This window comes from Plectropomus leopardus, chromosome 18, assembly GCF_026936395.1.
Source record: "Plectropomus leopardus strain MGB_pleo_1.0 chromosome 18, ASM2693639v1, whole genome shotgun sequence".
NCBI lineage: Eukaryota > Metazoa > Chordata > Actinopteri > Perciformes > Serranidae > Plectropomus > Plectropomus leopardus.
This window is the reverse complement of record NC_142193.1, coordinates 3,774,756-4,063,113: the sequence shown is the minus strand read 5'-3', so window position 1 is coordinate 4,063,113 and position 288,358 is coordinate 3,774,756. Positions and strand designations below refer to the sequence as shown.

Here is a 288,358-nt window from a genome sequence, read left to right as displayed (position 1 = left end):
GGCTACAAAACCATAAAACTCTCAAAGCTGAAAAGAGGAGGAGGAGAGGAGGAAGGAGACTTCCACGCTGCTACAACACAACAGTGGTACAAATGAGCAGAATCCCACTGTATCTAAAAATGTCCCTATCCAGACCTTTGCACCAGCCCACTGCCCCTCACAAGTCTAACATGCACACTGTAAAATCTGACAAGTTGATCTGGCTTAAAATAATATTGGAGAGCCATTGTCTTGGGTAAGTAAAGTAAATATATATACAAATCTCAATTCATGTTTTCTTTTCATCTCTGTGTTAAGTTTGCTTGAAATATAGCTACATTTACTTAATTTCGTGACGCTGTTGCAACTTAAAAATGACAAGTGAAAATTAAATGTTCTTTTTAAGGGTTGGCAACTTCAGTTAGTCTGACTTAACTTGACCAGTGATGAAATCAGGAGATCTGCAAGTTCTGTTTTCCTAACCTGTTTAAGAATATAAAATATAATTGAAGAAAATGCAGCCAGCAAAAATAAAGGTATACTGCAAAATGGTTTACCGAAATATTTAATATGAACCTAATATTAAATAATATTAAATATACACATTTAAGTACTCATAGCTACATTTCAGGCAAATTTAACAATTGACATAAATGACATGAATTAAGATTAATAGTTATATGTATTTTATTATTATTTACTATTTTTCAGTGATTTTATACTTACATTTTTTCAAGGCAGTTTGTAAAAAATCAACCTGTCGTATTTTACAGTGGAGAGGCAGCCCATCACTAACATTTGCTCTCTCTCTTTCTCCACCGCCTATCAATCCCACCATAACCACCAAATAAATTATCATGCAGGGGGATTTGAAACTTTTTCTCTAATATTTCCTCTCTCTGTGTGTCTTTCCTCGCCCCCCTTCCTCTTTCTTTCGGCGTGTTTGCTTTACAGCCGTTTAGTTCTTAACCTTCAGAAATTTATACGCTATAAACTTTTATTGCCGTCATATTCTTTTATTGCGCCGCAACGCATTGAATCCTCTTTCTCTCCTCTCCTCTGCTTTTCCGTCTTCCTCTTTGCTGTTTTTTTTACGACAGTCGGCGGCGGCTTCTTCCAACCCGCACGCATCCGCTCCCGCATCCCTCATCACCCACCCCACCCCCTCCTCCCTTTTCTTTCTTTTTTACCCGTGAGCTCGAGACCCCCGGTGCGTGCAGCACATCCTGCTCCTCTCGTGCTGTTTGTTTCCATGTTTGAAAATAGGAAGTGTGCAAAAAGCAGCTGACGTGAGAAAGAAGAAGACGAGCAGGAGGAGGAGGAGGAGAGATGGCTGCTCTTTATTGGCCCAAAGGGAGAAATGCTATCAGATTTTTATTTTTTTCAAAGCAAAGTCAAATAAAACAAATGAAACAAACCCTGACGGTCTGCTCTGACCGGCGGAGTCCACTTGTGGTTTTACAATTACAGAAGACACAGATGCAGAGGCTCTCCCGTGATGCTCCGCCGGGCGATCCTCTGCAAGAAATCAAACTGCTCTGAGATTTGTGGCTTCGAAACACAACTACTGTGAATGCAGATGGATGTGAATCATTTGGAGGAAACGGAGCGATGGACTGTGGATGTGCCGCTGCCTTAACCGTTTTCAAAGTAATGGGCCAACAGGGGGGAACTATAGCCAAACAAATAACATGAGCCTGTCTGCTACAAGTTGAATTCTTAATTTGTAACTTTAGTGGAGATATAATGTTAGTTATTGGTTTACTTTGATTTCTTTTTTTTTTTTCGAGGGCGAAATTATTATTTGCAACGCCGACAAGCAACAAAAGTCTTCTTTTTCTTCCTCAAATTAATATTATTATTATTGTTGTTGTTATACTACTACTACTACTAATAATAATAATAATAATAATAATAATTATTATTATTATTATTATTGTTATAGTTATAGTATTGTTATGGAGCTGGGGGAATTGTTTTCACTGTTTGTTTTTATTGTTATCTTTCAGTTAAGCGTTGTAAAGTCATATCGCACTTATATTTTTTAAGTATACTATTACAAGTTATACACACACACACACACACACACACACACACACACACACACACACACACATAAATGCATATAAAAGCTAGCAGTCGACTCTGAGTCAAAGAAAAAAAACCTAACTATTATTGTATTTTTTTCTATTTCTTGAACAGTTAGGATATATCTACAATATCTACATCATTTCAGTGTGTTAATACAGAAAGTGTTGTAAAACATGCATATATTGTTGTGCACATGTTGACATTAATATATATTTGTGGTCATTTTTTCTCCCGGGTCAGAGGCACCTGTACCATGCGTGCACACTGTTATTATTTCTGTATTTGATGTTATTATTATTATTATTTCTCTGCCCAGTCAGAGGCAGCTGTAACATGTGCAGAGCAGCCAGCAGCATTTGGCTCCCCATCTCACTGTTAATGAGTCCAGAATGGCTGATTTGATCTGATCCATACAGCCGTTTGTAGCAGCGGGACCATAACTCTCTTTGAGGAAATTTATGAATATGAATGATATTCTCTGCTGCTTGATGAATTATAGAAGCTGTGCTGTGTAAAACAGCTCATTCAGAGTGAGGGACAGGGGAGAGCTGCTCGGGGCTCTGCTGCGCTCTCACATCCACCCGAAGTGTGCGTCAGTGAAGCCGGTTATTATCTGTAGAGTCTGTTTTAATATGGGAGGATAAAGTGAAGACATATTGGATTGGCCACGATCGCCCGGGTTTGAAATATGAATTTTGCCAGCAGCAGCACGTGGTTTGTCTTGTGCAGCCCATTTAGTTTCTGAAAATGTCAGTAAAAGGATAAGGCCTGCGCCTGCTTTAGCGCCACTGCTAAATCACTGCACAATGAGCCAGTCTGGGTTTTTCCATTGCCTCACAGTTTGGATAAGTTAGAGGAGAAGGGATTTAGGGGAGTGGGGGATACAGTCGGTTTTGTGTTGGTCTATGGGTAACAACTTCAGCAACACAACTAACCCCAGACCAGTGAGATGGACCCTGCAGGGATTTTATTAGAAACAGACTGTCCAGGTTACTACTGGTGCCCAGATCCACATCATACTGTATTACAGTGCTTAAACAGACAGTAACAGTAGATATTTGTCAATAGAAGCAAACAGCGAGTTCCAGGGTGAAAGTCCTGGGTTTGCTGGACCCATCAAACTACAGTTCCTTCACCCTATACACTGTCAAAATTGACCATTTGTTTTCACTCAGAAAAGTTTGCTGTCTGGGTTGCCTTAAAATTTTGTGTTGACTGATTTTGAGAAGACGAGTTAAATCATGACAAAATTACCTCAGCTTGTCTTTTATAAGTCAGTCAACTTAAAATTCCAAGGCAGCCCAGACACAAACTTCTTTGACTTAAAACAAATAATTTACTTTTGCATAACTTTCCAAGTGCCTGTAAAAATGAACTATATATTTTTAATTTAAAAAAGTGTCCATGTTGCCTTCGGGAAGACAAGTTAAGTCATGACAAAATTACATCAGCTTGTCTTCTCAAATTCAGTCAACTGAAAATTGTAGGGCAGCCTGGACACAAACTTCTGTGTGTTAAAAGAAATAGTCCATTTTGCCAGTGTATAGGGTGAAGGGATAGGTCCAACAAAGCCAGGACTTTCACTCAGGAGCTTGCTGTTTGCTTCCCATAGAATATTGAATCAAACTGTGATGGTTTTTTTTTTTCTAAATCTAACCACATGCTTTTGTTGCACAAAGAAATGAAAATAAATACCATTTTTTAAACAACCTAAGTTTATTATGCCTATATGCATCAAATGAGCACAAACATGAAAACAGAAGTGCATTTTGAGGAAACACATTGCATGTAACAGGCGTAAATGGACACAGTGTCCTAAAATGTCAACGGGAGACTCAAGAGGACACTCAGCGCATCATTGTGTAGATGTGAAAGCCCAGGTGGTGAAATTTGACCAGTTGGGATGAGATTGTGTTTTTCTGCATGAATATGGTAATGTGTCACCAGTGTTTCTTACTATTGATAAAATAATGTAAAAGACAGTGGTTGCACTGGTATGAAATGTTTCCTTCTACAGCCTGTAGTTTGATAAGCACACTCTCGCTGCTAGAATCACTGCTTCCTCTCACTTTACCCATAATAACAGGGCTGCTTCTCCTGATTCTGCCCTTCAGATGTGACCGTGATGTCTCCCTGGTGTGTCTCTACACCTCCATAACCCAAACTCATCCCAGTATTAGCCTGAATGTGTGTTGTTGTGTGGGGCTCCGGCTTGCTGCATTCTCTTAGATTTACTGTTTCATGTGTCACAGCTAACCCCCCACTCTCTCTCTCTCTCTCTCACACACACACACACACACACACACACACACACACACACACACAGAGAGGGCTGAGTGAAGCAGCTTGCAGTTGCTGTCCTTTCCTGGGACAGCGGGCTGAAACTGGAGGGAGGCCTGCAGCAGCAGAGCTCAGGGGCTTCTGGATTTAATGAAGCTCCGACCCCGCTAGACCTCAGAGAAGTATCACAATCATCCGCCGTCGAGTCCACAGATGGTTTATGGGATGGCTTTGTTGGGGCCCAAGCTTAAATCTGCTTAAATCCTGAGGCCTCATTGGTTGGGTCCAGCAGTGAAGGGTGAAGCAGAGAGGTTGTTCTGGGACTTTGTACCTCTTTACACCAGAGCTGTTTACTCTGCTTTCACTGCCAGCACTGTTTGTCTATAATACTACAACACAAATACATGTCACACTTCATTTCAACACCCCATGTTACCAGTGATGAACACATCAAATAAATGGTTTATAACACATTAAAACACATAATCAGACGAAAGAATATTTTCCTTTATCGATGTATTTGTTAGAAAAACTAGGCTACACCTCCTTCATATTTCCTCTTTACTGTGCAAACAGTTAATTAATGCGTAACACACTACAATATTTGCAGATACAATGACATTTGAAGCTGTCGCTGTCATGCATTTATAACTACATAAGGCTGTAAAAATAAGCTATTTGTATTAACTCAAAAAAGTTTGCGTAAAATTTTAAGTTGACTGAATTTGAGAAGACAAGTTGAGGTAATTTTGTAATGATTGAACTTGTCTTCTTAAAATCAGTCAACTTAAAACCTGTATGCAACTCAAACACTCTTTTTTCAGATAAAATGCAAAGTTTACTTTTACAGGAGCGTTGAAAACCCTGTGAAATTAAACTATTTGTTTTAACTCAAGAAACTTGTGTCTCGGCTGCTGTAAAATTTTAATTTGACTGAACTTCAGAAGACAAGTTGAGGTAATTTGTTATGATTCTATTTGTCTTCTCAAATTCAGTCAACTTGAACATTTTAGGTATCCCAAACATTAACTTTTTTTGAGTCGAAACAAACAATTTATTTTAACAGTGACAATATACAACAGTTTACCTCTGTTATGATTTATCTTTGTGCATTCAGACACATTTCTAAAGTTTTAACCCCACCTGCATGTGACATGTGCATTAGTATTAACAGTTCCTTTATCATATAACACAATATGAGCACTCTTTCAGGTACATAATCATTTGTCATTCTGTGTTATATTTGATTGGAGGAGTTATTACACTTGATAAATACTTTGACATAAAGAAAATGTTTGTATATCTATTTTGTAGTGTATCAAAGGGAGTTATGAACCATTTTATTAGTGTTTTCATAGAACTTATACATGCTTAAATTGAAGTGTTACCAATGCAACTGCTGACAATGTTAGTGCTATTATTAGTACTACTTCTAATATTACTACTGATACTGCTTACTTGACTTTAGCAGCAGCGGTGCTGCACTGGAATTGCAAAAAAAGAAATTGTAGGCCAATGTATGAAGGCTGCACTCCTTTATTAGGGCTACAACCAAGGCCTACCAAGGAAGACACTGGGCTCATGCCCTCAGTAGCGATTCTGGAAATGACGCATTCTAGTGTTTCACATTGCAGTTTACATGATCAGCCTGGTATTTTCCAGACTACATGATCTTTTTTTTCTTAATAGGATTTTTTTTTTTAATGAAGATAGACAGAGACAAAGCTCATAGAAAAAAAGAACATATGTGTCTTTTCAACATTTGGGATAAACATATATAAAATTCAGTCCTCTGACAGATCATTTTAATCACCAAACGCTCCATTTCCTGCATTCTGGTTACTTTTTTTCCACCAATATTTGCCTTTTTTTTCATCAGTTTGTGCCGTTAATGTGGTTAATTTTGTCAAAATAAAAGTCCTCTGCTACTTCCATGTATTTATTTGTCTAAATATTGGGGGGGCTCATGTCCCCTGCGTCCCCCTGAAACTACACCCATGCTAATAGGGTAGAAACACTGTAATGAAAGTTGTAAATTATACAACCAAAATTGGTTTAAAAAAATGTATCGTTAGTGTTACTAGCAGTTCTTTGGTGCAAGTGCTATCGGTAAGTTGACAGAGTTGCTGAATGTTACCATTGTATATCTCTGCTTCTTTTGCAACACGTGCCAACTTTTACTACTTGCACTCCAATTCCAAGCCTCATTATAGCTGTTTGTACATGACGTGAGAAGCCAGGGAGGAAATCGAACTCCTGCAGCTCTCATCAGACTCGGTGTCTATCAGTCTTTTGGTGCAGAGACAAACACAGGAACCGCAGAGGCTTCACAAGCTCCTAATGGACGGATGACGACGTTCCTAATGAATGCACTCATCATCTGGGTGGGTGTGGGGACGGGTGGGTGAGGGGGTGTTTATGGGTTTATGACAGTCTTTTGGTGTTGCAGCCAAACAGACGCCCCTCTCCTCTAAGCTTCAATGTACAACTGAAAGAGACACATATTTTAAACACATGCTGGCTCATCCGCTTCTTTCTCTCCCAGCCACCCCCCCTCCCCCCCTCACCTCTGTCTCTTTCACACACAGACCAGATTCAATCTGCTACGAACAGAAGAAACCTCTCTGAACTTTCCCACTGCAGCCCCATTCACAGCAGAAAAAAGAGGTCTCCCTATAACTGGAATTATGGAGTGTAAATCACAGATTACTCCCCACCATTTCACCCAGACAACCCCCCTATTTAATTAGCAGTGATGCAATGACACGAAGCATGGTCTTACTGTAAAGTCTCTTCTTTAATAGGAATCCAGCATCAGCAGTGCCATCGCACAAAGAAGACAACAACACACAGAAGAGAGGAAAACATACAAGAAGGGACTGGAACATTTCACAGGGAGGAGAGGATCAGAGTGACTGGAGTTTGCCCGCTCGTTAATAATGCCTTTACTGTGGCCACATGGCTTACATTTGCCTCATTCAAAAAAAAAAAAAAAAAAAAAAGCGGAGGGAAAATAAAATGACTTGTGAAGCTCCGTCCATACTTATTAGCAGCAAAAAAAAAGGAAAAAAATCTCCAGAAACTTTGATCAGGGGGGTCAGTACTGGGACAGGAAGCGGGATAAAGTCATAGTAAAGGCGGAAAGTAATAGAGTCAGTAATTAAAATCAAAAGCATAATTTATATCGATGCATTGCTTCATTTTAAGGGACTGATCGTTATTTACGAGAGAGGAAGGGGTGGTGCAAAAAAGGGGGAGGCATGTCAAGTATTGTTTTATGGGGAGAAATTTCTGTTTTTTTTAAATGTTGTTTTGTTTTTAATGTTGGCTTATGTTAGGGACAAACACCTTTAAATTATTGTATAGATAACCCTCTCATTCCCAAAAATCCACCAGAGGGTTTAAAAGGCATCTTCTTTTCAAAAATTCCCAAAATTAAAACATTCCTTACCCCATAAAAACATAGTATTTGATTTAAAAACAGTGTCTGTGATGCCTTAAAATTTGTAGTTTAGAGAATCTGAGAAAACACGTTGAATCAATTTGAATTACCCCAACTTGTCTTTTTTTTTTTTTTTTTTTAATTTAGAGGATTTGCATTTTGCTTAAGAAATTAGCTTTGTTTTAGCAATAACTTTCACTCTCATGCTGTTTACTTGTTGCATAGGCTCCAATATATTCATCACAGAACTACCCCAATGTATCTTTCCAAATTCTGTCAACTTAAAATTCAAAGGCAGCCACTAGCTCATAACAAATCATTTTTTACATTTTGGTTTTGGGCTATTCATGGTCTTGAGAGCGTCATGCATTTCCCCCCATGGTAGTCAATGACACTCAAGTTTAAGTGTTTGTAGCTTCTGGGAGGTTTAAAACCAAGAAATAAATAGGCTAAATAACGAACAGTACCTTATCAACCCTTTCGCCCTTCCCGTCCTATTACTTAGACTACATCAGCAAATCATTACTGTTCACCATTAAACAAACCGTAGACACAAAGAGCTCATCGGACTGACATCAGAACAGATCAGACAGTCGGCACAACAACATGGAGAACAGAATCTAAAGAACATGACGGACAGAAAAGAGAGAAATCTATATTACAGTCAGATGCCATGTCCCAATAAGACAAAACAATACTCAGCAATATTTAACTCATTCCAATAAGAAAGACGAGGTTACTCACTTTATATACAATAAATTAGAAATATTTCCTATCGAGAAACTTCTATTTGTTTTAATTTTTTCTGTAAGCATTCCCCTCTGACAGATTCAACACACAAAGAGATAAACGACGGAAGTCTTCAAATGACGAGTGACTCGAGGCATGCGCAAACCATGTAAACATTTGTACTCGTAAATAGAAGATTTGATGCTTATCGAGAAATTGTAGCGCTTAAGACTTTGCAAAAAAGGCTGCTTGTAGACCCGTTCATGACTGCGTGTAAACTACAAATAAAACAACTAAATTGGAGGCGACATCCACGCAAATGTGCGTAAAATATGTTTTTTTACAGTGTGCACAAGCAGCCTTTGTGCTCTGCAAGCCGCAACGTCCAGCACACACACACACACACACACACACACACACACACACACACACACACACACACACACACACACACACACACACACACACACACACACACACACACACACACACACACACACGACGTTGTAAAGCCAATGTGTTGTTTATGAGCCGTCCATAAAACTGCCATCGGACGCCATTTAACTACTTCGACACTTCAAATAACGCCGGCCTTCCGACACGGCCTCTTCATATTTTAACTTTCAGATCAATAAAATTCTGCATAAACTGAACCAGATAATACCCCGAGCTAATAAATGTAACACTATTGCTAAAGCATTGCGCGGGGATAAATCTGAAGTGTCTGTTTGTATAAACGTGTTATAGAACCTCTAGGAATGATATTTCCAGGAAGAAAAAAAATTATATAATAATAATAAAAGGGACTTTTAAAAATGTCAGAATAGCTCATGGGGGTATTTCCTCTTATTTCAGTCCCAGGTTGCGTTTGGAAGCCGCCGTTAAGCACATATTTTTTCCTGCAATGAGAGAGAGAGACGCCTTGCATAGCAGATAATACACAATATAGCCTACTGTATGTATAAAAATAGAGCAGATTATTTCTTAAAATGCGATGCAAGGACCACGTTGAGTAAAGATCGGTGGCCGAGGAGATGCAGACTGGACATTTGTGACCAGTGCTTCATGTGCACATTAAGTTTGTGTGTATTTGAATCTGAAATGAACATTTTTTACAGCTTCACTGCAAACAAACATAATTTATTAGGAGCTGTGAATTATTTGTATTTATCAGTTTAATCAAGAAGTGTTTCCACGTTGTTTGAGAGTGTGTGGTGCGAATTTGAGAGAAAAAAAATCAGTATCATCCAAAGTCAATTCCGGTCAAAGCTGCGGATGTTGGAGGCTATTCCACCTGCAAAATATGACCAAAAACTGAGTTCTGATGAGGGTGGATATTTAAAAATTTTAAAAATATTCAGGTCTTTGCGCTGTGTCTCCTCTCAGACAAGCCCAAGTGAAGCACAAGGCAGGGGGCGGGTATCGATAGCCTCACACGAGCCGCCGCCGCAGCGCATAAAGCATCCCGAGCTGAAGGGCGCGCGGGGATCCACGATATCGACAGCAGCCTAATCGGATCCCCGGTTGCTGAGTCGGGTTAACACACACACACACACACACACACACACACACACACACACACACACACACACACACACACACCGACACCCCATCACTTCCCACCCTACCACCTCCCCTCCCCGGTATCTGCTCATTACTTAGGCCGACAGCCGGGAAACAAACGGCGGCTCGCTGCTTGTATCAACGCCGAGCATCAGAATCCAATTCTGCCAGCAATGAGAGAAAACAGAGATGGACACCAATGTGTGTGTGTGTGTGTGTGTGTGTGTGTGTGTGTGTGTGTGTGTGTGTGTGTGTGTGTGTGTGTGTGTCACTATGCTCCTAGTACTTATTAATGGCCATGTGAAATCCCGGTTTCAGCACCTCCGGTGTCAGCGACGGAACAATAAATAACTAATAAAGGGAAGAGTATAGTGCTTGAGAAAAAAACAAAAAACAAAACAAAAAACATCCTCTCTGGCAAACAGTTGTGGCATCACTACGCGGTTATCTGCTTTCTTCCCTTTCATAATGTAGTCTAACATCAAAAGCCCAAATAATAGCGTGATATAAAAACTATGAAGACAAACATCAAGAGCTATCAGTTCTTCAAACACACAATCCAGTCTGTGCGGCTGCTGTTGGTGTATGAGGTTATTTTTACCCAACATCCCTCTTGAAGGCAAGCTCAAACGACTCCAAAGTTCAGAAGATGCCTCCTTCCATCATCAGCTGTAGCGTTTCCGAGCTTCTTAAGACTTCAGTGTGAACGTGGCGGCGTCCTCAGCGTCTTTTGGTGATCAACAAAGCCATTGATCAGCTGTATAGGGTGGTAGTGCCTGGAGGTTAAAACAAATTGGAAATAGCCGTGTGTGTGTGTGTGTGTGTGTGTGTGTGTGTGTGTGTGTGTGTGTGTGTGTGTGTGTGTGTGTGTGTGTGTGCGTGCGTGCGTGTGTGTGTGTGTGTGTGTGTGCGTGCGTGCTGCTGTTATTGGGAAGGCCATTTTCTGTAGACATAAGAAACAGGGGACTTAAATTTTGATACATGGTGTGAGCGTGCGTGCATGTGCGTCTGAATGTGTGTGTGTGTGTGTGTGTGTGTGTGTGTGTGTGTGTGTGTGTGTGTGTGTGTGTAAGTGTGTGTGTGTGTAAGTGTGTGTGTGAGAGAGAGCGAGAGAGAGTCCAGCTAGTCCTTGGATTGATCCTTGCTCTGTTTCTTCATTTTCATCCGCCGGTTCTGGAACCAGATCTTCACCTGCCGCTCTGTCAGATTGAGCGCGCGCGCCACCTCATGCCGCCGGTCCCGCGTGAGGTACATGTTGAACAGGAACTCCTTCTCCAGCTCGAGCGTCTGGTATTTGGTGTACGGGCACCGCTTCTTCCTGGAGGAGCGCGCGTGCAGCCAGTTGGCCGAGGGGTCATCTGGAGGAAGAGGAAAGAAGGAAATATAATAATAATAATAATTATTATTATTGTTATTATTATATTATATTATATTATATGATATGATATGATATTATATTATATTATATTATATTATATTATATTATATTATATTATATTATATTATATTATAATTATTATATTGTTATAATAAATGCCCGTAGATCTGCACTGTCTTTGAATAGTTTTGGAGTATTAAAATGCAAAACAGCAAAACAATCCTTAAATGATCAAAATAACTCGTGCGTAAAAGTTGCAAAGCCCCGTGCGTAAAAGCGTTGCTCGAAAACACCTGACTCTGCAATTGACACTTTGGTGCGTAAACTAGGTTTATGGTGTCAACAGGGGCGCACATTTGACACAAGTAGATCCATGGCTGTTTTATTTGACACCACGTACGTGGAAGACAGACGGCCTGCGCCATCCTGCATGCAGCTTCCACGCACAAAGAGGAAAGCAGGATGGAAAAATATAAACAGCACACCCTTCATATGCAGATTTTTATTTTTTAAGTAGAGCGAAGAAAGTAGCGTGATAATATGTATACAGAACATAGTCCGATCCCAATATAGTTTACTGGTATTATTTCATCCAGAGTATTATTAAAATGATTCCACGCGTGCTTATCGGGGGAACCTGCTTTTCTTCACAGTGTTCTTCCTTCACAATTTAAATGAAGCACAATCATTAAAATGCAGTCATTTATTTTTAAAAATCCGATGAGTTAGCTGAAGTCACCACCGCAGCTAATTACATATACCCATATATGGTAATGGCAGGCCTGGAGATATCTGACTTGTTTCTGCAGGCTCCTGTTTGAAGGTGACCTTCAGCGGGTAAATTTGAAGGTTCTCTAATCGCGAAGGTAATAGACTTATATCAGATTGTGTTTGAGTCTAAAACATATTTTGGGACAAAGAAAAATAAAAAAAAAACAAAAAAAAAAAAAAAAACCAAACAGGAGCCGAAACCCCCCCCCCCCCCCAAGTGATGACAGCAAACATACAAAAGTGCACCGGGGAAGATGTTTTACAGGCTTAATACTGCTTTTTTTTGTTTCCATGAAATCATGAACATACCGTAGCTCAGCGCACTGTCACTGCGTCACTTCTGATTGCTCCTAAATTAATAATCGGCGGGGAATTTATGGCTCTAATGGGAGCAGAGAAAAAATCTTCCTCGTGTGCATCCTGACCTTCTCCTTTCATTACGCTTATAAAGTTTCAAAATTATCTTTACGCACGAGATCGTACTGAACCCGTTATAGTGAGCGGCGCATTTTCTCAGAACTAAATCCAGACACTGGGGGGGGGGCACATAGTCTTTCCGACGTTGTGCGGTTAACATCGGCGAAATAAGGGGTGATAACACAAAGGATTTGTGACGCTCAGCTCCATTTTCCACGTCAGAACTGCAACGTGTCCAAACTTACCTTTGAGATGTAAATAACATGGTTAAAACGCATGATGCTCCTATTGGATGTGAGAGAAAGTTATGAATTATTGCCTTTTTTTTAAACTCTCTGCGTCTATTTCTTTCTTTCTTCCACATGTCTTGTTTGCCAGGCCACCCTGACTCCTCCACCACCCCTCCCGACCACCACACCCCTCTTTATAGCTTTCAGACCGATGTAATTAGCAGAGACTTCTTGTTTGGGACGCATGGGTCTGGTTTGGGGCTGAAAGCTATCTGCTCTCCCCCTCTGCAAAGCACCGAGGCATCTCAACTATGAGGCAGCTTGCTGAGACTCTCACGGCACCGAAACTCTTAGAAAAGACAACTCCAGCATGACAACAGACAACTGATTTTGTTTTGTTTTGTTTCTGTCAGTAATGCACTGGTTTTATCTGCAAATATCTGTGGGTCCTTTTTGAGCAAAATCTTTCAGCACTAAACCTTTATGTTTTAAAAAAGAAACACATTCAGGAAGATTGTAAGAGGCAAGAAATTGTTCTGGTTCACTTCTACATTTATATCTTCTAAATAAAACCTTTAACCATGAGCAATCTTTCCCTGTGGTTAGGTCAGGCTCTTCCTCCACTCAATCACAACCAACAAACTGTAGCCAGAGACTGTGAAACCAAAAAGAAAATCAATTCAAACTCAAAGTTAAAAATTTATACCCTGTCATTAGGCATAGCTGTTTCATAAAATCTAGTCTTTGATCAAGACAAATCAAGTGTGTTACAAAAGATCATGCAAAACCGGAAGATTGACCACACTGTAACTAATTTCTTTGATGCTTCTGTTTATTTATTGTATTTTTTTTTTTTAGTGATGCCATCTCAGCCAGCAGTGCCATTCAAAATCTGGTGCACAACCTAATGGCTCAAAGAGGGGATTCCACTGGCTGTTTTTGTTATTCTAAAAGCCTCCCAGAGGCCGCAATGAAACACAGCACACATGCAGTCAGGCTGAATCTGGGAATAAAACATCCATCTAAATCAGTTTGGGCAACATTAGGGCCAAAAAGCTTCTCGTTGTTGCTTCCAAACTGAAAAAAAAAAACCCAATGAGATTTATCCTTGCAGCTAGCAGGAGCACTGTCTGCTGGGCTAAGAGGTTACAATGGAGAGTTCCTATCCTTGTGTAAAATGCAGCCTCAGTCCTGGGGCCTAAAATGGCAGAAGGGATGATCTTATCACTCACAAGTCTTGGGGAAAGCCTGAGCTTCAGCACCTTTTTTCCGCCAAGCGAGGAGATTTAGAAATGTCTCTCCCAGAGGAGCTAGTCTTTTTCCTTACTTACGTTGGGTGGAGGCTTCGTCTGTCAATTTCACTGGTAATATTTTACTACCGTGACAATTCGACTTGCTATAGTGCCAAGGCAATTCACACCACTACATTTGACATTCATAACAATGATTCTTTTGAGTCCCACATGAACAAAAGGCTGTTTTGTGTGGAACCATGAACAACGTTAGCTTGCTCAGATAAATCTGAGTTTAAATGGCTGACATGCAAGATGCACAAAAGAAAAATGGTATGAAAAGTAAGGAATGTGAATATATATATAATTTTTGACATTTTAAGCCAAATAAAAAAAGTAAGTCATAATGTTGAGATAGCTCGAGAAAAATACGTACGTATATTAAAATGTCAGGTGAAACTGAAAATCTGACTTTCAGTCAAACTTTTAAGCGGTTTTATCATGATTTTGCTTGGTACATTTTCATACCTCAATCTCCATTTACTTTTTTATTTTTCTAGCAGGGCCTCCATAATGTCTTTACAGCCAAGAGGCACAAAGAATTGACACATCAATGCCACCAATAAGCACAACTAGGCCAACAGTTGGAGGTGGAAATCTAAAATTATATTATTCATTTGCAAGGCCAATCCTTCCCACCAGTTCTTCATCAAGGCATCAGTCCCTCAAGGTTTGACTGACAATGTGAATGTTCACAACAAAAGCAGTTCTTTAATATGAAAATCACTGATCTGGGTCATCACTAAATCTAATCAATTGATCGATACGCTATCCCATCACCAAAATTAAACCAAAACAAAACAACAGCCGCATATATGACCTACAATTCCACAGCTTTCATTTTCATTATTTCATTTTTTATTTCATCAATTTGTTTCCATTTGTTTTTCCAGACACTTTGTGTGTTTGGTGTGTATTCCTGTTTCCTTCTTTGTTCTCCCCCTCTTTGTCTGCACTCCTTCACTCTGCACACCTGGTAGCACTCATCAATCAACACACCTGCTTGCAATCAAGCCTGAAACCTACAAGAGAGCCAGCTCCACAGTCAGTTGTCCTTCTGTCCACACCTCCAGCCAAAGACACCACAAGAACACGGATCAGCCCTCTCCTCAGCAGCTCATCCAATCCATCATGCACCTGCACACTTCACTAATGTAAAAAAGAACTCCTGTATTCTAAAATCCATTTTGTCCAACTGCTTTTGGGTCCTTAGTCCCCAAGTGGGACAGAGTCAACAGACAATGCAGACAGAGGGGCCCATTTGAAATAATCAAAAAAGACATACAAGGACATAAACTCATTTCAAATTAAAAAGATCTGACTTTATCTAAAATTTACAAAGAAACAAACATATCATTTGGACTCAATCGCAGTGTTTTTCTTCATAAAATGTGAACAAAAGACACAATGAAAGCTTTTCAACAAATGGTCGAAATAAAGACATGAGGCCATTATGTTACACATGTTGGCAAACACAACAATACTGTAGTAATATTGAATTTAAGAGCCTTGACTTTTCATTGGGTATTTCTGCAGGACGTGGACATGAAGGAACTGAGAGTCACTCACAAGCATGTCAGTGCAATTCAGCATATTAGGGTCAGGGACTTTGGTTCGGAGCAAGATTACAAAGCCAAAATGGCCGCCAGAGATACGCACGGCATCATCATCATCATCATCATAGCTTCCTTGTATTATTCCCACCAGCCAAGTTAGTTAGCGGCCATCATCAGTAAATATGTCCTTAATACCCTCTGGAATCAATTTCCTCTAACATGGCCGGCATGTAGAGGATCGATTTCATCTCAGAGCAAAATAATGCCTGGTAAAGAGGTGAGGAGAGGGTGGAGGGGCTGGGGTGGGGTGGGGGTGGGGTGCCATGCTTTTGTCACACTGTAAAGTGGGTGCTTTGCATTCCCCGGGTGTATAATCACCTCCAGGACCATCCATTACCCTCGGAGCTGTTCCGCTACCGTGGCTGTCACCCAGGATGACAAACCGGTTGAGAGGTGGGTGGGTGTGGAGTGGTGGAGTGGAGGAGGGCGGTGTGTTGGGGAGCTGACGGTGGACGATACAGAGTTTTTTTTCTCAGTAAGGATAATGACAAAGAGAAAAGTATGGGTGGTGGGGGTACGTGTGTGTAGCTCAACTTGAAGTTTTCTCTTCAGGCTACGTCCATGTATCTGCTGAAGCAATGTGTGGCTCAGATGTCACTCGGACAGGCACATGGATGAAAAGATTGATATTCCCGTAAAGCTATGGCCCTGCAGCACGAAATGCTCAATTGTAGGCCTGTGTGATCTCTGCCTGTGTGTGTGTCCAGCGTGATGAATGCTGCTTGCATGGAAACAGTGAGCCAAACGGCTAGCAGACTAATATCACGTCCCGTCTCTCTCTCCTTCTCCCTCCCTTAGCAATTTCACCCTAATAGTTCCAGAAATTGACCTCTCATATATCCCAAAGGCACGTTATTACATTTCCAGAAGTCGTATTTTATTCCCCCACCCACCCCAACCCTTACGCCCCATCTCACCCAGCCACCAACAGCAACACGCCAATTAATGGGGTTGTTCACCCGGCGTTATAACTTAATAAACTTCGGGGGTAATAACTTTCTCGCACTGCCCTGCAGCAGCAGCAGCAGCACAAAGACTGAAGTGTAATCTTGTAGTTTATTCTGGATGGCCGCCCAGCACCAGTAACACAAAGAGAATCTGTAGCAGGGTGCCGGCTTTGACTGGATGGGATGTTTTGCAAGGTAGGATTCCACTCGTGTTATTCACACAGCGGCCATTTTGAATATCTACGGAGGGGAAGCTCTGCCTGGGTTTGTCCTGCTGTTTTGTGCCAAGATGCAGAAACTAATCATTTCCCAGATTCCCTGCAGAAGAGTGCCAACCCAGTCACCAGAGAAATGCTCCTGTTATACATTTCTGCAAAGCATGGATGCGTTACTTTTACATTTTTTTGTTGTGGAAATTTGACGTGCCCTAAAAGCTGCCAGTGTTTGGGGTAGCAGGGAGAGGTCACAGCAATATGCCAGTGAAAAACAAACAGGTTCAACTGCGTAAATGCCGCCTAAAAACGCTATGATGTGTCGATAAAAAACAAACACTGGTGGAAATGCTGTGTGTCACCAATAAACAACCAGTCTTGTTGTTTTTGAAAAGTGGTCTGCAGCTTGGCAGGCATCTCCCCTGGGAAACACGTCATCCAAAATCCCCTGATGATAAAAGTCAGCTTCTATGGAGATGCTAGTATAATATAACTATCAAAGATAAACTGTTTGTGGTTTAAAGAAACATTATATGCAGACATTTTCTCCTGGTGTCGGGGCTAAATGTGCAGTAGAAACAAATAAATTAGAGAGTCCAGGTTAACACTGAAGCTAGACCCATTACAAGCTGCCACGTACAAGCATCTAAGAATTCAGCCTTCACAGTGTCCTCTACAAAGTTTATTAATGGAAGCAGTCCATTTTTATTGTGTATAAAACTGTATTCTGTTAGGAATATTTTAGCAACACATAAGAAATACCAAATGATGTGCCTTTAAAACTTCAGAAACATCAACCATTTGTCCAGAATTCCTTTTTATTATCAATAAGAATGAGGACTTCCAAGAATTCCGCCATCCTGTAATGTTTAGCTGCTCGTACGGTCAAAGCTCTCAGAGGACTCTGGCCACAATACGACATTGTGAAGCCACTTATGTGAACATGTCTGGTGGACATGGGAAAAAAAATATGACTAAAGGTGTGACCCAGGCAACATGATACAAATGTTCAGTACACCAGAAGTTATCATTTGCCTTCCCTTGTCAATAGTCGCTCTATATTTTGTGATCTGTGTTTAAATTCTCAAATATATTATAACATGGTTGACATCACAATAACTTTGTAATTAAAAACTATGACGTATTCTCCTCAAATTATTATCATGTGGACACACTTTGTCTGAGCAAAACCAAAGCCCGTAAGAAACCATGAAATTTCTATAGCCAGACAACAAATTTAACTAGTTTTCAGCCAAAATAGGCAATCTTGAAATACAGTCTCCAGTCATATTGACTACAACTTTTAACCAAAACCACAATCTCTCCGTAACTTTAACCAATGTGCTTTTGTTGCCTAAATCTATGGTGTCAAGGTCCTGCACTCTCTACACCCGCCATTCTCCCAAACCACTACCCTGTGAAGCCTGCGCGGTTTTGTTACCTGAAAGAAATATTTCTCTAAAAAAACATAATCCAGGCAGTGATTATGTTTGCTGCAACAATCAGGCAATATAGCAAACCCTGAAGGACTACCTTTTAAAAAATAAATGAATAAATAAATATTCTTGCCACAAAATGTCATTTTTACACTTAAGTTTTTCCCAAGTATCAAACATACACTGTAACAAATTACTGTAAACATATACAGCAAAATGCTAATAGTGATGGACAGTTTTTTCCAAAATACGATGAAACATTGTTAATCTTGCTTGCTGATGCTTTTTAGAGCCAATATTACACAGTAAACCGCACATGCCACTGCACCGTACTATAATAAACGTAACAGTAATATACAGTTAAAATAGTAGAATGCTGGCAACTACAGCTGCCATTAGTTTACTGTTATTTTACGGGAAAATGTTTTACAGTGTACAAGGTATAAGATGTTAATTAGTTGTCTTTCAAAGTGTTTGTTGGTAGGTGATTTTCGCTTGTTTGTTTGTCTTTAGAAAGAGGCAGGCTAGTTGTTTTCTGTCTCCAGTCTTTCTGGTAAACTCTGCTAACATGCATTGTAAAAAGAAAGTATATTTTTTAACTTTGTGACTGAATTTGAGAGGACCTTCTCAAATTCAGTCAACTTAAAAATGTAATAGAGCCCAGACGCAAACTTTTTTAAGTTAAAACAAATAGATCCTTTTTACAGCGGGGCTTCATATTTATGGCACTAACTCTCAGAGAGAGAGCAAATATTTCTTTAACCCAGAACAAAACAGCCACAAAGTCAACCAGACAGCTATGAGGACACACTCATGACGACTCTAAAAGGACATATTGCTACACATTTGTGGTTGTGACACGAGAAATAATGCTGTCAAAACAGGCAACTTTTTTTGGGGGGGTGGGGGTGCTGGTACCATTCTACCACTGCAACACAAAGTATCCCAGCACAGCCAACTGAAATAAACGTTAACTACAAAGCATAATGTGTTGATTTTCCCAACTAAATCCAACTGAATTCTGATCAGCAGCTTAAGGTTCAGCTAATTGTTGTGGCTTTTTAATACAAGTGATTGTTCAGAGTATTGTTTGCTATGTCCAAAAGTAAACTACTTGTTTAACATGAAAAGTTAGAGTCCAGGCTTCCTTAACATTTTAATTTGACTGAATTTGAAAGTCAAGTTGATTTATCATGAAATTACCTCAAATAATTTTCTCAAATTGAGTCAACTCAAACATTTCAGGCAGCCTGGATACTTTACTTTTTTTAAGCTATAATAAATAGTTCCTTATTACAGTGTAACAGCAAAGTTAAGTTGGGTCAAAGTAGTTCTGCATGGAGAAATATTCCACCATTTAAAATGGCTGCCATGTGAACAATAGAACCAGCCTTCAGCTGCTGGTTGGTGCGGCTCCCACTACCTGTCACACTGACCCACTGCACATCCAAACAACAAACCACAAGAAAAACAACCCAGGGTGAAACAGCTCAGAGAGAAACTTTCTCTCTAAGTGAGGAGCCTCCCAGTCAGTTTTGCCTGTTTGAACATTCAAATCCATTAGAGAGGAGTCTGCAGCAAGCCATGGGACACACAGTGTTACTGGTGGAAAGTCTAATAATTCAGACTGGAGGCTGCTGGGCTCCATCCAGCCCTTAACCAGCTCACTGCTCTGATGGATAGCATGCTCAGATGCTGTAATAGGGTGGCTGAGTGTGTGTGTGTGTGTGTGTGTGCGAGAGAGACAGAGAGAGAGAAAGAGAGAGACAGACAGACAGAGTGAGAAAGAGAGAGATAGCTGTGTGTGCCAGTGCAGTAACAAAGTGTGTGTGTGTGTGTGTGTGTGTGTGTGTGTGTGTGTGTGTATATATGTATGTGTGTGTGTGTGTGTGTGTGTGTGTGTGTGTGTGTGTGCGTGTGCGTGCGTGTGTGTACTATTTATAATTTGTACTTCTTCCTCTGGAAAGGCCAACACAGAGGTGGAGGACTCCCTTCTTCTCTCTCTCACACAAACACATACACCGCACGTATCAAACGTCCACGCGCTCAGACGCATGGATCAGACTCCTCTGGCAGAAACTAGATTTATCCGACGGGATAAAAGGAGGGTGAAACAGAGCCCGTTCAAATTAGAAGAAATAAAATATATATTTAAAAAAACCCGAATGAATATCTTTCCAGGGAGCGTTTTTCTGTCCCGCCCAAAATAAGTCAAGACGCTTTGGAAAAAAGAGCTCCAAACTGTGCCAAATACGCACAGGGCATGATGGATTAAATGTTGTTGTTAGTGCGAGTGATGATAGGAAAACAGAACAAACCCGTGTTGTACTGGCCAAACCCTCCACGGCTTTAGATCAAGATGATTGCGATTTCTTGACAGGTAAAATATTATTATTATTACAGCGCGAGCAGATGAATTCAACAGCGACTCACATGCGACTGTATGAGCGGCAGCCCAGACTAGAATAACACCAAAACACTTGTGCCTGGTGGGAAATATGAAACAATCATGTCTTTGAAGTCTTAAAATATATCTATAAATAAATGATGTAAGCATGCGTTTTATGAGTGACATTTGATCTTTGAAGTTTGTAATACATTTCTTCAATCTAAACTTTTGGGTGTAAATATGTTAAAATAAGCTAAAAGGCCCAATCCTTAAAAACCAATATCCACAGTTTTCCAGATGCACTGTAAAAAATGACCTTTTGTTTTAATTTTAAAAATATTAGTGTTCACGCTGCCTGAAATTCTTACTTGACTGAATTTCAAAAGACAGGTTGAATCAATGCGAAATCATCTCAGCTTGCCTTCTCAAATTCAGTCAACTTTACATTTTAAGTTCAAACAAATTGTCTATTTTTTAATGTGTATAAACTCACAAAAAGTACATATTTTAGGTGATCATCATCTTGGCAACACATCTGGAGGAAAGATCAGATTTTTTGTCTCCCACTCATCTTCTCGCTCCACTACAGATTGAAACAGCATCAGAAGCCGCTGTGGGATTTAACCCGTAGATTTATGCTTTACGGACCCGGAGAGCTTGTCCTCACTGTCCTGACGGTGTTTTGAGTCCCGTACAGCAGAGTTAGTCCACGCTGCTGGCTGAGTTATGAGGGGACTCTGCTCTATATACAGCTAATCTCTTCGGCTTGTGTCGATGATGGAGGGCTTGACTCCTTTTATGATTTTTTTTTTTATGATTTAAAAGAAGACAGGTATTACGGCTGACTGTGTTTGATTAGACGTTTGAGATGGTGTGGGCGGAAACAATAAGCCAGTCTATCCTCATGATTGTGTTTACAACTCGGAGCTGCAGGAGAGTGCCGTTACATGGGGACATTCAAACAGAAATAAGACTTATAACTCTCACGTATGTCGAGAAATGATGCTGATTGCAAAATTTATGTCAAAGCAAAGCAGAAAACACTTAATAGTTTTAAGTTGACTGAATTTGAGAAGACAAGTTGAATCATTAATTACCTCACCTTGCCTTCTCAAATTGAGACAACTTAAAATTCCAAGGTAGCCTGGGCACTAACTTCTTTAAGTTAAAACAATGATAGCATACTTGGAATACAGCATGACTTTATTAAGATAAGCCAGCCTGTTCAGTGATGCACCAGTAAAGCTCTGGAGCTCATGTCTTCACACTGGAGTTTAGTATTGACTCTTGAAGCTCGGCACAGTGAGGCCTGCACATCCATATTTGTTTTCTCCATTTTCACACTTTGGCCTGGCCGATCAGCAGGGCTTGTTACAGACTGACTGACACGCGGAGCTTTAAAACGTAATGGAGCGCAAGCTCGTGTGCGCGCGCGCCCTTGTGTGAAACAGAGACAGAACTGAGCCCCACGACCTACAATCCACCTGCAGTAAAAGGAAAAAAAGACTAATCTAAAGCTTTAACCTCTTGGTAAACAGGACAGCAGTGTGCATGCCCTGAGTAATGACTAACGTTAAACAATGGAGAGGTTAGCCAAAGTCAGCAATAATTACTATCAGAGTGATAGATTTGAGGATCAGCAGCAGGTTAAAAGTTAAAAAAGAAGACTTTCTCAGCTCTCTATTTTTGGTTCTGATTTGATTTAGAGCGTAAATGATCTTCCTCCCACTTTAATGTTTCACGTTTTTCAGAAGCACGCTATTATTTTGTCTTCCACAGGCATCTGTGTATAAAATATATTATATTTAACCCTAATTCATGTTAAGATATAAGGCTGCTTGATTGCAAAGTAATCCAAACTGTACTTTAACAAAAGTATCATCTGAATACAAAGAAATTTAATGCAATATTAAGTTTTTTTCTTGTAGGTGCTGACCCTGCAATGTGGTTTTTAGGGGCGATTGTTGTTATTGCAGAGGTTTTAATCACATTGCAAGATGTTTATATTATTTTGCCCATGTTTTGCAGGTTATTTGAGGGATGTGCCACATTAGGAAACTACAGGGGAAGTGTAAACAGCCGTTGATTTAAGGTAACGTCACAGATTAGGGTGAATTATTTGTTTTCTATGGGCTGTTCCCGTGTAGAGCGGCTGCTTACGCAGGGATGATACGGGCTAAATATCACAGTAAACTTCGAGAGCAGAAGGTGGGGGCACTTTGGCTCTCCGGCTCTTTGTTCTTGTTTTATGGCGGCATTAAAAGCATTTACAATCTCTCTCTCTCTCCCTCTCTTCCTCTGGGCTCTCTCTCATTCTCCGCGCGCTATTTCCTGCTTTAATAACTTACTTTGATCCAGGCCGTCTTTGTCCTCACTCCCTTCACAAATGTCCTTATTTTCTTCGAACCCAGCTCCGGGGATGGCTGCCGGATGGTGGTGGCTTAGCTCGCGCGCCGCCGTGGACGTCGACTCCAAGATGTACGTAGTGGTCTCGTGCTGGTGCTGTCCGCCGATTTTGGGTGGGATCTCCCCGCCGAGATGGCCGAGATGAGGCTCCAGCTTGACCTGCCCCGTCTGGCCCTGCCCCGGGACAGACTCGGTGCCGCGCGGTGCGCAGTCCAGCCATGAGCGTAGGTACCGTGTGTCTGCGGCGGGCACGTGCTGGGCTGGGATGTAAGGGTGGTACACAGTAGGGAGGCCGCTGGCACCGTGGTGCGGACTGAACGGGCTCCAGGACGATGAGAAGACCGGGGGCTTCGGCTGGAAGCTGCAGGATGGATACGACTCGGGATGGGGATGCTCCGCGTGCGCCGCGCCGCCGCCGGGCTGCCTTCCGCCAGCGGCTGCCGCGGAGCTCGAGCCGGAATACTGGACGCTGGGAAAGCGAGCCGGGGTTGAGAGTTCATCGCTCTCGTGACTTATGATGGAGTCCACGTAATAGTTGCTCAAAGTCCCAGAAATGGACATTCTCGGACATTATCTGCGAAACGCCGCGAGTTCACTAAATGGAGAACAAGAAGAGAGACATTACGAGATTTTTCTGTTTCCCTCTCTCTCTCTCTTTCTCTCTTCTGTGCTTTGCTCGCTCGCCCCCTCCCTCCCTCTCTCTCTCTCTCTCTCTCTCTCTCTCTCTCTCTCTCTCTCTCCCCCTCTCTCTGTACGAGCCCCCTTCCTTCCAAACAACTTGCTCACTATGGCGAAACAAAGTGCTACAGCCTACAGCCTCGCACTGTGCGCGCGGGGGTTTGTCGGGTCTGTGCGCGAGGCGCAAACTGATTGGCCGGACTTTTTCTTCGAGCCTGATAAAGCGTCAATGGAGCGTAAATCAATCCTGCACGCGGGCCTCTCATTCTCTCTCTCTCTCCCTCTCCCTCTCTCTCTTTAATAGATTGCAGCCCATCTAAATAAATTGTCTTGTTTATATGCAATATGCAAAATGAACAGTGCCTCGGTATATCTAGTCTGTGTATCTATGGCTGCTGTCAGGCTGGAATGATATCAGACCGTTAAATTATGCTCCGTCTGGCCAGTGCGCGTGAAATGCAGAGTGGAGACAATGGGTGACAAATAAGTGGCGCCATTATTTTTATTTATTTATTTATATATTTATTTATTTATTTATATATTTATTTATTTATTTATTTATCACCTAATCAAATCAGACGCGCGTCCATTTCAGTGTGAAGCGCGCACCATGGCGCATTTAAACCGGGAGCGCATCCACTCTCGCTGAATTGCGCGAGAGCACTCCCCTTCAATCAATCTCAACAGTCTGCATTTAAAACACCATTTAACATCAGCGCCGATAGTCCCGCACTTAAGGCCGCAGATATTTTCTATCCAAGACAAGATAGATAGTAAAATTCACACCTATGTGTTCAATTATTTACTTACTGTCAGAATATATTTGTCGGTTTTTTCTGTGCGCCACAGAGCCGCCTGACACGGTTTTATTGGCAGATTAACAGTCATTTTTGTTAACGAGCGCCATTAAATCGGGCCCTGCGTGGTTATGCCCCTTGTCTTTACAGCGCAAACTACTCCAACTACTTTTTTGGGGTCCGTTTAATACTATAATAAAATCTTACATCAGGGCGGCATGCTTTGGTTTTATAGGGCTGATATATGGCCTGTGGTGGTGCGGACCGTAAACGCGAGTGAAGCTGCTGCAGCCTTCCTCCAGGCCGGGCACTGGGCGCTCCTCACTCGGCGGTCAGGCTGAGAGGAGTAAACACAGCTCGGACAGGAGCTCGCTGGAGCTTTTTTGGGACTCTCAGCTTTCTTCTGTGAGGGAATAAAGGTGGCCTGGCTGTGCTGCTCTTTGCTGGAGCTCTTCACTTTGTCCACTTGCGCTCAGAGGCTCTGAGGGATGAAATCAGTCATTTGGCTTTTTAATGAGGAGACCGAAGACTGGCAGTGAGTCCAGACATGTGACTTCCTGCTGACCTTTATCAAAGTCACCGGGATTGTAAGTCTTTATATTTCTTTATAATTATCACAGACGTGGAGTCTTGGACTCTTTGGGGATGGCAGGCTGCTAGTCGGGGCTATAAATCCGATTTGCGCGGCGCATATACAGCTAACGCCATTATTTACGACGATTAAATATGAACTAAGCATTGCATATGGGGCTAACGCGGTTATTTACGAGGATAAAGGAAGGCTATAGCGCAGCTTTCAGGTCTGCTGAGGAGAAATGATGAGTTGGATCGGAGCGACATGGTGCGCTTTCATTTCAGGAGCAGCAACAAAAAGCACGAATCCTTTAAACATGAGTCGCGACTCTGGCGCCCAGCTTTGGCCTTTGAGCTTGAATTCACCACATTCCTCTGGCCTTCCGTCCTCGAGGACCCATTTCCAGCTCATCTGGACAGCTTCCTTTGGATGACAGCGACCCAGTAAGGACCTGGCTGAAAAGCACAAACTTAATTAGGTTAATGCAGAACTCCACTTAATTATCATATCAGGAGTGCGCATCTAACGCACTTTGAAACCTGGATCTGCATCAGTTTTATTATGCTGCATTCAGACACCTTTCACAAGCGTTTAAACCTTTGAAACCTTGATCATTTTGGTTTGATTTATTTCGAAAACATTATTTTAGCCCTGTAGGTAATTTTCTTGTTTTCTTTAAATTGATTCATTTTCATATTTACCACATTTTTCAAAATTTTAGGAAATCTCCTTGTAACTAACTTGTATTTTGATTATTTATATGTTATTTCTTGCAAAGTTGCTCATTGTCTTATTATGTTCCCGAAAGAAATCAGGCCAATTCGCTCAGGTCTTAAGAGGTGAAGTTGGAATGCTGGGACATGTACTGAGAGAGCTTTACGCACCACAAGATGAATACATAAGTAAAATAGTTACAGTGTTTGTTGTGGAATAGTGTGTAGTCTCACTTTGGTGGAGGGGCGCAAAATATCATTCTAACCCTGCACTTTACGCAGTTCCCGGCAGGTTTTGAGTAAAAAAAAAACAAAAACCGACTTTGTTTTCCAGTCATATAAATGCTCGGGATATTTCTCAGTCAAAATGGCCTCTCCTCAGACCGCAGGCTGTGGGAATTTTAATTTTCGGAGGGCCTCCGCCCTGCAGGCCGGGCTGCGAACCAGACAGCGCGTTAATTGGAGACACTGGCGCTGAAAAAGCTTGAAGACATTATCTGCAAACCACCTTCATTTTCTACACGTTGCCTAAGCGCTGTGGCAGAAGTGACTTGGACAAGTAACCCCCGTTTTATCCCCCGTCTCAGTCCCAAGTTGATGAACATTTAACCAGTTTAAGCAAACTCTGATCTGATATGAAACGGAGAGCTTCTCATATAACTTCATTAAACGTGAGTGATTTTCAGCCTAACTGAAGCTGTGACCAAATCAGTCGAGTCGAGGACATTTTAGGTTTACAAGCTAACAAATAAAAGTATTTACAGCAAATTGCTTTTATTGCCCCCCCACCCCCACCCCCACCCAAAGTCATTGAACGACCATAAAAGCAGCGTAGCCATTAAAAACCAGAGTTTAATAAACTTTGCAACTGAAGTCATCACAGAAAAAAGCTTACATTTCAGGATTGCAGTTTCTTTTTTCTGTCCTAACATTTTAAATAACCCTGTCAGGGAGAGTTGAACTGAGGCCGCGATAATCTATCTCTGCTGATGTGAAATACTGACATGTGATGTCCAGGCGGCAATTTGCTTTTCCTGGAGCGAAAGCCTTCATTTCCACCGAGGGGTCTGGATTTAGAAGGTTTAAATTTAGGCCGCATTTCTAATTACACCGTACACACATCCGGTGCATTTTGTTTTGAAAGTGAAATTCTGTCTGGGACAAATCTTACATGCTGTCTCTCTGAATCACAAACATTTAGAAATCTTATTTTTTGGTTTAAGTCGTTGAAAACCTTGTTTCTTAGCCTATTTTGTTGCAAAAGGCGATAGTCTGAAACAAATTTCAGGTTCATATAAAGGCCAAATTAACGCGTGCCTAATGCGCGTAAAGGCGCCTTAGAATTATATATATATATTCATGTATTTATTTATTTATTTATTTATTTATTTATTTACAGTGGCAGGATAATAGACAGACTTCATGAGATAAAAAAAAAAAATGAAAACAACATACTTCCCTTGTGTTCAAAAGTAGGTCAAGCAGACATGAAAATGATTCCAAATACCCAATTAACACGCTGTTAATTACACACATACCCCTTTAACCCTGTTGAGTACATTACTGAAGGTTAATTTTTCATATTTCAATTATACCTTAAACTCAGGCCAGGGTATGAAAGAGAATGTAGTCGACATACCTGTACAGATCTTTTATTTCGGATGTTGCCTTTGAGAAGGAATCGTCACACAATAAACTTTGTTTGTGTTTATCTGTCTATCTATCTATCTATCTATCTATCTATCTATCTATCTATCTATCTATATGTATATATATATATATATATATATATATATATATATATATATATATAATCCAATCCAAATAATTCATGACTGAATGGTGATTTTTAACTTTAAATTGTGTCCTAAGACTTCATGTTTAGGCTGCTGCTATAGCGCATAATACAGGAAGAAAATGTGCATATGCTCTATGTATTTATGACCAGACAGTTCGCTTCACCACTTATTTTATTTTATTTTATTTTATATAATTTTATTATTTTGATATTATATATTATTGATTTTAAATGATTTGATTTTATATTATATAATTTTATATTATTGATACTTATTTTTTGATAATTTATTTATTTTTGCATTCAAGCATTCAGTAGTTTCAGGGCTTTAAACAAAGAAAGCAAGCTGTAATTAAGTTTTTGCAATATCACAAGTCAGGTCCAAAGATGTCTAACTCAACTGGCCAATAAAATAAATTAAGTTTTTTAATAGAGTGTGGTTCAGAGACAAATAGTTGAAGTAAATATATAAACAAGTTTCGTTGTGTTGAATTTAATACGCGTTTTTTATACATGCAGATAGGTGATATGTTGAAATATTGATCTTTAAAGCATGCGTTGCATATGTAATAGCTAATAAGGCTGCTAACTAACATCTGATCATGATTGATGAATGAAACTGGTAAGCCGGGCTACATGTGCTTATTATTGGTTATTTAATACATAAAATTATTCCCAGGTCTTCCAATTGAATATGCATTGCTGTGTTATGTAGCCACATATTTACCACGGCCATCAATAACTCTTTAATAAAAAAAAAAAGAAGAAAAAAAAGAGAAAATAATCTGGATGGTAGCCTGCACATTTAACACCTAACAACTTGATGTGTAATAAACGATATAGGCTTTCTATTTTAATGAGTAAGCACCGGTAGATACGTAACAATAATGGCTATTGAGCATGATAACCTGTGTGATTGATACAAGCGATATATTTTAATAATAGCGCGTGCCTGGGCCTCGTAGATCATGTACAGCATCATATTTCTCAACTGAGAAGCTCGAGGAGGCTCCAGGCGTCTCCCCGAGCCTCTTTACAGCTCACATGGTAAAGTTGCTTTTGTAAATTAAGTCTATGGAGAGTTATTAACGGACTCTCCGCGACAGCAGGAGGAAGGAGAGATGGATCACGATGTGGGACGGCCTCTCTGCAGCGGCAAGAAATGTCCCGAGACACATCTGAGAGGAGAGACCAGTTCAGCTGCTGTGTGTGTGTGTGTGTGTGTGTGTGTGTGTGTGTGTGTGTGTGTGTGGCCACCTCCGGTTTGCATCATCTTGCTAAAACAAAGATAAAACTACCTGCTATATTATAGTTATTATCATTATTCTGTGACATGATGAGGTCACGGCTTTGCAAGAAAGAAGACAATACAAACTCCAGCTAGACCTTGCATTTAACATGTGTGACAGCCATGTTATTGCTGCAGTCAGTATCTATAAACAAATGCAAAAAGTGCATGCAAAAGTCCAAAAGCATGCATAATTTAGAGTTACGGGACACAGGTACCTGTCAGTTACCTGTGTCCCGATTTTGCCTAAAAAAAAACAGAACTGTTGAGTGCATAATGTGCTATAGACCCACTTGATTGTGTGCATGCAATGTGTGTGTGAGAGAGAGTGTGTGTTAGAGAGAGAGACGCACACACACAGCAACACATGGAGTTCATCTCCTAACAGCTCACACTCTGCCTTTTTATTTTGCCTTGCTTTTGTTTTGTTTTTAGTTTTTTCAAATTGTTATGTTTTTTTTTGTTTTTTTTTAAATTGATATCTATATTGATATCTATCTATCTATTGATATCTGATACCGAAACAAACTTGAAATATTATACAGTGGATCCATAATACACATTCACACACATGCATGTTCATTATGTTTTATGTTTTTTTGTACAGTATTTATAATTCTGTCATGTTTACTAATATGTTAATTTCATTCACTCATTTCAATAAGTCATTGAAAAAAAAAAACAAGGCACACTGTTTTGCAAAAGTTAAAAAGCCTTTATATAGATAACTGTCACAGGTGCCATCAATAAAGCAATTGTTCACACTCAATTCAACTCCAACAAAGCACAAATACAGTCAAGACCAGCAAATCCATCACACAATAAACATGATGACAAGGTGGTATATATTTATTTTTTTATGCATGTTTTTGTGTGAGATGATGTGACTACCTGATGTTGTTGATTATGTGATGAATTTGTTCTTGAGCGCTCTGGTGTTTGACCTGACTGTGTGCACAGTCACTTCATTGATTGCACTTGTGATAATCAGCCAGTGGGCCTATATATATATGAGCTGCCACTTGTTTCATATTCCCTGATAAAGACTGGGAGTTGCATCATGTAGGCACTAAGCTAATTTTTAAAGGCTTTTTAACTTTTGCAAAACAGCATGCCTCGGTATTTTTTCGGTTATGATGAATTAACAAAGCAAACTACAAGTCAAACTTCCCCCTCCTTGTTTTTATTTTTAGAAGTTGCTCACAGTCTTGTGACTTCAACAGACCACTGTTGAATCTTCATTTCAATTTTAGGGACCGTAGAACAATTACATTGCTAAAAGAAGGCTTTTTCTGTCCATATTTTATTTCCCTTTTAAGATATGTACTTGGATGTGGCTTTAGTTTGAGAATTGGCGAACACAAACATTACAAAGAGGGGTCTGGGCGTCCTCACATAGAGAAAAAAATGCTATTTATATCCCATTTCCTGCATTTCCACATACATTTAGGGACTATGGTGACCAAAACAAAATCAGTGAAATAAATAAGTTGGTGATCATGCAAAATTCTGACAGAATAGTACTAAGTCTGCTAAATGTGTTACTCCTCTGTGGTATTTTTTTGGAGTATACCTGAACAAAGACAGCAGCTAAATTCACATTCTCTTAATTTATGTTGTTTTAAAAAAGTTGATTGTATTTTGAAAAGGAAGGAGTTGTGGGGGGTGTCATGTCCCCTCGTCCCTGGTGGAAATTACACCTCTCAGTACTACCCAGATGTCTGTTTTGAGAAATACAATACATGGAGCTACTGCTCTGAAACTTGCTTCATTTTCTCATCCTTTATTCTGCATCAGCATGAAAAGCTGAACGTTCGATTTAAACTTAGCTTAAGCTCCAGCGTACCTGTAATTAGTTAGTTATGGCTGACATTTATCACAAAGTAAGGTAACATTTTGACCAACAGTATCACTTTTACAATATAACCAAGTGTGTGAAATAATTTGTTTTAATGTCTTCCTGTCCTTTTGTCACTAAAAGCCTTTATTAAATATGTGTCTTCAAATTTGCTGATATGATATTCTGCATTATACATTCTTAGAAATTGTTGAAAAACAAATTGAAATAAAATAAATTGGGAAATTACCAGACTTTTGAAGACTTGATGTTTGTTATTTATTTATTTTTTTTTCTTTCTTCTTAATTAATTTGGGTTTATTACATGCTGTAAAAGCCTGGAGCTAAACAGCAGGTTATTTGGGTGAAAGGTTTTGAAATGAGCTTCCTTCTCAAGTCTCCTACACTGCAAATGAAACATTAGATCACTTAAAATACAGATTCCATTTACTGAACTAACATATCTGCTTTGATTATTTGCTCCCATCTTGACATTATTGATTGAGAAGTTCATTTAAGGTTCTTTGTTATTAATATTAAGTGCTGTGTGTGGATACAATGCGTTGGGTATTGAGGGAATTTTAACAATGTCTATGCCACTGTAAACATTCATGGTGAGTTCTTTTTTTGCATTATTATAGATGGTTTTTAAACTTATATCACATGAGAACCTGTTCAACAAAGTTCCCTCTTGTTGCTTCTTTTTCAATATACAGAGCAAAAGCAGTGCTTAAATAACGACCTGAAAGCTGGTAAAAAGCAGAGTAAGAGTAACTGATTGTGTCTACTGTCTCTTTAATCTCTGCTTCAGGCAAATTTATTAAAGCCATAGCTGGATGAGCCAGATATGGAGCCCGGGGCAAAACTTTACTGGTGGACACCTTTTGATCCCCTGAATCCACCTCTGTGGTATGTGCGCAGACCAATTGCCAGTCTAAAATGTACATTTCCGCAAACCATGAAAATGTTACATTTGCATGTTTCATACATTTCATAGTAACGTCTCTAAAGTGACAGAGTATATGAGCTGACTTTGGGATCAGGAGGTGGAGGGGGTGTTGGATGGCATGAAACCTTAACGAGATGCCTGCCAAGCAACAGACCACTGCAGATAAAGAAATGTTTCTTGCCTAATCTTGACCACATGTTAACCACAGTGTTGTTCAGAAACATTAAGTCCATTAATTCTGATGCTTGCAGAAATGTACAATGCAAACATTTTTTTCTTGCGATTGTGTTACTGTGTGTTGTCCCCTGTTGTCTTGTAGTTCCTATGAGATCAGACTATACATGACAGCTTCATTATGTGCAGAGAGTTGCAGGAACCAATTATATTATCATTGTGGTGGGTAAACATTACCTGGTCCTATGGTTTCTGTCTGTCATTTATTAGCAGTAATTAGATTTTTTTAAAACATAATTTATGAATATGCACTTTGCAGGCACAATATAAAATGAAATTATAATCCTCTAGAAACTAAATTTTGACAAAGGACCCCTCTAAAAGACAGGGGTGGCCCTGTCTTTTAGAGGGGTCCTTTGTCAAAAAGACTAGTTAATAGTGCCAAACCCTCCAGTTCACACTGAACTTTATTGATGCAAACTGCCCAACAAATGTACAGTTCACTGAATTATGAAAACCCTCTGACATGAAATGAGCCTCTGACTATTGGGATCAATGCAGTTCGAAAGGCTGTGAATTTCCAGGAGAGGTTCCAGTTTTCACAACTGATGATCCTTAAAATCTCACAAAGTACAATTGCAGTATATCTGCGATACTGTGTAAAACTTCTGATAAAAAGATATTTACCAAAACTGTGTTTTTACATTTGTCAAAAGCTTCTGTCACAGTTGATCATGATAAAAACCTGTATGGACAAAATGAGGTCCATACATCGCTGTGTATGTATACAGTACATCTATTGTTCATTAACACAATCCATTCTAGGGAATCTTTATTTTCTGAACATGTCAGACAAATGCCTTACATGGGTTTGTGATTTTCTATCTAACCCACATCCACTTAACGAATCTGAATCTCTTATTTCTCCTCCAACTTTTTTGTGACAATAACAAAAACCACGTGGTTAATGTGAAGAAACACTGTCGTCATGGTTGCATACTAAAGTGTCAGGGATATTTCCTCGTGAACAATGCGCTTTGAATGATTTATGCAGCCGTAGATGTGAAAAGAAACAATGGCAAGGAGTGCTGACTAGAGTATTTGAGTGTGTTAGCATCCACTGGGGGATTTATAGCCCTTTTGATAATACAGTACACACACGGTGCAATGTTCTTTACTCGCCAAGTTTGTCACCTGAACTCAACCCAAAAGATCACATGTTCACTGCTGAATACCAGACCGAGTGGCTGTTAATGTCTATAGGCCGAAGACTTCAGAGATCCAGGAAACAGCGGTGTGATTCTACTGAGTGCTTAGTTATTACAGTACTCAAGTACTATTTAGAGGTAATTGTACTTGCACACAACAAAATCATCCTCACTCAACACACTCTCATCCCAAGATGTCCTATGTAGCTGCTTTGTCTGTGGACTTCTGCATCTACATATTACAAGTTAGGTATCCTTCTGTTTCTGCTATTTATGTTCTGGGATTCCGCTACTGTGATGCAAACAAATGCACATGGTTTATGTTTAGGTAACAAAAAGCATATGGCAACCAATGCTGGACTAAGACTGGTGGAGTGTCCCTGCAAGTTTATCTCCAATTACTGTCTGTCCCCTTAAGTTGTGAACTATGTACGAAAAGGGCTAAAATTTTTCATGTAAGTGAATTTAAGCTGAAAATTAGTGCATCCCCAAATGATACTCGTCCAGACTGCATCCAGTACTTATTATTAAACATAGGTAGATTTCAATAAAATGCCCCATGAGTTTTTACAGTGAACTGCTTCATTTACAATCTGGACATCAATAAGAATCTCCTGTGTTTGAGGTAATGTTTAGAGAATGGGGAGTGTGTACAGGCTGCTGTACGGGCGCCAGGACGCAGGCAGACAGTGAACTGTGGCTGCTAAATGTTAATGTGCTATTAAACGCACTGCAAATTATACAGGAACCCTCCGCCACTGACACAGGAGAGAAAGAGAGGGAACAGATTTACAGCTTTGTGTTGGCACTCTGAACTTCATAAAACATATTATGTTTGAAAATGAACACGGCCAGTGTTCATCATCACTACAGAGGGGGCATGGAATGAAGGCCAGCTCCATCCGACTCCTTGCCCCTTTGACACACACTCTACACACACACACACACACACACACACACACACACACGCACACACGACTAGAATTTTAGTTTAGAGACTAATATTTTATCAATGAAACCAAATAAGAAACCAAGTACACAACATTTAATTTAGCGTTTACACAGGCTAAATGATTCACAGGGGTTTCAACTGCTGAACCCTGTTCAGACCAGTGGTGGGTGTAGTGCTCAGATCTTGTACTGTAACAGAACCTAACCTTTGTTTATTCAAAGTAAAACAAAAACAAAAAAAACCCCAACAACCTACCAACTCCTCTAAAGCTAACTAATTATGGGGATTATCACCAGATTGGTATCATAATGTGGGTAGTATTTCTAAATGAACTGTGGTAAACTTCTTTCCATCTTGCCAACATGGAAATTTTCTGGCTCATTTGCCAGTGAAAATCAGCTGTGACATCCAGCAGATTTTAACTTTAGCAGAACAGAAAGCACTTGCGAGCTAGCCAGATGCATGGAGGAACAAGATGACTGGAGATGCTGATGGAGGGCTCATTTCAAGATGACAGAATGAATATTTCAGCGTACTGTTTAGCTGTAATACGAGAGTTTGTGAAAAAGGGGACGCCATGTTTCCTGTATTGTGAAAAGCAGAGGCAGAAAAAAATAGATCACACAGTAAAACTATGAAGTGCTGATAAAAGATTCTATTACTGCATTCCTTTTTTGCCTTAAATGTTTTTAGAAACATATTTTAGTGCACTGTTTAACTGTGATAAGATGTTCTTTTAAACGAGCAGCTCACATTACATCACCAACCAGTGAAAGCAGTTATTGGTCTAGTGCAGCACAGTGCATTCTGGTAGTTGTAGGTTTTCTACCTCTTTAGTATTTGTGAATCCCACAGCCCTTTTCCTCTGTTTTCTTTCATACTTAGACAGTTCAGTTTAATGGAAAGCCCATCTTCCCAGCAGTGAAATATTCATTTTACACACTGTATTCAGATTTTTAAAACTATACACAAACAGAAACTGTGATCCCCATCTCACTCTCACCATAGGCGGGTTTCCATTTACCCTCAAATTGCACAAATTGAAATTGCGAATACAAAATACACCTAATGGGAACACGTCAATTTCAAAAAGTTTTTACGCTCGCATGAGGAGGTATTTCAGGCAATTCAAAAAAGCCATATTTTGCAAAACTGCTCTTGAAACACTTTTTGTTCACTTTTATAAATCATATGATGTGCAACACCAGGTGGCGGTAATGCTACTTTATAGATGGCAATCGCCACTAAAGTCAAAGAAGAAGAAAAGGTATAACAGTCACATGACATTCTACAAAACATGACTGGTAGTTGTGGATGGAGGAAAAGACTGAGATCTTCTTAACTCCTATACAGTCTTAACTCTGATACTCTTCTTTTTGAATGTTTGTCCCCAGTTTGTTTCCCGTGTCTGTGTGTGTCTTAAGCTGAGTGTGGCTGGACTACATTCTACTCTCCAGCTGAACGCCTCACACACACGCACCTGCAGTTCCTCACACACCAGCAGCTTCACACACACCTGCGGCCCCTCACACACCTGCTGATCAATTACTCTGATCACCAGCTACCTGATTTAAGCCTGGCCTTCCCCTTCAGTCTCCGCCAGTAACACCCCAGCCTTTTCTTGATCAGTGTTTCTTTGAAGATTCTAGAAATGTAGCCTTGTTTTTGACAACCTGCCTTAATCTGCTGCCTGAATTTGTTTTTTTCACATGCTTTGCCAAACTCACTAGCCCCATCCAGCCCCATGTGTTGTCACATATTTAGGCTCAAGACTGTGCTAGACTGACAGCTTGTTAATGCTGTGAGATTAGAAAGTTTGATGGCTTCAGGAGAGTTCACTGGCTAACTTTAACCTGTGCAGAGATTAAATCAGCAAGAACACCTTCTACCACTCAACATTGTCATCTGTACTTCATGATTAACACAATTATTCTGCATCACAAAACACAAAGAGACAACTCACTAATAAAAATGTTGCACGAGATAACTGTCAAAGGCAGGCATTGAAAAAAGAGCTTCCACAGACACCAGAAAGAAAGCACAAACATTCAGAAGCACCTTGCTGCAAATAAAAACAGTGTTTATTGAGGCTTCTGATGCGGACAACACATGGGAAAACCACCATTTCAATTTCACATTCAAAGAGCGTGTGTTTTGCATTCACATGTGGCTTCTTGCAAAAGCAACCAATCTAAGAGGCTTCAGAGTACTGTCCATCTAGCAGCATTTAAAAAAACATTTTAACATCTTAACAGTACATCATAGAGACGATAGAATTTGTGAAGGATTAAAGAGGTATTTCAAACTGGAAAGATGGCCTTTAAATAAAACTGGGCTGTTATTGCAGTAGAAAGACATAAATAATTGGTGTTACATGACGAGAGAAAAAGGATGCTTTTGCTCAAGAGGTAGAAAACCTACAACTACCAGAATGCACTGTGCTGCACTAGGTCAATAAATGCTCCTGCTGGTGGGTGATACAATGCAATTTTTTTATGTGTGAAACAATGGCACCCAGCCAGGAAGAAACAAACTCATATTTCACTTAAATAGTAAACTAAAACATGTTTCTGAAAACATTTGAGGTGATAAATATGCCAAGAATCTTGGTATATATTTCATCAGCACTGCTTAGTTCTACTGCTTGATCTCCTTTTTTTGCCTTTGTTTTCACTGTGCAGGAAGCAGTACCAGTAGTAACATTTTAGGAGAGAAATAGGCAGTCATCACATATTGCCGCTTTGCAGTAGACCTCCGTGTTTACGTCACACTGTAGGTATCCCTCTGCGTATTGGACAGACGCGGCAAGTGCCGTCTGGCCGTCCACCGACCAAAACAACACATTCAGATGTGAGGCAAACATTAGACTCCTGTATGCAAACAAAGTCCATTTGCTTACATCTCCAACCCCACAAAATAATCTCTGCCCCTTCGCCAGCCCTATAGATGCATTCACACTCCTAATATTACATTGTTAGTGGCAGCATTTTAATCTGATGCCATCCTGCCACGTCGTATTTGGCAAGTTCCATCCAGTTGCGTTCTCAAGTAACGCCGCCTGCGCGTATCGGGCAGACGTGTCAGGTGCTGTCCAGCCGTCAATGTCTAATAATATCGCGACTGGACTGCATTCTCAGATGACTCCTTGCAACTTTGTTCCATGCACACGTGGAAGGTGCCTTTTGGCGTTGCACACTTACATCAAAAGCAACTAACAGAGTAAGGGAGGGAGTGTTATTGGTCCACTACATTGTTTGTGTCCGTGGTAGAGGCGCGGGCAGGCAATAAGAAATTGCAGAAGTGCAGCCTTAAGTTTGAGCAGCCAGGAGCCGGCAAAACTCTGCCGAATGATGTGTTTTGCATCAATTCACATCATCCGGTGGAGTTTCACTGGGGGGTGGAGGCACTGGTTAGATGGAGGGAAGTTTACCACAGTTTATCTACACATACTATTCACAATGTTTTGCTACAAAGCTGGTTGAAATTCGGAAAAGTGTCCCTCTAAGTGTTGATTCTGTTTGGTTTCCTCCTCTGCTGTCTCTTAGCATACGGGTGTGTTCAGTTGAGACTGGTGTGATTAAGGCAGTTTCAGGTTCCTGTGATTGCAAGCATTCAGCCCAACAACTTGAAACTACCTATATCACACAGCTCCTGTATGGATCCAGTGACTCCACTCATGGTGGCAGCAGGGGGAACCCCTCCAGCTGCTTCTGGCATTTTACAAAAAAAAACAAAAAAAAAAACTCAGGACAATATCCCATCAAAAAACAATAGGAAATACCTTTTCTGATTTGCTGATGAAAGCAGGTGCACACTTATCAATGTTCATGTACAACTTCAATGATGATGTGCTCATATCTCCAACCCCACAAAATAACAATATAACACTAGAAATAAAATTATCACAACACTAGAATATTTGGAACCTGGGAAAATGAAGCACTGAAGCAGAGTGATCACACAAACAATGACAAAACATTTACTTTCACACATCTTATTTGGAAATTCAGTCCATTCATTTCCACTGGGTATCCAGACCTTTTTTTGATCAGTATGTACAACAGGGAGCCAACCACAGCTCCTCACTAAGGTTAGAGTTTCTGTCCCTCAGCACTGCTGTGAGAATTTTCTTCAATCTGACTATGTCCCCTTACCTTCATACCTCCCTTCATATATTATCTTTCTCTTTTTTTATTAACTGATTCCATATAGGGAGATTACATCAACAGCTATAGCTAAGCACTGTGTGTCCAGTTTCTCATAAATTCATAATTAACATTGTGTTAAGGTTAGGCACCTGTTCAAACTTTAAAAGTTTAGAGTGTATGGGGGCTTAGAACATTATAATTTGGGCCATTCTCACGCTCAATTATGTCTCATAACTTATTGTAGTCATTTTTGTGTTGATACTATGTGTTACACAGATTTGGTGCTAAATTTAAGCAGGTTTTACCACTCCAGATTGTTTAAAATCTCTCTAGAATTCCACATTAAGACACCAACACCTTGAGGAATACTGTGGAAAAATCAACACTGTGATATGGTATCAAAAACTTTTGACATCTGGAGCTTTCTGTAAGAATTGCATTTTTTTGACAATTGGATGGCGAGCACATGTGTTTTGGGAGGTATTGAAAAAAATTTTTTTTTTCTTTTTTAAATCTAATTGTCACCAAGAAAGCCATATGGCACATTTCCCAAAATTTTAAACAATTCTTTTAAGGTTAGGGAAAAGTTGTAGTCATAGTGAAAGTAACTAATGTTTCCAGTTGGGATGAAACAGGACTCCAACAGTGATCGCCTATGTTTAAAGTCACATGCTTTGTGCACAGCCCTTGAGATTTTGCAGTGGCATAACAATGTCATGCTACTTCTGCCATTTCTTTTAGAATTCACATGATCACAAAAGATTACATTGCAGGCAAAAGTTGTCAGTGTTTGAACAAATGATTAATGTCGGCCCAGCTGCCAAAACAAAATATTAGCATTGTATATTTCTGCAAACCACAGATATGTTACATTTCTGCTTTTCATACCAATGACATATAAGTTTAAATATGAGCTGAGTCTCTTTGGTAATGGGGGCAGCATGACACAACAGTGCTGGCAAGCAGCACAAGCAACAAACCACTGTTCGAGACCAGCGAAAATGTGCATTTTTTGAAACAACGGTTTAGAAGCCAGTGTCTTTTAACAAAAGGTCAGAACATGTCTTGCCATGTTTGCAGCAATGAAACCGTGTATTTTAGGCCAAAACATGTTTTCCTAACCCTATCCAAGTGGTTTTTGTACATAAACCTAACCACACGTTAACCGGAGTGTTGTCACAACACAGAATTGAAAATTGAAATGGAAAGAAATTTAAAGTTTCAACATGTTCGCTTTATGAAACATACAATTGTAGCAGCCCTGTGGTTTGCAGAAACATACATTGCCAACATTTATTCTGCTATTGGGTTTTCTAATGCTTCTAGTCTCAAAAACTCTCCATCAACAGTCGTAAAAATTACTTAAAAAAAGAGATTATGTTAAACTTGATGGTCCAACACAAAGATGCAAGGCTTTAAGGTAATTAAAATCCAAAGGGTTTCTTAGGATCATAAAAGCAGTCTGAAAATGTAACACCAATTTGGTGATAGGATTATTGTTGAATTATATGAAACCAATGTGTTGATGTTATGGCTATAGTTTACATACAAGTAAAGTGGCATAGATTATCTGGCTAAACTGTCCATTTATTTACAGCCTGTCTGACTGTCTGATGCAATTTTGGTGATGAATTGGATGATGGACCAATGTGAAATAATATACAAGTTGTACAACCCCCATTTCGAAAACGTTGTGAGGCTGTGTAAAACATGAATACAAAAAGAGTGCAATTATTTTCAAATCATTTTTGTCCTATCTTCTATTAACAACAATACAAAGTGAGAGATATACATCAAAAAAATTCAGCAATGCCACCAGCTTCTCTGGGCTTAAGCTCATCTGAGATGGAACACGAAGTGGAAAACTATGCTGTGGTGTGACGAATAGTTTTTGGAAATCATGGGAAAAGGACCATCCAGATTGTTACCAGCGCAAGTGTGTGTGTGGGGGGGTGTTAGTTCCCATGGCATCATGGGTAATTTGGAAATATCTGGAAACATCTGCAAAGGCACCATTAATGCTGAAAGACACATACAGGTTTTGGAGCAACATATGCTGCCATCCAAATGAAGTCTTTCTCAGGGACGTCCCTGCATATTCCTGCAAGACATTTTCAAGCCACATTCTGCACGTAACTACTACATGGCTTTGTAGTAAAAGAGTGCAGGCACTAGACTGGCCTACCTGCAGTCAACACCTGTCTCCTATAGAAAATCTGTGGGGCATCATGAAATGCAAAATTTGACAACGGATACCTCAGACCAATGAGCAACTGAGGCTATATATCAAGCAAGAATGGGAAAGACTTTCACTTTCAAAACTTCAACAATTAGTCTCCTCAGTTCTCAAATGCTGTGATGTGCAGTAACACAAATGGAACATGCCCCTTACCTAACTTTTTTGGAACGTGTTGCAGGCACCAAATTCAGAATGAGTGTATATTTTCAAAAACATTAACATTTATCATTTAGAACATTAAATAATCTGTCTTTGACCTGTATTCATTTGAATATAGATCAAAAAGAATTTGCTAATCATTGCATTCTGTTTTTATTTACATTTTACAAAGTGTCCCGTTTTTGGAATTAGGGTTGTACTAAACCAGAGTTTGCCTTTAATATTCGAAAGGATGTGCAGTCTGCAGGCTATATAACACAAGAACATGGCAGAAAAATGACGGAATTTTGTTGCTTTTTATTGTTTCTGGCATTTATGACTTCACAGAGCACATTATTGTAGTGTCACATTCTTATCAATTTCACTGTTAAACCCTAAAGTTTCCCACAACTTGCCACGCTGGTCTGTTTTTCACATCTTGCTTTGCATCTCTTTTGTGACAAAGAATCAAAACACACGAAGAAACTAGACTATAATCCAAGAGTCGTCTGAAACATCGACAAATGCAAATCCATGTTCCTTTAATTACAGTTGAATCGTCACGCAAGTCCAATAAGTCAGACTTGCAGCATTGCTTTCCTCTGGTTATAATCAAATGATTAGAGTGCGTGTGACTGAATCCAGCAGCAGGAGGTCAGACTGCTGCCATAAATCATATCTAACAAGTAAAATCCCTTCAGCACCAGGTTCCTGCTTGGCTTAATGAATATCCAACTGCGTGACCCTGGTGTGAGGAAAAGTTTAGAAAACCTCTTGAGCTGTTGCGCCATTACTTGAAGCAGTAAGATGATGATACACAATGAGTTAACAGAATTGGCCTGGAGTCAGCTGGTGAATAGAAGTATTACATTTTGGGAATCATGCCAGGGGGAGGATTCGTAGATCCCTGTGAAAAAAAAGAAAGAAAGTCATGTCTGTTCTGAGAGACAAAGCTGAGCATCAAAAGAGAATGAGGCAGACAGGAAGGACGACAAAGAAGGCAGACTTTCTAGGAGGCCAGACCATCCTTTGGAGTGTCTTTTGTTGACCACCAATAGGCAATAAGGGGTAATAAGGCAGCCGTAAAGCCACATATGCAGTAATATACACTGCTGGCACAACTGCCTCCTCCACTTCCTCCAACCGCCAATAAATGAGTTGGTCAATTACCCCCGTGGTAAAAAGTAAAGGTGGGAGAGAGAGAGACAGATGGGAAAAGGAAAGAGGCCTGTAGACGGACAGGGAGGCAGACAGGACAGAGATGAGGTGGGAGACAGTGTGGCGCTGCAGAAATGTTGCCATCTCAACATGGCGCCTTAAGACCTGCAGCCAGGAAACTGAGGCCATCTTCCCTCGGTCTTTTATTACTCTTCCCTCTATCGCTCGTCTCGTCCGTCCATTTCCTCTCCTTGTTTATTTCCTACTTTTCTGGTGCCTGTCCTGCTCTGCTCTTTGTATTTGAACTATTACAGTCAGCTTTCCTTTCCTCCACTGTCTTTTCTTTTCCTCCTGCTCTGCTTACAAACGGCCAGCAGCTGAGTATTGCAGCAGCAGAGGAAGTTCAGCCATGTGTTCCTGATCAAAGCTCCACATTGAAACCCTGTGGGTCGCTTCTCATGCAACACAATGAGTCAGAGCGCTGCGTTTAGCCTGTGATGAAACAGGGTGATGGTCAGGTTGAGGGACTCACTGTCCTCTCCTAACATGTTGAGATTTCACACCGAAACATGATTTTATAGCCTATCTTGTGCACATGTAGTACCCCCAAATACTACTGCACTGTAAGATGATATCTTAGAGCTGACGCCACTCTTCAGCCGCTGCCTCGGACATCTGCCGCAGGAAACAGAAAACCAACTGAAATACAGAGACAGCAGGGGTCATTTACTGCAGCTCTATCAGTGCATCTGATACTGATAATACTACAGTCATGGTGGATTTGGACTACATAAAGGTATGTGAGGCTTTGGACAGGACTCCAATTCAGACCTCGCACTGTAAAATCTGACAAGTTGATGTTACTTGAAATAATCTTGTAACCTGATTGCCTTGAAAAAGGAATGTCAATATAACTATTCATGTTAATTTATAGTTTGTTTGTTTTTTTTAATTTCTAATTGTTGAGTCAAAATTAAGCTTTATTTACTTTGTGAAGTTGTTGCAACTTAAAAATGACAAGTTAAATTAAATGGGTCTTTCTAAGTTTGAGTAACTTAAGTAAACCAAGTAAGTCTGACCATCGCAAAGGGGATTTTATAAATGAGGACATTAGGAGATCAGCAAGTTCTGTTTTATTAACATGTTTAAGAAAATACAAATATGATTAACTTTGTTTCAACCAGCAGAATACAGATATATAGCAGTTAAGCTATTTAAACTTAGACAGATTCATTTTACCATGTCATTTTTAGGATGCAAAAACTTCAAAAATGTAGGTAAATATAACTAAATTTTAATTTAACTTAACAATTAGATTATGTTTACTTGTGGCACCTTTAAAATGACAAGTGGAAATACTTTGTTCTTTTACAAGTATTTGAGATTTTAGTAAACCACGTTAGTTTAAACTTAACAATTAGATATATGTTAAAAATAAATTAAGAATAATTGTTATATCTATTTACATTTTAAAGCCAATCTGTTTCCGAGACTTTTTAAAGTAAAATCAACTTGTAAAATTTTACAGTGTGTTACTAAAATAGCTGGGATATATTTTTAAAGAATTGTTCTTAAACAAATATTTGGGTAAACAAACATTGCATAGTAATTAAAAAAACATGTAAGACGATGTCTTTTATATCTGCCTCTGTCAAAAGGAAGTGTCCTCCACCATCTGCATCTCTTGCGTTTTAAACTGAGCAGGAAGTGGAACTCATCAAACTTCAGAAATAGAAGTTAAAATCTCTCACAGGAAATACAACTTCAATAGAACCACTAACATGTTTCCCATAAACTGGAGTAAACTTTGGAAATCAACTATAACCACATAAACAAAAATTGGCAGAGTTTTGATTCCCACTGGCATAGATATGACATGAATGGATTCTGTATTTTAGCTTGTGCTGCTAACTTAACTACAACTACTTGTGCTAATACACTTTAAAATGAATGCATTGGTTTTAATTTTAAAACGTTTGTCATGATTCAACTTGTCTTCTCAAATTCAGTCCACTTATAATTTTACAGCAGCCCTGACACTAAATGTTTTAAATTAAAACCAATACTTTCTTTTTACAGTGTACTACTATTAAGTGACCACTGGTATTACCGCAACAGCAACTAATGCTCCGCAATGTCATTTCTATTTGTGTCTGTCTTTAGCAGGGAAGGTCAACATAAGCCTTTATGTCAGCACTATGTGCAACTCATAATTCCTATATATTATTTACAGTTATATAAAAAATGACATTTAAAAAAGACAAACAGTTGTAGTTATCCGATGAAATATTACCCTGATTTCACAGTTTTGTCTGCTTGTGTACAGCTGAACCGTCTCTGACATGCAGACTATTTTGAGTGAAATTACAGCTGCTGGTTTGGACTCAGGAAAGAGAGGAGATGACAAGCATGAAATGCATAATTATAATAAGTCATAATTATGGAATTCCAGTGTGTCTAGAATAAAAGAAATGCTTGGCTTCTTCAGTGCTTCTAAAATATAACAGTAAAATGGCTATATTTTATTTTTTTTTAAAGAAATTAGTGTCACAGATGATTAAATTGTCATTATTTATGAAACTTTGTAAATAAAAGCTCTTTCTGCAGCAAGAACTTTAGTGAAAAAGTTAAAAATAAAAGGTGTCATTGTTAAAACAGGTTGCTTCAGTCATGCAGACAGGAAAGCAGCTAGAGTAACATGCATCTTTCTCATAAAATGCAGTTCAAATATGGCCATTTTGCATCTTCAACTTAAAACTACAAAGATGCTTCTTGCACGGCTGCAGACAATGAGATTACATTCTCTGTGTATTTTTTTGTGAATTTGTGAGTTTTAGCAAACCAGCTAGAATGTACAGGTTGAAACTTACACATGGTGGGTTTTTCATAAGCTGATTTTTACACTCATTTGTGATTACTTTTAGCTGACCCTTGGAAACCTGGATCTACACCACTTTTCTAGTGTTGCCTTTCACAAGCATTTTAACCTTTAAAACCGGTTTGATTTATTTCGAAAATATGGAAGAAAGGCAATCTCCATCTTGGCAAGAAATGACCCAAAAATAGCAAGAAATAAGTAAAACTGACAAAAAAAATGTCCTGAAAAAGAAAGGGAAAAATATTAGAAAGTTGTTTTAAAAATTACATATATATTAATTATAATGATATATTTAAAAATATGTTACATAAATATATGTATATGTTATTTTAGAAGTTTATTTTTAGGTCATTTTCTTATTCTCTTTTTAATTTTTGTTTTTGTACTTTTCTTTTTTTATTTTTATGTTTTGCTAATTTCCACATTAGGAGGCCAAGAAACACAAGACCTTCATTTTGGAAATGTACAGCCTATGTAAGAAGAAAAAAAGTGGTATTTAAAGAAAAATCAGTTAACAAAGGAAATGTGGAAAATATAAAACATGTGCATTGTGACCTCAGTACTTCTAAAATCCTGGTTACAGCTCTGGTTTCTTTACATCGGGCACACTTGAACGGGCAAATAATAAATAAAATGATCACTACAAATCAACAGCCACCATGCTGTAAACTGCCCGCGGCCTCCTGTCATTATACACAGAAAACAGGGAAACACACTCACCATTAGATGAAGACATGCAGACTAATTCCGAGTTTCCTGGATGGGAAATAACAATAAAATCGAATTGAATTACCCTGGGTGTAAAGCGTTTCAGCCTATATTTGAAAAAAAAAAAAAGATGCGATTGACACATGGATATTAAAACAATGTCCTAATCCAGCCTGCACTCTCCTCTGTGAGCCTGCATGTGTGCAGTTCGTTGGCGGGGACTTACTAAACCCGAGACGTCATACCTCAGTGCAATCCAAATTTGGATTTCTAATTGGACATCTCACTTTTTTTAAGTCGTCATAATAAAAAGAAAAAAAATCCTCAAAGCTCCATACATGAATCAGACTGAGCACCTTTCCATGTGAAAGTCTAAGTCAGGATCTCGTCACCATGCTGTCCCATTAAACTGTCCTCACCCTACTTTTTCCTCAAACAGCACAACACAAGCCGGATATGATCACTTTAGGTGGTAAATGACGTGATATATATTTTTTCACTGATCAACTGATCTCGCTCCAACCGGTCAGCGCTATAACTGCGTAAATTATGCGAGTGGGTGTGTGCGCATGAAAGGATTTTAACACTGCAGCTACAAAAGGCAGCAACTCACAGCCTGCTCTCTGCAGCTTCACACAGTCCCATCTGACATCCTCCAGTTCTGGGGGTTCTGGAGCCGGATCTTCAGGTGTGCGCTCCTGCTGATCTCAGGGCGGCGCTGTCGTGTTGAGGAGCCAGCATGCTGAGGAGAGAGTCCAGCTCCAGGGTCTGTGGCGTGGTGGAGGGACAGCGCTTTCTTACTGTCGGCTCTGGCCGACAAAGAGGCTCTAAAGGTCGGGTAGTGCGCCGCCAGGACCGAGCGCCTCTGATGGATGGAGGGCAGACACAGCGGTCACATTTTCATATTGATTATCTTTTTTTGCAACTACAGAGTTTTTTGTTTTTTTAAGAAGTACCTAAATAACAATGCAAGAGTCAATACTATTTGTATATCGCTGACCAAACATAATGCAGCAATCAACTTTTCAGGACTTCCTGTAAAACATTTTCTTTTTTCTTTTCTTTCCTTTTTTGCACACAGAGAGTATGAACGGAAACACATAATAACGCCAAATACTGCTAAAATAATAATAATAATAATAATAATAATAATAATGTGTGTGTGTGTGTGTGTGTGTGTGTGTGTGTGTGTGTGTGTATGGGGCAGAGAGAGAGAGTTATCACATAAATCACAATTTTTCCTGCCTTTTTTTTGATACAATTTTTTTAAAATAGATTTCATTACAATCTTGCAATGTTACAAGGCTCTATTCACGCATGCCAATAGTGATTGGTTCGTAACTGGTACGTGCATGTTTTTTATTTTTATTATTACTTCACACTTGCTCTGACAGTGTGTTTATCGTGAAGTTATTGTCTGTGCACATCCCGTGTGTCGCCTGTTCTTTGTGGGGTTTTTTTGCACAGACGGTTAAAACAAATTTCCTCCATTGAGGACAATAAAGTTTGAATCTGAATGCCAATAAAGTCTCTCCGAAATTGAAATTGAAAATTGAGAAAAGATATTCCTATGTGTTGATTGTGAGGAGCTAAAACACATTTTTCACACTCTAACACTGCAGCGACGTTATAGATAATATGAGCATTTTCATCATACATATTAAGCCATGGTGTTCATCGTATTTTTATTTCGGAAATGTCGTTTTGAAAACATATTTTGCCACCAACGGTACTATTTCTTCTACCGAGGCACACTGTCCGCATGTGCAGATCGGAGAATGACGTTCACTGCATTTTTAACTGTATATGTTGGACGTGGCAAAAGCGTAAATGCGCACAAGAAAATGTAACTCTTCAAAATAGAAACCTGGAGCCACGAGGGCTTCTGAAACGCGTCAGCGTGATAATAATGATAAGCAATTTCTGATTTTTCGTGTTTGGGTTTTTATTTCGAGAACCGCTATCATACCATGGGACAATGATTCTGCTTAATTATAACTGTGAATTAGCACGTTATAGTTTTAATTACTAACTCATGTGCTAACAATTAGCCTATTACAGACCTAATTAACGTTATTGAAAAGCAACGTTAGAAATACATTTGTATACAATAAAAGTAATATTGTTGTTGTTGTTGTTGTTGTTGTTGTTGTTGTTGTTGTTGTTGTTATTGGGCATGTGTGATTGCAGCATAATAGAATTTCACTTCACTGTTGTGTAATATTTATACATTTCGATATAAATAGCAATATGATACCCAACCAACAAAAACAATTAAAAAAATCATGAATTAAGTGTCTCATTTCAGACAGCTTGAAGTTGAAGCGGACATGACAGAAATTAGATAACAATTGTAGAAGTCAAGTCACATAACTTCGGCATAGTAAATGTCAACTGTAAGGAAGAAATATTAAAAATGTCAATGGTGACGTCGTCCTGAAAAATATTTTCACACATTTCGTGCTGTAAGATATTTTAGCATTAATGCATTATGTTATCTGTTTGTCTACTCAGTATTTCCTCTCTTGTGCAGAATGTGAGACGTGTCACTCTGTTTGAATCACGTCGCCATATTTCGCCAGGAAATCATTCGGCCTCTTAATCTTCCACAAAAAGCGCTCCTGCGGAGCAGAAGAGGCTCACAGCTGAGAGGAGAAACCTCCACTTGCCCGTCTTTGTATTGTGAAAGACTCTGCTCATTTTAGCCAGAAAGCTGCTTTAATAATCATAATTTACGAGCACATCCCTCCCGTCCCACGGAGCAGCATAGATACGATTTCACCATCTGTGCTTTGTGTCAGATCCCGCAGACCTGAGCTTATATTAGCGCGTGCATAAATAACTATACAATGCGCAGCAGAGAAAATAGTGTGTTCTCCTCCACAATGACTTCAACACCATGCGTTAAGCCTCATTTATCAGACAAACTTTTTACAGACAAAACCAAACCCTATATGATTTCTTTAGTCCAATGTTGCACATGGTCACAGTGCTTTAAAGCAAAGAGCTACTTTGTGATTGAATCAAAAGACACAAAACTATTTTGATACGCTGTTTCGGACTAAAAGACGCTCCAATATTAACACAAACTTCTGACCGTTTAAAACATTTCTTTAACAACCAAAACACACCTATTGCTACAATGCTTCAAGTGTTCGTCCTCATGTGGGTTTTAAGAAGACGAAAAATTGAAAAACAGAAAATTGAAAAACATAAATACACTTGATTGATAACTCCTCCAATACGTTACAGAATTTGACAATTGCTCGTCTCTTTTGTTGGAAACACATATTTCATTTTCAAAATAAAATTGGACTGGACTGCATGGCGAAAAATAAATACACTGCGGCCCTGTAGCCTGCAACACAGTGAGCATGAAATAACTGACATTTGGCTGTTCACTGTTAAACTGGAGAGGCGGTTTTAGAGTTATAATGCATTTTAAACCTTAATGTTGTGTGTCCGTGCGTGCGCGCGCGCGTGTGTATGTGTGTTAATTCAGTCCAGAATTAATATGTAAACAAACCTTTGAACCCTGAGAACAAATTCAATTTCTTTTAAAAACATGGTTAAAAGGGCAATGAACAACTTGGCAAGACGTTTTTTGAGGATATTAGTAGATTTATATATATCATTTTTTCACTGAATTGTTATTATTTTTAGGCATTTTTTAGGCCATTTCCTTTTACTTTTTTTCTTTTTTGATAAGTCTTTGGAATATTTTCTTGTAGCCCACTTTTTAATTTTTTTTTCTAATTTTGGGGATTTTATTTTCATGATTCTCACTTTTTCTTTTTTAAGAAATCAAGGCAATTAGCTCAGTTGTGGTTACCTGCATTTAATTTCTTTATTTTTACTAAATCTGTGTACCTTTTTTTTTTTTTGCTCATAAACCTGATATTATATGCGTTTGATTTAAATTTTATTTCAGAATGTATTCCTCTCTTTATTTAACGCCTATAAAAACCGCACATTATCCTATGTACTAAATATGTTCCTTAACTTTTCTCTGCATGCCAAAAGCAGGAGAGAAGAGAGGGTCGGGGACAAACAGCAGTGCGTTTTGTCCGGAGGGGACACTAAAGTTTGTCTCGCTCGGCCCTTCCTGTCCGGCTGCTGGACTCGGGAAGAGAGCAATTCAGCTCGGCAATAAATTCATTCCAGAAAGAGGTGAAAAAATGTCTCTCTTTGTCTTTAAAAGCCCGCCATAAAACCAAATAAAGACAAGTCCGGGGGACAGTGTGAGGCAGACAGGAAAGGACAGGGGAGTCACCTCACCCTCCAGACCAAACAACACCCCCACCCCACCCTTCTTCTTCTTCTTCTTCTTCTTCTTCTTCTTCTTCTTCTTCTTCTTCTTCATCTTCTGTTTATGCTTGGCTAGTGTCCACCTCCACCAGCTGTTTCTGAGTCTCCACCCCTTTCTTCTCTTCTCTTCTTTCTTCCTCTATCCATCCCGCCCATCTCACTTTTAACACTCATCCCCCTTTTCTCTATGTCTTCCTTCATCCTAATTTTCTTTCTCCGATTTTTCTCTCCCCTCTCTTATCATCCACCCAATCTTCCTTCTTTGCACATCCTCCTCCTTCTCCTCCTCCTCACTCTCTCTCTCATACCTTGTGATCGTGGTCCCGGTACTCCCCCCGAACAGGCCGTCCTCCTCCTCTTCCGACGCTGCAGCTGTCCCTGCGACTGTTTTTGGACCGGAACCGTGACTCTATCCTGTTATTTCCTCTTGACGCCTGTCACGGAGCATCGACAGCACCCTTCATCCTCCTACCTCCTCTTCTTCGGTGACAAATCAGCTGCCATCATCCTCTGAGTCTGACGATACCGGGTCGCTCTTGTCCACGAGGGCGCACGAGGTGTCTGCAGCTGGCCCGAGGTGTCCAGTGGGGCGGGACGCTCCGATGGGAGTGAGACGGAACTTCCCGAGCGATCATCTGTGATCCTGTTTTGATGGAGTTCAAATCCGCCTTCCGGGACTTTCAACAGCTCATGGCAGCTGTGACAGTGAGCTAACGCATCGGACTCACCCTGGGAGATGCACCCAAGATGACCGTGGTGATAATGATACGGGCTGCTGAGACCGGGTACATGTCCGGTTGCAGGCAGCAGTATGGACCTGAGCTTTTGCTTCGGTGCCTGGATGATGAGGATGGAGGAGGACGTTTTTTAAAAAAAGCTCAGAACAATAAGCACGTGCGTTACGCACATCCATAACCGGGACATGTTTAAGTGCGCACGGTACTAACGCCTTAGAGGAGGCTCTGTCGAAACGAAATATAGCTCGTGCTGCTTCTGCTGCTACTCCTGCGCATCCTCACGCGCACCTACTCTCAAATGATGTGAATTCCGTTATTTTGTGCGGCGGCAGGTTATTGATCACTGATGTGTTTGGGTTGCAATTAGGATGAGGATAGCGAACAAATTCGTGAAGATGCAACTTGAGTGTGTGTATTCCGCTCTGGCATTGCTGGGGAAACATACTCGAGGAGGAGGGGGCCATATTTGGGTTGATGGGAGTAGAGACAGACTTTGTCTGGAAACGCTTCCTGTTCGGCGGCCAATGGCAGTCTGAGGTTCACGGGCAGGCCACGCCCCGAGCTCTGCTTTCTTTCTCTCTGACTTTCCTTTCCTTTCTTTTGACTTTAAAATGGGAAATGGACTACAGGCGCCATTAAAACGCACTGTGCCCATATTTCACCGCTGCTCCAAATGAGAACCACGCTTGTTCCAGAGGCTGGGAGCGGGCAGGAGGCCGAGGCTGCATCCAATTACAGTTCACTTCAATGCAGCAGCCCGCTGTGGAATTTCCCCTCCGTTTAGGCCTGAACATCGTTCCAAGATCGCGGATTCTCTGTGAAGTATTCTTATGTTCCTCATGAGGAATGCATAGGCCAAAGTTAAGGATGTAATCACAGGAGAAGTCAGGTCGTTGCCTTTAAACAGAGAGCTGGTGTAGCAGCAGGGGTTAAAATTTCACCTCATGGAAACATGAGAAGATGATACAAACAGAGCTGCTATTACTGAACCAGTACATTTTCCCAATACTGAAGAAAAGGTAGAGCTCATTTGTGAACGTTTGCTTCCATCGCATGGAAATACGACAGACAGCGCACAGTTTGCACACATTTCAAAAGCCGCTTGCATCATATTGACACGTTTTTATTTATTAAAATCTAAGTTAACTTTGGCTTTGTAATAATCTTTCATTCGACATTGTGAGAACAAAAGGCTACTTTGTGGTTCTCGAGGGCTGAATGCGCATGCGGTCCCTAAAGCCCCTCAAAACATCATACTAATAGGAATAAATTAAAATATATGCGATTTTTAAAACGTGAATATTATTATCAACAATTACAAATAATAGCCTACAGTAGCACAGAAAAGCGCTTCTCAATATATAGATATTTTTGCAAATAAAGAGTGGACATAATAACATTGTATAGCCTTATGCATTCTTGAATAAAAGTAGAGACTTTCAGTTTGCAGAAAAAAGAAAAAAATAATAAAAGCAGGATATAACCAAAATGTTAAAAATAAAAAAATATCTCCAAAAAAAAAAAAAAAGGAATATGTCAGGTGTCCCTTCACAGAGCTATCATGGTTTTTAAGTATTGGTATCGAACTGAAATAGGCCTACAAGCAACATGATTAAACGTGCAGAAGGAGGTGTCCGCGTGATATCTGAAGATTTTTATCTCTAGATTTAAGCAGTCTTATTACAGTCTGTTATTAATAAGATTTGATACACATTTGCAGTTCCCTACAGGCCTGCAGTGGCAAACCCTGTCACTTTGATGTGTTTAAAACAGAATCAGACAGTCTTCAGCAATGAAAAAAATAAATAAATAAATAAGAAAAAGAAGAGGATGACCATATAAGTACACAATGATGGCCTCTCAAACAAAATCATGCTGCTGTTGTGTTGCTTACTGGACTGGAATGTGATGGGCCGGATGCAGTGCATCATTTCTGCCTCTAGGCGGCGCCGCTTTTCTTTGTCACACCTCCTCATTCATGTCCATAACCATATTGTAAACACAAAAGCAGCATTTGCCAAAAAAGTGCAGTATAAAGACGTGACAGTGATGTAAAATGCTGCATTTTGCACATGAGAAATATCAGCACACACTTATACATTACATATAATGCTGTGAGTTTCACAGTAAAATCACAAGTAACTAATACATGCTCATGATTATGCTGCGAGGTCTCCATCAGATGCTTGACACAACATTAATACTCATTTTTTTTACTGCTCTCACAGTCAATCTAAACTGCTGATGGTTATGGAAACATGTCTGTCCATTCTCTACATAAATGTCAGCTGTCATCTTTGCACCATTCTCTTGCTGATTACTTTAGCAACACATGAATAAAATAATGAAAACATAACTGTGTTGCACGCACGCACACACGCACACACGCACACACACTTTTGAATGTTGCTGATGTTATATAAACAGCGGCAACATGTTTGCATCTGACTACCAGTTTAAATAAGACAGCTTCACATTTCTATCTAAACTATTCTGCTCTCAGAGTGCTTCGTCACTTTTTGATCGAACTGAATTCCAGCTAATTTGTTGTCAATATCCAAACATGTGGTAACTGTGAGTTTACAGTTGTTGTTTTTTTCCACTGGTAAGCCAGTAAGTGTTAGCTAATCACATAAATTCACAGTGAGCAACAGGAATTCATGATGCATTGTTGCTAAGATGTTAACTCGATATTCAATTTCTTCCGGATTAAAAGTGAGACCTAATGATTTCTAGAGAAATGTAGGTATTTGAAAGCCAAATGTGGTTTCCATTTAAAAGAAAAACACAATCATAATCATTTGTATCACTGCTGCAACTGCTATACTATGTGTGACTACAGTCAAGTTAGCAGTGAGGCCTCATAGCATGTGCAATATTAAGAAACTATAATTAATTATACACACACACACACACACACACATACACACACATTAAAATATATAATAATAATAATAATTGATGATGATGATGATAATAATAACAATAATGTGCATAAACTGCAAGAAATCCCTCATATATTTTTATGATACCTTTCAAACTTATTGAATCCAATATAGAAAACTCAACTGAAGTTGTCACTCTGTGTAATATGTGCACATCTGATGAATGACTGTAAAGTCAGTGAAGAAAGGAACATGCTATTTTGTGGCATATAGCCTACATGAAAATAAATATGCATCCCTTGTGTTTGTCTTAAAGTTACCCTCAGAAAATCTAGAGGCCTACAGTGTTCTTCTGCATAGAGCTCTGTCATAATACTCCTGTTATAATGTGTTAGAGTTCACGTGTGAAAAGTTCTTTCAGTACCAATCACAAACCAGAGCAAATGAAAATCCATTGCTTATGTTTTACAGTGAATGCACAGCGTACCATGTCATCAGGCACTTAATAATAATTCTAATTTATTCACCAAGGGTCACTGTTAAGTTAGTTCCTTATTAATGCAGTTTCCTTTCTAGATTAATTAATCATTATATCAAATCATCATCATCAATCAAATTAATCATTAAGGTAAGTGTTAAAATTGGACTTATAACACGAACAGTATCAAACTTTAACTGCATGTCATTTATTGTTCTCTTGGAGGACAAAGTTGTCCTGTTTGTCCATCCTTGGCTTCCAACATGTCTTTGGATGACATAGAGCTGAATGAAGTTTTAGTTGCATATGAAGCCCAGATGGATGTTGGGTAAAAATAGGCTGATCTGCGGTCTGTGGATGAGCACATGTGGTGTCCAGATAGGCCTTTAATACTAAACTCATGTCAGTGTCAGGCCGGTCTACCACTGTAACCTCATCATAATGAGTCTAACCTGAGTGTAAACGGCCACTTAACGCTACCTCACTGAAAGTTTAGCAGATCAACACGTGTGGAAACATGATAATAATGCGGCTCATGATGAGCACAGTCAGCAGAGACTCACCGTGTTTGAGGGGCTGCAGGCGGGATGACGCAGGCGACAATCAGTGTCCTGTGGTTGGTGATTTTCAGTTTTTCTTCGTGGTTTGTGTTATTCCCTCAGGTTTCTGGCCATTTTTAACATTGGATTTCCCGGAGTGATGGTGCTGGTTTAGTGGCCCCGGCTGTAAAACAGTGTGTGTGTGTGTGTGTGTGTGTGTAACAGGCTGAGAGAGGACCCCTCTGCTTTCAAATATGATTTTCCAGTGAGCGCACTCTCTCTCTCTCTCTCTCTCTCTCTCTCTCTCTCTCTCTCTCTTTCATGCACACACACACACACACACACACACACACACACACTCACGCATCCTGTCTCTTTTCCTAAGTTTTGCACCCTTCTTCCAACACACACACACACACACACACACACACAGACACACACACCATCTTCTCTCTCTCTCCCACTTTCCCCATAATTATAAACAGAAGAAGAGTTGCCGACACACACTCCTGCAAATGGTGGACCCACCCACCCACCCACACACACACACACACACACACACACACACACCTCCTATCCACACCCCCGGTCAAGCTCGTATAACTGGCTACCATGACAACTGGGCCCCAGATCGCTATAAAGTTTTACAGCACAGAAAGAGGCCCGAAACTCCCACTCTGCCTCTTTTTTTTCTATGGGTGTGTATGTGTGTGTGTGTGTCTGTGTGTGTCTGTGTGCATGCGTCACTGGGAGCAATGGTAAAGAAGAAACGGAATCCATGTCCAAACAGATTGTCTCTCTCTTTCTCTGTCTCCTCTCATGCCTTCAGGAGTTGTTTTCCATAAAACGAGTCTCTGGGGAATTGAGGCATTTTTCATTAAATCGGTCCAGTGCGCACATTAGGAGAATTAAAACATATTTATTGAGCTGGATTTGCATTTCTTACAGGCAGCAGACGCACGCGGCCCTGGGTGACCTTGCGCGTCTGAAGGTCGACGTCGATTTCGATTAAGTGTAGTTTCACTGTTTCACTGAGCGCATAGGGCGACCCGCTCCAGCTGCTGGGGCTCCACAGTGCACACAGTGGTGCTGCAAAGGTCTATTTCGTCACATAAGATCCAGTGTTCTCTTTGAATTTGACCTGGGGGTATTTTGAAACGTGCACAAAATGAAGGAACAGCAGATGCACCCTGATAAGTGCCACTCAGAACTGATCAAAGCATTTCTTATACTGCAGGTGAGTTCCTCAAACACAGAGATGCCCATTTAATCCCCATTTAGGCTCTCTTTTTAACCAATGCCTTATAAATATTTGTCACACATTGTTGCATAGTAAATACATATGCCTCTGAATAAAAATCATACTTTGGCATCGCCTACTAAATGAGATTATCTTTAATAATCTTTTGCTATAAACTAACGCTCCTTTTCATCAGGCTTAAGAATCTGCAGATCAAATAGCTGCACATTACACCTCCAGACATTTTTCACAGGGATGGCCAGATAGGGCCACTGTAAATCTTGGGGCCGCACACTGAAACCAAAAGCCATAACTGAATTTCCAGCCCGTTCTCATTCTTGTCAAATTCTATTGCTTGGTCAGTGATTTTGCTGTCAGCAAAACCAAAAACCACCTTTTGCGACTGTATGATATGCCCCTGGTCAGCAGGGAGGCACCTATCAAGGCAGTATGATACGCCGCTGGATGGTGTCAGTATGAGATGCTGCCGGTTACAACATAATATAAGCAGCTGAAAAGTTGAAAGATCCTGTAGGGTGAGTGGAGCATAGGTCCAAACAACCCAAGACAGTTGTCCACTGTTGGCTTCCCATATGAATGTTTTTATCTAAACCTAACCATGTGCTTACGTTGCACAAGGAAACAAACATATGTAAATATGAAGTGTGTTACAGATGTTGAACATTTATTTTGAAAAAAAAAACACACTGCATTTAACAAACAATAACTACATTTTCTTTGAGAATGTAAGTGTATTTTGAAAGGTCACTATGCATGACACACCATCAACTTTCACTCAGATCAGTTCTTTGACCATCAAGCTAGATGAACTCTGTATTTGTGAAATGTTTGGATATATGAAGATTTACCATGTATTCTTGCATGATGAAGGCCATAACGGTAAGCAATAAATATACCATCAAAAGCAAGACGCTGATGTTTTTTGTTTTACTAAACACTTCTTAGCATTGGATCGGTGAGCACGTCAATTATTACACCATCTATGCAGCTCTCAGTGGCATCGCCCGTACAATAAGAAAAGTGACGGCACTCATTGTTTGAGAAGGGCACTTGTCAGTTCAAGGGACAGTTCACCCCAAAGATAATAAAACATTTTTTTTCCTCTTACTGTTTATCAATCTAAAATTATTTTGGTGTGAGTTGCCCAGTGTTGGAGATATCCGCCATAGAGATGTTTATTTTCGTTCAGAAATAATGGGACAAATGGCACTCGTGTTGCTAACACATTCTCATCCAAACTCATCACATTGTGCCACTCTGTCTGTGACCTTCTGCGTCAGCTGTTTATACTCCGGGATGCTGTTACCATGATGTCAACACAAGCACATGGTGGAATGAAGCTGCCTGGCCCTTATGTTTACATAACAGCACATGACAACCAAAGAGAATGTCACAACAGTTAGGCAACAAAGTCATAGATGCATCAACACACGGGTGGCAGACTCCTTCAAGAAAGCCAGTTGTTTGTTGTCACCCATGCACGTTGCATGTGGACGTGTCTGGTGCTGTCCGGCTGTCTCGGAGCGAGAACGGGCCCGTGCTCAAAGTGCCAAAAAATATATTTGAAAAGCTCAACAGTGATGTCAGGGTTCCTACATCGTCCTGTTGGGGTTCATTTTGCAATAATAACCTGCTTCCTACATTATCCCTTACTTATAGTTTAATGTGTAGAAGTCCATCACTTTACATATAAAATCCTGATTTGTCAAATTAATGTCGCGAAGTAAAAAAGTACTTAAAGCAACACCAGATGGAAATACTCCTGTATGTTCTAATGCAATAAATCAACAGTATCTAAGAATGGAACTTCAGTAAAAGTGCTTCGTTTCTTTCCGCTATGGACTTAATCAGATGTTTCGGTCCACTTACCAAAATAAAATGTTGGCATTGTAAATTTCTGCAAACCAAGAATATGTTACATTTGTACATTTCATATGTACTATATCAACCTTTTTAAATGACGTAGTATGTTATTGTTAGTGGAAGGTTGGGGGGGTTTGGATGAACTGTAGCCACATGTTAACCAGTATGCTAAAAAGTTTTAACGTATCTGCTACATAATAATGTACAAAGTAGCATCCATGTGGATTGGGTTGAATGCATCATCGGAACATATACAAACATGCAGAAAATAAAGTTTATCCTCTTCCTCCTATCCTTCATCACTTTTGGAAGCTATTCGAAGTTTACTTCTACCAAAGCCACATGTCTGAACATCTGGTTGATTTGAAACAGCGCAGCAGATATTTGCTGCCAAATGTGTCTCCTCTTCGATTACTTAAACACTTTGAGAAATGAGGGGTGAAAACCTCTGGAGCAGTCAACAGATCAGTGAAGGCGTTTCTCACACAGTGAGTTCAGACAGGAGTTCATTTTCAGCACTTTCTGAGCCACATGGTGCACTCTGCTTCATGTTTAAAAGCAGCTGTATACAAGACACGAATGTGTTACTGATCTGAAACTCATTCTCCAACTGTATTCATTCACTGTGTAGTTCTCTGCATTGTGTAAAGCGTGTTACATGCATGTGAACAGGAGGCCTTTGAGTGGTAATATATGACCTTCTTCATATAACAGACAGTCTGGGAGATTATTCTCAACACGTTAGGTGATCCAAGGTTGGTATCGTTTAGAATAGATGAAGTTCTCTGATCAAGCTAGCATCTCATTACTGGATCCTGTAAACTCTTTGAGGATTTACACCACAGTCAAAAGTTTGAAATCGGCTATTGTATTAAACACTTGTGAAAGATGTCTGAACACTACACAAAAAAGTGATGTCGATCCAGGTTTCAAAGGGTTAACTAAGTCTCGTACACCAGAGCACTCCTCCCAGAAGTCTGAAGAAATCAGACTGTGACATAGGCAAGATGTTTGCCATTGCTGTGTTTGTTTTCAAGGCACCAAATTTAGGTTTTATATAGCAACTTGTCACTTTTTTCCAATGGCTTTTTAGGCACGAAAAGCTGGATTTAAAAAAAAAAAAAAAAAAAAATCACATTCAATTTCTTTTCACATTGGGAAAGTGGCACAAAGACAGATTGTTTATTAGCAAGACATTGGTGTGTTTCCTGCATGCATTGTGGATGTAGCACAAGCTGGTCAAGCCAAATATTCTAATGTTTCCTAATGATATTTTTTCTTTGAGCTTAAAAATAGACCAAAAGAAACCCTCAGTAAATGATGCATATATCATATACAGTTAGTGAGCTATTGACTGAGACCATGTTTGTGATTATGCTGCTCAAAGGCTGGAATGCAAAATGTTTTTTTGTAGGTTACTGCAACTGCATGAGTTAAGGTCTTGAATCAATTGGTGCATCTTAAATATTAATATAACAACTTGGACAATTCAATTTGTTTATGCATATTGTCTCTCTTGCATGACCTAAAAAATGTAAATACATTCTATCAGATTGTGCAGACTGAGAGAATTACATTTTCTCACTTGGAGCAGAAAGTGCCACACCGGATCAATGCTGCAGCAGCAACATGCCCATGCTGCTTGTAAACCCCAAACTGGATATTAAGCAAAAAGTGATCTTTTCCCAACTATAACCAAGTTGTTGATTGTTTTTTGTTTTGTTTTTTGACATAATAATAATAATAAATGTAACATATCTGTGGGTTTTAGAAATGTACAATGCAAACACTTCTACTTGGGTTGTGACATTTGAATCATTTTATTGTTTTTCTTTTGGGACAAAAAAAAAATCAAATGTGAATATTTTTGTGTTTTTTTATGAGAAAAAAGACATGAATACATTTTGAAAATCTTTTTTTTTTTTTCTTTTAATAGGAAAACATGTCCAGCGAATTATATTTCTAATTATCATATTTATATATTTAAGATTATTTTCCTTCAGTACGGAGCTTTTATTGTCCCTCAAGTGGAAATTTGGTCTGCAGTTGGCGGTACACACAATTTAAAAATACAGTAGAAACGGGCACATGGAGCATCAAAGTGGCACAATCCCGATCAACAATAAAAGTCTATGTAAAAGTGTCAACAAAAGTCATCTAAAGGTGTCAATAAAAGGAGCAATCTGGTCAACCACCATACCAGCAATCAAAACACACAAATGCCAATAAAAGGATTGATCACAGTTTTTTCCAACCATAAAAAGTCTTAAAGTGCCAAAGAAACAACTCACTAAGAATTGTGCATGTTCATAATGATGATTGTACGTGGAACAAACAGCACTTTTTTCAGGTCGGTTTTTTTTTGTTTGTTGGGTGGTTTGTTTGTTTTTACTTTCCCAGTTTGTTGCTAATTTTTTGTAAAACTTATAAATTTTACAAACATTCTTGCTCTTTTTGGGTCATTTCACAAGCTGCCTTCCCCCCATGTTTTTGAGAGGAAGTTGATCTGCCTTGCTGCCCGTCAATCAACTTTGTACCTCTGTTCAGTTTGTTTGATTATGTTACTTTTTTTAAATGTATTTATTTTTATTCAATTGTGTAATTGTGAAAGGCACTATATAATGATAAGTTGTCTTTATTATGATTTGGTTTAATTTATTATTTAGGGCTTCAGTTACTGTTTTTCCCCTTCCTTTCCTTCACTTGCCAGCTCCACACCTGTCCTACATTAGCTTCGTTTGTCCTTCCTGCTCCTCAGTTTCTCTCAGCCAATCAGCTCGCTGCCTCATCACCTCATTCTCCTCACCTGAGCCTCTATGCCCTTTTTGTCCAGCTGCACTTCATCCCCTCATCAATCTAGTTTGTATTTAAGCCCTGATTTTCAGGTCAGTCTTCGTTTGACCCTTGCTTTGATTGTGTGATGTTCAGTTGCTGTTTCTTTGTTTCTGTTGTCACCTTTGGGTCCAACTGCTCTGCACTACTAGACAGCCCAAGTGTCACACCATACACCATCTCCTCCACCTCCAGATGATTGAAGTTAGCTTATTCACTATGTCACTTTAAAAACATTACTATAAAACATCCATATGTAACATATTCATTGCACAAATGTATAAAGCCAACATGTTTCTGAGCTGACTGGTCTGAATGACAGGGGAGAATACGGTGTGAACTTGGATTTTGACTTTGTTTTCTTGTCCACAAAAGTGTTGTGAGACCTGAGACGAACAGGGAAGAAGCGGTTTGACACACCTGTTTGTAGCAGCAGGTGGTAGAATTGATAAAACACAGATGGTTGAATTAATGAAGTGCAGGTGATGGAATTAGTGGGAGAGAGAAACATGGTCTTGTTGCTGAACCTTAGTTACAATAACTACATTTAACACTGAAACAGGAAAGTGTTCATCTGCACACATTTTGATGCTAAGCTTTCACTTTCTTTTATGACTGCAGATTTCTTCTGTTGCTCGGAGGAATGTTTGTCTGTTTCTGCCCTTTTAGATATCAGTCTGTTCAGCCAAGAACAGACAAAACAAAATGCTGAACAAAGGTTTTTGTTTAAAAAAAATGTTCTCCATGGGGGCGTTGAGATATACTGGCACTGAAAATAACCATGATATTCATAAATAAATAAATATTAATATCAGGTTAATAATAATATTTATAATAATTTAATTTAATAATAATTAAATAGTAAAGCACATCTTAAATATTTCCTTTTTGCTTTTTTCCCTTTCTTGCTAAAAAAGAGGAATGCACAATAAACAAAGTTCAAGATGAATTTGATTAATAGCATTCAGTATTAACTTTAATTGTTATAATAAATTATATATAGAGATAATATAATTAGTAGAAATGTTTTTGGCCACAATAATTGTGTCCAGCCTAATTTCTCAACATACAAAAAAAAAAAAAAAAAAAGAAATCATCAAAAAGACATCAAAGATCATTTAAACATACAAAGTACTCCTCTTAGCCACCTGACTGGACTCCAATCAAGCTTCTATAGCAGGAGATTATAACTTCTGAAGTATAGTTTATTTGACCTTTAAAATAATCCAGAAACCAATTTGTCTTCTAAAGTAACCTGAGGGATTCTGAGATAATCTGAAAATTCATACTTTTAGATAAACACAGATTATCTCAGAGAGGTCAGATTTACTGTAAATATTTGGTGAAAAAGCTTATTTTTTCTTGACTGAAAGTTTTGCCATTTGCAGTCTGAAATGAATCGTTCCTGTAGTGCCTAGATATGACCAGCAGATAGCACTGTGGTACAAAGAAAGAAATCAGGACAATTCAAAAACAGTTGGATGACTTCATTATCATTGTAGTATGACTAATAATGCAATAATACTACTGGAGTTAAATTGTTACATTAATTAATTTTATTTTGCATGAATATTCAAGATCATATTTTATGTGTCAGTCAGTCATAATCACCAGTTAATTTAAAAATGTGTTATTTATTAAGACGGCAGATTTCATAAGCTGTTTTTTTAAAAGGCCATTTTTGATAAATGTATGATATGACTTGGATGTTATGATGATGACATCACCAACTAAGTCACATTTTATTGAACAAAATGATTGATGGCTTTCTTGTAGAGTCATTTCCAAACCGAAATGCATCCAGTAATTTAAATTTTAAGGTGAAAGGCTTTTTGTCTGATCTCGGCACTATCAGACCCTAACCTGGCGTTCTCTTCATTTCCGTCTCCCAGGATGCACCGGGCTTGGGCCTGCAGCTCTTTTACAGTTGTGTATTTCACCGGCTCTTTTATTGCCACCGACAGACAATTAAAGTCTGCTGAACACACGCTTGCTGCCCGTCAGCAGCCTGCAGCTCCATAAAAGCGTCTTTCTGTGAAAAACGAGCCTCCGTTCCTTCACGGGGAGGGAGAGTAGAAGCAGATAGAAAACCCACAGCGATCAGGGTTTTATTCTGTGCTCTATAAAATCAGGGACACCACAGCTCCCCAAATAGGTCTTATTTGACCTTGAGGCTGAACCAAAGTGCAGTCTGGTACTGCTGTCTTTGTTGTTTTCTCCTGCATCACACCTGAGCCGAGACTCCATGACGGCCCATGCAGGAGCTGTGCCAGAATGTGTTTTCTCTCAAACCAGGGAGAAAAAAATACCAAAATCCATCCCGGAGGACAGTATTCACAGCATGTGGCAAAATAAAACAAGATTTGAGTATTACTGGAATGTAAACAATGATGAGGACACATAATTAGACACAATTAGATTTTTGGCTTGATTGAGTTGCTGGATGAAAAGTCAGAGGGTTAACAAAGGTCACAGAGACTGTCTGCACCAAATGACATGGTTCAAGGTCCAAAAGTTAAAATATTTCAGTCTGGATCAAACTGATGAACCAACTGATCATCATCGCCAACAACACATTTAAAAATGTAATTGGGGTTAGGAAAAGATCATGTTTTGGCTTAAAATGGCTCAATATGGGGTCAAATCCCAGCTGGAAATGCAGCTATATCTGGGGGGAAAAAACAGCTACTTCTCATGCCACTATCTTCACTGCGATAACAGTGATGGGATGTTATGAAACACCCCATTTAGTGCAACAGCTGGAAGCGTAGCAAGGACTCACTAAAACAAAACCAGTTTTTGATGCCGAGGCGTCATCCACCTCCAGAAATCTTCTCCATTTAGAAATATCAATTTATATGAAATATGCAAATGTAACATATTCATGGTTTGCAGAAACGTACAATGCTAACATTTACCACCAGCCACTGGGCAGCTTAAACAAAACATGCAATTTTTGGTCCTTGAGCAGCATTGCTCTGCATGGTGGAATATTTGGTTAACTATAGGCTACTGAATGCTGCAAGACTGTGATTGTGACAGTGCACCTAGTAGAATTAGCATGTACTTTCTCCATGTATCAAATATGAAAAAAAATAACATCATCAGGTAGAAAAAAAGTAAAAAAAAAAAATCAAATTCCAAGTTATAAGCCCAGAATGACACCCAGAAATAACCATGCTTTGATGGCTGTGGGATCGAAAATTTAAATGTGAATGGGTTTCAATGGCACATGTTTTGCACTTAACAATTGAATCTAACAATTTTGTCAACACGGTGTATTTTAGACTAATTCTAGGAGCAGAGCTGGAAATTCACAGATTAACCAAAACTACACATCCTTTCCAAAATGTATGCCATGTGCATAAATACAGCCAAATAGATCATATAGTGGGTCAGTCAGTCCCTAAGGGTTAAAAAACATCCATTCTCGTTGGTCCTTAAACAGTGGTCTGCTGCTACCTGCTGTGTGGCAGCCATCTCTCTTAGGTATCACAACATCCACCATCCCCTCCTCCTCTTAAAGATACATTTAGCTCATATATGTGCTGAACTGTGCCATAAGATAAGATAAGATAAGATAAGATAAGAGAAGAGAAGATAAGAGAAGAGAAGAGAAGAGAAGAGAAGAGAAGAGAAGAGAAGAGAAGAGAAGAGAAGAAAATCCTTTAATAGTCCCACAGTGGGGAAATTTGCATTGTTACAGCAGCTTTGAGGTACAGGATAAGCAGCTATTGTTATTGTTCTTTTGAACAATAACAAATAGTAAAAAGTAATTACAAATATATGTAAAAAAATAAATAAAAAAACAAGGTGCCAAGTTTAATTTAAAAACAACAACAAAAACAAGGTGCATGAATTGTAACAGGTTCCAAGGTTCCAAGGTTCCAACTCAACAGTCACTGAACTAGAACACTGCTGCTTTTCCTCTCCATACCTCCTCTTCAAACGCAGCTCATTAAAAAGAACACTAGATGGAGAAAGAGAGCTAAACACTGAGATTCTCTTTTTTCCTCCTTATTGTGAATATGAATCCATATCAATCAGACTCACATTTTAACACATTCTGTCCCACCTTGTTTTACAGTGCAGCCTGCAGTTTCTGCCAAATTTATGGCAGAGTTATTGTGCCTGGTATATAATTCAGTTATAATACTGATCGGCTGAAAGATACAATGATTGATTTTTAACGCTTAAATGCTGAAATGTTACATCTTCATCTCCTCGACGTCTTCTTGTTACTGCTGTGTTATAACTTTTCATTTGCTTGTGACTTCCTGCCTCCCAATAGCCCAGTGTGTCCAGAGCCCACAGATCATGTCATGTTAGAAAGCTTCTGCACAAGTTACATTTTTCTGAAACATTCATAGCTGGACTTCCTTTTAAAAGGAGAAATGTTCTGTATTTTCACCACTTTTCTATGTTTGTTAAATGTGAATCAAATATACAAGGTGCCTTTTTAAATGTGCAAACTCAGCAGGCCATTGCAGTCAATCCTGATTTTTTAATTTTTATTTAAAAAAAAAAAATATAGTCCATAAACTACAGAAAGAAAACATAAAGTCAGAAGTGTACAGAGGCTTCCTCGTGCCCTGCAACATGAAGCGTTCAATGTACATTTGATGGCGATATTAAACATAAAACCTGATAAATATAAAGCTATTTCAATTTGTGAAAAAAATCTATGTTCATCCATCAGTCAGTCTTTAAATCAGAAGTGTGTGTTTTTCTTGGAGAAAAAACTATCATGTTATATTTGCTGTCACTGTCTCTATTCCTCAGCATTTGAAAGAAAACATTTCTCTGTGTATAAATAGGTGTAAATGTATGTTTGTACCTATTGACACAATGCTCAGACCTGTGATATTGACATTAATTTCACATGTTGAATTGAGAATTTCATCAATGATAAATATAATAAATCACGTTTGGATGATGAAATTCTCATAATGAGAAGGTGAAAGATTTTAGATCATATAATCTTTGATCATCATATGGCTGATGCCAGATTTACTCATACGTTACTAATTACTCAAACAAAGTATAAGCACTTTTTTGGAAGCATGTTTCTAATATTATCTCTATGATTATAAATAAAGCAATTCCTCATTCACACTGCTGTTTGCTGCTTGGTGGCTTATTTCTATAAAGAAGTACATTTCTACAGATTTAACCAGTTAGACAAATGTCTTAATGAAGTGCTAAAGTCACCACATAAAGTGACTCATCATTAACCACAGCACAACTTCAACTCTCAGTTACTGCACCGTATCACACCAAACAATTCTAACAACCTGAATACTTACAGTAGTCATTACGGCACAATGCTAACAGGCAATTCATAAAATTATTCTTTCAAGTGTTATGCAAATTATCTTTTTTTTCTTCCTTTTTTTAAAAGGAATTCATATTATCTATTTGTGTAAAAATGAAATGTGGTTGCCCCTATAATCTGCACATACTGTTATGACCTGGCTCAAATGGCCACAAAAAAAAAAAAAAAAAAATGGAGACACACCATCGCAAAAAGGCTTCCAGTAACTTGCCATGAAATGTCCTGCAAATTGCAAAAAAAAAAAAAAAAAAGTAAAAGGTGATAAGAAACTTACCTGCAAATCAGCTTTTAAAAAAAAGATAGAGAATAGAGAGCGAGAAACAAAATCAAATAACTATGGGGAAAAAAAGAAAACTACTAAACTAACTACTAACTAATTACTATAATTCTACATTATGCAGGAACCTTTTTTTTTTTTACTTTTCTTGTTTATTTTTAATAATTTCAGGTAATTTTTCTTGTAACTTTTGACTAATTCCTTGCTAATTTGGGGGTTATTTCCTGTCAAGTGCCTGCCTTCCTTCCATGTTTGTGACAAAAATGAAGCCATTTTGCCAATGTTTCGAACAAAATCGAACCAAATTATAGATCACATCAATATTTATAGTGTGGAAGTCAGTGATGTCAGTAGTGTGTGTGTGGTGCATGAGTGTAAAATGTGTGTGGTGGGGAGACGCAGCAGCTGCACCAAACAACCTGAGCACTCTAATGTGTTCCCAGAGATCTCAAAAAGCACCTGCCTGCACGAGAACACACAGGCGTCATCAAGCACGAAGATAAGACGTTGTCACAAAACAGTAAAAGTATAAATATTACAACATAATAATAAAATACAAATAGAGCAAGACAGAATTTAAAAAGAAACACTTCAGTCAGAGTAACAAAGAAAAATAATATTTTTCTAAAAGAAAATATTATACATCTTTACACACACGTTGTGTGCAGTATCTGAAGTAGTAGTGAGAGGAAATGAGGTGGTAGTGGGAATCTCGGGGAAGGTTGTGCAAACAGAGTGATGTTTGGATGTGTAGGGAATACAAATAAAATTCACATATGTGACTAGCGCAATAATACCATGTACTGTAAAGCTTGGTAAAGGTTGGTGAGAGGAGTGAGAGGATGAGGAGGAGTTGAGCGATCTCAGTGTGAGGAAAGAAGCTGCTCTTTAGTGCAGTAGCAGATAGTCCACCACTCTACTGCTCAGCAGACAGCAGCAGGATACACTGGCTGTGGTTAGGGTGAGTGCTGTCCTTCACTTTTACCGCCAATGTCACTGATGCTGGGTATTATGGGTACCAGTGATGCTTATTTAGAGCCACACACACCAGACCAGTTTGTAATGTGAAAGTCAGGATGTAACTGTCATCGGCTATAGGATCGGTCTAATTCTTTCACAATTTTTCCTGTCAGTGTGTTTGTTAAAGAAAAAAACAGGCTTTAAAAGCGACAGAGGAAATGCAGAAATTAAAATCAGACACTCCCTGATACACACACACACACACACACACACACACACACACACACACTTGGGAGTGAGAATGTGTTTTCAGTTCAGGTGTTGGTAAACCAGGTGGAAATCTTCACTTCCTTCAGGACAGATTTATAGGAACAACAACATGGTGGTCGGAGCAGGAAGTGACTCAGGGGTCAGCTGATCCCACACACATCTGCTTCTTATCGCCATGCCAACAATGTATGTGTGTGTGCATAAGTGCCTACCTTTAGGGACACTTTAGACTGAACACCAGTAAATCCGGGCATCAGGGACCCAAATGGGAAAAAAAAGATGAATTATGGGTGGGGGAGGTAGGGTAAGGGTTGACAATTCTCGAGCAAATTAATGTTCATCAATGTACAGTCCCCAAAAATGACCTAAATACAATCTAATCCAGTTTATAGTTTCCTCTGTCCAAACTGATGCCAAACTGATACTATTCACTCCAGAAGGAGTCAACGTACAATAAAAAGCAACTTTTTAGCAAAGCATTGTGCGTCTGTGTTCACTGGCATGCTTAAATAATTCAGGTGTGTGTACACACAGTTTAAATGCGTGTCATGCACAAGGCTGTGGAAAGACTACAACTGAAGACAAATGGGTATCTTTGGAAAACTGCAGCAACAATCAACATTTAACAAACACCTCCACAAACATATGAGTGTCAGTTTTTTTATATGTTATCCTACAAATAAAAATAAATAATAATATAACTTTAAAAACAATGTGCGGGAGTAAAAAAAAAAGGACCACAATGAGGTGAAACAATAGTCACACTGTTTATAGAAATATGTAAAAGTTACGACATGAGGATTCTGTAGCTGCTAATAAGACGTTACTCACTTCCACAATATTTAGCCTTTATTATGAATTATAACACATTTATGAGATAAAGTAGGTTAGACACTGTCCAAGGATTTTGAAATTATGCAGTCATCATCTGTCTCTACATTTTATGTATTTATTTTTGTAATAGTGTAAAGCTGCATTTACTAGTGTTACTGATTTGTTTTTTAATCTCCAAGATGTTAGACTGTTTAAATGACCGTTTTACATGTCTGCTGCACAAAATTGAGTTGTGTAAGATAGAAAGTGAATCTGACAGCACAAAAAATTAAAAATGGAATGACTCTTCAGTTGCACCAGAATGAGAGTCAATATTTACACTTTTTACTTAACATTAATAAATGTTTACTGCCTTGATTCCAAATGTGAAGGTGCATCTTCTACAGAAAATATAATCTCACTCAGTCACAGCTTCACCTGTTGTTTAACCCATTCATTTTCTCGAAAAAAGAATGCATTACTTAAAAAATTATATTTTTGTTTCATTACTTAACAAGTCATCTTATTTTTAGATGATACTAATTATTTTATGATTTTTACATATTCAACAAAACAAACAAAAAAGACTAAAAGACTAAAATGTCCAAATGTATTTTGTGTAATAAACTAGAATGTCAAAAAATAAATATATTATTTCTAACTAAGAGACTGAAGTGGCTAAATTGTTTTGCTCATTATCATAATGAGCCAATATCTCCTCCCAAACATTAAGTTTATTTTAACACATATAGGATATATTATATTTTAGTGCTTGCATTACCTCCAACCCCTCTAACATCTTTTTTTTTGTTCATTCATGTGTCACCAGATCTGCAGAAAAAACATATTGCACATTTCTGCAAACTACATATATGTTGCATTTGTATCATATCAGTGTTTTGAATGTGATGCTGCACATGAGTTTACCACTATTTCACACCAACAAACAACAACAGTGGCTTTTTTTTTTTTTTTTGGCAACCATCCGATGTGTTTCAATCCATGTTTGTATCGCAGGCTTTAATAGTAGTGTTTGAGTGACCGAGCCCGGGTGTTTTTCACCGACCTATCCCTGTGCTTCCAGAGACTTTTGTGCTACCAAATACGGGTGTTTGAAGCTAAAACATGATGTTTTCCTGTGTTGATTTTTGTGGTTAAACCGCCACTCCTTCAACACAGCGCTGTTGAGAAAATGTCAACATGTAATCAGATCACAGATACATGTACAAATGCATCTGTGGTTTGCAGAAATGTACAATGCCAGCATTTGCTCTGGCGATCGGGACATCTCTATGCAAGTTTTGAATCGAGCACATAAATAAATGTTGTATTTGTTCTAAATCTAATGCACCAATGTGCTACATCACTTTCCAAGTTCCAAGAATTTACAGTGTCTCTTCAGCGCCATGCTTTCTGCAAATTAAAACATAGTGTGTACATTTGCTACATATTTGTTGACTTTAATTTTCAGTCTTTGACTGTTTATTTTCTGCTTGCTTGCTAGTTTATTTGTCTTTCATGCTGTTTTGGGAGGACACGCGGGCTTAACAGATGTGTTTCTGCGCAGCTGTTTTGTATTGTTGTTTTTATGTCTTGGTTTCTGTGGATTAGCTAAATAAACTCCAGTAATTAAGACTTGCTTCGTGATAATGAGCGGCTCAGTTGTTTCATGGTCAAACAAATAATGTCTAACATGAGTCAGTGTAAATGAGGGAGAAAATGAGCCTGGATGGATCTCAGAGCCAAACACCTCCAGCAGCAACATGCCTGCACATCTCTGCGAAACAACCAGGATACACACTCACATTTATAAGGTCAAAATCATTGTAGGTGGCTGTTAAACTTCACAGATGACTAGTATGTTGCCTGCCAGTACATTTGGTTGTTTAACAGCTGCATGGAGTCTTTAACGTACTCTGGCTCTGTTTGAGGAGGACAAGTCCCTTTTTTTGGCCTGATGCAGTTTGACATGCTGCTCATTTCAGAGCATCGTATACCGCTTTGTTTGTAAGGCAACAGGAGAATTGGCCAAAACCTATTTAGGAATTTGTTTTAAAAAAAAAACAAGTACATTACATGAAATTTTGTTTAAAAAATATATAAATTAGAAAAATAAATTAAATTAATATGAAAGAAATTAGAGAGCGAGTTTTTTTTTTTTTAAATAAAGAAAATGACCGAGGAAAAAGGTTTCAAAATTATAATAGTTCTCCAACATAATTTTAATATGTAATTATGATCATTATAAATTTCGTTTTTTCCTATCTTTTTTCCTTTTTCCCTAGACATCGTTCCCTAGTTTGTTGAGCATTTCTTACTAAATTGCTTGTCGGCTTTCTGTCCTGTGTTTTGGAGAAAATTCTCATCAACTTGCTCCAGTTTCAAAAGCTAAAATACTTGTGAAAGGTGTCTGAAAGCAGCACAAAAAAAGTGGTCACTCCAGGTTACAAACAGTTAAAGGGACATTTCATTCAAAAATCCAAATGACCTTTTTTTTTCATTTTAACTGTAGTGCTGTAGGTACTGTTTGTATACTGTTTGTGTGAGTTTCTGAGTTTGAAAAAATCGCCATAGAGATGTCTGCCTGGAATTAGATGGCACTCGACTGGTGCTGCCCAACGCAAAAAAAACAATACATTTGAAAATCTCAGCAGCAATGTCTCTACCCACAAACCATGATCACAGTGTTAAAAACTTCTATGAGACATTTTGGCAAATATGCCATGTCTTACTATGCCTGTGATTTTTTTCTGGATAGATGCCCAATTACTATGCAGCCAAACATGGGTAGCTGTTCCTTATAGGGAAGCTACCTGCATCATCATCATCCTCGTTTTTTTGCTCTGTTTCAAACAGCAGCTGCTCTGAATCAGACGAAATATTAAGTTGTCTACTTGTCACATCTTACACACTGGTGCCCAGATCAGACAAATCTCCACTATTAAAAACAATATTGGATATTATTCAATATCACTTCATTTACTCTACTTCTTCAACTTCTCTCAAAAAATAAAAGACACCCAGCAGCATCTGAGCCGTGTGGATTATCGCCATGTCAGTGAAATCAAATATCCCTGAGAGAGGGTTTATATTTCAGACAAAGCTCTCATTCCTCTCAGAAATATGGGTCTGTTTTTGGTGGCTGGAAAGAAGACAATAGTCAGAGTAAACAGTATCCTAACCCTTTCTATTTCTAGAATAGTCAAAAAAGCTTCCTTTAAACATGCTGCACTCAACACTAGTGTTGTGCTAAAGTACTTCTGCACACTGACTTGACTGCCTTGTCAGTGCAGTCTAATGAAATACGAGTAATGAAAGTAATCAAAAGCATATCTTTTCATTATGGAGGGCTCTTGTTCACATAGTATTTGATGCATTTGGAGCCCGCTGAGCTCTGCAGTTATTAGGCTGCACTATATGATGTCATACCCCCTGCCAGTCACCACACACAGGCTTTGGTGGAGGCCCGTCCGGCTGTATAGTGTGTTTACAGTCATTTCCTTTTCTTCCTGGGCTGGTAAAATGCATGCGTGCACACACACACACACACACACACACACACACACACACACACACACACACACACAGCCTATGAGGTTGGGCTGATTTCATACCTCAGTTTAAAGTCGATTCAGTTTTGCAAAATGACACACTCTCAGTCCAGTAACAACAGTTGTGTCACTTTCTGTCCTCTTTGGTCATTCACCAACGGAGACTGAAACTCACTGTGTGTTTTAATTATATTTACAGACTAAAACAGACTAAATTTAAGCTCCTTTTAAGCATAGAAATGAAACCTTCAAATATGTAAAACACAGTTAACGTCTCAGTGAGAAATGTCAAACTTGGAAAGTTCTTCATCAGAGCTTGCACTTTAACTGGACGTATTTAAGGATGCAAAACATGCCTAAATTCATTGGAAGGTGCTTGTGTTAAAACAGGATTGTTCAGTCAAGTGTCAGTTTCTCCACCCTTTGCACCCCCCAGGCCATTCCAGGCCATTCCAGACCAGACAGGGGCCAGACTACTAACTGTTTACAAGCTGTCTGTCTGTCTCAAGTTCAACTGCAAAGTCCAACCTGGGAAACAAAAAGACGGTCCGCAATGCAGACAGAAGAGGAGGAGGGGGAGGGGTGAAGGGAGGAGGTGGTAAAAACGGTAGGGAAGCGTGTGTGTGTGTGTGTGTGACAGAGAGAGAGAGGGAGGGGGGTCTTTTGGACATGAACTTGAGACAGAAAACGAGCCTCTGTCCTGCATTCCTGGTTTTAAGCATAAAGTATCCTCTGGGGAGCTCTGTGTGTGTGTGTGTGTGTGTGTGTGTGTGTGTGTGTGTATATGTGTGTGTGCGTGCGTGCGTGTGTGTGAGTGTGTCAGGGGGAGGGTCCTCTCCTCCTCAATTGCTGTCCCGTAAACAGCTGTAGAATTGAATATAATTAGAATATGGAATAAAATGCCAACTTGTTAAAATATTTTCATTCTGTTCTGTTGTCAGATGATGGAAGAGTGATGATGCTGATGTTGGATGATGATTTAAGGTGGAATCAGCACTGCAGCCCTCTGCCCGTCTCTTCACCGACAGTCAGGACCTCCTTTATTGTGTGCACCAACATGGAGGAAATGGGCTTCCTGCTACACATGTACCATGCACTACTGTACTACAATGTACTAACACCAGATACGAAAAAAGTTTTCTAATCAGGGAATAAAGTGTTCCTTGCCTTAAAATGATTTGGTACATGCCATTGTGCATAAGTGTAGCACCGATTTAGGTATGGTAGCTTATAGTAAAAAATAAATAAATAAAAAAAATAAGTAAAATAAAACACATAAACTTCATTTTACCAAGTCCAAACAAGATGAAAATGGACTAGTTACTTACTTGAATGTAGTCACGTGTCATTCACAATGTCTTCTAGATCATTTTGAAGTTCTGAAACTTCCAAATTTGCAATGATGTGTTCAGCTTCTTTAACCCCAGTCACAGAGCAGAGGCAGCACAATAAAGAGGCAGAGCCTGATTGGTCCTCATGTTTGTATTCTCAACACTGATTGGTGATTTGTAAAGGGACCCTTATTCAAAAATGTTTCATAAGAATAAAATATGAATAAAAATAGTAAAAATGTGCAAAACTGAGAAGTAGTCTCGTGTGAATAACCGTGTGTGATTCATAATGCTAAGGTGACAACATGTAAAAATATGCTCAAATATTGCAGCTGTAGTATGTAATGTATAATTTGCTTTAATTATTTTCCAGCCTCCATCCCTTTTTCCAGGCACTTCCAAACTAACTGTCATCTCCTCTGGCTTTGCTTCTCATTGGCTCTCCTCTTAGAGTCCCTGCAAACCATCTGAGGTGGTTTGAAACATGCCAGCTGCTGACATCAGCCAATCACTGCACCTTCATATTTAGAAATGTATTTATTCTGCTCAAAATTACTGGCTAATATTGGGATGGAGGGTAAGATCGATGTGTTTGTTTCTTCAGATCAATTTATATCATAATGAATGGCCATAAGACAAAAACTCTGTTTGCAACACAGGACTTTAATTTCACTAATTGTTGGTTCAACTGTAAAATCTGACCTTGAAAAAGCAAAGTAAATATAACTGATTGATTTATGTCTGCTTTATATCACTTTACTCAAATTTGGATTTAGCCGATGAAGAAGTGAGGAGATCTGCGAGTTGTGTTTTCTAACATGTTTCAGAAAATATTAATATGATTAACTAGTATGCAACCAGCAGAGTACAGCTATATTGCACAGTGAACTTAGTTAACCAGAGTAATCAAAACTTAGTGATTGATTGGATTAACATGTTATTTTTTAAGTTGCAACAGTTTTGTTGCAACTTAGTTGCAACAATGTCCACATTACTGAAAAGTGATGCTGTATTCTCTCTGGTGGTTATGTCACCGTTGCGATTCAGACAGTTCATGAAACCTACTTTCCTTTGACCATTCCTTCATCATGACATTAAGGGAAGTTAAAGAGAGAGCATTGGCATTTTTGTTTGTTTGTTTCTTTTTTGTAAATATCTATGGGAAAAGTCCCTCCCATTTTCGTTGAGAAAATCTGTGTATTTCAGTCAGAAGTAGAATAATTTCCCTGCTATTTTATTCTTTATATTCTACTTTTTACTGCTTTATTTTATTTACCATTTATGTGACAGCTTTCAGACATTATAATATTTTATACATGATGAGCTTGTAAAATACTGTATATACATACTGTATATATACAGTATATAAAATAGGTCAAACTAGCTCCACTTTGACCAGCTGCAACAATAAAACTCTGCTCACACATGAACACATTATAGCATCATGATAATGCAACAGCATCTTTTAGAATAGTATATCACTCACAGGGGATACTTTTGTGAATTATTAGTATTTTTGATCTGAATACTTTAACCCTTTGAAACCTGGAAGGACATCACATTCATTGTGCTGCTTTCAGAGCCAAAGTATTTCACCCTTTGAACTCTATGTTGTTATTCCAAAAACTGCAAGAAATTATTAAATTTAGATTTACAATAAAACATTTTTTAAAAAAGCAAAGGAAAAACTATATTTTTAATTGTCCTAATTGATTAATGTATTTATTTATTAATTTCAACACCTTGGGCTACACTTCTTGTATGAAAGGTTCTATACAAATAAAAAAATATTATGAATACAATTACATATTTAAAATTATTTTTACAGAATTATTGTATTTTTGAACACCACAAACAAGTCTTGTTTGCCTTGGGTTTTTATTTATTTATTTATTTTTTATTTTTTTACTTTTTCATTTTTGTTTTGTTTTGTTTGTTTTTTTGGTTTTTTTTACTCATTTTCAGGTCATTATTTTGTACGTTTTACTTTTTCTTTTTCAATTATTTAGATCATTTCCTCTTGGACTGCTCAGTGCCTTCTTCTCATGTTTTTGTGAAATTTGCTCATGTTTCAAAGGGTTAAGAGACTTTTAGTCCTGAAGGAGTGGTTTAATCATACTGCTTAACAAAAGGATCTGAAAACTTCCTCCACTGCAGCTTTTAGACTTTGCTACAACAAAACCACAAACTTAGCTGGATCTTTGAATCATTTTGTTTCTGTTAATTTCATTTCAGTAATATTATACGTATGTATGTGAGATGAGATCTCAGCCTTGCAGCTCCACTGCCTCTGCGCCTCTCCTCTGAGAGCGCAGCTGTCTGCAGGCAGGAATGTAAAGTGCTGCGAGTCTATTCGCTTCATTTTTACTACCACAGCAGGTCAGACCATGCATCACTTACACCAACATCTCTGCTCCACTCTGCTGGAATCAAACACAAATCTGTGAATGGGCTTTTTTTTCTTAAAGAGGGAAAAATATATTTTTTTGGTGAAAAAAGCAAGATCTCTCCATTGATATATATTTTTTAAATGATTATTTCCTTTATATATTCTCTGTTATGTTTATATTTTGCAGCCCTGTCTCCTGGAGATGAGGTTAGGCCTGACCTTTGACCTCCTTTTTAGTGTAGCTTGGTGGTGTGCGGCCTGGCTGCAGTTGGCAGCTGTCCTCAATGGAGTCTGTCTGCATGAGACTCACTACACTAAAATCATATTTTACAGCATGTGTTTGTTTGTGTCTCTGATGAATCAAAAAACTTCTTAAACTTGTTTTTTCCCCCTTAAACTGGATTCTAATTATAGCAACATATTTTATATTCATTTTCTCTCTGACACCCACTAAATCTTCTCAGTTTTGAGTTTTTGTTCAGTTTAGTTTAGTTTTGTGGGTTTTTTTCACTTTAAAAAAATTGCTTTAACTTTGCTCATATTGACTAACATTTTAACCTTCTGAATCCTGGCATGACATCAGCCTCTCACAAGTTTTTAAACATCATAAACTTGAGCAAATTGGTGTGATTTCTTTTGAAAACACAGAAAGAAAGGCAATTAGCAACTTGGTTGGAAATATTCCACAAAATGCAAGAAATGTGTGGATTTAGAAAATTATTTCTAAAAAACTAGGGACAAATATGGAGGGAAAAAAAGCTAGAATAAAAGTATATAATTAAGTATATGATTCTCATAAATGTGTTACAAAGTCATTACAATTTTTAATCACTTTCCCTAAGTTACTTCCCTGTTTATTTATTTTTTTATTATTATTTTTGGGTCATTTAGTCTTTTGTTGCTCATTGCCTTCTTCCTATGTTTTTGAAAGAAAGTATGCGCACATGTTGCAGTCTGTTAAAAGGGAGATCACTTATCATTTAACATGTTTTCATATGCGTAGTTTATCTATCTTTTTGTATATTTTGTATGCAAAATCTAATTTGCTAAATAAGCTATAGCTGTCATTAAAAAGTACAATACTTCACAGCTATACAGAGTAGAAATATAAATGAAACACTCAAGTAAAGTACAAGTTCATTGTTTTGAAGTTAAATACAATGTAATTTTCTTTATTTAGCTGCTGTAGTAAATTTTCAGCCACCTTTGACTTCTGCAGGCATGATTCACCTTGTGCTGCGTGTATTAACCTGCATTTTAAGATGTAAATGTGACATTTATTTTAGAAGTAGAATGTGACAAAAGGTAATGTGTAAAGAATAAATGTGCTATTATAAATCAAAGCTTTTTTCGTTTGTTTTTTTTTAATTGTAATTTTATGTTACATAAAAATGTGTTATACATGAATTAGGAAAAAAAAGCAAAGTATAAAGTATAAAGTAAGAGCTCAGGAGTCGGGTGGTCCTCCTCCTCCTCCTCCTCCTCTCTCTGGTATTTGGACTAAAGGGGAGAAAGAGCTTTATGAGCTTCAGGGCTTCCGTCAGTATTGTTGGTTTTAAAGGAGGACAGAGACGGAGCAGTAAAGAGAGTCAACAGGCCAGCAGAGCACACCGCCGTTTGTCAAGTTCAATGTTAATGTTTAACGGTCCGACACACACACACACACACACACACACACACACACACACACACACACACACACACAGAGGAAATGACAGTCGGTTTTACACTGACCGGAATCCGGCTTCCTTTTTAAATTACAAATCTGTTAGAAATTAATATTTCCCAGATGTAAATGATAAATAAGCGTTGCGTGCAGCTATTCTACTCTATTCTATTCTATTCAACAATATAAAATCGACTCGATTTTACTTAAATAAATACACAAATGAATAAATAAAGGAAACCAATTGCCTGAACAAATCTGATCTAAATTTAACTATTAATCTTAATTGTGTTAATTTATGTTCAGTGTATATCTAATTATTAAGTTGACTTAAAGTTTTGTAATTTACCTAATTTTGTGAAGCTGCTACAACCTAAAAATGACACGTTTAATAATTTCAGTCTTCCTGAGTTTTAGCAGCTTCAGTGAACCAAATTTACCGCGCAATATATTTGTATTCTGCTGGTTGTATAAAACAAGCTAATTCCAATTATCCTTTTAAAGTTGCAACAACTTCACAAAACCAGATACATACAATGAAATTTCAAGTACACTTAACAATTTGATATAGAGTAAAGTAAATCAAGATGAATGATTATTTACTTTCCTTTTTCAAGGCAATCCGTTTCCAAGATTTAGCCTATATTATATCATATTTTAATGAGATCAGCTTGTCAGATTTTACAGTGATATTCTATCATGTTATGTTATGTTATGTTATGTTATGTTATGTTATGTTATGTTATGTTATGTTATGTTATGTTATGTTATGTTATGTTATGTTATGTTATGTTATGTTATGTTATGTTATGTTATGTTATGTTATGTTATGTTATGTGTTTCTGCAGTGCTGTGTTCGTGTGTCCTGTTGCTCCTCGAGGCCTGTTTGAAGCAGAACTGGTCACTGCTGAGCATTTTCATTGAAGCGTAGCGACTCTTTAAAACTTTGATTTCACTCCTAAAAGGGCCTGAAACGTTATATTAGCGCTGTTTAACCACCACAGCACCGCCAATAAACTACATTTATATTAATCATATATTCTCGGCCACATAGATGAATACTAATTTCAAATCTACAGCGACTCTCTCTGTGTCTCTATACATGACGCATAGTTGCGACTTTCCATGCACATGCGCATTTCAGCTGGTTTACTGTATCTTAAGGACATTTTACTGTTCACTGCAGGTCTGGAGCAGCAGCAAAGGGAAAATTAAAACCAAAGGTAAACAGAGTGACTGTAAGCTCAGGATTCTTCTTACACCTTTTTGTGTATTTTTTGGCGGTCAGAGGATATTACGTTTGATTTTGTTTCAAATGTGATATAATGATTTAGTCGTATTTAACCACTTTCATAACTGCATGGTCAGTGTGTTATCAGTGTATGTAAATGAAGAATTTACATACATGAAGATTTTTATTTTTACTGTCATTTTTTGACAAACGACCAGAGAATCTGGCCTCTCCATGCAGACCAAAATATTTCCCGAGACCATGATTAAATATTTGAGCTGTGTAATATCACCATATTAATGCTGCTCAGAAGTGATTGACTTAGCTCTGATTTCAAAAATATTTGATGTAAGCCGTGTCAGTGAGCAATAAAATATATTTCATTTTGCACAACGCTTTGGCGCAGCAGTTTGTTACTTTTGGTTGAAACGTTTTCAGGGAAAAAAAGCGGACGACCTGCATCATTAACTCTCAGTGTACCATTTATTTCGTTTCCCACTATTACACATATTGCATATATTCATGTATTTTTAGAAACAGAAGTAACGCAAAAACACCCAAAATGACTTGTGGTAAGAGGTTTAGATACAGCATCAGTGGCAATCAATTGACATTTGAGATTCTCTCAAAACAGAGAGGAGGTTCCGATTTTCTAATGACGCCACTTATGGAGAAACACTTAACGCAGTATTTCAGGGGAATGGTCGTCACAATGAATGCCGCGTCTGGACTGTCGAATTCAACTGATGCTGCACAAACTTTGCTTTCAGCAGAATGGTTATCTGCGTTGATGTTAGAGCTGGACGCATTCCTGTTAAGCTGACAAATGTTCCATGTGACACCAGAACCGCTGAGACTGGCCCTGTGAGATCATGAACTCAGATGAGGCTTGGATGTCATCCTCACTATGCAAGGAATTACAATTACTGTCTGTAATGCCAGCGCGCGAGGCTGAAACCTCAGGAATCACAACACAAAGCAACATTACATTACACACGGCTGACTGTGACATTCACACTTTGCGCGTGGATGTCAAAATGCTGACGTTTTAAACGTCACCCTCCACAGCTCTGGCTGCGGCTGCTGAGGACGATGAGCTGCCATCCAAGCTGACACAAACAGACACACATATCTGTCCCCGCAGCTTACCGCCACTCATTTGTGTCGCCGTGAATGCGCAGCAGGAGCGGATCAATGGCGCGCTGGAACCTGCTGATGAGAGAGAGAGTATTCATGCCTGTATAGCTGCCGCAGTGTGTGTGTGTGTGTGTGTGTGTGTGTGTGTGTGTGTGTGTGTGTGTGTGTGTTTGTTGCTGGGGAGGGGGCCGTCTCTATCGGACCAGACGACACAACGCTCCGCTGTTGTAAAATGTTTGCAGGAGATTTGACTGAGAGGGTATACTGGTCACGTGACTTTCAAGGTCAAGGGCTTCTCCCCTCTCTCCCTCTCTCTCTCTCTCTCTCTCACTCACACACACACACACACACACACACACACACACACACACAGACACACACAAATTGCAGGCTACAAGGACATACATATGACCCACAAATGATCGCCTATAGCACATATGAATGTTTCAAGGAGCGCAGGACCTCATGAACAACACAAACTAATTTCGGTGAAATCGTTTTGTCATTGTCAGTCCCTAAGTCCTTAGCCATCTTCTCACTTTACGCGTATAAAATTATTCTCCCAAATGTTCCATATAAACAGGGACGTAACTTTGGTTTGAAAATTTGGGAAGACCAATTAAACTCTGTGGGGCCTTTCCTCCAGGAAAAATGCTATTTGAATACCATTTCTTGTATTTATTCATACATTTTGGCACTATGGTAACCAAAACAAAATCAGGGAAATGATTAAGTCGGTTTTCACGCTAAATACAGCCCCTATAGCAATAAATATGCTGACTGCGTTACTCCTCTATAGCTTTTATTTATTCGTTTATTTCTATGTATGTATTTATTGGACTATATCAGAGCAAAATTAGCAGCTCAGTTCACAGTCTCAGCCAGCATCTGTGGGTATATAAATAATGAGTAAATGAATTTATTATCATTATTATTGTTAATAATAATAATAACGTTTGGAAAATGCGAGGGACACAAACGGGATTTTTTTTAAAGGAAGAGTGGACGTGTCCCCTGTCCCTAGTGGGAATTACACTCACTTCATAAATATTAGCCAAATGAGTTGTGGTTTTGATTGCATGTTATGTTTTTGATTATACATTTTCAAGATAGAAATTACCATCAATTTGTCTAACTCTTCATAGTAATATTAAATACAGTTTCAAACTACTCCATTAGATCACATTAATTACTGGGAAAAGCTGTAGCTTGCAGAACTTAACAGCAGAAAGTACTTAATATAATTGATGGTGGGATTTAGGTCAGGTTTAATTATTTTATTTTAGTCTAATGACATTTCACTCCAACACTTTTCAAATACAGCTATTAATTACTCCGCGCTTGTGGTCGCAGTACTGGAGGTTTTGGATTGTTTTGATGAATGGAGGCTGAGTTGAGCAGCTGGAGAAAGATAAAATTCTCATACTAAATCTCCGCATGTCATCTTCGGTTCATATTGAAAAACATTTTACTGCTCATGTTGAGATGCCTTCCTTTGGCTTAACACTTTGAGTTCAGAATGTTAATACTTGGTGAAACTAGTGGGAGTTTGTTCACACGGCTCTGTGCAGGCCTGTGGAATGACAGTAAGAAATGGATCGCGTTACTGCGGTGATGTTCCAGAGGGTGGCCTGATCCAAATATGAATTCACAGTCTCATAAACACGTTTAATCTGCACGAGAAATCCGAATCCTCCCGCGCTGTTTGCATCAATTTACAGACGCTGCTGTGAACTAAATGAGGATTTGTTTGCGCATTTTACGCACACATTACGCGCACGAATCCAAAGTTACCAGATGCATTTGGAGATATAAGACCTACTGGAGACTACATCGGGATTAAAAGGGTTTATTAAGTGTTGCACTATACTTTGATTACTGGTTTACAGGCGTTATAAACAATATGGACAGCATAATAGTGTGTTTCGGGCTATAGGCTACAGGGCACGGAGAACACTGACACACAGTAAAACACAGACAGCAGACAGGACAGTTACATGAAAGCAGGCAGGAAGGTGCTGTATTTACAGGATGCCTCTGAGGACACTGTTTGGTTCTTTTTTTTAATCTTATTTTGTCCCTTTTTGCGTATTTTCTTCCATTAGTTGACGCACGCGGGTACGCACAGTCCATCAAAAGTACCACGTGGTTTTATTTCCACATATTTTTTAAAAATTTCTCTCAGTTCATTATTAACTCATAACACGCAAACACACCGAGATCAATATAGTCCAGAGCGCAGGAATCTGCATGCTACGGAGCGCTGCTTTTCACTTTGGCCACGAACTTTTTCTCCTTGACCCTCCTGTTCTGGAACCAGATAGTGATCTGCCGCTCCGACAGGTTGGTGGCGGCCGAAATCTTCCTCCTCTTGTCCTTTGTGATGAATTTGTTGGCGGCGTACTCTTTCTCCAGTTCTTTGAGCTGGAGTTTGGTGTACGGTATCCGCTTCTTCCTGCCCCGGCGGAACGGAGAGCCGTCGTGCTGGTGCGCCACCACATCTGTGAAATTTAACAAAAACGGACAAAAAGAAGGCGGTCTGAGGCTATAGCGGGACACACTGCTCGGGTTCTAAAGTGCAATACAGACTACAGTGTGCTGTGTGGCATTGAGTCCCTGCATCTTAAATGATGTGGACATGGACGTTCTGCTTGGAGCTGATTGGGCATCCGTCCTACGACACAGACAGACAACATGGTGGATGTATGCAGGCAGCACTGCCATGCGGCTGCAAGCTGAAGCTGACCTTCTGTCCCCAAATAGTGTGCACACATTTGCATGAAAAAAGGCACAAAAACCTCCTTGAATTTTCATTGAGTAATAGATTTTTCTTATATTGCATGTCCCTCTGTGTAATAAAAAAACAAGGATATATTTAAAAACACCCTTCTTAAAATCCCACAAATGATTGTGCTAATGAGGGTCCATAATTAATCATTTTATGCCACGTGTTATACCTGTGTTTTAACAATGCTACATGAGCATTAGTCACCCAATAATGAGCTCATTATCAGGTTAACAGATGAGTTACACGATACTACACAACACATGACCTTATAATTAATAAACGGCCCTTCACGGGGGAACACGAGGAGGCGGAGTAAAACTAAATAACAGTAACAGATATGAGCGCACAATTCATCTCTCAGTCATCATACTCTGACGCGCTCCAAACAGCTTGTCTTATTTTGCGCATCAGCTGTGCAAAACGCAGTCAGGGCAGATGTGGTTGTTTGAGCTTTGATTAATAGCCACGAGTCTCTTAGCTTATAAATCTATTGTAGGCAGAACTCACCATATTAACTATACAGCTTTATTCCAAATTTATAAAGACTGGAATTGATTATCAGGGCATATTAATCATGTCATCAAAACTGTTACTTTAAAAGTCTGTCATTTCTTCCTCATGTCATGTCACACCATTCTGCATAGAAAAGTCTTTTTACACACGTTTTAACTTGGAATAAAAACTGTGTCTTACCAGCCAGAGCGGACTTCCAGAGGTGTCCGGCTTGTCCCTGGTCCTTGGAGCAGTACATCTGTCCTCCCCAGCCGTTGGTTAGAGCCCAGGGCTGGTAGCTGTCCATGGGGAGCAGGGTGTCATGGCGCGGCTCTCCGGTGCCCAGCGTTTGGACCACCGACACGTCCAGGTAGCTGGCCATGGACTGGTACGGGCTCGGGTAGCCGTGGTAAAAGGCGAACTCTTTGGCCCGGTGGTTCGGGTATTCATCTGAGTTCACCGTTGTGTCCATATACTGGGAGCTGAGCGCGGCTCCCGCCGCCTGGGTGCAGGACTTGAGAGAACCCCGCCCCATCCTGCACGGATAGTAGCCGTTACCAAAGTAGCTGTACGGTAACGCGGTGGCGGCCGAGGAGCTCTGGTGCGGCACGGCTGCCGCCGGACACGGTCCAGCCGCGCATTGCTTCCCCGAAGACGCGCCTGTCTCGCTGGAGCCTGACGCGGACACGTCCACTGTGGAGTAGCCTGCTGAGGAGTGCACCAGACCGGACGGGTGGCCGCCCAGAGCAGCCGCGGCGGCCGAGTGCGCCATAATGTTGCGGCACTGGCTAGCGGCGAAGTTGCCGCTGCCCACCAGCCCCTCCATGTTTTTGTTCAGGTCGTCCAGGTTGTTGTCATACACAAACATTACCGTTTCCGCTGGCCAGCGAGGGTTTAGAACCAAGGAGGCTGTCATAGGCGCTCCTTTCCCGGTCTGGCCTCCGTTCCTCTCACACTCTGTCCGGTCCTGCGCGCTGAGCTGCTACATTGGCTGTACGAGGTGAACGGATGCGCCTTTCTTCTTTTCTTAATGCTGGTTGTGCTGCTCACACACAGCTCAGGTCATTCACATGAGCCTTCACGCGCACTGTCATAGCACGCGTGTGCTGCCTTGCTGCACCGTTTAGTGACGGTGCTCGCTCGGAGGCAAAGACTCCCGGTAACCGGCCGGACCTCCGGTTACATCCCAGCCGCAGCCTTGACGCAAAAGCCCCCGGGACAAGGAGAGGAGGGAGGGCGCTTGTCCATTGGATGAGACCAGATGGTCACGTGACGGGGCAATAGAAAAAAAAAGAAGTGGAAGAAGAGACTTGTTGGGGATTGTCAGTCAAAGAAAATATTTTTATGAGGCTCGAGCTGTGGCACGAGAAGAGCATGAGCTCCGTGAGGCGGTTCAGCTCCCTGAATGCGCCGCTTGTCCTCGTGCAGCTGCATTATGTCAAAGTCAGTCTGTGATCTCCTGTGGCTGAGCACTGATACTATCTCTGAGACAATAAATAAATAAATAAATCAGTTGGATAGACATGGTTTGTGTTGTGCGTAAAGACGCCCATGGAACGCACGTTTATGCAAACGATGTTTCCAGAACACTGATCAATTTCTGTAATTCATGTGCGGTGAATATTGTCTTTTGTCAACAGTAAGTGTGAATACACCTGCAGTAGTCACAAGGAGGGATACATGAAGTAAATTAAAAGTCCTCTGACATTGAAAACAAAAAATATATATAAATCCTAATGACTTCTGTGAATATTAGCCTTCGTTTAGATTTTTGAACTCCTGTGTAAAAATATTAAATATTACATAGAGTTCTGGACCTATTTAAAGACTTCTATCCGGCGCTGCCAAATGTATGAAAAAAAGTTTATCGTTATCATAAAAGTACTGAAAAATAAAAACATACCAGAGTTTTAAAAGAAACATTTGCTTATTAAAATAATTGTACCCGCTTGGACATTTCTCAGGCTGAATTTATGTGCGCTTTTAGTCTGTCCCGCTCTCACACCATCTGACTGCAGGAAGGTGAAGGGGATTTATGGAAGGGATTTGGAGGTCTTAAGATTTGAGAAATATGGCTTTGGTTCAAAGCGCCTCGGAAAGGTTTTTTCACGGCACTTCTGAGCCGCGTTATTTGCGTAATCATTTCACTGGCTGCTTATGGGTTTGGATTTATGTGAAAGAGTGTCTCAAATTGCGCCCGGTGCTGTTTGGAATGAATTCTTCTGACGGGTTTTTCTTGCACAAAGAGCTTTGAGGTATTTTAGGATGAACCTCTTCATGCAGCCACTCACTTCAGCACACTGCGCCTTCAAGGAGTCATTTGTATTAACATGTGTGCCATTTTACGTTTAATGCTTCTTTTGAAGAAAAAAAATACGAAAACATAATTGAGTTTTGAAATGCAAACAGGACCCAGTATTGTTGGGACTTAATTAATGTATGCAACTTTAGTTGGTTATTTTTAAAGAGAAGAAAGACTCAATTAAGCATCTGTGGTGCGTAAAAAGCGACATATTTTTGCATATTGCTTCAAATGGGAGCAAGCCGATTGCGTATTATTTTATGGAGATTTTCTTAATACATTATCCAAGTCATTTTACACACATTTGGTATCTGTGGAAACCATGAGACCACGAGAGATTTCTGAAGTTGGAAAAGTGTCCCACCGCACATCATGAGCTGTATAATGTTGAAACTTACGGTGACGGCAAAAAGACTGAAGGCAAAACCCAAACCGTTCTACAAAGCTAATGACCGCCAAAAATAGCTCGTGTTTTTATAATCTTGTTTGGCTTTAATTTATTTGGGTTGGTTCATCCCAGAATCCACAACCATACTGCAGTGATTACTACTTCGTTTTTCAGTGGGCTGAGATGTCCAAGTTGCTCGCGTGTGCTGCAGAATTTATTCCGTAAAACACATAACTTTGTGCATTAGATCTCATTCTAAAATCAGTCTCAGCACCGTCCTGAGGCAGCAGAAGGCAGGAGCAGGTGTGAAAGTGCTACAGATGACGGAGGCGGAAGCTGGTGAGGATGAGAGCGGGTCAGTAAACACACACATGTGGATGGTTTCTCTCTGTGTTACTTCCACTGCCGATGGACTGTCAACCTGGAATTTGCAAGAAATGGAAATAAATCAAATTTGAGTTTAGTGGAGACTGATTTATTAATACAGCATGTCCAGAGGATGACAAAAAAACGCATCAAAACGAAGTATTATAGCAGTATATATAAAATGCACTGAGAAGCTGCAGAATAATTTGAATTTAAAGCTTAAAGTCATTGTAGCTTGTGTTGACTACAAGGCAAATCAGGCCGTTTGTTTTTTCTTTTCATTGTCATTATTTGGGCCTGCTTCATGTAGCTATGTATTCGTGTAATAGGCTATTGGGTGTAACGTTAAGGATAAATGTAATATTTCAAACAAAATAAAACAATGAAAAATTAATAGAATAAACCATGAATTAAAAAAGGAAAATAGTCTTAACTGAAGGTCCACTTTTTTGGATGGGGTTATGCTAATTCAGTGCGCTGAAGAATACCGCGAGATGCGATTGAAAGCCACCTAATGAACTACCGTAAGAAAACCTAAAACAATAAATTAAAAAAGTTTTTAGAAAGTAGAAATTTAATTTTAATAATTTATTATTTTATTGCATCTTTATTTAGTGAGTTATTTTTTCAAAACTACCGCTCGAATGCCACGAATTATTTGTTAAGATAAAATAAAATTATATAAAAAGTAAAATAACATTAGCTGTTTGGTTTTGAGGGAAATTCTAAAAATGATAAGAAAAAACAAATATAAGTTCCTGAAATCAATTGTGTGAACAAGTTGTGAATCTATTCAGAGTCTGACGTGTGTGTTGCAGGCGAGTGATGATTGTGTCCTCTCTGTCTGATGAGTGCGCGCGGAGTTGTTTTTCTCCATCCCATCGTACAGTAACTCCTGAACATTAGTTTACTGACTGAAGACCAAAACTGGCTGTTGGTTTAAAAAGAAATTCATTAAATTGTCTCTAAAGTGTTCAGTAGGCCTTCAGCTTGGACAAACATCCGTAAGTACACACACACACACACACACACACACACACACACACACACACACACACACACACACAAACCACCCAGACAGCCAGTCTCTCTCCCATAGTGTGGTCTGCCGGGGGGTCAGACTGGCCCCTGAGGGTCAAGGTCAAGTTTAACACGGAAAGAAAGGGGAGGGGGCAGACACAGAGAGAGACAGATGTAATGAGCTCAAGTTCAAGGCCACCGCACACCTTGAAGCCTCTTCTGTTTCTGTGCATGTGTGTGTGCGTGTGTATTTGTGTGTATGTGTGCGTGCGCGCAGAAGACAGGCAGACGCCATGCTGTCTCAGTGATGGGCACCGGCAGCTCCAGTCTAACCGGTAAAAAGACAAACAGCCCGACTGCTGCCCGCGCCATCAATCATTTACCAAAGATATCCGCCTCCATATGAGAGTCAATCACAGTCCAATTATCCTTAAATCCTTTTCTATATGGGAATATGATGTGTTTTATTTTACGCCAGCAAATGATCAATGACCAAAGTTCTTAACTGTAAATATCAGCATTTGCTCATATTTATCCAAAGATTTACGCAGATTTAGGGAGCACGCATGGGTGGTCAGCACTGCAAAAGTGTAGAATTTGTTTAAAAAAGAACAGTTTATAAGTTAATGATATGCAATCTATAACTTGGCTGATGATTGACAGAATCAATCCCATCTCATTTGTTGTGCTCTCCCATCAGGACAAAATAAAAAATAAAAATAAATTAAAAAAAGGCCCCAAAAAGAAAACAATGTAACCTACATTATTCAATCAAGAGAAATTATTCAGATAATAGTAAGTGCTTATACATGCAGCGTCAAAAATAATATACTATCTCCATGTTTCCTCATCTGTTTCAAACTGATTTGGTGTCACGTTTAATATAAATTCAGTGTATTTTATGTTCTACCCTCGATGTTCACAGCGCATCATAATTTTACTCTCATATAGGCATAAAAAAATCTGCCCATCAGAACAGGTGAACGCAAAGCGCTCCTTCAGCTCCTTTGCGCACATTATTTTTAATGATAATTTGTGTATACATTTTTTTTTGGTCCTCGTGAAGCAGTTAAAGGCAAGCGAGTTTTGTTTTCAAAAGGAATACACCCAATTCATCCGCACACATATCTAGAATTATGATATCATAATAGAGTAGCCTAAATATACAATCACACTGCTGCAAACCCCCAAAACATTCAAAATGCTATTTAACAATATACCTTCCTGCTATGAAACATGGATGACAGATGCAAAAGTTTGGTGACTGAAGGATTGTACTGGAGCTACTGGGCCAAAGATCAGGGCCCCTACAACCAGAGCATTTGAAATGACACTTAGTTTGTATAGTCTGCCTACAGATGATGTGTGGTTTGTCACGTGTCAACAGTTTATTAGTTGAGATTCAACAATTTGACTATTTGGCTTTGTCTGTAGCTGTTCAAATATAAAATATATGTGACAACTCACTTCATATTCTTAGAATAATTTATTTGAACTATTCACTCAACCCGTGCAGCATAGGTTAAGTGAATATTATTAAGTTCAGCTACATTTTTCTGAGAATAATCTGTTTAACATCTTCATAATACAGCAAAGCAGTTTGATTATTGAATCTCAACTACAAACTGTTGAAATGTTAAAAATATGTAAACTCTGTACGCGGACTCAGATCACTTTTTTTGTTGGAATAATTCATATTTCAGGCATTTGTGTGTAAGTCTGCTCTGATTTGTTATTTTATTCACTTTTCCTGTGATGCAGCTGCATTGGCGAAGAAAATTAAATAGGAATAAATATGCAAAAGCTCATTTTGAGACAGCCATCATGATATCTGTGGAGAGGAGTGTCAGGTAGGATCTGCTTCGGCAGAAGGACTTTTGGAGGACTCTTTTCTTCTGCAGTCCTGAGCTTCAGCAGCACCTTCAGGGTTAAACAAACAAAAAAAAGTGTCTGAAAAAGATGCAAAGCTGCATGCGGATGCTGTGTGTGTGTCAAAGGAGCAGAACGCTGTTTCTTAAGATTCAGTTGTGACTTTTGGTTTCGGGGCCACCCTGGTATTTCAGTGGCCCCACTGGCCACCAGCCAACCCTATGAAAAGTTCCTGAGGATGCCGATGTTTTCAGCAAATGTTCCAGGTACAAAGCGACTGTTCATCTCTTGAGCATTTTATTGTTGATCACATCAAACATTACATTTCAAAACACTATCCCAATGACACTGTGTTTACATGCAGATCAGGCTGAGCCCTGGCTAAGGCGACCTTTGACCTCATCAGCCATATGAACTTGGGCTACCATTTGAGAAAAATATTCTGTTCTGTCATGTATTGAAGTTGTCTGATGGGTTATTTTTTCTATACTTAAGTCATGATCATAACTGAGTAAACTCCACTGAGGAAGATCATGAGATGTGGCTGAAAGCAGCAGAAAGTTAGCAACGAAGTGTATATAATTGTGGGAGTTTTTTCAGCTTGGTCTGTTCTCAAGTTTCTTTTGTGCAATTTCTACTCTAACATTTGGACGTTGCTCAGCTTTAAGAGAACATATGGTGAAAAAAAAGCCAACGTGTAAAGCCGTGTGTTGTGCCTGCAGCCATGGTGCAGCGTGGCTGTTGCTCCGCCTCCATGCAGCACACAGCAGCCTCCCAGCTTCTCATTCTGCTCCATACTTCATTATTACTGCAGCTCATTAAAGTGCCTGCAGCCATACCTGATGTCTGTGTGAAATCAGGTCATGAAACTGAAGAAATTGAAGCCTGGGCGTCCTGTTTGTTCCTCTTCACTGGTCTCCTTTAAGCTCCCCAGTACAGACAGGGGCAGCGGTGACAAACTGACTGGATTTCTTTCAAAAACATGCGAAGGTAATGAGTGGCAAGAGGAGAAATGTACCAAAAATTGTCTTGTTGGTTTTTTTTGGGGGGGGGGTCCAACTCCAGTGTTTCTGTCCTTTTCTTCGCTTGCTCATCTCCACACCTGCTTTGCATCAGCCTTGTTAGTCCTTCCTGCTTCTCACTTTCTCCCAGCCAATCAGCTCTCTGCCTGTTCCTCTGCCTCATCACCTCATTCCCCTCACCTGAGCTTCTCTGCTCTTTTTCTCCAGCTGCACTTCATCCCCTCATCAGTCTAGTTTGTATTTAAGCCCTGATTTTTTAAAAAATTTTTTACATTAGCCCTTGTTTGATCCTTGCTTTGGTTGTGAGTGATGTTAATTTGTTTCATTCTCTTAAAGAGTCATGTTTTTGATTTTCTGTTGCCTCCTGCTTTTGGGTCCACATGACAGAATATGTTATTTTATTGTTGTTTTGTTCTCATTCAGTAGGTCTGATCCTGAAAGAGAATCTATCTATTTTCAAAACACTGACACACCATTACATCTTGAGAAAACTCAGTCACCTTTTTTTTGTATTCTTTGTTACCCCCCCATACATTTACATCAGCAGTTATTTTTCTAATCTCAATGGTCAAACAGAGCAAGTGTCTAATGATACGAAGGTAGCAAAGGTTACAAACAGATGATGTTTCTGCATCTGAGTCAGAGTCTGCAGGGCTGCTGAAGAAAATGAGTCTTTTCCTCCTGAAAATATCACAGTGGTGATCATGAAATCAGCAAAAGAAGAGCTGCAGTGATCCACAGCACTATACTATACAACAGTTAAATGTGTTAAATCTGGTGTAATGAGCCAAAGGAAAAATGTCTTAAAAGTAGACCTGAAACAATGCGACCATTCATCAATTATGTCAACTGACAGGAAATAAATCTGCAGTAATTTTGATTTTTGATGTCAAACAAGATAAAATATCCACATAGCTACTTTATATATATATATATATATATATATATATATATATATATATATATATATATATATATATATATATGTGTATACATATATATTCACTGCTATTGTTTGTCCTATCTCTATTAATACAGTTACTGTTGCTGTGCATCTCTCTCTCACTCTCTACTTCTCTCACTTTTTGTTTTAGTGTCTGGCTGAAAAAAAGAGAAGAAAAGAAAAGCTGAGGTTATTTCTGCCGTGATTTAACATGATTCGACTTTTCCTTGATGTCTGCAACTGAACATATTTTGCTTTTGGACCGTTGGTTGTCAAAACAATACATTTATAGACTTTGCTGAGATGTCCTATTTGTCCTGATCTGCTCTGAGGACAGACTGAGGGTGTTGATGCTGAACAGACTGTGAAGCCCGTTTAGGCAAAAGTGTGATACTTGGTAAACATTGATTTGACAAACAAGTAATTTACCGATGACAAAATAATTAGGAGATGAATCAATAATGAAAATGATTTTGTGGTAGCCCTAAATGATTGCTGGGATAAATTGGTGAAACGATGCCAAATTTGTGTAGAAATACCAAGTCAGATTGGGACAGAACAGAGATCAGTGGACGCAGCTATGTGGCTCTTAATGAATAAATTAATGTAATGTTTAAAAAGGTTAGTCGCACGGTAAAGATGGGACAGCAAAAGAGTGAAGCAGCGGCGGATCTCTCTGTCCGTCCATTGCGTCGATTCAAAGGACAACTGGGTATTTAGGGCTTCTGTTAGCAGGCCGTGGAGCGGTCAGAAAACTTACCTGTTCACCTTTCGCCTTCATGCGGACACCGAACGATCAGCTGATGTGTTGGCAGCCTCAAAAACAAACAAACAAACAAACAAAAAAACCCTCCGACTTCGCGTAAAAGTGAAAATTACGCATGTGATGTGGCGTTGAACTATGCCAGGAGATTCATTTTATTTTTTCAACCATTTCTTTTTATTACTAATGAGTCATTTTTTGAGATGATTTTTAATGACAGGAGATAGCTTTTCTTAACTTACGCGGATGAGCGACAGCAAATGGATGAATGGATGGATAGATGGATGTGACTGGTGATGTACAAGTGGTCTGTGATTACAGAAAGAGAATAAAATGCAGGTGGCCTTTAACACTGTTACTAATAGGAAACAGATTACAAAGTTGACAGAATCAGAACTCTGTTCTAGAAATCATATAAAGAAGGTTTTCATAAAGAAATAGTCCTTGTTATTCTCAACAGTTTCGGTGTGACTTAACCGAAGCTTCAGACTCATTTTATCTTACTTTATTTTATTCGATTTATTTATTTAGAAGAAATTGAACTTCATTACGCAGGTAGTCACAGTGCCAAAGATATTTGCTGAGCCATAGCAGCCACTCAAAAACAAAAACGGATATTGCAGGTTTAAGAAATGTGTAGTTTTTGATTTGCTAGGCACGACAGACCCTCCACTATCTCTGAGACAGCAGCTCCCATGATGAAGCATTAAATACTGTTCATTCAAATCCATTTGTCATTTTACTCTTTTATTTTCATAATAAATATTATTTTAAAATAACAGGTTTAGCGTTTGAACAGAGCAGCATGGAGGCCTCAGCAGAAACCCAACACAGCAAATTCACATGACCTCTGTGAGCTTTTAATCTAAATAAGAAGCAGCCAAAGGCAAAAAAAAAATCATCCTAAATTTCAACAGACACATAATTCATAATTCAACCAGCAAATGCACAAACTTAATTTAAGGCACAATTGTGGTGTTTAGTTTTCTGTTTTTAAATGCAAGGAGAGAGCAGCTGCATGAACATGAAAATATCAATTTTGATTTTTTTTAAAAATTTATTTTCTTTTTCTAATATGTAGCCTAAAGCAATGTTGAACCCTTTTTTCTTTCTGGACAGTTTTTTTATGTCCAGGAAAACATCATTTATGGCTTGTTTCTGATATGCTGTATGATAACCAAAACCCTCCTTCAGGTCAGTTTTCTACCCTAATCTTCCACTCACTCCATTAGAATAAGAGTTGCTGATGCCAGCCAATCAGGATCAAGGATTGTGAGGAAACCGATATGGTAGCAGGCAGGTTTTTTTGCTTTCAGTCAGGATGTTCATGAGGCCTTGTGATGGCAGCTCTCTCTCTCTGTGATGTTCTGTTCCCTCCGCGACCAACAGGAGGGAGCCTTGCACCTCAGTGTGCAGCTCAGGTGATCATCCTGGCTCACATTCAAACACACATTTATAAGAGTTCTGATAAAGAAATCAGAATCTCCTCTGTTTTCTGTGTATGAGAAGGCACAACATTATTGTTTTTAAAAAAAAATAAGAAAAGAATTGAAAAAGATTTCTGTCTCCACTGTGCAGTTTGGTGTACACTTTGTCTGTGGATACATGGTCACTAGTGGAGATGTGGTATCATATTTTGATATTTTCAGCAGTTCTGATGGATTCTAAGAGTAGAAAATGTTTTATTGACATAAAACACCCCAAACAACAATGCAGTATTTAACAAATTTTATTTAACTTAAAGTTGTTTCACTGTATGTATGTCCATTCTTTCTTTCAAGAGGCACCAGACTAACTAAAAGAAAAAAGAAAAACAGATCACAGCTGTGTTTACTTGGAAACCTCAGGAAAACAACAAAGGGTGAAAAGTCATGCAATAAAAGTCATGTGTGCATAAATGTAAGGAGAACATGCTGTAACGGCTGTAAGCATATATGATGAATGCAGATGCAGGATCTACTTTTTGTCATTCACTTTGGTTTTCTTCTTTTGTGTTTGTTTTTGTTTTGTGAATCTTTTTTTATATTAAATAGACTGATGTGTGTCATTTATGACAGAATAAAAACAAACTTATAGGTGCTGCTGAAATAGGTGGGAGATGGGACAAACCTGGATACAGGATGCACAAAAGGGGCAAAGCTCAGATTACTGCTCACAACAGCCCAGTCACCAGAAGTGAAAGTTGACATTTTAAGTTTATGCAAACCACAAAAATGTTACATTTGCATATTTAATATGTACCATATCAAGGTCTCTAAAGTGACGTAGTACTGTATATGGGCTGATTTTGTCACTGGCAGGTGGAGGGGATGGTGGATGGCGTGACAACTTGGTGGCACACTCGCCAAGCTTCAGATCACTGTTAGAGACCGACAGACAGCAAAACTGGTTATGATTTAGTGAAACGTTGCTGTGTTTTCAGCAGCTTTTAAGTCTCCAAACATTGGCTTTTTGGTCACCAAAAAAGGGTGTTTTGTAGTGACCCGTCACTATGTTTCCAACAGCTTTTTAAGGAAGAAAAGCCACTGTGTTTTTGCAGAGACATCACTTGGCCCCAAAATCTCTCATACTGATTCTAAGGGTAAAGAAGTATTTCACTGCTGGAAAAATGCTCTTTCCATAAAACTGGGCAGTCTATGCAGTACAAAAGCACAAATAGTTTTATGGTTTTTGTTTAGTCTTGGGCTGTGTATGTGTTTTTCTGTGTTCTCTATTTTTTTCTCCCCCAGTGCTTTGTTTGTGGTGTGTGTGTGTGTGTGTGTGTGTGTGCGTGTGTGTGTGTGTGTGGGTGTGTGTGTGTGTGTGTGTGTGTGTGTGTGGGTGTGTGTGTGTGTGTGTGCAGAGGCAGGCATGGCTGACTACTCTGGTTAGGCGCACCAGTTCCTCGTTCTGACAATCAGCTCTGCCTTCTTATACCTGGATGAGATTCTGCTTCAGTGTCAGATCACTCTGTTGCAGTTGGTAATCTCCGGTATCCTCCTTGTGTGCTTCCTGTAGTCTTTTTCTCTTGTAGATTTGTGTGTGTTTTTTGCCTGCCCTTGCACAGTGATTTTTGTTATTTACTAATTGACTCTTTTGATTTACCTCCTGGCTTTTGTTCTCTCATGCAGTTCTCGCCTGTGACATGCAGACGCTACAGCCTGCCTACTTCTCATTGTTGTTTCACCTGTTCAAGTGAACCTCACATACCAACCTGCCAGCCAGCCTCCGCTGACATTGACTGTCCTTTTGTTCATTCATTCATTTTTACATTAAACTCTGTTAAACTTTTCCAAACTACGTCTCTGCATTATTGAGTCCCAGACACAAACAACCTCACAAATACTTTGGTGGCACATGACCAGAGGAAACAGATAAAAAAGGGCTGTCAAATTGTTTTATTTTTGTTGTTGTTGTTTGTTTTCTGAAGATAAAAAAACCCTGAAACTGCTCGAACACATCGCACCACACTGGACCAATTAATATTCCCAATGGTGGGTCAGCTGTTTACGCTAAGGGATGCTGTTACTGTGAGGTCAACAAATGCACCTAGTGAGATGATGTCATAGTGTTGTAAGTATTGACATAGAAAACAATATGACAGCCGGTTGGTTGCTAATGATCTGGAGTAACATTTAAACAGCACACTAAAATATGCTTCTAAATCCATATTAGATGAAAAATTCGCAGCTCAAGTCACAGAATCCTGGTTTATAAGTGACCATTGCTGCTTAGTTTTAATGTTTGATCTCAGTTCTTTTCAGCCTCCCTTTTAAAATACAGGAAACAGCATGGCACTGGCTTCCTGTTCACAATTCTCGTATTACAGCCAAACAGTGCACAAAAATGATCTTTCTGAAGAACTTTTTATTCAAGAAATAGGTAATACAGTGACAGAAATCTGACTATTTCCTTGTGTGTGCATAGCAGCTGTGTCAGAACTTAGCTGTCCAGTCAGTAGAGTGCATAAATTATGTGCTCAGCACGACACACACGGAGCTACAGATTTACGAGAGGCCAGACACTGCTTGGATCTGCATTCATGAACAGATACAGTGAATGTGTGAAAGCAATTCTTTTCCAATAATTTTAGCACCAAGAACACTATATCCTACATGCATTATAATGTCAATTTAATGTGTCCTTTGTTAGAGCCTCTCTAAATATCTTCATCTTTTTATCTTCATCTCTTTTATCTTCTACATGCTAAGAAGAAAATAAAACAAGCCGAAGCTAAACAGAGCAAACTGCAGACATGGTGGCGATGAAATAATTTCAACATGTAAATTGCTGCTACGTGATAGTCTCACATTTTTGAGAGATAATGAGTTCTGCTGCGATTGTTCATGGCAGCAGCTGCTTTCACTGACTCTTAACACAAAGCCATGAGATTTATTGAGCAAACAGTGCATCACATCTGGGCAGCAGTTCATGCTGCAGCAAAGTCGGCTGAAACACATAAAAAGATGAACAGCTGCTCACAGTCGCTGATGTGTACAATGAGAAGGACACAGTGTTAAGCTGCGTTTATACTTAGACATGCACAGGGGTCTTCATGCTCTGTGGTTGCTTAGTGCAGTATTCGCCAAAACACCAGGGGGCGACCAAATAAAACATTCTGCAAAGGAGCAGAAGGTCAACGAGTGTTACTGAAGAAGAATATTAAACAAATAGGCAGCTCCTCATTGCCAAGGAAGAATTGTAATTAATTGGAGACTTATTTGTATTCATGTGTTTTGCCTTTTTACAATCCCTAAAGAAATGAGCACAGTGTTTGGAAAAAATTATTTTTTCCTCATTATTTGTGGCAGTCACTGTCTGTAAATCCAAGCATGCAGTGGGTACCAGTTAAAAAAAATTGGAGATGCAATACCAAGTGTCACAACAGCTTGCAGAGCCTTAGTGCTTTGACCAAAATTTGTAATGACAACAAATTTGGCTGCCACAGCCTTGCACAGGGTCACAATTATTGATAAATAAATGATGCAGAAGATCTGAACCCTCTATCCAGTTCTCTTTATACATCCATGACTGAGACAAATAAAAATGAAAAGACTCCGTTGATGAAAGCTTGACTTTGGGAAGGGAAGAAATGTGGGACAAGATGAAGAAACTAGGAAAAAAAGAAAGAGAGAAGGGAAATAGTAATCCAAAAACCAATGGGTGACGGCACAGTAGTTTTGTCAATAAATTCAGCCTATTCTCACTCTGAACTCGTCATATATGCTCTGTCAGTGCTTTCGGCATATGAGCATAATGTCAAAAGCCACCTTCTGCATCCACCTGGAATACAGGTGTAATTATGCTGTGGGTAACAACGGTTTCAATATTCAGGAGCATGAACAGCTGATGCAGAAGGTTACCTAAAACGTCTTAAGAAGGTGTCTGACAGAGCAGCACCATGGGACGAGTCTGGATTAGAATGTCTTGATTATTTATACAGTCTATGTATACAACAAGTAATCAATTATTTAGGAAAAGCAGACAAAGCAGGTTGATAGAAAGTACACACTCTTCCAAGGTAAAATTGCAATAGCAAAATCATGAAGAAAATCAGGGTTTCTCTGTAAGGGTGATGACTGCAGGGCAGACTCAGCACGAGTATGGAGGGTAAAATACCACAGTGTGGTGATAAAGCAGATTCAACAGCCATGTGTTTTACAGATACAACAGAATACTTTGATCATTTGATCAAAACTGCCAATCCTTTGGGATAACAGGGTTTGGCAGAGTGAGACCGCAAACAATGGAAAGCATTACCTCTCTAAAAAGTCCTGATGCTGAGGCCGGAATCAAAGCCTAAAAGAAAATCTCATCGGTATGCACAGTCACAAATAAAGCTATTTGTTCATTTGAGACAAATATGTAATCAATGATGTCTGTATGAGAAGTTCTTCCTTCTTCTGCATGGCATGTGTTTCTTATACAAACCCCAATTGCTGGGAGTGATCTGCTGTTCTACATTTGCAACAAAGTACTTGCCACTGTTGTCAGTTAATTGCAGACCGTCATGACTTCTAGAGATTTTTGCTGTGAGGTGTTAGCTTATGGCTGCTGAAACAAAACAGCTGCTTGGGATCTGATCTGGATGAAATCTGAATGATCAAAGTCAATGAGATGCAATGTTGTCTCCAACTGCCCCAAAAATACTTCACACCATTTTAAAACCAGTTGTGCCAGTTCACCTGGGGCAGAAACATATTTCGGTCAGGCATTGGTCATTTGTTGAAATGCCTAAAACCACTTATGATGAAATGTACCTTACCAGGACCTCTTGTGGTTCATCCCTGAGCAAATGTCTTAGGTGTATATAGCTTGACACTTCAGTTTGTAATTCTGGAAAATGGTAGGCAAATGTTAAGTCTATTCCCAGGTCATCAAATACCGATGCTTTTGATTGTTGGTTCACTCTTAAACCCAAGACCCAGGCCAAGGTCATAGGTGTTTGATGACCAGGACTAGAGACTCAGCAATCAACTCTACACACTTTACCTTTACGTGCTTCATCAGTGTTTTACATCAATATTCCTGTCAGCATAAAGACTGCTGGAAACCAGAAACTTGAATGAAAAGTTAATTAATAACATCCTCCCCCAACATGTATAAATCAGTTCTGATGTGTGGACAAGATATTAACATGATGTATACAATTAGGTCAGCTGGTGCATCTCCAAAAATAGGAGACAAACTCTATACAGGCCTTGAAAAAATAAAGGATCCAATGAGGCTTTAAATTATCAATGCCACTGAAGGATGCCAGCCACCAGGCATTGCTGTTATGGGCCAACACCACATTAAAAATACTTGAGTAATTTTAGATGAAGACATTTGCATGTGTTGCACAAACAGTGCTAGGTTGTTTCACTTTCTAACACTTTCAGGATGTGGGTGAACATGGGGACAACACACATATTTTCCTCAAGTTCTCAAAACATTATAGCAACATGTGCAGTTACATGTGTTTAACACATGTTGCATAGAGAAGCAATGCAGCATGTGCAATGTTCCTCAAATATGGATATGGTGAAGAAGGCAGGGTATGAGTGTTTGATGTCTCACAAAGAACAGGACACTTCATCAATCTAAGTGACAGCCTCCCAACCTTTATTCCCGCGACCTCAAACAAATGTCACAGCATTTCCTTAACTACCAATATTGAAAACACATGAAAGCTATTTTCATGTTGTTCCGATGTTTACCTTAAAGACGGGGAATCAGAGGGACAGAAAGCGAGCTACTGTAAGTGGGGATTTAGCGAATCAGTGGCTGACAAGATTAACCCCTGACACTATGAACTGCTGCTGAAGAACAAGAGGTTGACCCCTGCATGATTTTACCAGCTGGCAGCTTTTCTTTTATTTCCTCTTAAGTAGCTTTGAGGTTGTTAAAGTCTTTTTTCACACTGTCAGTATCAAATATGTTATGTATCAGTTACTCACTTATTCATTGAAGCTATATGACTTGAGTGAAACCCAAGTGGCCGCAGCACTTCATCAGATGCAAATATTCCAGATGTCTTGAATCTTATTTTATAGGTATCACCTGGAAATTCAGCTTGCCATAATTGGCATCTCTGGAAGCATTGATCTCTATTAGAATATGAAATACTTTACGGTGGGTTTGAGCAAAGTTTGGCTGCATGCATACTCGAAGAAAAAGTTGGTATTGTATGTTTCTGCAAACCACTGATATGTTATGTTTTATATCAGCTTGTCTAAAGGGATGTAATACATGAGCTTATGCTGTCATCAGGAGGTGGAAGGGATGGTGGATGGCGTGTCACCTAGGCGAGATGCTTGCCAAGCTGTAGACCACTATTAAGCCCTTTCCCACAGCACAAAAAACCCACTAACACCTGCTAACATCTGGCTTTTTTATTTAATGGGAGGGGTTACAATATGCATTCACTCCTGGGTCAAATGACTCTGTGGTAGTCACAGATATTTATCGACACCTGCTCCGATGGGCTTCCATCAGCAGTAACAGAAATACAACACCAAAGTGGACATACTAATTTTATCCTCTTTGCGGGTGTAATGTAATAACAGGTTGCCACAAAATACCGTCCGTCACCACCCAAGCAGTGCTCAAACATCATTCCCAATTAGTCAGAACTGAGTTTGAAGGAGAGAATGGGTAAGTAAGAGAGAGAAAAAAAGAAGCAACCACCGAAACATTTTCACAGACCTCCATGCTGCTTTCTACAGTTTATTAACCTGTTTACCAGCTCTTCCATGACATCAAAGGTGACATACTAGTGAAAAAGAAAAAGAACACGCAGAGAAAGGTATATTCGTCTGCTGTATAGCTGTGTACACAACTCTGGTCTACTGGCAATGGGAAATGAGTCTACCACCTATTTTTAGTGGGTTTCTCCTTGTTTTAAAAAAACTGCCACAAACAGCAAAACTGGTTGTTTGCCACTGTTTTTCCAGCGAGGATAGTGCCACCAAAATAAGCATTTCCAGGAAGGATTGTGCCCTCAAAAGCAGGTATTTTAAGCCAAAACATATTCTTTTTCTAATGATACTCAAGTGATTTTTGTGCCTAAACCTAACAGTGTGTTAACCACAGCATTGTTGAAACATAAAGAAATGTAAAGCTTCAGTGTGTCTGCTATATAATAATGTACGTAATGTATCGTTGTTTGCAAAAACACAAACACAACAGCACAATGAACAAAAAAAGAATTCCCGCCAGACTCGGACATGCTACCATTATTATTGTAAGCATGTAAGCATACTGATTTGAGCATTTATCTCAAGTAGAGCGTGACAAAGCAGATATCATGGCTGTATACCGGCAGTCTTGTTAATCTGTCTCTTGTTTTTCCTCAACATTGGAAGTACAATAATTAATTACTGAAGTACCCTTTAAGACATGAACAGCAGGCTTTCATTATTTCCTCAGCTGTTAAACATGAGTAAATTCATTGGATTTTCATCTGCTCTTTATCTTTGATTGGTGTTGACAGGATTTATAACACCCAAAACTCCTACCAAATCCCAAACTATTTTGTTATTGGAGTTTTATTAAAGTTTGTTCATAAGAGGTCTACCCGTTGAATAACTTCAGGTTCATGCATAGAGCCAACGTTGTGCCAGTAGGGGTCTGTCTCCCAAATTTTTTCCACCCATTTTTTAATACAGTTGAAAGTATGGAAATAGAGGGACTGTACAGTGTTTGACGGCAATAGCTTCACCTGAGGTACGAAACACCCCCTGAACAAACAAACTGAAAAAAATTGTATTTCATGTCTCCATCTGCTGATGGGCCATCACTATAAGGGTATGTATAATATGATGTTAATTTCACCGCAGAATAGACCTCATGATCATTAAAATTATGTGGGATAAAGTCGATATATCGCTATCGGTATTGATAATCGGCCAAATTAGTTTTTATAGGCAATATCTGCATATCGGACATCTGCAAAAAATCCAATATTGTACATTTTGACAAACAAAAGGAATATATTTATATTTGTTCATGCACAGCTCATTTAAAACATGCCATTTGGTGTAATAATGATCTTTGATTATTTCATATTTATTTTAGCATTTTCATATGTACTTACATCATATTTATGTCATACTTTGTCACCCTCGAATGTGCTTAGTTCTGTCAAAGGGAAGGAGTGACACTTTTTATAAGTTAATGTAACTTTTTTTTTAAATATATATATAAAGAAGAGCGAAGTGGGGGGCTGTGCTCCAGAGGAAGGAATGTCAGTGACTATGAATGTGATTCTTCTTTCGTACCTGAGTGTGTTTTATAATGATAAATTTCCTGCATGTAACAGTGACTCCACCCTACCTGGCGTCTGTCTGTCTCTGTCCTCCGCCTGTCCTCTTTATCATCATCTGGCCGCTGGATTAACAATCAACGCAGATTATAGCCATAATAAACTCCAAAACACAGGTTCAAGGGTCAGCCTCTGCTCTGGAGGAGAGGCTGTACACTTAAAGGATCGCGTTTTGATTGACGCCGCACTGCTATTATGATACATAAAGCTCTATTAATCTGCCCCTTATTGTCACGACTGCTTATTATTTCAACGCCTGGTCAAAACAAAGATTTTTTTTCAGATCTGCTGGTGAAAAATTCGGTTGCATGTTTTATACTAATGTTTTTAAGATAAAAAGCCCCCTGGCTCTCTCAAAATAAAACATCTGATGTAGTTAAATTATGTCCAGACAAATTTAAAGCTTAATTATAGCCTACATAAGAATGAAAATTAAAAAATATATATATATATATATATATATATATATATATATATATATATATATATATATATATATATATATATATTAAAATGGAACGAAAAATTTAGGAGTATAAGAATAAAAAATCATTCGGCTATATTCTCGAAAGCCATAATATCATTTGAATTAATAATTCCTCTCCACTGTGCTCCACCTCGGCCAATTTGGAGCCATTAGGCCTGTAATGATTTACTTCCAAATCCTTGAACATCAAACGGCGGAGAACAATGAGAGTCTGGTTGCTGTCTCTGCCTGTGCGTCTTTAATTCTCCATAACAAAAGTACAAAGGCCGAGACGGAGACCAAAGGCTTTATCCCTAAACACCTTTAACACCTCTCCGGGCCGCGGCGCCGCGCCGGGCCGACACGCACACCACGGCCCGTCTGGAGCGCCTGTGATAGGGGCAGAGGAGAAGAGGAGAGCAGCCCCGGGGAACAGAGAAGGAGGAGGAGAACAGGGAGGAGGATGAGGGGGTGTGATGGGACACAACACCTCATCTTCTCCGTGTTTGTCTGAACAGACCTGTGTGTGGGAGAGTTTCAGGGAGAGAAGTTTTTGTCAGACGGCAGACAGATCACCGGCCTGTCTGAAGGAGCCGAGCAGCCTACAGGAGATTCAACCAACGAGGAAAAACGAAGCATACACGAGGGATTTCTTCATTTTTAACACAGCCTGATGCGTAAGTACATTACGCATCATCATAACGCACGCAAAGTTGCTTTAAATCAAACTTTGTTCACCACTGACACCTATAAGCCAATTTCTTCATTTTATTTGTCACACTGTAAAATCTGACAAGTTGATTTTACTTTTGAAAATAGGAAACCAGCTACCTTGAACTATTATTCTAGCCTATATGTCAACTTATCTAATTATCTAATTGTTAAATTTACCTTAAATTTAGTAATATTTTCTTGAATTTGTAAAGTTGATGCAACTTAAACATGACAAGTTTGATTTAAATCAACCTTTAATAACTTTTTAACAAATTCGGTAAACCAAGTTAACCATGCTTTATTCTGCTTGTTGCAAACTAGTCAGTCATATTTGTCTTATCTTAAACACGTTAACAAAACAGAACTCACAGATCTCCTAACTTCCCAGGCTTTGGAAATAATATACTGGAATTCTCAATTTTGGTGATGATCCCCCTTAATTTACCCAAAAGCCATTACAGGGAAGGAAATGTAGGCTACAGTGTGTTATCCCACCAGCTGATGTTATCCATGTTGAGGTCTAGAGCGATTGAACTCCTTGTAAAAGCTCTTATGAACAGTTACAAAGCCTTAATAAACTTATTTGGAATTTTGGAGGAGGCGACTGTGTACAAAGTGCTGTCAGCACCAATAAAAGATATAGAGTGTTATGAAAATATGTCCTATTTATTCATGTTTTACAGCTGGAGTCTCTGACACCCAAATCAGAAGCAGCCTGTCATGTAACTGCAACGTCATCAAAATCAACTTACAAGCAATTCTCATAAAATTCGGGACAGTTATGAAGTAACATGTTGATAAAAAAATGCTATTTATGTTAAAGAGGGTCAAGGGTGTCCCAGGACCCCAAATACATCATGTAGTTTAAGAAAAAAGTGATCTCTAGGCCTCTACCTAACCAACTTTGTAACAAACTTGCATTTACAATTTATTTATGATATAGAACACTGCAGTGTTACACATTTAATTTGTTTGTGTGACATAGGTGCAGATTTTGAGGGGACACAGAAGCCCCCACACACAATAAAAGCAGTAAAGTAGCAGAAGAGTTTTATTATGACTAAATGAACCCTTTAAAACCTGGATGGATGTCAGTTTTCTTGCACAGCATTCAGTCATCCTTCACAACCTTTGAAATGACATCTATTTCAAAACCGCAGAAAATAGACAATCAGAAACTACAAAAAACTGTCCCACAAAACTGGAAAAAAGGAGAAAAAGTTATTAAAAAGTGACAAAAAATGACATGTGAATATCAACACACATTTATATTTATAATTACATGTATAATTAAAAATCAGATCACAGAGAAATGTTACAACTATTACTATTATTAACATTTGTCATTTTTATTTTATTTTAATTTAGTCCTTTTTTCAAGGTCATTCTCTGATTTTGTTCTATTGCTTTTTTTTCCTTTTTTCTTTCTTTCTTTTTTTTTTTTTTTTGGCTAATTTCAGGTAGGCTTATCTTTTGCTACTTTTTACGGATTTCTTGCAAATTTTGGGGTAATTTCTTAATGTTGCAGGATCCTTTCAAAGGATTTTATGCATTTGCACCATAAATCAAAGCAGAAAAGGTACAAATATGTGCACAAAAATTGACCAGAATGTAGAAAATCAAAAAAGTGTTTGATGCTCAAAGGTTTCTGTCAGTGGACCTCCATATCCCCCTTTTCATATGTATCCCCCCCTCAATGTTGAAACCTACGCCCCTGTAAAGCTCGTTTGTAGTCGGTTTTCCTGCTCTGACACATTTGGGCAGCATTAACAAAGGTACGTTTACAGGTAGGACCACACGCGCGCTCACTTACACTCGTGCTTCTCTTTGCATCATTTCAGTGTCGGAGGGAAGACAGACGCCGGTGGCGGCCGCCGCCGTAGTGCACGGTCCCGGTGCAGAGGAGCGGACGGAGCCGTGCACGCGCAGCGCCCTGCTGGACCAAAGTCGGCGGCACCGGACAGCTTTCACGCGCGAGCAGCTGTCCCGGCTTGAGCAGGAGTACGGCAAGGAGAGCTACGTGTCCAGACCCCGGCGCTGCGAGCTGGCCACAGCTCTCAACTTACCGGAGACAACGATAAAGGTACTGCGGTCAGGCTGCCCTGCAGTGTGTGAGGTTGAAGGCCGGACACGTTATGTAACAAGGTCACAGTTATGTCACACATTCGTCTAAATGCAGTAGTGGAATGTCACTAAGTACATTTACTCAAGTACTGTACTTAAGTACGAATTTTAAGTACTTATACTTTATTTTTTTCTTTTTATGCCAATGGACCTCAGAGGGTAGTATTGTATTTTTTGCTTCACTACATTTATTTAAGCCCTTTAGTTATTTTACATATTAAGATTTTTGCATGAAAACAAAAATAGTTTATATAATATGTTGCTTTGTTGAGAATTTAATTACCAAACAGTTTATACAAGTAAAGCTGCAACAATAAGTCTTTCCTTTTTTTCTTCTAATTTTGAGTTGTTTTTTTAATTTCTTCCAGCCATTGGAGTCTTTTTTTTCTTTTTTTTAATGAAAGTGCAAGAATGTGAGGCGAGGCCTTGTAAAGGCTGCCACCTGACGTTTTAGAAGCGTAGCTTTCTGTGGAGATTCTATGAGCTGGTAAAACAGTTGAGGACTGGACGAATGGACACACTGACAGACAACTCAGTTCCAAAACTTTACAGGGATAGACTGGATCTTTTGAAGTGGGGTTGTATCCACAGTCAGTGTATTTACACACAGTAGATGTCTGTCTGCACGTCTCCAGTTTGGAGAAGCTAAGCAATGCACTGCTTTGGAGGGGTCCAAAACAAAATGTATGTTTGCCACCTAAAATTTACAAAATGAACATCAGTTTTAGTGCATCGAATATTTGAGGATATTGTCCTGTCCTTTATTCATAGTGGCTGTGTGAGCTCATGTGCTTCAGTACCTTCCCTCCAAGAAGGAGGCTTACTGTAACACCACTTTTAATCTTGTGTTTTTTTCTTCCCTCTGTCTTTTTCTCCTGCATCTCTTTACCTTTGTCTCGCTTTCTTATGTTTAATATTTCCTTGTTTCACTGTCTTCTTGCGCCTTATCCTGGCGCCGCTCTTGTTTAAATCTTCTTTATTGCCCTCCTTGCTTTGTGTCTTTTCCTGTATCTTTCCTCACTTCTTTCCTCCTTCCTTCCTTCCCTCCCTCTCTCCAGGTGTGGTTCCAGAACAGGAGGATGAAGGACAAACGGCAGAGACACTCCTTACCATGGCCTCACCCTCTTGTCGACCCGCTGGGGGCACTCCTCTTAGGCCGTGCCTCCCCTTCCTCCACCTTGCCATACCCCTTCATCCCGCCCCACCTCCCGCACCTCCCCTCCCCACCACCACCACTACCCCCTGGCTCTGTCCTCACCAGCATCCTCAGCTCACAGTCGCTACAGCACACCCATGAGGACCCTGGATGCTCTCCGCCTCTCCCAGTACCACAACAGAGCGGGGGCGCTGCCTCCGACCACAGCAGCCCTCTACCCTTCCACCGGCATCATGCACCACCCCGCCTCATGTCCCTGCCCTCTCTGCCTCCACTGGGGACCAGAACAACTGCTGAAAGCAAGAGGCGAGGCACTGGGATTGAGCCAGCCCCGTAGTCCCAAAGCCAACATCCAGCCTGCAGGCCTGGAGCGGAGAGAAGAGATGGTGTAAAATAATCAAACAGTGAGTCTCTGAGGCTTTCAAACTGCTGTCACATCAGCTGCTGCAAGCAAAGAGCAGTACACTCACCGTGACTTCAGTATTCATGAACATGGTTGAGTGTGCCAAGCCGCATGAGACTTTCACTAACAAAGAGCAGGAAATTTATAGACTTATCTAAAACAATGCCAGTCCTGTGACACCGCCGACTAACACTTTGAAACCTGAGCACATTGTGCCTATGACGGTCTGACTGCAGTTCATGAGCAGTGATGGACAGTGGCGTTAGATACTCATCAGGTCGGGTTGCTTGTTTTCATTCACATGTGGTCATTAGATACAATAAGAGGGCAGAGAGATACTTTTTTTTACAGATCACCTGTCTTACATGCTTCTGTTTGGATCCAGTGACACCCACTGATAAAGTTTTTATAAAGGTGGCCTACAACACCTTTAAGCCCACAGTATATTCACTGCAGAGGTTTTTCCATCATTGGAATAATTACTCCCTTTTTTCTAAAAACTGGATTTATTTTATTTTATTTTTGCTATTGTGCTAGAATCACAATGCCAGCCATACATAAGTGTTTGATCTTCTATTTTATTGTTGTTCTTGTTGTTGTTGTTTGGCATATCCTCTCACCACTTATAATGAAAAACGTAGCCATGTTTCAGTAAAGTTAATAGTCTTCACTACATGCAAACATTGCTGCGGTTATTTATCCAAGACAAAGGGAGCTGATGGTAGCAAGAAATGGCACCATTTCTGCACTTTAATGTAAACCAAACAACTTCTAAATACTCAGATTTGTCACTTTTTACTGCAGACGTTTTTCTTTTCTGATATTATTTTACCTGCTTACACAGGGACTCAGACAATGCGTAGCTGCGATAAGCGTGCACGTTTGTTTGACGTCAGATAAGGTGAAGAGAAGAGAAGATGAAGAAAAAAGAAACACACTGGGACATTGTGAAGTCAGTGTCTGCAAAAGCACAACTGCACCAAGTGATGACTTTGAAGTGCATATTATAGGGCTGGTTTCATTGTTTTCTCTGCTGTAACACTAATGACTACTGCTTTTATTTATTTGTACGACTGTAAAATTTGAAGTAGCATTCACTGACACATCTGAATTCATTGTAAGGACAGTAAAGAGAAAATGCTATTGCACAGAGTGTGTTACAATAAGCGGTCATACAATCCTGTGGAAATGTGTAACTGTCAGTGCCTAAGTGTAACTGTAGCCTCCAGGAGATGGGGTTATTCACTTTCTTTCTGAGAGTAAGATGAGAAGATTGATATAAATTAGGTGTGTGCATAGCTGGAGTCAGGACGTGGTTAGCATAGCTTAGCATAAAGACTGGAAGCAGGGGGAAACAGCTAGCCTGGTGTTCCAAACTCTTGTTTGTTTAATCCACACACTATCAGAAGTGTAAGAAATTTAAAGTGAAATACATTATATTTCCATCAGACAGCCCTCAGGGAAGTCATTATCGGCTTCAATTCCCCATATGCTTTTCTCAAAGTCACCAGACTCCACTGACAAATACAATCATTTTGACTTGCTATGTCATCACTTACTGTAAAATAATCCTGATATGTGACTGACCACAAGCACAATTTTAAGCCCAATTACTTGAAAGTTCAAAATAATGTGATTCTATGTTTTCAATTTACTGACATTTGCTCCAGTATCAATCTGGTCATGAAGGGATCCCCTGTTAAATCATGCAGGCATAATAATCCACAGAGAACAGAGGCAGGCTTTGTCTTGCTGCTAACACCACACCCAGGGCCACAGATATACTGTACACAACCTGGCCAGGTTTCACAATGCAGACAATGCAAACAAAAAAAGTTCACAGTTTGTTGAAAGCAGAAATTATTTTCAGTTACCTGAATATATCTGTATCCAACTAGTTCATGTTTCTACATATGAAGGGTTCCAATTTTTTTTTTTCGTAATGACTGCAGTGACATCAATAATTCATTTATGATCATATTCAGGTTATGGTGTTTACAGGAGCAACATCTTGTTCAGGTTTTGTCCACTCTGTCTAATGACAAAGTTAAGTGACATTACATGCATTCCCTGTTCCAGAGAAAGAGACATGATGTTGCCAGGGCATGTGAAGGAATAAATTGTACATATGTCACTTTTAGATATCAAACTAATTATTAAAGAGTCTCTACTGTTCAAATCTGTCTGCATTTACTATTAAATGAATTAATATATAAACAAGTGCAAATAAAGCAAAGGAAATGTCCATTTTCATGACACCACGATTCTTTAAAACTGGGATTGGCAGTTTTATTTTTGCGTCTTCTGGCAAAGATCCCATGATAAGCTTTTATAATACTGTAATTTAAGTGAACTGAGAAAAAAAAAGCTAGACTTGTGCTCCTCCTCTTTGCGCTGTTTTCAGGCTTTAGAAAAGCTAGTTTGTGATGGGAGACTCTGGCCAATCACAGGTCACGTCAGGGGGAGGATGTTCCTATTGGCTGTTGCACAAATGCAGAGCGTGCACGTTCCTTCTGTGAAGGTCTGATTCAGTGGTTAATAATCCTGCATAGAAGGTTACTATTCCAGCATTGGCATTATCTGCATACACTACAAAGCAACTTAAAAAATCAACAACGCATCAAAAAGATTCTAAAAAAAGTCTGACAATAAATACATTTAAAAAAACATGTCAGCACTGGCAAAGTGCTTCAGAAATTGGGAGAAAACGTTGATAGTTGGGTTAGGGTTAGTGTTTGTCAGTGTTTTTGGTGTAAATGCATAAAGTCAAAGGGCACCTTTCACATGCGCATGAAACACCACTGGACAGCATCAGCTGATAACTTAGGTAGTCAGAACCGGGGCGCAGTGTTAATATACACCAACGGATGGCCGGATTGCTCCTGCAGCATGGACACACTGCCGGTAACAATGTAATGTAATGGCAAAAGACACAAAAATCCACTGACAAAGTTCTGTTTTCTGTAAATTAAATACACTGATGAAAATTAATGTTTCTAATCTTTTTTCTGTTTCTATTCACTTAAATATATGATATTGTACTGTTATAATATACATCAATCAAAATGTAGTTACAGATACAGAATGAAACGTACCTTTAAATGTCACTTTTAACAAATCTGCCATGTTGCCTCAGCAGAATAAAATATCCTCTGTGACCTGATTCATGTCTGTGTGATACCACTGATTAACTACTGTAGTTCTCTGCGGTCAGATGGGGTTTTACAGTCAAAACAAAAACTGTCCACTAAAGCAATAAACAGATTACAAGATTGAAATTGGTGTGTGTGTGTGTGTGTGTGTATGAGAAGAGATTGAGAAATTAATTTGAATCGCAACGATTACATGCAAATCTATATAGTATGTCTTGTGTTTTAAACTGCATGTGTGAATTAGTGTTCAGTGTTTGCTCATGCCTTGTAGTTGTTATTTGGTTTAATAGCCCTCACATAGTGTAGCAGCGCTCGTCTCGTTAATGCTGCAAAGGCTATAAAAGGTTTTGGACAGAAAAGTCAATCAATCTGTGGGCTCATGATTCCTATAAAAGACCTGAGCTGTGTGCATGCTGCTGCTTGAAGTGTAACACCAAGTTTTCTTTGTTGCTTTTAACCAGATCTGATGCCTTAAATCTGATCTGATCCACAACCGTCCCGTGAATTCTCATACACTGTGCAACATTTGACAGTTAAGGACCCCACAAATGACATACTGTACTTAACAGAGATTTAGGTCCTTAACCTGAGTGTGCATAGGTTAGGTTTAGTAAAAGAATAACGGTGACGACTGACCTTAAAATCACTCACTTGGTGTGGATTTCACACAGTTGCGAATGCTGGTCTCCTGTGGGAAAGTCCTGTGTTTGTTTGACCCATCCACCATGCCTACGTCCCTCTTTACTCTCGTCAGTGCATTAGTTACATTATCACAGCCTACCCAATTACATTGTTTACATGCAAATTATATTGCATTGCTTTTTGTAGGTATACATGTTATATCAGTGGTTCTCAAACGTTTTTTTTCTGTAATGTACCCCCTTTGAAATATATTTTCATCCAAGTAGGATGAAGGTATTATCGTTGGTTCTGGTTTTGCCTTTTTTGTCACTTTTCTATCTGTTTTTTCAGCAGCATTACTGCTACGCTTCAACCACGACTATATTGTTTGTATCTTGGTGGTGGCAAGTGATTGATTGACAGGTGATGGTATTTGACAGGTTGGGTCAAATAATAATCCTGGTTTGGGGAGAGTCAGGGTTTTTTTTTAAGGATATTGAAATTGAATATTGACCATAAAATTCAGTTTATGAACAAATTTTATATTTGTTCATATATAAATATAATTATTTTTTCATAAACTGGACAAAGATTCATATTTATATATGAACAAATATAAATCTATAAACTTTTTATAATATGAATATTTTTTAGGAGTTATGCATGACTGCTATTTTTTAAATACATTTTTTAAAATCTCACATGACCCCTGGAGTACCTCCATGTATCCCCAGGGGTACGTGTACCCCATTTGAGAAACAGTGTATTAAACAGTCAACATGTTCTCATCCCAAATCAGCACATTCTACAGCATTGCAGAGGACTTCCACATCTAAATATTACATTTTCAGTATCCTTCTGCTTCGGGATGCAAACAAATGCACATGGTGGGATTACGCTGTACAAGGTTGTGTTGAGGGAACAAAAGTACATGGCAACCAAGTAAAGGACGTCTTGTGATGAGGATGTGTAGCTGTGGTTCAGAGCAAGCACACTAGAAACCTCTGCCAGCTGTCCCCGCTACTTCCCATTTAGCATGCCGCTAACTTGGATTGGGATAAAATTATTCTTCTAGACTTCCAAGTGTTATCAGACTGAATGGATCAAAACCTGAAGGTGAAAAAAATCATTTTTCTTGGATTTTGATGCTTAAAAAATGTATGCGTTGATTTAATGATGTGGCTTTCACCACATAAATCACATGATAGTCGTTTGGCTCCTCCAAAAGCTGGCTTCAGAGATCAAACATCACATCTTATAGCTCAAAGCAGTAGAAAACCTTGTTGATCGGTAGTGCATGTTGTAATGTTTATTTGATTTCCAACAGAGGGTCTATTGTGAAATTATTTGTCATTGCAATAATGATGCATTAGAAAGATTTTGTTTCTCTTACACTGGAAGATAAAAACACTCTTTTAGTAAGATCAAGTCCAAACCAAATAACACAACACTACAATTTTCTAACATATCAAATGTTTTACTGCGCTCCTCACCAGATGTGGATTGGATATACCGAGCCTTTACCTTCTTTTATAGTCAGACCACAAAAATTGCAAGAGAACGCTGATGCACGTTTCAAAGACGGGCCTTGAACTTTAATGGCAGTAAAAGTTGGAGAACGAACAAATAAGAATATGAACAATAAAACTGTGTGTTCATTGTGAAGGTTTTTACAATGCATCAGTTATGCTTCATTGACAAATCAATAGGAGGTTTATAGATTCAAAACAAAGCTGTAACTGAAGCATATGATCTCCGCCGATGTTTTGTGAGGTAATCCATTTCCTTTAGCGGAATGAATTCCAGATAGTTGTAATGTTGTGAATATATTTCTGAAAATATGCCAGTGAGCCCCGGAGTGTTTGAGAGATGAAACAACAGCAAAGTCCTGTCCTCTCTGCTGATTCCAGGCCGGCAAGTGTGCCTTTAAAGCCCAGACACTCTGTGCAGATTTCCAGCTCACCTGGACAGGTGTTCACCACAACAGCCATACTTGTGCAGGCTGAAACCAGGAGCATCTTGACAAATGCTGTGTGTAATAATGTAGGACATGAACAGAAGGGTTAATTACAGGTGAGTGTGTCTGAAGAGAGATTAGCACGGCGGGACACACAGAGGGTACCGAGAGGATAATAATGTGGTATAATCATGTGAGGCTGTAAATAGAGGGGGGAGACAGAGTGGCCTGTCTGAGCAGCTCAGGTGGGATGTAGAGAGGTAAGTGGTGAATAAAGGGCTTTCATGTGACATTATTTACTGTCTGATGGCCATGTTGGAGGTCCTCAGCTCAAGCAGCTGGTTGTTCTAGTGTCCATCTTAACAGAGTTGAGCAGACATGGTTTTGTCTCTTTCTGACTGAGAACTAAATAATTTTACTGCTAAATGTCTTGTTTTTGAAGCAACTGTTTCCCACGAAAAAAAAAAAACGTTCTCATTGTACATTTCTGTAAAGCACAGATATGTTACATTTGTGGATACATTGATACTTTATGTTTCCCAATAACATTGTAGTGAAGGTGTGTTAGGTTTAGGCACAAAACCCACTGGGTAATGAAAAAAAACATCTTTGGCAGGGACAGGTGTGTGGAAAACACTCAGGTTCACTGGGCAGGTTTCCATTAACCCTTAAACTGTGCAAACTGAAACTGTTAATACAAAAATATGCCTTATGGAAACATGTCAATTTGCTCAGTGTTTCCTCCATTCAGTTGCCACATTGTCATTGTCGCCACAGTGTGCTCAAGCTCTCCAAACTTTTCTTCACGTTTGATTTCCTGCTTTTTGGCTCTGCTTGGATTTATGGACTTTGTTTCTTGTGTGCTTTCCCTGAACTGATTCTTCTGCCTTCTCTGACTGCCTCCATGTGTCCCCCCCGATCACTACTGTAAAGATTTAGATTTGAAAAACTCTAAACATTTAGTTACACACCAGATCAACAGTTTAACTATCACCAGCAGAAAAGAGAAGACGTGTGGCTGAGTTCCTGGGCGACAGAAAGCAAGAATGAGAGAGATTGTCTGTTTATGTTTATGCTGGTGAGCTTCTCAAACTCGATCCTGGACACAAAAATATGAAACCGACATGTCAGGATGTCCCACAAGAAATGAGGAACATCTGGCATGTTGTGGAGGTTTTTGTCCAGAGCTACAAAATAAAATGTGCTTTAAGGGTGTTAACCTCTTCATTCTCCTCTTCTAATTCCTCACTAACTGCTGGTTTAGGCAACAGAATCACATGGTTATTGTTAAGAAAAAGATCATGTTTTGTCTTATTTGGTTTTAGGGCCACAATCTCCACTGGAAAAGCAGGGATGAGTCAGTTAAAAAAAACAAATAAACAAAAAAATGTTTTCTGAACCACTTTCCCAAGAGGAGATGCAGTGATGTCAAAGTTTTAAAAACTAAACTGTCTTGGCAGGAAATGGGGTAGAAATGTAGTGATTTTTTAGTGTAAAAAGCAAACAAAAAAACCCCAAAGCATTCAGTCCTCTGTCTTGGCAGAAAATACAATGATGTCTTATTAAATAAATAAAAATAAAATTGATACCTGTTTCAATATCTTGACAGAAATGCAATGATGTCTTAGTATTTTTTAAAGGTCTTTGTGCCTCTATCTTGGCAGGAAATGCAGCAATGTCCTATTTAAAAAAAAAAAAAAGAATAATAAATAAATAAAAACAGTATTCATGTCACTATCTTGGCAGAAAATGCAACAGTCTCTCAATAAGAGGCTAGGCTACTATCCCAGCAGGAAAAATCAAGATGTCTCAGTGGAAAAATTATCTTCAAAGAAAATGCATTAGTTAAATACATCTGATTTTCAGGCCACTATCTGGGCAGGAAAAGTAGCAATGTCTTGGGAAAAAACCAACCACTTTTCCAGTCTAAAATGCTGATCGGACACTTAAGACAGGATGCTACAAATTAAGCAGGCTTGCTGTTTTTGATCTCAAACAGTAGTCTGCAGCTGGGTAGGCAGATCACCTATGTCTCAATCAATCCACCATCCCCTTCACTTCCCAATGACAAAGCCTGCGCATATATCACATCAATAAAGAAATTGTTTTATGATACATATGAAATGTAACATGGTTTAAAGAAACGTTTAATGCCAATAATTACCTCTGGGCTGGCAGTGCAAGTGTGTCACACTTTATGCACTCATAACGTATGGACAGTTATCATTCTGTCCTCAGATCAGCAGACAGACGGATCTTCTGTCTCTGTAGGAGTGAGGGATGTGCCTCTTTTAACCAATGAGGAAACTCCTCAGCAGAGATAAGCCCCGCCCTCCCCTGGCAACATCCCCGAACAGATTCACTTCACACTGTATCCTAATATATCTGTACTGCCACCTGTTGTTTACTAGGCTGTACTGCACCCGGTCACCACTGTGGATGACCTTTCATGATTTGAAAACACATCCACTTACGTCTTTCAAAATTCACCAAGTCAGCATTTTCTCACTTAAACTCACCACCAAATATGTTGTACACATTAATTTACTATTTGAAAAACAGTTACACTAACACAAACTCTGAATATTACTTTAAGTGTCGCTTTTAGAATTTGTTTTGGTTCTCTGCTATGTATTGTGTAGAATATAGGTTACCCAGTAAAATATTTTAGAAACTTTGGATCTTCAAACATATCGAGAACCGCCACATCACTTTGCCAACGTGTTTTGGTAAAAGGGACAGTGATGCTTTCTTGTTTTTCATATGGTTAAATCTACTGATCAAATCAGTCACTCATTTATCAAATCAGTGATGTAACTTGTGGTTATTTATTAAAAAAGGCTGGCTTGCTTTTCTGCCATGATTATTCTCTTGCTGCCTGTTTCTTTGGGTATTCATATTGTCTCTAATGGACATGCATGTAACAGTTATGGGTAATTCTGAACTCTTGCCGCTGACATAGACTAACTGCATCATCATCTTTTAAGTGACAAGAAATACAGAAAACATCTGAAATGTCACAGAGTGGCACACAATAGCAATAACATTGCACTAACATGTGTACATTTGTAAAGAGCCCAAGTTGAAACACCTTATTTGTCCCATTTTACCTGATCTCCCACATAACCTGACTTCACCCTAACATTACATTGCTGAACATTATTCATGCATAAACAAAGAATACATTAAAGCTGATCTGAAGTCACTTGTGCAATGCTACCACTGTTTACAGGTGTCTTGTTGGGAGCCAGTGTTTAGGTACAAGAATTGAACCTGAGGTGTGTGTATGTGTGTGTGTTTGTGTGTGAAATGTGAGTTACCAATAGTTAGTCAGCCGTCTGCTTTACTTCCACTTAAAACCTATTTTGGCGTCAGTTTTTTCTTGTGCTGAACAAGGTGTTTGACCCCTTGAAACCCAAGCAAATTGGTTTGATTTCTTTCAGAAACATGGAGAAAAAAGGCAATTACCAACATGGCAAGAAATTTTCCTAATATTTATAATCATTTTTAGGTAATTTTCTTGTTTATTTTTGTTTGTTTGTTTGTTTTACTTTTATTTATTTATTTATTCACTTATTTATTTTCAGGTATTTCTATTTATGTCGCTTCTTCCCCATGTTTTTGAAAGAAATCAAACCAATTTGCTTAGGTTTCAAAGGGTTAAAGGTTTCTTTTTGGGATAAAGATTGCATGAGGGATTTTTCTACAGACTGACATAAGTCACCACTTGATTATTCTGCACAGAGGAAATGTGAACATCGTGTTCAGGTTGTCCTGGCTTATCAAACTGTGAACGAGCTGTTGGTCAGAGGACTGATCTCAGTGATTGAGTGTACTGTTTCCCAAATACTGTTGTCACAGTGCAGCTTCAGTTTAAGTCAGAAATAAACACTGTGGTGTTTTGGTGCTAATTACTGCAGCAATGAAGGTCAAATGAAGCAAGAAGAGAATTTTATTGGAAGTGTAGCTCGTGATAGAGACGGCTGCAAACCACGAAGCCACATGAAGGAACTGTAAACACTCACATCTCATATAAAACTCACACACAACCAACACATGTTTATTTTAACTAATAAAGCTGCACCAGTGAAGGAGTGAACTGCTTGATGAAAAGATTAGAAGGATTAATGAACAACAGGACTTGTGCTAAACGGTACAGTTTAATGCAAGAGTCTGTGAAGGGATGTTGGCTCTTTCAAGCTTTAAGTTTCTACAAAACACTAAATTTCATCCACATCCACTGCGTTAGGGTAGAGGCAAAAATACCAAAGATGAATATCTCTGAAACTGCTTGGTTATAGGTCCCACAAGGATGGTGTGAATTATGCTCTTTTTGTGGTTTGGAAGAATTGACTATTGAATTTACAATAATACTGACTTGATTTGGTGTGCAAATTATTTATGAAATAAAATTTGTATGATTAACCCTTTGAAACCTGAGCAAATTGCTGTGGTTTCTTCCAATAAGGCAATGAACAACTAAACAGACAGTTCTAACAAGAAAATTACCTTAAAAGAATAATAATGATAATATTGATAATAATTCATTTATCTATCTATCCATCTATCTAGCTAGCTATATATATATATATATATATATATATATGTGTATATATGTGTGTGTGTGTGTGTGTGTGTGTGTGTGTGTGTGTGTATATATAACATATATCCTGTAAAATATTTTAAATGTATAATTCTGATAATAATTTCTGGACATTTCCTTCCCTCCTTTCTTTATTTTTTTTAAAGTCTAATATTTTCCTTTCTCGCTCTCTCCCTCAGAGAATTAAACATTTTGACTCAGGTTTCTAAGTTTTAAATACTTATGAAAGGTGTCAATCCATGTTTCAAAAAGGTTAATATTTGAATAGAATGGTGAACATGTACAATGATGTGATGCTCTGATAAAACTGATGTATTTTTTAATTTTAGAGGTTTTCATTTTGCATGTGTTGTGCATTGTTTGCTTTAAATTAGTGAATGCAGCATTTTGTGTTTAGAATACCCCCAAAACTAGCAAAAACCACCCAAAATCCTGTAAATACTTTAATTTCAGGCCTAACCCTGCCACCAGTCTTAGACATTACTTCAAATTTGCTGTCCGAAAAAAGGGCATGTTGTGGTTAAAGTGGCATGCACACTTTTACAATCTTCCCTTTTGCATATATTTTCCTAATGTTTTACATTTAACTTTCACATTCCCTTGACAGTAAATTGCACATTACTGCCTACTTGGCATGAAAACATTCTAATTCTGATTTTGAAATAACGTTTTACATTTTCATATGTTGTATTCATCTGTATGTATATATATATATATATATATATATATATATATATATATATATATATATATATATATATATATATATATATACACCTATATATAAACCAGGAGTAAAACCTTTGAGATAGCCACTTTAATTAATGACTCAAACAGTTAATACATGATCAAAATTGTTTTTGAATATTTTAATAGTTATCCAGAGAAACAAGGGCATGGTTTCTGAAATACTTGACATCAGGAGGTCACTTTGTATTTTTTCCATTTTGTGATTTACAACCAGTTGAGTCACCCCCTGTTGGCCATTAGGAGGGAAAAAAATCAGGTTTAAAGAGCTTCTGCATTGCCTTGTCTTTTCAGACCTGCAGAAAAAACCCTTAGGAGGCTAGCCCCCAAACACCCAGCAAAGTTTAATCTTGGTGTCTAAAAACCTGTATGCAAATGAAATTCCAAAAGCTTATGAACTCTGGGATATCTCAATTCCAGGTAAAGAAAACTAAAATTATAGGTCGGTGAAGCCCCACTGCACAAAAAACCTGCCAACATCTGGCTTTTTAAAAAAAAATTTCAATGAGTCTGCAGTAATTACAGGTATTTATCAGCTCCAGCTCCAATCAGCATTAATGGAAACACAGCACCTGGGTGAGCGCACAAATTTCAGCCCCCTTACCAGTGAGATGCAATGAAGTGCCACCAAGCTGCGCTTAAACATCGATCCAAATCAGTCTGTGCTGATTTTGAAATGGAGACTGAATAAGTAGGAGCATCACATTCTCATCCCATCTCGTCACATGGTGCCACTCTGTCAGTGACCTTCTGCGTCTATTTATGATGTTTAAAGTATACTTCTGCATCAGCTGTTTACGCTCCAGGATGCTGTTACAGTGATGTCTTCAAATGCACATGGTGGGATGAAGCAGCACAGTCCTTATGTTTACACAGCAGCACATGGCAACAATTGCGGACCATCATGATGGTTGGGATTAGGCAACAAAGTCACGGATGGTTAAGTTTAGGCAACAGGGACAAATGGTAAGCAAACTCCAGACTTCCGATCAAAAGTCGGTTGTTGTGGGCCCTTCTACCTCCCCACCTACCTGCCCTGTAAGCACACTCACACATCTTCTATTACATGGTTACCAGCAGTGTTATTACCTGACGCTGTCCTTCAGAGTTTCATGTGCCATTAGTTCCATCAGGCTGCATTTTCAAGTCACACTCTAACGCCAAAAGTACTGACAGAGCGGACATATTTGACAAGTTTGGAATGCAACAAAAGAAGAAATGAACCTGAAAATTGGAAAACAAACAAACAAAAAAACCCAACCAGAACAAAAAGACACTTAAAAGACATGCCCCAACAACATAAAACATACAATAAAAAAAATGCATTTAATGTAAAACGTATTAAATAGGTTTCAGTGATACAAATTTGAGAAGATATAATTTAAAACAGAGAAGTAATGCTATTGAACCATATTATTTGTTGCAAAATACAAGTTGCTTTTAATGTTGGTGATGTAAGAAAGTAAAGCTCTTCTGATTAATTGTATATCTGGATGACAGAATGCGAATGAATACTGTATGAGTCTGGGGTCTCTCTTTAGTCTCAGACTCCAACCACAATTAAACTAATGTCTCCCCTCCACCTCCCCACCTCCCCACCCCACTACAGCTTCCTCATAAACTGAGCAGGAGAGAACTCAATACCAAACCACCCGGCCCGTATCATTCACATGGCGCTCTGTGTGTGTGTGTGTGTGTGTGTGTGTGTGTGTGTGTGTATGTGTGTGTGTGTGTGTTCCGCTCTTTCTTCACTGTGGTAGGGTAGTAAAAGTAGGTGTGCACCACACAAAGCAGTAAAGAGATTGCTTGTAAAACTCCCTCACAGCCACCACACACATACACACACACACACACACACACACACACACACCTCTCTCACACACACACACACACACACACACACACACACACATACAGAGGATGTGTAATAAGCACCACATGAACACACACATTCATGTGCACACAGACACAAACGCTAACCCTGGCAATGTTAATGCACTGACACAGAAATACATACAAATGACAAAACCTTGATCCCTTTTTGTTTATTTATTTATTTATTTGTACTAACCAAAAAAATAGCAATTGTATTAAAAATTAAAAATGGGCCAGCTCATCTTCTACTCTTTAACCCTTTGAAAACCGAGCAAATTGGCGACAAGCAACTTTAAATAGAAGTCGCCCAAAATTTTGTAAGAACTTAGTAAGCCGTTACCAGAAAATGATGTGAAAATAGGCACCGATTTATTTATTTTTTTCAATAAATGAGCAGAGATTTTTTTAAAAAAAAAAGAAAATAAGCCAAACAAAATTTGAAAGAAATCAATTAAAATTTTAAGAAAATTCACATTTTAAAAAAAGAAGAAAATTACCTTAAACGTGTTTTCCCCATAACATAGTTTTACATATATAGTATGAAGAATTATAAATCTAGTTTTTTGTATTTTTCCCTGTTTCTTGATACTTGAGGGTCTAATGCTTACATTAACAAATGAAAGTGAAATGTCATTTCCTGGATACCCCATAGCTCACTTGGTAGAGCGCAATACCCATGATTCGATTCCAACTCCTTGCTGCAACGCTCCTCTCTCTCTCCCTTCTCTCCTATTTGTATTATCAGAGAGAGGCTTAAAGGCTTAAAAACACAATCTTCCAATAAAGAAATGTCATATTTCCATCATTTTATCCACATGGCTTCCATTGTTTGAGCTTTGACTAGAACTTCTCCTAATATCTGTATTACAGTAGTGTATGGAAACAAACACTGATTCCCATTTTATTTTCCAACATGCCTATGTAAAGATGTCATGTGTCAAAAAAAAAAGAAAAAAAAAACAGTACTGTCTGATATTCCTCAAAGTGGGTACCAACAAAAGTTTGGCTTTGGAGTGATTAATGTTGAAACAACAGTCATAGAGAAATACGTTCAATGGAGATGATCTCATGGTGGGCACAAAATGTGTTAGAATAATGTTCCAGCAACATGAAAACAATGCCAATGAAAAGTCACAAATAAACGTACCGTCTTTGCATAGCTAAGTCCATAAAGTCACATATGTTGACTTTTGGTTCCACAAGGGACACAAACAGCGATCTAAATGAAAGTCCATGTTTGTTTGATTAATCCAACACCCCTATCAGATTGTTTTACTTATTATATTGTGTCAACAACAGATGTTTCTCACTCTCTATGTTAGACATTGTTTTTCAGCACATAATTTTAACATTTTGAACCCACCACCACTGTGTTGTTCGGAGGTCGTGTCTATTTCACGTATTTCTGTGAGACCGGGCCGATGGGAAAGGTGAATATTGGGATCAGTATTGAATTTTTAACATGATATACAGCCTTAGGCAAAGTGCATGTGTGAAAGTAATAACATTAATGTTGGCTGTGTTCCATAGATGTTCCACTGAGCCATGCAGGGAGCCAGCAAGCATCACACCACTGGATTGTCTCACTGGGACTGTAATGTGCTGTCTACAAAACAAAAACTTATTCCATCAGAGTAATTTGAAATGCGTCCATCACAGACCAGAGCCTGATTAATAACTCAATACGCCCTGAACCATTACATCACAACAGCAGCCGGTCTTTTTCTGTCATGCTCAGAGCAGCTGGATCGCTGAACTGAATCACACACAGTTATGGATGATTGCATGAAATGAACTGCAATGATGTGACGAAAACAATTTCCACAGTTTCATTTAATTATGCATCCTGTGACTGTGACATTTTTCATTAAGATTATAGCAATCAAGAAATTCTACTTAAATGTCAATTTCTCATTCACAGACTTTGTGTGAGCTCAGATACATTCGATTAACCCTTTAAAACCTAAGAAAATTGTCTTGATTTCTGTCAAAAACATGGGAAAAAGGCAGCGAGCAAGTGACCCAAAATTTGCAAGAAATTTGTACAGTGAAAAACAATTACCTGAAAATCGATTAAAAAAATAAATAAACAAATCAATAAATAAATGAAAGGAAATAAAAAAAGGTAAACAAGACATAGAAAAAGTACTTAAAAACTAACAATTCCATGACTTAAAATAATAAAAAAAAGTTACATTTAAAATTATAATATAGTTTTTTCCTAGCTTTTTTTCTTTTCTCCCTAAAAGTTTTCCCCAATGTTTTTTTTAAAGAATTATTTATATATTTTTAAATCTTCTACTTTCTTGCAAATTTTGGAACATTTCTTGCCAAGCTGCTCTTTCCCCTTTTTTTCCATGTTTTTGAAAGAAATCGCACCAATTTGCCTGCAATTCAAAGGTTTAATATCTTCAGAGTCCAAGTTTCCGGGCTGATAATTAGACTATTTGGGTGTGTCTTATTAGCACAGTTTATAAGACACTGATATTCTGTGTCACAGCCTCTGGTGACATCAGAGGCCGACAGCTTCCCAACAAAGAGTTTATTAGAACACACACACACACACACACACACACACACACACACACAGGAAGGAGAAAGGACACACGTGAATGCAGAAAAGGCTCAGTGAACTTGTCATAGTTCATATAATGATAATGGAATTGAAACAGACACATTTAAGTTGGCAAAAGGAAAAGTACAGTAGAAACACAACGCAAAGCAAAAAGTCAAGTCAAGTAAAGTCAAGTTTATGTATAAAGCCCATTATTGCAAAATATGGTTTGCCTCAGAGAGCTTTACAGCATACAACATCCCTCTGCCCTTAGACCCTCACATCGCCTCAGGAAAAACTCCCCAAAAAGAACCCCTGCTGCAATAAGTTACCTCACTTGTTACTGTGTTTACTTATTATTTGACATAAAAAACAAACTGTATGGCTTTGCTAACAGAAACAGGAGAGGATATCTGAAAGAATAGTTTGACATTTTGTGTAATAAGTGTAAAAAACATGCTGTGGTTTTACTGGGAGATGTGCCGGACAGAAGGCGTAGTCTTTTACTGGAGTCCCTGCTGGTTGTCTGGCAACCTCATGCCAACAGCAAGACTGTAGGAGGGGAGTTATTCAGGCCGGTTGCCTTATTTCCTAAAATGTCAAACTATTTTTCAGAAAGGGGAAATATTGCGGCCAGGGTTAAATCATCTAATTTAATATGTTTACTTTATTAAGATTTACCCACAACCTGTTCTCATTCCCAGGTTATCAACTCTTTGTAATGCATATGTAATAGCATCTCATAGTGATGCATAGGGCATCCTTTTGTTTGTGTGTGTGTGTGTGTGTGTGTGTGTGTGTTTACAGATTTACACAGTGCGAAAACACAATACATGCCTATTATTTTGTGAAAATTAAAGACATTTTACACACCATCTTGTCACAGTGACAAGATGGACAAGACAAGTAGGACGGGACTGAACAGAAAAGACAGGAGAGGACCAAAGAGACAAGACAGAGGCAGACATTGTGATGTCTTGTAGCTTTGTTACCAAAAAGAAAGAAGTGATGTGAGACATATATGAGGGGCCATTTTTGGAAACAAAGAGGAATCACTGATAAAGGAATCGCAAAAAGGGGGACCAGTTGCTCTCACAGGATGTGATGTTATTTTTTAAAGTTGCACAGGGCATCTTTCAGCGTATCTTTGTGGCGCACTGCTGAAATACACTGTTAGACATGGTTTAAGGAACAAAACTACTTGGTTAGGTTTAGAAAAAAGATTATCTTTGGGGTTAAAATAATTATTTAGTGTTAACAGTGCATTACATTGTGATATCATGACACAACTACCAAACCTAAATAGCCCAAAAGTCAATGAGCGTCTGTGATTTTAATGGCAGTGGGAAACAGCTGATCAGCCATTTGTCCCTCTTCAAACATGTTGAAACATGTCGGTCATTGATGCGCTTCTACCTGAAGTCACAGGCTGCAGTCTCTTCTAGCAAGGTTCAATATGACATCTAAACACCCGCTTGGAGGTAGATCAGAATCTCATTACCCAGCATGCCTGTTAATAGAAACAATGAAACAAATGAACATACAGTGTGTGCAACTTTGGTGAACTGGAAACCTGCCTTTTACCCATTGCATTCTGGGATAGGCTCCCAAACCCCGTCACCATAAACAGAGGAAGAAGTGCTATAGATCTCTCTCAAACACACACCCTGCTATCAGTCTTGTAAAAACATTATTAATTGCAGTGTGGATGCAGCTATCCATCTCCCTGAGCAAGACCAGAGCGGCAGGATGAAGGGGTGTGTGTGTGTGTGTGTGTGTGTGTGTGTGTGTGTGTGTGTGTGTGTGTGGGCACGCTAACCAGGCTCATCTGTCTCCAGTCTATTGATCCCACTGAGGTTGGTCATTATTACTAGGCTACTGTGAAGTGGAATGCTGAGGTGTGTGTGTGTGTGTGTGTGTGTGTGTGTACATGTCTGCTTCCCTTCTGCTTGCCAATAAATCCAGAGGCCACATTGGCACTCAGCACTAATGAAGATGGCAGTCTCTCTCAGTGTGTGTGTGTGTGTGTCTTGCCTGGATATGTCTGGATGGTAAAAGAAGAATTTTCTTGCTTGCTGACATACATTCAGTTTTGATTTATTATCGTATATTGACAGCACAGCCCTAAGATTCATACTGTAATTTGATGTGTGCACAACAAACCGCCATCATTTCAATTCCAGCATTCAAACAGGCAGCTAACCAACACTGAGATGCATTCAGACACAGCTGCTATTTTGCCCCAGTGGCAAACTGCAGCACCTTTGCCTTACGTTACTTCAAAAGTTACACTCACACTTACTCTGCACCACTCACTCTGTGCGTTGCTTTTTTTATTTATCTGTACGTTACTCCCCACATTACTTAAATTATTCTGTGCGTTACTCCGTACATTACTCCACACCACTTAGCCCACTCCATGCACTATTTACTCTGTATGCTACATTACTCTGTAGGTTACTCTGTTGTACTTCATTCTGTATGTTACTCTTTACATTACTCCATATGTTACTTTATATGTTACTCTGTGCTGAGGTCACAAAACTACCTATTTTAACTAGTTACACTGATAATCCCATATGTATTTATTGATTTCAGCATCCTGGTCTGATAGGTTATCAATTTAACCAGTGATGTGCTGCAAGGTTAAAGGCTGTAAATAAAATACAGCATCTCCCAAATCATAGTTGACTTTGTTGCAGATGACACTGAAATTAGTAAAATGTACAAGAAAATTACCTGAAAATGGGATAAAACACACACACACACAAACAAATAACCTGAGAAATGTGCTCAAAAACTGTAATTTTTGTAACTTAATTTTAGATTAAATAATTATGATAATTATAAATATAGTTTTCCCAAGTTTTTTGTTTAAATTTCTCTATAATTTTCTAAATCTAATAATTTCTTGCAATTTGTGGAACTTTTCTTACAAAGCTGCACATTGCCTTTTTTTCTTGTGTTTTTGAAAGACACAGCACCAATTTGCTCAGGTTTCAAAGTTTTAAATACTTGCAAAGGGATAGAAAACTGTTGTCGCCCCAGGTTTCAAAGGGTTAAATGAATTCAAATCTCTGTCCATGTTGTTGCATTGAACCCAAAGGCGGTGTATTTCTCCTGAAGTTCGACCTTTTGCTCAATCTTTCTCCATCCTGTTTTCTGTTTAAGTCTGTGACTGAGGCGAGAATCACCTTCAGCTCATGTGTAGGAGGACATCTGGTGGACGGCTGGAGGACAGTTTGAAGGCGACAGCTGAAGGCAGCATGGGGGCTAAAGTCAACGTCATTATGGAGAAACCTGTCAACTCAGCAAACTGGGCATTTGTGGAGTTCCTGCTTTTACCAAATTATCTACAGAAGCACAGAGATACATAAAAAGACAACTAATAATTAGCATTTGCAGTAGAGACATTTAATTTAATTTGCACTAATTTAATTATTTTCAGGTATACTCTCTACATTTTTATATGCCCCGCCACGTATCACCTGAGATGCCAAAGACCTTATGATATGTTTTTTGTCTTTGCACGTTTACCTTCATTAGATAGTAACAGTATGCAAGACCAACAGGAATGTAGGGGGGAGAGAGATTAACCCTTTTAAACCTAGGCGTAATGGCTTGATTTATTTCGAAAACATGGAAAGAGGACAATGAGCACCTTAAGAAAAAAGATCCAAAGACTAGAGAGAATAATAGTACTACAATAATAAGAGGAAAATACAACCCTGTAGAAATTATCTTTGTAAGTTGCTAAACTGTTTTCTTAATCACATTGTTGTGGCAATTTAATTGTTGGATTGTGTTGAGAGGCATCATTTCTTTCTGGTAATAAAACACTACAATCATGTCCCCTGTAGACTTTGTAAGGATGGGGAGGATGGCAGGCATATAAAATGCCTAAAAAGTAAGGTGCCTAAGAGTCAATGTAAGCAGGAGTCTTTAAACTATTGGGAGACAGCAACATCCATTATTTTATGATTCCACTCAAGTCACAATGTCAGCCCTCTTCACAGACGGACAGTGTACTTTCTATCTGTGTGACGAGCCAGATTCAAAGAAAAAAACATGAGCACATTTACAAAAATAGGAAAGCTTTTCTTTGCTTTATGTTTCCAGTTTTTGTTACACAGCGTCTATCTACAGAAATAAGGAACTCCTGCTCCTGTAGGTTATTTTGACATGAAACCAAATGTTTAAGTCGGCCTAGCCTAGAAAGGTAGTCTATACACATACTCCCACACAAAAAAAAACAAGAAGGTATATGTTATAGAAAATTATTATTTTATACGATTAAATGTCAATGGAAGCACGAACAGACTCCTTCACTGTCTCCAGTGTGTTAGTGCATGTGTTGTTCCAAAAGCTTCTCTGATCAGATTTGTGTAATAAATAAATAAATATCAAAATGAGGACCTCCCAAGAGGACAAGAATCTCTGAAACAATTTGGCATTGTCAGCAGGATACCAACAGAGACGGACACTGAGTAAGTAAATAAGGAACTCTTTTCTTGTCTTGCCTGTGTTTCACTTGTACGGATTATAGAACAAGAGTTGTCTCTCACAAGAGAGTCGATTGTTCTAAACTGAATATGTAACAAGTAAAAGTGAATCAAAAAAGTGCTGTAAAGTGGGCTGTTAAAGAGGCAAAAGGAAATAGCAAAATAATATGGAATAACATCAATAAATTAAGACTGAAAAACAGTATCGTGGAATGGGAAATGAATTCAAAATACAAGGAGTCTTAACTACAGATCCTGGTAAAATTGCCTCCTCTTTCAACAATGACTTTATTGATTCAGTACAAAATCTAACATCTACATTTGGTATACCAGAATAAAAAACACACTGACTCCAGATCCCAACAAAACGGTTTTCAACATAGGTGAGGTCCCTCAGGAAAACATCTGTAAAGTCCTGTGCTCTCTGAAGACCTCTAAGGCGAAAGATGTTTTCCAGTGGGACTCACTTTTTTCTCGACTGTAGTATGCAATATGCCGTTTCGAACACAGCCATAATCTTTTTTCTGGCATACTTAAATAGTACGGTAGTATGGGTATTGGAACGCAGGGAGTATTTGCCTCTGGATTTATAACCATGGATCTAGTTTATAACAGTGAGGGGTATAAAAAGGTGGGACTTCCCATGGACCAACCAATAGGTACATAGGACACTGGATGTGCTTTAAAAGGTCGCTCATAGTAAATTCGTCATTCCCGGCAACATTGTCCAATCAAATTAATGAAAGTTCCTTTGGTCCCGCCCTTTTAAACCTCCGGGCCAGTGATGAACATTGTAGTTCAGAAACGCTGCATACAATAGGCTAGAGTGATGGACGTCACATGGTGACAAGCCAATTATGAATGAAGGAGGGTTCCCTCCGGCCAATGGGCGTTTAGGACGTATACGCTGAGCTTATAAATGACAAGGTGACAGTTTCTCTCATCCTACACTCATTGACTGCCGCTGTGCGCGAGAGCAGCTAATCCCGGACCCTCCGAAACCGTAACAAACCGGTAATACTTGCCTTTCATTGCTCCTACACTCCATATACATTCACTGTGGTTCGTGTTTTAAATGCATGTTCGTCTCAAATTAAATCATACCGTTTTAAGTCGTCGGGAAAGGTTTTTTAAGCTAGCTGTCATTGCTAACATTCGGTAGCTATCAAGCTAGGTCGGCCATTCAATGACTTGGTTCCTGGGAGTGACTGAAGAGGCGACTAGTATGTGTGCCCCTGGTTAACCTGTGCGACAGGTACAGGAGCAGTAGTCACACGGGGAGGGTGTTTCGGTCGCCCGCTGTGGTTGTCCTGCTGGAGCCAGCAGAGGCTCATACCCATAGCACAGCGCGGCCAGCAGCCCTGTCAGACAGAATGTAAAATGTCTGACGCTCTGGGCCTACCGTGCTCCGAGTCAGTCCGCTGCTACAAGGACATCCCTGACGGAGATCGTGGGTGTCATGTCACCCCTTGTCATTGCACTACAGCACAGTTAGGCTGTATTGTAGCAGAGGGTGCACTGGCCGTCTCTCCAGGCCCAATGTGACCGTCTGTGGCTCGTTTTTGACCTTCAAGTCTGCAGACTGGTTAGCTTAGCAACTTAGCTTAGCTCCGGCGCTTCCCCTCTGCTGCGAGGACGGTCAGGTTTTAACAGGTGACCCAGTCGTGCGAGCTAGCTTTCCATTTGGTTTTGTGAGATTTCAATTCGCATTGGAGTTTCTTTCAAAATATGTACCAAACTCAACATCATGCTAAACAGCTTCTAAGCAGAAATGCCCTCGAGGTTTCAGCTAATGGCGTCTCATTGTGGGAGTGTTAGAGCCATTCATCCTGCAGCATGTGTGGATATTTAGCGGTTTATCTAGAGTTGATCCTTGAAGTAGTCTATGCAATTGGATTAGCCTTCTGGATGAGCGTCAGGACCAATAGACAGGAATTGATCTCCTGTCAACTGGTTGCCAAACTTGACCTATGCATACTCTTAAGTATTTCTCGCTTTTACCAGGGTATTTATCGTGAAATTGTTTTATGTTATATGTTGGAGTTGTATGCATTGCGGACATACCTACATGTGTGTGTACTTTGACCCTGTGAACCTAGGGTAATGTGTCTTTACAGTAGAGCTGTCAAAGCTGCAGGTCAGTAAAGAACAAACTGGCACAGAGCTGCAACTTATTTTTATATTCACAGATACTTCAGACAATATGCAAAATACACTGGGAAGTTACAAACCTGAAATCCATTTGTCCTTGGGAAATGGATAGATTATTACTGACATCTTGCCGTCAAGATTAACCTCACTAAGAATTTTAAGTATCTAACATGTATTTTGGACAAGTATCTGTCCTATCAACTTGTGTCTTAAAGCTATTGGTGGCTTAATGGCTGTAGTGTTTACTTTAAAGTTTCCAGGTTTGTTCTCTGAAACAGGCTTTAAAACCTTAGCAACTTAGTTTAATTTCTGTCATGGGAAGATGGCAATGAGCAACTCAACAAGACATGGCCAAAAAATTAGTTTTTTAAAAAATGACAATCACCTGAAAATAAGCAAAAAAGGTGAAAAACAAACATGAAAATGACAGAAAAAGTACTTATGAAATAAATATTTATTCAACAAATTTTTCTGTAACACAATTTTAGATATAAAATTGTTTTATAAATAGAATTTTTAGGACATCTCCCCATATTTATTTGTTACATTTCTATTAATCCATCCAGGTTTTTAACTAATTTCTTGCAGTTTGTGGGATATGACTGCTCAGTTTGTCATTGCGTAATGTTCTCCATGTTTTTTTAAAAGAAATCAAACTAAGTTGCCCGGGGTTCAAAGAGTCAAAAAACTTGTGAAAGGTGTCAAAATGCAGCACAAGAAAACTTTCAGTTCAGGTTATAAAGGGTTAACAAGTGAACCTGAATCAGTGAATCTGCTACTTGGTCAACCAGAAGTGACTGTGCACGAGTCCACTGACCACACATGTTAACAGTTTCTTCTCTCTCCAGCTTCCAGCCATGTATGCCTGCGCCAAGTTCATCACTTCTCCCGCTGTGGTACGTCAGCTTTCAGAAAATACTCATATGAGGTGTACAAGAAGTGATGGGAGCTTTTTGGATCCTTTTTTGTTTTCAAGGACACAGTAGATACAAATTCCAGCCATGTTTTGTCCATGCTCTTTATGACTGTTGCATGTTACATGTCAGCTGGCCCTGCAGCATGCAAGGCATGTCGGTCATGGGGGGTGTCATGCAGGACAGAGTTCCATATTTACATGGGACACTGTGTTCAGCAGGTCAAGCTGAACATCATATGTAGACATATTGACCTGCTGTGCTTAGAGCTAAAACTACCTGTATGGGACTTTGACACATTGGGTATCTCATCATAGTCTTAATTGTATTGTACTGATTAAGTGCAAGTACAATTTGTTGTGTCCACTCATCATATTTACAGAATTCAGTGTGTAAATCTGTTACGGAGTGTTGTGTAAGTTTTTGCTTAAATTATAGTTAGACATTTTACTAGATTTCATTTGGTAAATTGTGAAAATGGAAAACAAAATTATATTTGTGCACCTCCTTATATAAAGTTTACATTGTAGCTGAGCCCTTTCCAAAAATGACACAATGGTTTAATGTAATGGTATAATTTCAGGTAATTAGTATGCAGTAAAAGGGAAACATTAATATTGTTAGTTTTTTTTTTTTTTCCTTTTAATTAGTTTTTTGTATGTTTTTTTTTGGTCTTTGCAATAGCAAAGTGAGAAATTGTTAAAGTATTCTAACCTAGTTTGGTGTGTGTGTGTGTGTGTGTGTGTGTGTGTGTGTGTGTGTGTGTGTGTGTGTGTGTGTGTGTGTGTGTGTGTGTGTGTGTGTGTGTGTGTTTGCAGCTGCGTGGGGGGTCCAGAGTCCTCGCCCGGCCAGTCTCAGTCTCCCTCTTCAACAGACCTGAAGCCACAGTGGAGCAGCAGGTCAGTTCTTTGAACTTAAGCGATCCTGCACCGCTGTTTGTTTGTAAATAGCTTTAGCCTTCTTGATGCTACATCTGACAAACACTGAGATATGCACAGGGATGTTGATCATTTCTGTCACACTGTATTGCTTATATCAGTGTTGACAATGTACATGAGCAACAATTTTCGGTGTTTAAAGAGGACCTACACCCATTTTCATACAATTCATACATTTTATTATTCCCATGGTGTAAGTCAGTCCAAAAATATTAGTAAACTGGAACTCTCCCACAATAAAAACCTAGAGTGCTAAAACTCAAATTTGTGATGTCTTAGGCTATAAAGTCTGGATCTGCTCAGTGAAATGGGAAAGATATTATGGATAGTGAGAGCAGCCAGGGGAAGGTTCTCAGTATATGGGTACATTTTCTGTTTTTAGTATTAATATTATACTGATAGTATTATCAGTATACTATAAATGTAAATGGTGGAACATCTGACTGAAGTATTATGGTTTCACATCAATCAGGGATAACTAGGCATGTAACATCTCTGGGCACATATCTAGTGGTTTATTAAAGATGACCAATTTTGCACATTTTCAGTTTCATACTCAGATTTAATGTTCCTCCTAGAACATATTTACATGGTTTACTGGTCCAGAAACACTTAATTTTCCTCATAGTGTCTGTGCTGAAACACCTGTACTCACCCTCTGTCTGAGACACTATTTTAGGACCTGTCTCTGTAAGCAGAAAGCCCAGCCTGCTGTGATTGGTCAGTGTTTTCTGGTCTTTTGTATCTCAGCGTCTCTGCACCCTCATTTTAGCTGGGTAAAGACTGTATGAAAGCATTTACTAGACATGTTTTGACAGGAATCTGATCCAAAGTCAGAAATCAACAGCCAAGTTTACATGTTTTCCTGATGTTAGCATGTAGCTTTGTTAGCAGTGTTGGTAGCAGCATGCGTGGAGCAGTTGAAATAAATAAAAACAGAAAGTAGAAAGTTGAAAAGTTGAGTTGAAAGAAATCCAGCACACTATGACAAACTGTTGCCACAGTAGAAAAACGGGGTGTTCAGAACGGTAGCAACCTGCGGATGTTCTCACAGGGATTACTTTTACATATGTCATTATTTGAAACTTTTGCCACACTTAAATATCAACAGCTTTTATTGCAACACTATATGTAAGACACAGAGTAAGAAAAAGCATAAAAGGTCCCATTTAATGGTTTGTAGCATTAGAGTTTATCTGCCAGGTTACCTGTAAACTGTATTTGCTGATTAGGGGTATTAAGTTTTGCCAGCACACAGTTTTGGTATGTGCAGGCACCCCTCACATCTTGGTCGAAATATTACTGTAAATGTCTGTTGCACATGTGTACTATGGCTGACTTAAATGGCTTATATGGCTGAGTTAAATTAACATGAATTAAATGCTATGAACAACTCTAAAAATCAGCTTAGCTCTTGACTGATGCGATAGTGGCATGTGCTGTAGTTGTTTTCTCCTCTCCCTCCTCTCACAGGCCCTGTTGCCAGTCAGCCAGTCTGCAGTCCTGACCCGGTCCTTCCAGACCAGCGCTGTCTCCCGGGACGTCGACACTGCCGCCAAGTTCATTGGTGCTGGTGCTGCAACAGTGGGTGTGGCCGGCTCAGGAGCTGGAATCGGAACAGTGTTCGGCAGCCTCATCATTGGCTATGCCAGGTAAAGTTTCTACCCATCAGCCATTTGGATCATTATATCCAGTGTCTTAAAGTGTTGCTTAGAGTTTACATCAGTGACCATCCCTTTATGCCACTGTCATTTATGTTTTACAACAGTCCATTCAGAGGCAGCCCCTGACAAATTGTTTTTTAACGAAATGGACACAGACGTCAGCATGAAAGGCTTTCCAAACCTTTACCTGAGATGCCAAACATGTTTACACAGGACATCCTGCTTCCTGCAGCACCTACAGCCACTAACACCCTGAATGCCCCCCTCAAACTATTCAGATAAGAACTGCTTTGTTTTTTGTCTCCTTTTGTGAGGCACACACTTTCTTTAATTTGGGGGGCCCTGTCTGCAGCCATGTTTTGATTTTCTATTTTTGGAGCTGTATAGTCTATTAGGTGTGCTTTTGGAATATGTATACGGTTCAGTTATTCATTGCACCACAATCTGGCAGTGTAAAGCGCACTGTGGTCACAGACGAGGCAGAACAGTGAAAGTAAGAGGGCACACAAGCTATATCAAGGCATCAGAACGCTCTGTGGAGGTCACTGCTCCAGTTAGCTGCAATAAAGTTTTTGGGTTTTTTTCCAGGCTACTGATTGGTCAGTATTTTCTTCTTTCTTTGGCTTTATTTTTAACACATATATTTCCACTTGTTGATTTTATATGCTCTTGAAGGTGCCTCAATTGTAATGCATTTTCATTTGGACAGTTTTGTTGTTGTTTTTTTTTTGGGGTTTTTTTTAGGACAAATATCGATGCCTATGTGGACTAGGCCATGGACAGATGTCACATTTTAGAAATCCAGTAATTTCAAACAAATGAACATCTACAGTATGTGCCTAACTTCCAGTTGGATTAAATTAAAGGAATTGTAGGAATTGTTTGACATTGTGGGAAGCACACTTAATTGCTTCCTTGCAGTGAGTTGGGTGAGTAGATTGATATGCTCATATGTGCACCAAAGTGTAAAAACAACAGTTCTGTTTCACGGTGGGCTTTGCTGGGCTCTTTCTTGGCTGGGCCTAGTAACTTCTTGCCGTCTCAAAGTGCATTTTGTTACCTTTGGACTGAGCCAGGCTAGCTGTCTAGAGTGTTAATGCTAAGTTAAGCTAACAAGCTGCTGGCTCTAAATAACATATTCACTGTACAAATAGAGCTTTACATTCAATATGAAGGCGGTGTCGCCTTGTGCATTCCCCAAAATGTCAGAATCTTCCTATATCTTAAAACAAAATATTTTGGAGCGAATGCATTTTGGTAGAACTTCAGGCCACTTTGTTAACAAGTAGACACATTTTATTTCAATCAGTGTAGAAGTCATTTTGGACCTGATCCAAAAGCAGACCCAAATGGAAGGAACACAAAAAAGTGGCTAGGTGGTATGTAATATTTCATCCCTCCCTGAAAATTCACTGGGATGTGCAGTATATGACAGAGCTAACTCCCTCCCCACAAAGTGCTTCAGACTAATAAATAGAATAGAAGAATATAGAATATATCTTTATTGTCCACCAGGGTGGACATTTGTCTTCAGCCCATCAAACACAGAAGACAGAACAAAAGAGGAAAAAAAGTGAAAGTAAAATTCTCACAGCTATTTTTCTTATATACAATGAGTTTAAAACAAAGAGGAATGCCTGTATATGATGTGCCTGTATGCCTGGTATACTTTACTACCGTGACAGCGACTAACCCTTTGAAACCTGAGCAAACTGGCTAGATTTCTTTCAAAAACATAGGAGCAAGTTACAAGGCAAATTACCTGAAATTTAAAGCCCCCAAAAAAGAAAGTAGAAATAAATATGTGCATGAAATACTTTATTTATAACAATTATAATAAAAATATAGTTTTCTGGACATTTCCCCCTATTTCTTAAAATTATTTTTGACTGTTTAATAATTCCTCTCCCTCTTTCTCTTTTCAGAAAATAATTTCAGTTTTTTTCTACCTTTTTCTAATTTCTCGCAATTTGTGGGACACCTACCAAGTTGCTCACTGCTTTTTGAACACAAGTCAAATCATTTTTGCTGAGATTTTTATAGGTTTAAATGCTTGTGATAGGCATCTGAATGCAGCATGAGAAAGCTAATGTCATTCCAGATTTTAAAGGGTTATTGCATTCACATGTAAATGGCTTTGTATTAATGTTATGAAGCTCTTTTTAAGCTTAGGACATGAGCCGCACCTATCCATTGAGGTGTTTTAGCTCATTTGGTCCTGATAATGCAGAGTGATGTCACTGGGGCTTTCAGTGTCTGCACAAAGATCTGTCTGACATTTTTGGGATCATTTTTAATGTCTGTTTCTTGTTGAAGAGCAGAAGCTTTGCGTCAACCCTTCAAGATTGTTTTGCTGCTGCCTGTCTTTGTTTCCAGTGGAATGAACATGTGCTGTGTATTTACCTCTGCCCCCTTCTACAGGAACCCCTCCCTGAAGCAGCAGCTCTTCTCCTACGCCATCCTGGGTTTCGCTCTGTCTGAGGCTATGGGTCTCTTCTGTCTGATGGTGGCGTTCCTCATCCTCTTCGCCATGTAAACCCGAAAAAAACACACCCACAGCTCCGGCTCCCTTCACTTCCCCCTTCTTCCCCGTCTCATTTCCTTCCTTTGCTCCCTTCTCCCTCCCTCCCTTCCATCCGGAGGGGGGTTTCCAGGATGGGAACTCTGAATGAGCTGATAGGCCATTCCAATCAGAAAAATATAAATGGAAAGAATATCTACATCTGAGGTTAATAAACCTCCAATCCTACATTTTTATGTTCCTGCGCTTATTTTTGTTTTTCAGGAGTTTTATGTAAGACCTCACTTCGGTTAAAATAATCTGTCCAAAATAAATGGTTGGGATAACTAAAAAAACAGTCTGCAGTGTTTTTAATTTTTTAAATTTCTAAGAAAGTGAAGCATTGCATATGGACTATGAAAAATATATAATGGGTAGTTATTTAAAAATTTAATGTGGATCACTCTTCATATAAATGACACAAGTTGGCACTGAAGTATTTAATGTTGTCTTGTAAACAAAGTTTCCCCTTTGACCTATGAAATAATTTGCAATCATTTTTTTTTTATGGCTGCTATTTAAATGAGCTGAAAGTTGTAATGAGAACCAAAAAGTCCTGCTTAACTAAATGTCCTGTTACCCTCAAAAATGTAATTAGTAGATTCATCAAATAAGAGCTAAGAAATTAATCTAGTAACTCTTTGAAGCCTAAAGTGACTTCACCTGTACTGCTTTGAGATGTCTGACAAGTATTTAAATCTTTGAAACCTGAGCCAATTAGTGTGTTTTCTTTCAAAAACATGGGACATTGCATGAACAACTTTGTAAGACATGTTCCACAAATTACAAGAAACCAGTACATTTATTTAAAAAAAAAAAAAAGCTATACTATATAACTATCATAATAACATATGTAAAATAATATAACAGAATTATATTTTAAGCATTTTTCCAAGTGATGTTTGCCTTATTTATTTTCTTTTTTACATTTCCAGATGTCATTTCTAAAAGTAAAAATGGTTCAAATGTACTGTGGCATCTTACATGTGTATTTTTATGTTTAAGTATGTTTACTAAAAATGACTATTTTTTTTTCCTCTTCATTCTACTGGCAGCCTTTGGTTTCCTTTCTTTCAATATACTATGAAAAAAACGCTTATTTAACTACAGTATTATGCTAATACTGGCAGTTTAGTACAAGGTTCCCAAAGTCATGGAAAACCTGGAAAAATCATGTAATATCACAATCAGGTTTTACAGGCCTGTTGAAGTCACGGAATAAGTTAACTTTGAGTCAAGTTTTGGAAAAGTCATGGACTTTTGTTGAGTGTCATAAAGTTCTTAAAGTAATCTTCCACCTAATGTGACATGACAGAAAATTTATTTTCCCAAAATTTAATCCATTTTCTCCCACGTTCTATCTCTCCCTTTTTGTTTGCCAGCTAAATGGAATTATGTTTGAACAGAGTTTGAGTCTGATGTGCTTAAACAATGGCAGCATTGCAGCAGACAAAAAAGTTTATGGGTACTTGAAAAGTCATGGAAAAGCTTTGAAACTGAAAAATTTTAAATCTATGGAAATCTTTTTGACCCCAAAAGACTCCAAAAAAAGTAAAAACAACAAAAACTGTTTCTCAGGATATATGCAGTAAATAAACTTAACACACAGTGCAGTGACAAACTCTTAAGAAAATTAACAACATAAATTATGACTGTGTTACTGCTCTTGTATGTTTTGTAAAACCTGTTAAAGGGATAGTACTTTTTTCCATTGTCAGTGTATTACATATAGTAGATGTCAGTCCCACCAAAAAACAAAACAAAACAAAAAATCAGTATGAGCTTAACTGCATGCTATATGAAGAGTATTTTCAATGCTTTACCTTTCCGTCAGCACATTCTGACAGGGAAGCCATTCACGACTTCAATTCTCTATCTATGAGCTCGTCAAAGCCACCAGACTCCATTGAAAAGCAAGATGTTTTCTCTTGCTGAATATGGAAGCAGCTGGTTTGATCAGTTAAGTACAGTCAATTTGTGTTATCTTATGACTTTGGTGAATCTGAAGTAACCCTTTCAAATGCTAAATTCACACAATGACACGAAAACAAAGCTACTGTTAGAGGCTGTGGTGGACCAGCAGCTTCTGTATGAAGTGATGATAAATCACTGTTTTTATCAATGAAGTCACGTTTTGAAAAGCGATTTAATTGTTCATTTTCCCACTGGAAATCATAACAGAAAGGTAAAGCATAAATACTCTCAATAAAGCATGCATATATATATATATATATATATATATATATATATATTGTTTTTTGTTGGGGGTTTTTTCGGGGGGGGGGTTGTTTTTTTTGTAGTTTAACATTTTTTAGGTGGCTAAAATACGTTTTGCTGCTGGCCCCCACTCACAACAGTAGATTGCTGAGCTTTCAGACTCCTGCCTGCTTCTCCAAATAGGGTGTCCCGACGGACATCTCGTTTATATACTGTCTAGGGATAAGTAACCCATAAAACCCTAATTATAAAAAAAATTCTGAACTGTCCCTTTAAATTCACTGAAAAATGGCTGTTATGGGTGATAAAAAGAATAATTCAGCGTGATTTAAATTTATCACCAATTTTTCCATAAACACTTTGATTTAATAATTAATCACTTAAGTTTTCACCATGCCAGTTTAGATATACTTATTGCTGACACACAGATGTGTTTTACTTTGAAGTTCCCACCGGATATCCCGTGTCAGTGCAACTTGACTGGTGGAGAGAAATCAGATCCTGAAGTTGCGTTACGTTAATGGAGTAGTGGGGATGTGGTCGCTTCAAAACCCAAATATTCTGACACCGTATTTCTTCAAACCGACAACAACCGGACAGTGAGCAGCGTCACAAGCCACAGCAAGGTGGACGGGCGAATTTCGCTGACGACTTGATACTTTTTTGAGGGCCTGGGGGAAAACATACAACGTTGAGCTAACGATAAGTAGCCACCATGTCGTGGGAAGAAATGCCTTGTTTTGTGGCCTCGCCTGTGTGCTCGCCTGTCCCCCGCTCGCCTGTTCTCTGAGCCCACTGGACAACAACACAAGCACAGGTAGTTAACTTCGCACTCAGCTGTCAATGCAGCTAACAGTTAGTATCATAAATTAGTCGACACCGACGGTTTTACTCTTGCTTGTTAGCTCGCGAGCCATGGCGGACAGCTTTGGAGAGCAGTCCAGCGGCGGTGCCCTTGGCTTAGGCGTTACCGGACAGGGTAGCGGAGCTTCGCTGCTGCCTACTTTGGCCAACTCTCTGCCGGGGGGACACTCAGCAGCCAGTGGTGCTCACTCCGTCTCTAACCCGGCCTCCCCTCCTCCCGCCGCGGCCGCGCAGAGTGGCCTAACCGCTCTCGTGGCTCCCCTGTCCGCTGTCACTGCTACGCCAGCCAGTTTCGGGAGCACATTCACCCCCGGCTCCTCGCCACCGGTCGTGGCCGTGTCTCCGACCGTACACGCCTCCTCGCCTCTCCCCGGTGTTGGGTTAGGGGTCGGCGGGGTGGCAGGAGCGGGCCTTCTGTCTCAAATCCACGCCACTTCCTGGGACCCGACCCTCAGCACGGACTGGGACAACGAGAAGGCTTCCCAGCAGTGCATCCTGAGGATAAAGAGGTAAGAAAAACAATGATTCTCACAGCTGTACGTGTTTTTTTTTTGTTTTGTTTTGTTTTGTTTTTTTGCCAAGTGAAGACCTAAAATTTCATTGTTGAGTAAAAATCGAAAGTGAAAGTTTTCCGTAAAGTTCTGCTATTACTGTAAACCTCATGATATGATCTGGAATTTCAGGAAACTTGAGCACTTAATTTAAGGCAACAACACACAGACCACATGCTGAACCTGAAAGCTGACAGGCTCATTAGTTTAGTTTGGCTTAACCAACACTTTTTAATCAGTGAAATGTATTTAAAGGGTCAATTCACCCAAATTACAAAAATACATATTTTAATTCCCCTTTGTGCTATGTCACCTGGTATATTTTTGTATTTACCTGCTGCTCATACAGTTGATGTTGGTGGGATTTTAACTGAAACATGACAACAGAAATCATGACAGTGGGTCTGCACCATTTCAACGCTGGCATACGCCTGCAGTGCATTAAGTGGGCTGAGCCTGCACACCATTTGACGTGTATTGTAGCTGGCAGATACCCTGGATCTGCTTCTAAATTTGAGCCTCGAGTGGTTTGTATGTCACCATGACCACATGTCCAAAACGAACAAAAACAAGTCAAGAGAAATGAATAAAACAGAAAACTGTTAAATATCGTTCAGGATTAAATGAAACTAAATTGTGAACATTACTTTCCATTTATTTGTCAACCATGACAGCTACCAGGGCTTTTGTCCTGTAGGCTGACATTGATGTTTGTTCTGTCAGCTGACAATTATGTGGTTGCTGCCGGTGGCTGACAGATTTCACTCCATCTAAACCGCTTTCTTAGCCCTCGCTTTAACATTACATGTTAAGTGATATACCAGCTCACTGAAATGGAAAACACCCAGTGTGTCGAGCAGTGTCACAAGTTTTAAGGCTCATACACATCAAACCAACATCAGAGAACTGCTGCTTTGTCACACCTTGCTGTGTCTCAGCCAAAAAGTTGCACATGAAAAAAGCAAAACAAGGGCCAACTTGCATGTACATTCTGAAAGGAAATAACCCTCCATACCAGCAGATGGCGGTCGTCTGCAATCGTCATTCAGAAGGGGAAACCATAAAACCGTGCACCAAGTGAACAACAACACAAACCATGTGGAAACATTTCTGCTAAATAGCTCAATGGCGTAAGAAAAATAATCTCAACTTATATAACAAGTTTATGTTGAGCTCATTTCCTCTTGACTTTAACTCTTTGTTTACATTCCTCACCTGCCAATCAGGGCAATTTCATTCAGTGACGAGCTAAGTCGTCACCACCGATTCCACATGCTGAATCACTGGGAAAAAGGCTGATTACCGCCTACCAGGGCCAACAAAGCAGGACACACCACATTGATGAGCCCAACATTAACCAACAGCTGTATGTCGGCTTGGTGTGTCAGTGTGTAAAGATAAACCTCAGAATTCACTGTGGACAGTTTTCTCTGGAACTACCTCCTCCCAAAGAAATAGTTCCTGTTAAATTTGTTTCGAACCAGGTTGTGTCCAGTCCAGGGACGGATATCTCTGTAATAGCTCTATCTAAGATTGTGTTGTCCTGTCAGGAACCTCATCTGTCTTCCTGTCTCTGTCTGTCTCTGCAGGGATATCATGTCCATCTACAAGGAACCTCCACCAGGGATGTTTGTTGTCCCCGATCCTCAAGACATGACTAAGGTAAATGGCCAGGTCCCCTGGAACAATGTTGTGATCCCTTTTACACTCATCATGTCTGGATACAATCCAGAGCCTCATTCCCACTGCACAAAAAACCTGCTAACACCCAACTCTTTAATGTAATGAGAATGACTCTGCAGTAGACATGGGTTTTTATCGCCCCCAGCGCCGATCGGCATTGATGGGAGTACAACGCCAGGGTGAACACTGTAATTTCAGCTCCTTAACTGGCGAGATGCAACAACGCGCTAAAGCAGCGCTTAAATCCAGATCCAGATACACCTGCATTGAGTTTGAAAGTGGGACTTAACAAGTAAGAAATATAAAAAGAAGAAACCACAGAAAAGTAAAAAAAAACAAAAAAACAACTTTGTTTGTTCTGCTCTCTACCTTTACTCCTGCCTGTCTGTGACGTCACACGGACACACCAACGAAACAATGCATACACACACACATACACACCAGCTGACAGAAAGGCTGACTCACTCTTAAGCGGTGAGTTCAGTGACAGTGGGAATGAAGCCAGTCACTCATATTAAGCAGCTTTGTGTTTAAAAAAAAAAAACCCTTGTGCACATGCAAATTTTAGTGAGAAAGGGGTAAATATGACATTTAATTCAGTTAGCCACATATATGCCTCTCCATGCCTAATCTTTGTTTTCCCTACATGTAAATCAGAGTCTGCTCAGTTTCAGTCCACAAGGTCTGCTCCTGAAGCTGCTGGGTTAGAGCTAAAAACACCAGACACAACAACTTTAACACATCAAGTAGCCACAAACAAAGTCAAACACATGGATGAATTGCATTTATAGACTACACGTGAGGCAATATTGTCAGTAAACTTAACTTAAAACAAAAAAATTATTGTATTTGTGTGTTTTCCCTCCATAAAGTCAGACAATTTTGTGTGTCCATGTATGCAGCGCACATGGAACTGGTGATTTCTTTTTTCCCTTAGCAGCACATTGATCTGTGAATTTGAAAAAAAAAAAAAAAATCAATACATGGTTGCAGATATTTTAATCGTTATGCGCTGCCACAAATAAATGATTGTTTGGGAATCCCCATATAAACACCACAGCAGCTCTGTTCACCTTTGTTAAATCACAGAAGCTTTCTGCCCGTTGTTTAGGGGGAACAACCACTTATTTTAATTCACGTTGAGCTGCTGTGATCACAGGGTACTTACATTTGGAAAGAATTGCGATCTGATTTCCATCTAACTTCTTGGATGCATTTACACTTGGCTGTTTTGATATCCAGTAGCTGTCCTATCTGGGCCAAGATGCATGACGTGACAGAGTAAATGGGATCTCTGACCACTTTGATTATTGCTTTGTTCTGTTCTGATAGTGGCCTGCATCTGCAGAGTTTCAGCTAAATGGTATTAATACTGACCTGGGTTCGCTTTTACTAAATTGACAGTGTGATAGGGACTGTTGTATCCAGCTATCAACTAAAGGATAATTCTGATTTATTACAACGTGGACTGCCCCCCAAAAAAAAAAAATTAGATGTTATTATTATTTTTTATTATTAATCATGCACAATGCTGGACCTACCTTTGTTTCATTTTTAGCTTAAATATATTTTCTTGTGAATGTTGTTGTATGGTGTGCATGTTTGGCAGTATCAGGGTGTTTTCCAGCATGAGTCACACTTTGACGCAGGGTTTCCAGTTCAATCACACTGGAAACCACCCATTAACAAACAGGGAAGGAGTGAAGTTTTTAGGTCACACAATAACTGAAACTTGATGTTCCATCATTTGTACATTTCTCCCTCACAGCGGGTCTCATGTCGATGTCGTCAGTTTTTTTCTAGGTCACATTTTCTGCTCTGTGGTCCCTTCATCCACAGCACCCCTCTCTCCCTTTGTACATCTCTCATGATCTCTCTAAACATTCTCTTTCTCTCAGATCCATGCCCTGATCACAGGGCCATTCGACACACCGTACGAGGGCGGCTTCTTCCTCTTCTTGTTCCGCTGCCCCCCTGATTACCCCATCCATCCGCCACGGGTCAAGCTCATCACCACCGGACACAACACGGTCCGCTTCAACCCCAACTTTTATCGCAACGGCAAAGTCTGCCTCAGTATCCTGGGGTGAGTCGGATTTCATTCTTTTCAAACTTTGTATTTGTCTCCTCTGGAATACATCAAGGACGGTCTGTTTTTGTGAGAAACAGCATGTTCGAAAACATACATGTGTTTTTTTTTCTTACAACTTAGAGTAAATGCAGCGTAAACTATGGTGCTATAAGCTTTATATTTGTGTGTAGGACATGGACAGGCCCGGCATGGAGCCCAGCCCAGAGCATCTCCTCTGTCCTCATCTCCATCCAGTCTCTGATGACAGAGAACCCCTATCACAACGAACCTGGCTTTGAACAGGTACTCTGTGTGTGTGTGTGTGTGTGTGTGTGTGTGTGTGTGTGTGTGTGTGTGTGTGTGTGTGTGTGTGTGTGTGTGTGTGTGTGTGTTTATCACCATGCACACCGAAGCGTGCAGATACTCATGGATAAGAGGCCTGTGCTTGTGACAGCATGAGATGTAAACATTTATGGCCCCCTCCTCGGCTGAGCTGGCTAACTTTAACTAGCTCAGTGGTGCTAGGTTAGCTCGCAGTAGTTGCACGCTTCCTTCTGCACAGTGATATGGTTGGCAGGTGTAGTTTGGTAAACAGAAAAAAGTTCCTACCCCAACTCCTCTGATGCTGTGCAAAAGGTAAATAAAAACAGAATGCAATGATTTGCATTTTTATCCTATATTCAGTTAAGTACAGGAAAAAGTAAATTTACAGTCATTCTGAATTTGATGCTAACAACACATTGCAAATAGTTGGGACAGGAGAATGTCAACTACTGTGTGACATCACCTTCTCTTTAACAACACACAGTAAGGATTTTGGAACTGAGGACATTAGTTGATAAAGTTTTGAAAGTGAAATTCTTTCCTTTCATGCTTAATATACAACTTCTCTTATGTGACAGTCCGGGGTCTCTATGCCGGTATTTTGCACTTCATGTGTGCCACATATTTTCAGTGAGAGACAGGACTGGATTGTTGGCAGGTCAGTCCATGACCCACACTGTCTTATACAAAACCACACTATTGGAACGCATGCAGAATGCAGCTTAGAAGTGTCTTGCTGGAATAAGCAGAGAGGTCCCTGAAAAAGACGGTGTCTGAATGGCAACATATGTTGCTCCATAACCAGTATGTATCTTTCAGCATTATTGGTGTCACCACAGAAATCCAAGTTACCCATGATGCCATGGGCAATAACACTCCCCCATAACGTCACTGATGCTGACTTTTGAACTTTGCACTGGTAACAGTCTGGGTGGTCCTTTTCCTTATAGCCCAGGGGACACTTCCTAATGTGATATCAAAAGCCGGAGAAATCTTCATGAAAATGACAATAAAGTTACTGTTAATTCTAAAGGTGTCACGATACTAAATCACAGTCACAGTCAGAATGAATTGCAGGTCATCTTTTGTTTTAATACACTGTCATTCACATTTCTCTAAAAGGCTACGGTCTGTCTGTGTGTCTCTCAGGAGCGCCACCCAGGGGACAGTAAGAACTACAACGAGTGTATCCGCCATGAAACTATGAGGGTGGCTGTGTGTGACATGCTGGAGGGCAAAGTCCCCTGTCCTGAAGCTCTGTGGTGAGACTAACATAACTGTCTTAGTGTTTCTCAAGGGAGAGGTAGAAATAGTTTTAAAATTTTTAAAAAGGGGGACGTTGAGGTGTTCTCGGGGGATGTTTTTTTGTGTCTCCATGTTTGACGTTTCCAGATTTTATGGTTAGGCCTGCTTTTACAAACATCTGCTGAATTTTTTTTTTCCAACAGAGAGTTCCAAACATGGCTCTGTGTCTCTCAGAAGATCTGAAGGGAAAACTAGACTATAGGACATAACCATTTTTACAAAAATATTATGACTTCATTCTCTACTTCTCAAAAATCTCAGATGGGTGGGCTAGTTTTGAATGTGCAGACCAATTTTATTATAAGCAGAAAAGTTGCTGCAACACATGTGAGTTAAAGTCCAGGGATTTATAAATGAATTATAATGAATTAATGTGCCATTGATGTGAATAGGTGCAATATGCACATTTAAAGAGGTGACTTGCCCAAACAAAAGATACAAATGTGTATATAGATATAGATATAGATAGATAGATGATATAGATAGATATTTGTATACATACTGATCTAACTAATCTTTGATTTGCCCCTTTTTTTCCATTTGTCTTCAACATCTTTTCTCTGCACTCCTAACCTGTCCTTGTCACCTCCTCTCTCCTTTATATTCACTCTCTCCTCTTTGTGCCTCTCAGCTGATTGATGTGTGCATTTGTTTTTAGGAGTGTGATGGAAAAGTCCTTCCTAGAATACTATGATTTCTACGAGGGCGTCTGCAAAGAGAGACTGCATCTACAGGGCCAGAACATGCAGGTGAACATACAGTATTTCTTAATTATATTAATCCACTCACATTAACTCTCCATTTGTAGGTGTACATGCCAACATGTGTTTGGTGACTATGTAAGCAACTCCTGTGAGTGGAATATTCACCATGCAAAGATTTACTAATATACGCATACATCAAAGGTATGAAACAGTACCATATATCTTAGGAGTCATTAAAATCGAATTTAAAATGTTTGGGCTCACCTTTCAGCAATAGCGATTCACTCTGAGTCAGTACAGTTCAGGAGCAATTGCACCATCTAAATTTTAGATTTTCAAATGCTCCATCCTTATTACAGGAAAGCTGTATATTCTAACATATTAAGAACAAAAAAAATCTTTTTAGAATCCCAATAACACAAATGTAGCATTGTGATGAAGTTAAATAAACCACCAGAGCAGGGGTCATCAACCTCTTTGAGACTAAGAGCTACCTAAAGGGTGAAGTAATATGGAAGGCTGCTTTTTTGAAACAGATAAGGTCAGCAGTGAAACAGGCTGGTTTATAACCTTTGGAAAAATGTTGTGCTTCATGGGCTTCATGCCACCAGACGGCACTCTCTGTTCAACAAAAGGTCGAAACGCACTAAATTGCTATTCCTTGCATATCTAATAACATAAACCGTGTCTAGAGCCAGCGTATGTCCACATCTGACTGCGTCAGTAAAGGGTTTATTTCAACCAAACCAGAGTTGTCACTGTTAGCCCAGCAGTTTTGCTGCTGTTGGCTTCAGCGGTCGGTCTCACTCAGTACTGAACCAATTTCGAAAATAGTTGTTCCCATAAGACTCTTAGAAAGGAACACATTGGAAAATAGGGCCCAGGTTGAAAAACGCAGAAGTTATTTTAAACGCTGAAAATGAATATACAGATCTTTTCTTGATAAAAGCGGATACAGATGTTACGCCTCCACTAGTGAGGACTCATTAGGACAAATACACACACCATTACAAGCTTTATTTAAGTGACATACTTAACATGCCTGAATTTAGCTGTCTGTTGCTTTACCCAGGACCCATTTGGTGAGAAGCGTGGGCGCTTCGACTACCAGGGCCTGCTGGCTCGCCTCAGCGCCACCCACAGGCGAATACGCGAGAAAAGCTTGGCGGAGGACGACCACAACGACGACGATTCAGACTCAGACACCAGCTCCTCAGGGACAGACCCCGACAGCCAGGGCAGCTCCCAGCCCTGACTCCCTGGACAGTGCTGGACTCAAAACCAGGCTGAGAACTAAAGACAAAGGGACACCTTTTTTGTTTTTGTTTGCAGTGGAGGAACAAAATCACAGAAGAGAATGCCACGCCTACGTCAACGTTTAGTGAGTCCAGGGTTCAGGGTTTGAGTCAAGCGTCTGTTGAATAGATGATTCAGAGAGAGAGAGAGGAGTTGGTTGTGCTCTCCTCACATTAAAAAGTGAACACCATCCGCTAGTCAAAAGCAGGCAAATCTGGCCCAGTGTATTGTGCTACTACTGTAGCTAACCAGCTGTCATTTTGATATCCTGTTTGATTCTAGAATTTGTCGGCTGCCTAAATGCCCGGTAGATGATGAGATTAACCAGCCGCTGTTGCTTGCGGATACAAAAGGCTAGTTTCATGGCTCAAACCTTTGAAAGTATATATGCAGATAATGCAGCACTCTAAGGTGGTAGTTCCACTTTGACTCACAAGCCCAAACAGACGGCCAGTCAATTTTTTATACTCTTAACCTAGGAGAGACTGTCCTAGGGAATCGACAAGGAGAAGGCTTGAAGCTCACTGGCTTGGAAGTCGGGGCAGGTTTGGGCCAGGCGAAGGGACCTGATACTGTGATAGTTGGGGTGATTGACTGGAGTCAGCTGGAGCAGTGGAAGGTGATGGTACTCCTTCAAAGTAGCTCTGTTGTCTTTGGATACGAGGTAAGAAGCAATGACGGACCTTTAACAAATGGAGAATTGCCGAGGCTTTACAAGTCTCCTCCGGCCCTGGTGAGGCCAAGCCGCAGCTCTTTCAGACTGAACGTCAGCCGCCTCTGTGACCAGGCCACATAAAACATCAGCAACTCTCGAGCCTGAGTAGTGATTCCTGTGTATTGTACAAAAAGTTCTGCTTAGCTTTCAGTTCTACTAGTGCTGTGGGAAATGACAGTAAATCTGTTTACCAGAAAATAAGCCGTTAGAGATATGTCACTTTCACTGACATCCACCTTTCTACCCTTTTGTTAAGCTGTTTTCTCATTGTCGTGCGGAAACTAACGCTAATTTGCAGTGTGTAGGGTGTTTATTTGGAAACCCTGCTGTTCTTTGGGTTGCTAGCTCTTTCGATTAACCTTTCAAGATTAAACTGACCTGTAATTTAGATCCAGCTAGGTCCACCAGGGGCTCAGGGGAACTAATGGATGCAAGCAAAGGTACCTTTCCATGTGTTCACACTGCAAGTATCTCAGTCACCCTGTTGTGTCTATATGAGGGGCCCAATCAAAGGATTTGGTTGAATCTGAGCAGAGGTATACACAGAGGGAACTTTACTGCTTTGGAATCAGTTACTAAGATTTGATGTAATACTTTGAGATATTGCCTAAGTAGCTTGTTGGGTTTGATGTTACAAAATCACATTATAATGGGAAGTAAGGGAGTGAAGAAATCTGATTAGCCTACCCTTTTTCTTTAGTTTGCTTTGTCAGAGTGCACCTTAAGTTTCACTCATTAGCTGCGCAGGAAATGAATGGACTTGTTGATGACATCACTTGCAGTGTGATCATAGTGAAAGGTGTTCTGCAGGGAGAAGAAGAGAGGGGAGCAGAATTTGTAGGGTGTTAAGAGTGATGAAATTACTCAAAGATTACTCAAAGAGAAAAGGGTTCAGAAAGACTTCCATCCAAGTCCATCTTAAAACCATACTCACATGCCTTACCCATGTTGCACCTGTTACTCCACCTGTTCAGTAACTCTTCCAAAGTACATACAGGATGTGAGCTTTGCAGAGAGGCTAATTAGATTGATGCCATTCTCATGTCTGTCCGATAAATATGAAGCTGCAGCCAGTTAGCTTATTAGTTTTTTTTTATTTATTTATTTTTTCCTGATAAAGTGAATTTGTACAAAACATCAAGCCTAAGTTGAAGTATTTCATGTCTCCATCAGCTGGTGTGCCATCACGATTATAGTACACATAATATAATGTTAATCTCACAGAAGAGGCTTGATGATCACTAAAATTAGGTGCATATATTTATCAGTATTGGTCATGGGTCCATTGAGTTGTAATATATCAGCATATCGGATATCGGAAAAAAAATCCAATAGTGTGCATCCCTTCTCCAAAGCTCACTCATACACATACATCATTAGCTGAATCTGTGCTAAACCAGCTGTACAAATGACAATTTGGCATTATACAGGGGGATTATGTGCCCGGAAATAATCCTGTATATAATCAAGTATAAACTTTATTTGTAGACTTTGGTTTTTGTACAAAATAAACAAGAAATAACATTTTATTGTGAGCATCAGGCCTGATGGTACAATGGGTTTTGTTTTGTTACTTTTGCAAAGAGGCAAGCCAGCTGTTTTCTTTGTGCTGAGCTAATATAGCTGCTGGCTGTAGCATGTGGGTATAGAGTGCCCCAGGGATGATGTTTTTGTTTTTTTTTTTTGTGTAGGCTGACCCCGAGGCATCACCCTAGTTTCCACGTCAAAAAGCTTAGGGGTGTATTCCATTGGATCTTGGGTACAAAAATTTATGATACTTTAATGTTCTATTCAGCAAGATGATCTCCTCAAATGAGCACTGCTGCCAGTGAGAACACCACAAGCACGAAACATGCTGCGCACAAGCAAGCTGCATGACTTACCCACCAGCAGTCCACCGTCAGCTCCCTTTGCCTCTTGGTCCAGATGAGAAAAACCCCCCAAAAAATCTATGTTAGCATTTAGATAGCTATGAAATGTGGCGTGAAAAGTGAGGGGGTTGAGGTAAATCAAAGTAAATGGATCGATTATTGCTACAATTGGTCCTATGTTTAGTCCGTACAAGCAGCATTGTAGCAGAGTTCAGCTAACCGTGGAGTTTGTGTGTTTGTCTTGTACCAGCAGTGGTCACGGTTTGCAGTGGGCATGTCATGTAGGCTTTGAACTATACATATTTTGTTTTTGGTTTTTTTTAGATTATTTTTGGGCTTTTGCCTTAATCAGGTAAAGGGGGGGTCCTAGCCTCTGTACATTGGAAGCCTGCTCCACTCACTGAGTTACTGAGTGCCCCAGCTATACGTGTTCTGGCTGCAGCCACATATTTACCTCATATGAGAGCGGTATCAATCTTAACATCAGACTCTCTGCTAGACATGGAACAAGTATTTTTTTCAAAAATATTGAATTACACCTTCAATCCAAATACGAACTCTTAAAATTCAGCATACCACCCTTTTTAAATCCTGTTTTAAGAAGCTTTTCAACAATGGTGTGCTTGTAATATTTCCTTTCTGCCTTCCACTGTCCTCCAGTGTCTCTACAGCCATGTTGATGGAGAGGAGAGCAGAAGCAAGGTCCCTAAAGATTGAAACGGGATTACTTATACAGGGCATTCCTTTTTATTATGTTATAGAATGGTTATATGAGAATCAGCTCCTTGCAGATTAAATGTGATTGCCAAAATGTTGATTGCAGCACTTCTTGAGGTGGAAGTAAAGAGATCATATCCCTGTTCAGCTGTGTTGTGTTGTGCTTAAAGCAGGGTTCTTCTGTGGCTCTATAAAGACCGGATCACTGACTCAAGTGATCATTTCCTGGTCCACAAAATGTTGGTATTGTACAGAAGATCTGGAATAAAATGTTGTTCAGTCCTGAAACACATGACAAGTCTTTTATTTTTGCATTATTTTGTAAATGTACCTCTCCTGTCAATGCGAACAGACTGATGATTGCTTTGAGCGGTAAATTCAGATAGAACGTGCAACTATATGGACGTTAGCTGTTTCACTGTGTTTTACCCCCAGTGACTTTATTGCACTCAGCTTTTAAAACTTTGCAGGACATCAATATCATCTAACATCTTTTTATTTCAAACAAAATTAAACATTTTCTTTAGCAAAAGGAAATAGCAGCATCATTTTGCTTAAGCCACTTTCAGATGCCTTCACAAGTATTTAAACCTGAAAACCTGGTGCAGAAAAAACTATAATAATCACAATTCCATATTTAAAATCGTGTTACAGAATTATTGTGTCTGTACTGTTTGAGTAACTGTTGTTAAAACTACAGTGTCCAGCAGTTTTAAGAAATGACTGAGCCATGTTTTTGTTTTAAGGCAATATCCACAAATTCATTTTAAAACTATTGCTACATTTATGCCTAGTGTCCAGCATTTTCAAGCTACTAAAACTGAGAACTTTGACAACTCTGCTGACCACATTTCAGTTAGAAAACTTCTGTGTGGCCTCATAGTGTTGGCGTGCAAACACAGACTTTTTAAAATAATGACACAGCCATCCATGGTTTTATCGAACACAACTTGTTAAGCGAAAACATAGCTTGACCTACGTACTTTGATCCTTCTTTTGTTGGCAACGTTACGTCTTTCCCATCGCCATGACTTCTTCTGTCTGATTTGTCACTATATTCATGAATGAGTCTCAATCTGTTTACCGCTACTTGACCTTCTCATTGTTGGTCAAATCAAAGAAATAACTTGTCTTACTTTTTTGCCATCTCTGTACTATCTTCTGTAACTAAGCAACCAATCGCAGAGTAGACGATTTGCTTCCTGTTTGCCAGTATGTTCATGTCCCATGTACATGAATGGCCATGTGCCATGTATTTTTTTGTATTTTTCCATGTTGTGGATTATTACTGTGGTAAAATGCTTGTGTGTACGGTGATGATTTTCATAGGTATTTTTTTTAAAGATTTATCAGTGTATATGTGGTCTGAGACACAGACTGACATACTGTTGGTTTCAATCTTTTCGGGAGATTTGGTGAGAATTCTCCAACTGGCAATTAGACATTTGAAAACCAAAATTCCGTAGGTTGAGAGTTTGACATTGAAAAAAAGACACCAAAGAAATGGTTCATGAGAAAGATATTCAAATCTGTCAATCATATTCAGACATACGACTTGAGTCGTTTTATTTTCAACGTATGCTTAAATAACGTTTTGCATCATATCCTACGAATCAGCGCCACACAAATTATATTAAGTACTAACACAAAGTTAAACACTTAACGCAAAGTTATGGATTTTAGGTTTAGGCTAGTAAAGTTACTGTGGTTATGTGTAGGAAAAGAAATATGGTGGTGACATACCTTAAAATGACTCATAATTCACCAAAAGTTCAAACAGTTCCAAACACTGGCAAAAGTTCAGGGTGAAAGTCCTGTGTTTTGTGATCCACTAAACACTCCAACCTATCTCCAAACAAAACTGCACACTTCCCTTGTATTCCCACTTCCCTCTTTATTCTTTACTCCCATCAGCATATTGGTAATGTGATCGCAGCTTTCCAAAATACATGGATCAGGCACAATTTACTTGTCCATAATTACATAGGATATATACAAACTATTACTTTTTGTAGGAAAATTAGTGTATGAGCACAGCCTGGTTATTTTATAACCCTGTTAAGTTCCCCCCATGTACAGTACATTAATAAACACTGTTCTTGCCTACTCCCCTTTCTCAAGTCTCTGCTTGAAAATTTCCTTTATTTAGGGTACATTCCAGCAACTACAAGGCCCATATGAATAATCAAAGTCTTTAACTAAACATAAATGGGAGATGAACTGGAGAGCTATAAGTATCGGTGTAGATGCTACTGGGTCAGATTTAATGAAGGAACATGACAGAATAAAAGGACATTTTTTGTCCTTGCCTAAAAAGACATTGCAGTTTTAGAGTGAATACATCTTTGAAATAATAAAGCATTTGCCCAAAAGCTCCACTGAACCATAAAACAACATCTGAAAGTCACTGGTACAGAGATAGACACTTATAAAATGATGTATGACACAATAGATGAGCTCTTGATACTGGCATTTTTAGATACATTTGTTCACCCTATTCGGCTCAAAGATCACATCAAAACTCATTTGATGTCACTTCAACTTATTAAACCCATCTAAAAACAACAGTTTGGGGCTTTATTTTGAAAAATCAGACCTCTTTATGTTTCAGTTCATAGGAGACCACAGTAAATGCACTGAATGGGCCTTTAATTGGGTCAGTAGGCCATAATATGCTGATACATATCTTTTTTGTGGTACTGACTCATTCAGCTAGCAGATGGTGATATAGACCATGGAAAAACTATAGGGAAAAACACAGAATTTCTCGACAAATTTCCAGGATGTAACTGCCCCATTGTTTCTTCTTCCAGCCATTTAAACCCATGTATACCTCTAGACGCCATGTTTCCATGGACTGAGAAAGGCAAAGAAGTGTCAGTTACAAATGCTCTAGCAGTTTTATGTGACCAGACACAAATTTTGACCAAATTGTGGTTAAGGTGGAAGTGGCTGAGCCAGATGGCTTGATGAGGTCTATTGGAAAAAATGCCTTAGGTGAGAGGTCTTAGGCGAGAGCTACATTGGCTGTCATCATTGCATTGTGACATGAAAATACACAAACTGCACACCATTTTTGTGTGTGTGGTCTTGTACAGTCTTGTTTCAGCAATAGCGATCGTCTACAGGAGGCAACTCTTTCTCCTGCATCTTTCACAGAATAACTCTAGAGTTAAACCTAACGACATACTCAAACCCAAATGCAGGATAGAGGGGTTCGGTGAATGTGCAGTGGAAGGTGTAGAGGTGGATCAGTGTATCAGAGGAGACTCTGTAGAAGGACAGAGTGCCGGCAGGCCAGTCCAGATACACTGCTACTCTGTCACATATACGGCTGGTCGTGCATATGGCTGCAATTCTGTTGTTGTGTAAGGAAGAGTAAGGGCTCCGAGAGCAGCACATGCTCCAGGATGTGTCACTAAACCCGAGGCAGCAGTCAGCACCTTTGCCTTTTCTTCCGATTCCTCTGTAAGTCACTCCTATAGACACCCACCCTATCTTCTCCACCTCCCAGTAACAGCGGCCAGTCAGACCATTGGTACACAGAACCTGCTTCCAGTGGTCGAATCTCTCTGGGTGATGAGGATGTGGCTGCTCTGCTCTCACCAGTGTCACTGTTCTGTTTTCCTCTGACAAAGAGAGGTATCTGTTTGCTGTGTTTGGGTCCAAGGTGACTTGACAGGCATCTGATGGAGAGAACAAGACACAGTTTTAAAGGTATCCAACGGCCTTATCATTAACCGTGATTTATTGCATGTTGAGACCAAACTGCTTTCCTTTGTTTGATACATAGATAAATGATGAATGGATGGATAGCTGAGGGACAGACATAGACAGGTAAGCAATCAGTCTCTGGCTGATCAGTCTCACAAACTGGAACAAATACTTGAATATTCATATTGAATAGCCAAGGCTGATGCGACTGACATAATTCTAGGGCTTGTGCAACGTGTCGATGTAATCGACGTAATCGATTACGTGAATACGTCGATTCACGTAATGTGTGTCGACGCGTCGCTGCGTTTCACACAGCACGCGTAATAAGAGCGTGAGCAGCGCCGGGCATGTTGTTTTTTTGGTTCGGCGCTGGTGTATCTGGTTACAGCGTGCACACTGCTCGCCTGAGCAGTGCTCCTCAGGCACTGCAGCACAACTAGAGAAACGGTGGCTTGCCGTTTTTTAACATGTGATGCTCGCGTTTGTTGACTCTATACCACTTTATACTTCAGTCTAATACAAAGATGTTTGTTTTACCTCAACTTCCTTGCTTCCCTTTCAAAACAAAAGCTATCTGACTGTGTCTCTGTGGACAGAATGCTATCAGTTGCCGATACAATGCATTTTATTTTGAAACATTTACAGGACGGGGTTGTCAGCTGTGCAGGAGCTCTAATAACTTCATAAATGAGTGGAATATGTGCTTATAAATATGAAAATACAGCACTCATATCAGCAGGCCAAGTTAGGCTGGTCTATTTTGATGCAGAAAGAATGGACAAGTTATAATTATTTCTGTTTTCTGAGAAAAAATAGAGTGTTATTCAAATTGCACTAATTTTACTGTAAGATGTTTTGTTGGAGTGCTAGATTTGAGGTTTGTTACTTCAACAAAGAGTTGTAACAAAACTGTTTTGGTAAGTGACTTGAGTTTTACATTGTTTTATTTATTTTGCTGTGGGATTGCTAAATGTAGATTACACTGCATTCCTTTTACTTGAATGGAACAAGCTCTTGCATTAATTTTATTTTTGGAGAGACTTTATATCAGACTGTAAAACACAGATTACCGGTTAAGACTGGGCTATTTTTGTTGGAGAATAATGCCCTGCAGAGTATGACAAGTTTTAAAATGTTATTTTCTGTAAATTTGTTGTTATATTAATCGAGTAATAAAAAAATAGTTAGATCATTTTTTAAAAAATTTGATAGATTAATCAATTAATTGAAAAAATAATCGATAGATTAATGGATAAAAAGATAATTGTTAGGTGCAGCCCTACATAATTCTGAGTCAGGTACAGCCTTAGGAAAAAAAGCAATGTTTTGGGTTAAATAACATGTCACTAATGTAACTTAGGATAGACATAAGTTACATAAGATTCTGTTAAAACAACATTGATTTTATGATAAAACGACACTGGCTTTTGGTTTCATATGAGGGTTTCCCACACCTTCCTTTATTTGTGGCGGCCTGCCACGATTAAAACATCTGCTGCCTCAAATAGATTTTCTGTTTTTGGAGCTGAGCTGTTTATTACAAGGTACAAGGTAAGTTTATTGTCATTTTTCTTATGAAATATGTTTACCGTTATCACTGTTATATGGTTATTTGTAGCACCACACAGATAGAGCAGCAGAATACCAAGTGCTTTAAAAGTGAAACTTAACCTTTCATTCTGCTGGGTCTAAAAGTTTGCATTAACTTGCGGCAGCTGCTTCTCTCGTATAATAATCTGATGTGATCAGATCTTAATGGCTCGACAGATCAATTACACACCCCTTGAGTCTGTTAAGGGAAAGAACTGCATTCACTGACCATTAAAAAACTCACATATTAGAGAGCTGACAGAGAAGGACATTAGGGGGACAAACACACATTAAAAGAAAAAAAGACTAGATGAAAATTTGCTGTCAATGTACTCATATACCATTGTACATGAGGTTCATCTCATTCTAAAATTGTCATTGTTTATTTAACTAAATTCTGTGTTATATGACAAGTGTTAAATGGTCTGTATAGGGTCTTATTCCCGCTAGCAGATAAAAGATTTCCATTTTTTTCCACATTCAAACTTGAATAAAAAGTGACAGCCCTGACAGGCCCAAACCCTATGTCCCAAAGGTATCATAGGGTTGAATTCAAACAGAATCTCCATCCATCATCGAATGCACAGGAAGATTCTGTCATTTTTTGAGTCAAACTGAACACATACTTACACTTCCTGAGACCAGATTTCAACCAGCACATTCCAATATGGTCCAAACTGGAGATATAAAGAAGACATATTTTCTTTTCAGTAGCAATATCAGTCCTAACTTTGTCAATATGAGAAAATACCTCTCAGCTTGTCAGTGTGACTTAGAAAATGTGTTAAGTTTGAAGCTGTACCTGAGAGTTTCCAGTCTCCACTGTGGATCCTTGAGTCCAGCAGAGAGCAGCTTCACCCCTGAGTCTCCTGGATGGTTGTAGCTCAGGTCCAGCTCTCTCAGATGGGACGGGTTGGAGCTCAGAGCTGAGGCCAAAGACGCACAGCCTTCCTCTGTGACCAGGCAGCCTGACAGCCTACACACACGAGACAGGGCCACAGTCTCACTCCAAACTGTTGTTGTATGTGTGGTGTTGTTATGTTTTAGACAAAATCAAATTGCAATCTCTGCTGTATAATTTTTCTTCTGCCTGTATTTGCTCCATTTGGTAGTTCTTGAATAAGCTTGTTGGATAGCCTAATCATTTTAAAATGTAATTTAGGTCTCAACCATGGACTGTATAGAAAGATGGACATGACAGCTTCCCCTAATTGTAGCTTTTTAATTTGGATTGCCCCCTGGTATCTGACTGCAGTATAGGTCATAAAGCTTGCCCCTCCACGATAGTGAATAGATATAAGCCAATCTAAACCTCAAAGTAAAGGCAACATACATTTTTCCCAAGGATGGTTTCTGTCACTGAAGGCAGTGCTCTCTAATTAATAAAAACTATACTGATAATATGCAGAATGTAATTCAGACAGTAGATTGCTGTTTAGATTAATTCCCTGCCACAAAGCTTTACATAAAGCAAGATATAAATAGACAAAGTGAAGATTCCTGACTTGAGACTTTCAAGTCGACAGAGTGGGCTCTCTAGTCCAGTGGAGAGAAGCTTCACTCCTGAATCCTGCAGGTCATTGTTACTCAGGTCCAGCTCTCTCAGACTGGAGGACTGGCAGCTGAGATCTGAGGCCAGAGCTTCACAGCTTCTCTCTGACAGATTGCACAAATTCAACCTGAAAAATGTAGAATAAACAAGGCTAATATGACACATCTGAAACCATAAAACAACACTTAACAGTGACTTATGCAGTAATAGATGCTTATAAAGTGAAGCAGGATACAATGTGAGCATATTAAGTAAAGAAATGTTTAGGTGAGATCTTGAAATTGGAATTTTAAAGTACATTTGTGCACTCTACTTGGCTCCCAGATAACAGTAAAACTCATTTGATGTCACTTAGATGTCATTAGAAGTGTTAAACCCATCTAAAAACAACTATTTTTTGCTTTATTAAAAAAATCACTTGATCAGACCTCTATTCATGTTTCAACTCATAGAAAACCATGTAAAGTTGGCCGTTTCTAGGTTTTTAGGACGTTTTTAGGATTTTAGAACATTTCTCCCATTTCAGGACGTTTTTAGAATTTTAGGACGTTTCTGGGATTTTAGGACATTTCTAGGATTTTGGGGTGATTCTAAGTTTTTAGGGAGTTTCTGAGGTTTAAGGACACTAGGGGCTTAGCTAGAACCTCTGTCAGGGGGCGTAGGGGAAATGGTTGGGGGGTATCAGGCATCCTATCAGGGGCCAGATTTGGCCCGCGGGCCGTAAGTTGAGTATTACTGACCTATAGCCTACAAACATGACACGAAAAGGTTTCCCCCCTTTTTTAAACAAGCCCACATAGTAGCAGTTATGTACTATTTCCAGAAGTTTTACATTTAAATTTACATTTGTTGAACTGTATTGCATCGTACATAGGTGTTCCCGCTTGCATTTAGCACTCATTTCTATAACTGGGATTTACAAAATCTAGAGGTTAAAAACCTGGTGGTGTCTCACTGAAAACATGAACATGCCTATTTACATCAGTTAAGAATGTTAGAGTTTCACATTATGTGGTTGTTTGTTTAGTTTTTCTTCTAATTGAAAGACATTTTTATTCATCCTTGCTTGTTGTCCCCTACTTGTACTAACACATGGCTGAAATAGTTTTGGATCCAGTATTTACCAAGCTTCAGTTCATGTCCTTTTAGTCAGTGTTGGTTGATGTTACGTTAATGCAAATAATGTGTCAAGACAATTCTTGTGGATTGTCAGAAACATGCTAACTTCTGCTCAGGTGACATATATGCCTCTGTGGCAGAAAACCTTTATAAACTAGCATATGAGTATTATTTTCTCCTGCATGATAAAGGCTGTTAGTGCATATTAGATATTCCCAAAATGTAAAGTTCACTCATACTATGTGTTTTTCTGTATCAGATAAATAAAGGGTTTGGTGGTGTCAATAGAAAAAATGAAATGGTTAAGTTATACTTGCTATAAACACTTTGGCACGTGTTGCCAGGTCCTGAAAACAAAAAAAAATCCTACAAAGACCCCAGAATTATCATATTTATTAGTTCATGTTAACATCCTAATGTGAAACTGAATTTTAATCACCTTCTATTCAGTGCCCTAACATTCCTCCTCTACCCTCTTGCCTTATAGTATTTTAACAATTAAAACTCATTCAGAACTCACAATTAAACTGCACAATGTCATGAATGTTAACCTGATTGTTTCCAGTTTACAGCAGGGACTCTTCAGTCCAGTACAGACCAGCTCCACTCCTGGATCCTGCAGGTCATTGTTACTCAGGTCCAGTTTTCTCAGACTGGAGAACTGGGAGCTGAGAACTGACGCCAGAGTTTCACAGCTTCTCGGGGTCAGTATGCAGCCGCTCAGTCTGCAAAGAAATCAGAAACTCAATTGGCTCACAATAAACTTATCTTTAAAACTCTACCTCCATAACAGCAAACACACAAATACATTATGTGTCTTTGATGTAGTAAAACACTATATGATTTTAGCCTGCTTTGACCCGATTTTTTAACCTCATTTGTAGAGTCAGGACAAATTTTAGCTTTGTGGGGCGTTGTTTGCTGTGCAGTGTACTGGGGAGAGCGAGGACCAATCATCTGCTCTGGAACAGCCGTTGGATGTAAGGATAAATTTCTGACATCAGAAATTTTGGTTTGCCAATGCAGCCTCTCAGAACAGCTGAAGCAGAGGCACGAGTCATTTCCCCCAACGTCAATGCCTTTTTTTCTCACTGCGCCAAGTGGCAAACAGAGCATCTGAAAACGCCATGGCAATACGATGCTGGATGTTCCCTGATAAAACTAATGTTAGCAACAAGTAATCATACCATTTATGGCTGGTAGCAACTGCACAACAAGAAGCATCAGCTGTCAAGTTAACAACAGTAAAAATAGCTTACCTCCAGTTCTTTCTGTAAAATAGACAAGACGTGCACATTGTGCAAGCCATCTGCAAGTCCATATGTGCCGGCGGCTCTTTTTCTTGGAGGTTTTGGCACAGATTATCATGCTTCTGCCTGTTGCTAATACCTGCCTAAGAGCTGAACTAATCTTTATTGACAATTGTCAATAGCCAGGATGGGTCACAGGGACCGACGGGCCATTTTTACACATACAGTGTGAACTTTCAGGCCTTGCTTCACAATGAGACCGCATAGTGTGAGCACATTAATTGTGAGTTTTGGCTTTACATCACAGATTATGTACTAGTATGAGTTGGAATTAACTCAGCAACATTAATACAGCAACAGCAACGTTTCTAAAATCGTACAGTGTATGCCCACTTTAAGGTATTGCTACAAAAGAGACTAAAGCAGATCATGAAGATGAAACATGTAAAAGTGAATTACAAATAGCAAATGGTTATTGTATTGACAACTGGAAACTGAGCTGAGCTGACCTGAGAGTTTCCAGCCTGCAGTGTGGACTCTGCAGTCCCACAGAGAGTAGCTTCACTCCTGAATCGTGCAGGTTGTTGTTACTCAGGTCCAGCTCTCTCAGACTGGAGCACTGGGTGCTGAGCTGTGAGGCCAGAGCTTCACAGCTCCTCTCTGACAGGTTACAGCCGTTCAGTCTAAACAAGAATTATGACAAAGTTAACATAAGCACTAAAACACAACAGACCTGCTTTCACAGCAGACATCTCACCATATCATTGCAGGAAGAGCACAGGTGTAAATGAAGGTTCTATTGTGCATACTGGCTTTTAGTCATAGGTACAAGGTAGATTTAAGGTAGGTAGATAAGTCATTTTTAAAAATTACGTCTAAAAAATAAAATCTGTTTTTTTTCCATAGCTAACTAAGACCAGAGCTTTTGTTTGGGGCACATTTTTATTTTACTCCCAGCTATTTGGAATCAGTAGTTTTTGAAAAAAAAGTCCTCATATGGGGATATTAGGTCTATTTTAAAATAAATTATTTTCAATAGGCACAAGTGTTAAATAAGGTATAAAACTTTATTTTGATGCCTACAACTTGTGCAAAAAACAAAATTGCAAAGAACAGCAATTTGTTCAGTGTTTTGTAATTCTATTGGTTTTGGGTTACTGTTAGACTCTAAAACTGCTTAAGTCTGTTCGTTTTGATACCTGCTTGTGGCTGTGCAAAAGCAAATTTAAAAATAATGCAGCATCTACAAGCCTTGTGATTTGATTATTTTGTAACTTCATATGAATTTTCTGTGTTCCATATTCCAAGCTAGGAATGTCCTCTTGATTTGTAGAAACAGTCTGCACCTAATTTGCCTGTGTGAATTGCTGCAATATCAATCATAAAGTCCCCATGTCCTCAAATGAGTACTTCCTATTTAACAGTATCTTAGCTCGTTACTATTGACAGAATTGTTCAAATTCATATGACATATCAGGCTACAAATGTTGCCAAGCACCAAGAAACAACTCTACAATTTGATCAAGTTTTGTGCCTTGTAACCTTTTGTGTCGGGAACTCTATAGACTGACCTGGCAGAGATGGCTGCAATAACAACAGATGTAAGTTAAGCTATTAACTAAGGCACAGCAATCGCATAATGTAATGTCCTCATATGAGGGTGCAGGGTTGCATGAGAATATCTTGGGGGCTGTGTCCACCAAAGAAAGCAAAGGAAATGCTCAGCTGGCAGCATGTAAGAGCGCATTTGAGGCACAGCATTTTTTCAACAGAGACACTTTGGCTGAGCCTGGTTGCTATGGTACGGAATATCTGCATATATGAATATGTCGGCACCAAGGAAAACATAGATTATATTATATTTTCTTTGATCAAAACACAGTAGAGTACTTATTTTGGATGAGGGGAAGGCTGAAGCCATGCAGGGATAGAGGACTGACCTTCTGGTCTGTGTACCTTCATGAGGTACACAAAAAAAAAAACGCTTTGGTGGACACAGTCCCTTATTGAGACACCAGATGGAACTGAGCCGTTTTTAATGAAATATGTCTCACCTTTCTGAGAAAGTTCTATGAGCTGTCTGTGATCTGTGATGATATTAGTATTGTGATGGCCCATTAGTATTGTATTTAAACATTACAGGCTTAAAAAGAGATCAAATGAATTTGTAAAATCACCATCTTCTGTCAGAAACTCATTTCATAAAGTTATATATTATGCCTTTACACCTACATGAAGACATCTGAGTTCTTCACCACTGGCAGCAGCCTCAGGAGACCTTTCTCTGAAGCAGAGTACTTCCTGAGGTCAAACACATCCAGGTCTTTTCCCGATGACTGTAAGATGAAGACCAGAGCTGACCACTGAGCAGGAGAGAGTTTGAATGAGGACAGGCTTCCTGAACTCAAGTACTGCTGGATCTCATCCACTAGGGAATGATCATTGAGCTCATTCAGACAGTGAAATAGGTTGATGCATCTTTCTGGAGAAGGATTCTCACGGATCTTTTTTTTGATGTACAGCGCTGTTTCCTGATTGGCCTCTGAAGTACTAATCGTCTGTCTCAGCAGGCCTTGTAAGCTATCCTGACTGGTCTCTAGGGAGAGACCTAGGAGGAAGCGGAGGAACACATCCAGGTGTCCATCTGGACTCTTTAAGGCCCTGTCAATAGCCATTCTTTGGACCTCTGCCATGGATGCTTTTTTGAAAAGTGTTTGAACACTTTGGAACATGAGTTGTTGCGCCAGTACATTTTTGTTTTTGTTAATGAGTGACTGTACCACATAAACAGCAGCCAAGAACTCTTGAATACTCAGATGGACAAAGCTGAACATTTTATCCTCATCCATGTCCTTCTTCCAGCGGTGTTCCTTTTTAAAGATCTGCGTGAACACACCCGAGTACACCGAGGCTTCGTGGAAATCAATTCCACTCTCTTTGAGATCTTTCTCATAGAAGATCAGGTTCCCCTTTTTCAGTTGGTGAAAAGCAAGTTTTGCAAGTGACTGAATGTACTGAATGCTCCTCTCTGTGCCGTACTTCTCTTTTGTCTGTCTGATCTGAAACAACAAGAATTCTGTGTATAACTCTGTTAGGGTTTTCGGCAGCTCTTCTTTGTCACTGGTTGTCAACACGTCCTCCAGAACTGTAGCAGTTATCCAGCAGAAGACCGGGATGTGGCACATGATGTGGAGGCTTTGGGATATCTTGACATGAGAGAGGATTCTGTCACAAAGGCTCTTATCTCTGAATCTCTTCCTGAAGTACTCTTCCTTGTGTGCATCAGTGAACCCTCTGACTTCTGTCATAATGTCAACAACGTTAAGAGGGATCTGATTGGCCGCTGCTGGTCGTGTGGTTATCCAGAGGCGAGCAGAGGGCAGAAGATCCCCCTTGATGAGGCTAGTCAACAGGACATCTATTCCAACTGCCTGTGTCAAATCAATGGTGGGATAATTGTCAGGAGTGAAGTCAAGTTGAAGGCGGCTTTCATCCAGCCCATCGAGCACAAAAAGAAGTTTGAATTTACTCTTGTCATAGTTGGTGTTTCCCGAAGCCTGTAGTTTTTTGAAGATGTCATTAAGATCCTCCTCTTTGATGTCTTTGGTTTCCCTGATACATCTGTGAATGAGCTCAGCGAAACGAAAACTTCTGCCCTTCAGTAAATTCAGCTGGCGAAAGGTGAAGGGGAATGCAAGATGCACATCTTGATTGGCTCTTCCTTCAGCCCAATCCAGAATGAATTTGTGTACAAGGAACGTTTTGCCAATTCCTGCGATCCCACTCGTCAGCACTGTTCTTACAGGTGTGTTTTTTCCAGAAGGGTGTGTGAAGATATCACTGGGATGGACTGGTTGCTCTATTTCCCTTAGTTCTCTTGATGCCATCTCAATCTGCCTGACCTCATGCTGCCTGTTGATATTCACACAACTCCCACTGGTGATGTAGAGCTCTACGTAGACGTCATCTAGGAGTTTTTTATCCATCCTTTCCGTCCACCCTTCTTGTGCACACATAAACCTGTTCTGGAGGTGTGATTGGAGTGTGCAACGGTTAATTGCAATGAGTTCTGGAGGGTGAGGTTGTGGTTCCAGCAAATCTATGCAAAACAAATAAACATGCATTAAAAACAAGGCATCAGTTTGTAAACAGATTCTGTTGTGTACATGAGGCAGTGTGACAACAAGAGAAGGACCCCAATGCAAACAGTCAAGGCAGCAGGATGAATTCAGTGGTTTATTGTACTCAAGGTATGGACTGACATACGGGCAGACAAAAGCAAGAGTCTAAATTAGGTGGTAGGCAAGATAGGTGGGTATCAGGCAGGCATCAGTTAACAAGTAACAGAGGCCAAAACAAGCTGATTTAGCATCTTGGCTCTCACATGATAATGTTCCAGTCTGGACAGGTGTCTTTCTTACTTGCCTTGGAAATAATGCTAGGTTACTACTTTTGATAAGATAATTAGCCAGGCAAGCTAATGTTAGCAGGCCAGATTCTAAACACTCTCAAGCAATTCTTAGGCCGCACTGTATTAAAAACTGACATGATTGTATACAGGTTTGCTGCTGCAAATGCATGTTAAGACTCTACCATGCGAAGTGAAAACCATATATCAACAACATCCAGAAACACCACCAACTTCTCTGGGCCTGAGCTTATCTGAGATGATCTGACACAAAGTGGAAAAGTGTGCTGTGGTCTGACAAGTCCAAATTTCAAATTTTGGGGGGAAATCAAGGACATTATGTCCTTTGTACTGAAGAGAAAAAGGACCATCCAGAGTCTTATCAGTATGGTATGGGGGGATGTGAGTGCCCATGGCATTGCCAACTTGCACATCTGTGAAGGCACCATGAATGCTGAAGGTTCATACAGGTTTTGGAGCAACATATGCTGCCATCCAGACAACGTCCTTTTCAAAGATGATTCTGATTATTCTAGCTAGACAATGGCAATCCAAACTCTGCTTGTATTACAAGAGTGTGGCTTTACTGTCCAAGAGAGCAGTTACTAGACCGCCCTTCCTGCAGTCCAAACCTTTGTCCCATTGAAAATGCATGTTGCATGATGAAGGATAAAATATGACAACTGAGAATTCAGACTATTGAGTTACTGAAATTGTATATCAAACAAAAGAAAAGGTGATGTCACACAGTGGTAAACATGACCCTGTTCCAACTTCTTTGGAATATGTTGCAAGCATCAAATTCAGAGCAAGTTTATATCTAATAAAATATTTTTCTCAAGCCATAACAAAACACAGACTAAAATATCCAATTACTCAGCACATAACATACTTAAAATCTGGAGAAGAATGTGTAAAGAAGCTTAAGTCATACAACAAGAAATCATCTCCCTCACAGAAATAGCCCAGGACCCTGACTTTACTTCCAACAGTATTGACAATGTCTTTAAGACATGGAAATGTAAGGGGCTCACAAGATTTTGTCAACTTTACGATGATGAAGGAGAAGACTCTTTTCAAATATAGCAAATAAATCTGGCCTTCCTAGTAGTCATTTCCATCGATATCTGCAAGTGAGAAGCTACCTGAGAGAAAAGTTCAAAATTAGAAATCTTGGAGACCCCCATCCCCTTTTGAAATTCATAGTAAAAACACAATTAAGTCATAGCCTCAAAAACAAATCTATAAATTATTCCAGGAAAACAGTAATGAGGAAACCTATCATATCAAAGATAAATGGGAGAGGGAATTGAAAATAATTTTATCAGAAGATGAGTGGAGTGAGAGTTTCAGAGATATTTTTCTTTGTGTTAAATCACCTCTTTGGCAGGAAAATGCTTGGAAGATAAATATAAGGTATTTTAAAACACCACTGATCATATCTAACTATGCACAGGAAACATCCAGTTGTTGGAAGGAATGCGGAGAAGGCAAAGCATACCATACTCACGTTTTCTTTACATGTAGAAAAATAAAGCATATTGGTCAAATATCTGAAGTCTTCTAGAAAGGATATTTGGGAAAGTGGGGATATTTGAGAAACATAATTTATTGCTGGGAATATGTCCTAAAAGTCTACAAAAAGAAGGACAGTATTTATTTTGTATTCTCAGGCTTACAGCACTCACATAACGAGAAATTGGAACTTCCAAAACCTCCCAAAGTAAATAAGTGGTTAGAAATGGTAGAGAACATATAGAATGGAAGAGGTAACTTAAATTATGTAAATATTAATTATGTGTATGGGATGAAATATCAAATTTTCAGCTTTTTTTAAATCTATCTATCTATCTATATATATTTTTAAATTTATTTTTTAAACTTTCTTTCATCTGTTAAATATAATGTTACATTGAAGCACTGTGTTTTTATGCATGAGGAAAAAAGTTTTAAAAAAAGGAAAGTTTGTGTGAGAATCTATAGATAACTGTAAATATACTTATGATTTGTTAAATACTGACACAATAAAATATTAAAATTTATACATATATTTAATAAAATTTAAAAAACTACAATCAAGTTTATCAGTTTGAACTAATATCCTGTCCTTTAATTGTATTTCATTCAAGTTTATTTGAAAAAAGTTTTCACAAAATCTCCCAAGTTTTATTAATCAGAGGTGTATATGTTTTAGATTAATTAAATTAGCAGGCTTGGTAAAAAGACAGACAGGAAGAGAAACTAAGAGAGACTTTACCTTTAGTCTGACTGCCGTGGATAGGAGGGGGAGGGGGAGAAGCATAAGATGCTTCACTGCTTCCTGAAATTCCTCCAACGTCCTGCAAAATCTCTGAGAGACATAAAAGATTCATATTGTACAAGCCAAAACTTTCATTTTTGACATAGTAGATGTGATGACTTACGTTTGGGTCCCGAACTGATGTGGGACAAACTCTGCACCAGATCATACCTGTTGATCTTTGTCAGCACCTTTTTGGTCACCTCCACAGACTGGTCATTGTAGGTCTGCACTATCAGGTCCAGTGTGTCCAGCTTGTCAGCCTTTTCCACACGGCTCTTTGGGATGGCAGGGAAATCCTCCAGGATATCAGCATGCTGTAGGACCCACTTGAAAGTTTTAAGTTCATCCTCTCCCAGATCATCCAGTGTATCCAAAAGCAGCTGTGTAACTGCTGCCATCATTGGTTCCTGGTAAAACAAAGGATGTTTGCAAAGGTCATGTTTCACACTGGAAGGCCAAAGGTACGCTATGAAGGACTTGCAGGGATTGGACCTGCTGATTGTTATTGTAGGGTGAAGTGAAGATTAAGACTTTCCTCTCTTAGCTTCAGCCAAAGAAGTGACAGTGGTTTTCAGTCTCAACTTTCCGTCATCATTTTGGGGTGGAGAGGAGGGGCAGGGTGTGAGGAGAGTGCAATTTACATATAATCTGCATAGAGTGCTCCAGAAAGTATGTTTTTCTATAAGCCGACACTGAATTCGGCATTGTCCTGGTTCCCTCCTTCTGTTTATGATACTTATATGTTTTGTTCAGCAAGGTAATCTTCACAAATGAACACATCTTGTATGACTTTTGAAGCCTAACTTCAATCAGCACAAGACAAAACCTAATGTAAGGCAATTAACAAACGACACCATGATCACATGACTTAATATCCTTACCAAAACAAGGTCGTAAAGCGGTGTTCAGCAACCACCTTTTTAAGACACATAGAAGCTTCAAAGTTTGTGAGTGGTATATTTACTGGTGTTTTTTATGTTGTAGGACCAAACATGAAAGTCTCTTATGTTTGTGTTAAACACAGACCTTATTTCAGGCTTCTAACCAAAAACCCACCTAAAAACCTACTGAGTTCAAGACAAGGAAACCGGGAGTGCTAAAATGTTAACTTATTTCTGGGTTTTAAGACTTATTCCTGGGGTTCTCGATATAAGCAGGCATTGCTCCAGGCATTGGGGGTTATGTAATATTTCACACCTTCATTCCTTCCTGAAATTTCAGCGGGGCATACACATAATGATGGTATAAGTGTGCGGAACTACTCCCCCCAGTCTTTTCAGGCTAATAAATACACAATAGAAACCCCCAAACTGTTAAGAAAAGTAATATTGTCACACCCATTTTTCATACTATACGCAGAAATACAATTATAAACCTTTTGAATTCAACTTTCACTTTTGTTCACAGAAGACTTAACTGCCTCGTTAACTCATCATAAAACAAACTTCATTTATTTAAGCAGAAACAAAACAAAACTCACCCAAACTATCTTGGTTACCCTTACTAGTAATCTAGTAAGGAAGTCCACTGTTGTAAAAATTTTTTCCAGCTCCAGTTTGGTCAAAAGCAATCAATAATTCACCAAGTTAGATATATTTTAGGATTTCCAAATACCCTGGTATTCTGCGATACCGCCAAATTGTCCTGATAAGATAATCCATAGCTTTTTCTTTTCCCCACACTCAGAACATATGAAATGCTTGAACAGGTCTCTAGTTTTGTAAAGTACTTATAAGTACGTAATACGTAATTTCTAATAAATGAAAAACAAAATCTCCGGTACTTCTCCTTTTAAGTTTCAGTTCTGTCAGAGGTTACATTTGGGGAAATAGAACATAGGGAACTGAAGTCACTATTACAGTATTTGGACTAAAACATTTCCGTCAGTAGATTTCACACTGTCTCACATAGGTTTAAACAGGTTTTGAGGCAATGTTCAAGATAACATACACTTTCAAACAATCACCACATTCTTGCTGTTGCCACACCTTAACATTCCCAAATTGTCGACCGCATTTTTGTAAGTCAACTCAAGTCAAGTCAGTTTTATTTATAAAGCCCATTATCACAAAACAGGGTTTGCCTCAGAGAGCTTTACAACATACAACACCCCTCTGCCCTTAGACCCTCACATCACCCAAGGAAAAACTCCCCAAAAAGAAAACCCCAATAATAAACCCCATGAAGAGTGGCATAGGATGATGAGAGATCCCTCTTCCACGACGGACAGACGTGCAATAGATGTTGTAACAATTGAATTACAATAACAACATGCAAAAGGCATTCAAAAAAGTCCCCCAAATCACAACTCAAGTGAATATTCAGATATACAACTGTCCTTGCGGCCATCCTTATACATAATTTTAGAGTAAATGGCAATAATTTGTGCACTTAACATGAACAACTCACATCCCCATGGAGAGATTTTATTCTTCATCTGTAGAGGAAATTCGGTTGATTGTGTCTCAGTCGTCTGTATTAATTTTATGTGATTCGGCTGTCATATCCTCAAAGCTCTCCGCTTCAAACCCAAATAGGAATGTGTGACAAACTGCAAATCTGAGGTGGGAAATGTTTGAACATATTTCTGCCCTGAGTAAAACCTTCCAGGCAGTATTTCCTTGCTCGCTGATTGCAAGTCTTGCCTTGTAAACCTGCCGTTCAGTATGACTGGCAGGCATTCTAACACTAATGAGTTAAAGCCTGAACTTAACCATCTGCTATATTAAATATTTCATTACTATTTATCACGGTTTACTATTATTATTTTGCTGGAAGCACAGAGAGGAACATCGCCTGAGAGGCTGAGCTCAGGCAGAGAATAGCACCCACGATAAAGTTTTAGTTTTTTAGTTTTACTTTTTGTCCTCTAGATGGAGAGCTTTTTCTAAATATTTTCTAAATGTGCATGTAGCTTTCCTTTCATCACTGGTGGTGGACTTGGGGTCAGCTCCTCGTGGTGGTGGAATAAATGATCAAATGACTATTCTAAAAACTTGTTTTTTTTTTTTGTTTATTTTATGAGGTGAAATCTATTTTCAGATTTTTATTATATAACATTGAAAACTTTTTTTAACCATACACTTTAAACAGTTTTTTACTAGATTATTTTTTATTATATATATTTATTTTATTTTTATTCTAATTTATTGTGTACATTTATTGTATGAGGTTACTTTGATTTTCAGATTTCTATTACATTAAAATGTCTTTTGCACTTCTTACAATGCTTTACACTGAGAGAGAAAAAAAAACAATAAATTGATGTATTTTGTGGTCTAAAATATATATATATTATAGGCATTTCTTAGTGTGACCGATAAAGGGTTAAAGCATATTTAAATAAATAAATGGTATAATTAACGTGGTGTAATGTCTAGAAGCCTTATATTTATTTTTTGTTTAATGGTAATATCCCATGAGGCCTCTAGGGGGCGTATTGTACCGGCAATTAACAGTAAACACATTAACATAAACATAAACATAAACATTAACAGTCGCTGATTGAGGGGAGGAAACCGTTTCCGATTGTGCTCAGATGTTTTTGTCTGGCCGGATTTATTTTAATAACTATGAAACTTATTGGAAGTTGCACGGACACGCTGTCTCTGCGGGAAAAGAAACAAACACATTGTATTCGTCCAGACAAGTCAACAATTCAGCCATTCAAATATCAAAGACACATAACCCAAGCAGGAAGGGTTTATTTTTCCTGCTGAGAACAAGAAATACTTTGGTCAAAACTTGAAGTTTGTGAAGAACTCATATTTCTTCTCTGCTAGCAACAATAAAATAAAATAAAATAAAATACAATGCAAGACGAGACGAGACGAGACGAGACGAGACAATAAACATTTCAATTTGTCCCGAATCATTCTTATTGAGTGGAAGTGAGTGAGTTTACCATGTAAAAGTAAATCGTTACTTTCTGAGGATATTTATAAATAAATAAATAAGTAGATTTAAAAAACGTTGGAGATGGAGCAAAGTTGGTCTGTGTATCATCAGTTCATTGAATTATTCAATTCCATCTGGAAAACTAAAAAACATTATAATACAATGAAATGAAATAAAATAAAATAAACATTTTAATATGTCTTGAGTCTGGCATTCTTATCGCCTGAAAGTGAGTTTACCTTCTAAAATTAAATTATTTTGTGAGGATATTAGTTTAAAAAAAAAAAAAACTGAAAAAAACTTTTAGCACAATGGAGCAAAGTTGGTTGGTGTAGCATCACTTCATTTAATTATTTTATTCTATCTAAAAAACTAAAAAAAACAACAAAATTAATGAGAATTTCAGGTGCCTCTTGAGAATTTGGTTTGTTTTTCTGTATAAACCAAATACCAAAAAAAAAATACTTGACAGGAAAAATGAAATACATAAGCAAACACAAAATAACAAGTAAAATTTACGTTGTTCTTTATTTGTTATTTATTAGATTTCTTATGTCCTATGTAGTCATTTTGCTGCACATCCGCAAAGCATGGAGCCACAGCAGAATGACACCATTGGAAATAAGAAATTAAATAAAAAGAATATTGTAGGCTATTACATAATATGTTTTTGTTTTAAAGTTTTGTCTTTGCTGATGTGTTAGTTTATGTAATGTAGCCTTAGTGGTGGAAGAAGTTATTAAAATTGTTTACTTATGAAAAGGTAGGTTAGATATCATGCATGCAAAATTTTATTCGAATAAAAGTACAAAAGTATCAGTATCAAAAATACTTTCATGGTAAAAATGCTTATTATGTGGAATGGCCCTTTAAAATAATTCCTATTATTGAATGAAAATTATTGATGCATCACTTCCATGTCACAACCCAGGCCCCCAAGAAGTGTGCCACATTCTGATGCAAAATTTACATCATGGCTGAAAGTAGAATTACACCGTCACGTGATGCACACTGGCCCAGAAAGACTTTTCCTCATTTGCTAAACATTGGGAAAGAGACCTTCTTAAATCACTGGATTTAAAAAAAAATCTTTTTTTGACACATTAACTTTTAGGAATGTATTTTTGAATTTAATTTCTTGCCGGGTCACTCTGTCGATTAAGCTGATGGTTTCGGACAGATGTGAAGAGGAAAGTGAACATGATTTCATTTTTTTTTTTTTCACGGACCATCTGGCTTATATGATACTGTGTCTGTGTAGTTACAGTTTCAGCAAATATAACACAAAATCGTTGTTTTTTTGAAGTTACTCCTCTGTGAAAGCTCTCTGTTTAGTGGCTCCTGTGATGATAAGCAGTACCTGCAGTGTGTGTACTGCAGACTAAGTTTTGAAACCAGGCTAGTGAATTTAGTTTGTGGTTTATCAGACATCCAGCTCCTAATACTGCAACTGCGCGGGCTTTCATTGGTGGACCACAGGCTCAGTTAGCATTACGTTCACCTCATTCAGTGAGAGATGGTGACCTTCATATCTATGAAAATCTTTGATATCTGCTTTGATTTGAACTTTTATCACTTTATAGTCATAAAGGCTTTCAAGACTCAGTCTTCCAACATACACAGTAATTATAGTTTATTGCCATAGGTGACCCCAAACCTTTGTTATTGTCATTTTAAACATTTTTATTTAATATTAACAACTAGCCTATTAGGGCATTTTTACGGGGATAAAATAGGATTTTCTTTTATTTAAATGTACCTTTCTGAAAGTGTAGTGAAATATCTACTTTATCAACTTTATCATTGTAATGGTCAAATAAATCATATGCAAAATATAAATGAAAGTATAATTATTTGATCAAAAATATCCCAATCCTACTAAAAGGTTTCTGACAACACAAACTGAAGGTTTAATCCAGAAAAAAAGAAAAAAAAAAGTTTTCCCGTGATGCACCTGTGCTGCCGCTGCACCTGCAAAACTGTAATTTGTGCCACGCGCGCTCAGAGACATCAGAGCAGAGCGCGCGCGGCTCCACGCAGGTTTGAGGAGGTGTTTCATCAGTTCAGCCGGTGGTTTGCAGTCCGGACGCCACTTCACAATTAACACCGGTGAGTTTAGAAAAATGCTAAAAAATTGTATCTAAATGTTTGATAGCAAACTGTCTTTTTAAGCGGAAGAAACTTTTAAATTGTGTTTGATTGGACTGGGGCTTTTGTGTTCACGCGCGTTGTGACGCTTCTTTTCGGCTGCAAGGGAAAGTAAGATGGCGCATGTTTTTTTAACTTTATATTTATCTTTTTAAAAATGACAAGCTGTCACATAAACGACGTATTAAGACATTTAGGCTTGTCCTGTTTTCGTTGTTTTTCTGTATGAAATTCAACAATACAAAATATCTAAAGGTAAGAAAAATCTAAAATGTTTTTGTTTTTTTGTCGCTCAAATTAACTGCGTTATAGAGTTTTCTCACACAGTTCTTGTGGCGGTTCTTGGGGTGTTGTTCACGTGAACCAAACCTGTTTCTAAGTCTCCTACCTGTTCCCATCACTCACACACACACACACACACACACACCCTCCCTCCTGTCTGACTGCCTGTGTGCTCTTCAGGAGTAATTTGGGTGTGTTGTCTTTTTTGGTGGATTTCTACACTGTGTTTGCTGCTTAACTCACACTGAAAAGTGCTCTGTTATTAAAACGTTTTATTAATTTGTTCTGCTTAACATATGTACCTCAGTTACATTAGAATCACAAAGCTAAGCATCTCTTTTCACAAACAATACTTGGTGATTTTTCAAAAACCCAGATTGCGGTTCACTCCGGCTACTTTAATTTCCAGAAACCTCAAAACCTTTTGCTATTAAAATGAAGACATGGTCCGTCTCTTGTACAGAATTAAATTAATTTCTAATCCAGCTGGTTTGAAATTGGACATTTTTTTGTAAAACTTAAGCTAAGTAGACTACCATAAGACTTCCAGGCGATTATACTTATATCGCTGAACTCTTATATATTTGGGACAGAGGTCTATATATGAAGGGCTTTTAATTCCTTTCATGCACAACTTGAAGATGAAGATGGAAAGATGGAAATACTATCAAATTACTTATTTAGCCTTTAAAGACCTGGGTTTTTTACAATTCAAGAACATGAGCAACAGAAGATGAAATGACTCAGAGGTTACCAAGAAATCCATAAGAAAGTACAAGAAAATTTGCCCAGAAAAACACACAAACAAATGATGAGGCTAAAAAAATTACATTAAAGCATTAAATGATTCAGCATGTCCATATTGACAAAAGTTCAACATACACATTGTATGTGTGATCTAAGCAGCTAACTAATGTTAACTCAAGTAGCCAACAATCTGGTTTTATATACTTTATAAACTTTAACTGTATAAAAGTGAACTGCATGGTAATATGACCAGTAGAAGTGCCTGGGCATTTAATTGTGAGAGGCTTATTTTTTTCAGTTTAACGGTACATGTTTTTTTTTAAGGCAAAATGTATAAAATTGGCTCAAGACCTCAGTGTAGCCTTATACACAACTAGGACTGCACCTGAATTTTATTTTTTTATTGAATAATCTATCAATTATTTTTTGGATTAATCAATTCATCTTTGATTTTTTTAAATTTCAGTTGATCTATCTATTATTTTCTTATTACTCGATTAATATAACAACAAATTTACCGAAAATTACATTTAAAACTTGTCATTTATTTTTCAGTATTTTATTCAATCATGTTCAGTCATGACAGAGTATGCACTGCAGGGCATTATTCTCCAACAAAAAATAGCCCAGTCTTAACTGGTAATCTGTTTTACAGTCTGATATAAAGTCTCTCTAAAATAAAAACTTGTTCCATTCAAGTAAAAGGAATGCAGTGAAATCTACATTTAGCAATCCAACAGCAAAATAAATAAAACAATGTAAAATACAAGTCACTTTTAGGAGGAGTAACAAAACAGTTACTCTTTGTTGAAGTAACAAACCTCAAATCTAGCAGTTCAACAAAACATCTAACAGTCAGATTAGTGCAATTTTCAAAACACTATAACTTTTCAGAGATAATTATAACTAGTTCATTCTTTCTGCATCAAAATAGACCAGCCTAACTGGGCCTTAGGCCTGTTTCACACAGCGTGCATCATGAGAACGTGAGCAGGTTGAGCGTGTTGTTTTTTGTTTTGGCGCCCATGTTATCAAATGAGAGCGTGCACACTGACTGCTTGAGCAGCGCTTGTCAGCTGCAGGACATCTACAGAAACGGTGACTTGTCAATTTTTTGCACATGACGTGCACATTTGGCAGCAGAAATAGACTGAGAAGATGATGTTTTGATGATTATATTGACTCTTTACCACTTTTTACTGCAGTTTAAAAATCGTTCTGTCACAGAGATGAGGAAATACAAAGACGGCTGTTTTACTCCAATGTCCCGCTTCCCTTTTAAAGCAAAAGCCATCTGACAGCACCTCTGTGGACAGAATCCCATCAGTTGCTGATACAATGCATTTTATTTTGAAACATTTACAGGACCAGATTGTTGGCTGTGCAGGAGCTGGCACGACTTCATAAATGAGTGGAATATGTGCTTTTAAATACAGAAATACAGCAGTCATATCAGCAGGCAGCAACGGCGAGGCTGACATCTTGCGCTCATGCGCTGAGTGAAACGGACCTTACATCCTCCTTGCGACGTGTCGCCGCACATTACGTGAACTGCAGTTTTTCGGTAATCGATTGCGTCAACACGTCGCCCCAGCCCAATAAACAACATTGTTCACATTGTACAATTTCAGAAAGGACATATGTCATTTGCCATGTTTGTTTGGATATAGAAAAAGAGGTGCAGCTTGAGCTGAGAAACTCTTTTTACTGTGCAACAGATGGAATACATTTTCCTCAGGACGGTCAGAGGCAGGGTTCTGATTTTTTTATTTTTAAGTTTTTTTTATCCACTTGCCACTGTGAGTGGTGGATTCCAAAATCTACCACCTACTTAATAGATTACCATTATTGTTTTTGGCTGGTGAGTTTAGCAAATTTGGCAGCCACTTGCATGTTTTACCAGTAACTGGCTAGTGGCTGGTGCTGATTTCCAACCCTGCAACACACACTCTCCCTAAAAAAGAGCATATTTGCAAGTTGTACTTGGTCTTTGAGTTAGGATATTTGGTCACACTGTCTCCAAAAATGATTGCATATTGCTGCTAAATACTCGCAGTCTGGCGCCCTACATTTAGATATTAATTATATTATAGGCTTCTAGAGGTTTATTTTGTGGAGAAGGAGGTCTTGATGCCTGGTAGGGCTGGGTGTTGTTTAAGTTTTATTACTAGTGCAAATAAAATACTTGTGTTCATCACCAATACAATACCTTTTTCAGTACTTATTTTAAAAATGACAGCCATCATGGAAAAAAAAACCCAAAACATTGTAAGAAATGTATCAAAAGAAGTTCTCTTATGTTTACTCAGTGGTCTAAATTAAATAGTCAAAATTTTCCACATTTTTATTTATATCAGGACTATCCAATTTGGTTGTGAAAAAATTTGTGAATTAGTCAATTGACAGAAAATAAATATACGAGAATTTGGGTAGTCAACTAATTGGTTAAGGGCAGTTATCAAGCAAAAATCTCAACATTTGATTCCAGCTTCTCAGATGTGAGCATTTAGTCTTTTTTTCTGTTGTGTATTATTGTATTTTTGTGGTGAAATTGTTGGTCAGACAAAACAAAGCATTTGAACCCATGACCTTGGGCTCTTGTTGTCATAAGCATTTTTACTGTTTAAGACAAATTATACACTAAATGATTTTACTTAACTAATTTGAAAAAAGAAAATCTGTCAAATTAATTGATAATGGAAGTAGTAGAACTCACCTTTTTGCATGTGGGTGTAAGCACAGTTTTGGAAAAGTAAAGAAAATCAGTCACATGTGGCCGCACAGCCTGAGCATGTTGCTCTGGCACATTCCTGGGAGAAGGGAGGGAGTGAAGCTGGAGATGGAGAGCGAAAGAGAACCGGTCTGATCAGGTTTTAGAGGTGACATCACCTAGACATGAATGTGAAAGAACAGATTGTTCGTGACAGCAATTCCCTTAAAGAACATACCATGATACCATCTGCCTCTGTTTTAAATCTGATATTTGGTTTAGTCAGGTTGTACCATTCTTTATCTGCTATGTTTGGTGACTTTCTGCGAGTGTTGCTGTAGATCTGGCGTTCCTCTTGTTTTTTTTGCCTTGTGTCATGGTTCCTTTGGTGACCTAGTCTGGTCTGCCATCATGCAGGATGTTTCAGCTGGTTTCTGCAGGGCTCCTGGAGGAGTCGTAAGCAAGTCATTCTATACATGAGACCGTCCTTTTGAGGACACCATTGTTTGACAGTGTTTCAAACTGAAGGATTTGAAGTGGAGCATCTTGTTCCTGACAACATCTTGAAACCGGCAGTGAGCTATAGGAAACCTATTGTTGAATGAGTTCCCAGAATTCAAACGGTAAATTCTTTAGCTGACACATGGCCTTGTTTTGTGCTCCAGGCATACAGCTTTGGAGGTGCTTGTTAAATTGTGCTCTCAACGCTTATCTCAGTCCCTGCCATCATTCTGGTCTACTGGTCAGACCACATACCTCTCATGGTTGTTCCAAACTTCTTCCCCGGTCCTTAATAATGACTCAACAGAAGTGTCTTGTGCTATGACTTCAAATGGAGGTCAGTTAGGGCACATTGCTTGCAGTGTCTGAAATTGTTTTGACTCACTGGTCACTGTGGCTGGTAGATTTTAAAAAATCCACCGGCCAAGCATGCTTTTTTTTTTTTTTTTTTTCCTGACCTAAATGATGAATTGTCGTTTTTGTTTCTCATACACCTTTGTTTCAGTATGTTCCATTTGGATATTATATGTATGTATTATGTTGAATACAAACTGAAATAAAAGACTAAGCAAAATTATTTAAACATATTGAACAACTGAATTTTACAGATTGAATATTATCTGGGATAATTACCAACACACTTATCAATCAGCTGTGATATAACAGCAGTGTAAAAACAGACATAAGTGGTGACTGTATGGTATGATTGGAAGTAGTTATAGGCCATTTAATGTGAAATTAACATCATCCTGATGAAACATATATAGTAACCTGTTCATTTATATGGTGATCTGTGGTTTTATAGAAGCTTCTTTTAAAGCCACTGTGGAAAAATTGACCACAAAACACCACAGACACATTGGGTAGTTCAGTGAGAGCCACAACCAGGCGAATAAGTTAAAAAATATTCTGTCTCAGAGTTTCTGCATCACTGATAAACTGTGGGCTCCTTAGAAATATACTGTAAATGCTTGATGTTGTTAGGAGGCGTTGATGTAACATTACAGCACAAAAAGTTGTATCAAGTGTAGTTATAATGCTTTCGGCTCATGTGCTGACACTGATTATCGAGTGACGCTCCTCAAAGATGCTGAAACTCAGAATATAACCTGCTCCTGACCGGGTTAATGCCACATAAGTTACTGTGGTGAACCAGCCAGGTTAAAGGAGAGCCACCTTCATAGTAGAAGAAACCCTGGCTTTAGACTCAACACACCTCGCTGAGGCACTACTCTTGCTCGGTGGTACACCCCCATGTTTTCTGTGACATCATGTATGCTGCCTTCAGGCACAGCACAGTGGCACACAGAGCATTATATTCAACACGATTTAAGCTCTATGTTTTTTTTGTTCGATTGCAAAATGATAGCTCATCTTATTTTTTTGTTTGTAATGCGTACCGAGCCAAAAGCATCGCACCGAATGATTCAAAACAAATACATGCATTGTTACACCCTACAAACAGATACTGTATCTAAGGACCCAAAATATGTGCAAGGTGTGATACCAACAAGGGTAAATTTAAAAAAAAAAAAAAAGAAAAAAAAAAAAGAAAGATTATTTAGCTAAACCAAATTTTGAGCCATAACTTTACAGGAACTTTACAGTATTATTGAAAGGAGCCGTTGTGTCTTTAATTTACATAACAAAACAGATCAAATATTTGAGCAAACGGAGCATGTCAGTGATCTTCGTACGGGTGTACATCAACAATACAACAATGCTCATCATTCCATGTTAGGAATGTTTTAGTGCGTGAGTAACTACGATGTAATCACATGGTGATGTGCAGTGCAAAGCATCTAGCGAATGTTTTGGCCCTCTCTCTGCTCCTCTTCCTTTTTCGGCTCTAACAGTAAGGAGAACTCCCTCCAAGAACCAACCAGTTTTCTGGATGTTTGGCAACTAGGAATTAATTCCAGATGTTTCATAACCGTGGCTCTGATTGAAAGCGCATACCATCATTCCTTTCATACTAAGTGTGACGTAAAATTAAGCACTTGGTGCGTTCCAGCTGCATAATATGCGGGCAGGAAATGCCCGGATGTAAACTAGAAAAGCAAGAATTTCTGAGTATAAGACATGAGCTTACTGGACAAACTCACCCACCCCAAAATGCATTGTGGCTCCTCAATCTGCCCAATGGTGGACTGTGACGAAGAGGGTTCAAATAACTAACTGTTGGATAAAATAAGTAACGCTGAGGTAGAGTTAGGAGGAAGAAAGTGGGAGCTCTGGTCACAGCTTTGTGTGTTCTGTCTTGTTGCATTTAGTTGGGTCAGACCACATGCAGATCTCAGAAGAGCCTGCGGTTACTGAGAGTAAGAGAGTTGGGTTGTGTTCAAACACAGCCCAACTCTCTAAAGTGCTACTGTCCAAAGATGTAGAGGTCAAACAAATTGCTGAATCACCAGCATTAGAAGTAGCAAAGATATCAATGGTCAGGTCACAGTAACTATTTAAGGATTGTTTTCATATCAGTGAAATAATTAACACATAGATGGAAGGGAAGCTGTTGTTTTTTTTTCAATGAATTCATGGTATTTTGAAACAAACCCCTCCAGACAGCTTGCAGAGCACACTTTCTCCTTCTACCTGCACCATGACAATGGGAATACCTGGCATGATTGGGATTTTACAAATTTGCATGTTTTTGTTTTCTGGCTACCAAAGCCCGTGAAAAGCCCCAAACCAAAAGTTGTTCGGTCTGTCAATATTTTCTAATTTTCCTGCCCTGTGTTAGATCCCAAGCTATAGCCTACATGCTCATAAACAAATGTGTAGTTTCATTTTTTAAAAAATGTTTCATTTTTTAAAAAATGAAACCACAAACTACAGTTCAGATCAAACAGGTACTGGTGAATTTGTTGGGGACTTTTTTTCAGCAGCAGTTTAATCCACTCTTGGGGACTCTTGTTGGATTGAATCCAAATAAACTGTGTGTTAATGACACTATGAAATGGAGGAAAAAGATATTTTAGACTTTGTATACACACAATACTTGTTAGTAGTCTGCAATGAAAATATATGTTGAATATCACTAGACTTATGCCTAAACCTTTGTTTCTTTGTAACTTTCCTAACAAAAGTAGTTTTACTGTAATATAAAATGTTTATTGTTGATGGTATTTAAAATAGTGTGATTTAGTCTTTGACCTTTTTAAAGCACCCTCACAGCTAAATTTGCTACTTTTTGCCTTTTGTGGGGCTCTTATTTTTCAAATGCAGCCAGCATCTGCTGAAAACACATCTGTTTGAGATCTTGTCATCTGCTGAAAACAGATCTGAACCAGATCTTGCCGTCCTTGTGATGACAGAGCTGGCAGGCCTGTTTGGTCAGGTAGAGAGAGTGCTGCTCCTCCAGCCCCGCCCAGATACCCGCTGGCTTTGATATGCACCAGTCTGACAAGTGCATCAACAGTCAGGTGTGACTTTGCTCTCAGTGTAACACAGTTTCTCTGAGGATTTTGATGCTGAGGAAATGTTACCTGGAACTTTTCTTTTTGCAGTGTGTTTTTTCTGTTGAACGGTAACTGTGAGGGGAATTTTTGTGGCTCTACAATTGTTCTCAAGGGAAATTTAAAAGCAGTTTCCTCTGGACTACTGAGGGAGCAGCTTGTTAGACACCAGGCCAACACAGGTGTGTTTTCTTTGTTATTGTGTCACCAAAACTTTTATAATTTAAACTTCTGCCATCAGGTGGCTTATTATGATTATGCTATGGTCATCAATAATACCACTTTCTGTAGTTGTGCACTCTGTTTTATGTTAAGTGTTGGAGTAGGCCATACAGATATATAATCTTCTCTATGAAATTTAACCTCAAGTTAGATCTATAAATATATGTATGTGAGTGTGTAGTGATATTGTAAATTTGAGCAACATTGACTGCAATTCCCTAATTAACTTAGAGATATTGCAGTGTAAATGGTGAAGTACAGTTGGCAAATTCACATTTATGTTATCATAATGTCCATATCTAGTTAAGGGCAGCAGGTCAGTATCATGTGATCATGGCTGCCAGCCATCAACAGTATGCTGCCACGACACGAGAATCTGGTCAGACTTCTTGAGATGTTCCACTGCACTTTACCATTAAATACTTCCCCTTACCGACTCTTTCCACCTGCTGAATGAGAAAAGGAAAGGCCAGCAAGGGGGGGGGGGGGTTACTTTATTGTTCCAGAGGAGCAGGAAAAGCCACTAGATTTTCAATGGGCCATCTGTTGATCTGTTGACTTTGGTTTCTTTTGCTAATGATGCATTTCATTGTCTGTCTGTTTGCTTGTAGGAAGTCTGAATTTCTACCTTCCTATATCAGCACTGACTAAAGTTAAAATTGAGTTTTTGTGTAGTTGTTAACTTTTATGAAAATACCTTTCTTTCTCCATCTTTTCTGAAACTATAGCCACACAGCACTAAATGAGATGGACTGTTTGGGAAAAAAATCACTCCTCAGCCCCATTGTATTGCTTCTAATGGCATACCCGCACATGAACAAAAACAACCAATCAGAGCTGAGGGCTCTCCAACACAGTTGTCAATCATGTCAGGAACTGCAGGTAGACAGTCAAACTTTAAGTGCATTGTTTAGCTGTAAAATGACAATGTGGGTCTGGCCTTGCTTGGAACTTTGCTTGTCTGTTTTCAACATGGCAGCCGGAGTCACAAACTTTCTCATTTGACAGCTGAACATTACACTAAAATATGTTTCTGAAAACATTTGAGTTGAGGAAAAAGCAATGCAGTAGCAGAATGTTGATTTATATTTGTATTTGATAGTTTGACTGTGGTTTACTTTCTATGATTGACAGCTGCGTTGGAGACGGATCGGCTCAGATTGTTTTTTAACTGTGAGCCGCGGTAGATGCTAGTAAATGCCATTAGAAGCAATAGGAGGACTATCTGTTTCATTAATGTAGTGACAGTTTCATCAGTTATGATGAAAAGTTACTTTCCGGAAGGTTACCAACTGAAGCCAATATACAATGACCAAGCTTTAGAACTTAAGACAAATAAAGTGCCTTAATAAAGGCCTTATCATTTGTTGAGTGCATCCATCAAGGCACATCTCATATGATGCAAACAGCTGAGTAAGAAAATGGTTTTAAAAATGTATTTATTTACTTGCTTTATTTATCGTAAGATAGCTGATAACATCATCAGCAAGGTGTCAAAATACCCTAGACTGTTGTTTTTAATTCTCAATGTCTTTATGATTATCGTTGTCCTGACCCTTTTTGTTGACTCTGTCCTCAGTGCTTTGTACTTTGAGATGAGAGACAACCTGTCCTGAAGGTCCTCTCACTCCATGCAACGCTATCCTTATCCCATTGTACCAATGGACCCTCAGGTGTGTCCGCCACCTCTAAGCAGCAGCCAATCAGTGATCAGCGGTCTCGACAAATCCCCAGCTAGCACATTCAAACCTGGCCACTCACGGAGCAGCAGTACCGGCTCCTCCAAACATTCAAAACAGGTAGACCCACAGTTGCACAGCCTGACTGGACTGTGGTGGTTTCTAAAATTAAGTTCATGATTAACAATCTACTGGGTGCTAAAACCTGAGCAAACTGGCTTGATTTCATTCAAATACATGAGAAGAAAGCAATGAACAACCTACGAAAAAATGACCTAAAAAGTTTGCAAGAAATTAGTAAAAAGTACAAGAAAATTGCCTGAAAATAAGTAAAAAAAAAACAAAACGAGGTTTATAAAAAGAGGCAAACAAAACTTTAAAAAATAATGTTCTAATAATTCTGTAACATAATTTAAAAAATGTAATTGTTATATCTAGCTCCCCCCATTCTTTCATTTTGTCGATCGTGTCTTCACAAGTTGCTTATTGCCTTTATTTTTCATGTTTTTGAGAAAAATCCCACTAATAGGCTCAGCTTTCAAAGGGTTAATCTCTATTTGATCTATTGTGTTTTGTATCATTCTACAGTGACATTCTACAGTACACTGGTGACAGATCTATTCTGTCACCAGTGATTCCTCAGTTTTTTAGGTCCATTCCCATTAGAAAAATGTTTCCTTTCAGTCTGCCTGCTAAAGTTTTGATAATGTTTAAATAGAGCTTTGCCATATGTCAACTCCACATGTTCACACAATGAGAAAAAAGGGACACTGTATATACTTTCTTTGTCTTAACTTCAGCCTAGCATGAAATGCTGTTAAACATCACAAAAATGGATATTCATTTTCTTTTGATGCCAAATTCACATACATTGGAAGTAGAATCTCCAACTGCTCATCGCTAAATTTCTTAAAAATTAAAGTGTTTCCTCATTGTCTTTGTCAGTCTCGTAACTGGGAGGTGATGGATGACTTGCAGCAGCTGGACATGTATTCGGTTCCGGGCTCCACTCTGGACCTCAGTATCCCTGGGATCTGTGAGGGCTACTTGATGAAGAAGAGGAAGTACCCGCTCAAAGGCTGGCACAAGGTGAGCACAGCTCAAAATGAACATTTTATCTTTTCTGCTCTGTTTACTCTGGATTCTAGTGTTATTACAGGAAATCATGGTTATTCAACATGTAAATAATTTCTGTTTAACCTAAGTTAAACTGTAGCGGAGATGTTTTACCTCTTTAACCAATCAGCGTTATGCAATTCCAGTCTACACTGCATCTTTTTTTTAATTTTTTAAATTCCTCAGCACCGACTGTTGCTGGTGAGGCCAGAGCAATATGCTTTCAGGCTGTCTGTCCATCCCATTTTCATCAACACACTATCTGGGAAACGCTTTCAGGGTGCTTCTTCAAATTTGGCAAACATTTGGACTTCAGGATGAACTGATTAGATTTTGGTGGTCAAAGGTCATTTCCACCTCACAAAACACATTTTCCCACGAATTACACCATTAATGACAAATTTCATACAAATGTCTAATAGAGTAAAAATATGAGGTGATGACTTTTTTTTTAATCCAAAAGGTCAAAGGTCAACTTCACTGTGACATATTGTTCTCCAAAACCTTTATATTTATTATTTACTGTCACATCTCAGTAACAAGCTAATCTGGGGCATCCACCTTGAAACTGTGGGTCTGCGGGGTTTTCTGAACCTTGTTGGTATAGAGGGGTACGCCCAACTGTTGGGGCTACATGGACCTTTGACTAAAGTTTTTCAGGGGCTCACTCTGAACAGAGGGTTATGAAAAAATCATCAGCAAGATGGCTGCAGAAGCAACAAAAACAACTGAAAATGTATTGTTTCTTGATTAACAACTTTGAAATTGCGACATTCACCATGTTTTCTTAGTTGAATAGTGTACAAAGTATTATGACCCTTTTTTTATAACAAGTAACAAAAATATACTATTAGTACATTGATGTCCCAGTAGTTAACTAGCTAGCACGCTAATATTAACTTGTTTCTGCTGACACTCCAATATTTTGACATATTTTCTTGTCACTCTCCACCACCTCCATTTGTTGACATGTGATGCCTGAAATGTGAAATGACCTAAATGATGTCGAGCAGTGAAGTTGCTGCACTTGTTTCTGCTCCTCTAAAATCTGACAGCGGCAGGGTGGGAGCCCGGTAATGGTGCAGTGTTCATTTTATCTGATGACCTGTTTGATTGATGGATAGCATGCAACTTGAGATGTGAACAAATCACAAGTGTCCATGCTTTTCTGTCTCCATCAGATAACTGGTAAATATCATTGTGGTAATACCACTGATACCATAGATGTGTCCTTATGTAAACGCCATCGATGTCTACTGACATGACGGGTTGTCCCATTTCATAGGAGAAGATTTCAACTTGTTAGTTGGTTTAAAGGGGTAAAGGATCATTCAAAAACAAGGGTGGAGGTAAAAATAAGAGGGATTTGGGTTCAATACATTTTTAAAGTCTAACTACATGTATTACACGAGTCTGAACAGACGTGGATGTAAACTGCAATTTTACTAGCTGGTGCGGCAAACAACCACAAGGCCATGATTTTGGATTTACAATAGTTTGGGCATTGCTGCTTTTGTTTGTGACAGTTAGAGACAGACAGGAAAGGCAAGAGAGGGTGAGGGGATGACTGGAAGCAAAGGGGCCCAGTTTGTACCCCACTCGTACCCTAACGGGGCACCCCTTTGTTTACTTTCTGACATCTCACTGTTATTGTTCCTTTTCAGAGATACTTCCTGTTGGAGAAAGGAATTCTGAAGTACTCAAAGACGCAGCAAGATGTAAGTCATAAACAAAAATGTAGCTGCCACATAGTGCAGTGACGGAGCCGTCTGCTGTGTTCTGTTGATTCTAGTGTGGTCTGTTTGAATTGATTAAATAGGTAATAAAATTCTGTTTGAAACATGCTTTGTGGTTGTGTTTCAGATTCAGAGAGGGAAGCTCCATGGCTCCCTGGACGTCAGCTTGGCTGTAATGTCCATCAACAAGAAGTCCAAAGGCATAGACCTGGATGCTGGAGACAACCTTTACCACCTCAAGGTACCCTACACAACATTGTTCAGAGCAGTTTCAGGACCTCTGAGGTGATTAACCCTTTAAAACCTTGGTCGTCATCACTTTTCTTGTGCTGCTCTCAGATGTCTTTTGTAAGTAATTAAACATTTTTAATCTGAGCAAATTTATTAATCGTAGTAGTATAGTTATATATATATATTCAAAGCAATGGAAAATTGTCCAGAGACCTATATTTATATTTTTTAGAATAAGATATTTAAACATATTGTACAGAATTGTTATAACTTTAAGGAGATTTCAGGTCATTTTCTTTTTTTTAAATTTAAATTTTTTTTTTCAACTTTCCCATTTTTGTTTGTTTTGGTATCTTGCTCATTTGTAGGTAGTTTTCTTGCATTTTTTAAAATGTATTTTATTGTTATTATTATTATTATTATTACTCATTGTCTTCTTCCTATGTTTTTTAAAGGAATCAAGCCAATTTGCCCAGGTTTTAAAATGTTAACAACATTCAAGGCATGCTGCAGCAGGTTGTCATACGCACAACTAAACTTCAGAAGAATATAGTTACTCATGCTTCACTTTCAGTAAAATCTAGAGTGTCCCAATGAGGTTAACAAGCAGACATCTGGGTATTCTTCAGCCAGCAGTAAACTTCATATTTATTGCTTTCCCCCTTTTCTTCATTCTCGATTGTATTGTCCTCTTTTTAATTTATTTTGTTGTTTTCTCTCTCTTCTCCTCCCTGTTAGGCAAAGAGCCATGACATCTTCTACATATGGTTGACCAAGCTGTGTGCCCACCGTGTATTTAGGAAAAATGAGGCAATGAGTGTCCATCATGGTGTTCTTCACGCTCTCTCCATGGGCCCGAGCACCATGCCAGCCATGGCCACTCTCGCCCAGACCAACAGAGCTATGGTCAGTAAAGAATCCCACTCAAGTTAATGTCGCACATTATTAAAAATGGTAACAACCACTTAGCACAAATCATAGTGTAATATGCTCGATTGTTTAATGGCAATAGCTCTTTAACACCATTATATGTTAGGCTTAAATTGAATATCACCTAACTCTGACGAAATATTTTTTGATTGGTTAGTGAGTGAGGAACCATTCCAGCATTATTTATTGTATTACCCACAATGATAGTTGTGTGATCGCTGTTTAGAAGAAAAACAGACGTAAATGAGAATTGATTTTTCTGTCATTGGTTTAAATATGACTAACTGTAGCCTGTTTGATTGCTCAGCCTGCTCACTATGCAAGCTCAGCTTCAGTGTACCACCCAGAGATGGGAAGCCCCGCCCCTGCCTTCAGCACCAACCCAGCAGTGACGAGCAAGGTGTCAGCCTGGCTGCAGCAGACCCACGACATCGATGCAACCTCCAATGGTGAGAAGCATCTTTAGCACTGAGCCACAGAGTGAATCCTGGCTGAGAGCCCTATTTAATCAGATTTAACAGTGTCAGACTCCATACATACTAGATATTAAAAAACAGAAATATGTGTTGACTTGATTTTTTTTTTTTAGCTGTTGATGAAACAGATACAAACTTTATTTTTAAATTTACTTATTCACTAAATTTTGATGTTTGACCCTCAGAGCTGGTACGTTGTCAGACAGAGCTGACAGAACTTGCTCAGCTCATCCAGCGCCTCAATTGGCTGGAAGGTGGCCTGCCAATCACAAACACAGACCTGGAGATGCGAATCAGCATGCAGGTCAGTAGTCTGGTAACATCTGTCAATGTGTGTAATTCTTCAAATATTATTTCACTGGGACAATAATAGTAGGTTGAGTCTTTGTTAAATGTAATCTAATTAATTTTAAGGCTTTTTAAAATTAACTGACAATGTTGATTAAAATAAGATAATATAATACTCAGTAGATCCTCAGGCACAAGAAGAACTTGATTAGGGATAGGGAAAGATAATAGTTTGAGTAAAAAGATTACTTTAAGCATGGAACATGAAATCTTGCAGGACTCAATCACTTTTCAAAGCAACATTAATGCAAACTGACATCCCCAGATAAAATGTATTGATGGCATCAAAGGCAGATGATATATTTATTTTTACCTCCTAGTTTTGTAGATGAGCTCTGATCCTGTTGGTCTCTGTTTTAGAATCTCTCCCTGGAGAAACCCAAGAGGAGGGTGGGGAAAGGGTTTGGTCACTCCAGGACTTTGTCCCGTGTTGAAGCCATGGGGGGGGTGGTAAGACTGACTTTAACTTCATATGCACTGATGCTATTAATTGCATTTTGTTGCATCCTATGTGCAACAAATGAAATCTTTCAGGCAGATATTATACCATTCCTCTTCTCTCTGTTTTGTCATTTATAGTTCACTTCCAGTCACCTGAGTGGCAACTGCAATTCATCAGCGTCTGTTCAGTCCATCCCTGACTATGTCTACTCTCAGCTGTCCAACCCTCAGGTCACCTCACCTGAAGCTAAGAAGCTTCACCAGGACATCTGCGCTGCTTCTCAGAGGGGTACGGCCCTCCCACCTCACAGCTGTCCTTCTCTCAATAGGTTCAGTTGAGTTAGTTTTAAATGACAGTTGGCTGTTTTCAAGACGGGGCTCGATACCATGACATTTGTCCGAATAAATTTCTTAAATTGTCAGTTATATAAATTATGAAAGTAAGCTAAAGAAACTGTCAAAATCGGCCATTTCTAAATGTCTTTAGGTTCTAGATACTTTAACCCTTTGAAACCTGGATCAACATCAGTTGTATTGTGCTGCATTCAGATGCCTTTTACAAGATTTTTGACCCTTTGTGACCTGAGAAAATAGGTTAGATTTCTTTTGAATACATGGGGGGAAAAGGCAATGTCTAACTTGGCAAGAAATGTCCCATAGACTGCAAAAAAAGTAAAATGTTTACCTACAAATTAGCTTTTAAAAAGAGCAGAGCTTATTAGAAAACTACCATAAGTAGGGGAAAATGTCCTGAAAACTGTATTAGTAAAAGTATTAATTAAAAGTTAATAATGTTATATTTAAAATGATCATAGAAGAATTACAATAAAATATATGAGTAAAACCCCCCTTTTTTCATGTTTTCAGGTCATTTTCTTGCTTGTTTTTGTTTTTTACTTTCATTTATTTTATTTTTTGCTGATCTTCAGCTAGTATCTTTTTGAATCATTTTCTTGCTCATTTTTGGGCCATGTCTTGATAAGTTGCTTGCTGCTTGCTGCATTCTCCCCATGTTTTTTATAAGAAATCAAACAAAATTGCTCTGGTTTCAAAGGCTTAAATTAAGATCAGTTTTTTTTCTTTTACATTTTACTAAATCAAACAAATTTGAAAGTAAAAAAAAAAAAAAAAAATCCTACCCTAATACCCACTACTCTGCAGCTTTCATGTTTGGTTGCATCATCAGCTGGACTTTGTCTTTGTAATTCATCAAGTTTCTGATTGTTGTGTTACAGTTCACGCTTCTCTCAAGTCCATTCATGAGGTTTTGACCTTGGAGAGAGAGAGACTGAGGCAGGCCTGGACCAGCCCAGACCTGAGGCACAACACCTCACAGCAGCTCGCTTCACTCTGCAGTACACTGTCTGAGGTAACACACACACACGCACACGCACACACACACACACAAACACACACACACACACACACACACACACACACACACACACACACGGAGGGGAGATGGGCAACATAGAAACAAAACTGAAAAGGACTGTTGTTCTTCTTAAAGTTATAAATCCGATGAGAAAAGACAACCATGCAGTAGTGTTTATGCTTAACTCTTTCTTTTACTGAGGCTCCCAGAGTTAAAACACTGATTATTGGTACAAAACATAAGTATCGGCCTGCAAAAACACAATGGAGGCCAAGCCCTCGCTGTCTGTTGGTGAGGTGCTGTGTGAAACTGTTGAGCAGGTTTAGGCTGTTTCTAGGTAAGACAGGCACAAGTTACCACAGGTGCTTCCTGAAGAAACACACCTCAAATCTAGCTCTCCCTATTTCCACACACACAAAAACACAAATGACATGATCACCCAGTGAAACAGTGCAGACTTGTCAGTTAAGGGGGTGGTTAATTCCTGCTGTCAAATTGACGACACCCTTTAACCCTTCTTGTTTGGTGTGGCATGAGGTGTCTTCTTAGGTGCCTGCTTGGTGTCTGTCCATGCTGCATGTGACTGTCTTTTTCAGCCATTGGGACATCAGTTGCTGTGACTGTTTTTTTTAATTTTGTTGTTGGTTGCCTAGCAGGTGGCTGTCACTCCACATTCTCACAGTGAGCAACACAGGAAACATGTAATCCCTTACAATTCCTGTATTTAGAAGAGAAGGAAGGAATAGCTTTTACATGACAACAGAAAAAAATTTTTTTTTAAAGGAGCGCTAGTTAACAGTTTGCAAGGCTGGTGTCAAGATGCCTGCCCGAAAGTCATGGCGACCTTTTTAAGAAGGTGGTAGAAGGAATGTAAGAGGGAGGCTGTGTTTGCACGGTTGAACGAGTCCGCTGTGCAACATTTTGAAAAAACCTTATTTTGATGCAAAGAAACAAAATAGCACAAGCACCTCCAGACGTTCCATTTTTCCATATTTTGATACAATAAGTGACACATTAGGGTGGGTTAATTTCAGTATGCACGGCTGCATGCAAACAGTAATATTAGTGAAATATTCATTTTCAGTAGCCATGTAAATAGCTTAGTGGAACTATTGCTTTTTTTGGAATGAGGATACAAAAGGGACAATTTTGTGCATTTATTCTTAGTCAGTAACACATTTAGATACAATAGTAGGGGTAGATAATAGTAATAGTGGCAACATAGATGCAGTTTGGTCATCCGGCCCTGCTAGCAGTTGGACAATCAAGTAACGCATTGATCAACGCGACGTGCTGTGTGAATGCTCGGGAGTCTGCATAACATTCTGACTGTTTATTTTTATCTTCTGTGTTTTCCATTTCCTGTGTCTTGCATGGCTGGTCTGTGAATGTGTGCATGTGCATGTGCATGTGCATGTTTAGCTTGACATACAGTCACGTCTGACCAAAGTCCACTCGCTTTCCCTGTCCTCTGACTCTTCTGAAGAATCCTTCTGCACCGTCCGTCCTGACCAGGTGTGTACTGCGTTGTGTGTGACAGACAGTTTGTATTTTTGTGCTTGTCGACTTCATTATCTCGCTGTCTCTCATTTGCATTCATTTTTGTGTTATACATGAAATTCAGTAAAAACGGTGGGGAAAATGTTGACAATGTTGACAAAGTGACTCTTCCCTCACTCTGTTAAAAATCCAAATGAATGACAGCATCTTGTGGTTAGTGTGGCTCTGGCTAGTCACTTTACGCTCTTCACACATCTGTAAGAGCGAAACAGCGCATGTAGACATTTCGTGCAGGTAACAAAAGTAGCATGTTTCTTTGTGGCTGATACTCCTCATCATACTCTTACTATATACAAACTGTTCACTTGAAAAACAAATATATCATTTGAACCACAAATTCCTCCCCGCGCTCCCCGACAGAGGACACCATCTATGGGTCGTCACAGCCACCGCGCACCCTCAGTGGCAGATTCCATGGCAGAGTATTTTGATGCCAGTGAGGTGATTGTGTGCGAGAGCTCATCAGAGGCTGAGGCATCGGATGAGTCAGGCCTCAGTGACATCACCACCACCAGCAACTCAGAGCCCGAGGAGGGACACAGTGAGTTTGTGCCTACCATCCAGTAGCACTGAGACCACATCACCCAAACACCAGTCCCAAGATGAACTGACTTTCTCCTCTCTCCTCCTCAGCCACTGCGACCCTCAATTACCGGGCCAGTCTGAACAACGCTCCTGACAGACCCAGCCCTGTGCCCGCAAATACTGGTAACACCATCTTTGTGTTGTCTCCCATCATATGTTGAATGAGTGCAGTAATGTCTGCTGTGTATCCAGGCCACCAGTTTGGTCTGGCCTCCTCAGTTGTGATTTTAGATCATAGATGCAGAATGCTGCTTCCTGATGGCACAGTGAGAGGACACGCTCAGCAGTGCTAATGGTTGACATTTATAAACAGTTAACACTTTTGTTGTACAAGCAAAATAATTTAGGCTATTAAGCTATTTGGTGTCACTTTCAGTTTTAGGCAAGCTTTTGATTGTAATTAATTTAAACACAATCAAGTCTTTGTCATTCAGGTTGCAAACAGGGCTCAAATAATTGCTGATTTCTGCATATTTTTGTTTCTATCTGATGCTAAGGAATATCAGGGTAGGTATCACTGATTTCCAACAGGTATATAGTATTTGCAGTAGCCAAATGCATGTCATTAAACTGCTTTAATCTCTTTTGCATATGAGTTTTGATTCAGTGCTAATTTTGTAATTCTATTCACTGTTTGAAGTGTTAGAGAAAATATTGTTGACTATGAATTTATGTATTTCATTTTAGTATGGACCCCAGTAAGAGTATTTGGGATCCAAATAAATAAATAATAATCATAAACACGCACAACAGTATAATGTAGGAGTCTTCTAATATTATCGGTTGCATGTGGTAAATAATAAATAAACTTCATACACTTCATGTGCCAGATCTGATCTGAATAATTAGAAAGCTGAATAGCAACTTCATTAAAACAGCATTACAAAGTGAGACACAGAGTTGAATAGAAAAAGTTTTTATGAGTATCAGTCTGCCCAAAGAAAGCATGGAAATACAGAATAGCGATGATATAAAGTTTGCAAGAATGACTGTAAACTATCAAGTGCAGTGCTGTTCAAGTACAAATTTAAATGTAAGGCTCTCCTGGTTCAGAAACATTGGGGAACTGTTACCATAGACTATGCTTCTAAAAAAAGCAGCTCAGTTAATAAATCTTAGGCATGACATGTTATATTCCCATATTGTTTCTGTTTATGTGATTTTACGTTGAGCTTCCTCTATGCATTGTTGACCTATGCAAAGCCTTTCGGGATGTTCCGATGTCCTTTCATTAATCTGATTTGTCTTGCTGCGATCCAGGTCGTCGCACTACCCTCCCCGCCCCAGGAACAGACAACAGCCACATTGGCATCATGACCATCCTGTACAACAACATCGGTAAGGACCTGTCCAGAGTCTCCATGCCAGTCGCTCTCAATGAGCCAGTGTGTTTGCTGCAGAGACTCAGTGAAGAGCTGGAGTACTCTGAGCTGCTGGACATCGCAAACCACATTGATGATCCATTTGAGAGAATGGTGAGTTGGTTTACTTAAATTCTCAGCCAGCTGGAGCTGAGATACAGTTGACTTCAGTGGCAAGGTCACCAATAAGAAACTATCTGTGTTCCCAGGTTTACGTGGCAGTGTTCTCCATCTCTGGATATGCCTGGGCATCTTGGAGGTATCGCTACAAACCCTTCAACCCTGTTCTGGGAGAAACATACGAGAATCACAGAGAGGAGCGAGGCTTCCATTACGTCAGTGAGCAGGTAACCAGCACACGGATATACAGACATCACAACCAAATCTTAACCCCTTAACACAAGAGCAAATTGGCTTGATTTCTGTCAAAGGCATTAACAGAAGAAGGCAATGAGCAACTTGGCAAAAAATGGCCCAAAAATAATCAGGAAATTTACAAAAAGTTATGAGAAAATTAACTGAAAATAAGCAACAAAAAAGAAAAGTTTAAAAAAAAAGACGCAAGAAAATGACCTAAAGAACGTGATTAAAAAAAGAAAAATGTTGAAATTATGCGGAAAATATGTTTGCTTTTGTAGAATAATTCTAGAAGTACAATGATCAGATTTCCGAATGAAATTTTCTTCACATTTATCCCTTGATTTTTCATAATATCACATAATATACTGGAATACTGTGTAATAATTTGTGCTTTCAGGTCAGCCATCACCCACCCATCTCTGCCTGCCATGCAGAGTCCGAAAACTTCACTTTCTGGCAAGGTAGGAGCTGTGTCCTCAGAGAGGCGTGCTATATCCATCTGCACTATATGAGTGGAGTCAGCTAATGGTCTGCTGTTCTGTCTGCTCTCAGATCAGAGATGGAAGAACAAGTTTTGGGGGAAGTCGGTGGAGATTATCTCCTCTGGAATGGTCAATGTCATGCTGCCCAAGTGAGACCCAACTTCATTTAACAACAGTTTAAACTCTGTAAAGCCTAAAAACATGTGGAAATATACAAAATATATAAGTGAAGTTAAATTTTCTTGTGTCAATTGTGTTTGTAGGTACGGGGATCATTACGAATGGAACAAGGCAGTGACATGTATCCACAACGTGCTGAGTCAGGACCGCTGGTTGGAGCACTATGGTGAGGTGGTCATCAAAAACACAAACAATGATGCCTGCACCTGCAAGATCACCTTTGTCAAGGTCAGTGCACACGCACACATGCACGCACACACACATACTCACACCCTCATTTAAGCAGTTCTCCAGTCCTGATTGTATCTGTTACTGCTAGTTCAGTTAAAGTCAGAGTAATGCATATGGACTTTTCTTGCCCTCTTCTCCCATTAACCACTAGGACCTTTCCCTCTCTATTCCAGTCTCGCTACTGGAGCTCAGACAACAGTAAGAACGAGGTGCAGGGTGTGGTTCTGGACCAGGCTGGAGAGGTGGTTCATCGTTTCGGAGGCCTCTGGCACGAGGGCATTTTCTGTGATACCTTGTCCACACCAAAGTGTATCTGGAAGCCCAGTGAGTAACATCCCCCCCAGTCTCAGCACTGGAGAGAAAACATGATTGAATTCCTGATTCAAATGTTTCAACAGCAACCCCTACAGAGCAGACAAGAGGGAGAAGCCTGTGTGAAGTGAATAGAATAAACATTGACATTACATTGGTCCAATGATCATTTTCAGATTACATTTACAGTTCCACCACTGTATTGTACACGAGCACAATAAAAGCAATAGATTCATACCGTAGCATAGAACAGAAGTTCTAACAGTTATAACAGAAATTATACAATTTGCAAACTCCTTTTCATGCCACACAAACAATCGTAGGCCTTTTCAACAGAGAACAAATTTCTTTTTTTTTTCTTTCAGATTTACATTTCCAATATTTTTAACTAGCGCCTTGTGTTAGGGATTATGGTAGCATGTGCATGTGGTGGCCCAACATGCTGCTGCACCCGGGACTAGATCCCAGTTTTGGCAACAGACTGCCACACAGGCTGTAGCTGCACATTTTGCGAACACAAGATCCATCCAGAGCCTGCAGTGACTGTTTTTGCGAGATCATGCAAGCAGCTGATTTACTGCTTAATTATTTTTAACGCAAGAAAGGTAACATAAGTAGCTAAAAAAGTGTAAAAACATGGCTCCCTGGGTTTGTCGTCCTCTTGTCCTCCCCAATTTTTTGAATCCACCGCTGACATGCATGATGTAATTTCCTGTTTAGATGTGCAGCCTGATGACCACGCTCAGTTCTACGGCTTCTCCAGTTATGCCAGAGAGCTAAACGAGCTGACGCCTGAGCTGCAGGCAGTCCTTCCACCTACAGATACACGCTTCAGACCAGACCAGAGGTACAAACCTTATTTTTATTTGCTGAGACTGACATATTTGTTACAATATTTAATATTTCGTTACATTTATCTATAATAGTAATGTTTCAGCCCAGTTTCTGTGGCGATCAGTTGTTTAATTTTCTGCCTGTCTTCTCTCCATCAGGCTCCTGGAAGAGGGGAAGGTAGCAGAAGCAGATAAAAGGAAGGATGAGGTGGAGGAGAAGCAAAGGGAGAGAAGAAAGGAGATGGCCAAGAGAGGGGAGGAGCACATCCCAAGGTTCTTCAGGTGAGGAGCTCTACTTAAGAAGCGTTGGAAAGGAAGATTTAACATTTAAATGCAACCAAATGTTGCCTCATCCCTTATCAGTGACATTTTACAGGATAACTCAAGTGATAAGGGACTCTCAAGAGACAGATAAAAAACTAATCACAATAAAAACAGAGATATCCTGACCTTTAATGCCTGATACGATTTAAGATGCAGACAGTTTAGAAAGATCTTGGAAAAAAAACACAAAAGACGTAGTACATTTTAAGAAATATTTTGTTGTTTGAAACTTGTCAGAGACATTCCAAAATTGAACTTAGATTTTTATTTGTGATTTTTAATGTGATTCCAAAAAAGCTGGGCCAAAAAAAAAAAAAATCAGGGCCATGTTTACCACCGTGTGACATTTTTTTCTTTTAAAACTCAGTTTTGGGAACTGAGGACACTCAGCCAGTATTTTTGCTCATATTTAATAAAACCCATAATATTTTTATGTTTTGATTATGTAATCAATAAATACATTAAAATAAAGAACAGATCATCTGTTTCATATATGAAAATTCATTCTATTCTAGCTTCTAACATTCCTTTTTTATCAACACCTGAATTTGTGCACTTTCATCAAAATAACATTTCGGACAAAGAGTGGAGAAAATTGCATTTTTTTGAAAGAACGTCACTTTCAAGAGCGAAATCAATTTATTTTATCCTCTTTTTTTCTCATGTCAACTTGAACTGCACAAAAATGAATACTGAAAATAATATTCAGTTTAAGTAGTGGAACTTTACCAAAACTCTGCATATTTACATATTGTCTAGCTTGTTGGGAGTTGGCAGGAATCAATTATTTAGATATCGGTATATTCTTTAGGGAGGTTAAGCTGACAGTTGCTGACAGTGGTGTTCTGCAGTTACTGTGAGCAGCGAGCATGAGAATAAATGACGATATATTTGTCCCTAGTTCCCTGATGATCTGAATAAGTCGCTAAATGTGTCTTTTGTTGCTTTGTAAAATAACATCGCTGTGAGGCCGTGAAAAGCCGCTAATTAAGCAATATCACACGAGAGGGAGTGATGTTTTGCTGTATATCATCACGGCTGTGATTCGGTCTTAGAAAATAACCACAGCTGTGATGATATACAGCACAGCACACAACCTCGGGTGTGATATTGCTTTAATACAACAGTTCTACAAGCGCCTTTAATTTGTTAATATTAACAAGCGACAACAGATTATGTTTTTTATGGCTCCGCCGACACAAATAGTTCTGCAATCGCTGGATGTGACAGCTGTTGCCTAGCAGCGCATAAACATTTTCCTGCACGCTGCTTGCTAATCTGTTAGCTCGGTCTTCATGTTCTGCACAGAGCAGATGTTTAGTATCATGAGCATTTATCTCTGTGTTTTCAGTGAAATCACAATCTGTTAACAGACACTTTGTGAGGTTCAGATGAGATGGTTTGATCAGACAGTTCGTTGCTCCAGTGTGTGTCCACTCACTGCCGTGATCTCCGTCACCTCGAGTCCCGTATCAGACAGCGTGTGTGTGTGTGTCAGTGTCTCTCAGGCTGTGGATAGTGTCAGACGAGTGTGTCCCTGTCTCACTGCACATCCTTGTAACATCTGTAACAGCTGGTTTACTCCCAGTGACCAGTTTACCGAAACCCGTCTGTCACAGCTGCCCCCTCCTGGGCCTCCTCATAACTTTTAGTAACTCCAGTGCATGTACAGTCAGCTCAAACCACACTTTAATAATAATTTACACTAATTAACAGATTTTGAATGGCTACGAAAAGGAGTGATACATGCAGAGTTAAAAGTTAACAGTCCCAGTGATGTTGTACTCCTATAGCACTTGTGGAATGCCTCTCGACCAATCAAATTGCTTGGTCAGAACTAACTGTTGTATAAATAGCAATAAAGTCAGAAAGTTAGTAATCATCTCTTTCTGTTACCCTGGGATCATCTAGTGCATTTTTTGGACAGGGAAATGTTGTTATTTGAACAATATCAATAACAGCGCCCCCCCCTCCCCCCCGCTCAATAGTAACAGTTTTCTTTTGTTCATTTCTTCAGGAAATCTGTGGATGAGGCGGGCAGAGAGGTGTGGCTGAGCAATGGCACCTACTGGAAGCTCCGCAAAGACCCAGGCTTCGCCAACACTGAGAACCTGGACCTGTGGTAGAACACAGCACCAAGCTCTGCACTGAGGAGTGAAACCAGCAAGGTGCTAAACACTTAGTATATCATAAAGGGAAATAATACACCCCTCAGTTAGTAAAAATGATGAATTGTTCCCATGTTAGTCCAATAACCTGTGCATAGATATACTGTAGTAACTCGCCAAAGGAGATCTAGTTTACTGCTTTCATTACTGCGAGCATGTCGAGGAGCGTTTGAAGGCACACATGAACCTCTTACTGGTTTTTTTGTGCCATGCAGAGGTGAGGTGCCACTATGGAACAAATGAAGACTGAATCTGATGAAGCCGGATGTCCTTTCAGCCTTCGGCCTACCTCTGAACCGTGACAGAGACCTTAAATATAATCAATCATGATTCAAAAGCAAATCTGAACTTGAAATCCACTTTTTTAAACTCTTTATCGCAGCCCTTGAGAAGAGTTTTTCAGGACTGAGGGCTCTCTGTATGTAGTGTTTTGTATCATATTGGCGGGATAAATGTTATATAATCTGTTATACTTTTGTTAGTTTTAACATGTCGATATTAATATTTTTAGTAACTTTTTATGACAGTTATGATAAGTTCAGAAGCTTGCTTCCTGCAGAGGGATCCAGAACACACAGAGGGCTACTCTAGTCCTTGTGGGGTGTATTACAGGTGAACTGGTGCTGTCCTGCTTTCTTTCTCAGTGGGTCTTACTGTATAAACTTGTGTTCATTTGTAAAGCTGGTGGTATTTTGTTTTCTTTCTTTTGTTAGTCTTGACACATTGGTGGTAAATAGTTTTTCTAAAGTATCCTTTTGCTGTCATGTAAGCGTAACCTTCTCCAACTCTCGCCGGTATGATTTGTTGATGCTTAAAATGAGCTGACAGGCGAGGATTGTGCCTCCTGGACCTTTACTCTATCAGTTGATGCAATGAAGTATTTTTATTGATGTTTCAACAATGGATTTTAATAAGGAAAAGAGACAACTGTTAAAACCCTGTGAAATGTTTTTTTTTCTTAATGGTTTTGTTTCAAATAAAAGGTTCTATAATCATTTATGTTTTTCCTCCTTTTCAACAGAGAGATTCTGTAAAAGCTTAGCAGAGCAATGGATTTCTGCTCATAATGTTCCTGCCTGACCATTTACAAGTTGAGGTGGTTTCAGTGTAAACTACTGTACAGGAAAAGATCGCTCAGAGTACACTGTAACACACTGACAATTTCCTCATATTTGTTTAACATTCTTTTGGCAGTAACTTTTTCACTCGTATTTGGCAATTTAGTGTCCTAATGAAAAATAATTTATCCAAACTTGAACTGGAATACATTCATCTTAAATGCACTGTGCACTAGTCCCATCTAGACAATTCCTTACAGTCCCTAACAAGACCTTTGTCTCTTTGGATGTTGACACACCGCTGGCACTGTTAGACATTAGCTAGTGACACTTTATATAAGGAAGTTTTTTTTTGTTTTTTCCTTTTATATATTCAGGGTGTATATAGGGTCTTAAAAACCATTGAATCTTGGACAAAAAACACTTGAAACCCATAAAAAGAATTTAAAATTCTCACCATTTTACAATGCACGATGTTCAGTAGCTTGTTTTATTTGTTTAAAGAGGTTAAATGTCATTGTGTAGGCGCTTAGCTGGATTCTGTGGTTTAAAAACCACCATCCTATCCAGGCTTGCAGCTAGCACTGGCTCCACCCTCTTGTCCAAATATGGTCTCATTTGGCTCCAAAAATCCAGTTGTGGAAAATAAGTGCATTTATTAAAATACTGTACTTAATTGCAGGTAACTGTACTTAAGTATTTCCTTTTCGTGCCACGTTGTCCTCTTACATCACCCCGTTTCAGAAGAAAATATTGTACTTGTTACTTCACAACATTTGTCTGAATGCTTTATTTACTTTACAATTTGGATTTTTGCAAAAAAAACGAGTTCATATAATATGTTTTGTAATACATTAAATCAACAGTTTATACAATCACAGCTCCAATGATTAATTGATTAATCTCTCAGTTCACAGAAAAAACTAGGTTTTTTTCTCTCCATTTTTTGTTGAGTTTTTTGGGTGTGTTTTTTGTAAAATAATAAAATAATTCAGTGTTTTGGATGTTTTTTCCTGCTACTTTTTATGATTTTTTGGGGGGTGATATATATATATATATATATATATATATATATATATATATATATATATATATATACTGTAGAGCTTTGGGAGAATTCTTTTTTTCATTTTCTATTTTTTTTTAGGACTTTTTAGGTCTTTTCTACTTTTAATCAGTTTTTGTTTTGTCTAAATTTTATTTTTTGTCTTTTTAAAAAAATGTTTTAAGTTTTGGTGTTTGTTTTTTCTTAAAAGTATTTTATAGGTTTGGGGGTGTTTTTGTTATTTGTTGGTTAATTTTGGGGGGTTTCTTGTTCGTTTGTTTTTTTTTTTTTTAAATAATCTTTCTGCATTGGGTAAATTTAATTTTAACACTTTAAGAATATTTTTCTGTTTACGGAGTATTTTCACGGGTGGTATTAGTACTTTTACGTTAGTAATGGATTTGCATACTTTCACTGCTGCAAAAATCCAAGTCCGCGATGACCGATGCTTCAAAACGGAAGTCAGCAAAACCAGCAGATGACTTCATGGGGTCTACCGCCAATGACAGCCTATAATTTAGAAGTGGTTATTGATTTACGGTCAGCAGTCTTTTCAGCAATAGCCAATCAATGCATTTCCATTATGATGATCTCTCTATAAAGTAAAGCTCATTGTTGGTGCGTGCTGGATTTAAATTGCCCTCAGGATTGACAGGAAATATAACCCAGTATTACTGTTTGTAATTTAACTTTAATAAATAAACAAACTTTATCCTTATCCTGGGTGGATTAAGTTAGTCATTCAGTTGGGTTAACCAGTGTTAACCTAATAGTTACAACTGCTCCTTCACATTAAAAGCACGTAAGCAGCAAAACAGAACGGCGACTTTTATTGTGAAGCAATCACAGGAAACACATGTGTTAGCAGTGGCAGCAGTGGATTATTCAAAATGTGTCATGAAAACGAGTCAGTGGTCATTTTTGGTCGTTTTGTTGTCAGTGGATCAGTGTGAAACAGGTCAGTAGTTGATGGATGAGAGGAGCCACAGTGATGAGAACACTGGACCAACCAGACTGGAATCAACAAGCATCAGGCCGAGAAGGAAGACGATGACCGAGTGAGTGTTTCTGTCAGCTCACGCTGTGTTTTGGCAAACAAAGTAACAGCTTTTGGCTGTGGTGGTGATACACAGCTGCAAGGTTCTGTAAAGCATGTTCGTTGTTGTTACCGCTACAGTGGAGACGCCAAACTCCACGTGCTGGGCAGGTTTAAGGAGTTTTTTGGTGTTGAGTGCAAGGAGCTCAGTGCAACCCTACCTGGACAAATTGGCCTGATTTGTTAATGCATGGGATGAAGGCGATGAGCAAGAAGAGGAAATGACCCGGAAATAAACAAGAAATTGTTAAATAAAAAACAAACAACCAAAACAAAATAACCAGAAAAAATCATAAGAATAATATTTTTCTGTGAAATAATTTTAAATATATAATTATGATAACTGGAAATATACAGTGGCTTTCTAGAATTTTTTCCCTTGCTTTTTTAAAAAAATAATTTTCTAAATTTACTAATTTCTTGCAGTTTGCTGGAAATTTCTCTCCGAGTTGCTCATTGACTTTTTTTTTTTTTTTTTTTAAATCAAACTGATTTGCTCCATAATCAAAGGTTTAAATACTTGTGAATGCAAGCAGTGAATGTGATCTAGGTTTCAGTGGGTTAACACACAGGTCACACAGCCTTTTCCTTTGACCTGACATTTTTCCTCAGCCGCTGGGCAGCTGTTTGGGTCAGAATGTGCTGTTTGTGACTGTTATACGATCCACTTGAAATGAAACGTCATGTTGAAAACACTCAATACAGCGTCCACGTAGACTGATATTGTATTTTTTAGTTAAGCCTTTCTAAAGTGACTAAAATACGTTTTGATATGAAGGCCTCTGTAGAGCAGAGTAATGCTGAGCTGTGACTGTTTCTGCAAAGCGGGAGTGTGCTGACTGCCAGCTACTGTATGTAATACACCGACTGTACATAATAAATCTCATACAGCCCGACTTCAAAATTCCCAAACTATCACTTCAACTTTAAGACTTGAGACTTGACTTTGGACTCGAGCGCAAAGACTTGAAACAATGACTTGGTCCCACGTCTGCCAACTTTTTTTTTTTTAACTAAAGCAACCTTAGTTTGTTTGGCTGCACTGTAAACTGATACTCCAGCTGCTCCTCTGTTGTATTTCTCACCATGACCACCTGACCAAGGTACACTTCAGGTGGGTTTCCATTAACCCTCAAATTGCGCAAATTGAAAATGTTAATGGAAACGCCTCAGTTTTGAAAAAACTCCCATTTATTGCAACAAAGATCTTACGCTTGCAATGAGCTGGTGTTTCAGGTGATTGGAAAATCGAGGACTATCACCTCCCAGAAATCCCTCATATGTGGCCGCTCCCGAGTATAAGGGGCTTGCCTTTCCATTATGGCTCCATAACACGCCTACGTGGCCTTGGATTGGAAATAATGACAGCTTGTGCAGTGGCTGCAATAGAAATAAAGCTGATGAAGTTTTGAACATCCATCACCATGAAGTTGCATAACATCCCTCAGTGGAAATGCAGTCATCTCACAGTTGTGTTTTATCGATAATAAAAAAATATTGCTTAACTTTTGCTCAAGTCTTTAATGGAAATGTGCCTACTGCTTGCTAAAGTATGACTTCCTGTTACCACCAAGTCACCAGAACTAAATTCTTTAGGATTATATCTTAGACGCTCCATATAAGGCCTGCTGTTTCTTACCATTACACATAGTGTGTATCCTGGAAAGAACTAACATGCTGAATGCATGTCCCTCCTCATAAATATTTGCAAAGCAGATTTTTCCTACATTATTAATGTACATGTACTGTACTTGCTGGCAACCTCTCCTTCTCCTCTTCTTGTGCTGCCCATGTTGGCCATGTTTCTTGGTGCGCTGTCGCCAACAACTACTAATAGAATCAGTAGAAGACTAAAACTGTCAGCAGGACTGTGTTGCAAGACAAAACAAAACAGTGACCATAAAAACATTTCTCAATAACCGAAGGGCAAGGCGCAATGAATTAAACAAATGTGGGTAACAGCATTCATGATGTTTCACTCAGTTGTTGACATGGCCTTCACACATCTGGACAATTATTGCATTAGGTTATAAAAGCTGTTATAAAAAACGTTGGATGCAGCCCACCCAACATCAGATAGGTTTTGGGGATTGGGTTTTAGACACTTACAGGTGCCTTTAGGGCTGAGCCAACATTTGTATGTGGGGCCCATAAAGGAAGTAAATGAGCTGAAAAATGGGCCCTAAATGGGATTGTCCATAGGTTCCAAAATGGCCCCATGCCAGTTTCCCACATGGCTGGTTTTACTGTGGACCTCTGGAATTTTGTATGTCATGTGAGCTGATGTTGTGACGAACAAGCAGTGTGTCTGTGTTGATTATTGATTTGTGTGGTGATAGTGTAATTAATGCAATGTATGCTCTTAAGTGAATTTTTATTTTTATTTTTTAGTGTCTACATATTTTTGGCGAGGGATTACTGTAACCCCCACAGGCATGTGGGCGTTTTTGCTGCTAGATGTTGAAATGACGACGTTCAGCTGTTGCCATATTAAAGGTGGAGTGTTGGTGCGGCGCTGTCCACGGCTCTGAAACAGTATGGCGCTATAGATGGACAGACGACATTTAGCCTGCACGCTGTTCTAAATCGAAAATTCGGCCCTTATTCCTAAATTAGAAGTAAAAAGAAGTTATGAGAGAAAGCGGCAAACTGTCAGCATGCGTCTCATCCTGCTGATTTTGAGTGAACAAATACTCTGATTAATAAATCTATATAAATATTGCTCTGTTTGTGAAGACAGTGTTGTATAGGTTTGTTCGGCTAGCATCCCATGCAGTCCAATATGATGCATACACTTTGGATTTTGATGCTTTCCGTGATCAATTAGCAAGAAATTAGAAAAAAGTAGAAGAAAATTACTTTCTTCATTGAAAATGTGTCCAAAAAAAGATAAAAAACAAACAAGGCAGACAATACTTTTAAGAAAGTGCGTAAAAATGATAATAATTCTATAAAATAATTTAAAATATATAATTTTGATATTTTTCTTAATTTTCTTTTTAACATCTACTATTTTCTTGCGTTTGTGGAACATTTCTTACTAAGCTTCAGCACAACAGGTTTAAAAGGGTTAATAATAAAACTGTAGCCCCCAAACTAGATTCTGAGATCTGGGAACATTGCAAAAACAGTTCAACGGGGAAATCACGTCAGTGAGTACAATAGTATGAAAACGGAAAAAAAAAAAACAATGGCTGAAGCTCCAAAAACAACAACAGCAACAAAAAACATGTCGAAATAAATCAGGTATGTTTTAATGCAGATTCTAAGTCATTCACTTCACATTCACTCATTTCGTTAAAAGAGAGGCAGCTACATAACACACAAAATAACCGAGCCAACTGCTGACTCTTTAACATTAGCCTACTAGAAAAAAAGAGGTTTTTCAGAGAGTTTAAAGTGACAAAGAGTCAAACATTTTGGAGAAACACATCAATAAAAAGGTCTCCTGAAATAATTCCTCAAGTTATAGCCCTAACCTAGTATTTGTACTGTATGTACAATGTAGCAGTGTAATATTGTACATACATGTTACTTTGTACACCAGTGCTCCTACACTTCAAATCAAAATGTCCACATTTTCAGTTTGGGACAACACTTATCAGTAGAGTAACTCCACTGTGTTACTGAAAACTTAAAATAATGTGAGTATGAGTTCTCATCAATACGCAGAACAGCAAATGTGATCTGTTTAACACAGAGAGACACGTTGAGAGAAAATCCGATGCAGCAGCACATCCAGCTGTGTTTGTCTCTGCAGATGTTTTAATCCCTCCACCAGACACAGATCACCACACTGAGGCTCATGAAGTGCAAAGCATCCAAACAGCCACCGAACATCTGTGACAAGGTTTTGTTTTTGAAGAAGTTTGTGTGGCTTTATTCACACAGTCATGTTAGCTTACGACCTAGAATAAGCTCAATATTCTAGGTAAATATTTTGTAATAGCTGTCTCAGAGATTTCTGCCTCCACCCCGATACAGTGAAAATGACAGGAAAAACACATCAACAATTTCCCCACCAAAAAAGCATGTCCTTGTTGCTCTGAATAATCAGCAGAACACTCCGTCTTGTTTTCGGGCGGCTTGTTGTTATGAACGGAAAAAAATGTTAGTTGTATGTTTCTGCAAACCATGGATACATTACATTTATACATTATTTTGTAGTGGGTGCTTTTCAGCAATGCTTGGTGCATATGTGGTTATATTTAGGCACAACACCCTGCTTGGTTATGGTTATGAAAAGTTCATATTTTGGCGAGGAATACCCATGTTTGATGGCACAAAAGTCCATGGAAAAACATGGACTGGTTGATGTAAAACACCCAGATTCAGTGGCTTGAATAGTGCTGAAATGTGTTGTTTAAAAGCACCCAGGTTGATGACTCAAACGCTGCTGGGACACCATAATGTATTGTTAAAAAAGAATGCTGCTGGAAAATGTTGCACTGTGTCGGGGAATAACACCCACTTCATTGCCAATCCTGGGAAATGCCATGATGTGACAGTTAAAATTGTCCAGGTTTAATGACTCAAACAACGTTAGGAAATGCTGCGATTTGAAGGTTAAAAATCGCCCAGGTTCATTGACGCAAATGCTGCAGAGACGTTGCGCTGTGTTGGTAAAAAGCACCCAAGTTTAGTGGCTAACATGCAGCTGAAAAATATGCTGTGTTGGTGATGCTCAGGTTTGGTGGCTAAGATTATCGGGAAACGCCATGATCTGTCAGTCAAAATTGCCCAAGTCTGGTGTCATAATGGTACTGGTAGAGGTCGCAGTGTGTTGGTGAATAATGCACAGGTTTGGTGGCTCAAACAATACTGGGAAATGTCACCATGTGTCGGCTAAAAGAGCCCAGATTTGGTGGCTCAAATGCTGCTGGAAAACACAGTAATAAGTCAGTTAAACTTGCCCAGGTTCAGTGACTTGCAGAGATCTGTTGATTAAAATTGCCTGGGTTCAGTGACTCAAATGACGCCGTGGAATGTTACGAGCTGTTGTTAAAGACCCAGGTTCAGTGACTGGAGAGGTGCTGGAAAGTGCCACGATCTGTCGATGAAAATCGTCATCAAAATCATCAGTTTGGTGATTTAGACATCACTGGGAAACCTTATGATCGCTCGGTAAAAATCGCCCAGGTTGACACAAACACATTGTTAACTGGTCTCAGTGATCTGCAGCTCAGCAGCTGTCTCGCTTAGGTGTCCATCCCCATCACCCTCTCCACCCCCCAAAGATAAAATCAGCTCATATGCTATGCCACTATGAAATGTTGATATGCTATGCATGGAATATCCAAATGCAAGGTATTTGTGGTTTGCAAAAACGTATGATGCCAACATTTTCTTCTGGTGAAAGGGCTTGTTAGCATTTAACTCAAGGCAGCCTGACAGTTACGACGGGTTTACATGCTGCCTTTGAATGATTACTAAGGTGGAGGCCACAATCTCGGAGACAAAAATCCTCAAACAAATTAAATCATCCACTTACAATGTTATTATGGGTCTTTAATACATATCACATGGTCTTCATCTGCAGATCGAGTTAGCAAAATCCATCCATCGTATGACGCAATCTGGAATCTGATATGGTTGAAAGCTCTGGAGAGAGCTAAAAATTAAACCATTTAATATTTATATATATTTTTCTGGAGTCAGCTTTGCTCTCCCGTAGCTTTCTATTGGCTTCATGGAAAAAAGTGCCTCGGCTTGATTTTCCAACAGCCAGTGTGCATCCAGCCAAGTGTTCCGGTGAAGTGTCCTTGAGCAAGACAGCGATCCCTTCACCTGTAAATCCATTTTTTTGCTTCAATAGTTTGGCTTTCATCCTTGTAACAGTGACAGCTCAGAAAATCAGTTTCAGTCAGTTAAAGATCTGTCCCCTAGTTTCTCAAGATGATCCAGGTTTTTTTAAGCAAGGTAGCTCAGATGCAACAGAAGTGCTAAGTTATGACGAGTGTCATACTTCTCGTGGTTTTGCTGTCATGTTAGTACCATGGGAAACCTGTGGAGCTGCATTTCTTAAATAAAATAAAATACATAAACTCATGAGTGTGGAATGTTTCAGGGGTAAGATGTCAGGTCAGACTGGAATGTAAAACATTGTATGCCTTATGTTGTCATTTCCTGCAAATGTCCTTAAAGATCCACACAAGTCAAAAGGCTGGATTTTAGAATTTCGGACTCATTTATAAATTACATGTGATAAAATGCCAGTAGCGTTATGAAATATTAAGTCAAAATTATAAGTTACATCAACTGTTCTATATGTGATAAAATATTTTTTTTTCTTGTAGGTCACATTTTGTTATCCATATTTATGAGGTACTAAGTGATAACTTTAAGACATTACATCACAACAATTATTAAATATTGCCACACGATTAAAAATACTATGTCATAATTACTGGATAAGTCATAAATTACAAGTTAAGAAATAAAATTTCCCATAGACCCAAAAGGAATCTGCAAATTATTATTATTATTATTATTATTATTATTCTTCTTCTTATTATTATTATTATTATTATTTAGTTTTCAGCAGTTATTCATAAAGAAAATCTGATGAATGTTTGTTACTTGTAATGTCATCATTTTTTCTTAATTTTCTTTTCAAATCTATGGAAAAACTGCGTCAGAATGCTGAGGTCAGAGATTGTGTGTGGGCTTGACTGGGATACTGTGTCATTATTACAATTTTCAAAAATTGTACAATTATAAGAAACTTTCCCATGATTATGAGATACTAAATCATTAATTATTGTGAGATAATTAGTAACAATTATGAGGTGTGAAACCTTTCACAATTTAAAAAAAACCCAATGGAAACGGGATTCCATGGATGCCTGCAATTTCAAAATAAAGGTTGTGATGTAACCAAGGCACTTTCATTACCACACCAAGAGATGGCAGTAGGTGCGTTTTTGCTGTAGCTCTTATTTTTTTAAATAATAACTGTGGGAGCATTTCACACTTGAGTTTACATGTAGTTTGGTTTGGAACTCCAGTAGCCTGTAGACTCTCACTGTTTCACTCTCATCACTGTCCTGACTTGTTTGCTGTATCCTTTAAATGATCCTTTCAACCATATATGGTGCCTGTGTCATATATTTAGGAACTAGCTATTAGACCATATAGTGTTCATCTTATCATCACATCCAAACAAAACTAAATCAGGCTGCCTCTGCAGATTATTCTGACTGTTATCAAACTTCTGAATCATTTTACCTCACTATAGTTTATTGCAGGTCTGGAAATACTTGAAAATAATCACTTTGATCCTTCAGAATCCCACATGAGAGCAATTACATCTAGGTGGTTTGTTGCTTGAAGGGACAATGAAAAATAGATGCTCCTGACATTGCATGTGTCAGATGTTTTTGAATACTGCTTCTGACGTCCAGGGCTGTTCTCAGACCAGCATACATGATGTTAAAAATGACATGTATCCTATCTGTAACCTGCTTTTCCTTTAGCACTCAGGTCTCTTTGTATAGTTTTGTTGTGGAAGGAAAAAAGAAATTCAGATATGGAGCTTTGTGATGTTAGGAAATGTACATATGCCCATAGTGAACATAAATTAAGAAATATACAACCTGGAAATGGAATGTTGAACTCTTAGCATTGAGTCTAAAAAAAGCAATCTTGTTCTTTAACAGAAATGTCGCTGGTTAGATTCCACAATCCGGATGGAAGGGCAGAGGGAAGTGCCCCTTGAGCAAGGCCTGTACCTCCTGTACCAGAAGACTGTGGCTGTAATGGGCAGGTTCCATAGAAAGAAGCATGCGGGCTCATCAAATCATTCCTGGACAAAGCCTAAACAGAAAAGAATTGAGACGATCTGGTGTCTGTCTCAGGTGATGGGTGTAAAGTGCTTGATAAAATAGTCAGATCTTGCTGTTCTCCAAGTGGGAGTCGATATGTTTGATAAGGGCGTCGTCGGGGTAACCGGTCGGGAAGGTCAGCTGACACAGAGGGCAGCTCCGAACAGCGCTCTCTTCTGACTCCATCCATAACTACCGACAGAGAAAGGCACAGGCGTCAAAATACTGAACCTCAAGTTATGACAAAATAAGAGAATCTGATCCTATTTTTCAAAACCGATTCTTTTACAGCTGTATTAACCCTTAGGGCCAACTATAATATTACACACACTTGCATCACTCTGTGCACAAAATGCGCTTTTCAAAATCAAGCTTTAAAAAATCACATACAATAATATTATTGTCCACTGTCATTGGGTTCAGTTTTTAACGAACATCAGCCCTAATCATAAATATCAAATATTCATTCATTTTCTGAATTTTAACCCTTTAAGTGCCAGTTTTTTGTCATGATGCCACTATCTTTTCTAGTTTTTTTCATGGTTTCAGGTTACTGACATACACCATACATTTACCATATAAATACACTCACCAGCCACTTTATTAGGTACACCTGTTCAACTGCTTGTTAACACAAAAAGCTAAAAACTCAGTGCATTTAGGCATGTAGACATGCTGAAGTTCAAACCTAGCATCAGAATGGGGAAGAAAGGTGATTTAAGTGACTTTGAATATGGCATGGTTGTTGGTGCCAGATGGGCTGGTCTGAGTATTTCAGAAACTGCTAAACTACTGGGATTTTCACACACAACCATCTCTAGGGTTTACAGAGAATGGTCCAAAAAAGAGAAAATATCCAGTGAGCAGCAGTTTTCAAGGCAAAAATGCCTTGTTGATGCCAGAGGTCAGAGGAGAATGGCCAGACTCGGTCAAGATGATTGAAGGGTAAGAGTAACTCAAATAAACATTCGTTACAAACAAGGTATGTAGAAGACCCTCTCTGACCGCACAGCACGTCGAACCTTGAAACTGATGGGCAGCAGAAGACCACACCGGGTGCCACTCCTGTCAGCTAAGAACGGGAAACTGAAGCTACAATTCACACAGGCTCACCAAAATTGGACAACAGAAGACTGGAAAAAACGTTGCCTGGTCTGATGAGTCTCGATTTCTGCTGCGACATTCAGATGGTAGCGTCAGAATTTGGGATAAACAACATGAAAGCATGGATCCATCCTGCCTTGTATCAACAATTCAGGCTGGTGGTGGTGTAGTAGTATGGGGGATATTTTCTTGGCACTTTTTGGGCCCCTTAATACCAATTGAACATTGTTTAAACACCACAGTCTACCTGCGTATTGTTGCTGACCATGTCCATCCCTTTATGACCACGGTGTACCTCTCTTCTGATGGCTACTTCCAGCAGGATCGCGTGCCATGTCACAAAGCTCATATCATCTCAAACTGGTTTCATGAACATGACAATGAGTTCACTGGACTCCAGTGGACTCCACAGTCACCAGATCTCAATCCAATAGAGCACCCTTGGGATGTGGTGGAAGATTCGCCTCATGGATGTGCAGCCAACATATCTGAAGCAACTGTGTGATGCTATCATGTCAATATGGACCAAAATCTCAGAGGAAAGTTTCCAGCACCTTGTTGAATCTATGGCACAAAGAATTAAGGCAGTTCTGAGGGCAAAAGGGGGTCCAACCTGGTACTAGCAAGATGGCCAGTAGGTGTATATTGAATTACAATTCTTAACATTCATCTGTCAGTGATCAGAAAAACAACTATAAATAAAAGCTATGTTGTCAAGTGCATATGTAAACAGTTATTTGATAATTTGTTGTCAGCTTAGAATTATATGGTTCTATATAATATAAGTTATTCATTTATTCTAATGCTGTGAACAGTTATTAACATGATGTGAGGTTTTTTTTGAGTTATATGCCTTTTTGGAATTTTTATTGAGAAAACTAAAAGGTTCATATTATGTAAGCTATTGCTATTAGCTTAAGGTGGCGATGTTTGTTTTGACATCATAAGGTGATAATACAGTATGTCAGTGTTGTGTGAACACATGGGTCAGCCCCAGCTAAAGGAATTCACTTCCTTTTTTTTTAAACTGCCCACTCTAATTTATGTATTTAGTTTGACATGGATATTTTACACATTTATTTCTTATTTTTACTGACACAAAATAAGTTTTTTTCTCTACTTATGGTAGTATGCTATATACCTTCTTTAATCTTAAATTGATTTTTTTAAAAACTTTTAATTATACATTTCTGCTTGCAGAGCAATAGTGTTTGGTCCTCTGGTATGAATTGTCTTTTTGGCACTCTAAACTTTTTTACATATATTGTGAATCTATAAGCTGCTTTATATAATTATCATCATTGTTTTTTTTTTTACTCACGTTAATGGAGGGCCATGACTGAGCATGCTCAGTGTTCATGTAGGGAGGCAGATGGCAGGAGAGGGTGGTTGGGCCCTCGGGGGATGAGAAAGAGGGATGGTGGGGCTGTTTCCTAGGAGACGGGAAAGAGGGGTGCAGGGGCTGTTCCCTTGGCGACGATGAGCCAATCCCAACTGCGCCAAGCGTCCGAGGCGGGCTGGCAGCCGGCGACAGATATGTACATACATCCTGTAAATTTACAACAAAAACCTCTTCATTTTGAATAAACCCAGTGTTACAGCCATGAAAAAAGCCAAGCACATTGTTATTATCATCATTGTCATCATCATCATCACCATCATCACCTCTTCGTCATCAGAGGACTGTGGTGGCGTCACCAGTGGGGTGGGCTCAGGTGGGTTGTCAAGGCGACGGAAGTGATGTACCTGAATGAGAGGAGGGGCAGGGGAAAGAATAGTGATAATGGTTCAAAGGATTATAGAATAGTATGTATGACATATTGAATGCAGTGTGTGTTTCTGCACATGTTGGGTCCTGTTGTGGTCAGATGTAAATGGTCCCCCCTATAAACCCCTGCTAACATATTTTTAATGAAATGGAAATGGTTGTAATCAGTATCCAGACCCAGTCACATGACTCTGCAGTAGTCTTGGGTATTTATCAGCTCTGGCTCCGCTCGTAAGTAATGGAAGCACAACACCCTGTTTAACACCGGTTTCCTGTTTGAATGCGATTTTTTTTTACACCTTACCATGTACCTTCTTCCCCTAACCCCAACCATCTATGCCAGCATGTGCGTTTTCTTGACGTCTCTGTGTTGGTTGCCATGTGCTGCTGTTGCCAAAACATAACCACGTGCAGCGTCATCCCACCATGTGCTTGTGTTGACATGACGGTGGCAGCATCACAGAATGTAAAGAGCAGATGCAGAAGGATACCTTAAACGTAATGTAGATGTAGATGAAGGAGGTGGCTGCAAAGCGGCAATAAATGATGACATGGGACGAGAATGTGTTGGACGTCCCTGACTTAATAAAAGTAAATTAAAGCTCTCGATCTCACCTCAGGGGTCAGAGGGAAGCCCAGATCCAGAGCCGACTGATGCGGACTGCTGCTCAGACTGCTCCCACCACCTCTCTCTCCTCCCCCACCTCCTCCTCTCTCCCCTCCAGCTCCATGAGCCGAGGCCGGTCTGACCAGGCCCACCAAGGAGGTACGGAGCTGAGGTTTGGTTTGGCCGTAACCCTGCATCTCCCCCAGGAGAGGCCTGGGCTTAGGGAGGGTGGATACTGAATCTCTCATCAGCCGAGCCGGAGGCCTGTGGAGGCCTGAAGGGTCAGATACCTGAGACAAGGCATGGAGGTCAAAAGGTCAAAGGAATAGTCATTGTAAGACATCTACTTTTCACTGAACACCAAAACTTTCCAGCCTCACCTCTGAGTAACTTCGGCGACCCTGGAACTTTGCTCGTAGACGGCTGCAGGTTGGCTGATGGGAGTAGGAAGCGGGGCCGTCGCTTGGAGACAGAGGAGGAGAGGGGGTGGGGAGAAGCCTGTCAGGAGAGAGTGAGGGGTGCTGGGGGGAGGTGGGGGAGAGACGCTGAGGTGCAGGAGTAGGACGAGAGACTGGAGGAGAAAGAGAGAGAATGTTAAAAGGATGTAGGTCCTGCTAGAAGAAATATTTTGTTTTATGCACTCTGGCACCTCATGTACACTAAAAATACAAAATAACTTCCCATTACAGTTCAATTTATTTTCATTGTGAGCTAGAAAATGGTTGAGGGACTACCAGACAGTCTGTCGGATTGGCCCGGGAGCTGTATGTTCAGTATTGCTGGTCTAATGTGTAGGATTTGGGTGGACATAATGGCAGAAGTGGTGTATAATCTGTTTTTGTGTGAGAATAGTCACCTGAATATAAGAATTGTTGTGCTTTCACTACTTTAGAATGAGACGTTAATATATGAGTGGGACTCATCCATGTTTTTTACAGTAGCCCAGACAGATAACTCAAACACTGGCTGTGTTTTTGCTTTGGCCACCATAGTTCTCTTACACGCGTGGCACACAGGAGAAGTTTTAGTTGATTGCAATCTGCAAAATCATTACTAGATGCCACTAAATACTACACACTGGACCTTTAAAATATCATGTGATACCATGAAGTCCTTAAATTACAAAGCCACTCATGTTCCTACCAGGCTCCTGCGAGACTTGTCGCAGAAGGTCACTCTGTTTCACAGCCAGATTGCGAACACGACCCAACTCCTCAGTCAGCTCAGTGTAGGCTAATGCCAGGTTCACCCTGCAACACAAAGACAGTCACTAAATAAATAAATACATACGTTTGTACAAATAACAAACTGACATAGACTGGCTTCGAAATAAGACTCACTGTTCGTCCCCAGCTTTCTTTATCCACTCCACGTTACAGTGCTCACAGTGTGAGGACAGCTCCTGGGACTGACAGAGACACACAGCTGTGGTTTGGACTGTAGCACTGAAAAACCTGGCTGATTTGTTTTTCTACATGTGGCCCAGATATAGTGTATTTATTTTGTATTGTTTATTCTGTAGTGTATTATTCTAACATGCACAAACTGTGTGTTAGAGTCCTCTTACACGCAGTGCAAGAAGGCCCAAATAAGAAACCACTGATGAATTTCAGAATCTTTGGTTTAAGAAGAAATTTCCTTTTAAGAATGGTTGATGAAGGCATGCTGCTGCATGCATGTCCGCAACTTCAAAGAGTTGCATGAGATGCAAGAGCATTCACTCCACAGCAAAATCTGGGGACCAAAACATCTCTAGAAGTACACTGCACAGAAAAATAAGCTTGACTTGAATTAATCTCAGTCAGCTGAGGGGTCTCTCACTGATGAATGGAGTCACCACCTGTCAAAGGGCAGCCCCTAAATGTCTCTATCTTGGCCATCAAGTGTGACAAAGTGGTCACACTCTGAATAATGTAGAGATAATGAGTGTGATAGTGTAACAGGTGTGATCTCCAGTCAGCATCAGGCCTACCTGTCTCTGTGCCTCCTGTAGCTGTGCCACCTCCTGCTGGAGCCTCTGAAACTCGGCCCTCAGCTCCTTCTCCCTCTGACAGGCTCCTTCGGCCTGCTGCCGGGCCCCCTCCAGCTCGGCCTCCAGGCGCTGCAGCTTCAGGTCTGACAGGGCATCCAGACTGCGGGAACTCTGCAGCGTCGGCCCGCGGCCCTCTGAAAAAAAAAAACCACACACACAACAGCTTCAGTCTGTTTCATCTTTCCTCGTTGCTGCCAGTTTTATTTTTTTCTTTCACTAGCCTACAATGACATCAGTGGAGGAATACACATTTGTTTTGGCTTTAATCGGATTGAATATTTGTTGTTAACTCAGCATGCATTTTCCCCATTTTTATATTGATGCAAGTCAGTGAACAGAATGTCAAGTTAACAGAAACTGAAATTTGAATTGGAATTTAAGTTGTGACATTGGGTGACCAAAATTCAATTTCAGCATAACGTTAATGCCACATGAATTTGACATAGAATACTGACGACAGAATAAGCCTGCCTCACACTTAATGCATGAGCAGCATGTGATGGCAACCTTGTCGTGTTGCACGCTGGCGGTGTTCCTGCTGGCAGTGTTGTTCGTGCGACGCTTCTACAGAGTTGCCTGCTGCTTTGAGTACTACATTTCCACAATTATAAGCAAATATCCACTCATTTATGAAGTTGTGCAAGCTCCTGCATTGTCAACACCACGGTCTTGAAAATGTTTCACAAAAAAAAATGCCTTATGTCAACAAATGAAGGGATTCTGTTGATGGACATGTTGTCAGAGGGCTTTTATTTTGAAATGGAAACAGTTCCGGGCATAAGGCAGTAGTAAGGTTTGTAGAAATAACAAAGGGTCTGCAAATTGTAATGGCGTTAATGTCAATGCAATGTGAAATTCTACCAATGTTAGAAAATTAAAGTATCATCAAGCAGATTTTCATTCCTGACGAATTTTCAAAGTCCAAAGTCTCTCTGACATCATATTAATGTCCGATGCCAGCTGGGAAGCAGCTGTATATTATGTTGCGATAAAATAGTCTGATCTTTCATTCTCTCTTATTATAATTACAACACTAGAGCTAACTAACATGATAACACAAGGAAAATGCAGTTTTTGTATGTCTGTGTTTTCTTCATGGATCAAGAGGTGAGAATAGGGACTTGACTCTTGAAAATGACTGAAACTAAGTCTCGTGGAACTGTAGGAAGAGATATTCAGGGCAATTTGGGTGACCCGATGCTTGGAGCAAGTGGTATTAATTATTATCAGAACTGCTTCTTCTATTCCGGCTAATGCCACCATGATCAAACAGAGTCTGCTGCTGATCCGGCAGCACCCACCTCTGGGTACGTCCAGGCTGGCGTGCAGTTGAGACTGATGTGCGTCTTTGCTGCGGAGTTGAGCGCTGAGTTTCTGAAGGGAACTTTCTCTCTGCCTGAGAGCCGACTCCAGGCTGCAGATCCGCTCCACATGCTGTTCTGCCAGAGTCGTCTAGCACACACACACAAACACGCGCAAGAGCTAAAACCTAAATTGCTTCTTAACCCTTTGAAATTTAAGCCATATTTTTTCAAGAAGAAGTAAAATTCATTGAACATCTTTATTATATAAGAAAAGACGCCCCCCCCCCCAAGTAAAATTGAAATGAAAAATTTTACAAAACAATATAAAACAAGAAATGACCTGACATAAACAAAAACAAATCATTAAAATAATATAACACTGACATCTATCCAGGTTTCAGAAGATTAAGACATAGAGTATTATTACAAGTAAGTGTGTGTGTGTGTGTGTGTGTGTGTGTGTGTGTGTGTGTGTGTGTGTGTATGCATGTTTACCATCTTGTCTAGGTCTCTCTGGACATTACTTTTCTCCATGTGAATCTTCTCATAAGCCTGTATGACCTCCTCTAGCCTCTCCTCTCGTTCCTTACTCTTCTGGAGCTGAGACAGAGAGGGAGGAGATAACCTCAGATTTTATTTTCTGAAATCTGCAAAATTACTGACATGTCTGTTGGCCCCATTTACGCTCATCATTTCTAATATCTCTCATACAAATATAATCCAGATGAGTTTAGGGACACTTTACCAAAAAAAGAATCTCCTTCAAAACATGTACAAGAAAGCAAATCAGACATTTTCAAAGTGAACTGACTGTACTGAATCACCATCAGCGCTGACTCAGTCAGTAGCTTTTAGCAGTGGAGCTTCGTCAGCTCAGCTGTGACTCACCGTACGTTCTGAAAGCAGCATGATCTGATAACTCAGTTGTAAATAATGCTGCTGAGCTCTTAACCTTACAGACGCAGCCACCCAGAAATTACCATTCCCCGACCAAAAGCCTTTTTTTTTTTTTTTAAAGATAATTTTTTCGGGGATATTTTCCCTTTATTGATAGGACAGCTGTAGAATGACAGGAAATGTGGGGGAGAGAGGGAGGATGACACAGCAAAGGGCCGCAGGCTGAATCGAGCCCGGGCCGCTGCAGATGCCTCAGGATATGGGGCGCACACTCTCGCAGGTGAGCTAGACGCTGCCCCAGACCAAAGACCTTTTGGCTGCCAGTCGACTGGGTACCAGCTCTTAGCTGAATTCCAGCCACTGGGAGCCTCCCCCCTCCTCCTGTTCTGACAGTGTGACTAAATATTACTGTCAGCATTCACTCAGTAGCAAGCTGTCACCATGAGAAACACAAACTAACATGTGATGGAGGTTGACCAATATGAAACTATGGTTATCGGCAAAACTTGGCCGTCATAGTGGGCGACTGGTGACATACTATACACACAGCTCCAACCATAGCTGAACAAGAATGGTTGTGTTAAATGGAGCAAAAATGACCTTGATCAGTGAGAACAGCTCCATAGAAGGACTGTGTGACTGTCTAATTTAATATCCCTCATTTTATTTGAGCATGTAGCTCGAAACATCACCTCTGTAGTAACTGTATTAAATAATATGGGCGTGCAGACTTTGTTAATTCTACACTTGAGCCGCAACAGCCTAATAGCGCTGCATCGAAAGTCCCTGAGCCTTTCCCAAACCGCACCCTACCTACTCCTACTACGTCCTGGAGTGTAACTGTTTGTATAATCACCTTTACAGCAGAATGAAGCACCCTCCATCAAGGTGTAGGTTATAAGTTAGGCTTGAGCAGTGTCACAGTATTACGGGATACCACAGTATTTAGAAATGCTGAAAGTATGTTTTTGTCATATATACAGGCGCTCCTCTTTCTATTAAACGCACTGTAGTGCGAAGCATGCACCACCAGAGCTCAGTCTCCTGTCTCTACTGGTGAAACAGACAGCTAAGCTGAAGGACACAACAACACCTAGTGGTGGAGGGAGAAGTTACAGGACTGTAAACAGTCGGCGACCAGCAGGAAGTAATGACAGTTTTTTTAAATCTAACTTGGTGAATTTAAGATTTATTTTGACCAAACCGGAGCTGGTGATTGTTGGAACAGTGGACTTACTCACTAGATTACTAGCAAGAGTAACCAAGATGGTTTGGATGAGTTTTATTTTGTTTCTGTCCATTTGAATGACGTTTGATATGATATGTTGAATGATATGTTTTTTAATGAGTTAATGAGGCAGTCAAGCCTTGTCAGTCTTCCATGACCAAGAGAAAGTTGAATTCAAAAGTTGTGCTTCTTTGTTTAATAAGGAAACTTAGTGTGAGAATATGAGTTTTTGTAATATTTTGTGGGTTTCTATTGTGTATTTATTAGTAAGAAAAGCTCAAAGTAAGTAGAAGTTGTGGTGGTGGGGGGCACACACTTCATCATATACTGTATACCCTGGTGAAATTTCAAGAAGGTATGAAGGTGTGCAATATTGCATACCGCCCATACGCATTACTCATACACTTTTCCTGTGCAATGAGGGATTATTAGCAAACCTGTGGTTTTTAAACTTTTGGTTTTGCCTCTTTAAAAGTGCACTGTCTGCTTGGTGTCTGACTGTCAGAATGCTCGAGAATGCTGCTTTTACACTTAGCAATATCTCCATCTCCATGTTCCCAGCTTTGTGTAATCGCAGAGTACCTCCTGAGTGAGGGAGTTGATCCTCTGCTGTAGGTTGGTGGTCTCTGATTGGATCACACTGGTGTCCTTGATGATGGGTTCACAGGAGCAGCACAATATCCTCTCCTCTCCAAATTCACTGATCATCGGAAACTGAAGCAGAGAACAGGAGATAGACTTTCCAGAAAAGAATGAATTCACAAATTACAAAACTGTTATTGTATCCAACTTCTTTGTGTGTATGTGTGTGTCTGTGTGTGTGTGTGTGTGTGTGTGTGTGTGTGTGTGTGTGTGTGTGTGAGTGTGTGTGTGTTTGTGTGTGTTGCTCTCTACCTTGACCTCGTAATGTTTGAGCTTCCTCTTGATACTGCTGTTCTCTCTCTCCAGACTCGCCAGCCGTGTCTTGATGTCATGGTAGGCGGCGGCCAGGGCCAATCCCGATGCCGGGTACATGTCATCTGGCAGCCGATTTGCCGACCAGCTGATCCCAGGAACGCCCACATCATCTCTCAGCCCCTCTCCTCCTCCTCCCAGAAGCCCTAGCTCTCCTCTGCGGAATAGATCCATCATCAGTTAGCTGTAGGAGAGGGAGAGCAAGAGTTGCAGTTTATCTCTGGGAAATGTAGTGTGTGAAAAACACAACAACAACAAAAAAAAAAAGTTTAGTGTAGACAGACAGGAAGGCCAGCAGCCATGTCAGCTCAGCAAGTCACTTTGCACTCTCCACCTTGCACAGCAGGGGCACTAATGGCAATCAGTCTGCCAAGCCCCAGGTCCTGGCAGAGGTGACAGTTGCAGTGTGTGTGTGTGTGTGTGTGTGTTTCTGAATTGCAGCCAGGAGCCCACTGAGCCTCACAGGTTTGCCTTTTCCCATCTGCTGCCGTAAAGTACTTCCTCTCTTCCCTGCCCCGTCTCTCACTTGCCGTTTCCATGGTTATAGCAAAAAACTGTTCCCCAACTACACAAACGCAAGAATTTAATTTCAAAACAAATCTGCCAAAGATAACGGATTAATGGTTCCATGTTTTGTGGGGCATGGCTTTACCAGCCATTCACCATGCCAAAAGAAATGGTCAGCCAACATGTGTTTTCAGAAATTAGAGCTTCTCCCTTTCACCGCTTGTTAAAAGCCTCGGACCTCCAATATGGTCGGCATGTGTGGTGACATGAGGGTCACAGCAGACTGGATTTGTCGACAAGAACTGCAGTCACCGTCTCGCTGTTGTATGCCTCTGTAAACCAGTCAAGATTCAGTTTTAGTTTGCATCCATGAATGAAAACACAGAGGAAAACAACCCCCCCAAATTTAAAGGGCCCCCCTAACAGAATCTTAACCCTTTAAACTCTTTGAAACCTGGATTGACATCACTGACATCATTGACATCATTTGGATATTTTTTCTCTATTTTTTGATAATATCTTAAAATTTACACGCAGTTATATTCAAGTCAGTTTCTTATCTCCTGTTATTTATTTATTTTTATGAAATAAAACCAATTTTCTCGCATTCCAGAGGTTTATATGCTTGTGAAAGGTGCCTGAACGCAGCACAACAAAACTGATTTTGATGTTGATGGTTAAACTGCATTTAGCCCATAAGACCTCAAGCAGAACAGTCACCAATTGCTGAGCAGCACTTTGATAAGAGCAGGATGGAACATGCAGCTCTGCAGTACATTAATATTTCATACATCTGCATGAGTTCACAACAGCCATACATCTTCCTTTACAGCAGCCACACATGCATGCATGCACCAGTCATCATGTACAGTGTTTAATAATGTAAAGGAGCACATATTTTTCATAAAGCAGAATAACTTGACACTGTCTTCAGCCATAGAAAAAGAGCCTGTGTAGTTGTGCAACACAAAACCTCTAAAGCTGTCTTCTGACTGAATGTGAAGTGAATTTTGGAGGCAGTGCGGGTGTATATAATTCAAAGACGCGTGTTGACACAAATAGCTGCAAATTTGCCCTGGTGGATGCTAACTGAGGCGAAGACATGTCCACCAGAGTCAAAAATGTTTCCACTTGAGCGAGAAAATTGCTGCTTATCCCAAGGCTTTATGACTCAACTGCATAAACATACAGAGGCAAGAGGAAAAAGAGACGGCTCCAGAGGAACACTACGAGGACTGGAGTCCCTGGCAGGCTACGAGATACAGGCTGGGCTGTCACAAGGCGACTTTCCATTAACCCTCAAATTGCGCAAATTGAAATAGAGAATACAAAATATCGCAGAAAAGTTTTTACGCTCGCATGAGGTGGTATTTCAGGTGATTCGAGAAAGCTGTATTTCGCAAAAAAAACTGCTATGGAAACACTTTTTTTTGCTTTTATAGATCATATGATGCAACAGCGGGCAGCAGTAATGCGACTCTATGGATGCCAACCTCCATTAAACCCAAAGTAGCAAGTCATATGACATTCGACAAGACATGGCTCCATGTGTGGACGGAGGAAGAGACCAAGATCTTCTTAACTCTTATATGAGACAAAGAAGCGATATTAGATTGGATAGAAATAAACCTGCCAATATTTTTGACATCCATCACCATGGTTACTGGAATGTTACCGACAGAGGAAAGTCATGTAAAATCTTGAGAGAAGTCACAGAACATCACTCAGTGGAAACGCAGTCATCTCGCAATTGTGTTTTATCGAAATACTGAAAATATCGCTTAAGTTTTGTGCAAATCTGTAATGGAAAACCAACTAATCACAAAAACTGCCAGCAAAATGCTGGAGGGACTAGCTTCTCTGTGCTGGCCTCCTGTGACACTTAGAACTGATTTTTAGGTCCTCCTCCTTTTATAAGCTTAATATAATATTTATAAAGCTCTAAATGGGCAAGCTACGTTGCAATAACTCCCTTTTCAACTTTTTACTTTCATGAACACTGTGATCATCTGCTGCTGGTTTATTGGAGGTTACCAGCAACAGCCAAAAGAAAATGTCACTCACACTCCAAAGCTCTGAAACACTCTACCGATAGAGAAGCCAGCTCACTAAATATTTTTATTAAAAAAAAAAGCTAAAAACTAATTTATTTACTCTCGCCTCAGAGTGCTGCAATTCATTTGAAAAATGAAAGATTTATAGTTTTATTATTTCACATTTTAAAACTGTTTTTAAATGTCCTTGTATGCTGAATTGCCTTGCTGACCTGTTTTATGTTAATTCTTTCTGTTTTCATGTGAAGCACTCTGTATAGTGCCCTTATTGCAAAGCACTTTGCACACACACACATATACATACAGTACATATATTATTAAAATTACTATGATATGTCCCCTCCCACCTCACGCATCACTTCCTCTCCATTTAAGGAAGATGCCGACACCGCAACACAGACGTGCCAATTTTCACATCCGCACTTTAAATACTCCGTGGAGCGCCCATGCAATGCGCGCGGTCACAGAAAGTCTGAATTCATATTTCAGGTATGTGTAGTGTCTATGTGTATCTCATTCTGAAACTTTGCTTGTTTGTGTATTAATTCTGTCACCTGATGACGACAGGTAGGCCTACACCTACCCACATGCAGCACTGAGCGTTTGTAAAGTGGCGGATGGGGTGTCCGAGTTGAAGATGCACGTTGGGTGTTTGGAGCTGCGGGAGACGGGGGACACACACCTGTACAGGTAGGAGCTGCTGCATGTTTTTATTGAGCGTGGTATTCCCGCATATTCTGCCTTAAAATCACCATATTCTTTATGATGTTGGTGTCCTGTGGACCTGCAGTTAGCAGTGGTGTGACTAGAGGAGCAGGTATGGTTGGATATGGACATACTAATTTGAAGACCCCCCCTGGGAGATTTGGCTTTTTTTTTCTTTTTATTGTTAGGATAGTTTGCAACTGCTTTGCCTTCAGTATGGTTTAGAATTTAGCTTTGCTTTGCCTGAAAAAGACTTTGTTCATTGTTTTGCCTAGACTTATTTTACTTGACAAAAAAAACAACAACTTTTGGCCGTTGGTTGATTCTGCCTCGTCTCATTTTGCCAGGTTAACTGTTTTGCCTATAGTTCTGATTTTCTTTGTTCTGTGTTTTCTTTTCTTTTCTTTTGTTCTTTTTTTTTACGTTACTTGTTCCTTATTTGGTACTTAGGGTATAGTGTCTAAGTTAGGGTTCGTGTGTGATTTCTAAAACGTTCTTATTCCTCCAATCACAGTGTAGGAATGACCAGCTGTTGATAAATGTGATGGCAGAAAGCCATTATCATTTGCATACCACGCCCCAGTGTATTCTGGGTTTAGAGGCCTCACCCTGAGAGTTTACCACTTGGTGAGAAATAATACCGCCAAGATAAGGAACTTTACTGAGCTAGACATGGAAACACAGACATCCCAGCTTCAGTTTAAAAGCTTATAACTGACCCAGAGCTTGGAGCAAATGTTCATGCGTATCAGGGCTGCTTTTGTAACAGGTGGCGTCAGGGGTACACCACCTGTGTCTGGGCCGGACAAGGGGAAAAATATAACTGCCTTGGCTGCTAGTATTTAGATATTTACACTACAGAGCGTGGTTATTCCCTTTAAATGATAAATATGCTTTGATTTGTCAGTGTTTAAAGTAAAAGTTTCAGATGGATTAGAGGTGGGCAGCATCCTGCAGTCAGTCCCACAGAGTCAGGCAACTGCAAGGCATAACAGAGATCACTGCAATATCTGCCTTTACAAAATATAACATTTTATCACATTAACTATACTTTTTTTAGTAATAATATGTGGCTGCAAATACTTAAATGCCAGTCAGAATATGGTCTCATAAAAATTCTCCAACTCCTCCACATTATTAAATATTGCAGTTTCATGATATTATTCTTATTAAATTATTATTATTATTATTATTATTATTATTATTATTATTATTATCAGTCAGAGCAGAAGGTTTGGTTTAGGTTGCTCAAATATTTAATCTGTATAATTAAGACTTAACCTTGTTTTTTTTTAATGGATGTATTTGTACAAAAAGTTTCCTGTTTGAAAATAACCCAAAAAAAAGTGAGATTCTCCACCCAATTGCACTTTTTTCTTAATATGGCAGATATACAAATGTGCACAGTTTGATAATCATCAACTTTATCCCAGTATACCTTAAAACCATGTATATCACTGCAACACAACATCACTACCGCTGCACACTGAACATGAGCTGAGACCTGATGTGAGATCTGATTGTAGCTTCCGCTCATATCCACATTGCTAAATGCCGCTCTTTGCATTGAAATGACCGTGCACGCAGTTTTCTGTCGTATGTTGGTTTCATAAATGAGGGCCAAAGATTTTTTTAATGCTGTTCCAGTGTTTTATTATTTAGAAGTCGTGCGTGGCTGGTCACTGGGTTTGCTGTGCACCTGTATGCAGATCCGTTTCTCACCACACAGAGGGGTGTGTGTGTGTGTGTGTGTGTGTGTGTGTGTGTGTGTGTGTGTGTGTGTGTGTGAGTGTGTGTGTGTGTGTGTGTGTGGGTGTGCATGGTTTGAGGGAAGCAAATGGCGGAAAAACACCATGCGTTATAGCTGAAAGCAAAAGATGAGACTCTCACACTAAGCTTAAACGAAATGAGTGCCTCTAACTTTGGTAAATACACTGTCTCGTACTACATTTTTGTTTATGGAGTGTGTTGTTTGGTGGCGTAGCAGAGAGGAGAGACGAGCAGCTTAGTTTAAAAGAGTTGATGAAGGCTGCGCTCTATGTTGCTGTGCATGAAAGAAAAATCATCTGTGTGACAGCTGACATAACGGATTGCATACTCTATCAACTAAATATTCTCAATCAGTCAAAAAAAATTCCCTGATTGGCCTCTGATCTGATGTTTGAAATTGAGACATTCCCCCGATACATACTTACATACATAATGGTGGCAAAAAACTGCCCTGTTTGTTTGATGCATCCTTACTCGCTGCCACAGTAAAGTGCTCAATCTGAAGTGAGTGATTTGGTTGAGGGCAAGAGCATAGTACCATGGAATAGAGTCATAAACCTGACACTATGCTGATCATTTAACTGAAGCAACACACAAATCTAACTCTTCCTTTCTCTCCTTCAATACACTATTGCTCCTGTTCTGTGTTGTGTTGTGTGTGTGTGTGTGTGTGTGTGTGTAACCTAAAGGCAGCACTAGTAGCAGCAGAGAGGGAGGGAGGTCAAAGCATCTCTCTGCAGATAACTCCCACTCTCCCAGCCCACAGACTCGGTCTCTCATTCAGCCCACATCCAGCGTCTCTCCTCCATCTCCCCAGCTCTTCCTCTATACCTCCCTCTCATTTCTATTGACTTTTTTATCGCTGGAACTTACACACAGCGCCAGCCAAGGGCAGATCCGAGCAGGACCATATGTCTTCATCACATGGTTGTTTCATTTATTAATGGACTAACGTTCCGCTTTACCCACAAGCCCCTGCGGTCAAACAGTAAACCCAGTGGACTGTCTCATCACCATAGTGTTAGCACTGTGCAGTGAGGATGTTGATATTGACCATATAGCTCTAGTAATAATGCATCTACCAGTGTTTAATTTCATTTACTGAAAAAAATTTAAAAAGATATTTCAAAATGAAAAGTGTTTAAGATCTAGTGAGTAGGATTTAAGGGGTATATTGGCAGAAATAGTATTAGTAGTGTTTTCCCTTCGTAAACTACACTTGCTTGGGTCCCGCAAAATACAGCAGCTACAATACCTTGGACATGCCATGCACTGTATAATTTAGATCGACTTGGTAAACAAGACAGATGAAAAAAGAGGTGGTGACTTCCTACCTTTGAAACTGTAAAAAAAATCTGAATGTGTCCATTTCTTGATTTATTTATTTATCATTTGTCTGTAAGAATCAACCAATCAAAAGAATCAAAACATTTTTTTTTTAAAAATTCACCCAAGTTGTGTATGGTGAGTGTGAGTCCATGGCTAACTGTATGCTAACATGATTCATCATATGCACTGCATTAATTCCACCATAAATTACAGTATATTCTAGGATTCATGAACTGTGTTTTTGGGCATGCTTGTTTTGGTTCCCTTGCTGGCTATAAAAAGTGTTGATCTTTTCTGCGTATTTTCAACATGTTATGAGGGGAAAAAAAGACAAGCTTGCAGAATTACTCATGCCGCACAAGTTATTGAAGAAATTTTGATCTTACTTTAATCCTACTTTTGACCTGACGAAAATCCAAAAAGGATTGAAACATTTCAAAGATCTTCATTGAACTTGTGTGGCATGGCGTGAATCTGTAGACGTTACTTTTTTCCTCATGTACGCTAGTTTTGGTACCTTGTACCAACGTAACATGTAAAAGCTGTCACTTATCGCAGCATTGTCAGTGGCCTTTCATGTCTAAGTTAGGTATCCTCCTGCATCTGCTTTTGTCATTGGGAGATACTGCAACCAACACCCAGATGTGAACAAAAGCTTGTAGTTAGGTTTAGAAAAAACATCATGGTTTGGCTAGACATTTTAGTAAAGCGAACACCGGGCTCCTGGGTGAACCTCCGCACCTGCCTGCCCTATAGGGGCTTCCTGATCCTTACATGACATTGTTAGTGGCTGTGTTTCTAACTGATGCCATCAAGCAGCATAACAGACTGATGCAACAAGTGCCACCTGGCCGCCCAGTGGTGTGTCATATCGCTGTGAAAGGTAGCTTTTGGCGTCAGTGTCCATGGTTCCCAAGTTCATGGAAAACTTGGAAAATTCATAGATTTTCACTGTCACATTTTTCAGGCTTGGAAAAGTCATGGAACTGTGTGGTGTGTAGGAAATTGAAGTACATTAATGTAACATAACTATGAATATATTCATTTAGGAAAGGTTGAAAATCCTGAGTGTCTGGCACTGAAATTACTGACAGAGCAGCAGTTTGACAACTTCACAATGAGAACAGGCTGGTATTTTTGACCTTGGGAAACCCCTAATGTACAGCATGCACTCCCAGAAGGCCAGTGGGTTCTTTCACATATGTTTGCAGCCAACCCACCTCAAATTTTGAAGCCTTGTCTCTCAAAATCATGGAAATGTAACAGTCATTGTGTCATTTGACTTAGCTTGCTATTATTTGGCGTATAGAAACAGCGCTGACATCATAAGAATACTGTGTATTGTAAGATCAGTGTAAAGGATTGAGATTTTTTTAAAAAAAAAAATAGGTTTGAGGGTGATGAGCAACTTTAACAGTAATGCCCTAAAAGTTAGCAAGAAATAAGTAAAAAGTTACAAGAAAAACTGAACATGGGCAAAACAAAAAAAGTAAAGAACAAAACAGAAAGTAAGAAAATGACCTCAAGAGAGTGCTAAAAATCTTTTTTTTTCTTTTTCTGTGACACAATTTTAAATATATTCAAGAGAATTATACATATAGTCTTCTGGACATTTTCCTTGTTTGATAATGTGTTTTTTAATAATATCCAATAATGTTCCTCAATTCATTTTCAGTTTTTTTTTTCTTCAGTTTATGGGACACGTTGTTTACGTTTTTTTTCCACAACAAAACTGATGTCTATCCAGGTGTTAAAGTGTTAAATATAGGGATGCACCTAACAATTATTTTCTTTATCGGTTAATCGATCAATCTATCGATTTCTTTTATTTATTGATCTTGTATTTTCTCATCACTGTAACAGAGAGAGACTTTTAAACTGCAGTAAAAAGTGGTACAGAGTCAATATAATCATGAAAACATAACTTTTACTGTCTATTCCTGAGCCACCTGAGCCACCATTTCTATAGATGTGCTGCAGCTGACTTGCAGGTTCCCTTTCAAAACAAAAGCCCTTTGACAGTGTCTCTGTGGACAGAATCCCATCAGTTCCTAATACAATGCATTTTACTTTGAAACATTTACAGGACCAGGTTGTTGGCTGTGCAGGAGCTTGCAGGACTTTATAAATTAGTGGAATTTGTGCTTTTAAATCCAGAAACACAGCACTTAAAGAAGCAAGCAGCAATGCAGCAGCAACGTTCCAACAACGCTGTATGTGTAACCACCACATGCATGAAACATGATGCTGCTCAGCGAGGCTGACGTCTTACGCTCATGACGCACGCTGTGTGAAACGGGCCATACACCCTCTTTGCGAGGTTGCCCCAGTCTAGTTAAATATATGGCATTTGTTGTGTTATGTAAATTTCAGATCTTTCACTTCACTTTCACTTAATTTTTTTTCCCAAAAAATTTTTGCATCAGAATTTATCCAGCCTTACCAAATACAAGCTCTAATGTGTGAAAATGTTTTGTACCGTTTGTCTTTAATTCCTTGCCAATTCTTTTTGATGTGGCCTACATAAAAAACACAGTTCTTACCAAATTTAGCTGTTAGATGGACCATCAAGTCTGAGTGATCCTGCGAAATCTGATAGCATTTCACTGTGAGAAACCACTGCAGAACATGTCTAATGTAAGAGGGCAACATGAAGTGGTCATGGGTCTCACTCAATATTTTTGTACAATTATTACTGTACAAAGCCCTGACATTTCCCAGGTTCTCAGCATCGACCAATCAGCATCCAGCCTGTCTGTCACAATATATATTTTCAGTGAGCGCTTCCAGTATTTATAACTGATGTAAAGAGCTTTGAACTCAAGTTTCACTTTTGATGGCAATATCTGAAGGTGAACCTTAACACCGTATTTACATTTCGAATCAAACAGAAACATCAACATTTGAAAAGGCATTTTTGGCAGTATTGCTTTGAATCAAGATAGAAAGAATTTTTCAATCATGATAGAAGTAAAGTGGAGATAAAAAAAAAAAAGATGAGAGAGACAAAGAGTCCTTAAGGACATGAGAACATATCTGAGCACAGCTGAAGGCTATTTCAGTGTGTGTGGGGGGGGGCACGCGCACGCACACACACCGAGTCAGCGGTTGGCTACAAAGCAGAGAGAGAAAAGGAGAGAAGACGTAAAATGATGTGACAAAGACGCAGAGAGAGGAGGACTGAGTAGGACATAGCGAGAGAGAGATTTAGGAAAGAGGGGGAGGCAGGAAATGAAAATGAGGTCTGTCCCACAATAGTCATGGGAACTTTTCAACATCGAACACTAGAGCCTGAACAATAATGTATTTTTGGGGCCAATGCAGATACCCATATTAAAGTGTAAAAAAAATCTGTTATTTATATATCAGCTGATACTACTGTGTGTGTATAAATATGTGTATATATACTGTGTGACTATGTATATATAAACATGGCATCTGTGCACCAAAACTGAGAACTTCATTGCAAAATTATTTTCTTTCTTTTCATATCATGTATATTGGACCACATATAAGCTCATACCAATAAATCTGTGGTGGACTGGTATCGGTTGATGAAATGTGCTTGACTGATGTATCGGTTTGGTTCTATGTAACGCACGTGATTATGAGAATAGGGATATCTGTCAAAAACATTTAAAGTGTGTCAAAACTTGTTCTTGGAGATGTCAATCTTCCACTTGTCATTGTGCTGGCCCACACTGATGTGTGAGCTTCTTCTAGTTCCTTATTATGTAAGAAAATTGGGCTGTCAAATTATTATTTTTTTTTAAATCACAGAATATCAAAAGTTAATCGTGATGTATCACTTTTTTCACATTTTCAAACAGTTTTGAGGTCCATTTTGACAAGGTGAAGCAATTCTTATTAGATTGTCCTAATTAATAATCAAATGACAGCAAAATGCCATGCCGTTTTTTCCTTCGCCAAAATCTTTGGAGCATTATTCTTCCCAAGAAGTTAGCAGGACATGGTTTGTACCTCTGGATTCATTAAGTCCTCTAGTTTAACATGATATCAGTATCATCACTCCAGCTGTAAAACTCAGCAGGCTGAGTTTTAAAGTCTCTTAAAGACAGCAATTTCGGACAGCGGCCAGGAAATAACACCATTAAAAAACAAACAAACACATGTTATGTATAGACCTTAATCGAATCAAGGTGAATGCCTTAACTCTGACAACCCTAGTAAAAAGATCACTTTTTCCATGTAGGCTTAACAAGATTAGGACATCTTCAGAAACAATCAAATTTAAGTGAATAAAATGCCAAGATCTTTATGTTTGGATTCTTGATAAATTGTCCGTGTATTGGGAATATTAATCAGACAATTAATCAGGCTGATGTGATACATCACAACATCAGTGGAGGAGAAAAGATAGATAGAATTTGATTCACCATCTGGGTAAGGATATAAACAAGAGAGAAAAACATCTTCCTTCATTTATTAAAAATATTTTTCTCTTAATCTGTTATTTCCCCCATTAGCTTTTTATTATGAAGACAGTTAAAGTCTGAGAGTCTGCAAAGGCACTTTTTACATCAATGATTGTCATTTCTATTCAGTCACCTGAGAGGCTGATCACTCCTGATCATCGGGTTTGAGTTACAGAATTTTAGTTTCACCTCAAACATCAAGTCTAACAAATAATTTCCAGTGTTTAAAAGGAAACATGATCGTGTTCTGGGTTATTAAATAATAAAGGACATCTCTTTTCTCTGTCGACATATCTGTAGGTGGGTTACCAGTACGGATTTGCACAAAACTTAAGCAGTATTTGCGAAATGACGATTAAAACACAACTGTGAGATGACTGTGTTTCCACAAACAGCTTTAACTTTAACCGCATGCCCCAAAACTGCAAAAAACCTTAAACGGCAGGCATAAAAGTGTTTTCAAAACTGACATGTTTCCATTAGGCATTTTGATTTATTTGCAATTTCAATTTGTGCAATTTCAGGGTTAATGGAAAAAGTTAACATCTCTCTCTCTCGCATTTTACGAGGGCGGAGCTAAGAAGGGAGTGAGATAGGCAAATGAGGGAAACGTGAATGCAAAATTTAGACAATTGGATGAAAGGCCTGTGTCCACCAGAGAACATTAACAAGTAGGCTATCGTTTTAAATAGTGAAATTCCTCCTCAACCCATATCATAATCCAATTCCTTATTACCCAAATTGAAGAAAAAACTTGAATTATGTTTTCACAATAGCTGGTTTCAGACAGTCTACAGAAGGTTGAGCTGTAGTTGGGACACTTCTTGACCTTTTCTTAACCCCTTCATAAGTGAAACTGATATTGAATACCCCAGCTCTCAGTTTTGTAAAACTCTCCATCATATTAAAAAAGTATCAGCACAACTGATGTGAAGACTTTTTGTCCTCCAAATCCATTTGCAGCTCTTTTTGTTTTTAAGAAGCCGACTGTAACTCATTTTTTCGTTACCTGTCATCATCTCTCCTCACTATACTTTCCTACTCCATCTGAGAACCTAAAACTAGCTGGAGGTGGGTGGTCTGCTCAGTCATTCTCCTGTACAGCAGCTGGATAAAGTCCAACAGGGCCGAGAGGAGCGGAGAGCTTTGTTTCCATGTGTTTGGCTTGAACAGCAGAACTGTTTGTTGAAGAAGGTAGAGGGAGATAAAGGGGCTTGGAGAGCATATTTAAAGCTGCTGTGTGTGTGTACATGTGTAGGAGGAGAGGGCAGAGGATCACCTACAGCACTACAAAGTGTGTACCCAAGACCTGACTACAATACACAAAGTAAAACAAGGAGAAAAGTGTGCCTCAATTGGCCTAAAATTCACCAGTGATTGCTCCCAATGAAGCATTTAATCAGATTTCTTGACCTCAGAAATAATTCTTAGCATGACCAGTGTTTAATATTAACATGTCACCAGGGCGTCCTTGTGTGAGCTAGAAGTGCAAGGCCCTCCTCATTGATACATATTTCTATGAGTCATAGTCACACTCACAGAGCTATTCTAGTTCAACTGCATGCGTAATCTATGTTTTTAGTAGAGTAAATAATATAACACATAGTCTCAAATATGACCTTTTGCTATTATAGTTGAGGCCAGGTGACAGGATGAAATGACTGAGGGGGCTGTTAAAGACTGCAAGTGGGGAATTTTCTTCTTTTTTCTGAATAGACTTTGTGATTAAATCAAATCAAATCAAATCAAATCTTTATTTGTATGGCACTTTTCATACAAAGAGTAACACAAAGTGCCTCACAGAGATTAAAAACAATAACAGAAATGACAAACATCAATGAAAATCAAGAAAAATACAGACAGCCTGACCCTCCCACCCCCACATAAACGTACGCAACAACACACACACAATCATGTAGATATTCCCACACATATTCGCAAAGGCACCTGAACATCCACCCTTACCACCCACACACACGCACACATACACCAACACACACCAATTGTTACTAAAGAGACATGGCTAGGCACTGAGACCTGAGGCGAGGGAGAAGCTACCTTTGGGGGCCAACCTCACTGAGAGAGGTCACGGTCCAGCACCGCTGGGGCGCCGCCACAGAGACCATCCCAACCCGGGCGGACAGGAGTGCCCGCACCAAGATGCCGAGCCCTCTAGCCACCCGGGCCGAAACAGTCCACGGTACAGCACCCCCAATGGTGGACCAGAGACCACTCCCAGTCCGGTAGGCCCCGATTAAAACCGGTAAAAACACTGAATAAAGCAGTTTCACGTTACAAATCGGTGTTTTACTGAAGCAGTCATCCAGAGAGGCTGCTAACTGGCTACTTTTCCAATGAAAGTACCTACCACTAGCTGCAAAGGTTGCTAAAGGTTGTTAGATCATACCCATAGACTCCATATATAGATGGACAACATGGCTGTGTATCTGTCCATTGTTCTCTTCTGCTCAGTTTCAGGACTACGGAAACTGTCAATGGCTCTGAAACAGCAGCTTCACTTCCCTGTTGTTTCCTTTCTGTCTGTGGGTTGCCAAAATGGGGGAAATGGATTAAAGACAAAAGTTCTTTTTTATACCATGAAAAGCTAGTGGGCTGTGTATCTGTCCATTGTTCTCCTCTGCTCAGTATTAGTACCACGGACAGCACCGCGGCACAGCCATCAATCCCTCACATAATTAACAGCGCTGTCCATGGTTCTGAAATGGCAGGTAAGTGATAGTTACGTGTATCTCAGCCAATAATTTTGTTGTTTTTTAGTTTTTTTTTCTATACATACATGACAATTAAACAGTGGTTGATGTTACAACAGTTCTGCCAACTACTACTGCACTGTGAAGGCCTAAAAACCCACAAATGTGACCCCACTTGAATCTGACTGAAACTAATTGGTTACTGCCAAATGGGGAATGCAACTCAACCCTGAAACTCAAAGCTACTACTTATGTTTTGCTTAATTTTAATGCAATTTCCAAATGATATTGATTCATAAAAAGAGGAAGTCTCATTACAGTTTCTTATTACACTTTGTAAACTGTAAAAAAATCTGACCATAATGGAGACTGCAGCTTACAAAGAGGCTACAGTGTGACACTATACTGATACCAGGGTTGCATGTTTTTCAAAAATATTTAATTAGAATCAAGATGTCATTTGTTCTAATTATTTTAGATGCAAACCATGAAAACACTGTTGAATAACTGATGTTTTGTTCATCTGATTTGCTTGAGTGTCAAGCTAATGTCACAGTAGGCAAAGAGCTTTAACTTTATGCACAGTTTTGTGAGTCCAGAATGCTTTCACACAGTATTTTTCAGATGGTTTGTTGACATGGTTATCCGCTCAGTGCAACCGGCTGCTATTTCTCCATAAGCATTAGCACAAAGAACAGTTACTACTAATGAGGCATGCAGTGGGCCTGATGGAGAGTGAATTTTGCAACGCCCCACACTCGAGTCTAAGGCACGTGGTAAGACGGTTACCTATGAACGCAAACGTTAAAAATAAGTAAGCGCTTCAGAATGCATCCACATTGGGATCCATAATTACACCTCAGTGAGCTCAAGCTCCTTTGGCAGCACGGGTGAGGTGATGGTAGCTGAATTGTGGAACATTTCAGAATTGTTTTAGGTAAAACAGTTTGACCTCATCCAACACACAGTGCACACACAGACACACACTTTGAGAAGTGGCTCAGACGGCTGAATCGATCCCATCTTTTGCAGCTGTTAGAGAATGTCTGAGAGCCTGTGACCAACAGACAGCCCATTAATCGACCTGTGTGTTTGTTTGTGTGTGTGCGTGTTTGTGTGTGTGCTAATACGCCTGTTCACAAATGCATGAGCAGTATGGTTAGGAGGTCACTGCACAAAGTCATCTATCTGATTCCCAACTAATCCCATTAAACAGTGATGTGGACAGAGAGGGGAGGAGCAGGTCAGCGATGGAGTGACAGGAGGTACACAGCAGAAGGGGATACAAAAAAGAAGCTTTTTTTGTGGTCTGCAGTCCAATTTGGATAAAATTAAAATTACATCTTATTCAATTTGATAATGGTCCAATTGTTTCATTGAAAATGTATTCTATAAATACTACAGTGGTAGCCCATGTCATTGTCCCCGTTTTTTAAAAGTGAGGGGGACATGTCCGTCCTCTCTCCATGTAAATTTTCTCTGCGTTGTTGGTGCTAAAAATGATATACAAGATGAATACAGTTCTGTTGGATAATACATGAGTGTGTAGTATCAAAGAGGATCAATTTTACAGCAATAAAACACAATAATCAGAAATTAAACCCTCTGTCAGTTGGATTGCGCTGCCTGGTTTGTATATATTTTTTTTAATAAATTCCAATTTTCTGCCTCTCGTGTTGACTTCAGTGACATTTAAACAGAACGAATAGTGAAGATACCACTCACTATGCAGTATTTGCAGTCACTGTGCAGACTGAAAAAGATACGAGTGCAGATTCACACAAAAATGTGACAATTAAATGTGATAAGTGTCCTGGAGGAACGTGTTAGAAACACAGTGTTTCAGTCTGGCAGATTGTAACACTGGCTTAGTCTGAAAACCAACCCAGCAGGGACCACGCTCGTCTGGAGGGAAACGTTTCCATGATCAGGTCAGACTTACTTAATGCTGCTTTCTGAGACAAAAGTTTTTGAAGAGAACGGAATACCAAATGTCTCATTTAACTTCTAATCTAAGTACTTTATGTAACTCCCCTCTGTTGTCTCTGTGCCAATTTATAATTCATTGTTCAAAGTTACAAACACTTGTTAAACTTTTTGGGCAAATGTAAGGTAGGAAATGTTACTCTCAGCTTGAATAATGACTGGCAGTGGCAGATCTTCTTAGACAATGTAGGTGGCTGCCTTCCCTTACAATTTTTAAAAAAATTTTTGGATATAAAAAATATGATGTAAAAATGATCCAAAGATCTACTGCTAACAGTTGAGCTGTGGTTATTTCATGTAGCCCCACCATTGTCAGTGCTGTTTTATCATAATGTTATGCAATTTATGTATGGTTGCTGCGCACTCACGTGACATATTTTTGTACGTGGTGGAAACTTTAAATCATGTGACTGTAATGTAGTTCAGTTATCAAACATGAGGGAAAAATGATCCAAATATCCACTGGTTAGCAGTGGATAGTTGGTCTGTAGTAGAGATATTGCAAAATTATTTTTTTTAATATCCTGTAGACCAATGTCAGTGTTGCTTTTGTTGTTTAAGGTCATAGCACTATGTGGTGGTAACTTTAAATCATGCTACTGCAGTGAAGTTTATTTTTAGTTTAAAAAAATCAAACATGAGGAAAAAATGACCCAAAGATCTACTGCTAAAAGTTGGTATGTATTAGGGATATTGCAAAAATTATTTTATTTATTTATGTTTTTTTTATATCCTGCAGCCTTTCCAATGTCAGTGTCGTGTTAATGTAACCTTAAGCAATTTATGTATGGTCGTTGTGCACTCACATGACATATTTATGTACGTGGTAGCAACTTTAAATCTTGCAACTGTGGTGTATTTCATATAAAGCTAACATTAGCTTTTTACTCCTGGTGATTGCATTTAGGATTCAAAAATCATACAAAAGGTGTTCACTTGTAAAGATTATCTTGCTGGACAAAACATGAAAGTATCATTAACGTTTTTTCACAACAAAGCTTTTTTCTGTTTTTTCACGAGGGAACAAAGGCGATGCTAACTTCCGCGTCGGCCTACAGAAAACCATCACACCTGAAACAGTCTGTTGATTAGGCACTGCTACAACTTCAAATTTGTAAATGGTTTGTAAAACTTCCGCTTTAGTTTGGTGTGACGATGCAAGCATTACTACAGGAGTTGTAATGTATGGAAAAAAACGCACATGTGACAGTGAGTATTAGAATGAATTTGGAAAGACCTATTGACACTGCACTTGTTTTTCTTTAGACATCTTGAGCAGTTCATCATCTGTTTTGTAAATATATGAATGTTTTCAGAATGTATCTTTATACTAAAAGAGGGGGGGGGGGCATTTGGAGGTGTCATTTATCACTTTGAAACCTGTCTAGATTTTTTTTTCAGAAACATGAAAAGAATGCAATGAGCATCAAAAGAAGAAATGACCCAAAAAAATAGCAGGAAATTGGTTAAAAAAAAATACAAATACAAGAAATTACCTGAAAATTATTTTTTTTTAAAAAAAAGGAAGGGAAAAGAGAACTGGAAGTTAAAATGGACATCACCTAAACAAATATATGATTATTTTTAATATGTTGTTATAATCATTATAAATATGTTTTTCACCAAAATGTTTTTTTCCCATAGACATGTTTTCCTAGCTTTTACACAGAATTTCCCAAATCTATTAATTTTACTGCAATTTGTGTAACATTTCTTATTAAGTTACCCATTGCCCTTTTCCACATGCTTTATACTTTACTTCTTTATACTTGTAAAAAAATAAATACATAAAAAAGGCATATTGTTGCTCCTGGTTTCTAAGGCTTATTATGCAATGGTTGTACTGCTCTGGCCAACTTGAGATGAGATTGGACTGCATGTACCCAGAAACTAAAGCGAGCTTTACACCCCAGCTTTAGCGAAACCGATGGTCACCTCTGTGACCCAAATATATGCAAACACATAGAGGCTGACGTGCATGCTCTCTCTGATGCAGCATGTATGTGTATGTCAGGGGGCTTACATGTGAGCTGCCTTTACTCTCCTTATATTGTTTGAACATTGCGTAGATGTATTCCAGAAAACCGACGACACCTGAACGCATCCATGCTCTATATTAGCGTGGTTAAAGCCTCGCTGCCCCTGAATAAAAATATTACCCTTCTGTGTGTTACAGTCAAATAATCAGAGAGAGCCTGAAGCCACTGAACACTCTGCACCGTCCATCTTCACACAAAATTCCCATAGTGCATCTGATAGGGAGGGAAAAAAAGAGTTCACATCAACCTTATCGTCATATGTTTCCTCTGCATCATCTCTCTGTATGTCAGTCTAGCTCATCTCTGCATCCTTCCAACATGCAGCCCAGCGTCACCGCTCATCCTTTACCCCGACGGCATCCGCCGCTGCGCAACCAAAACATCCAGCTGACCCGCTCGGTAACACTCCAACCTTGTTATCACCGGGAAACGATGCTAAACGGCAGTATCATCATCAGCAGCAGCCACGCAATGGGAAGGTAGAAAAAGAAGAAATAGATCAGAGGAATTGGTTTACTTACGTCTCGGTAGGAAAGCCATGAAGATGACGGTGCTGATGGTGCTGAGGAGGGTCGACATGACTGGAGTCTGACATCAGCAGTGTGTGTGTGTGTGTTTGCGTGTGTGTGTGTGTGTGTGTGTGTGTGTCCCTCCCCCTCCCCCATTTGACCGTACAACGAGAAAGGGAGGGTGATGGAGTAGATGTAGACTTTTTTTTTTCAGAAGAAAAAAGCAGCTCACATTTACCCTTTGTTTTTCTATTTACGCAGCCTTCCTATTCATAGAGTAACTTTATTATGTTTCAAATTGTAGTCGACATATATATTTCTTCACATTGCAAGCTAGCTTCTTGCAAATAAAAATGTAGGCTACTGATATATAGTGAAGGAAGGGTCCGTATGGGATCATTTCTGCCCCCCACCATGGATGTATTAACATTTTCCCCACCATTATATTTTTGTTAAGTTCCCAGGCAGTGCCATATTGGTCATATTTACTAATCTTTCATGACTCCAGAAATATTTTTGAGTTTTGAATATATAAATAATGGATCGGTCAGGATAAAGAAAATATCCTGCTTTCATACACAAAAAAAGTTTTAATCAAGCTTCTTCTTCTTCTTTTTTTAATCAATATCTGACTTTGTACATCAAAAAAAAAAAAAAAAAAACAACATTTGGAACAAGAAGTGGAGAAAATTGCATTTTTAACGAAGAAAGTCTTTTTCAAGAGCAAAAAAGATTTTATATCTACATTGGCCTGACAGCGGCTGACAGCAGTTTTCTGCAGTAATTCAGAGCAGCAAGACTGTGAATAAATGACAATATATTTTTGCCTTCCCTGATGATCTGAATAAGTCGCTAAATGGTTCTTTTGTTGCTAAAAAGCAATGTCAGCACGTTAGTAGTCCTTTCTTCCTGTTACTCTGGGACAATGTTGTCCTATAAATCCAACATCCCTAACAGCGCCTCCTACACTACGACAGTGAAAACACACAGAATATCTCATAAATGGCAGCGAAGTGATGTTGTAAATGACAGAAAATCTGGTCAATGGCGGAGAAAGTCAAGAAAACCTGTGTGTATCCATGGAGGTGGGGTCTTGTTCATTCCAGTGAGAGCTGCTCAGTAGCACATGAAGCAACAAAACCAACAAAAAACACTATGTCTGTGGTGTGACAGACTCAGATGGTGTATTTCTACTTTAGGCCACTATGTGAAATGTGCATCAATGCCTGGCACACTTGCTGGGGGCTTACTTGCAAAAAAACAAAACAAAAACAAAAACAAAAAAATTCTGAAGAGGGCAAGAAACAACTTAACTTAAATAGCCCAAAATTTAGCAATAATTTACTAAAAATGTATTTAAAAAACACCTTGAAAATAGGCAGAAATTGAAAGAAAAAACAAGCAAACAAAAAAAACAACAAAAAAATGACCCCCAGAAAGTGCTAAAAATACATTTTCTTTTACCTGTAACAAAATTTTAAATTTATACAATTAAGAGAGACAATGCAGTATTCTGCCTTTTTTCTGTATTTTTAATCACGTCTAATATCCCTCTAGCTAATTTTTTGATCTCTCTCTCTCTTTCTCTTTTTCAGCTTGCATGACATTTCTTGCAAAGTTGCTAATGATGTTTTTTTCCTGTGTTCTTTTGAAAGACATCAAATCCCCTTTCTTAGGTTTGAGAGGTTTAAATGCAAATGAAAAATGCAGCAAAAGAAAGCTAATGTCAATTCAGGTGTTGAGGGGTTAAGAGGCAGCTAGCATGAAGGTAATGGAATGAATCTTGTGAAACTAGACAACCAAAGGCATCCACTGGTACCAGCCATGTCTGCAAAGCTTGTCAGGAAAGGGGTAAATACTGCTCCAAATTTAGGCAAAAGTTTTGCTCCCAATTTATTCAACCCATTAATTAGAGAAAATATTGATATTCTACATTTCTACAAACAATGGATACATCATATTTGCATGTTATAATGTCACGGATACATTGAAACTTAACAACTTAACTTAACTTAACATTCAACAACTCTGTGGTTAACAGGAGTAGAATAGTTATGGTTAAAAATATCCATAGGTGAGACAGCCTCAGACACCTTTTACAAGCATCTAGAGCTTTGAAATCTGGGCAAATTGGTTTGATTTCTGTTTTTTATTTTATTTTTTTAAGATTATTTTTCCCTTTATTTTGTAGAGGACAGTTGGAGAGTGACAGGGAAGGTCGGAGAGAGGTGGTGAATGACATGTAAAAAATTGCTTTAACATTTTGCTTTTGCTTATACAAACAAATAAATAAATAAATAAATAAATACATTTTTCTTACTTTTGATTTTTTTTTTTTTTTTGCTTAGTTTCAGGCAATTTTATTTTAACTTTCTACAGTTTTTTATTCAAATTTTTGGCCCAAAACCCATTTTGTAAATTGCTCATTGCTTTTATCCCCATACTTATTAAAAAAAAAATAATTATATAAATCAAGTCAATTTGCCAGAGTTTCACAGGGTTAAATCACTCCTCCATAAAGACCATAAAGACACCTCCCATAAAGAAATAAATCCAGTCCTTATGCAGCTTAATACATTCTTCAATTCTACAATTCTACAATTTCATTTAGCAGACGCTTTTATCCAAAGCGACGTACAACACAAGCAAGAATTTAGACTTAAGGAAAAAACCCTTAGTAAGTGCAAAAAGTGCAAATACATCAGTCACTGGACTCCGATTTCATTTTCCCAATGACTCGAGTGATAAATTTGTCACTTTTACTGTCAGCCATGCATTGACACATTCAGAGCAGATGCTTCTGTGTAAACCTTGCTCTGTTTACATGACAGTCAAATATCTTCAAGTGTGGTTTTGGCAGCAAGATGGCAAGAATTTCATCGAGGTGTAGTCACTGAATGTTAGGGGTGTTTTTATTGTAGTGTACGTCTTGCTTCATGGTACTAAAACAGCTGATGACTACATATATTTACATATAAATAGTTATATTTAACAAAGTTGATGAGAGCTGTTGGAATTGGTAGGGTACGTACCTGTGAACCAAAAAACAGACACATTTGCATCTCAGTGTAATCAACAGAAGGAACTTTTGCAATACTGCGAGTCATTTTCATTAGAAGATGCCTGCTGATTCACAGTGAACCAACAGTTCATTGTGACCACCGTCCTGTTGCTTTTTGGACTTTGTGCTCTGTGGATCTGCTTTCTTGTCAGCTTGACTGCTCACTGTCAACTTATCAAAAATGTGTCACATTGGTTTCACTGGCCCACATTTTGCTCTGATTCCCAACAGGATTTTTGCTTTCACTCCTCCATTGTTCACTTTATCTGTTGAGTCCAGAAGATGGTGCTCTTTGTGTTATGGAAAATTGACAAGGACTGGTAGTTCAGCGTGCTTTCAAATGCTTGTTGATCAGAGAGCACCATCTAGTGGGCTCAGAAAATAAAGACTGGTTCATGAAGCGTCATTTGGCCATCACTACTGTGCCCCAAAGTCTGCCTTGTATTGTATCATGTGAAGGTTGGGTTTATCTGTCAGTGAAAATGTGTTTGTGCAGATTTTATTCCAGCAGTTGTCAAGTTTCATGTTTACGTCTGTTTCCCAATTTGTCATGAGGAGATATTGTCTTATAATTGTTGATAAGTTTTTGCAATTTGGAGAGGATTTTAATAGGGGCTGTGAGTTCGGGTTTTTTTTCTGCTGGAGTGGATGTTTGAAAATTGCCTTGTTTTAAAAGTCTAGTGTGTAGAATTTAGTGGCATCTTGCATTTAAGCAATAGATGTCATTTCAGCATCACCTCTAAGCATTAACACTCATATGGAGGATTTATTAGCTACATCTGGCCCGGTTTTGGACCATCGTTTTTTTATTCTTATTTTTTTATTGTGAAATGCAATGATAACAGAACAAGTGAAAACAAGTACAACATATAAACAGTCAAAAGAGACAAATAATGAGACTTAATGAAACTAAAGACGGCAAAACAATACAATACACAACAAACAAGGATACAGCACAGGCTTTAACTGATGGGTATAGGAAATGTGATTTTAAAAAAACCAGATATAACAAAAAAGTACACAGGTAGATCTCGCTCTCTCTGTCTCTCTCTCTCTCTCTGTGTGTGTGTGTGTGTGTGTGTGTGTATGCGAGAGAGAGATTTACGTAATGAGTGTTTGTAGGGTAGGATGAGGATATAAAAAAAGTTTTTTGTCCACACTCAACTGCACATATTCCACATTAACATCATTGTGTAATCATTTTAGAAAAGAAAAGGAAAATAAATAATTACATACATTTATTTATTACTACCATTATCATAAATAGCCAATAGTGTGTGTGTGTGTGTGTGTGTGTACATGTAAATGTATTTCTGAGGTAAGTGCAAAAGAGAATTTATTGATTAAATTATATAAACAGTGATAGTAATAATAATGTCTATATATGGTTGACAAACTTTATTTCTATAGCGTTTTTCTAAACTAGAGTTACAAGTGCCACACAATACAAAAGCATACATCAAAAGAAAACAAGTTTAAAACATCACATAAAATGCAATTAAAATATAACACACACAGATCCATACATACCTATTCATACACACGTATGCATATATACATATACAAACATATACATACACACATATTTAAACATTGATTATGTAGACATATATATACGTATGCACACACATGGTAAATGGACTATACTTGTATGGCGCTTTTCTAGTCTTATTGACCACTCAAAGTGCTTAACACTACATGTCACATTCACCCATTCACACACACACATTCACACACTGGTGGCCGAGGCTACTGTACAAGGTGCCACCTGCTACTCGGTAATTATTCACACACAGTCACACTCCAGTGACGCAGCATCAGAAGGAATTTGCCCAAGGATTCTTCAACATTTTGCCCGGAGGGGCTGGGGATTGAACCACTGACCTTCCGATTTGAGGAAGTCCCACTCTACTTCTGAGCCACAGTTGCCCCACATATACATAACTTATTCAGAATTACCTCTCGCATACACACATGAAACAAGTATCATTCACACACACCACTGAAAACCATACACGCACAAAGCTGAAACTTGTGTGTGTGTGTGCGAGTATGAATTTCAGTTGTGTGTGTGAGTGTAATGATTTCAGTTGTGTGTGTGACCAGCTTAGTGCCATTCCTTTAAGGCCAGTTAAGTGTTCCAGTCTGTGCATAAGATTTGATTTGAGAAAATGAAATTTGAGCAAAAAATCTCAGGGAAGACTAAATCTTCAATTTCGATGCCATACGCAAGAACAAGATCTATGGTGTGGCTGAAGCAGTGGGTGGGATTTTGTACACACTGACTGAAGCCAATTGAATCCAAAAGTGTGGAGAATGCAACTAGGGCTATCATTATTATTATCCACATGAATGTTAAAATCCTCTTCGATAATTATTTTGTCTGATTTAAGCACTAAACTTGATAAAAGCTCAGAGAATTCACATAGAAGTTCAGAGTATGGGCCAGGACGGTAAACTATAACAAACAGAATGTGCTGTAGTTTTTCAGGATGGGTGAGAGAATAAGAAAAAGGATTTCAAATGAACTATGTTTGACTTTAGCTTTAGGATGAATTGATTTGCCTGAATCAAAAATAGCAGCGATTCCGCCTCCTCGGCCAGTGGCTTGAGAAACATATTTATATGACTAGGAGGAGTGGATTCATTCAGGAAAATAGTCATCAGGACAGAGCCAGGTCTCCATGAGGCAAAATAAGTCAATATGATTATCTGATATTAAATCATTGACTAAAAGAGCTTTAGGTGACAGTAATCTAATGTTCAAAAGTCTGCATTTGATTCTCCTGTTATGATGCTCTCTGACAGCAGATTTGTTAATTTTTATTTGATTTTCTCTTTTTTCTTTTAGATTTAAACAATTTAAGTGGTCTAGGGACAGACAGCATTCTTATTACACTATGAGTGTGTGACTGTGCTAGAGGAAGCTCAGAGAAGTGTGTAGGACTGCAACTCTGGCCCCTGGTCCCAATTCTGGATCTTCATGGCTTTGAGCCTCTAATAGACTGGGCCAGATTCCTAGAGAGGAGAGCGGCTCCATCCAAAGTGGAATGGATGCCGTTCCTCCTGATAAGACCAGGTTTTCTCCAGAAAGAATGCCAATTATCTACGAAGCCCATATTGTTGGCCAGACACCACCTCGACAGCCAGGGGTTGAATGATATGTGGCTAAACATGTCATTATTGGTCAGATTGGGGAGGGGTTCAGAGAAGATTACAGTGTCCGACATAATTTTTGCAAACTTATGTTCATTTTAGTGACCTCTGATTGGCTTAATTGGGTGTTACTGCCACCAACATGAATAACGATCTTACCAAGTTTACGCTTAGCCTTAGTCAGCAGCTCTAATTTTGACTCTGGCCCCAGGGAAGCATTTCACTTTGGCTGCTGGTGTCACTAACTTCACGTTTTGCAAAACAGAGCTGCCAGTTACCAGGGTTGTGTCCTTAATGGGTGTGTTGCTGAGCAGGGAGTACTTATTTGAAATGTGAAGGGGGAGTGGGTGGTAAACCGTGGGCTTCGGCTTACTGTGCTTCACTGGGACAGTGGATGATTTTTTTCCAAATCTCTTTCTTTAGACAACCAAAGACACGGTCAGTGGGCATGAAACTATGGCCACGGACTGGAAAGGTATACTTCATTCTTATCTCCTTGAATGTTTGCTTTCCTACTGCAAAAAACGTTGCTAATATACTAATGTTCTTGTTTTGGCCAGAGCAAGAATTGGAGAAAAGCCCCAGGTCTTTATACTCACAGAGTTCATCATGAACAACACTACCTAAATAATGTTGCAAAGCAGGCGCCACCATGTTGCTGTCTTTCTTATTCTCATTCTCTTACCACATATAGAGATGGATGTTCTCCCAAAAACATACTGGCCCAGCTGTATATAGTGCACAGGAGATTTCCTCATTTTAATGTTGGAACACTTTGTGCGTCTTTTTGACATTTAATCAGCGAGAAGATACTTTCTACTAGGTACACCACGGCAAGCATAATGGCTGGATTTACAAGTAAATGTCTTTATGTTGTCTCTCTCAATCTCCCTCTTGGCTGCTCTTTCCTCCAGTCCCTGAGCACCGCTGCAATGTTCTGGCATTGGCACTCCATTCTGCATCCAGTACTCTGCAATGTTGCACAGGCGATCTTTCTTGATGCGTGCAGTGAAAGAATAAAATCTGTTAACCATTGCCTCATCATGCAAAATTATCAGTTAGATAGTTGCAACAACAAGTCATCAACAAACCTGCCGTTAGTTATGTAATCTAAGAAAATGTAGTGTGATTCCGTTTCTCATGTAATAATTCAGTCTTTATTTGAAGAGTGAAAGTGGAGATAGTAGTGTGATGTGTAAAATAAAAAAACAAACAAACAAACAATAAAATTTAAAAAAATATTTAAGTCCAGTGCTATGATTTATCAGTGGGCAAAACCTCATTAGAATTCCAGAACAAGAGTAAAATATAAATTAATGAGCTAACACAATGGTGGTAAAGGAAATAATCTGATGAAAACATAACCATGATTTAAAAAAAAAAATCCCATAGAAAATGATAATTATTATTAAAAAGTGTAAATAATGAGACCGTAAGTCAGTATGACATAAAAACTAAAACTTTTTTTATCTTATAAATTCTGACTTATGATCTCATAATTTCAGTTTTTTTATCACATCATTTTGGCCTAATTTCTTTAGTTGTCATCATGAATATGAATAATACATAGAGACACACTGAGATCCAGCTGGATAACATAGACATTGCTTTAAATTTGCAGTTCATGGTTTATTTTTCAGATATCTGTTTGGAGTTTGTCTGCAGTTGGTCTGAATTTGCAGATTTTAGCACTTTATCTGCTTGTTTTATGGTAAATAAATAACTGTTGTCATTAGAGGAAGCAAAGAGTCATCGTATGGCCCTATGAAATGGTGAGACGTGAATTGTGGATTTACTTGTTTTTGCAGAAAAAATAAATGTAAAAAAAAAAAAAAACATAATTGAAAAAAAACCATTTTAATAAAGCTTTATTTCCTGAGATAGCTCTATTTTGTTATGTAATTTCTACTTAGTCAAATCCACTCAAGTAGTTTGATTGATATTACCTGGAGTAAGTTAAAACATATTTTTTGAAAATTAAAAAAAATGAGTTATCTGTTTTTGCAAATGAACTCTTCATGTGATCCTGCTGCTTGAAATGTTGGAATGTGATGATGTCATCCAGGGCAAGTGATGTCACAATAAATATCTGATGTCATCAGCTACCTTTGACCTTTTAGAATGTTTGTGTGTCAACAGATTCCAGTGATGTCATAAAGAATGTGATGATGTCACCAGCTGCCTTTGATCTGTTGTTAGGTTTAGAGATCTGATCAGAGATCTCACAATAATTCATGTGATTGCAGCGAGTCTGAGCCACGAGACACCACAAACCGATCGAGAATCAGTTCCCCATAGCAATGGAACCCCAAACCATGAGGCAGCAAAACACACAGGTGCAACAACCTGAACCTTTTGAAAGCCTAACTACCTGCAGAGCGACTTATGTCAGGCATCCAATGCAGCCTAGGAGACGCACGAAAAAGCCTGTCCTCAACACCAAAGATTCACTATTTATGAGGCCAAAAGAAAATCAAGAATTATTTATCACAGATAGCGATTCCAAAAAAATTGTCTCAGAGACAGAATCAGCTCATGTCCAAGCCAATTTTAAACCAGTCCCACCAGTTACAAAACTACAACCACTTGAAAGCATAACTACCTGCAGAGCGAGTTATGTCAGACATCCAATGCAGCCTAGGAGACCTGCAGAGAAGCCTGTCATGGACACCAAAGATCTACTATCATTTTCCACCATGTCAATGAGGCCAAAAGAAAACCAAGAATTACTTATCACAGATATCAATTCCAAAAACAATGTCTCAGAGACAGAATCAGCTCAGGTCCATGGCAGTTTTAAACCTTTTCCACCAGCTCAAAAACCACAACCATTTGAAAACACAACTACTTGTAGAGCGAGTTATGTCAGGCATCCAATGCAGCCTAGGAGACCCGTGATAAAGCTTGTCGATACCAAAAAAAGTGTCGCAGAGACAGAATCAGCTCAGGTCAGAGCCAATTTCAAACCACTCCCTCCGGTACAAAAACCACAGCCTTTTGATAGTGTCACCACCTGCAGAGCAAGTTATATCAGGCATCCAGTGCGGCCAAGGAGACCCATGGAAAAGCCTGTCACCGACACCAAAGATCTACTGTCATGGTCCATCGTGTCGGTGAAGCCACAGGAAAAACAAGAATTACTTATGACAGATAGCAATTCCAAAGAAAGTGTCTCCGAGACAGAATCTGTACAGGTCAGAGCCAATTTTAAACCAGTCCCACCGGTGCAAAAACCACAACCTTTTGAAAGCGTTACCACCTGCAGAGCAACTTATGTCAGGCATCCAGTTCAGCCCAGGAGACCCATGACAAAGCCTGACATCAACACCAAAGATCTGCTATCATGGTCTACTGTGTCCATTAGGCCAAAAGAAAAACAAGCATCACTTATCATAGATAGCAGTTCCGAAAAAAGTGTCTCAGAGACAGAATCAGCTCAGGTCCGAGCCAATTTTAAACCAGTCCCACCGGCTCAAAAACCACAACCATTTGAAAGCATAACTACCTGCAGAGAGAGTTATGTCAGGCATCCAGTGCAGCCCAGGAGACCCATGAAAAAGCCTGTCATCAACACCAAACATCTGTTATCATGTTCCAGCATGTTGGTGAAGCCAAAAGACAACCGAGAATTACTTATCAAAGAAAGCAATTTCAAAGAAAGTGTCTCAGAGACAGAATCTGTTCAGGTCAGAGCCAATTTCAAACCAGTCCCACCAGTGAAAAAACCTGAACCTTTTGAAAGTGTCACCACCTGCAGAGCAAGTTATATCAGGCATCCAGTGCAGCCCAGGAGACCCATGGAAAAGCCTGTCATTGACACTAAAGATCTACTGTCATGGTCCATCGTGTCGGTGAAGCCACAGGAAAAACAAGAATTACTTATGACAGATAGCAATTCCAAAGAAAGTGTCTCAGAGACAGAATCTGTACAGGTCAGAGCTAATTTCAAACCAGTCCCACCGGTGCAAAAACCACAACCTTTTGAAAGCGTCACCACCTGCAGAGCAAGTTATGTCAGGCATCCAATGCAGCCCAGGAGACCCATGACAAAGCCGGTCATTGATACCAAAGATTTGCTTTCATGGTCTACTGTGTCTGGGAACTCTTGCAAGGAGTACAGTATGTGTGATCAGCTGCAAGGGTCACATGTCACTCTCCTACCGATTTTGTCAAAGGAAGCAGGAGAATGCTTTCTCCCTGCTGTGGAGAGGGGTCCCCACCATTTTTCGTACGTCACATTAGAGCAATTGCCTACATACCCAAATGGAAAAAACCTTGGCTACCAAACAGGACTTTGGACATGGCAAGGTACCACCCATTTTAAAGGAGAACAGTAAGGTTGTTGAGCAGCAGACCTGCCTTTCAAAGGAAGCAGTTGTAGTACCACGTCCTCCTCCTGGACGTCCCACTCGGCCCCAACACTGTTCAGTAGAGACTGATGAAATACTGCCCAGACATGCCAATGCGCAGATCAGGTCTACTAAACAGCATCAGAAAAGCAACAAGCTGCTGCCGAGGAGGCCTTGAGTGGCTCATCTACAACAGTCTAGTTCCAATCTTCACTGCTTCATATTCCTTCTTTCTCCCTCTTTACAGCTCTCCCTATTTAAATGTCTTCTTAGGCTGCATTTACACCGAACACCATGTGAATTCTTACGGTTATACGTTTATGGTTGTGGTAGCTAAATAACTTGGAGAGACAGCGAACAGCTAATTTGGTCTTCAGTGAAGGAAAAATGATAGCTGGATGTAAAAAGGTAAGGTAAGGTAAGGTAGATTTATTGGTCATTTTTTGAGCAAAGTTTAAAAAATGAAACTTCATTGAAAAGGAGGCTCCAAACCCTGAGGCTGCGAGAACCAAGAGGGTAACAGTCATGATGATCCAACTGTCAGGCAGTGCATTATGTCTATGTTTATATCTTTGTATTTACTTTGTTTGCACAAAATGCGCACATTGTGTTCAGTTTATGCCAACATAATTCTGCCTTTTCCCTTTTTAAGTACACCATCAGTGGTGAGCACTGATGCCTCAGTCAGGTTCTGGTTCAGGCCAGACTTTTCTGTATGGATTACACTTTCCCCTTTTTATTTTGGGTTTTCTCCGGGGGTTTCTTCCGGTTATCCCACAACCTCAAAATATCAGGAAAAAAAAAGCTGCTGTTCTCACCAAACACGATGCAGATTTGTGCATTTAATGATTATGCTAGCTAAGTAACTGGAGGAGACAGCTAACTTGATTTGCAGTGAAGCAAAAATGATAGTTGGATGTAAATGAAAGGAGGCTCCAGGCCCTGAGGCTGTGAGAACCCAGAAGGTAACACTCATAATTGTCAAACTCTCATGACAGTGCATCATGGCTATATTCTATTGAGGACTTGAAATATTTACTTAATTTAACATTAATGTTTTCATTTATGTATCGGTTTATTCATTCACATATTTGCTCATTTATTTATGTACTATTTTCAACTTTGCATATAATCCTATGGATTTAATTTCCAAATTTATTTTCCATTTTACATGTTAATTAATTCATTTTTTATTTTATCTATATGTGTTATTACTTATGCATGTATTTTTGTATTATTTTCCCTACTTGCCTCTCTCTCCTTTTATTTCCTCAAACATATTACCTCTGTTTTTCCTTTTTGATTTACATTTCCACATGCATTTCCACCTCATTATGAAAATGAGGGAGGCTGGTCTGTGTGCCATGGAGGTGTCAACTTTTCACCTATTGGTTGATCGGTATTAGAGTGCATGGATTTATTTATTTATTTTTTAATTTTGTAAGTTTCAGTTCTCCATAATATTTGCGTCTTTGTATTCACTTTGTATGGACTCTAGACACACAAAATGCTTGCATCACGTTCGGTTTGAACACAGCATAATTTAGCTTTCGTTTTAAGTTTCGTTTGAAAGAACACCGTCAGTGTTGATCACTGATGCCTCCCAGTTAGGTTCTGATTATCCCCAGACCTTTCTGTGTGGACTTACTTTTTTTTTTCAGGTTTTCTCCGGGTGCTCCGGTTTTCCTACAACCTAAAATTGGCAAAATCAATCAATCAATCAAAATTGGCAAAAATAAAAAATTATTTATGAAATCACACACATTTTCAATGTTTAATTATTGTCAATCTGCAGCAATGCCTGAAATTAATTGATCTTTGTATTCATTAAACTTAAGCAACATTTACTCCTTTTTAAATGTTCAAGTAGAGACCAGTATGAAAACTGCAGTCAAATCATGTTTTCCATAATGCAGATTTGGTTAACCTGTAGAGCTAAGTGAAGTTCATGGTCAAACATGTCTCATTAGATGTCTGCCTTTACAGTTGCAGTATATCATTAAATGTTGAATTAAGGAACTGAGATGTCAAACCAAATTATTTTGAGAATCTTTCAAAAAACTTTTAAATCATTGTCACTGTACACTGCAGCTATTTCAGAAAAGATGTCCACAGCTGACATCATTAAATATAAACTGTTTCTGTTCCACAGTGGCTATGGCTATGAAATTCCCCTATAAATCCGAATAAGACAATATTATAAATATGATGTGAATCATGTTAACAGGATATTCTGAATTACTGACAAAAACGGGGATATTTTGTGTATGTAAAGATATAAAGTATATTTACATAACATTTTGTGCATAAGCTTGCACAAAATGTTCTGTTTTTTGCAATTCTTCCAAAAAAAGACAGTATTTCTGCTAAGTCGTTAACACATCCAGTGAAACTGAATATTCCACTAATATGCCTGTTGACATGAAGAAATGTGGGCTTTTCTGCATTAATATTTTCACCAGCCTTGCAAACTTTTGGCCAGATGGCTTATGACAACATATCCATCCAATGCACAGAGGTGACTGTTTATAGACAAGAGGACATGAGTTGCATATTGCAGTACAATGTCCATTTGAGACACATATTCCATCTTTGCTGCACTCATGTCCAAATTAGCTCTTAAAACCTGAGTAATATAGTCATACCCTAGGAAAATGCTTAAATCAGAAAAATGCCCGATTTGGAATATTGATATGGATTATGCTGTTGACATGTCCTGCATCAAATTCCAAATGTTGTCATACTTGGAATAATAGGGGAATATTAGTGTGCAAATTAAACATTAGTGTGCAAATTAAACATGCTGATTGATTAGTGATATATACGAGGTGGTTACATTATTAGGAGCGTACGCTGCTGTAGCATTAGCCCTGATTACTGTCACTTAACTGTGGGTACTTATGCTATAAAGATTAACACACATGGAGGCGAGACTGTGAGCAACTCCATCTTTTAGTGGCGGGCCTCGTAACATCACTTTCAGACAAGAGTCATTTATGCTGAACACTAATTTATCCCTCAGCATATCATCTTCACATCGACCAAACTCACAGTCTTTACTTTTCTGGCGCAGCTCTGTGATGAATTTGTCCACCGAAATCCCTTGTACCATCACATGTGACCAGAACTGATGTCTCTCAAACACAACATTTTTCTGTGGGCTGCAGTAGTCTTTGAAAGTTTTAAGAACGTCTTCCATCGTTATATCGATGTGAGTGTGTTATACACTTCTAATGCTTCTTCGCCTCTGGTGTGAAGCAGGATGGCTATTTTAACCTCCTCTCCTTTGTCCGACGCACCTGAAGCAGTCATGTACAACCGAAAACGTTGTGCCCATCTGCGCCAGTTTTCAGCGATGTTGCCGGTGAGTATAAGCTGTGATGGCGGCTTGAACTGCTCCATGCTCAAGCTGACGAGCTGCACGGCGTTAGCTGTTAGCTGTGTGTTCAGCTTGTACACAGTACCTCGGCTCACTCCGTAACTCCGTCTTCTGACACCATGTTGTAGCTTGAGCCCTGATTACTGTCACTTAACTGCGGGTACTTATGCTATAAAGAATAACACACCCGGAGGCGAGGCTGTGAGCAACTCCATCTTTCAGTGGCGGGCCTCGTAACATCACTGACCCAAGCAATCAATCATAGAACACCCCCAAAGTGTGACAGCCCAATATAGAGGAGCACCGAGTGCTCGATCAAATACACCACATACGCATCCAAGGGAACCAGACTGCTTTTGTTGCTAATCACAATAGCAATTTTCCTTTAGATGCATGGATGTGGGCCAAATAAACACCAAAGATTTGGTTTGGAGGAAAGATAAAAGAAGCTTGTCAATAATTGCTTTGTCCTTTGTGAAAAAAAAATGCAGTAGAAATTGACAGCAACTTGGATCATGATCGAGGTAGGATCTGAGGACCTGTAGATTTTGTCACCTATCACTGACATTAATGTGAATGAATCAGAATAGGATCTTTTACAGTAATGGCTAGTATGACCATGAAAAGCAAAGCCTGTTTGGATGCTCATATGAGCACATGACTTTTGCTTAAAAATGAAATTAAAAAAAAAAAATAGAAAAATTAACCCGCTAAATGTGGTAAAGAGGCGACAGGAGCGATGCAGCAGGATGACATTCTGTATTCAGCGACAGCAGGTACAGTCAAAAGAAGAATGTTCTCGGTTTGTTCAGTTTGCTGTATTGTGTCTCAAATCATCCCATCACGAGATGGTTTAATTGCTTTATTATTTATTTTGTCATGAATATTTAACATTTAGAATGTCCCAGGAACAACTCCAAAAAACAGACAGAGTGAAATGGCAAGAGAGAGGGGTCAAGATGCAGTAAAGGGCCATAAACTGGAGTGGACCCCACGGTCGCTGTGGCATGGACATTGCCTTCATTAATGGGGCGCCTGCTCTATCCACTGAGCCACCAGACACCCCAGTGTTAGTTAGTTAGTTAGTTAGTTACTTAGTTAGTTAGTGTTTAGTTAGATGACTGAAATAAGTTCTGTGGTTGAACTTTTACAGTTGTTCTACAATGTAAACTATGTCAGTAAATACTCCACTCATGATGTTTGACACTTTTATGCATTTTAGAGAAAGCAGTTGCTAACAAGTGGCTAAAGGAGACTACAAGGCTCTGCTCTTTTCTTTAATCTGCGTATGAATGGATACCGGGAAATAAAATGAGATTATTAACTACATTTTAAAAGTTTCACCTCACTATTTCATTCTTTTAACTGTGTCTGGCACATAGTGTTTACCTGTGTATGAAGTGTGCTATACAAATGAAATCACCTTGCCTTGTTGAAACACATAACGAAAGATATCATTTAGTGTCTAATGACATGACATGAACAAAAGTTCCTCTTTGAGATTCAAACAGGTGAACATTAAAATGTCTCCGTATTACTGAGTCTCCTAAGTACAGTCACGTTACAAATAAGCCACAGTTGAGCAAGCTGCTTCACAGACGCAGGCAAACAAGGAGTACAGCAGGGGTCACCAACGCCCGCAGGCCAGTTCTAAAAATAGCACTAATCACGAACTAGCTCTGTCTAAAATTTTATTTAACTGTGTTGCTATTCTTTTTGAATTACATTTACAGTGATGTAAATTTAAAAACGAAGATATAAAAACGTAAAAAAAAAATCATAAAAAAAAGTTTAATATACAAACTCTGACATAGTATGGGTCAGAGGTCAGTCTAGTGCGCATGACAAACCACAGCTTTGCTGAGATGAGCTTGTGAGCGCTGCGGAGGTGAGGAGACGAAAGCGGTTTCTACCTCCAAAAACATGGCAGAAAAAAGGAAGAAAACTTATCATTTTCACAGTGAATGGGAGGAAGAGTTCTTTTTTACTAACGTGAAAGAAAACTGTGTGTGTCTCATTTGCGGTGCAACTGTGGCGACGGCAAAGCGGCACAACGTGGAGAGACACTTCAGTACACGCCACAAAAGCTACCACGTTAACTACCCACCAGGCAGCGCACTACGGACGGAAAAAGCCCACGAGTTAAAGGCAGCTTTGGGCAAACAGCAGTCTTTTTTTACAAGGCCGGTGAAAAACTCTCAAAAAGAAACCAAAGCCTCATTTAGAGCTACACATTTTTTGTCTGCTATGTCTGGGAACTTGACAAAGCAGCTGGACCGGGTTCTGGCGAGGTGCAGATGGTTTAGCATCCAGTGCGACCAGTCTGTGGACAACAGCAGTACCACGCAGCCGATGATCTTTATTCAGATGGAATTTGATGATTTCTCCACAAAAGAAGAACTCCTGACACTACTGCCCCTGAAGACAACTACAAGGGGAGTTGACATTTATAACGCAGTGAAGAGTTTTTTCACGGAGAAAAAAGTACCACTGGAAAAGCTGGTATCTGTGACTACAGACGGAGCTCCTGCTATGACCGGCCGACCTGCAGGTTTCATCACACACTGTAAAGGTGACACAGACTTCCCACCATTGCCAGCATGTTTGGTTCAACCTATCTGTGTGAATCAGCCTTTTCTGACATGAACTTCATTAAGAACAAACACAGAACACGCCTTACTGATGCACATCTGCAAGAGTCACTCAGAGTTGCAGTATCAACTTACATCCCAGATTACAGCACACTGGTGAAGAGCATGCGATGCCAGGCTTCCCACTAACAGACAAAGAAACAAATGCCAGATGTTGTTGGTGGCAACATGTCAGTGCCATGGCAAAGATAAATTAAAATATTGAAAAACTGTTACAGATGTGTTACTAAGTGTAACAGAGATGATGATTTGTTTTAATGAAAATGTAGTGATTAGTACAAATGTGATAAGATTTATTTTAAAAGGAGTTGATTTTTGTTAAATCTTACATAATTGATCATTTGTACAAACATGGTTCAGAGTTCATGATTTGATAAAAACTGTTAGTAGCTAGTAAAAATTGGACAAGATTTCCTGCAAAAATGTTGTGAAAGTGATCATTTGAAAATGAAACAATTGGAAAGGTAAATAAGAAATAAAATCTTGCATGTTGAAATGTATCTGCTCCCTACCTTGTTGAATCATTTTGAATAATTATTGTGATGAATCATTAACGATCAGTGTCTTCACGTAGAATATCATTAATAATAATATAAAATTAAAGTTAAACCGTGCAACTTTGTTATTTCAGAAGTGTGTTATCAAAGTGGTAGCCCTTTGCATTACTCAGTGCCCTTGAAGTAGCTCTCAGTTTCAAAAAGGTTGGTGACCCCTGGAGTACAGGAAGGGCAACCCGCCACCCAACTACAACTACCTACTTAGTCAAAGACCTGCCTCCCAAACATTTTTTGAAAGGGAGGAGGATAATGCTTTCTCCATACTGTGGAGGAGGGGCCCTATCATTGTGCTTATGTTACATCGGAACGATTGCTTACGTACCCAAATGCTAAAACCATCGACCTGGGAGGTGCAGGAATCGCAGCAGGGGACGTGGACTTCTACGTCTTAGCGACACCCGGGCCAGTAGAAACAACACCGGAGTCGATGTAGTTTCTTGGTGACCCTGAAGTGGCCCGACTCCACAGCACCGTGGACCAACTCGAGGACTCGAGGACTCGAGGACCCATGGACGTAGCTTGCGGGGAATTAGGAGCTGGTGGATTTGGCGGTGACCACTGGGAGACTGCCAGCGGTGGTAGACCAAATCAAATCAAATCAAATCAAACTTTATTTATAAAGCGCTTTTCATACAAAAAAGTAACACAAAGTGCTTTACAGGTTAAAATCATTCCCATCCTTCCCCGCTCCCCGCACAAAATCACATTCATACCCCAGCCCGCTTCGTACGCACGCGCCCAAGTACACACACCCACACACACACACGTACACACACACACACACACACACACACACACACATACACACGCACACACCCCAACAACAGCAATAAGATATTGTACACAGGGCTGAATACAGATGAACCCGGCAAGGAAACGCCATCAGAGGAGCCGTCTGCACCGAGAGCAGCTAATCCGCCACGGCCACCAGGAGCATCGACACAGGGCGACCAGAGGAGGCGGGGTAGAAACACCCAACCTCCACCCAGACACCACAGGACAGCACCCAGGCGGCCACGGCCGACCACGGCTCCCGGCACAGAGGGCTCCCCGGAGGAAACAGTTGGAGAACATAAGAAATATTAAGAATAAGTAAACTGTAGCATGAAACCAAACAATAGGATAAATAAAATAAGGCTATAGGCAATAAAAATAATGGTAACATATAAATAATCATAAGGTGCTAAGCTAAATAAGTAGAGATAAAATAAATAAATATCAGTTAAAAGCTAAGCTAAAAAGGTGGGTCTTGAGCCTGCTCTTAAAAACATGGACGTTCTCTGCGGCCCTAAGCTCCTCCGGTAGGCTGTTCCAGAGGCGAGGGCCATAGTAGTAAAAGGACGCCTCGCCGTGGGCATGTGTTCTGACTTAAGGAACGACTAGGAGGCCACTGCCGGAGGAGCGCAGGGACCGTGAGGGCTCATAGGGTAGAAGCAGTTCTGACAGATAAGAAGGCCCAAGACCATTAACACATTTAAAAACCATTAAAAGAACCTTAAAGTCGATCCTGAAACACACGGGGAGCCAATGCAGTGATTCTAAAACCGGTGTGATGTGGGCCCGCCTTCTGGTCTTCGTCAGGACACGAGCTGCGGAATTTTGTAATAGTTGTAGACCTGAGATACTCTTTTTATGAAGACCAGAAAGCAGGGCATTACAGTAATCGATACGACTGGTAATAAAAGCATGCATCAGCGTCTCCGTGTTGGCCCGAGAGAGAATAGGGCGGACTCTGGCTATGTTCTTTAAGTGATAAAATCCTATTTTTGTTATATTCTTAATATGGGGGATAAAAGTCAGCTCAGAGTCTAGGATCACGCCCAGGTTTTTTACTTGTGGAGATGGATTAAAAGACAGTGCCTGTAGTTTCTCTCTCTGGGCCTCAGGGCCGAGGACTAAAACCTCAGTTTTGTCCTGGTTAAGCTGGAGAAAGTTCTCTGCCATCCAGGATTTAACATCTAAAATACAGTTAAAAAGTGCATCCATTGGCCTTGTGTCCTCAGGAGACATGGAGATGTACAACTGAGTGTCATCAGCGTAGCTGTGAAAGTTGACTCCATGTCTCCTGATGACACTGCCTAGAGGGAGCATGTACAGATTAAAAAGCACTGGGCCTAAAATGGAACCCTGAGGCACACCACATGTGATTTTATGAACCCTAGAGGAGCATGTATCTAAACTTACCATGAATGTCCTGTCTGTGAGGTAGGAAGTAAACCATTTGTGAACAGCACCGGACAGGCCAATGTGTTGTAAATGAGTTAAAAGAACAGTGTGATCTACTGTATCGAAGGCTGCGCTCAGATCCAGTAGAATCAACACTGTGAGCTTTTGTGAATCATAATTTAATCTAAAATCATTTAAAATCTTTAAGAGGGCTGTCTCGGTGCTGTGATTTACCCTAAAGCCAGACTGAAATTTCTCTAGGACATTGTGTGAATTAATAAAATCGTTCAGCTGAATAAGAACAAGTTTTTCTAAAATTTTGCTTAAGAATGGTAAGCTAGATACTGGTCTAAAATTGTTAAAATCATTAAAATCTAAATTGCTCTTCTTCAGCAGGGGCCTCACCACTGCCCCTTTAAAGGCAGCAGGAAAGACCCCCGTCTGAAGAGAGCAATTCATCATGTTTAAAAGCTGATCTCTAAAAGACCCATAAAACAACTTAAAAAACGGGGTCGGGATTGGGTCCAATAGACATGTGGTGGGCCTAACTGAGGAGAAAACTTTATCAAGACTCTCAGCATTAACCAGAGCAAAACTGTCCAGTGTTTCCTCCGGTGAAGACAGACACTCAGACGCAATTAAGACCATGTTGCCCTGGGAGGATAAGATATTATGTCTGATAGTGTCTATCTTCCCCGTGAAGTGGGCTGCAAACTCCTCACCAGGCCCCTCTGGAGGGCTAGAGAGGACCACTGGGAGCAGAGAGCTTTAGTCTCCAGGTCCAGTGGAGACACGGTTGCCCACTCTGGTCTCTGACCCACCTCCAACCAATTCCGTACATGAAAGAGGATGGGGTCTCGGTCCTGGTCCTCAGGGAGCTATAGCGGGTTGAGGCTCTCCAGATCGCCACTTGCCTGGTCACCACTGTCGTTGGATGGAGAAGTGATGTGCAGCACGGCAACCCTGGGGGACGCTGCCCCCCTCTCCTCTGCACGCTGTCAGTGTCAGCAGTCTTCCCCCTTGCATGGACGCTGGGACAGGGCGTCGGCATTGCTGTGGAGCTTGCCAGCCTGATGTTGTATCTCAAAGTCGTAGTCTTGCAGTATCTCCAACCATCTGGCCAATTGACCCTCAGGTTCTTTGAAGTGTAACAGCCAGGTGAGGGAGGCATGGTCAGTTTGCAGCAGAAAAATCTGAAGTGAAGATGTCAGAAAACAGTTCCAGTAGCTCCCGCATGTGGTGTCTTTGCTCAGGGTCCAGGGCCTCACAACTCAGCTGAACAGCTGAACAGCTGAAACAGATCCTCGATGTCGGCTCTGACCTCAGACGAAGGACTCTGGACTGGCAGTGGTGTGGCGACCCCTTTGGCTGGCAGCGACATGAGGGACCCTCGGGATGGTGTGGAGGACCCTTGTGTTGGTAATGGCGGCGTGGAGGACCCCCGGACTGGCAGTGGTGACGTGGAGAGCCCCTAGATGGTGTGGAGGACCCTGGGGTTGGGGACGGCGGTGTGGAGAACTCCTGGGCTGTCGTGTGGAGCATTACAGACACAAGGCCTAGGAACAGTACAGCTTTAGGGATGTTGATGGCAGCTTCCCACTCTGTCAGGAGGTCCAGGCCGATGATGCAAGGGTCTTAAATCACAGCCAGCCAGAAGCTGTGGTTCGTGACAAAGCCGGCTACAGACACTTTGACTAGTCCTTTCCCCTTCATCCTGGCTAGTTTACCGGTCACTGTTGTTATCTGGTGTTGGGTGTATTTCCAGCCTTGCGGCCTGTGGCCCCTAGATTTGGGCAAGACCCCTGGCCGTATCAGGGGGATTGTGGAACCGGTGTCGATCAGTGCTCTGCATGGTGTGCTGTAGAGTTTGCAGTGCAGATACAGCCTACGACCTATGTCCAGCTCGTTGTTACCCCCCTCCATGCTGCATGCTTTGGCATGCATGTGCTCCTGCAGTCGCTCTGGACGAAGCCCCCGGGTGAAACCTCTTGCTGCACACAGGGTCTGGTGCTACAATATCGTAATCACAACCAGAGAAATGAAATTAACAACCAAAAAGTATAAAAATGATGAATTACAGTGAAAATATCCATTACAGGCGGATATACAGCCGGCACAAAGCCTGTGTTGCGTCATGGACTCCAGAGTTACGTGTTTGCACACAGCAGAGTTTATGAAAAGTTAATGTGTCTCAAAAAAATTATCCAGTGATTTAAGGACGACTTTTTCCCAATGTTAAGCAAATGGGGAAAAGTCTTTCTGGGCCAGTGTGCATTACGTGATGGTGTAATTCCACTTTCGGCCACTATGTAAATTTTGCTTTAGAGCGTGGCACACTTCCTGGGGACCTGGCGCTCTGCAGGTGGAGGCTTACTGACAGTTAGCTGGATCATGACCCAGGTAGGATCTGAGGACCTGAGGTTTTGCTTTTAATGCTCATACTGGCCAGGACAAAATCCAATTTGGATGCTCATGAGGGTACAGGACATTTGCTTCAAGAAAGACAGAAAAATGATCCTGCTAAATGTGGTAAAGAGGCAACAGGAGCAATACAGCAGGATTAGATTCTGTATGCAGCGACAGCAGTGACGTCCAACAAAGAATGCTCTCAGTTTGATCAGTTTGCTGTATTGTGTCTGAAATCATTCCTCTCTGGATTTTTGTTATTGCTTTATTATTTATTTTGTCACAAATATCTACCCAGGTATTAATCAGAAAACCCAGATATCAGACAGCATTTTAGCACTTCCTGTTCCTGTATCTCAGCGTCGATGGGTTTTTTTTAAATGGGTTTTTGGTCAGATGCTGTAAATAAGTTCTGCGGTTAATACAAGCTTAAGAGACTTTCATGGTTTGTTCTTGGCATAAACTACATCAGTAAATACTCCTCTCATGAACTTTGAAGCTTTCATATATGTAAAAAAAAGGCGGTTGCTAACAAGTGGCTACACAAGACCGCAGAACATCAGCAAACCAAACTGTGCTGAGCAGGGCTTTGCAGTCTTGTTGTGGTGGCAACTTTAAATTAATTGACTGTAGTGCAGTTTGTTCATAGCCTCATGTTAGCTTTCAACCTTCTGGGATTGCATTTAGGCTTCAAAAAATCCTGTGTTCTTCATATTTCGAGATTACCTTGCTGAACAAAACTATGTGTATTAGGTGTTTGTTGGCCACTTATTTTCTGCAATAATCCAAAATCCAATACAAAATCTCATAGGCTTTTTGATGAGGGAACCAGGGCAATGCCTCTGCATTTGCCTATAGAAAAGATAGCAGTGACGGCCAACAAAGGATGCTCTCAGTTTGGCATAGACTGTTAACTGCATAATTTATGTATCGTGATGAGTAAGTAGTCCAAGATATTTACCAGCTGTGACAATACTGCAATGGCTGCTATTGTTTTCATCTTGTGAGCCTGTATGTGTGTGATCATGGCAAAAGTGGTTGTGAAGACTTAACGGGAACAACCACAGAAGCTGTCAACAGTCAAAAAACTGTTGGTACAACAACCAAATTTGATTATGTCCCTTGTGTTTTGAAAGGTTGTAGCCAAAAGACTAATGTGATGATGAGAGTAAAGAAGAAAGCAGTCCAGAGTGGTCTTGTAAGGACGCAATCTGGGGGGATAGATGGGTCACAAAAATTCTGACTCTCCCTTGGGACTTAACAAAAGAGACGCAATGTTCAGAATTTTGTGAACATTAAGTATTTTTAAGGTACGTCATCACTTTTTTTATTTTCCCAAACCTAACCTTAAAAACCTAATCTTTGTAAATTAACATTAATTAAATAAATCTATGCTAAGGACATAACCTCATCTGTAGTTGCGTGAGCATTTTTGTAGGCATATCAGTGTTTCCCACAGAATGACAATGTATGTGTGGCATTAGCTGAAAACTTTCTTTTTTTTATATGTCTTTACTAAGACTGAACTTAGAAAACAATGCTGGACAGACACCCAGAGAGACACAGACACCTTGACTGCATTTCTAATACTGACTATTTACTGCATCACCAGTAGTGGAGAATACAAGCAGGCTGTATCCAGTAAGCGGGCCCAGGCGCCGCCTGGTGACCAATATATGTAATAGCATCACAACAATGCGTCATCATTTTTTTATAGTACAGTAGTAGTATTTTTTTTTTTTTTTTGCATGTTTGCCATAAATTATTCTTTCCATCTGCAGCAGTTTGTCACTTGCAGGGTGGACAACTGATTTGTTTGTAAGTGAAGCCAGTTTAGTTTCACTTTCAGTGCACCTGATGTTCTGCTGCTTTTTCTCTGCCACATGTCAAGTGTGTTTCAAATAACTAAACGGTTTATATTCAGATAGTACTAATAAAAGTCCAGCTCCAAAAATCTATTTGATGATTCAGATATTTTTTTGTGGCAGCCTGCCACAAGTAAAGGAAGTGTGGGAAACTCTGGTGTGATACAAATTGCTCTATGAGGATATGTTGGTCTGTCTGTCTGGACAGATTTTTGTCAGCGCTTTAACATTGTAATGGTGCAAGATACAGTAATTAAACCTTACAGGTGGGCAGATGAGATTAAAATGAAGGCTAAATTCAAAGATGGCTGTGGTCGATGTGGTAAGGGAGCCGAAAGTAGGGAAGGGGACATTGAGCCCTCATTCCAAGCTCCTGGCTGACATTCATTTTAGGTCACAGATCGTTGTATGGCAGCTGGAGTGATTCCATTGCAGGATGGTCTGTGGTCGATGTTATTGACCTGTTCAAAGTGTTTGTGACCTCTTGCCTCTTTTTTGAGACTTTGTTCTTATCTGTCTGATGTTCCGAAGGGTGTCTCTAGGATTTTAGGATATTTGGAGTCTAGCCTGGACCTTTGTAGGGGAGTCTTGGTGGGGTATCCTCCTTTTTGATAAGTTCTATTTTGAAGCTTCTTTTATGCACTCTCGCAACTTATTTACCCAGATTTAAAATAAATAATAATTATGAATTATGAATTGTGATGTCAAAATATTAGTAATTGTTTGTAATTACCACTGAGTAAAGATAGATTACTTTGCAACTGTTATCATTAAAAATAAATCAACTAGAGTTGATAAAATAGTATGTATTTTGTTAAAAGTGTCTGGCCACGGGTTTGGAATGCATGTTTTCTTCATAAAATGTTGCTCTTTTTTTCTTTTAACATTTTCTGGGGATCATTTTTGTCTTCAAACAATTTGGGTGGTTATTATTATTAAGATGGTTCATTCATTTAAAAAAAAAACAACAAAAAAAAACCTTCCTTCAAAACCTGTGGGCTCACAAAAATAAAAATCACTAAAATTACACTATTTATCAAAACCAGAATCTAACAAAACAAAATTATCAGTGAAATTTTGACATCTCTGATGGTCCTTGAACACATTGTGTGGGATGAAGACTTCATGCATTTTCCCATTCAGAGAATCACTTAGCCCAGGCAGTATGGATCTTTAGTGACACATGAGGAATGTAGTGACATAATCGTTGTCGTGACTGTTGATGTTTCTCTCTCTTACACTTGACCTTGTTGTTGGTCAAGTGTGTTCTAACTTTCCCAACTATGACACTGTAGCCGTTAATATGTGGGTATGTGGTTGTGATGTAACTCAATGTTGCTATTAAGGATGCTGGTACACTGGAACTGAAGATGAAACAAACTTAGCAACACTGTTGAATATAAGTCAATATATCATCAAATGGAAACATATTGATATTGATTGGAATATGGAATTGTGCAAGCACAAGCAATAGTCTTCTGTTGCCTTCTGTCGTTGTGTTGTCCTGTATTGGGCTGCATCAGCTATTCAGCAATATATTACTAAGACTGAACATTAAGTCCTTCCTAAGTTCTTAGTAACTACTAACTTGTTTCAGGCAAGTGGTTTAAGAAACAATGAATGTTTTGTAATTTTATGTGTGTTGTCTTATTTTTACAAGGTTATATGTCTTTCTCTGTGTCTGTTATGAAAAATGCTGTTATGAGACTTTACAAATGTGTAATTGAAATCGAAAGCAAATTTGAAGTTGGGTAACTCAGCATCTCAGAGCGGAGAAAACACTGGCTCCAAATTGGTGCAACCTCATTGCCAGATGTCACTAAATCCTACATCCTACAAGTCATTACAGTATGAAATCATCCCACTACAAGATGGTCTTTATGGATTTTTGATATTGCTTTATTTTTTGTCTTGAATTTTTAACATTCGAGAATACCGCAGGAATGAGTCCTTAAACCCAATTATCAGTTATCATTTCAGCACCTCCTGTTCCCTCATGTCAGTGTCGATGTTTTTTTTTTTTTTTAATGGGTTTTTGGTTAGATGGATGAAATAAGGTCTGTGGTTAATACAAGCTTAAGTGACTTTCATGGTTTGTTCTATGTTCTAAATACTCCACTCAAACTTTTTTAAAGCTTTTACGTATTTAAAAAAAGGCTGCAAAACATCAGCAAGCCAAACTGCACTGAACAGGGCTTTGCAGTCTTGTTGTGATGGCAATGTTAAATCATGTGACTGTGGTGCATTTCATTTATAGCCTCACATTAGCTTTCCTCCTGGGATTGCATTTAGGCTTCAAAAATCCCTTAAAGTGTTGTTCATTTGTAGAGATTACCTTGGTAAACAAAACTTGTAAGTACCATAAATCTTTATTTGCCTGAGTTTTTTTCTGCAATAATCCAAAATTCAAAAGAAAAGCCCACAGGATGAGGGAACCAAGGCAATGGGAACTTTCGCGTTTGCCTACAGAAAAATGTTATCCTGGGGGCACTCTAGAGAGAATTCCTTAAAATTTGAAACCAAGTTTTCAAATCTTAAAGATTCAATATTAATTCAGAAGGTGAGTTTATTACATTAATTATTAGACCTACTTCCTCCTCTGTAACCAAACCATCAACCTTATTGTACAGTCTTCTGCAAAAGAAAATGAAAAAACAAACAAAATTTTTTTTTAAAAAACAAAAGTGGGAAAAACACTAAGATGTGTCCAAGCTCTTTTCAGTAAAAAATAGCACTGAGCAAAGGTCAGCTAGGTAAACTATAACGCTCTCATGATGTGTTCAACGTAATCTTGTGAAATGTATCTTTTGGCAAGAAATGTGTATAAATCCAGCTGTTTGAAGGAGATATTTCTTGATGATTTACAGCAATAGAAAAAATATATTAAAAAAGAAATTATGATATAAATAGTTAATAGGCTTTTTGATTATTTTTAAAAACACTTCCAATACATGTGCATCCCATGCTTATTTAGATATTGATTTTGTACTCTTTTTAAAATTATTTTTCACAGTCACATAGTGTTTTATTGTTCATTAACTTGATGAAGTTTTTTTTTTGTTTTTTTTTACATCTTCATTTAGATTGTTTATTGATTAATGATTTATTTGGCACTGGGGGGAGGCTCACCTCAGGCACCAAATGTGCTAGAATCGCCACTGGATGCAAATGCTGTGCAGATATTATCATGCATCTCTAGTATATACTGATGCTCCTCAAACACAAATGTGTTAACAGACCATGTTGTTCCAGAGTAACAAACTAACACTGGGTCATAATAAATATCCACCATAAGTGTGGCGCAATTGTTGGAAGAGGGGAGTTTCTTCGGTGTTTTCACCATTAACCCGTCAAATAACAGTGTGTCTCTATTGAGATAAGATGTAAATAAGACTGGTGTTGTCAGAAGTGCAGTCAGAAGCGTAAACTGGGCTGTTGATAGTAAACGTAGCTACACTTCCATCCATGCTGTTTATCAGACGGAGGAAACGTTATACTTACATAACGTGACCCGTCACACACACACGCACGCACGCCCCCTTGTTTACTATCTTCCTACAGTACAAGTAGGTGGGATTCCTGGAATCCTCATTCGCTGGCAGCCGCCCACCGCGCTCTCCCATTGGCTGAGGCCGCGTGTTAAGTAAGAGCCTCATGTGTGGAGCTGCAGACTATAAACCAGCATCTTCTGGACTGCCCCCGTATCACTATTCACTGTCGCTCAACTCTACTGAAGCCAGAGGACTTATTATCTTATTTTTATGTCTTATCATATTATTTGATAAATTATCTTCTGAGGATGACAAGTAAAATGAAGTTTGTTCGGTCTCTGATGAAGACAGCAGCGCTGGCCAACGTGCCCAAACACATCGATCATTTCTCCAAGTTCTCCCCCTCTCCTCTGTCGATGAAACAGTTCTTGGATTTCGGTGAGTATCACTCTGTTTACAATGTGCCTGCAGACATGTTCTCTGTTGATGTGAAAGAAAACCCGTATGTTTGAGCAGTTTTGTTTGATGGTTTTATTTCAGATATTTGTGCGTGACAATATCGTATCAATACACGGATGCCATGCATCAGGGGCGTCTGTAGAATTTAAGGACATGGGGGGGCTTAGCCTGGACCTCAGAGTTGGGTCTAGAATAATTCTTTGACTTAGCTTTATTATTGAAGCCTTTATGCACTCTGGCACCTCATTGACCCTCAGACTTTTTCCTTTTTAAATTTTAATAAGAAAAACATCAGCTTTTGTTAGTAATTACTTTATAAATGCTATCATAAAAAATGTTATGAATACAGTTTTAAAAATTATGTATTTATGTTACATTGGTATAATGTTGCCTATCTACATAGAGCACAACAGGATGGGCTTTTTTTCTTTTCTTTCTAGTGCATCTTTTTGAATGGTTGTATTTGTATTTGTTGTACCACCGATACCATTAAAATTACACCATACATCATAGCCGAAAACTGTTCGACAGAAAATGATGTTAGCTTTTCAAATATCCCACGGTCCTTGGACACAATAGGTGCGATGAACACCTTTGTTAGTAAAAAAAAAACTACACTAACTCTGAGCTTAAAATAGTGTTATTTGATTAAAAATAACTTTATTCTGTGTCTCATTTGAAATTTGGCAAAATGAATCCTTTCCATAAACTAAACAGCATCCACGACTAGAGTGAAAACCACGCTTTTTTCAACTCCAGGATTTCCAAACATCAAAGGGTCAGTTTTTAATGTCTAAAAACTAATTAATGGTGGAGGGCCAAAAATAATGAAAAAATTCACAAAAAAGTCACACTCAAGCCATCCCCTCCTCTGATAAAAACAGAACAATTCCTTAGGCCTTTTGTTATTTTTGAAAAATATATATATATCGCCCATAAATTTAGATGTGGGGCTAATTCTAAAACATTCGTGGCAGAAGCCTCTGATGCCCAGGCCTGACGATTCTGCTGCCGAGTATCAGTTTTTTAACTGAAATTGACTGAAGTGACATGAACAGACTGAAAAATGTATCCTATCAAATGAAACAGACATTTTCCTTTTGGGACATCATTTGCAATTCATAAAAGGTAATAAAATGTAGTTTTTTAAAATTGCAACACTCAGCATATTGCAACACTTATAAAGCAATGATATCGTATCATTATTTAGGCATCATGATAAGGTACTGTGGTGTCTGTGGGGATTCCCACCCCTAGTATTTATGTGTATTTTTATTGTATGTTTTTGCATTTGGTTTGTATTTTAGTTGAAATGTATTATTTACTATACAGCTAGGCTACATATTTTATATGAACGGAGTAATAAGTATTGTGCCTATAAAATCCCTGCAGTTGAATTGACTCTCTGCATTGTGTTTTGAATTGTTGCTACAGTAGTCAGCAATCAGGAAAGGCACTGACTCAAAGACAGAGCAGTTCTGTAACAATATGTTTCTTAACTGGCCTGATTTCACCATACCATGTCATCAGTGAAAACAAGCTGTCAGTTCCACGCTGTCAGCCCGTTGTTAGGCTGTGATGATTTCCACTGTGTTAGTGATGTGATCATTGCTGAAGCTTGTGATAATGCAGTTAAAGATGATTATGATGATGAAGTCTTTTGTTGGAGCAAATAAGTAGGGGGAGTGGGGTCATAAAAGGTTATTGTCATTTGTCTTCAGACTGACTCTTTTGGAAGAGCGGGGAGGGTCTTTTACTTTTATTTACTTGTCAGAAATGTTCTTTTCATTTCAACCATCTTCATATATACTGTAAGAAATAATAACAGTAGTTAACAGCTATAACAAAGTCTTCTTTCCATATCAGAAAAAAACAGAGTATGCTTTAGTGCGCGACTTCTTTGGAATTGACAGGTAGCATTGCTGCACATTGCCTAGACTACAAACACACACACACCTTTACCTTTTTCATTTTCTCTTATTCCAGTGCTCTCCAAACACACTCCCTCCTACGATTTATGTTATGTTTGAATTTTTGGGGAAAGTCAAAATGAATTTTAAAAAAAAAAAAAAAATCCTTACGATTTGATCCGTCATTACATTCATAAGTTAAATTCATTCTTTGTCTTGGCCCGTGTACGATTTCTATGCTGAGCTTTCAACCACATCTCATGGCCGTCATCAGCATCTGGAGTTCGGCTGGGCCATTACGGACGCCCCCCCCCCCCCACATACACACACACTTTACAATGATTCACTTTATAATGGCTAGATGAAAACTGAACCATGTCAATGTGCTAATAAAGTCAGTGAGATGTGATTGAAAGTGCCATAAAAGGCTAGTAAGTGGACCTTGAGTTCAGACATTTTTTTTAACTACTAATAACTTGTTTTATGTACTTTTACACTGAATTGTAATCCTCTTCTATTCCCTTCTCCAGGTTCGACTAATGCCTGTGAACGCACGTCGTTTGTCTTCCTTCGTCAGGAGCTTCCTGTTCGTTTGTCCAACATCATGAAGGAGATCAACCTGTTGCCGGACCGGCTGCTGGCCACGCCCTCTGTCCAGCTGCTTCAGAGCTGGTGAGGTCATAGTGATTAATAGAAAATCTGATCAACTGGTGACTGATTTACTGACTTGTTTTCAGCTGTTCTGCAAAAACTTGGGTCAAAAGCAAGTAAAAATACTGCTGCTGTAAAGCCCTCTGAGGCAAACCCTGTATTGTTAAAATAGGCTTTATGAATAAAATTGACTTGACTTGACTTGACTTGACTTGACTACTTTATGGTAGCAACTGGTGTTGTTTTTCCAAAATGAGTTTGGTATTATATGCCCAATAAAAAAACCCCTAAAAACATGTAACAAGAGTACATGTTGCATTCCACCATGTTTTTCACTTAAGTTACAGACAGTCATCTGACCCTTCAGACTTCTGTTTCAAAACCTTAATTTTTTCTGCAGAGTACGTCCTCATTTTTAAGAGTTGCAAGCTTGTTAATCCGATTGCTATGAATAGCAGGCTGACGTTGCGCTGTGAGTCCAGATATAATGACATATTACATTGCAGAGCAGGAAGAGGAGGAGGAGGAGGGAGTGTGGGTGAACTTTGTCCCAGTTCCTCCTTCTGCACCCGCCTTTCCACTTCTTCTTTTCCTCGCCCTGCCTGCTTGTTGTTGCAGCTGAGTGGAACAGCACATTCAGATCTGCAGCCTCACTGTGGAGTCTCCAAGTGATAAACAAAGTCACACTTTCAGCGTCATTTAGAAGAAAACCGCAACTTTGAAAGATATTGAAAGATTGTACTCTGTCACTTGAATGGTTGTATTTATTCTCAGTGTTTTTAGGCTAATTCAAGATTTGTTCCATCTATTCCTTTCATGGTCATGGACATTTTACCTTTGACCTAATTGATGGTGGCTCGGAATGCTGCGGATTAGGGGACGTTTGAGAAGTTTGGCACCCACAACAATGCCGAGAAAGGATATTTTTCGCCTTTTAAACTGACTGAATTTTGCAACAATAACAATATGTATTGTATAAGAATTGTCTATATTTTGTTTTTACTGTATATCAATAGCAGTGATACTCAACTTGTGGCCTGTGGGCCAAACTTAGCTCATGATAGTGTGACAATTATTTTTGTACTTTGAATGAAGATGAAGAACTACAGTGCATAAAGATGATCACTAGAGAGCTTCTTTTTTAATTAAAAAAGCTCTCCTTTTGAGAAAAAAAGCTCTCTTGTAATTATTTTTATGTTCTCTGGTGATTTTTGAAAAAAAAAAAAAAAGTCGAGGATCCTCCCTCGGCCAGGGGTCTAGGGGGATTTATTTTTATTTTATTTTTTTTACTAATTTTCAGGTAATTTTCTTGTACTTTTCAATATTTTTTTGCAAATTTGTGGGTCATTTTTTCTTTTGTCGCTCACCTCTTTCTTCTCATGTTTTTGTAAGAAATTTGCTCAGGTTTCGTTTTTTTTAAATTTTCTCTATGTGTTCTATTGTCCTGACAGCATGCTGCGAAATCTCTAGGAATTACACTCTAGAAATCATAATTAAGGAATAGCTGAGTGAAATAAGAGTCCAATCAAAAATGACTTTAAGGACTCATTGTCTGCCTCCACAAGATAGCAGAACAAATGTCCACTGCTGGAAATGCTATACTATGACAAGATATTTAAAAGACCCAGAGGGAGGTTTTACAGCACTTAGCCCTGACTGTTCTGAGGGTGCTTCCAGAATCCTCAGATATTCCTTAAACCAGCTCACTGACTCCGGCTGAGACGATCCACCTCCCTGGGTGGGTCGTCTTAAAGAGTCTCAGTCACACTGGAGAATTTTCTTGGAAGACATCAACACACACACACACACACACACACACACACACACACACACACACACACACACGCATACTACATGTCAGGGCTGGTGATGGATGGCAGTGTTTACATTCTCCTCTGTCTCCTCCTCCTCTCTCTGTTTTTCTTCCTCGCTCGCCCATTGGTGTTAACTGGTAATACTTCCAGGCCGTAGCAGGGTTAAAGGATCTTTTGTAGTGGATTTATTTACATTACATATTCATAGTCTGTGTATTACATACAGTAGATTTCAATCAACAGTTCGGAGAAGCAGGCTGGAGTCCGACATAGTAGCTTGGCAATGTGATTTTTTGGCCGCCTAAAAATATAAACATCAGTTTAAGTGTACACTGTATTTAGAATATTTCCACTGCCCTTACTGTTAAACAGCTATTTCCAACAGGAGATGAAGCCATCATATTGCTGTCCTCAAAGCCCGACTCCACTGAGAAAAACAGCAATTTAACATCACTAAACACAGGAGCTGCTGGTCTACTGCTGCCTCTGTCAGTTATTTAGATTGTGTAGTTGTGTGACTTTGGCATTTAAAAGGATAAGTTCAGATTCATTAAAGTCACACAGTAACACAAACTGACTAACTGGTCGAGGCAGCTGCAGAACAGCAGCTCCTGTGTTCAATGAGCTAAAAATGACTGTTTTTGTCAATAGAGTCTAATGGAATTAAAGAGAGCATAAATGAAGAACTCAATGAGCTGTCTTACTGAAAGGTAAATCTGTGAAAATACTCTCAATAAAGGCTACACTTAAATTGTTATACATTTATTTTTAGGTGGGACTTTTTAGGGTGGCTAAAATATGTCTTGCTCCTGGCCCCCATCCACTGAAGTACATTCCTTAGTTCCTGTATCGCTTCTCCAGCTACTTATCCAAACTGGGGGCATGCAGACAGACATCTACTCTGTAATACACTTTATATGGTTAAGTACTCTCCACAAACCCTGTTCAAAAAATCTGTATTACCCCTTTAATGTGTGCACATGCGTATACTATGCTCTCTGGCTGTCACTATCTCTTGTGCAGCAGGCGTGCTGCTGGATAGCTTGTGATTCTCTGGAGTTTGTGTTCTCTCAGGTACATCCAGAGCCTGATGGAGATCCTGGAGTTTCTGGACAAGAACCCTGATGACCACAGCGTTCTTGAGATGTGAGTATAGCACACCTATCTTTAAAAAAAAAAAAAGAACAGAGCAGTTCTTGACAGGAAAACATGACTTTCACTCTTTTCTTTTTCCACAATCTTATCTCTGCCTTCTTTCCTCTCCTGCTGTCCTTCCCTTCTCCTCCTTCCTTTTTCATTCCGCCCTCCTTCGCCCACCAATCCCAGGTTTGTGGAGGCTTTGGAGGTCATCAGGAACCGGCACAACGAGGTGGTCCCCACCATGGCTCAGGGAATCATTGAGTATAAAGACGATTATGGTCAGCGGGATGCCGTCACTGACCACAACATCCAGTATTTCCTGGACCGATTCTACACCAGCCGCATCTCCATACGCATGCTCATCAATCAGCACAGTGAGCTGCCGCACACATTCACACACATGCACACATATAGAGTCAAAAGTAGTTGCCTATACCTAAAAAAACAACAAAAAAACCCACTTCCAGCTGGTTTGGACACTTGATTTGCTGCCAGGTTCACTTCATTCCAGGGTGTATGAACTCGTTACAACCCCACCTGACCACCTGACAAATCAATAATCGCATAGTCAGTTTATGCTAAAATATGGCTCATAAACTAGTATTTATATACATAAATCTCATAGCTGCTGCTGCAAGTGGTCTTTGTAATAGGACTAATATAACTCCTATTTTTCTGCTTTGTTGCAGCTCTTGTCTTCAATGGCCTCACAAACCCTGCCCACCCCAACACCATTGGCTGTATTGACTCCATGTGTGATGTGACGGAGGTTGCACGAGGTAAGAAGAACAAGGAGGAGAAAGAGAGAGGCTCTCATACGTGGTTTTGACCTGTTGTAATTAGATTCATATCAGCTGACACTTGTCCTTAATTCCATTATGCTCTCGTTACAACCACATGGTAATCATTTATTTAGCACGTGTGTTGAATTGGCATGTGACTACAGTAAATGTGCACAGAGTAGAATTGAAAAAAAGTTACAAAAAGTTTCAGATTTATATTAAGAAAGTTTGGATTACCAACTAGGTAAAATGGGCAAATGCCCCAGCGTCCCCAGGCTCATGAAAGCCACACTGCACACATTCACATTCACTGCATGTTAGTTGGTGTGAAATTGAATTCTTTGCTAATCTGCTAAATTTGGAATACACTTTGCTCCCTGATCTCCCCGAAAAATGTCATTTAAAAACCAACAGTGGAAACCACTTGTAGTGATCACGCTTACAGTAATCAACTGCTGATTTTTTAAAAAGCTTACAGCTGAATAATTCCCATACATGCTGCTTGAAAAATTTGCTTATAGCCACTGAGCAGTCAAGTGTTCATTTTGGGTCTTACCATAAATGACAATATTTGGAAAAAACAATTTAAAATTTAAATTCCATGATCCTTTACCTCGTGGTAACCCGAGGCTGGTGCTGAAATGAAACGAATAATAATAAATAAATAAATTCTTAATTAAAAGTGAAGTCTCCTTACTGCATATGGCTGCTAGTGGTGTCTGAATTAATATGTGTTTATTTATTACATTATCACATGAAAATATTTTGGATATAATATAATCGCTGATACTGTCATGGCTTTATATTTATGCAACAAATAAACAAAGATTGATTAAATTGTAATCTGATAAGAAATATATAATAAGAGAATAATCTTTAATAATCAGTTCAGTTTGATGCAGACAGATGTGTTCACTATGCGCTGTTTCCCCTGTATGTTTTGGTTGACATTATCATAGCTTGATTTCCATATTAGGGGGCCCAGGGCAAAAAAAAAATTCTGTTGAGCCCCCATAGCCAGTGATTTATGAAAGCCAAAAGTACAGATATCTTACCAGAAAATGACTTTGGTAGAAGTGAAAGTCACCTATTAGGATATTACTGGAGTAAATGTCTGAAAGTACCGTATTTTCACTGTGCTTAAGTATCTAAAGTGACATTGTGATATTAAATGTTCAAACAGAGCAGGTCGATAACTTGGAGCTTGGAGGCAGTTTATCCTGTTTGGGCTGGTGTCTGTGTTTGAACAGAGAAATTTGAGCAGCTGGTTGTCATCCAAGACACTTATCAGCCATCATGTTTAGACTGATGATAACGTTGTATTTTTATCACATCTGTTTATCTTTATGTCAGTTGTATCACGTCCATGAAGGGCAAGGAATACAGTTGTTTTTGCTCTCTGCCTCCCTGTAGATGCTTACGAAAGTGCAAAGCTGCTGTGTGAGCAGTATTACCTGGGAGCACCAGAGCTGGAGCTGAGGCAGATGAATGGTGAGACAAGCACTAAACACACTGATATTATTCAGTAATGGCTGATGTATGTGTGTGTACATGAAGAGTTGACTGTTGTTTTGCATTTTATTCTCCCCTAGCCAACAAAAGTAAAGAGCCCATCCACATCTCGTACATCCCGTCCCACCTGTACCACATACTCTTTGAACTCTTCAAGGTAAATCAAGAATACTGCATCAGCTTTCTGACAAACAATAGAAACACTACAAGATATACAGATTAAAAACCTATTTTCAGCTTTTTTAATACAGTTACCATGGTGAATACATCCTTCACATATTGTAGTCCTTGCTGTCAGCTTCTTGAAGCTATATTGCCTGAAGCCGAGAAACTATCTAATAAATATCATGGCACACGATGTCGCCATCTTCCTTTTATTAAACTTTTCCGATATCTGTCAAGTCAAACTTACGTAAAATAGTCTCCGAAGATTGCAACCAGCAGATTACAGATATGTAGCACAGTTAACTTGGTTCACTGAAGTTGCTAAAAGTTAGATAGATTTAATTACGCTTGTCATTTTTAAGTTGTCATTTTTAAGTTTTAAGTAAATATGTAACAAAATTAAAGTAAACTTAAAACTTTGATATTAGGTTAACATAAATTAAGATTAATATTAACATTTGCCCACAGTTTTTCAAAGCAATTGGTTTACTAGATGTTTTGAAGCAAAATCGTCTTACCGAATTTTACAGTGTAAGAGGGGTCAAAAGTTTCACACAATGACAGATGAGGCGACAGTGGAGGAGGTCATAGTATTGTACCTTTAAATGGAGGCAGTGTTGTAGACGGCAGCTGTGCAGCTGTTAGATACATCCACATACTTGTGGAAGTAGCCTTTATATCACTATTTCCACTGTATATTACTATACATTATAACAACAACAATTAGTTCCATTCTGCCATTATTTACATTTCTTTTTCATCTCCTATGGTTGTATCTCGTTTGAACTACGCCGTACTGCTCTCATGCTCTCTGGTGGTATTTCTCCGTTTTGTCCGAATCTGTAAGCTTTTAGAAAACTCTGTAAATAACAATGAACATAAATGGGCCTTAACAATACTTAAGTACCAACCCACCCATTACTACAGTACCCATGAGCCTCAACAGCTGTCGGCATGGTGGAGCAATCAAACAGAGTTTTAGCGTTAAAATGTGTGTAAAACACAAATGTGTGTTTAGAATCGTAATACTGCACCAAAGTTGATTTCTGTACGCATTTTAAGAGAACATCAACCAACCTGCTTTGGTCCCAATGTCTGTTTTTGTCTCTGCAGAATGCCATGAGAGCAACCATTGAGAACCATGAGGCTAGCAGGACCCTCCCACCCATCAAGGTCATGGTCGCCCTTGGTGGAGAGGACCTGTCAATCAAGGTGAGTGATTCCTCTACAGGCAGAAACTTTAAACGTCAAGTCTTAAGTTGATGTGAACTTGGACTTAGCAAACAAATCGCAGCTCCTACATTGAAAAAAAAACGTTGATGTAGAAAGTTCACATTTCCTCAAATTGAATATTTTTTATATCTGGTGTATTGCATTGACCTAAGACCTACTGCATTGGAACCAGTGTGAAATTCATTTTAATATACCAGAAAGGAAGCGCAGTATGTTGTTATGGAAGAGCTCTGTCCTGTGAAAAGTCACATTAGGTATCAGGTAGTCTGATTGTGCTGTATATGCTGCAAAGGAGTGCGAGGTGAGCAAATGCCATTCATGATTGCAGGAAAAGCTATAAAACACCAGAATGCATTAGCAAACATCATTACAACAAAGCTTTCTAGAACATTACAAGTTCAAAGAACAATAAATGTGTTTGTTGAATGCCCCAAATTATCAAACCAAAAATAGAAACAGTTGGCTCAAGTAAGACGTCTTTACTCCAAAAAAGCACAGTAATCCTCTCCATACTAAAGTATGTAACACATGCATTGTGTGTGTACTTAAAAGAGATTATGTGATGCTTGTTTAAAAAATCTGTGGGCAGAAAGAGTAGAATGAATTCTTTCTTTTTGTCCCCATTCTGAAATTATGTTTTCAAACTTTGTCCCATTGTCTTTGTAACCCCGACTGACCGCTGTTCAGCTGCTTAATTAGATTACATAAACCCCATAAACCCTCATTATCATCAAAGAACCATCACTTTTCCAAATACCAAGGCTGTTTATGTACGTAATTGGTTCCTGGCACATGCATCCATATTTAGACCGGATTAACTCAACACAGTATTGTTTGATACTTACAGCCATTGCTGTAATGCAGCCATATTCAACTTGTGACCCAAGGGCTAAATCTGGCCCCTGATAGCATGCCAGGTGGCCCCTCAACCATTTTCTAATTCACAATGGAAATAAAGTGATTAACATTGGAAACTGGAAACGTCCTAAAATCCTAGAAATATGCAAAAATCCGAGAAACATCCTAAAACCGTATAAAATACGATGTCCTAAAATCCTAACAGCGGCCAAAAATCCTAGAAACATTTATGGGGCAGCTGTGACTGGCCTCTTATCATTTTGCAAAAGTGGCCCCCAAGCAACTAAGGTTGAATATCCCTGCTCCATGAAAAACTAACTATGCATTCCAAATATGCATCCAAAAAACAGTAGTTAGTATCTCTCAATACATAGTATGTCGAGTGCATTATGCTAAAAATACCAGGATGTCCACCAGCATATGGTTGCATTTTGCAGTGTGCAAACCAGTATATCAGTATTCTGACCCACAATCCTCTGCACAGTGTAGGATACAATACTGTTATAACTGAAAACTACAAACTTACAACAGCAGAGCTTTCCAGGTTAACCTCTGGTGAGCTTGGCAAAGTGCATTTTGTATCTCCACTGTAACACTGAGTGATAAGCAAGAAAATCAAAGTTCATCGTGCAGTGACGGTGTGTCCCATTTGAACGTAACCATATGTACTTTGTAAAAACTCAGATTTACACCCTTTTGTTTTCTCTAAAGACTGTTTGTTTTGCCTCTGTCATGCCTGCAGAGCCCTCACTGCTGTCTTAATATCTCCATAATCTGTCCCTGTGCAGATGAGTGACAGAGGAGGTGGCGTTCCCTTCAGGAACACAGAGCGTCTGTTCAGCTACATGTACTCCACAGCTCCCAGACCGTCCATAGGAGACAAACACAGAGCCCCACTGGTGAGAAACTTGCACACAAACACAACAACTGTATCAATACATGACAAGAGCTAACGTATGTGTGTGTATGTGTGTGTGCAGGCAGGGTTTGGCTATGGTCTGCCCATCTCTCGTCTCTACACTCGCTACTTTCAGGGAGACTTACAGCTCTACTCTATGGAGGGTTACGGCACTGATGCAGTTATACACCTGAAGGTAACAGATTGTTTACACACACATGCACGCACAAACATATTCCTTGATATCCAGTGCCAGGTAAAATAAATCTTATCCAGCTAACTAAAACTGATATGTTAATCTTGAATAGTCGTGGCCTCTTATTTTGAAATAAAGGCAACACCATTTGAGAGTCAAAACTATGATCATTGTGCATAGGCTAAGATAGCACCTTATTACAGGAGCTGCAAAAGAACAAATTTCACTTTACATATGTTCTATTTATGAAATAAAACTTTAACAAGAATTATCATGATCATGATTATCATTGTGTGCAGGGGGGCAGGGAGGTCTTGTGGATTGAGAGGTGGCATAATTCAGTGACTTAGTGTGTCTTAGCCCCCTCTTCCAGCCCTGGCCATTTTTTGAGACATTAATCACATTCTAGGGTGGAGGCACTCAAGTCAGAAGTTTGGATTTAGTTACTCTTTAAAGGAATAGTTGAACATTTTAGGAAATTCACTTTTGAGAACATTGAGCACAGCCCCTTAAGCATTGTCTGCATTGTCTCTACCAGAAATAGATTATGATACCAGTACAAATACTAATTCTGCGAGGCTGCGAGCAAAATCGTACTACCAGTTATTTTTTTCTAGCTCTGGGTACAAAAAGTATTGAATGGAGGGAATGTTTGAGACAACGGTACTTGGTACTGGGTCATTTCGGTTTGAATATGCAGTGCCAATAGCCCTATCTAAAGTACTTTGCATTGTTTTGCGCTTTTCTCGTTGGTTCGGGCATACCGCTTTGACAATGGCGTTAGTCCAGCATATGGCGCTGATTGGCTCATGAGTTTCTCCTGTGGAGTTTGTTGTTATTTCTAATTTTAACGGGCAAACCGCAGTTTCATGTCACAATGCCAGATGAATCACTCAACTTGAACTTGGTGGACTGGATGGATTTAAAGGTCTGGTCCCAGGCAAGAACCCCACAGCACGAGCTGGTTTGGGTTTAAGGATTTGTTGTTTTGACAACAGTTCTAGATTCAATTAAAACCAAAAATCTACGCTTGTGTCCCTTTGTTCACAATCAAAGGAAGATAACAAGGTCATCCATGTACGAAGATCTGCAACCACCTGTGTCATCGCTGTATTAAAGCCTATTCTCTGTCTGTCTTTAGGCATTGTCTACAGACTCCGTGGAGAGGCTGCCAGTTTTTAACAAGACCGCTTTACGTCACTATAAGCTGAGTTTGGAGGCAGATGACTGGTGCGTTCCCTCGAAGGAGCCTCTGGACCTGGCCGTGTACCGCACTGCCAAGTGAATCAGTCATGACCTGACATGATTTCTGACACAAACTCTTGAAAGCTGAACATAAAATGTCCCCTAAAGGCAGGGCATTTTGGGACCAGAACTATTAACCAAGAGGCAAAATGAACCTGGAGATGGGAGATCAAAGAGAAGGCACAGCATGGTTGTATTTCTTTGTATGTCCCTCTGCTTTTCTTACACGTGTGCCTTTGGAAGAGCAAGACAAAAACAAAGTTGACATTCTGAGTCAAGATGGTGAACGGTCAAAGATGCATTGGCTGAAATCCAAAAAGAGCGCAAGCATGCAAGATGGTGAGGAGAATTAAACTGATGGTTGGGCTCGACGATTTGAAGAAAATCGCTACATGTGGACATCATCTGAGCAATTCTGGGACTGGAATTCAACACATTTCATCCAAATGTTAGCAATCTGTTTTGCTGTTACTATTCGCCCTTTCAAACCAAATCAACATAAGTTTTTTTGTGCCACATAAAAATGCCTTTCACAAACTTTTTGACCATTGACTAGCAAATTGGTTTGATTTCTTTGAAAACATGGAGAAAAAAAGGAAAATGATTAACTTGGCAAAAAATGTGCCCAAAAATTGCAAGAAATTAGTAAAAGTTGAAAAGAAAATAGAGTGGGTGATTATGTAAAAATGATCCCCAATTATAGGTAAAAATGTCCAGAAAACTATATTTATATGTATAATAATATATGAAAATTTAATTTATTTATCCGTTTACATAAACGGATATATTTTCTTTTTAATTTTCAGCACTTTTTTGTCAATTATTTCTTATTTATTTTCTTTGTGCTTATTTTTAGGTAATTTTCTTGAAACATTTTTCCTAATTTTTCTTCTAATTTTTGAGCCAGGTCTACTGTAAAAAATATTTTTTTAAATACATAATATACTGTATATATAAAACTGATAAATTTTCTTTTTTTTTTAAATTTTCAGCACTTTTTTTGTCATTCAGTTTTGTTAAGTTGTTTGTTGACTTCTCCATGTTTAAGTCAAATCAAATAAATTTGCTGAGGTTTCAAAGGGTTAATGAAAGTTTGTTTAGGGTGCTTCTTAGACTAACAGGTCTTAAAATTTAGAGATGCCAGCAGAATGTTTTCATCAAAGACAATAAGTGACTGTTCATTATGAAAGAAAAGTTTTTGAATACTATGCAAACGTTTGTTGTCTTTTACAAACTGACAACGTGAATTTCTGTTTTTTGAACACATGTTGAGCTGCTTAGTTACTGATCATACACAGAGAATAAGGATCATTTGGTTAGAGTTTAGCAGGTACTGTAACTGTCACAGAGTTATGTAAAGTTGTGTTCACAGTAATGGTTATCCATTAATAAGCTTTGATAAAGTGTGGAATGTGCCTTAACCAGTTTGTTGTTGAAGACCTGTAATGGGTCCAAACTGCAGTGACTGACTGTGTAGGATCATAACAACTGTCTATTATACGTATATTGCGATTTCCTGTGTGCACTCGCAGACGTTATGTTATTGCATCATTTCAAGTGTCTGTATTCTATTGTATATTTGAAGAGAATTGTTCATAAAGGAGGACTTCTATTTTTATAAAGAAATGTTTGGAAAATAAATCATCCTGAAATAAATTTAACTTCTGTTCTCATATATTTGAGCGGATTCAGTTTTGCTGATTCAGAGTCTGTGGCACAAGGTCCCAGCTCCTGGCCATGACCTGCAGGAGGAATTAACAAACCTGAGCACTAACCACTGAGTTACGTAACTCGAGATGTGATATCAGTAGTGTGTGTTTGCTTAGATGAACTGGAATACTTCACAGTGGGAGGCTACAGGGGTCAGTGTAAGGACTTTGGCCACCATGCAGGGTGTGCTCGTTGGGACCTCAGTTATCATGCACTGTGTGTGTGCGTGTGTTTGTGAACATAAGAGATCAGCTTGCTCTCTCAAAGAGAAAGTGAGGTCATAAATCATCGAGTGGAGCAATGGCATTATCGTCGGGTTGTAATTATGGTGTTAGTGAACAGCAGGAAGTTGCAAAGGTTGTAGGGTGGGATGACCAAAAACATGTGAATCAAGATGATACTTCAACTCCTGTTGTCTTTTTATTTACCTCTTTAGTTATTTGCGTTAAATTACTTTAAAAAAAAAATCTTTATTTTGTTTTGTTTTTTCCCTTTTTCTCTTTTTTATTATTAACAAATTCATTATTATGGCTGTGCAATATATTTTATATATATATGTAAATATATATCCGTCTTATCATTATTCATATGGTATAACCTATTTTCCTCTTAGTGCTATTTGTTCAGTCCATCTTCTTTCTTTTCCTTCTCAGCTGCAGACACACATGCCCCTAAACACATATACATGAATGTCCTCAATAACTACCTAAAGCATAGAAACATAATCGGTTTGCATATCAACAGCAGCAAGAATACCACCATGCCTGTTCATTTTTTTGTATGTTTGTTGTTATTTTTTGTTTGTTTGTCCTGTCTTGTCAGGTCTTGTCTAAATTTCTGTCTCCATCTACCCCCATGTATGTGTTGCCTATCAGTACCCTGTTTTTATTATTATTTTTTGTACTGCCCTTTTGCACTCACATAGTTTGAAACGTTGACCCCTAACAGTGTTATTAGAAGTCTGATGTTACTCTACTGTGTTCTAATTGTTGACCAATCTCACAAAAATACCAAACCATTAATGGGCTAGATAGCCCTAATGTATAGGGGAGAACTGGGTTGGGACAGTGACTTTTTAGCAAATTCGAAAGCTTTGACTATTCCTTTGACTATTCCTCACACTTTATTCACAATTTTGAATTTTAGAGTGTGTAACAAAGTTTGTTTGTTATTTTCAACTCAACTCAACCTTTATTTATAGAGCATGTTTAAAACAACCGCAGTTGACCAAAGTGCTGTACTTAAACATAGTGCATAAAATACATAATAAAACAAGTTAAAATAAAATGAATACATTTTTTTAAATAAAAAAACACTGCATAAAATACATATTAAAACAATTAAATTATTTATTTTTATTTATTTATTTAATTTAATTTTTTATTTTAATTATTAAATTATTATAATAATTATTTTTTAATTTAAGAAGAAAAACGGAAGATCATTAGGGAAGATTTAAAAACCTCAACTGATCCCACAGAGCGGATGTGCCAGGGCAGGTTTTTCCAGAGCTGAGGGGCAGCCGCCACAAAGGCTCAGTCACCTTCGGTTTTGAGCCTCATTTTGGGGGTGTACAATAACATTTGACTAGATGATCTCAATGTTCTGGCAGGGGCATGGTTATGGAGAAGCTCAGTCAGATACTGGGGGGCTAGGCCATTAAGAGCTTTAAAAACAAACAGTAAAATTTTAAAATCTATTCTAAAAGCAACCGGGAGCCAGTGCAGTGAAACTAGGACAGGGGATATATGGTCACGCTTGCATTTGCCAGTGAGGACGGGCAGCTGCATTTTGTACCAGCTGCAGGCGGTGCAAGAGTGAGTGGTCCAGGCCAGAGTATAGTGAGTTACAGTAATCCAGTTGTGTATTAATAAAAGCATGGATTGCAGTCTCAAAATCTCTATATGGAAGGTACCCCTTTACTTTAGATAAAATTCTCAAATGGTAAAAACTGTTTTTAATGACTGAGCTAACCTGGCAATCAAATTTCAGTTTGTCATCAAATATCACACCAAGATTTTTTACAGATGACTGGATGTTTGGTGTAAGGGGGCCCAGAAAACCAGCAGGAGAATCTGCTGGACCACATCCAAACATTATGATCTCTGTCTGTTTTCATTTAGGTGAAAAAGTTTGCGGCCATCCAGGACTTAAACATCAATTAGACAGTCAAGCCATGTCCATTAGAATTTGATGTTAAAGGCAGGTAGAATTGAACATTGTCAGCATAACTATGAAAGGAAATGTTGTATTTCTTAAAAATTTACCCCAATGGAAGCATATAAAGCAAGAAAAGAATCGGCCCAAGGATGGGCCCAAGTTTCTGTGAGAGGTGCTGCACGGAAAAACTCTGATCAGTGAGATAGGACTGGAACCATGAGAGAGCAGAGTCTGTAATGCCCACCCACTGCTCCAGTCGTGCCAAGAGGATCCCACGATCTACAGTGTCGAAGGCAGCCATTAAGTCAAGGAGTACTAGCATGGCAGGGTTTCCTGAGTCAACAGTTACCATCACATCATTAAAAACTCTAATGTTGTTTCTGTGCTATGGCGTGGTTTAAAACCAGACTGAAATTTCTCATAGATATCATTCGCCACTAAAAAAGACTGAAGCTGAATAAAAAACACTTTCTCTAAAATTTTTGACAGAAATGGCAGCTTAGAGATTGGCCTAAAGTTGGACAGCGCAGAGGGGTTCAAATTTTTCTTCTTAATCAGTGGCTGCACAACAGCATGTTTGAGAGCAACTGGGACACATCCAGTGCTGAGGCAGGAATTAGTAAATAAGAGAATAACAGAGCCCACTGTACTGAATAACTCTTTAAAAAGACAAGAGGGGATGGTGTCTGAGGGACAGTTTGTAGGCCGCAGTTGCTAAACTACGGTGGCCAGTGAGGAGAGGGATACAGGCTCAAACTGATCCAAAACAGCAAACAGAGGAGGAACAATAAGATCAGAGCTTGGGCCAGCAGAAGAGAAGGCAGATGGTCTAAAAGATTTTTTCAATAAAAAATTTGAGAAAACTCAGTGAGGGTGAGCGAGGGTACTACTGGAGAGTTATCACAAGGATTTACAAGGGAATTAAAAATGTTGAAAAGAACCTGAAAAGAAAAATATTCCATTTTATCAGCCCTAACAGCACTCGGCATGTGCGCCTGAGATCACGTATGGAATTGTTCAGCCATGGTTCAGAGAGTGCACGTCTTATTCTAAAAGGTGCAACATTTTTCTTTGACATTACTTTTATTTCGTTATGCCACATAAAAAGCACTTTTGTTGGAAAGCTGGTCTATCAATAAGCTATATGATTTTTGTTGCATGCTCAGCAATTCCATTATTTTCATGCAGTGCAATAATTGTGTGAGTAATGGAAGGTTATTTTGTGTCAATACAAAATGTCCCAAGTGACCTTGTACTCCCCGACAGCCTCCTAGAGCAGGTAATATGGCTGTATTGACAATTGGTATTAATAAATGGTTCAGATATTTTTCTCAAACTATATTTTTTAAGATATATTTCTCAAACACAGAAGTAAAGACTCTTGTTCTGTGAGACACAACAAAGACAATGAGGTCACCAAAAAGCCAATTAAAATGCTTAAAATGCTGCCTTTCCTACTAACACTGTCCTATCAAATAAAGCACCCCCCCCCCCCAAAAAAAAAATTGTTAAAATAAAACACAAGTTAAGATGAAAAATTGTATTTAATATATTTAGAGCCCAAATGACTTTGTGGTCCACCAGACTCAAAGCTGGGCTCCTTGTATAGTTTGGAGTTTCCCCAAGCTACACAACGAAGTGCTGATGACCTGAGTCTGACACTGAACACACACGTACGTGCGCACAAACGCGCGCACACACACACACACACACACACACACACACACACACAGCCTGCAGTCAGTATATATAACTAGGCCTGGTTCATGACAGCGTGAATGTGTTGACAGTAGCTTGAACCAGTTATGTAATGAGTGAACAAGCCAAAACTTGGTCCCTGATACCGTAGAAGATGGCCCGGGTTACCCTGCTCTGTGTTTGTACTGTCTGCACACCATATCTGACACAATAACATCTTACATAAACAAAAGCATGTCAAGCCACTTTCACATTGGCGTTAGCTCACTCTACTGTTCTGTTTGGGGTCCCGGAGAGTCCCCTTAAACAGCTTAAAAACATGATTCAACATTATTTTATCACCTTGATACATCAAGACTTAAAATAGTTGCTTATGAACATGATTTTGAAGTGATAACATGTTTCAAAATTCTCCTAAAAATGCACATTAAAGGGCTCTTTTGGTATTTTTTAACCTGGACCCTATTTTCCTATGTTTTTGTGTCTTAGTGACATGGGAACAACCAGTATAGAGCGAGCCTGCTGCAGCCGTCAGCAGGGAAAAGGGCTTCTGATTTAACATTTGGGCCATGTTTGCAATGTCAACTTATGTCCACTAAAAGTGCTTTTTTTTCTTTTTTAAATCACTTAAAGGCTCAGACTTAGTGTCTAATGTCTCAAAGAAAGGACCCCTACAGCGATAAATGTCTTTATTAAAGAGTTAGATCCTTTTTTCTTAAAAACCAGAAACAGCCATGAAATGGCCATGGCAGAACACACCACAATCCATTTATCAAAACAGTTATTTAAGTATGAAAACATATTTACAGATCTAACTGGATGAGGTGTGCGAAGTTGAGAAGTTCCGACTAGATACAGTCGGCCTCACCTCGACGCACAGCGTGGGCTCCGGAACCAGTCTTCTCGAGAGGGGATGGACTCTCTTCCACTCTGGACTTGCCACTGGTGAGAGGCGCCGGGCAGGGGTGGCAATACTTATTGCCCCCCGGCTCGGTGCTTGTACGTTGGAGTTTACCCCGGTGAATGAGAGGGTAGCCTTCCTCCGCCTTCGGGTTGGGGGACGGATCCTGACTGTTGTTTGTGCCTATGGTCCAAACAGCAGTTCAGAGTATCCACCCTTTTTGGAGTCCTTAGAGGGGGTGCTGGAGAGTGCTCCTTCTGGGGACTCCCTCATTCTGCTGGGGGACTTCAACGCTCACGTTGGCAACGACAGTGAGACCTGGAGGGGCGTGATCGGGAGGAATGGCCCCTCCGATCTGAACCCGAGTGGTGTTTTGTTATTGGACTTCTGTGCTTGCCACAGACTGTCCATAACGAACACCATGTTCAAGCATAAGGGTGTCCATATGTGCACTTGGCCATGGAAAATGACTTCCGGATGGCTTCAAAGAGGTCCTGGACCACCATCCGGCGTCTCAGGAGGGGGAAGCAGTCCTCTGTCAACACTATGTACACTATATGGGGACGGGGCGCTGCTGACCTCGACTCGGGACGTTGTGGATCGGTGGAAGGAATACTTCGAAGACCTCCTCAATCCCACCGACACGCCTTCCGGTGAGGAGGCAATGCCTGGGGACTCGGGGGTGGGCTCCTCTATCTCTGGGGCTGAGGTTGCCGAGGTGGTCAAAAAGCTCCTCGGTGGCAGGGCCCCTGGGGTGGACGAGGTCCGCCCGGAGTTCCTCAAGGCCCTGGATGTTGTGGGGCTGTCGTGGCTGACACGACTCTGCAACATTGCGTGGACATCGGGGCAGTGCCCTTGGACTGGCAGACTGGGGTGGTGGTCCCTCTTTTTAAGAAGGGGGACCGGAGGGTGTGTTCCAACTACAGGGGGATCACACTCCTCAGCCTCCCTGGTAAGGTCTATTCGGGGGTACTAGAGAGGAGGGTCCGCTGGATAGTCGAACCCCGGATTCAGGAGGAGCAATGCGTTTTTCGCCGGTCGTGGAACTGTGGACCAGCTCTGGACCCTTGGCAGGGTCCTTGAGGGTGCATGGGAGTTTGCCCAACCAGTCCACATGTGCTTTGTGGACTTGGAGAAGGCATTCGACCGTGTCCCTTGGGGAGTCCTGTGGGGGGTTCTCCGGGAATATGGGGTTTCGGACCCCCTGATACGGGCTGTTCGTTCCCTGTATGACCGGTGCCAGAGCTTGGTCTGCATTGCTGGCAGTAAGTCGAACTCGTTTCCGGTGAGGGTTGGACTCTTCCAGGACTGCCCTTTGTCACAGATTCTGTTCATAACTTTTATGGACAGAATTTCTAGGTGCAGCCAGGGTGTTGAGGGGGTCCGGTTTGGTGACCTCAGGATTGGGTCTCTGCTCTTTGCAGATGATGTGGTCCTGTTGGCTTCATCAGGCCGTGACCTTCAGCTCTCACTGGATCGGTTCGCAGCCGAGTGTGAAGCGGCTGGGATGAGAATCAGCACCTCCAAATCCGAGGCCATGGTTCTCAGCCGGAAAAGGGTGGCGTACCCCCTCCGGATCGGCGACGATGTCCTGCCCCAAGTGGAGGAGTTTAAGTACCTCGGGGTCTTGTTCACGAGTGAGGGAAGGATGGAGCGGGAGATCGACAGGCGGATCAGTGCAGCGTCTGCAGTAATGCGGACTCTGCACCGATCTGCGTGGTGAAGAGGGAGCTGAGCCGAAAGGAAAAGCTCTCGATTTACCGGCTGATCTTCGTTGCTACCCTCCTCCTACCTATGGTCACGAGCTTTGGGTAGTGACCGAAAGAACAAGATCGCGGGTAGGGTGGCTGGGCTCTCCCTTAGAGACAGGGTGAGAAGCTCGGTCATCCGGGAGGAGCTCGGAGTAGAGCCGCTGCTCCTCCGTGTTGAGAAGAGCCAGATGAGGTGGCTCGGGCATCTAATTAGGATGCCTCCAGGATGCCTCCCTGGTGAGGTGTTCAGGGCACGTCCCACTGGTAGGAGGTAAGCATATTTTATTATCCATTTTTGGTTAAATTGCTCACCTGACGAATACACTGTGACAAACCTGTTTTTGATATGACATCTTTGGATGATTCTGTTTTCTGTCATAGTGGAGTGATTTAAAAATTCCTCTGATTTTAGTTATACACTTGTCTTTTTCGCATCACTATGGGTTACTGTTTATCAGAGTTGCCAACCATTAAATAAGTAGGCCTACTTGAACTTCTAATATGGTGTGAATGTGTATTGTGTGATTATTATATAAGATATAAACTGCCGGTTGCGAAGATATCCAGCAATAATTAAATCATTAACCTAAGGCAACTAAACTTAAGTCTTGATAGATGAGATTATGTTGATATACAGTAAACCATAGTAACCCAGTCCATCATTAAATTAGTTAAATATTTATTAGAAATAAAAAGGAGAAACCTTATTGAGCTTCTTTCAGGACTCATAAGTAAATGTTTTGCAGTGTTTTTGTTATCTTCCTTGTGCATGAAAATATCTTAAACTATATATTAAGTATATTGTATTAAATCATAAGGTCACTACCCAGTAAGCTGTTGTAAGGCAAACAACCAACTATTATTAAAAATAAATTAAAACATGATTTACCTAGAAAAGAACGAAACTGATGTACGATGTAAACAATGTCATTTTGAAAAAAAGAAATTTTTTTAAATGCAATTTTGGGCGACATACTATACTATGATGTTTTTGATATATTTTGGATAACACACTATATTATGACATTCTTCATACTACTATGGGCATCATGAACTATGACATTTTTTGCAATTTTGTAATACATACTAAATATGACATTTTATAACTTTTTTATTCCGTTACGGATGACATGGTATACAATGAATTTTTCATTCAATTTTAGATGATGTGATATTGTTTTACATTTTAATGCCGTTTTGAACAACATACTCTTCTTTGATGGTTGTATTTTAGTGTAACGCTTTAATGCCATTTTGGAAGACAGACTATGGTATGACATTTTCATGCTGTTTTGCACAACATACCATACTTTGACCTTGTTATGCTATTTTGATCAAAATACTATAGAATGGTGGTTTTATGCAATTTTGGATGACATACTAAACTATGACTTTTTTATGCAATTTTCGACAACGTACTATTGCATGAAGTTTATGTGCCCTTTTGGATGCTGTAGCATAATGCTGTTCTAGATGACATAGTGTACTATGACTGCTTTTATGCTGTTTTGGACAACATTCTATAGTATGCCATTTTTATGCTGTTTTGGACGACATACTATACTACGACTTCTCCGTGCATATTTGAAAAATATGATGTTGTTATGTCATTGTTGACGACATACTATACTGTGACATTCTTATACCATATCGTATGACATTTTTATGTTGTTTTGGTTGATAAACACTACTATTACATTTCTTTAAACTTCATTTTGGCTGACATACTAAAGTATGATGTTTTTATGTCCTTTTTGGATGACCTAACATACTATGACTTTTTTATGCTGTTTTGGTTGATATGGTACAGTGTGACATTTTTATGATATACTATAAAATGATGTTTTTATGCCTTTATATATATATATATATATATATATATATATATATATATATATATATATATATATATATATTACGACATACTGTAATATGACTTCCTAATGTCATTTTGGATGACATATTATACTTTTATTCCATTTTAAACAGTATTGTAATGCCTTTTGTGACAACATTCCATACTATGAATTTTGTTTTTATGCTATTTTCGATCATATACTAAAGCATGACGTTTTCGTGCCATTTGGACGATATACAATACTATGATATTTTCATGCAGTTTTGGATGACATGTTATATATGGATTTTGTTATGCCAACGAAATACTATAGAATTATGGTTTTATGACGTTTTGGACATCATCATATACTATGATGTTTTAAAATATTTTTGGGGCTTTTTTTAATAAGGCAGAGTATACATGTGAAAGGGGGGAAGAGAGGGGACGACATGCAGCAAAAGGCCAAGGCTGGAGTCGAACCCACAAAGCTGTGGCGAGGACTCAGCCTCTATATATGAGGCGCCCGCTCTATCCATTGAGCCACCAACGCCCTATACTATGATGTTTTTGTGCATTTTTGGACAACATACTATACTAAGACTTTTTTTTATGTGTTTTTGAGTATGTACTATAGTATAACAAATTAATGCCATTTTGGATGACATACTATACTATGACTTTTTTATGCCATTTTCAACGGCATACTGTTACTGTTATACCGTTTTTGTACCTTTTGGGATGGCAGACAATAATATGATTGTTTTGATGCCATTGTGGATGACATGCTATAGTTTGATGTTTTTATGCCATTTCAGATGACATACTATACAATGACTTTTTTTTAAGCTGTTTTGGAGGTTATACTATAGTATGATATTTTAATGCCATTTTGTATGACATACTATACTATGACTTTTTATGCGTCTTTGGAGGACATAGTATTGTGTGACGTACATACTATACCATGACTTTTTATTGACAGTTTGGAGAGCATACTAAAGAGTGATGTTTCTGCATTGTTTTGGACAACACACTATAAAATGAGGTTATTAGCCATTTTGTATAACATACCAAAGTGTGAAATTGTTATGGCGTCATAGATGACATATTAGAGTATTATATTTTCATGCCATTTAGACATACTGTAGTATGACAATGTTATGACATTTCAGATGACATTATAACATTTTTACAACATAATATTCTATGAATTCTTTACCTCATTTTGGAAGACAAAATGTGCCATTTTTCAAAACGTACTGTGACTTTCTGATCCCATTTTACAACATACGATAGTATTACATTTTGTCATTTTATGTCAGTACTGATGACATACTATACCATGAATTACAGAGTATAGTTTGACTTTTTTAATGCCTTTTTGACGACATACAATAGTCATGCTTTTTTATACCATTTTGGAAGACATACCAAAGTATAGTGTTAATTTAAGATTTTGGCTGATAAACCAAAGTCTGATGTTTTTATGCCATTTTAGACGACAAACTGTACTATGAAGTTTTTATCAGTTTTTGAATGACATGCTATAGTATGATGTTTTTATCAGTTTTTGAAAGACATACAGTACTATGTTTTTATCAATTTTTGAACAACATGGTATGACATTTTTATCAATATTTGAATGACAAACTATACTATGACATTTTAATCAATTTTTGAACAACATACTGTAGTATGACATTTTTATCCACTTGTGAAAGACATAGGCTGTTTTTTCGACATAAGATACTTGGACGTGTGCTAAACTATGATGTGTCTCAATATTGTATACTATGTGGTTTTCAGGTGCTTATTTAAAATGTAATATTTTGAAATTTTTTGACATACTATACTATGATGTGTCTGGACATAGTATACTATGTGGTTTGTGGCAGTTTTTTTTGGCATGTCATATTTTGACATTTTTCGCAATACTATACCATGACATTTTCTCTCGTTTTTTTGACCTCCTATACTATGACTTTTTTAGCCATAAACTGACATACTATACGATGACGTATCAGTTTTTTTGGCATGTCATATTATGAAATTTTTCGACATACAATACCATGACGTTTTCAGTTGTTTTTTTGACATGTCATATTTTGACATTTTTTCGACATACTGTACTATGACATTTTCTGTCGTTTTTTTGACATTCTATAGTATGATGTTATTGGCTGTTTTTTTGACATACGATGACATGTCTCAATATGCTATAACTTGTGGTTTTCAGGTATTTTTGTCACGTCATAATTTGACACTTTTGATATACTATACTATGACTTTTTCTGTCTTTTTTACTACCTGCTCGACATGCGTTGACGTCATATTTTGACATTTTTTGACAAACTATACTTTTTTCGGTTGACATATTATGCTATGATGTTTTCTGTCGTTTTTCCACATGCTGTATTAGGACTTTTTTGGCCATTTTTTTGACATACTATACTATGACATCTCTCGACATGCTAAACCATGTGGTTTTCAGCTGCTTATTTGACATGTCATATTTTCACATTTTTCAACATACTATACTATGATATTTTTAGTAATTTTTTCAACGTGCTATATTATGATGTACTTGGCCTTTCATTTGACATACTTTACTATGGCGTGTCTCGACATGCCATACAAAGTGGACTTCAGCTGTATTTTTTTGTCATTTCATATTTTTTAGAATTACTATGCTATGATATTTTTGGCCAATTTTTCGACATACTATACTATGTCACAGGACATGCTATACTATGTTGTTTTCAGGTCTTTTCCATGTCATATTTTGACTTTTTCGTCGTTTTTTCGACACACTATATCATGATGTTCTTGGTTGTTTTTATAATATAATAACATGAGGTGTCTTGACATGCTATGCTATGTGGTTTTTAGTCCTTTTTTAGACATGTCGTATTTTGACATTTTTTTGAGATACTATACTATTACATTTTTACTATTACATACTCAACTATGAGGTGTCTTAAAAGGCTGTACTATATGGTTTTCAGCTGTTGGCATGCCATATTTTGACATGTACCGACACTGTACTATGAGGTTTTTATCAATATTGAATGACATACTATGACGTTTTAATCAATTTTTGAACGACATACAATACTGTGACATTTTTGTCATTTTATGAACAACATACTATACTGTGACTTTTTTCTATCAATTATTGGACGACATACTATACTATGATGTTTTTATCATTTTTTTGAACGACATACTATACTTTGATGTTGTCATCGTTTTTTGAACGACATACTACATACTATACTATGATGTTCTTAGAATTTTTTTGAACGACATATTATACTATGAAGTTTTTTTAACTATTACATTTTTCTACATTTTTTGAATGACCTATTAAACTATGATGTGTTTCTCAGTTTTTGAATGATGTACTATACTTTGATGTGTTTATCCATTTTTGAACGATGCAATTTCCTATGCTGTATTTATCATTTTTTAAGAAAGACATGCTAAACTATGATGCCATTCTAATTTTTTTAATGACATACTATACTATGACGTTTTATGTTTTATTAAGCAACAAACTATCATCATGACATTTTTTTTGATTTTTTACAAGACATTTTATCATTTTTTTAATGACATTCTATACAATGACGTTTTCAACAATTTCTGAACGACATACCTTACTACATCATTATTTATCCTTTTTTCAGGGACATACTATATCCTATGTCCTATGGTGGATATTTTTATATTTTTTTGGATGACATAAAATACTATAAAGTTTTTTTTCAGTTTTTTTTAATGACAATTACAAAATGTCTGGATCAATGTTTTACTGAAAAGTTAAACAACCATCCCTTAGGCGCTGAGGCCTTAGATGGTTTTCTTTTTTTCGCAGAAAACTATGTTTATAATCATCATACATTTATATTTACAATTATTTTACAAAATTATCATTATTTTAGGCAGTTTTTTCAGGTCATCCCCTTTGTTTTTTACTATCCTTTTTTGTGTGTGCTTTTTTTTCTCACTTTTTTGTTTTTTCTTTTACTAAGTTCTCACAAATTTGGGGGTCATTTCTTTTTAAGTTGGTCATTGCCTTCTTCCCATGTTTTTGGAAGAAACTCAGCAAATTTGCTCGTGTTTCAAAGAGTTAGCTGGCACTTGTATGACATGAAAATATTGTCAGTTTTTCTGCTGGGTCACTGTCTATACAGTAGTCTTATTGTGTCAGTAAGACATGAAATGTTAGTTTTATCATATGACATCAAATGTTAATATGTTAGTTTGGTGGTATCGATGCATTGATTGTGAACTTTTGACTTTTGACAGACAAGGTGAAGAGGAA

General features: G+C 39.1%; 10 protein-coding genes, 1 long non-coding RNA gene and 1 pseudogene across 20 annotated transcripts; 7 read left to right on the top strand and 5 right to left on the bottom strand.

Annotated features, from left to right (window-relative positions):
• Positions 1-7,128: 7,128 nt before the first annotated feature.
• Positions 7,129-24,116, bottom strand: hoxb9a (homeobox B9a). Its single transcript, XM_042504569.2, has 2 exons — positions 23,121-24,116; positions 7,129-11,442 (listed from the first exon to the last, which is right to left on the bottom strand). Exons 1-2 carry the CDS (start codon positions 23,737-23,739, stop codon positions 11,207-11,209), a joined length of 855 nt encoding a protein of 284 aa, XP_042360503.1. The 5' UTR covers positions 23,740-24,116; the 3' UTR covers positions 7,129-11,206.
• A 16,858-nt stretch (positions 24,117-40,974) lies between these two features.
• Positions 40,975-50,514, bottom strand: LOC121956414 (uncharacterized; annotated as a pseudogene). Its single transcript, XR_006106701.2, has 5 exons — positions 50,452-50,514; positions 49,992-50,183; positions 46,029-46,280; positions 45,428-45,463; positions 40,975-41,578 (listed from the first exon to the last, which is right to left on the bottom strand). The product of XR_006106701.2 is annotated as an uncharacterized LOC121956414 (transcript).
• Positions 50,515-81,117: 30,603 nt separating this feature from the next.
• Positions 81,118-83,720, bottom strand: hoxb13a (homeobox B13a). Its single transcript, XM_042504563.2, has 2 exons — positions 82,760-83,720; positions 81,118-81,779 (listed from the first exon to the last, which is right to left on the bottom strand). The coding sequence occupies exons 1-2, from the start codon at positions 83,472-83,474 to the stop codon at positions 81,532-81,534; spliced, it is 963 nt and encodes a 320-aa protein (XP_042360497.1). The 5' UTR covers positions 83,475-83,720; the 3' UTR covers positions 81,118-81,531.
• A 12,746-nt stretch (positions 83,721-96,466) lies between these two features.
• On the top strand, positions 96,467-106,068 carry eve1 (even-skipped-like1). The gene is given in 5 exon segments (XM_088069047.1): positions 96,467-96,568; positions 104,037-104,058; positions 104,061-104,278; positions 105,378-105,545; positions 105,547-106,068. Coding segments are annotated over 5 exon segments (831 nt in total). The 3' UTR covers positions 105,868-106,068.
• A 20,714-nt stretch (positions 106,069-126,782) lies between these two features.
• On the top strand, positions 126,783-134,412 carry atp5mc1 (ATP synthase membrane subunit c locus 1). Its single transcript, XM_042504598.2, has 5 exons — positions 126,783-126,903; positions 128,889-128,936; positions 129,773-129,853; positions 131,366-131,544; positions 133,978-134,412. The coding sequence occupies exons 2-5, from the start codon at positions 128,898-128,900 to the stop codon at positions 134,090-134,092; spliced, it is 414 nt and encodes a 137-aa protein (XP_042360532.1). The 5' UTR covers positions 126,783-126,903; positions 128,889-128,897; the 3' UTR covers positions 134,093-134,412.
• Positions 134,413-136,796: 2,384 nt separating this feature from the next.
• Positions 136,797-148,726, top strand: ube2z (ubiquitin-conjugating enzyme E2Z). The gene is made up of 8 exons (XM_042504548.2): positions 136,797-137,150; positions 137,239-137,706; positions 139,338-139,410; positions 141,330-141,517; positions 141,694-141,805; positions 142,976-143,088; positions 143,790-143,880; positions 144,908-148,726. The coding sequence occupies exons 2-8, from the start codon at positions 137,249-137,251 to the stop codon at positions 145,088-145,090; spliced, it is 1,218 nt and encodes a 405-aa protein (XP_042360482.1). The 5' UTR covers positions 136,797-137,150; positions 137,239-137,248; the 3' UTR covers positions 145,091-148,726.
• A 1,249-nt stretch (positions 148,727-149,975) lies between these two features.
• Positions 149,976-166,932, bottom strand: LOC121956339 (protein NLRC3-like). 3 transcript variants are annotated; one of them, XM_042504496.2, is made up of 10 exons: positions 166,782-166,932; positions 164,494-164,779; positions 164,328-164,420; positions 159,895-161,761; positions 158,172-158,345; positions 156,964-157,137; positions 155,247-155,420; positions 154,544-154,717; positions 154,372-154,418; positions 149,976-152,120 (listed from the first exon to the last, which is right to left on the bottom strand). In XM_042504496.2, exons 2-10 carry the CDS (start codon positions 164,771-164,773, stop codon positions 151,588-151,590), a joined length of 3,516 nt encoding a protein of 1,171 aa, XP_042360430.1. In that variant the 5' UTR covers positions 164,774-164,779; positions 166,782-166,932; the 3' UTR covers positions 149,976-151,587. The 3 variants fall into 3 exon arrangements, with proteins under 3 accessions (XP_042360430.1, XP_087925660.1, XP_087925659.1); XM_088069534.1 differs by lacking the exon at positions 166,782-166,932 and having other exon boundaries at positions 164,541-164,672; XM_088069533.1 differs by lacking the exons at positions 164,328-164,420; positions 164,494-164,779 and having other exon boundaries at positions 166,782-166,915.
• Positions 166,933-170,224: 3,292 nt separating this feature from the next.
• On the top strand, positions 170,225-196,060 carry LOC121956458 (oxysterol-binding protein-related protein 6-like). Of its 7 annotated transcripts, XM_088091229.1 has the most exons (26): positions 170,286-170,378; positions 177,975-178,082; positions 178,167-178,297; positions 179,917-180,136; positions 180,962-181,105; positions 182,797-182,850; positions 182,996-183,109; positions 183,838-184,005; positions 184,337-184,478; positions 184,691-184,809; positions 185,214-185,303; positions 185,433-185,583; positions 186,530-186,663; positions 188,092-188,184; positions 188,590-188,770; positions 188,863-188,937; positions 190,075-190,289; positions 190,385-190,522; positions 190,933-190,996; positions 191,088-191,166; positions 191,281-191,425; positions 191,602-191,752; positions 192,461-192,587; positions 192,733-192,855; positions 194,915-195,065; positions 195,281-196,060. In XM_088091229.1, the coding sequence occupies exons 4-25, from the start codon at positions 179,969-179,971 to the stop codon at positions 195,021-195,023; spliced, it is 2,784 nt and encodes a 927-aa protein (XP_087947355.1). In that variant the 5' UTR covers positions 170,286-170,378; positions 177,975-178,082; positions 178,167-178,297; positions 179,917-179,968; the 3' UTR covers positions 195,024-195,065; positions 195,281-196,060. The 7 variants fall into 7 exon arrangements, with proteins under 7 accessions (XP_042360614.2, XP_087947360.1, XP_087947357.1 ...); XM_088091231.1 differs by lacking the exon at positions 177,975-178,082 and having other exon boundaries at positions 170,250-170,378; XM_042504680.2 differs by lacking the exons at positions 177,975-178,082; positions 178,167-178,297 and having other exon boundaries at positions 170,225-170,378.
• A 5,436-nt stretch (positions 196,061-201,496) lies between these two features.
• On the bottom strand, positions 201,497-234,117 carry LOC121956088 (TANK-binding kinase 1-binding protein 1-like). Its single transcript, XM_042504184.2, has 13 exons — positions 234,040-234,117; positions 215,922-216,165; positions 215,610-215,741; positions 213,398-213,502; positions 212,900-213,050; positions 211,539-211,732; positions 210,907-210,974; positions 210,710-210,816; positions 209,947-210,137; positions 209,575-209,856; positions 208,857-208,937; positions 208,513-208,740; positions 201,497-206,279 (listed from the first exon to the last, which is right to left on the bottom strand). The coding sequence occupies exons 2-13, from the start codon at positions 216,156-216,158 to the stop codon at positions 206,151-206,153; spliced, it is 1,905 nt and encodes a 634-aa protein (XP_042360118.1). The 5' UTR covers positions 216,159-216,165; positions 234,040-234,117; the 3' UTR covers positions 201,497-206,150.
• Positions 218,845-225,846, top strand: LOC121956089 (uncharacterized). The gene is made up of 3 exons (XR_015774822.1): positions 218,845-219,031; positions 219,110-219,232; positions 224,433-225,846. It is a non-coding gene; the product is annotated as an uncharacterized LOC121956089 (long non-coding RNA).
• Positions 234,118-241,254: 7,137 nt separating the features above from the next.
• On the top strand, positions 241,255-245,998 carry LOC148186417 (uncharacterized). The gene has a single exon (XM_088069351.1). It carries the CDS (start codon positions 242,545-242,547, stop codon positions 244,579-244,581), a length of 2,037 nt encoding a protein of 678 aa, XP_087925477.1. The 5' UTR covers positions 241,255-242,544; the 3' UTR covers positions 244,582-245,998.
• Positions 245,999-261,292: 15,294 nt separating this feature from the next.
• Positions 261,293-275,627, top strand: LOC121956983 (pyruvate dehydrogenase (acetyl-transferring) kinase isozyme 2, mitochondrial-like). The gene is made up of 11 exons (XM_042505441.2): positions 261,293-261,546; positions 264,008-264,149; positions 267,017-267,088; positions 267,269-267,456; positions 267,772-267,861; positions 269,278-269,355; positions 269,457-269,533; positions 270,655-270,753; positions 272,421-272,531; positions 272,613-272,726; positions 273,868-275,627. The coding sequence occupies exons 1-11, from the start codon at positions 261,417-261,419 to the stop codon at positions 274,009-274,011; spliced, it is 1,245 nt and encodes a 414-aa protein (XP_042361375.1). The 5' UTR covers positions 261,293-261,416; the 3' UTR covers positions 274,012-275,627.
• The last annotated feature ends 12,731 nt before the right edge of the window (positions 275,628-288,358 follow it).

Bases quoted from the DNA above. Each gene is read 5' to 3' on its own strand.
- hoxb9a (XM_042504569.2), bottom strand. From the start codon at position 23,739: ATGTCCATTTCTGGGACTTTGAGCAACTATTACGTGGACTCCATCATA. The intron at 11,443-23,120 runs GTAAGTTATTAA...CTCTTCCTCCAG, and splicing joins CAAAGACGGCCTGGATCAAA to ATGACCCCTCGGCCAACTGG.
- hoxb13a (XM_042504563.2), bottom strand. From the start codon at position 83,474: ATGACAGCCTCCTTGGTTCTAAACCCTCGCTGGCCAGCGGAAACGGTA. The intron at 81,780-82,759 runs GTAAGACACAGT...TAAATTTCACAG, and splicing joins CTGGAAGTCCGCTCTGGCTG to ATGTGGTGGCGCACCAGCAC.
- atp5mc1 (XM_042504598.2), top strand. From the start codon at position 128,898: ATGTATGCCTGCGCCAAGTTCATCACTTCTCCCGCTGTG. The intron at 128,937-129,772 runs GTACGTCAGCTT...GTGTGTTTGCAG, and splicing joins TCATCACTTCTCCCGCTGTG to CTGCGTGGGGGGTCCAGAGT. The intron at 129,854-131,365 runs GTCAGTTCTTTG...CTCCTCTCACAG, and splicing joins AAGCCACAGTGGAGCAGCAG to GCCCTGTTGCCAGTCAGCCA.
- ube2z (XM_042504548.2), top strand. From the start codon at position 137,249: ATGGCGGACAGCTTTGGAGAGCAGTCCAGCGGCGGTGCCCTTGGCTTA. The intron at 137,707-139,337 runs GTAAGAAAAACA...CTGTCTCTGCAG, and splicing joins TGCATCCTGAGGATAAAGAG to GGATATCATGTCCATCTACA. The intron at 143,089-143,789 runs GTGAGACTAACA...ATTTGTTTTTAG, and splicing joins CCCTGTCCTGAAGCTCTGTG to GAGTGTGATGGAAAAGTCCT.
- LOC121956339 (XM_042504496.2), bottom strand. From the start codon at position 164,773: ATGATGGCAGCAGTTACACAGCTGCTTTTGGATACACTGGATGATCTG. The intron at 161,762-164,327 runs GTAAAGTCTCTC...TGTTTTGCATAG, and splicing joins CCACGGCAGTCAGACTAAAG to ATTTGCTGGAACCACAACCT. The intron at 155,421-156,963 runs GTTAACATTCAT...TACATTTTTCAG, and splicing joins TGTAAACTGGAAACAATCAG to GTTGAATTTGTGCAATCTGT.
- LOC121956458 (XM_042504680.2), top strand. From the start codon at position 179,969: ATGCAACGCTATCCTTATCCCATTGTACCAATGGACCCTCAGGTGTGT. The intron at 185,304-185,432 runs GTAAGACTGACT...TGTCATTTATAG, and splicing joins TTGAAGCCATGGGGGGGGTG to TTCACTTCCAGTCACCTGAG. The intron at 185,584-186,529 runs GTACGGCCCTCC...GTTGTGTTACAG, and splicing joins CTGCGCTGCTTCTCAGAGGG to TTCACGCTTCTCTCAAGTCC.
- LOC121956088 (XM_042504184.2), bottom strand. From the start codon at position 216,158: ATGATGGATCTATTCCGCAGAGGAGAGCTAGGGCTTCTGGGAGGAGGA. The intron at 210,138-210,709 runs GTAGGAACATGA...TTTCTCCTCCAG, and splicing joins ACAAGTCTCGCAGGAGCCTG to TCTCTCGTCCTACTCCTGCA. The intron at 208,741-208,856 runs GTGATGATGGTG...GTAAATTTACAG, and splicing joins AGTCCTCTGATGACGAAGAG to GATGTATGTACATATCTGTC.
- LOC148186417 (XM_088069351.1), top strand. From the start codon at position 242,545: ATGGAACCCCAAACCATGAGGCAGCAAAACACACAGGTGCAACAACCT.
- LOC121956983 (XM_042505441.2), top strand. From the start codon at position 261,417: ATGACAAGTAAAATGAAGTTTGTTCGGTCTCTGATGAAGACAGCAGCG. The intron at 269,534-270,654 runs GTAAATCAAGAA...TTGTCTCTGCAG, and splicing joins TACTCTTTGAACTCTTCAAG to AATGCCATGAGAGCAACCAT. The intron at 270,754-272,420 runs GTGAGTGATTCC...GTCCCTGTGCAG, and splicing joins GAGAGGACCTGTCAATCAAG to ATGAGTGACAGAGGAGGTGG.